Below are 288,358 nucleotides of genomic sequence, written 5' to 3'. Positions count from 1 at the left end.
GCCTCCTAAGTATTTAATACTTTCTTCCAGAAGTATCTGATTCAGAAGAATTTCCAAGGGCTAAATGCAGAGAATTTGCACAGAGGAAAAAAGAGCTAGCTGTGGGCAGCTCCCACTGTACTTCCAAACCCTGCTTCCTCCGAATGGATTCTAATAACCCAGCTGGGCAGATGGAGGTCCATTTTTATTCTCATCCCAAACAGTGTTCTCACAACTGAAAATAGCCTTAACCAGAGTGTCTCCTCAAATGGGCAAGTTTCTTCCCAGCAAAAGAAGGAGGAACACACACACACATACACACACAAGAAGAATGAGAATCACCAGTTACTGAAAGCTGAGGAGAAGCACACACCTCTGAGCCCCACACTGGAGTTGTGGGCTTGCAACCTGCTAGCTTCCAGACAGCCTGCACACCTGACCTGTCCACCTGCATCTTCATCATTAAGGGATATTCCCAAGGCGTGCTTCCTTCAGGAAGTCTCTATCACTGCCAAAGCTGAGGCTGCAAAAGACTGAAGGAAATGTCTACTATTTCCTAAAGACAAAAATATACATCTCCCAGCTGGCTACATTGTTTCCTAGATTCCCCATCTAGATAGGAAGTAAGACTAAATTTAAGGGTGACCATGGGTGGCATTCAGGGGACACCAACAATATGTCAGGCAGAATGCCACTTGGAATATTTTTCTTCTTGTCATGAGCAAATAAGAAGCAACTTAAGGGGATGGAGAGATGGCTCAGTGGTTAAGAGCACTGGTTGCTCTTCCAGAATTCCTGAGTTCAGTTCCTAGTACCCACATGGTGGCTCACAACCATCTATAATGAAACCTGGTGCCGCCATCTTCTGGCATGTAGGCATACATGCTGGTAGAATACTGTATGCATAATAAATAAATCTTAGAAGAAAGAGAAGAAGGAGAAGGAGGAGGAGGAGAAAGAGAAGGAGAAGGAGAAGGAACTAAAGAGACATGGGATTTATTGTGGCTCACAGTTTGAGTAGACACAGTCCACAGTCAACAGAAGGCTGTTGTAAGGAATTATCCTCAGAGTCAAACTGCCACAGGGCAAGCTGGGCCTGCTCATCAAAGAGCAACACTGCTGGACTTGGTGACTGTCGACCCGCCCTCTTGGAAGGGACATCGGACCCTCACCTCAGTATCCAGCCACCTCTCCCAATCAGCCATATGCACTTCTGCCCTAATTGCACATGGTCTTGGGGAGGTTAGAGGAGGAGGATAGGTTCTGTCTACAAAGCCTTGGGAAGTCATCATCCCTGCTGGGTACAAACCTTCCAGTGGTTTAAGGTCACTCATTGGTATCCCCTGGTGAACTTTGGTAGAATTTCCGCTGTTGTCGGGGCCCTTGGAAGAGGAATAAATGTTTGTTTCTCTTGCCAAGGGAAGAAATTTTAGCAACAATGTGGTGGTAATCTAATTGTACTGAATTATTATTTTGATTGTATGTTAATAAATAAAGTTGTCTGGGAGTCAGAGCTATTAGAGCCATAGCAAGAGTGTGGCGGTGGTGGCACACGCCTTTAATCCCATAAGATCTCTGTGTGTTCAGGGATACAGCCAGCATTGGAGACATATGCCTTTAAGACCTAGGGGGCTGTACATTCAGACAGTGACGAGGCAGTCATGTGTTTGGGTTTACAACCAATGAGAAGGCAGAACAACATACTTTAAAAAAACGAACCGACAGGAAGTAGGTCTCTTTTCGCGAAGCTGGGACAGCAGGAGGAAGGGTGAGATTTTAGCTCTGAGCTCTGACTTCTCAGCTTTCTCTTTTACATTGTTTCTGTGTTTCTTATTTAATAAGACGGTTGGTTACATCTACATCTGGCGCCCAACGTGGGGAGAATCCATTAAAAACCGCTTGGCTTGACGGCAGGTCCGCTTTCCCGCAAGGGCGGCAGGCGGTGGCAGGCGGCGGAGGAAGCAGCAGGAAGTGGTCGGCGTCTTAGTACGAGCTGCCGGCGTCCTAGTCCGAGCTGCCAGCTTCCTAGTCTGAGCTACCGGCTTCCTAGTCCGGGTAGCAACTTCTAGCCCGGGCCTAGGTCTGTGAGCAGCTTGCCTAAAGCCGGTGCTACAAACAACTCAGACCTGCCCTGCCGAACAGGGCCCTGCCTGTAAAGCCAACGCACGTGGTCGGAGCTTAAGGAAGCCAGACCCAAGCCTTGACTCGGCACAAGAGGGAACACGTGGCTGCATTTAAGCTTTAGCCGGCTACGCTTTCTTGTGCGTTCTCTCTTTCCTCTCTCTCTCTCTCTCTCTCTCTCTCTCTCTCTCTCTCTCTCTCTTTCTCTCTCTGGATTTACACCTGGGACACTAGGTGGCTGCTTTGAAAATCCCCTCGGATTTCTACTGTTCTACGCAGATTTGGTAAGTCATAATATATCAGATATTTTAAAGGAAACTATCTAAAAGAGAATTTTTTCCACATTAAAAAACAAATGGGTTTTATGTGTACATTGGAAGAAAATTGGTTTTTGTTCAAAATTTTAGGCAGTCTGGCAATGGAACAACTATATAATATTAGTATTGGTGGAATTATGCACCTTATCACTATAATAATCCACATTTTAATATTTAAAAAGATAGTCAATTTAAGTGCCAGGATAACAGCTTTAGAAGAACTTGTTAAACCTGTAAAAATTCAGACAGAAGAAATTAACAGTGAAGTTGTTTCAAGTCGGGATCATAAGGTTGCAGAAAGAAAGCCTGTTTTCACACAGTCACCCTTAATTTATCCTGTAACTGTACAGCAGATGCCTGATCAAATGGCTACACAAAATACTTGGGCTCCAATTGAAATGTTGGATTTAAAAAGGTTTAAGGAGGCAATAGTATCTTATGGCATGCATTCCCCATATGTAAAGCAAATGTTAAACACTTGGTCAACATATAATAGGATAGTACTACAGGACTGGCGGGACCTTGCACAAGGTGTTCTGGAACCCAGCCAGAGACTTCAATTTCTGACTTGGTTTAAGGAGGAGGCTAAAAACATAGAAAAACAATGGAGGGATAAAGGAGTACAAGTTTGCCAGGATCAGCTTATGGGCGAAGGCCAATATGCTTCAGCACAAGCACAATGTTTATATGATGTCCAAACCCTAATTTTATGTCGAACGGCAGCCTTGAATGCATGGGACAAAGTTGAGGAACCAGGAAAAAAATCTGAGTCATTTACAAAGGTGAAGCAAGGCCCAAAAGAGTCTTTTACAGATTTTTTACAAAGACTGGCTTCAGCAGTAAAGAGAATGGTCTCGGATTCAGAAGCTGGTAAGGCAATAATTGAATCTTTGGCCTTTGAGAATGCGAATGCAGCATGCAAAAGAATAATCAGGCCATTAAGGGCAAGATCTGCACCTATGGAAGATTGGATTAGAGAAACAATTAATGTTGAAGCTGATGAGCATGATGATACATGGGTAGGAGAAGTAATTTCAAAAGGTTTGAGGAGTGTTAGATGTTTTGGATGTGGAAAGCAAGGACATTTGAAAAGGGACTGTAGACAGGTCATTTCCAGAAACAATGTTTCTTCAAGGAACAATGGCAACAGAATGCCCCTTCCTTCTGGAGTATGCAGAAGGTGTGGTAAGGGAAAACACTGGACCAACGAATGTAGATCAACAAAGGACAGACAGGGTAATCCTTTGCCTCAGTCTTCGGGAAACTCCCAGAGGGGCCTCAGGCAGGCCCCCAGTGCAAATCTAGTTCAAACCTTTCCGGCAGCCATAGAGGAAATGCCTGCTCTGGAGAGCGATTAAATAACCAAATGCCTATTGGAATAAATCATGCTGGTCAGAATGATGAAACAGAGAGAATAGAAAATTCAGGAGAAAACATAAAGAAAATTTTTTGGCAAACTTCTATTAATGAACAAAGACCAAAATTAACGATAAAAATAAATGGTGTTTTGTTGTCTGGTCTGGTAGACACAGGTGCGGACATTACCATAATTGCACCAGAATTTTGGCATCCAACTTGGCCTCTTCAGGAGGTAAACGTTCAACTGTTAGGAATTGGGACATTATCTCAGGTGAAACAGAGTGCAAGATGGCTCGAATGTATAGGTCCAGAAGGACAGAGAGGAAAATTAAAACCATATGTGGCTAACATAACTATGAACCTGTGGGGTCGAGACTTGTTGCAACAATGGAATACTCAGATTAACATCCCTCCAATCTCAGAAACAAATCATAAACTAGCACATGTTACTGAGAGAAATATTAGAAGATATTGTTCTAATGAGTGGTCACCAGCCATCCATATTATACAAGAACAGGGCACAATAACTGATGATCTTCCAAAGACACCAACAGCTCTACCTTTAAAATGGTTAACAGACAAGCCTGTATGGGTCCAGCAATGGCCTTTAACAACAGAGAAACTCCAGGCTTTAGAAGAGCTGGTAGAAGAACAGTTAAATGCTCAGCATATTGAAGAATCAACCAGCCCTTGGAATTCTCCTGTATTTGCTATTAAAAAGAAATCTGGTAAATGGAGAATGGTAACAGACCTTAGAGCAATTAACAAAGTAATTCAGCCAATGGGCTCTCTACAATCTGGGATGCCTTTGCCTACTCTGTTACCAAAAGGATGGCCTCTCATAGTTATTGATTTAAAAGACTGTTTCTTTTCAATACCCTTACAAGAAAAAGACAAAGAAAGATTTGCTTTTACAGTGCCTACTTATAATAATTCTCAACCGGTTAAAAGATTTCAATGGAGGGTCCTCCCACAGGGAATGTTGAATAGCCCAACTCTGTGCCAATATTTTGTACAACAGCCATTGGAAGTGATACGTAAAAAATTTCCTAAATCTATAATTTATCATTATATGGACGATATTTTACTAGCTGACTCAAATGCAGATACTTTAGAAAGAATGTTTGAAGAAGTAAAGAAAATTTTGCCTCGCTGGGGATTACAAATTGCTCCTGAAAAGATACAAAGAGGAGATTCTATTAATTATTTAGGATATAAAATAGAGCTACAAAAAATTAGACCCCAAAAGGTGCAAATTCGGAGAGATAGACTACAGACTCTTAATGACTTTCAAAGATTATTTGGAGATATTTCTCATCTACGAACTATTGTTGGGGTAAAAAATGATGAACTGACTAATTTGTTCAAAACCTTAGAAGGTGACAAGGACTTAAATAGTCCAAGAGAATTATCACCTGAAGCTGAGAAAGAATTAGCCTTGGTAGAAAAGAAAGTGCATGAAGGACACGTGAATCGTATTGATCCAAAGCTGGATTGCATTTTGGTTATCTTACCTTCTAGGCGTTCTCCTACTGGAATATTAATGCAGAGGGAAGATATTATATTGGAATGGATATTTTTACCAAATAAACCAAATAAAAAATTAAAAACTTATGTGGAAAAAATCTCTGACTTGATTTACAAAGGAAAAATGAGACTTCGTCAATTAGCAGGCATAGACCCAGCAGAAATTGTCGTACCATTAACTAAGGAGGACATTGAAAAATTATGGACAGAAAGTGAACCTTGGCAAAGAGCTTGCAGTAATTTTTTGGGAGAAATTAACAGCAAATATCCCAAAAGCAATAGAATTGATCTTATAAAGAGAGCTGATTGGATCTTGCCTCGAATTGTACGGCAAAAACCCATATCTGGAGTTCGTACATTTTATACAGATGCCAACAAAGAAGGAAAGGCAGGTTACAAATCAGAAAATTTAAGTAAAGTGGTTCAAAGTCCGTATAATTCAGTTCAAAAATCAGAATTGTATGCTATTCTGTTGGTATTAATGGATTTTTCAGAACCTCTCAACATAGTAACTGACTCTCAGTATGCTGAAAGAGTGGTGTTACATATTGAGACTGCAGAATTTATCCCTGATGCTTCAGAATTAACTTCACTATTTATTCAATTACAAGATACAATCAGGAAAAGGAATCATCCTTTATATATAACTCACATTCGATCCCATACTGGTCTGCCAGGCCCTCTAGCACAAGGCAATGATGAAATTGATAAATTATTGATAGGAAATGTGCTGGAGGCCTCAGAATTTCATAAAAAACATCACGTTAATAGTAAAGGTTTAAAAAAGGATTTTTCCATAACCTGGCAACAAGCCAAAGAAATAGTAAAGAAATGTCCTACTTGTTCCTTCTACAATCAGACGCCATTACCAGCAGGATGTAACCCAAAGGGTACTCAGAGAAATGAAATCTGGCAGATGGACGTGTTTCACTTTGCAGAATTTGGAAAATTGAAATATGTACACCACACTATCGATACTTATTCAGGATTTCAATGGGCAACTGCTTTGAGTTCTGAAAAAGCTGATTCTGTAATCACTCATTTGCTAGAAGTTATGGCCATCATAGGTATACCTGCACAAATCAAAACTGACAATGCTCCCTCATATGTCTCTGTTAAAATGAAACAGTTTTTTGCTTATTACTATATAAAGCATATTACAGGCATACCACATAATCCTACAGGTCAAGCAGTTATAGAAAGATCAAACAGAACTCTAAAGGATATGCTAAATAAACAGAAATGGGTAACAAAAACCCCCAGAAATAGACTGCATAATGCTCTTCTAACTTTGAATTTTCTGAATGCCAATGAGAAAGGAACAACAGCTGCAGAGAGACATTGGATAATAGAAAAAACTACAGAATTAAATCAGCCTATATACTTTAAGGATGTGCTGACTTCAGAATGGAAACCAGGGTATGTATTACATTGGGGACGTGGTTTTGCTTTTGTTTCTACAGGAGAAGATAAGCTGTGGGTACCATCAAAATTGATAAAGGTTCGATTTGAACAAGAGAGACCTCTTAATTAGAGGAGGTGATAGTTCATCAACCAGCATGAACATCCAATTTAAACTAACTTGTATCAATAAAACATGCCTTTTCATTTCATCAGATAATAACTTGCCAAAAAGGAACATCCCCAAAATTAGTCTTGGGGAAAGGTTTTTGTTTTTGTCTTTTAGGAGAATGAAGGTTAAGGAATCTGAAGAACACTGGACAAATGAGACAACTGAAGAAAAGGGACAAATCATCTATCCCAAGAAACAGAGTGAAACGGTGTATGGGTATATATTATCTAAAAAAATTTTATGTCTTCCTAAATGTTTGTTTCTGCTTTTCTCTAAAGATTTAACACTCTTGGTTTTCTAATAGTCCCAGTTCAATTAAAATTTAAAGCTGACTTTGGAGTTGGAGAATGGCTCTCTCCTTCTTTAAAATCAAGCATGTTGTTAAAAGGAAAATGCAAACTCCCTGTATCATGCCAGAATAAGAGCCATCTTCTGCTATGGTACAGGACAAAAGCAAAATTAATTAAGGGACTATTCTATTACTAATCTCAACTTTTTGATTCTATTCTGATTCTTTAAACTTTTCTCAAAGTATAAATTTTATATCAAAATTTACAAGATTAATATATATATACATTTTAAACTTTGTTAAGATATGAATGGTCACATAGAGTACTAACTAATTCTAGAAAAAAGGCTAGCTGCATATATATGTTTTTGTGTTCGAGTCTCTTATCAGTTTTCTGCAGGAAATCATGGCCAGGCCTAACATCAACTGAAGTCTCCAGAAAGAAGATGGGGCCCCACAACAACAACAATTCCACGTGGACAATAATAATATCATTAAGCTGACAAACATCATCCATAGATTAGCTTTGAACTATAAGATGCTCAGAGCAAATTTGAGATGACTAGCTGAGATGATCCAGTCTCAAAGACTACTTGAATAAGGACTTGAGATAAACCCTAAACTTTGGCATTATACACAGACTGGATAATGAAGGATATAGTTACCTCTCCTAGAATTTGACAATTAACCTAAAATTTTTCTTTCAGGATAAAGAAAACTTCGCCCATACCCAGCAGGAAGCAATTTTAAGAATACGACGCCCACATTCCCAAAGAGGTGGTGTGGGGCGGGTGGTTTTTTGGTCTTTTTAATGGGTTTTGGGTCTGGGATAATTTTCAGTATTTAGGGGGGTTGGTTACAAGTTATTGTCAAGGGTTAGGAAAAAGGCTAAGCAAAGGAGATTAGATTTAAGGTTCTTGTTTAAAAAAAAAAGAGAAAGAAAGAAAAGAAAAAGACAATTACTAGTTTTAAATACTTTACATTGGATTGAATTGTTTTATATTGTACACAAATTTGAAACTGATATTGTTAGAAAATGCTATATGTATATTTCTAATTGTATTTATACCATTCATTTAACAATGTAATGCAAATTTCTGATCCTTGAATGTTATTATTATCAACTATTAGGATATAAAGAAATGAAAGTTAGTAGTTAGACATTACAATAGAACTTGTAGTCATATTAGATATGTTTTAAAAATTGAGCAGAGATGTTTTAGACAGGTCATCTTCAAACCCTTCAGAGATCTACAGAATATGGCATTTAAAATGTTTTAATAACTTAGAAAATTTTTCTTTTTTGAGACATGTCGGCTCCTGGCAGTACCAATCTACTTTAGAGAAAATATGGGCATTGAAGAAACTGCATATGGAGTCAACTTTCATTCTGGCAAAAGTTAGCCACTGGACAACAAAGTATCCTCGAATCAACAGGACAAAATGGACAGACAGATCACGAAACAAGGGACTACTGATTCTTGCCAAAACAAGTGTGGTTATGGCTTTATCAAAAGGCATCTTCTGAGGCCAGGACAATATGGCCCCATCCCTGAAGTGGCCTTCGCATCCGGAAAAGGTACGGTGCCCTTTTCTTCGAAGGCAGCTTAACAGGCAGAGGGCCGATGGATTCTGTTGTACAATGGAACAGCAGCTGAAAGCTCATGCCTCTCAAAAGTAGACTGGCATTTAATAGAGGGATGTGGAGAAGAAGGGGATGCTGAGATGAAGCCATATATACACAGCCAAGAAGAATGGACAGCTGAATTAAAAAACTGTCAACAATTTCCAGAATTTAAAATCCTGAATCATGACAGGACACTAGTGGAATTCAGGTGTTTCTGGTACGTGGACTGCTCTCACCCAATGTGAGGTTGAACTGTTGACCTTGTGTACATCCTACTTCACAAATGAGTCTGTCAGATACACTAAGCCTATAGGCTGAAGATGATGCCCCAACACTGCGGAGAAACCTCAGGTGACTGCCCAGGCAGCTGGCTGTTTCTGTCAACTCAAAAAATTTTTTGGAAGTTGCTTGCATGCACTTCCTGTTTTTATTTTTGTTAGCTACTATTATTCCCTTCTTGGGTCTCTGAGGGAGTTGAAGATTAGTTAGTTATGGTTGAAGATTAGTTAGTTATAGTTGAAAATTAATTAGGATAGAAAGTGCATTAGATACATCTTGGATTTACCAAAATAGGATAGATAATGGAATTGTTTTCTCTGATTTGTCAAATACCTGTTTAGGTATTTATTACTTGTATATATTGTATATAGTTATTGTACTTTTGTATATAGTTTTTCTTTTGTTAGTTATAACCTTTTGCTTTCTTTTTCTTTTTATTAAAATAGAAAAGGGGAAATGTGGTGGTAATCTAATTGTACTGAATTATTATTTTGATTGTATGTTAATAAATAAAGTTGTCTGGGAGTCAGAGCTATTAGAGCCATAGCAAGAGTGTGGCGGTGGTGGCACACGCCTTTAATCCCATAAGATCTCTGTGTGTTCAGGGATACAGCCAGCATTGGAGACATATGCCTTTAAGACCTAGGGGGCTGTACATTCAGACAGTGATGAGGCAGTCATGTGTTTGGGTTTACAACCAATGAGAAGGCAGAACAACATACTTTAAAAAAACGAACCGACAGGAAGTAGGTCTCTTTTCGCGAAGCTGGGACAGCAGGAGGAAGGGTGAGATTTTAGCTCTGAGCTCTGACTTCTCGGCTTTCTCTTTTACATTGTTTCTGTGTTTCTTATTTAATAAGACGGTTGGTTACATCTACAAACAAGAGCAGCAGGAGCCTGAGGCAACTGGTCATATAGTGTCTGCAGCCAGGAAGCAGAGAGGGGACAGGAAGTGGGGCCAGGCTGTGCCCTGTGACCACTTCCTCCGCCCAAGCTCCTCTTCCTAAAGGTTCCATAACCTTCCTCCAATTTCTCTCCACCAAGCATTCAAACTTCTGAGCTTACAGAGGACAGTTCACATTCAAACTACCCAACCTTATATGCACAGGACCATAGTTCCACAGCATGGCCCTTTATACTTGTCTTCCTTTAAGAAAACGAAGCCCGTATACACCTCTACCTGACTCCACAACCTGTGCACAGAACCACCACACCTTGATTTTCAAACTTTTTACACAACAACCATCAGAAAATGCATTTAGCATGGTGATCTCACAGTGATACCTATATACACATAAAACCAAGCCAAAAAAATCATAAAATACTATTACATGTAATATTCTTTAATATCTTCTAATTTCTTTAATAATAACTTTGGGGGAGGATCTTGCCTCAGCTTCCCATAGTCTGTTATTAAAAATGGCTACTACCAAGGCAGGCATGGTGGCCTTTAATCCTAGCACTCTGAAGCCAAGGCAGGCAGATCTCTGTGAGTTCAAGGCCAGTGTGGTCTACAAAGCGAGTTTCAGGATAGTCAGGGCTGTTACACAGAGAAACCCTGTCTTGAAAACACTCCCCCCCAAAAAATAGCTGCTACCACACTCAACTTATTCTTTTAATTTTGTATGTGCCATATACATACATGTTCATGTAAATATGTGCACATGTGTGTGTGTGAGTGTGTGTGTGTGTGTGTGTGTGTGTGTGTGTGTGTGTGTGTGTGTATACATGCACGCATTTGGAGGCCAGAGATCAACATTGGATGTCTTCTGTCTTACTTATTCCTACATTCCGCTTCTATGTATCACTAAGTAGAATCATACAGTGTTTGTCTTTAGGGACCAGCTGGTTTATAACTTCTCTTCTGCCTGTACTCCTAAGGAACATCTTTTTCTCTCCTCTCACTTTCAATCTCTTTGTGTCTGAAGCTCTAAAGTGGATTTCCTGTGGATATTGGGGAGTTGGATCATATTTTTGTAAATTCATTCTGCAACCTCTGCCTTTTGACTGGAAAATGTAGTACTTTTATATTTAATGTGGTTATTGATAAGGGGGAAACTTATTGTTTTACTATTTGTTTTCTATTTATCTTATAGCTTTTTGCCCCTCATTTCCTGCCTTATTCTCTCCTTTTGAATTTAGCAGATTCTCCACAGTGAAATGTTTTGTCTTATTTCCTTTTGTGTGTTTGCATGTTCTATAGATGCCTTCTGAATGCACACACTTATGTGTATGTATATTTTCCTCTGTGGTTACCATGGGATTTCATCTCTTGATATCACAAAGCTCAATTTGAATTTACAACAACCAGCTTAACTTTCTTTTTCTTTTATTGAAAATAGATTTTTTTTCATTCAGTATATTCTGACTCCAGTTTTCCTCCTCCCCACTCCTCCCATTTCCTCCCCACTTCCCTACCATCTGGTTCCACACCCTGTCTCTCCTTAGAGGACAAACAGGCAGCTGGGTGTGATGATACACATGGAGTTGGCTTTTTTCACTCTTAGGTCTTTGGGGGCCCACCATCCAGCTCCCAAAAAAATACACGGAGACTTATTCTTACTTGTGAATGCCTGGCCTTAGTGTGGCTTGTTTCTAGCCAGCTTTTCTTAAATTATCCCATCTACCTTCTGCTTCCGGGCTGTTACCTTTCTCTATTCTATATACCTTTCTTCCTTTCTTTCTTACTCCGTGGCTGAGTGACTGGCCCCTGGCCTTCTCCTTTCCTTCTCCTTTTCTCACTCCTCTTCTTCTTCTTTTGATTCTCTCTACCTGGCAGCCTCACCTATCCCTCTCCTGCCTACCTATTGGCTGTTCAGCTCTTTATTAGACTAATCAGGTGTTTTAGGCAGACAAAGTAACACAGCTTTGCAGAGTTAAACAAATGCAACATAAAAGAATGCAACACATCTTTGCGTCATTAAGCAAATATTCCACAGCATAAACAAATGTAACACATCTTGAACTAATATTCCACAACACATACTCCTTTAATCCCAACACTTGGGAGGCAGAGGTCAGCAGATCTCTGAGTTGGAAACCAGCCTGGTCTACAGAGCAAGTTCCAGGACCTCCAGAGCTACACAGAGAAACCCTATCTCAAAAAAACAAAAAACAAAAAAGACCTTTCAAAAATAATAACACATTACTTTTTTAAAAAAAAGAAAACAAATAAGCAACTAAGCCATAATATAAAATAAAATAAAATAAAATAGCACAAAAACAAACTAATCAGGATAGGACAAAACAACCAAACAGGAAAAAGAGCCAAAGAAAAAACACAAAAATGCATATAGATACAGAGATAACACACATTCTCACACAGAAAAGGCACATTAAAAACACAAAACCAAAAGCCATATTATATGCACACAAAGGATCTGTAAGGTAAAATAAATAAACAAATGACTTAACATTATAAGAAAAAAAAAAAACCTTCAAAGATGCCATCGTGTTCATTTTGTGTTGGCTGTTTACTGCTTAATAGTAGTTTGTTTCCCCGGTAAGACCAGACTCCCTTGGAGAAAATTATTCCTCATTTGCAAGTGGCTACCAATTGGAAATAGCTTCTGGGTTAGGGTGGGGGTATATGTTCACTTCTTCCATCTCTAGGACTCCACCTGGTACAGACCCAAGCAGGCCCTGGGCATGCTGCCACAGTCTCTGTGAGTTCATATGTGAGCCAGCCCTGTTGTGTCTAAAAGGCCTTGTTTCTTTGGGGTCCTCCATCCCCTCTGGCTATTATACTCTTTCCATCTCCTCTTCTGAAGGGTTCCCCAAGCCCTAAGGCAGGAATTTGATGGAGACATCCCTTTCAGGGCTGAGTGTCCCAAGGTCTCTCACTTTCTGCATAATGTCTGACTGTGGGTCTCTGTATTTGTTCCCATCTGCTGCAGGAGGAGGGCTTCTCTGATGATGGCTGAGCAAGGCCTAGACCATGAGTACGGCAGAATGTCATTAGGAGTCATTTAATTGCTATGTTCCTTTAACAGAACAGTAGTATTTGGCTTTCCCCCTAGGTCCCTGGCCTGTCTAGTCCCAGGTTCTTAACCAGACAAACAGCATATAGTATGGGTTTCGTTTCATGAACTGGTACTTAACTCAAATAAGATATTGGCTGATTAGTCTCACAAGCTTCATGCCACTCTGGCACCAATGTATCTTGCAAGCCGGTCACCAGTGAAAGTCAAGAGTTTGGAGCTGGGTTGGTGTCCACACTTCTCCTTGGGTAGCATGCAGGGTACCTTCCTGTACCATGAACATAGGGGTGAAGGCTCTAGGTAGGCACCGGCTTGACCTCCTCATGTTCAATGAGTTATGTGGGGGTTGTCTTCAGCAGTGGGGCTTTACTGTCAGCTTTTGTGGAGCCGCCAAAAGCCCTGGCAACACCCTAGGGTTTGGAGAGGTTCCCATGGGACCCCTTTGGTCAAGGACTCGATGAAGTATAACCTATTCCCAGTACTGGAAGATCCATCTGGTGATAATAGATATCCAGTGGGAGCTCTGTCCCCACCCCCCATTATATTTGGCAATTTCATTTAGATCACCTTTATGTATGTATACATTTTAGGAAGCTTCTACTGTATTAGATTTCCACACGACACCTCCAATAGTCCTTAGTTTTAGCTGTTCCTTCCCATATTCCCTTCCTCTCCCCTCCCCCTCCCTGTTTGATCCACACACACACACCCAGCCCCCTGCTATCCATCCATAACAATCTATTCTATTTCTCCTTCCTAGGGAGAACCATCCTGGCCCCGAGTCCCTTACTCTCTAGGACAGCCAGGGCTACACAGAGAAACCCTGTCTTGTGTGTGTGTGTGGGGGGGGTTATTTATTGGATACAGCAGAAGGATAGATCCTATTTTCACATCCATTCTGTTAGTCTGTGAAGAACTGAGACCACTGATATTGAGAGTTATCAATGAGCAATATGTGCTGATTCCCATTGATTTGTTGTGGTGGTGCCGGGTTTTCTTTTCCCCATTCTTTTGATTTGCTGGTCTGATGTTATTTATTTCTTGTGTTTTCTTGGATGTGGTTAGCCTCCTTAGACTGAAGTTTTCCTTCTAGCATCTTCTGTAGGGCTCGAATTATATATAGACTGCTTAAATTTGGTTTTATTGTGGAATGTCTTTCTTCAACTATTGTGATTGAAAGTTTCGCTGGGTATAGTAGTCTGGGCTGGCATCTGTGGTTTCAGAGTTTGCAGCACATCCAGGACCTTCTGGCTTTCAGAATCTCCATTGAAAACCAGGTATTATTCTAATAGGTCTGCCCCCAAATGTTACTTGGCCTTTTTCCCTTGCAGCTTTTAATAGTCTTTCTTTGTTCTGTACATTTAGTGTACGTTCTTATCATCATGTGCCATGGGGAATTTCTTTTCTGGCCCAGTCTGTTTGGTGCTCTGTGTGCTCTTGTACCAATGGGCATCTCCTTCCTTAGGTCGGGGAAATTTTCTTCTATGATTCTGTCGAAAACATTTTCTGTGCTTTTGCCCTAGGTTTCTTCTCCTTCATCTATTCCTATTATTTATGGATTTGATCTTCTCACAGTGTCCCAAATTTCTTAAGTGTTTTGTGCCTGGATTTTTTAATTATTGTTTTTTGTTTGTTTTTTAAGATTTATTTATTTATTTATTATGTATAGAGTGTTCTGCCACATGTATGCTTACAGGTCAGAAGAGGGCACCACATCTCATTGTAGATGGTTGTGAGCCACCATGTGGTTGCTGGGAATTGAACTCAGAACCTCTGGAAGAGCAGCCAATGCTCTTAACCGCTGAGCCATCTCCCCAGCCCTTAATTATTGTTTTGTTGTTGTTGTTTTAGATTTAACATTTTCTTCACCTGGGGTATTCATTTCTTCTATCTTGTCTTCAATACCTGAGGGTTTTTTTTTTTCTTTTTTCTTCTATCTCTTGAATTCTGCTGGTGAGACTTGCCTCCTGTGGGAATTTCTAAATTTTTCATTTCCAGCTTCCCCTCAGTTTGGTTTTTCTTGATTTATCCTATTTCCACTTGTAGGTCTTGAACTGCTCTCTTCATTTCTCTCCACGGTTTGACTATGTCCTCAGAGGTTTCATCAATGGGCCTGTTAGTCTCCTCTTTAGGCCCTGGAGCGTGTTCAGAACAGCTGTTTTGAAGTCCTTGTCTTGTGCTTAGGCTGTACTGCCATTCTCAGGGCCTAATGTAGTAGAGTTGCTGGGTTCTGGTGAAGGCATCGTGTCCTGGCTGTTCCTGTTTTTATGCTGACATCTAGGTATCTGGGATTGGGATGGTTGTGATTCTAGGTGCTGATACCTGGTCTTGTCTTTGTTGGGTGAATGTTCTGTTCCTTGGTTTCTATTGCACTCTTTGGTTCTTAGGAAAGTATTCTGACTGTGAGCTGACTGATTTGGAATGCTTCTGAATCCCTGCCAGACATGGCCACAGGGTGTTCCAGGTAGAATGTGTTTCTTCTTATTGGGAGCTGACATTTAGGGTGGAGATGGCCTAAAAGGAAGAGAGAGTCCTGAGTGGGTCCACAGGAGGGAGGAAAGCAGAGCGTGCCTCGGGGATCTGCTTAGTCCCTTGGGAATGGTGGGGAGGAGGAAGAGGTCACAGCAGGCGGTCTGCTACTGGGGTGAGAGGGAATTGGAGGAGAGGAGGCAGAGTGAAGCTCTGAGGATCTACCTGCTGCCCTGCCCTATCCGCTTCCTGGCCAGTGGTTACCAGGGGAAAGCTGTGGGAGCTGATGGCTGAAACAAAGGGATGGGGTGTGAGGGAGGCAAAGGAGATCTGTGTGATCCCCTGGAGATGGGGGCCGAGAGGAAGGAGGCCGCAGCAGTTCTGCTCTGAGGCTAGAGCCCATGCAGCGGCCTCTCTGCTGTGAGTCAGTTAACCACAGTCTGCCATGCCAGCTTGCCTCAGAAGCCGAAATCCTTCACACATTCTCCAGATGGTGACTCATGCAGGAGTCTGAGGCAGGAGAATCACAGTGAGTTTTAAGCCAGTCTAAGCTACATAGTGAGTTCTAGGTCATTCTGGGACACAGAGCAAGACTCTTCAAAATAACAGGAAAAAAAATAGGTCCCAGGTTTCCCCAACAGTTCAATCAGACAGATCCTTCCTTGTCAACTCTGTCTAGTTAAGGAGAGAGTTAACTGTCCAGTTAAGTTCCCTGCTCTTCCATGCTTCTAGAGTCTCCCTCTGGCTTTTTAAAATTATTTACAATCCACTAACTTTTTCCCCCAACACACCAAACAGTCTAAAAAACTTTTGCACTAAACTATGCTAAGTTATCGACACTTAAAAATTTATTGAACACCTACTATGAGCCAGGAGCTAGCCGTGACTGAAAATCTCAGGAGAAATGAAGCAGGTCCTCCAGCTCCAGGGACTTGACACATGCTAAGTATGGAAGGGAGCAGGGCCCGAGGCTCTCCATCCACACAAGTCTATTCATGCTATATAACCTAAGAACCATATTTGATGGGACAGAGGGTGCAACTCAATAGTAGGACACTTGTCCACCATGTGCAAGGCCCTGAGTGCCACCCACAGCACTACCAAAAACCATGACATCAGCAAAATACTAAAATACCACATCTGAATGGTTGGGGTGTGTGTGTGTGTGTGTCTGTGTGTCTGTGTGTGTGTGTGTGTGTGGAGGCCAGAGATCATATTAGGTATCTTTCTCAGTTGCTCTCCATGTTATTTTTTGAGGCGGGGTCTCTCATCAACCCTGGAGATTCAGATTTGGCTAGGCTGGACAGTCAGTGAGTGGCAGGGATCCCCATCTCTGTTCCCCCCAGTGCTGAGGTTCCAGACAATGTGCTCCCATGCCTGACTTTTCACACAGGTGCTGGGATCTGAACTCAGGTCCTCAGGCTTCAGCAGCAGGCACTTTACTGACTAAGCCATCTCTCAGGCCCCAGGAGTCATTTGTCTTAAAACAATTTGTTGCCAGGTGGTCGTGGCACACACCTTTAATCCCAGCACTCAAGAGGCAGAGGCAGGTAGATCTCCGTGAGTTCAAGGCCAGCCTGGGCTACAGAGTGAGTTCCAGGACAGCCAGAGCTACCCAGAGAAAACCTGTCTAGAAAAATAAATAAAAAACAATTTATTGAGTCATTTCTATGTACCTGTCATTGCACTTAGAATGTGAGATTGAAATCATTACTCCAATACAGAGCTTTCTGGTTTCAAAATGTGTGATCATATTCAAGGAACCAGGAGCAATTGCTCTCAAGGTGCAGAAATAGAGATGGTGGTGACTGGGCTGGGAAGGAGGATGGGAGTCATGCCAGGATCAGTCTCCAAGGCCCAGGGCACTGAAGGAAATTTGAAGGCCAATTTAGCTGTCCTGGAGGACCAGGAGAGGTAATGCTGGACCCTACAGGTTCTTTGCAGCCAAGAAGCCACTGACTCACACAGACCATCATATCCAATATATGCCCTGAGAGCGCTGCCCTCTATAGCTGCTAAATGAGCCTCTGGGGGCAAGCCTGCCAGATCACACAGCATCCACAGTCCGTAAGCAGTCCGTCTCAGGAACCTGCCCCCCAGCAAGGCACCCAGACTAATAATCAGTCACCACGGCTTGGAAATTCTCACATATTTATTCCGGGCACTCTGCAATTTGTTCTGTATGATTTCCAACTACAGGGAATGACTACAAAGAGACTCAGTGCCCTTCAGCAGGCACAGGCGGATGCCAGCCAGGTCTAGCCTTTTGAGAGAAGGCATTAGGAGGGAAGGTGCACACATATTAGGAAGCATGAAAATGAGACTCCAGTATGCTCATCAGAGCTGTGCAGCCCCCAAGGCTCCAAAGTGTCCTGGAGGAGACCCGAGTGTGCAGGAGCTGTATGAAAAGGTGCCTGGACTCCACAGTGAGAGAAAGGAAATTGTAAGGAGCAGCAAAATGTCACATGTTGCCCTTAATTTGAACAGAAGGTTAAAAACAGAAAATATCTGGTTTTGAAAATGACACTATGAAAAGGATCTTATACACTCTTATTGGGGACACGTTATACACGTGTGCACTCATCTGTATAGGTATATGTGAAGGCCACAGTTAGATGCGGGGTATATTCTATTGATCTCCACCTCACTTTTTAGGACAGGGTCCCTCACTGAACTCAGAGTTCACTGATTTGTCTAGGCTGACTGGGCAGTGAACCCCTGAGACCCATATGTCTCTGCCTGCCCCCCCACACACACAGTGTTTTGGTTACAAACACACACTGCCACGCCCAACTTTCGTATGGGTTCTGGGGATCCAAACTCAGACCCCTATGTTTGTGCAGCAAACATGCTACCAATGGAGCCTCATCCCAATCCCTGTGCCATGACTTTTGACCTGATTCAGACCTGAGAAGTTATCACACACAGAAGGCCTGACCTAAAATTTGTGAAGTCTCATTTATTTCTGTGCATTTGTGGTTTTGCCTGCATGTATATCTGTATGAGGGTGTCGGTCCCCTGGAACTAGAGTTACAGACGGTTGTGAGCTGCCATGTGGGTGCTGGGAATTGAACCCAGGTCCTCTGGAAGAACAGCCAGTGCTCTTGACTGCTGAGCCATCCCTCCAGCCCTGCAAAGTCTCATTTCTAAGCTACATGTATTGGGACTTCCTGGCACACCAAGGAGGAAGGAATTCTTTCTCTGTGGGCATGAGACACATTTAAAGAAATGTGGCTTAGGCCATGTGTGGTGGGTGGCACATGCCTTTAATCCCAGCACTTGGGAGGCAGGTGGATTCTCTGCGAGTTCAAGGCCAGTGTGATCCAGAAAGTAAGATCCAGTCTCAAGAAGGAAAAAGAAGAGAGTCATGTGACTCTTAGACTCCCATTACTCAATGCTGGATTAAAGCCAACCTTCATCCATGAGGGATTTACAGTTCAGTACAGAACAAATGTGATAATATAAAAGCAACTTAGGTTACCACAAGAAACCCTGCCGCAGAGGAACGCTGAGAGCCTGTCCATCTACAGTACCCAGCAGCTCATTCACAGCAGCTCAGCTAAGGCCCCCAGGCACACAGAGGGGAAATATTGTTATCCTCATTGACAAACATACAAATTGATCTAAAGAGCTGGGGGGGGGGGGATGGAGCACACCTGTAATCTTAGCACTCAGAGGGCAGAGGACAAAGCAGGAATCTGTTCTCTCCATCCACCGTGCAGGTCTTGGGGACTGAACGCAGGCTGTCAGGCTCGGTGGCAAGCACCTTACCCACTGAGCCATCTTGCCAGCCCACTGCTGGGGCTCTTGTAGCTCTGTTGTTTGTGTTTCTGACACAGTCCTACCTGCAGCACAGTCTGACCTAGAATTCACTGTGTAGCCCACGAGGGCCGTCACTTGTGTGTGATCTATCTGCCTCTGTCCTCTGATCTCCGCATGTGCAGCATGGTGCACACAGGCATGCACACATATAAATGCAATGTGGGGCTGAGGAGATGGCTCAGCAGTTAAGAGCATGCACCGCTCTTGCAGAGGACCCCAGTTCACTTCCCAGCACCCATTTTGAGTGACTCATAATGAGCTATAACTGAAGCTCCAAGGGGTCTGTCACCCTCTTTTGGATGCTTCGGGTGTTGTGGTCCTGTCACAAGACCCAAACCCCACCCTGAGCAAGACTGCCACAGAGCCGATATCCAATGCAAAACACACAGGGGTTTATTAATAACAAGAAAGCCCGGCTTGGTCTGTGTCCAACACCGACACAACAGGTGGAGGAGGACGGCCCTGACTGAACTCTCAGAATGAGGAGGGGTTTTTGAAGGGAAAAACTGCAAGCAGGGTGGTACAAGCCTTTGCATTAGAGGATTGGGTAAGGGTGTGTAACCTTTGAATTTACTGGTTAGGGATTACAGTTATCATTTTGGGGCAGGCTGGATAAGTCTCGGGCTTCGTCCTTGAGCTGCCATGGAGGCTGCCTGGACTAGCACATACTGACTGTGGGGGCTGACTCAGTGGCCCAGGCTCTGTCCTTGACTCATGCACATAGCTCTAAGTTGGTGAGAGGTCCCAGACAGTGAACAACTGGCTGAACCTTGAGCAGTCAGAGTACGTGCAGAAAGGGAACTACTGCAAGGACTATGTCTTTTGTTCAAGGCCCTCCCAGAAAATGCTTGCTCAAGTCTCAGGAAATTGAGGCCTGAACTCTAAGAGAAGACTGACAGCCTATTATGGCATCTGCTTGGTCCTTCCAGGGTACCTGTATTCACAGGTCTACATACCCACACACAGTTATACACATACACATTATTTAAATTAGAATAAATATATTTTTTACTTAAAGAACTACAGAGGCCATCTTTCTGACTACTGGTTTTTCCAAGGAAAGCACATGGCTGCTGGTCCAATTGGGGTTCTCTCAGATTTCATCAATGGCAGGAAGATCTGTCTTACCCTTTGCATCCCAAGATGAGAAGGTGGTAGCCTGGCTTGATGCATGACCCTTGCTTCAGTGAGGCCAAAACACTAAAGGGAACTGCTGCCTAGTTTGTGTCAGCTTGACACAATCCAGAGTTATGGGAGAAGAGGGAACCTCAATGGAGACAACGTCTCCATCATCAGGTAAATCTGTGGGACATTTTCTTGGTTAATGATTGATGTAGGAGGACCCAGCCCACTGTGGGCAGTGGCTCCCTGGGCAGATGGTCCTGGGTGTATGAGAAAGCAGGATGAGCAGCCATGATGAGCGAGGCAGTAAGCAGCGCTCTTCCGTGGCCTCTGTACCAGCTCCTGTCCCAGGTCTCTGTTTGAGCTTCTGCTCGGTTTCCCTCAACGATGAACTTCTTTTCCAAGTTGTTTTTGATCATGGTGTTTACCACAGCCATGAAAACTGAGCAAAAGACAGATTTTGTTTTTACGACAGCAACTGAGACAAAAGACAGATTTTGTTTTTTTCAAGACACGGTTTCTCTGTGTAGCCTTCGCTGTCCTGGAACTCACTCTGTAGACCAGGCTGGCTTTGAACTCACAGAGATCCACCTGCCTCCGCCTCCCGAGTGCTGGGATTAAAGGCGTGTGCCACCACTGCCCGGCTAAAAGACAGATTCCTGACACTACTGTTTGAGTCCCTGGGCTGCCACCAACCTTCCCAATCCTGTAAGTTAACAAACCCCACTTGCTGTTGGTTTATTTGGGGTTTCATCACTTTATAGGGAATTCCAAACATAAACAAATGCAAATGCAGCAGGCGACAAGAACTTGTCTCTGTCACAGGCCATCTCATCTACTGCCTAGAGGAGAAGACAGGGCGTTCCAAATGGCTGAACCCAGGTCGGCCTTAGCCAAAGGCCGCCCGTTGCTCCTCCGCTGTGCTGTGGATTCTCTCCCCTGGGAAGAATGGTCATTTCTGGCAGTTCTTTGAGGTCTAGTCACTCTTTTTGGTTTCCTAATTGGGAATATCATATCGACTTGGTGAAAATGGCAACTGAGTTTTGCATCAGTGAAATTCTTACAATCTATAGGACATCAGCCCACTCCATTCCGCCACTTTTAGGCTGTGTGATCTTGGGTTTGCACCTCACTTGTAAAGTGGTGATGGGTTATTATGGCATGCCCCAGTGAGCCCAGCAACCCCAGAGTTCAAGTGGAAGGATGGTCTGAGCTCCGAGAGTTCATAGGTCAACATCAGGAGACTCTATGTCTGAAAGAGGGGATAGATGCAATAAAATGTTTTAACAATGATACATGACTGTGCTGTCAGACTTCACGACCGGAGAAAGTGGAAAACAGATGTAGGAGGTACTGACTACATCAATTAATAGTATGAAGCATTTACCTAGCACTGCCCCATGTTAGATCCTGGGAAACCAAGGCTCAGAGGGGTAAAGACAATTGAAAATGCAGCGTGACAGAGTTGAGGTCGGGTGGATTAGAACGAGGTTTCCCAACTCCCTGGTCCTTACAGCCCACAGCTATGTAGAGCCTCAAAGGCCAGGACAAGCCCCGAGGGGTGAGTGGAGCCGTGTGCAATGGCTGTGGTGTGGCCACCCCACTGTTTCACTCACTTGATTGTGCACTCCCGACGGACAGAGGTAATTTGTCCCTTTCTCTAACTCAGACGCCACAGTTAGTGCTCAGTGGTGACTGAGCCATCAACAAGTCCCAGTGTAAGTGCACGAAGACCTCTTCCAGGTGTGGATTTGATGTCACAGATGAGGAGGGTATGATTAACCAGTAAGCAAGAGAACATTTATGTCACCCACATCCCCATCAGGTGAGTGAAGGAGCCACCCCCATGATTCCCACAGCACTTGGTGTGGTCCCCAAGTCCTACCCCTCCCCACTATTCTGCTCACTTCGGGGGTAATACTTACCCCATTGACGTGTGGCCTGGGAACAGAGAGGTGGCCTTGTTTTCAGAAGGTGGTCCAGCATGGCAGGGGAGAGGCTACACTCTGAGAACTACCTGCCTGGATTCGAAGCCCAGCTTGGCTGTTGCCTAGCTCTGTGGAGAACAGCTAGGTTCTCAGCCAGCTTTCTGTTGTGCTGTGTTTGCTGTGGCAAAATGCTTGAGACCGTCAACTTAAAAAGAAGGAACCAGGTACAGCACTCAGGAGGCAGGGGCAGGTGGATCTCTGCATAGCAAGGTCCTGGCCAGACTAGCGAAGGATACATAGGGAGACACTATCAAAAAAAAAAAAAAGACAGACAGACTGAGGCTGTGAGTGTAACTCAAAGGCACAGCATCAGGACCTGGGCTCCATCCTCAGCATGACGAGAGAGAGAGAGAGAGAGAGAGAGAGAGAGAGAGAGAGAGAGAGAGAGAGAGAGCGAGAGATGACGTGTGTCATTTTTGTCCATGGTTGCCGACGTCTCAGCCCATGTTGTTTGGCCCCATCACCTTCAGCCTTGTGACAAGGCGACACATCACAGTGGGGAAGGCAGGACAGAGGGGGCTGCTTGCTCCTTGCCAGTCAAGAAGCAGAGAGAAGGGGCAGGGAGGGGCACAGGGCCTGCTATCCTCTTCAATGGTATGCCTCAGTGACCTCACTTCCTCCCATCTGGCTCTTCCTCTTAAATGTTCTGCCACCTCCCAGGGGCACCTGGGGACATTCCCAAACTGTAACAACAGATTATCTATAGAAATGGGGAATTAGGCTGGGGGGTGGCGGCTGCAGGGCACACCTTTAATCCCAGCACTCTGGAGGCAGGGGCAGGTGGATCTCTGAGTTTGAGGCCAGCCTGGGGGGGGGGGGCAAGGATTAGAGCTGGGAAGCCCCTCAATGTTAGAGTGGTTGCCTGGCATGAATGATACCTCAGTTCCACCTCCCTCCTCCTCCCCTTCCCCCCAATACCAAAATGAGAGCGTGATGATAACTATGCCTTAGTCAGCCGAGGCTGCCGTAACAAAACAAAACCTTCTGTTGGATGGTTTCAACAGAAGACAATTACTTCTCGCAGTTGTGGAGGCCGGAAGCTCAGAAGCAAGTGCCAAATGGCTCTGCTACAGGTAAAGGCTTTCTTGGTGACTTGCGGGTGGGTGGCCGGTGTATTCACGGTGTGTCCTTATGGGTGGGGAGTGGGAAGAAGACACTAATCCCACCACAGGGCCCCACCCTCGTGACCTCCTGCTGTGTGACATTCTTCCAGGGGAAACATGAGCAAGTATCAGCTCATCCCAGAGTGAGAATCAACGACAAACCTAGTCAAAGCTGTATTGTAACAATACAATCCTAGTCAAAGCTGTGAGCCAATGCATTCACTGGGATTGCCTACAGCGTGTGAGGAAGGGCTTCCTTAGAAGAGCATGGATGACTCAGAGACAAGGGCGTCGCCTAAGCCCACACCTATATATACATATATGGGTGACAGTTGCTAAAAGTTAGAGCCCTGGAACTCTCTGCTCAACTTGCGGGCAGCTCCACAGGTTGGCGGGCCTTCTCTCCTCAGCAGCGGGCCTGGTTAGTTTCCTGCCAACTGGACACAAACTAGAGTGTCTTGTCAGTCACCTGACAAGAAGGAACCTCAATTCAGAAAACACCTCCATAAGACTGGCCTGTATGCAAGTCTTTGGGGCATTTTCTGAATTAGTGATTGATGTAGAAAGACCCAGCCTACTGTGGGGGATGCCACCCCTGGGCTGGTGGTCCTCCTAGTGCGTAAGAAAGCAGGCTGGGCAACCCCTGGGAAGCAAGCGAAGAAGCAGCACTCCTCCATAGTCTTTGCTTCCGTTTCTGCCTTACCTTCCCTGGATGATGGACTATAAACTGAAAGGTTAAATGAACCCTTTCCTGCCCAAGCTGCTTTTGATCCTGATGGTTTACCACAGCAGTAGAAACTCTGGCAGAACTTGATAACAGGTCATGGGGTGTTGCTGTGACAGACCTGTGTGTCTTGAGAGGATTGCGGTAGCACTTTTGAACTTTGGACTGGAAAAGCGCAGAGCTTTTGCTCAGATCACAACTCTTAGCATTTATATAAGCTTAGAGGGGGTGGGACCTTGTGAATCTGTTAAGTTTCAGGGACTTCCTGAATCCAGAGAGGTTTTTGTTTTTTGTTTTTTGTTTTGGTTTGGTTTGGTTTTTTTACAGCATCAGTCTTTACACCTTCCCTTTAGAACTTTGGATCTTAAAGAGTTTACCTTCATGTTACATGAAATGTTCCAGGTCAGAAGAAATTGCTATAGAACACCTCCCAAATGCAAGCCTCAACAGGAATGTGAGGGTAGGGTTACAGATATTCAGTCTATAATAATCACTTCCCTCATGAAAATTTTAAGAGGCTTAAGCTGAATTTTTTTAAAGATTTATTTATTTATTTTCATTTTATGTATGTGAGCATTTTACTTTCATGTATGTACATGAATTGCATGCATGCCTGGTGCCCATGAAGACCAGAGGAATTGTTAGGTTCCCTGGAACTGGAGTTATAAATGGTTTTAAGCTGCCATTTGGGTGGTAGGAATTGAACTCAGGTCCTCAGCAAGAGTATCAATAGCTCTTAACCACCAAGCATCCCCACCCCCATCCCTGAACCACAGAGCATCTCCCCAGCCTTGAGCCACAGAACATCCCCCTCAGCCCTTAAGCTAGTGTTAAGTCCTTGTCAGTATACCTGGCATGTACATAACCCTTTGTAGACATTTCCCGTTCCAGCAGGACCAGCATTTATTGGATTAATTAATGAAAGTATGAGTCAGTTAATGATGTAGAAGGAATGGTTGGGTATATGAACCAACCCACAAGGAGATGAGAAGTGAAGGAATGAGTGAGCACATAATAAATGTAAGAATCAGTAGATAAATGATTGAGAAGTAGGAAAAAGGAGAGCCTCCCTTCTGAGAGTTTCCCTAGAATCCCTGCTCCGGTCTCAGAAATTCTTTTCCTGTAGGAATAGGGTGCCCTCTGAGGTCACCTCAGTGACAGTGTCTCCAGGGACCTCTGCACCACACCAACTACCCATGAGCCACTGCCTCCTGTGAACCCTGACCCAGACTGAAGCCACCCAACGTGTCACAGGACATCACCCCATGATGACAACCAAGAACATTGCCCCAGCCTCAAAGCCAGTGACCTACGTTCTGCTCCAGACATCTTCAGAAGGCCCCAAAGCCACCAACAAATCCTCCAAGACCAACAAGTCCAGGGGGTCCTTCCTCAAGACACCGGACTCGGTCAGAAAACTGTCCAAGCAGCTCCCAGGGAACTGTGAGAACTTCTTTCCTGAGGCTAAAAACGTCTACTGCCTAGACATATGTCCCTTTGTAGCAGGGAAGATTCTGGACCCAGAGCCACAGCCACACATCCCTATCCCTGCGGCCACAGAAACCTATATCCCTGAAAATGCCACAGCTAGGCTTCAACTGATGGATCAGGCATATGGGTTCAGAAAGAACATCAACCCAGTCTTGTACCCTCCTAGGAATGCACCCACTGTATCAGCCATGAATACACCCTCTGCAGATGCCATGAAGGTATCCTCTATATCAGTCATGAAGGCAGCATCCTCTGCAGATGCCGTGAAGGTACCCTCTGCATCAGTCATGAAGACACCCTCTGCAGATGTCATGAAGGTACCCTCTATAGTAATTATGAAGCCACCCTCTACAGATGTCATTAAATATGTATCCTCTACAGAAATTGTAAAGGCACCCCATTTAGTGGCCTCAAAACAACTCTTTACATGGGTGACAAAGCCAAGGACCAAGAACCAACCTAAGAATCAAAAGAAGCAAGACAAGGAAAAACACTTACTCTCTCTTGACCTGGTGCTTGTCAACCGAAACCGCTTAACTCCAGCTATCCAACATTTACCTATTCCAGAGGCCACAAAGGTCATAATCAGGAACCCATGTAATTTATTGAACTACCATCCAATAAACATCTGACTGCAGTTTCTGTCCCCTACATTGAGGCCAGTGCTCCCAAGCTGCATGGGTTGTGCACTGTGCAAGGTCAGCCCGCATCTATCTACAGGAGTGTTGCCATGGATCTGTGTCTTTGCTTTGACAGATCCAGCAGATGGCAGTAATGTGTCTTGGAGAACCAGAGGCTTCTAAAGATTAAAGAAAAACATCAAAAGAGCTAGTGATGTCCTGGAGCTGCAGCTCAGTTTGCAGAATAATTGTCTAATATGCATGAAGCCCTGAGTTCAAGACCCAGAAACCACATAAACTGCGAGATGACATGTGTCTGTATTCACAGCATTTGAGAGGCAAAAGGAGAAGAATCAAAAGTTCAAGATAATCCTTGGCTACATAAGAGTTTCTGAGGTCAACCATGGTTCAAGGTGTGGTGATATATTGTGTACCCTAATAAACTTGCCTGGGGATCAGGGGATAGAGCCAGCCACTAGATTAAACTCAAGGTTTGCCCTGCAGACCTGGTGACCTGAGTTCAATCCCTGAATCTTACAAAAAGGTAAAAGGGCAGTTGTCTTTGACACATTAGCACACATACGCCTCCACACACTGAGATCCAAGCTCTGAAACCAGGAACAGAGAAGAGCCACAGGAGGCTGGGAGGTTGACAAGAATGCAAAGCATGATAGACAGATAAGACTATCTTATCTATAAACCTTATTTACCAGCACATGGGCTACTAGGGAGGTACGCACCAGCACACAGCAGACCGACCTATAGGCCACATGGAGGTAGGTACACAGGTCTCCAGACAGGCAGACTGGCAAAGGAATATGACAGCTCTCCCCTCTAACCTAAAGGCCCTATTTATACAGACTCACACAAAAGTGGCATGCTGTCAGAAATAGTTAAATAAATAAAAGATTATATCAGTTTTCCCAGACATCAAAGGTCTGCCTTTTTTTTTTTTTTCCCAACTTGGTCCATGCGGCATATCCATATCAGTATCATGTTGTCTAAACATAGACTGGCTTCTACAGCCCTCTATTCCCTACACATACACACCATACACATACAAAGACAGTAAATAAAGGCTAGTGGTGGCACTGGCAGATGCTTTCCCTGAGTAGGAATACGATGCTCCAAGAAAGGTTGCATCCCTACTCTGCCAGCACAACTGGCTACCCATCCTAGACAAGGGGCTAAGTTCTGAGACTCCACTTGTTCATGCGGAAAATGGGGTAATAGATACCTCATGGCGTGATTGAGAGTGTGAAGTGAGATAAGCCATTGACCCCGGTGCTTACATACAGAAGATACTTAAGGACAATTGTGGGAGGACAGCAGTGGACAGCTGTTTACCTCACAAACCAACAGAGGGATGCCTCACCCCAACCTGTTGGCTAATCTTGATGGTCAGATTGGGAAGCAATTCATAAAGTGTGCTTTTACCTGTGTCTGCAAGGGCTCTTCTAAAAAAGACTAAGGAAGAGGAAGATCCATCTAGAATGGGCAGCACCATCCTGTAGGCTGGGGGTTTGGGTGAAATAAGAAGAAGAAGGCAGGAGCATGCCGTCACGGGCATTCTCTCTGTGTCTCTGTCCTTCTGACTCTCTATCTTTCTGTCTCTGTCTTTCTGTCTTTCTGTCTCCTGCTTTGCCGTCATGATGGGAACTCTTCTGCCCTACCACTTCTTCCCACCATGAAGACTGAACCTATGAAATAATAAATCCTTCTATTGCCATCTAGGGGTCTGGACTGATGTTTCTTTTCCCTGCAGCTACAAAACTGAAAGTAAGCCAGGTGTGGTGGCACACACCTTTAATCCCAGCACTCGGGAGGCAGAAGCAGCAGATCTCTGAGTTTGAGGCCACTCTGGTCTACAGAGTGAGTTCCAGGACAGCCAGGGAAACTCCGTCTCAAAAAAAAAATTGAAAGTAACCCCTCATTCATGCTCAAGAAAGCCCAGCAAACTCATCAGATCCTTACAGTGGGCTCTGGTAGAGTTATACTTTGGTTTGTTGTTGGGACGTTGAGAGGAGAAGACATTGTTTAATGTCTCCAGGGAAGGGATTCTCATAACTGTGCTGAACATTCTTATCAACTCTTGTTTCTATGCACCTAGCAACCAAGCCAGTTTTTCTGCAGGAAGAATTATGGTTCATACAGAACCAAGGATGGAATTTGGAGTCCAGTCCACTTGGCTTCCAAGTGTGTATTCCGCCGAAGTGTTACCCTCTTCTGAGTACAGGAGAAAAGAAAGAAGAACATCCCAGAACCTGCCAGAGAAAGCTGTCACCCATATGTCCTGCGTCTCCCTCCACAGTAGTACTTCTCAGCCAGAGGCCACTTGGACTTCAAAGGGACATTGGCTGATGCCTGCAGGTTTGGGGTATCACAGCTTAGAGAGGGAATGCTTAGCCCACACACTCTCATGAATAACTTGGGCAAAAACATTGAGTGCTGAGGTGAGAGTCTGGGATCTTCAGCAATGGGCTTCCAGTTTCTCAGCTGGACATGCACCTGCTGGAAATAAGAACCAACTGTGGCTCTAGGTGGCCACATAACTAAGTTCTGGCCAAAAGAACTTGGCCAACTTCCTTTTTCTATTTTTAATTTTATAAATTTTATTATTTAAAAAAAATCTTACAAAAAAGTAAAAACATCTTACACCAAAAATAGCCAGACTCACAATCTATCCTTTTTTGACAATTATTTTATTTATGTGTGTGTGTGTGTGTGTGTGTGCATGCGCGTGCGTGCGTTTGGTGTTTACATATATGTGAGTATGTGTACACATGTATGTCTACCCTCAGAAGCTAGAAGAGGGTATCAGATCTCTTGGAGCTCGAGTTAACAGATGTTTGTGAGCTGACCGATATGGGAGCTGGGATCCAAATATGACCAGTCATGATTGAGCAGCAAGTGCTTTTAACAAAGGAGCCCTTTAGACTTGGACAGCACTCCCTTAAAAGATGTAAGCCTCCCCTTGAAACCTGCCTGCGAGAGTCAGCATCCTGACTCAGCAGAACAGCCTGGAGAGAGCCTGACCTTCTGATGACGTCACAAGTGGAGCTGACAGGCCAGCAGCTTTCACGAAGGAGAGAAACAAACTTTCATCTTGTTAATATTAAGTATTATAATCATTATTTATTGTGTGTGTTCATGCATGTGTTTGGGTGCATGTACATTTGTAAATGCCAAAAGTTGATGACATCCAGTGTCTCTATCATTCACTTGTTTTTTTTTCTTCAAATTAATTAAATCTTTATTGGTTTTAGAGGGAGGAGTGTGTGCTGTATGTGTGGGGATGGAAGACAACTTTAAGAGTTACTTTCCTTCCCCATGTGATTTCCTAGAATTCAGCTCGGGTTGTCGGGCTTGGTGGCAGATGCCTTTACTGTCCTGCTGGCCCCTCCATCTTACTTTTTGAGGTGGGGTTCTCCCAAGAAACCTGGGGCTCATCCATTCAGCTAAACTACCTAGCCAATGAGCTCCAGGGATCCATCTGTCTCCATTTCCCCATCAATGGAATTCCAACTGCCCACCACTGCACCCAGCTTTTACACAGGAGCCATACTCAGGTAGGTCCTCATACTTGAGCAGAAGACGCTAAGTCCATCAAGCTATCTCCTACCACAACCCCCACACACACACTGTGATTTCGAGTCTTGTATCTAATAGTCAAATCTTCATACTAACAAGATAGAGCAACACCATCCCATTTCTTCTAAGATCTTTAGAAAATATCCCCTGCCCCTCCCCAGACAGGCTTTGTTTGGGTAGCAGATTGAGGAATGGGAAAGCTTTTTCTTGCTGCCATGTCATCAGCCCAGTGACATTTGCCACTCTGGCGATTGCCCACAAGTCATTTCTCAGTATGTCAGCCCATCCAATTTCCAGACCCGACTCAGCTGCACTGGTCTCTTTACACACAAAAACCATCTCCTGAACAGAGAGCAGGTGCCCATTTATGAAATTTTCCTGAGATCCTGGATATAAGCAAAGGCTCAGCAAAACCACTAAAACTAGACCACGCTGTGGGTAGGAAGACAGTTTATTTGGGGAACCAAACTGCTGGGCTGTTTCTTAGCGGGCAGAGAACCGTGGGCAGTGGGCAAAGCCTTGTCAGTTTTATGAGGACAGTCACCAATGAAGAAGAGGTGTGAGCCAGAGCAGCCTGGGATTCAGCGGAAGGGCTTTGATCTGCTGCAGGCTGTTTGGGTTAATGAGGAACTAGATGACCTTTGTCCAAGGTAGTTAATTGACCATTGAGGGTGGATAAGGGAAGTAATGGCTTTTCCTGACAAACAGAAACCCCCTTCACTAGATTTCTGAGGAATGCTGAGTTTGGATTCTTGTTTACCTGGTGGTAACCCTGGTGGTTAACCCGGTCAGAGTCCAGCCTGAGCTGAGCCCAGGCTGTCATTTAGGACATTGTCAGCAGCATTTTGTCTGCCATTTGGGGGGCGGGGCACCCTGGAACTGACACTGGGGAGAATGAAGGTCCCGGAACCTAGCCTCGCTGAGCAGGCTGCGACTCCTCCGTCCTCCCAGCAGTGATGGGAGGCTGTGGCTGTCCACTCAGGTGTCCCCGTGCTCTCCACTGAGTCACCTGCACTTGAAGTCTGGGGGACACACAGCATATGTTTAGGACATGGCTCAGCCCTTTCATATGTGCAGTGGAGGAAGTGCTGGCTCCAGTGTTGACATGTCTGGCTTCCTAACTCGAAAACCTGGCCTTGATGAGGTGTGTGATGCTTTTTGTTTACAATGACATTTAAACTGGCGTCTGCAAAAGTGCAGGGAACCTACTGACTTGTGTCACTTATTTCAAAATCAAAGAGTGGCTAGTTCCAGGGACTGGATTAACTGTGCTGCTGGGTTCCACAAGCCTGGTGCCTCAGCATCTGCCCTTCATTAGTGCTTGCTCTGAGCACTCCAGTTTCCAGAAGAGACGATGATATGACTGACCTGAGTCACCTTGGGCAGGCTTCTGCTTTATTGGAAAGCCCATTCTCAGAGTCCTCCTCCTCCTCCCAGGAAGTGCTCCTCAGATAGAATCTAAGGTACCCACCTCCCACAATGGATTTCCAGCTCCAGGCTACAGAGCACCTGGCCCAGTCACACACTACAACTAGATAGTAATCAGTTTCAGCCTCAGGGCTCAAGCGGGGGCAATTAACTCAATCCCATGTGCACAAGAAAGCTTAAGACATGACTACATCAAAACTCCTTGTAGAGTACAGACATCTTTCATAAAGATGTGTTCTATAGATTGACAATCTCACAATAAGGGGCTGGGGGAGGATCTGGTGTGGTCTCTGCCACACAGGTGGCACAGAGGTCACCAGGCTATTAACCACATCCATTCCCAGGTTTCTGGGCAGAAAACAGGTCATATGTCTCTCCCCTTGGAGAGACAACTTCTGGTCCCCCTAACACTTACCTGTGAACACAAGGACCTCTGTGCCTCCTCCACTCCTCTGTGCCTCCTCCACTCCTCCACTGAGCTGCACCCCAGATCTCTTGTTTCACTTTTTCTTCTAAGATGAAGTCTCACTAAATTGCCCAACTTTGATTTGAACTCCCTCTGCAGCCCGGGCTGGCCTTGAATTCCCTCTGTAGCCAAAGCTGGCTTTGAACTTGTGATCTTGCTTTGGCCTCCCAAGTAACTAGGAACACAGGCCTGTACCACCAGGCCCAGCTATGAAATATTTTATAGATATCACATATAAAGCTTCCTTTGAGATCATGCCTAGGCAGTTTGAAAATACAGAATCTAGGACTCATACAGTTTTTAAAATACACTTCTATTTATTGGAGAATAAATTCATACAGACAAATAGTACATTTGGCATTTACATAGACCGTGATTAAATTTTTGACATCTGACATTTTGGCTAGATAATCATAGTTTTTAATGGTAATAAGAACACTAAATGTACTTGCCATCATGACCATTTTAAGTGTCGGTTGAAAATGTTAAACACAGCCCCAATGCTGTGCATGGGTCCCCACCACTTCTCAATCCCCCAAACCATTGCTCATGTGCTCTCCTCCATTCTCTGCCAACCACCATTTTCCTACTTTGCTGAGTTTCTGTGATGTTTTGTTTTGGGCAGGGTGGGGTTTGTTCTGTGCTGCTGGGGATCAAACCCAGGAACTTAGGCACATGAGGCAAGCACTCTCCCTGAGCTACATCCTCAGCCCCTGGATTTTTTTAAATTGTGTGACTGGGTGTGGTGTCCCATGACTTTAGTCCTAGCACTCAGGAGGCAGAGGCAGGTGGATCTCTGTGAGTTCAAGGGAAGCCTGGTCGACATAGTGAGTTCCAGGACAACCAGGACTATGTAGAGAGACCTATTCTCAAAAAAAGACATTAAAAGTCATGTGTGTGCGAATGTGTGTGTACATGTGAAGGCCATGTGGTTAACCCCAGATGTTTTTCTTCAGGCTCCCTCTGCCTTATTTATATAGTTTCTGACTCTAGTAGACCTGAAAATCAGGAGGAACAGTACTGACTTGAGTCCAATAGCTATCCTCTAATTCCACACCCACACTCACTTTGTGGCCTCAGGTACATTTTTAAAAAAATTTCCCTTTCATACATGAATGCATTTTATTTTTATCAAATCCACCCTTCCCTCCCTCCATCTCTAACTCCTTCAGCGTCCCTCCTTCGACATCCTCCTCCCAATTTCATGTCTATATATGTAGGTGTATATAACCTATAGGATCCAAATAGTGTTACACACACACACACACACACACACACACACACACACACACACACACATGGCTGTTCACTGTGTGAGCAGTCTAGCAGAGGTCTCACCCCTGAACTGAGTTTGTCTCCCCTTCCAGCTTCGGCTGCCTGTAGTTTTCCAGTGGGGAGCAGGGCCTTGGGGGACCCCCAATACCCCATACTGGATTATTGACTAGATTGGTCCTGTGCAGGCAACCATGGTTCCCAAGAATTCCAGAGTGCAAACGACTGTCCTGTCTGGAAGACACTGTTGTACAGTTGTCTTCCCCCCAACTTCTGGTTCCTACCGTCTTTCCTCCCCATCTTCTGTGATGTTGTTCCCTGAGCCTCATGGGGAGGGGTGTAAATAAGTGCCCCATTCAGAGACTCACTTATTTTCTGCACTTGGATCATCTGTGGTCCTCTGGGCTTGCCTCTGTCCACTGCAGAAAGAAGCATCTCTAGTGAGAGGTGGGAGCTGAATTAAGCTATGCAGATGAGGGTAAGTACTTAGACGATTTCTGAATCCTATATCAGCATGATAGTAGTAGGTTCTCTCCAAGGGTTTATGACCTCTCTAGCCACAGGTTCCTGGCCAGGTTTATAGTACCAGGATGAGCTCCTTCCTGTTTAGTGGGTCTTAACCCAATCAGAAAGCTGTTGGTTACCCCTTACAACCATCATGCCACTTGTATGAGTGAGCTTGTCTTGACAGGTGCGTTGTTATTTTAGTTGGCAAGGTTCACATCTGGGTGAGGCTGTCAGCACCTTCTCTCTCCCCATAGCCTGCCTAGCACCTTGAATTGAAAGCTGGCCATCAAGGAGAGATGTTTCCAATTCAGAACCAGTTTGAGTTCTCCAAATCTTGTGACCAAAGTGTGTGGCAAAGGGAAGAGAATGGAAGGGAAGAAGGGAGGGGAAGGAAAAGGAGGAGAAGGGAGACAGAAGAGGGAGAAGGTGTGCTGGCTGGTTTTATGTCAACTTGACACAACCTAGAGTTATCTGAAAGGGAAGCACAATTGAGGAAACGCCTCCATAAGAACCAGCTGTAGGGCATTTTCTTAATTAGTGATTGATGAGGGAGGGCCTAGACCATGGTGGGTGGTGCTATCCCTGGGCTGGTGGTCCTGGGTTCTGTAAGAAAGCAGGCTGAGCAAGCCATGGGGAGGAAGCCAGTAAGCAAGCCATGGCCTCTGCATCAGCTCCTGCCTCCAGATTCCTGCCCTGTTTGCTGTCCTGAGCTCCCTCAGAAATGGACTGTAACCTGAAAGTGTAAATGAAATGAACCCTGCCTGTCTTCCCCGAGCTCCTTTGGGTCATGATGTTTCATCTCAGCAATGATAAGCCTGATTAAGACAGAAGGGAAGGAAGCTTGCAGGCCTCAGTGTTACCTGTGCTCCTGCCTTCCTACATGTCTTCAGTGCTAAGCTTAGCACCTATGTGCATCGTCTTACTCATCCTCATGACAACCTCAGTCACTATTATTACACACACTCCTTTGAATGACGAGAGGAGCTCTCAGAGAAGTTAAGCTACCTACCCAAGGTCATACAGTAGGTGGCCAGGACAGGGCGCTCCATTGATGTATCTCCACCAATGACCTTATACTCCCACTGCCTGAGGGTCTCTGACTCCTCTATAATCTAAACTGTCAATCACCTGGAAAGGACCCTAGAAGCAAGACCCTGAAGATCCTTGCCTGCCCTGCCTCCCAGCTCTCCTGTCCTGCTTTGCATTCATGACAGCACTGTTCTTGTTCCAACTTCAGCGCCAATGAGCTGTGCCTTGCCTGACCGCCTCTGAGTCATTGAATCTGGCAGACAGTGCTAAACTAATTTTCGAGGATCTTTGGGAGGCATTTGGCTTCTGTCTCCCCAGCTAAGAGCCCTGCAGACAGTAGCAGCAGGCTGACAGGACCCAGGCTCCCTGCTGGGTCAGGAGAGCTCAGCCTGTGATGTGATCAGATCCTGATTAGCAAAGTGGTCCTGACTTACAGAGGGCCCTGTGCTGGATCACTCTCTGGAACATGAGTGCCAAACCATGAGGATGCTGCTAGAACATGTCTGGAAATGGAAGCAGATGGAGAAGACCATGGCTAGTTTTTACATTCAGGATTGTAACTGGATAGTAAAACGCTAGCACTTGTGTGAGACTCTGGGCTCCACGGAAAAACAAAAGGCAAAGCCAGGGCTCTCACCACGCATGCAAATGACCTAACCTGTTATGTTAACACAAAAACACACTCTGTCATCAAAGAGAATAAGAGATAGTTTATTCTAGAGCCAAGCATGAGTGACTGTAACTTAAGAATACAGTTTGGGTTATGCCAAATTCCATGTCTGTGCACCACGTCTCTGCCTGGTACCTGCAGAGGACTGCAGAGGGGACCATTGGGAGCCACCATGTGGATGCTGAGAGTTGAACCTTGACCTCTGGAAGAGCAACCAGTGCTCTTAACCACTGAGCCACCTCTCCAGCCCAATGGAAGAAGTTTTGTAAAGATTTTTTTTAACTAACAGAACACAGAAGGTCATAAATCAAGTTTTTTAAAAAGATTTTAGTGTGTGTGTGTGTGTGTGTGTGTGTGTGTGTGTGTGTGTGTGTGTGTGCTCTATCTGCATGTGTGCCTTTATGGTGGAAGAGGACATCAGATCCCACTACAGATGGTTGTGAGCCACCATGTGGTTGCTGGGAATGAAACTCTTTTGGAACCTCTGGAAGAGCAGCCAGTGCTCTTAACTGCTGAGCCATCTCTCCAGCCCCCACCAAAGTGGTTTTTGTTTTTAAGACTTAGTTAGTTAGTGTGTATACAGTATTCTGTCTGCATGCATGACTGCATACCAGAAGAGAGCACCAGATCTCATTACAGATGGTTGTGAGCCACTGTGTGGTTGCTGGGAATCAAACCCAGGAGCTCTGGAAGAGCAGCCAGTGCTCACAGTCCTCCTGCCTCAGCTTCCCAAGTTCTGGGAGTCCAAGCTAGACTGCCATGCCTAACTCTTAGATCTGTTTGGTTTTTGTTTGTTTGTTTGTGGTTTTTTTTGTTTTGTTTTGTTTTTATTACTTATTTGTCTATGGTCTATAAACAACGTCAAATAAAATGATGAGGTAAATGCACTATAGGCAAAGAGGACTAATCTCATGTTCACTGCTCTCGACATGGTAAAATTCAATTCAAAATAAATCTTTGAGGGGCCAGAGGTACAACTCAGCCTGTACATACTTGTCTAGCATGTAGAGTCCTGGGTTCCACCCATAGCACAGGACAACCTGGGCAGGGTGACCCACACCTGTAACCCAGCACTCAGGAGCAGACGTTCAAAGTCAGCCTCAGCAACAGTGAGTTCAAGGCCAGCCTGGGCTGTAGAAGACCTTGTGTATAAAACTTTAAAAATAAATAGTAAGTGATAAGTAATTAAAAAAAAAAAAAACCTTTCCAAAGGAAGCCCTTCTGCGGCTGCCTGTCTACTGCTGTCCGCATAGTGCGCCACAGAATTGCATTCTCTTTCCATTGTTTTTCTTTAGTTTAAGTAATAAGCTTAGAAACCTTCCTCCAAAATGTCAAGATGGGAACACATGGCAACCCTTGACATTTCCAAATCAGCACCTAGAAAGCCCAGCATGAAGGCTTTGGGGGAACAAACTTGTCTCGTGTGGACCGCATCTTCTCGTCTAGTTAGGAGCCCATACGTGGCTCTTGGAACTGAGGACCCTGGAGCCCAGGTGTCTGGAAGGTGGCTACCGCAGCTAAAACACAAGTGCCCTCTGTCCATCTCACCATCCTCAAGATGTCTGAGTGACGGCTCAAGGCTCAAGCAGTGGCAGTGTGCTGGCCTGGGGCATCTATGTGACTGCAGGTGGTAACTGAGCATGCGCACTGGGCACATAGGCTCCTTAAGTCTAAGGGGGCTTAGAGGTGCTTTGACATGGCTGCTGTTTCAGTGTGAAAGCTAGAGAGTCTGGGGTCTGCACGAAACCATTTAACTGTTGTTTAAATTTTTAAAAATTAAAAACCTCCTAAGTAGCAAGACTCATGGCTGCCCTTGCCCAGGAGTTTGTCTGGATTGTATTTACAGAGCTGTCTCTCGTTCACACCTTGCCCTTGGAGGAGGCCGAAGCCCAGCTGAGCCTCATCGATTTTTATCTTGCTCTGGGATTATTGGCATCAGGGAGCTCAATAAATTTCAACTTTCCTTCTGGAAGGGGAGCCTGTTGCAGAAATATGTGGCGGACATAGCAGCGCATATCTGTAATCCCAGCACTCAGGAAGTAGAGGCAGAAGAATCTTGAGATCAAGGCCATCTTCGGGACATCCACACTTCCTTCAGGCTCTGCTTGGTAACTTGCTAGTGCTGTGTACAGGATTCTAGTGCGATCTGGCTGGTGTTACTGTGGTTCTAAAGGGTGTAACTCAGGAGCAGCCTAATGGAGGACACTAGAGAGGAATGTGGAGAGGCAGGGTGGTCACTGAGTCACCCACACCACCCACCCTCTTAGCACTTCCAAGTGTTCACCAAGCCCTACCATTTGGGAAGGTCCATTACCAGGCATGCTGACTTCAATCACTGCCAACTAATGATTGAACTAACTCCACCCCCCACCCCCCCCACCCCCCACCTCACCCCCACCCACGCACACCCCCTGCAGAGGACGGAGAACAGGACTCAAACCTCCAATTTATAATTCCAGAAGCAGAGGCAGGAGAGCTAGCGGTTCCTAGTCAGCAGGCCATACAGCAAGGCTCTGTTTCAAAATAATAATAATAATAATAATAATAATAATAATAATAATAATAATAATAATAAAATGCTGTAAAAGTTTAAACTCTAATTTTTCCTGGTATCCCCACTGTACAGCCCCACCCTGAAGCTCCCTGGGAGCCCAAGGCCGCCAATCATCTCACCAGCATACCAGACACAGCCTCAATCCTAGGACCTTCAGGGCTTCAAATGCTGCAAACGCACATTCAGTGTCTCCCAGGGGCTGAGGAGATGCTAAGCTATCAAATATTTCACATATAAGCATGAAACTTGAGTTTGCTCCCCCACTGTAAAAAGGCTGGGGGCATCACAGAGCCTATAACCCCAGTGCTGAAGATCCCTAGGGTTCACTGCAAACCATTTTAGACAGTCAGCTCTAGGTACAGTGTGACCTTCTATCTCTAAATAAATAAATAAATAATAAAAATAAGGTGAGGGTGCAGAATGCTGGCTAGAAGGATGACTCGGTGGGTAAGAGTGCTTGCCTCTCAACCCTGATGACCTCAGTTTGATCCCGAGTGAAAGAACTGGATTTTGTGCCTCAGGTCTATACCTCAACCCCAGCACTCCTATGGGGAGATGGGAGGAGAGACTGTGCCTCAATAGGTGAATGGAGAGAACCGACTCCTAAAAAGTTGCCCTCAGACCACCATTGTTGTTGGGTTTTGTTCTTTTGGGGGGGCCTCCCACCCAGCTCCCAAATAAATCACACATGGAGGTTTATTCTTAATTGTAAATGCCCAACCTTAGCTTGCCTTATTTCTTACCAGCTTTTTTTTTTTTTTTTTTACTTTAAATTACCCTGTCTGTCTTTAGCCTCTGGGCTTTTCCTTTTCTCTTCCTGTATACCTTTATTTGTTTTTTACTCTGTGGCCTGTTGTGTAGCTGGGTGACTGGGTGACTAGTCTCTGAAGTCCTCCTCCTCCTCCTCTGGCTGCTTCTTCTTTCCTCCTAGATTTCTTCTTCTATATATTCTCTCTGCCTGCCAGCTCTGCCTATCTTTTCTCCTGCCTTGCTATTGGCCATTCAGCTCTTTATTAGACTATCAGGTGTTTTAGACAGGCAAAGTAACACAGCCTCACAGAGTTAAACAAATACAACATAAACAAAAGTAACACACCTTAAAATAATATTCTACAACACTCCATATGTGCCCTGTGGTGTGCTCGGAGCTTCATGCACGCATGCGCACACACACCACTCTAAATAAATAACTCTGTAGAGTTTTTACAAAGAAAAAGAGAAAATAAGGTGGAAAACAACTAAGAAAGACACCTGAGGTCACCCTCAGCCTACACACACACACACACACACACACACACACACACACACACACACACACACACACCATACACACACATAGACACAAGATTTTCTTTCCATCATTTATATCTTACAATCAGAAGCACAATTCCAATGAACCCACTTTAGCCTTATGTTTTAAATTTTGTGTTGTTACTACTGTTATCACTATTGTTTATGTGAGTATCTATGTGAGGGTATATGCACATGTATGTGGATGTACCATGAAGGTCATAAAAAAAGATGTCTGATCTCTTGTAGCTGGAGTTCCAAACATTCGTGAGCTGCCCAGCATGGGTGCTGGGGCCCAAGCTTGGGTCCTCACACTAGATCACCAAATGCTCTGAACCACTGAGCCATCTCTCCAGCCACACAATCTCTATTTTTTTTAAAGATTTATTTATTTATTTTATGTGTACGGATATTTTGACTGCATGCATGTGTGTGTGTGTGTGTGTGTGTGTGTGTGTGGGTGCACGTGCGTGTGTATGAGCACCACATGCACACCCAGTGCCATGGATCCCCTGGAACTGGAGTTACAGACAGCTGTGAGCTGCCATGTGGGTGTTGGGAATTGAGCCCTGGTCCTCTAGAGGAGCAGCCTGTGCTGCTAACCACTGAGCCATCTCTCCAGCCCCACAATCTCTATTTTTTTAACTTTAATTTTTTTCTTTAGGTTGGTTGAGTTAGGATTCTAGATATAGTGGACACAAATGAAAATATGCAAAGTGGGTAAATACATGAATATGAAGAGTGTCTATGGAAGTGGAGAGTGTGCAGCCTGGAGATGAGGCATCAGCTCTGTAAATAACCAAGGAGGGATTATGCGATACAGGAAGCTGGTGTATTTTGGACTAAGCTGAAAGTCAGAACTAGTCCCGCAGAGTGGGACTTAAATAAAGCAAATTTTCATTTAGACTAAGAAAAACTGCAAACAATTTGAGCTGCTTATCACTGGAAAGGGCTGGCCCAGGAGGCAGAGGGAGAACCCAGACGCTGTGAGTTCCTACAAGGATGGATTGGGTTCTGCAGGGCCGTGGAGGGCAAGATCGGGCTGGCAGCTCAAAAACGGACACAGAATTTACCTGGAGATGGTGTCCAGCGGCTGTGATTCTGAAGGTCTGGGGTGGAGCCGAGAGGCTGCACTTCCAACAGTCTCTGGGGAAGGCAGTCACTCTTAGCCCGTGAACCATACCTGGAGTAGCTCGGAGCTCCGTGAGCTCTGGGGACCTTAGGACTGAAGTTTACAAATCCACCATCAGGGCCTATAACCTCAGGCTGACAGGAAACACGTCTGCTCCTTTCCTCTTCTTTATGATTATTCATTTAGTGGGGGTGGGGAGCACATGTCTGCTGCCATGGCACTCTGTGAAATCAGCCCTCCTTCTACCAGATAGGTCCGGGGGTCAAACGCAGGTCATCAGGCTTGGCAGCAAGACCCTTTACCCTCTGAGCCATCTTCACAGCCCTCTTTTTCATTAAAAAAAAATTACATGTAACATTTGTACAAAACAGTGGGTTTGTGGTATTTCCCTCCTTTTTCAGCATGAGCCTGTATTAAAGTGATCTGACTCTTGGTCCCTTTATTCCTCCCCTTTCTATCGGTTCCCCCATCCTCAAATACTGTTCTTCCTGTTGTCTGTCTTTCATTTTGTTTTGTTTTTTTCATTTCATTGCTTTCGAGACATAGTCTCTTAGTCCTGGCTGGCTCAGAACTCTGTGTGTAGAGCAGGCTGATCTCGAACTCACAGAAATCAGCCTGCCTCTGCCTCCTGAGTGCTGGATTAAAGGTGTGTGCTGCCACTCCTGGAGCCTGTTTTGTTTATTTCTTAATGCCAAATCCATGTAAGACAGAAAATATATAATATTTGTTTCTGGGTCTGGCTTTTTTCAGTTCCATCCATTTTACTGCAGAAAACATCGTTTCAATTCTTTATGGTTGAATAATAGTCCACATACATGTGTACATGTGACATTTTCTTTATCCATCCATTAAGGCCGGCCTGTCTTTTGTTATACCTTTAGGACTTGGCACATTGCCCCAGCACACAGTAGGTCCTCAAAAATAAAAAAAAAATTTAAAAAAATGTGCTAAGTGCTACTCAGCAACAGAAAGAAACTGAGTCTTCCTTCGGTTGTTTGGTGTTGTGGGGGTTGAAGCTGGGGTGTACAGCGTGTCAGACAAGCGTTCTTTCACTAACCCACACCCTCCACCTCCACGGCACTCATCCTATTCTTACGACACTAGTTTATCATATGCGTGTCGGCACGCTATGGACGTCAGTTCTCTCCTTCCACCACTCGGGGTTCCAGATTAAACTCAGGTTGTCAGGGTTGGTGGTAAGCACCTTTACCCACTGAGCCGTCTTGACGGCCCCTCTGTGACATTCTTAAAAAGACAACACTATGCTAGCATAGACTATACGAGGAACTGAGAGAGGGGGTAACTGTAATTATGAAGGGAACAAAATGAAGTCGGGAGCAGGCATGAAACTGTTCATTTTCTCGGGGTGACTAAAGAAATCTCTCCGTGTATTAAAATTCATAGATATGCATTCCAAAAAGGTCACTCTTGCTGTGTGATCATTTTATAATAAATATTTTATGATAACTATTATCAAAAACAGGCTTTTTCTGAATCATGCTTACTGAATACCTACCCCACACCAAGCCAGAGCCACGGGTGAGGGTTCAAAGACAACATGACAAGGGCCGGCATTGTAGCTCGGTAGCGGGCACTTGCTACAAAAACAAACAAACAAAAATCCTTTATGGAAGTAACTAAGGGGAGAGCCATGAGGAGCGGTGGAGGTGGCAGGGGGCAGCCTGAACCTTGATCAGTTCGCCATCTCCCTTGTCCTAATTACAGTCTGTGCTCCCGAAGGGCTTGGACAGCACGCTGGGCAAGCTGTTCCCACTGCCTTACTCATTCACTGTCCTCAACGTGTCCTGTGTTTGTCTCCAGACTCGGCCTCATAAACTGTCAAAGCCACCTGAGGGCAACGCCAATTTACATCACCCAGGCAAGCTGACAGATGAACGCCAACCCGACTGGAGCAGACAAAGTCTCCACTCGGGACTTGTGAAAACTGGCCCTGGGCGTGGCTCAGTCCAGAGAGCGCTTGCCTAGCAACACTGGGTCCTGGGTTCAGTCTCAGGACTTACTACACAGACCAGGTGGGGTGATGTGGCCCAAACACCTCCTCCCTCTGAGCCATGCCGTGAGCTGTGCTCATGGCTGTTTTTTTTTTTTTTTTTCTTTTTTCTTTTTGGGTTTTTCGAGACAGGGTTTCTCTGTGTAGCTTTGTGCCTTTCCTGGAGCTCACTTGGTAGCCCAGGCTGGCCTCGAACTCACAGAGATCCGCCTGGCTCTGCCTCCCGAGTGCTGGGATTAAAGGCGTGCGCCACCAACGCCCGGCTCATGGCTGTTTTTTAAACATACTGTAATTTCCCTATTTCTGCTGTTACAAGTTCTATCAGGCAAAGTGGACTAGGTTAGTCTGGCGTAATGAATATTTCAAATCTCAGCAGCTCCAAAAGTTTGTTTCCTGTGTCTGTACGTTTTCATGCTTGTGTGCACATGTGTGTCAGGTGCAGGCACACATGTGTACTTGGGTACGGAGGATAGAAGGTACATTCATCAATTGCTTCTCTACTTTGTTGTTTGTTTGTTTGTTGTTTTGAAACAAGGTCTCACACTATAGCCCTAGCTGGCCTGGAACTCACTATGAAGACCAGGCTGGCATCAACCCCACAAATGATCCTCCTGCCTCTCTGCCTCCCAAGTTCTGGGATTAAAGGGGTGTGCACTATGTCTACCCTCCTTATTGTTTGTTTGTGTGTGTGTGTGTGTGTGTGTGTGTGTGTGTGTGCATTCTACTAACACTATAAACCGGTGGAAACCACCATACCACTGGAACCTGCAAAGGGAACACACATCTCTCCCAACAGGGATTTTAGCACATGAGCCCTGCTTTGGACTTCTGAGCTCCAGACCTGTAAGGTAATACATTCTTAGAAATTATTTTTAACTTATTTTGGCAAAAACATATAACATAAATATCATTACTGTAATTTTTTTTTTAAATGGAGTCTCAATGTGTCACCCAAGCTAATCTCAATTCCCAGGTTCAAGGGATCCAGAGTCCTGGACCTGCAGGTATTGGCCACACCCAGCTTAATTTCCACAATCTGAACCCCTGTATAGTCAGGGATTCACCATTCCTCCTCTAGGGACGCTCTTGTGCCTAGAGGGAACTTTGGAAACCACCTTTGTGGACAGGTCCACTCTCCTAAAGAACTGAACCCACAAATCTACAACAGTACCTCTGATGTAATCTTCCAACGTTAGGAACCATTCATTACGTGTTTCTACTTTTCTTTTTTGTTTTTTGTTTTGGTTTTTTTTTGAGACCAGGTTTCTCTGTGTAGCCCTGCCTGTCCTGGAACACACTCTGTAGAACAGGCTGGCCTCGAACTCACAGAGATCTACCTGCCTCTGCCTCCTGACTGCTGGAATTAAAGGCGTGCGCCGCCGCCGCCGCCGCCGCCGCCGCCGCCGCCGCCGCCGCCGCCGCCGCCACCACCACCACCACCACCTCCTGGCATGTTTCCACTTTTTGACGAGTTGTCTTTTTTATTTTAAAACAGGGTCTCGGGGCTGGAGAGATGGCTCAGAGGTTAAGAGCACTGACTGCTCTTCCAGAGGTCCTGAGTTCAATTCCCAGCAACCACATGGTGGCTCACAACCATCTGTAATGAGATCTGGTACCCTCTTCTGGCCTGCAGTCATACATGTTGTATACATAATAAATAAATAAATCTTTTAAAAAAGAGGGGGGCTGGAGAGATGGCTCAGAGGTTAAGAGCCCCAACTGCTCTTCCAGAGGTCCTGAGTTCAATTCCCAGCACCCACATGGTGGCTCACAGCCATCTGTAATGAGATCTGGCGCTCTCTTCTGTATACATAATAAATAAATAAATCTTAAAAAAAAAAAAAAAAAACAGGGTCTCATACTCCAGGCTGGCCTAGAACTCACTCTGCAGCTAAGGATGACTTTGACCTTCTGATCCCCCTGCCTCACTCACCTCCTGGTTCCTGAGATTACAAGCCCAGGCTTCAGGAAAGCTAGTCAAGAACAAGCCAAATAGATTCGACGAGGTTTTTTTTTTGTTTTTTTTTTTTTTTTTTTTTTTTTTGGTTTTTCGAGACAGGGTTTCTCTGTGTAGCTTTGCGCCTTTCCTGGAGCTCACTTGGTAGCCCAGGCTGGCCTCGAACTCACAGAGATCCGCCTGCCTCTGCCTCCCGAGTGCTGGGATTAAAGGCGTGCGCCACCAACGCCCGGCAGATTCGACGAGTTTTAAAGAGACCCCCCAGGATATTTTTAATGTGCTGTCAACATAAGTCATTGCACAGACTTTGTGGGGTGATGTTTGAAGCAATGTTTCAAAAGGTAAATCCACCAGTGGTCTGAAGCTTCAGGAATGCTCCGCCGTGAATTAGCCTCTTGCACCACCTGCTGGGAGACTTGGGAATATCAATGCTGTATGGTGCCAGGTTAGGCGGAGGAGGGAGTTGTTTAGTTGGTTTGGGTGATGTTGGTTTGGGTGATTGTTGGTTTGTTTGCGGTTGAACTCAACATCCTTCTCCCCTCCCCATCTCCCGCTCCGGTTGAAGAGACAAGCCACCATGCCTGGCTATTCATTTCTTCAACAAACATACATAAAACATAAAATCCTTAATCCCAGCACTTGGGAGGCAGAGTTCGAGGCCAGCCTAGTCTACAAAGTGAGATCCAGGACAGGCACCAAACTACAAAGAGAAACCCTGTCTCAAAAACAAACAAACAAAAAAAAAAAAAACCCAACCAAACAAACCCATAACATCCATGCTGGATGATAAGACTGTATTTTAAAGTACAGACCATTAAAAACTCCCTAATTTCCATTGCCTGCAGTATGCAAAGCCATAAAAATGAACTGATTTTGAAATTGCCATTTGAAAGTAATTGTTAGGTACTTACTACACATTGAGCCAAATAGAGTTAACCAACTATGGCTACAAGCCAAATTTGTTTTTCCATCTTTCTGTTAAAGTTCTGTTGCTCTCCCCCACAGCCTGCTTCATTCTTTCTCTGATAGTGTCACAAGACAGCCCAGGCTGTCCGGGAAACTCGACCCTCTGGCTCCCCCTTGGGTGCTAGGATCACAGCCCTGGAGTACCACTCCTGACTTAGTAAGAACGTTTTCTGGGAGCACAGCCATGTGTGTCATTATGTCTCTGTTCCTTCCATGCACAGAACAAAGATGAAATTAGTCTCTGACTCTTTGTAGTAAAGGTTAGCTCACACCTTGGCCAGAGCTTTTACAGATCAGCCTGTTCGGTTGGTCCTCGGCTACTCTTGGTAATAATGTAGCTGTTTTTAAGTGTGTGTGTGTGTGTGTGTGTGTGTGTGTGTGTGTGTGTGTCTGTGTATCTGTGTCTACGTGTCTGTGTGTGTGTGTCTGTCTGTGTGTCTGTGTGTGTGTCTGTGTATGTGTCTGTGTATGTGCATGTACTATGGCACAAATATGGAGGTCAGAGGACAATATGAAATCAGTTCTCTCCTTCCATTTTTTTGTGGGTTCAGAGAGTTGAACTCAGGTCTTCAGGATTACATGGCAACATTTTTCTCCAACTGAGCCATCTTGATAGCCTGAGATGTACCTTTTGCCACAGGATTTTGTTTGACAATTTACAACTGATTGAATGAAGCCCCTTGACAACCTACAAGACCATGAATATAGAGACGTTATGACTCTTTTGAAACGATTGCTTGCTATGTAGTCTAGGCTGGCTTCAAATTCTTGATCCTCCTGCCTCAACTACAATGCCAAGATGTCCGGCAAACACCTCACACCCAGCCTAAATTGTAGTTTTTCTAGCCCATTAATGATGCTAACCCCAAACATGGCTTGTAGTTCCAGCTACAATCATGTCAAAATTTAACACACCAGATCTGACAGTTATGACTTAGAGCTATTTGGAGAGGCTGGAGAGACAGCTCTGTGGCTGAATGTGTGTATTGCTCTTGTAGAAGACCAGAGTCCAGTTCCCAGCACCCACGACAGGCGGCTCACAACCACCTGCAACTCTGTCTCCAGGGAAAGCCAATGCCTCTGGCCTCCAGGGTACCTGCACTCACGTACATTCCCACACACAGACACACAGGCGTACACATAATTAAGAATAATAAAAATAAACCTTTTCTAAGAAAGGAAACAAATCAGTCATGGTGGTGCACACCTTTAATCTCAGCACTCAGGAGGCAGAGGCAGGCAGACCTCTGAGTTCAAGGCCATTCTGGTCTACAGAGTGAGTTCTAGGACAGCCAGGGTTACAGAGAAACCCTGTCTCAAAAAGAAAGAGAGAGAGAGAGAGAGAGAGAGAGAGAGAGAGAGAGAGAGAGAGAGAGAAAGAAAGAAAGAAAGAAAGAAAGAAAGAAAGAAAGAAAGAAAGAAAGAAAGAAAAAGAGAAAAGAAAAACAGACGGACAGAGGAAGGAAAACGTGAGATTTGGTCTCCGTTTGTAGCCCAGGCTAGCCTCAATCTCCTGGGCTCTAGCAGCCCTGTCTCCTGAGAAACTAGAGCCACAGGCTCACACCAACACCTGCTTGGCAATCTTATTTTGCATCCTTTTCCTAATTAATACAAAAACTCTGTCACTCAACTGCTTTTGGAAACTGCCCCCGCCCCAGGGGAAAAAAAGATTCCCTTGGGAATGACTAAAATAAACTTTGATACTTGGTAATGGGAATTGTTTTAAAATAATGCCTTTGGGTTGGGACACAGCTTGGTGTCCAGGGCTTGTCTGGCATGCACAGAGCCTGGGTTCCACCCCAGACCAAAAAGAAAAGAGGTCATCTTACATGAAATAATGCAATTACAACTGCCACCAGCAGAGTCCCCAGACTTCAGTGACTCTGAAACAGCCCAGGGTGCCCAATGACATACAATACACACACACACACACACACACACACACACACACACACACACACACATACACCGCACACTCACACAACACCCAACACACACATATATACCACATACACATTACATACACCACACACACAACACACACATATATACACCACACACTCACACCACACACATACCACATACACACCACACACACTCACACTACACATACACACTCACACCACACACACCATGCACACCACACACACTCACACCACACACACTCATACCACATATACACACCACACATATACCATACACACACCACTTACACACACTACACACATACTCATACCACATACACATACCACACACACTCACACCACATACACCACCACACACACACTGCACACATACACACACACACACACACACACACACACACACACACACACACACTTACACCACACGCACACAAGTAACCATAGGACTCAAGAATCACCTCCAGAGAAGAGGCATCTGGTCGGGTGGGTTCTCAGAAGTTCATTGTTAAATAAAGACACCTGCTTCCTGAGGGTGCAGGCAGGATTCTCAGATCTCACTCTCAAGAGCAAGACTCACAAGATTAAACTTCCTGGAATAACTGAAAGGTCTGAGTTACCTGGCCCCTCCTCCTCTCTGGTTACCACCTAACACTCCCCCCTCCCCCCTCCCCCACCCCCACCTCCTTGTGTTCGGGAGGTTGCCCTCCCGTTCTAGCGGTGGTTGCCTCCTCCTGGGTGCCGTCCTGGTTTCTCCTATGCCTGTGTTTCCACCGGACACTTGCTGCTCTGGCTTGTGCACAGGGTACTCCACCGTTCATTTCCTAAAGGGTTCCTCGCTGGAACACACCGCAGGCTCCCTCACCTGGGGCCCACAGCTTGAGGGTCTCTAGCCTCGGCTCCCAGCCCAGTAACCAGGTGGTGCTCAGTGAGTGTCTGGGGGGGCGAGGAGGGATGGGGAGAAGGACCACTAAGATTGTCCTCGTCTGCTTTTTCTGCCGCCAGGAGCACGCCCACAGATATGCGAAGACAATGGGGCGAAGGTTTTCATTGCTTCACTGCTGTGATTTAAAGAAAGGAGGATGTGACGTAAGTGGCATTGATAGGGACTGGTTAATGAAATGTAAAATGGACCCAGCTGTTGGAAAATAGGAAGTGGGTCTGGATGTGACCCAAGATGCTGTCCAGCACAGGCTACACAGAAAGGCTGGTGATGAGGCTGGTGTAGCTCAGACTCAAAATGTGTGCGCAGCCTGTCCAAGGCCCTGGCCTCCATCCTCAGTACCAAAGAGAAAAACGGCAAGAGCCTAATGGTGTGCAAAATGTAACTCAGAGTATGGGATTTAAGTGGGGAGGGGCAAGATAGCTTGCCACCAAGCCTGACCACCTCAGTTTGATTCCTGGGACCCACGTGGTCCAAGGACAGGCGTGCTGACGCATGCCTTTAATATAGTGAGTTCTAGGAAAGCCAGAGCTGTACAGGGAGGGCCTCCCCATCCCCCACCCCCCAAAAAAGGGGAAAAAGAGGAAAGGAAGAAAAGAAAAAGGACATAATACACTCTGTCTCCATCTGTGCACCACGGCACACACCTCCCTCCCCCTCACAAGAACATTTGAGTTAGGGGTTTTTTTGGGGGTGAGGAGGGGGGCGCAATCCTGGAGATAGAACCTAGGGTCTTGGTGTATTTGTGACAAAATATATCACCAAAGGCAACTTACGAATTTGTCCAGAGAGAGAGAGTCCATCGCAGTGGGGAAGGCATGGCACATACCAGGAGCAGGAAGCTGGATGATCAAATTTGGTCCACACAAGAAGGAGAGAGAGAGAGAGAGAGAGAGAGAGAGAGAGAGAGAGAGAGAGAGAGAGAGAGAGAGAGAGAGAGAGAGAGAGAGAGAGAGAGAGAGAGAGAAAGTAGTGTCAGACTATAAATCCTCAAACCTGCCCCCTGTAGCTTGGATTCTAACGGCTCCCTCAGGGAGCCCAACCATACTTCCTCCAGCAAGACTCCACCTTAGAGGCTCCATAATCTCCCCCAAACAGTACCACCAACTGGAGACCAAATGTTCAGATACAGGAGCCTGTGGGGTCCGTCCTCATTCAAGCCACACTCACGCATGCTGGTCACAGGCCTTACCATGGAGCTGTATCCCTAGCCTGGACACACAAAATGAATAGATGAATGTAATGAAAACTTCTAAATAAAATAACAAGTAATAAATCAAAAGGACAGCAGGGCAGCACGGTGGCACCTGTCTGTCACCCCAGGAATCAGGAGGCAGCAAGATCAGGAGTTCAGGGACATCCTCGGCTACGTAGTGAGTTTGAGGCTAGCTTGGATTACCTGAGACTGCTCAAGGAGCAACATGAGTCTCTTTTTAAAAATTTAAAAACAAAGCAGTTTGTTTAAAGACCCCTCCCCCCCAAGTGCCTCATGCTGAGGCAGAATTTCAGTTCAAATGTGATGAAGACATAATGGTGGCTCTGTAACCATCGTACTCAGAGGCTGAGGCAAGAGGACACCCCTCCCCTTCCTTTCCTTTATCCCAGAGGCCTCGAAGTTTCTATATGTCTGAGGGGTCTATATTCTGACCTCCTGCCTTCATCTCTTGATGGAATGACAGGCAAGCCACCACAGGGTGAGGTGGCCAGGATGCAAACAAGGCTTTGTGCTTGCGAGGCAAGCACTCTAAAACCTGAGCTACATCCCCAGCTTCAGGAAAAACCATGAGCTCAAGACAAGTCTAGTCTGCAAAGAGAGAGCCTGTCTCAAAAAAATAAAATTAAAATAAAATATTTTTTTTAAAGTGTGTGTCGCCGAGGGTTGGGGGCTTAGTTTGCAGACCTCTTCCTGAAGTCACCAGGTTCCGGCCCCTCTTGGAAGAGAGCAATTGCCGGACCTTCCACACTTGGCCACTAGAGGGCGCGCCGAAGCAGCCAAAGTCTCGAAGCACTTGGGCGCTCCCCAGAGAACCATCCGGAAAACAAAGCGGTCTTATTTTCAAAGGGCTGAAGAGGCCCCCACGGAGCGTCCACACTCCATCGCCTCATAAGTAAAGGGACTTAATTGCAGCTTAATTTATTCCGAATTGCATCAACAATTAAAAGGAAATTACCCCCTCGCTCTATTTTCTCTTTATTTAAAATAGGTTCCTCCTAACTTCAGCAATTTAATGTGAAGAAACAATTGGATTTTAATGACCTGCTCTAAGGAGCTCATCCTAGTAGGTGGATCCTGCCTTTCCCACCTAGCTTTGATTTACGGCACATCTCTCAACATCTTACCATGTCATTTTGTCTGATAGCCAGCCTCCTTCCGCAGACCCGGGCAGAAGAAACACTCCAGCTACCTCGACTCACTGTTGCAAGCACAAAAGATAGAAAACAGCCCGTTTTTGTCCACCCACTTCTGGTTTTCCTCGGCTGCTGCCTCCCTGCACCCCCGTGGCCCACCATCTGCAAGCCTTTGCAAAGTGACCGTTATGTAAGGAAGGAAATAGAAATGACTAATATTCGATTCATCCTTGGCCTGCGCCTTCCAGCCACTGTGTGGGGGTGGGGTGGGGGTGGGTGGGGTGCGGTGCGCAGGGCCAAAAACAAAACAAAAACCTATGCTGTTCATAATCACCAAAGAGTAAGATCAGCTCAATGTCCACCAAAGAATGAAATTAATAGGCCAGACTTGGGAGGCAGGGGGATTTCTGTGAGTTCGAGGCCAGCTTGGTCTACAGAACGAGTTCCAAGACAGGCTCCAAAGCTACATAAAGAAATCCTGTCTGGAAAAAACAGAAAAAAAGAAAGAAGGAAGGAAGGAGGTTGGGAGGGAGGGAGGGAGGGAGGGAGGGAGGGAGGGAGGGAGGGAGGGAGGGAGGGAGGGAGGGAGGAAGGAAGGAAATGAATAAACAAAAGAGAGAAGTCTGTCCCTGAGGGAGTGTGATAGTATGGACTGTCAGCTTGACACCTCAGCGGCAGCCTCCAGCACACCTATGCCCCTGAGCATGTCTGCGACATTTGTCTTGAGGAAGTTCATGGATGTGGGTGGACCCATCTTAACTGAGGGCGGGGCCATCCCCTGGGCGGGGCTCCTGAACTGCATCAAATGCTGAGCACTAGCGTGTGTGCATCAAGTCCTTGCTTTCTGCGCTTGGCTGTGGATATAACGAACCAGCTGCTTCAGGCTCCTGCCGCCTCTGTTCCCCCAAATGACCGACTGGCTGTGACCCGGAACCTTTCTCCTTTATGGTGCTTTTGTAAGAGTTCTTTATCAGAGCTACAGGATGCAAAACTAAAACAGGGGATGTTATTTAGCTGCAAAAAGAATAAAGTGCTGATATATGCTCCAGCAGGAATAAACCTGAACAACATGCTCCACAGAAGAGAGCAGCCATGAAAGGTCACCCCCATATACGCCATGTGTGAAATGTCCAGAAGAGGCACCCACAGAAACAGAGGCTACCTTAGTGGCTTCCTGGGGCTAGGTGCAGGGGGAGGTAATGGAGAGGACCGCTTCATAGAGGTGGGTTTTCCTTGGTGATAAAACATCTTTTGAAATAGCCGTAGGACTGCAGGACACGGTGCATGTCCTCAGAGCCCTGCCTTGTACACTTTCCCCTTTAGTTATGATGGCAAGGGCCAGTCCTTACACATCCTGGTGGATGCGCATCGGAGATTAGCCAGCGGATAAAGAGATGACACGTCACGGGAGTCTGAGGTGATGTGGGGAACACCAAGTCCTAGCCGGTGTTGTCTGCAGAAGCTCCAGTGCTGGCCAAGTGGCCCTGTGCAGGTCACGTGCCTGTTCATTTGTGCGGGTGAGACCCATTCAGTCTGCAGGGATGCTGGGCACGACAGACAGGGGGCGCTCTGTTTGTGGGTTTTGTTTTTGTTTTCTGGGTGTATTTATGGTCTATATTTTTAAGAAAATAGTTTTTCTTTATTTTTTTAACATTTATTTATTGGGGGGATTGTGGGGTGGGGTGGAGGTCAGAGGACACCTTGCATGAACTGGTTCTCTCCTTCAAGCTTGTGGGGCCTGGAAATCAAACTCAGGTGTCAAGACACCTTCACCCGCTGAGCCATCTCACCAGCCCACTCCTGTCTTCCCTATTTTCAGACTCTTGTTTGTTTGTTTTGTTGGGTTTTGGGGTTTTTTGTTTGTTTGTTTGCTTTTTTGTTTTTTGAGACAGGGTTTCTCTGTAGCCCTGGCTGTCCTGGAACTCACTCTGTAGACCAGGCTGGCCTCAGAGGTCCTGTCTCTGCCTCCCCAGTGCTGGGATCAAAAGGCGTGCGCCACCGCCGCCGCCACCACTAGTTTGGCTTCTATTTTCAAACTCTTAAATCCTGTCTCTAGTTCCAGCCGTCACAATCAGACATGCGTGTCTGCTAATACAGTCTAGGGTACTTGAGAACCAGTAGAATCTCATTGTCTTGAGAGGCAGAAGAATGGGAAGGAGCCTCCCAGCCCAGAGCCCCTAGATTATCCTGAGAATGTTCACATTCTCAGTGGCTGGTATTTCCCAGATGTTGGAGCACTGGCCTAAAGGGCCAAAGCATGAGTCTCAGGCCACAGCAATGCCGGAAGTTGCTCAGGTTTGGGTGTGGTGTTGTAACGGGCATGCTTGGAAGAATGAGGACATGCTTGTGTCCCTCACTCTGGCCATCTCAACTGCTGAAACAAGGTACCTCAAGGAACTGGAATTTTCCCCTAGGAATCTCATATAGGGGACAGTGTGACAGAGGGGTAGCCTGTCTCTCCAGGAAAGAGATTTCACAGTGTGGGGAAGACCCAAGCTAACACAATGATGGGCCAGTGATGGATGGGACCACACCTTGGCCAGGACCACTTATGTGCTTACCTTGAAGATGGACTTGGAGGTGAGGTCCCTGGGGGAAGGGGGTCCCTGGATCTCATTGCCCTCTTCCCAGTGCATCTTGGGTAGAATGCAGTAGAGAGCAATCTCCCATTCATTAGGGACACAACGATTTTCAAACCCATGGGTCAGAGTGGCCGACCCTGTGGAACTGCAACTGCTGTTAGGGCCCAGGGGTAGTTCTGTCGAGTCCAGCTCGACCTGTTGAACGGGTTCTGAAGGGGAGAGCGTGGAGTTGGGAAATGCTAGCTATGAGATGTAGATGAAGAAAAAGACAGACACAGGATAGCTTCAGGAGGTTCTGGGTCAATACCGCAGACATTGATTTTATTGCTCACAGCCTTTATATACCCCAAAGCAAAGAGGGGCAAAAAGACCTTCCCCTTTCAAGGACATCATGGTTCAAAGTACAACGTACAGTTAAGTGTAAACATCTCCTTAGTACTCAAGACATTTGGTGACCATGCCTTACAGCAAAGCATCCTGTAAATAGGCCTTGAAGTAAAAGACATCTGGTAACCACACCGTTGACCAAAACATCCTATTATGTAGCCTCACAGAAGGGAAACAAGCTCGGACTCTCTGAACTTGAGTCAAGATGAAAACAAGCCACAAGCTGGGGTCTCTGTGGGCCCCCACAATTCCTCCTTCTTTATAATTTTATAAAGTGTTCCTCAGACCCACAGATAACTGTGTCTGTCTTAGGTCACTTTCTTCCATTAGACAAGTCTTACCCATCTTCGAGATATATTTTTCTCCAAGTATACTCTGTCATAGGTTGACAGCCAGCAAGAAGGACTTACCCATCTCTGACTACCAGCCTCTGGCAAGGGAGGGTGCAGAGCTTAACTTTATACAGCTCTGTATCAGATTTCCATTAAGAACTTGCAAGTAGTTTGAGTAATCATAGCAATACACCTTCTCCTATGATCGATATACCTCCTAGTAAAGGAATAAAGGATGATCAAGACAGAATGGCCTTTTTAAATGGTCCAGGATGTCCACATCAATTTTAGCTGCCTCAAAATCCAACTGCGCCTTTTTTAAATCATTAAACTCCTGATGCAACTGCATCAAATCTAAAGACCCCTTTAGCATCATACCAAATTCCTCTCAGATGAGCTCTCACCTTTTTCCATCCAGTAATACTTTCCTTGTAAACAGAAGAGGTTACACATATCTAGTTAAATTTAGACTGACATTTCAAATGAGCTCTTATCTTTAACAATTGTACTACTTCAAATAAAGCATTCAGCTTGTGCTCTATTTTTACAATATCTTAATATTACACAGGTTATCATCCTAATTTTAATATGAATTTAGCAATGGACACATAATTGGTTAAATTACAATTCTTAACAACTATGATCCAAATTAGGGACAAGAAAATGTTTTTGTTGTGGGTGAGGTATCAGTAACCCCACAATTTTTTAATCTTTTCTTTTTCCTCTCCTAAAGTCCAGTGCATCACTGCCACCAACTTCCAAACATATGTTTGAGCTGTCCAGTCCCAGAGCATCAAATAGCAGCAATACTTTTGTCCCAATTTCTCCTCATCAGTCTGGGAGGCCTTTTCAGTACCTCCAATTTGATTCCTCAACCATCTAGCATACTGCCTCTGTAACAGTGTTCGATTGCTCCAGTGAGTCTCTTTCCCACAGAAGGAAAACTGAGGCAACTGTTCTCCAGGCCTTCTGTTCCCTCGGGCAATCAGCAGATAAACATTATATTGGCAAAGATGACCTCCGAATCCCAAGATGTAATGTGGACAAACGGCCAAGCTTCCAGTCACAAACAGATAGGCATTCCTTGGCCAGATTTAGAATGATTGGAACTTACAGAGGTCTAGGAAATTTGTACAGCAGGTCTATCAAGAAGCCAGGAATCATTCCTTCCCTCCCCAGACTGCAGGATGTAACACTGGATGATCAGGAACACAGGTTCAGCAAGTCTCACTCTAATTCTTCTAGGGGAGTGTCAGCAGCTACGGTATCATCAGAGCTGACATTCCTCTGTTCTATGCACTGCACCAAGTGCTCAGGCACCCATCAAGCTTCATTTTCTTCCTGTGAAAAAACACAAACATGCCCTCGACCCCAGATTAAAACAGAGTCCTTTCCATAATCCAGAGCAAGGATCAGTCCATTTCACCTAAGCAAAAGTTGTTCAGGTGCCATCATGCCAAAATCTGTCCATGGCAGATTGTTCATGGGCATCCACATTCAAAAAATTCAAAATGAAGAGGGTATGATTCAATGTACTATGCAGTGATTGAGGGTACAGCTCTCCCCTCTTAATTTTTTGAAGCTGCATCTTGAGACCGCCATGGGCTTGCTCAACGATGCCTTGTCCTTGAGGATTATAAGGAATGCCTGTTCTATGCTCAATTTTTTATTGGGAACAAAATTGCTGAAATGCTTTATTGATATATCCAGATATATTATCAGATTTAATGGCTTTTGGTATCCCTGTATTGGAGAGATATTTCAGGCAGTTTGCAATTACAGGAGTAGTGGCTTCTCCATCTTGGCAACTGGCCGTCAAACATCCTGAGTAAGTCTCTATTGTCATATGCACATATTTTAATTTACCAAATTCCATAATAGGAGCAACATCCATTCTCCATAAATGGTTAGGAAGGCGGTCTCCAGGGTTTACTTCAAAGTGAGGAACAGAGGAACTTTGTGGGCACACCCCATATTGTTTCACGATCTGACGAGCAACTTCCTTGGTAAGGCCAGATTGGTTTTTTTTTTTTTTTTTTTTTTTTTTGGACTTTGTTATTCTGATGATGAAAAGCTTGCGACTGTTGAGATATTTTACCTGGGATAAGATGAACATCCGTGTTAATTTATCAGCTGATGCATTATCATCAGCTAAAGGGCCAGGAAGATTGGAATGAGCTCTACTATGACCCACAAAGCATGGTAACTTTCTTTGATGAATGGCATCGTGAATTTGCTGAAATGGCATCCTAACCTGACCATTACTAGTACCAATGCAGGGAACAGCTTCTATAACTTGAAGAGCTCTATAAATATAATGATTATCGGTATATAAATAAAGTGAATTATCTTTAAGAATCTGAAAAACCATAGTCATAGCTCTCAATTCTACCATGTGAGCTGAAGCTGGAGTTGTTTGTTCTACATAACCTTTACCATTGATGATGTAAGAAGCTCTCCCATTGGAGGATCCATCAGTAAAAACTAGCATAGCATCTCTTACAGGTTCTTTCCTCACAACCTTGGGAAATATAAAGGAATGCATTTGAGCAAACTGCAACAATTGATCAAATGGAAAATGATTATTAATTTGGCCCAAAAATTGAGAAAAAGCAATTGTCCAAGAATTATTATTTTGAAACAACCAATCAACTTGTTGTTTAGTAAAAGGAACATTGATCACATTTGGTTCTGTACCAAAATATCGCCTAGATTCCATCTGGCTTTTCTGTACTAAACAAGCTACTACTTCATAATAAGGGTTTAGTACTGTAGCTGGCAGAACAGGAAGATGTAACCATAAAAAAGAACCGTTTTGCCATAATATTGCTGTAGGAGTATGTCTAGTGGGCAAGATATATGCTTGCCTGGTTGATCATAATTTATATAATGTACTTGCTGATAATGAATAGCATTCTCAACCTGTAAAAGGACCTGCCTGTCTTTTTCAGTTAATTGTCTGGGTGAATTAGGATCATTATCTCCTTTTCAAATATCACTTAAAGGTTCTAAACCACCAGTAGATAATTTTAAATAAGGTTGTAGCCATTGAATGTCCCCTAATAACTTTTGAAAATCATTCAAAGTTTTAAAGCTGTCTTTCCTAATTTCCAGTTTTTGAGTCTTAATTTCTTTAGGATACAAAATATGTCCCAAATATTGAAAAAGGGGTTGTCTTTGCATTTTCTCTGGGACAGTTACTAACCCCGCACGGGCAAGACCCTGTTGAAGCTGTAAATTGATCTTGCTCAGTTTAGCCTAGAGCATGGCTCCACCTCAAGGAGAGCCTCTGGCCGCATGGAGGGCTTTGTTTCATTTATGTCTGTTTCAAGGAGACTCACCCTCCGCCGCTGGGAGTCCTCGCTCTGCCAGCTCAGTAGCTGCTGCGCTGCTGCCCACACATTCTGCTCTTGGCAAAAACCCCAGCGCCATGCCCACGGCCCACAGCGAGTGCCCGCTTGGGTCGGCGTGCATGCGTGTGTGCAAGTGTGCTGGCCAAGCCATCCCTGCACAGCGACATTGAGACCCAGGCATTATGCCCGGAGGCCCACGGCCCCCTCCCAAGAAGCAACCCTGCCTCTGCCGCTGCTTTTCCCTGGGGAAAGGGGAGGGGAGTAGCCATGCTGCCTCCTCTCCTGCAGCCTGGTCTCTGGAAACAGGGACTCCAGCCATGTAGGCGGGCCCTTTAGGCCGTTCTAATCCAACCATTACAGTAGGAAGAGGACCTGCAGAGTCTCCAATTTTTTGTGAAAGGGAAACTATTAAATCTCTCAAGCCCTTCAGCGCCTCCTTAGTCTCCTCAAACTCAGCCTCATAAAGGTGTCTGCATCTAGCAGCTCCAGCAACTTCAGACCCAACTCAGGCCTGCATCCTTAGTACATGCAGATCTTTCATTCAGACTCATGCAGTCATTCATTCAAACATTCTCATAACATATCTGGACATTCACATTTTCAAACTACTTTCTCAGACCTAAAAAAAAAATTGCAAACTCAAATCTTCACAACTTATATACTTGCTGCAGCTCTAACTTTAGCTTCTCTGGCTTTCAAAATATCTTTAAGCAGCTGTAAGTGAAGAACATCTCAGGTCAAGCATGGAGCCGACACCATTGTTTTGTGGATGTGGCTGCCAGACCCAGAAAGGAGAAAAGCTTGATCCAGGTACGGGGTAAGTCTGCTGCAGGACTCGGCTGAAATCTGTTTCAGTTCAGCCAGAGAGAGCTGGAGACCATTCACACAGTCACATTGCCATGCAACAGCATTCTGGCTATTGTAGTTCATATTTTTGTCTTTGATTTTCTGTCCTTGGGGGCAGGATCGTGCTATGTAGTCCATGCTGGTCTTAAACTCACAATCTTCCTGCCTCTGCCTTCTACATACTGAAATTACAGGCATGTTCCACCATGCTCAGCTTATAATAGCTATTTTTTAAATTGCTACGACCAGCTGTCTTGGCTAGGGTTTCTGTTGCTGTGAAGAGACACCATGAGCATGGCAAATCTTACAAAGAACTAACATTTAATTGGGGTGGCTTACAGTTCAGAGGTTTAGTCTGTTATCACATGATGCTGTAAGGTGGCATGCAGGCAGACATGGTGCTAGAGCTGAGAGTCCTGTATCTTGATAGGCAGGCAACAGGAAGTGGTCTGTCTCACTACAAGAAGCTTGAGCATAGGAGACCTCAAAGCCCACCCCCACTTCCTCCAAAAAGGCTATACCTCCTAATAGTGCCACTCCTTATGGGGACCATTTCCTTCCAAACCAGTGCACCAGCGGAGACTCTGACCTTTGCTAACTTTACTGGGATGTACCACTGGGCTTCATCTGACTTCCTTTTGCACAGATTTTCCACTGAGACGTCCACCTTGCTAGTGAATGGACTAGCTTTAGTGGCTGGAACTGAGACCAGATCTTAATGTGACTCAGAACACCTTGGAAACTGTCAACTTCAGCACGTTGGCAAAAAAAATCAAAGCACAGGGTTAGGCATGGTGCAGCACGCCTTTAATCCCAGCACTCAGGAGGCAGAGGCAGGTGGATCTCTGTAAGTTCGAGGCCAGCCAGGTCTATAGAGTGACACCTGTCTGTGGGGGAAAAAAAAGTCAATGTTCTTCCACCCCTCCAGGAGCCTGGAGTTTCAGTTCTACAGGATGAAAGGGGACGGGGCAACAGCTGTACATGGTGACTATGTCCCTCGGACACTCTTCTAATGGCAAAAACGGTCACTTCTGTGCTACTGTAGATGGAGCACAAACTCTCTGAAGTCAGTGTCTGGGCTACAGTGTAGTACAGTGCTCTGCGCACTTGCGTAGCACACAAGAGGCCCCGGCCTTCAGAGAAAGGGTCTGTTAGATATCAGTGTTCTACTTATACCACAGACTTGGGGGAGGCTGAAGCAAGGACCATGTGAGCCAGGTGTGCAAGGTCGGCTAGGGCAGTACAGTAAGACTGTCTTAAAGAGAAGAGAGAGAGAGTCTGAGGAGAGGGGAACTCCTCAGGGAGCCAGAATGCTTGATGGCGACCATGAGAACCTGAGTTCAGATGCCCCAGCACGCACGTGAAAAGCTGTGTGTTAAGGCTGTACCTGGAATCCCAATGCTGAGATCCCAAGGGTTCTCAGGCCAGTCAGTTTGGCTAATTGATGAGCCCCAGGTTCGGGTGGGGGGGGGGGGGAGAGAAAAGAAAGAAGGCTGGAGAGATGGCTCAGTGGTTAAGAAAAGTAGATGCTCTTCCAGAGGACCTGGGTTCAATTTTCAGCACCCACATAGCAGTTCACAACTGTCTGTAACTAGACGTACATGCAGGCAAAACACCAATGTACATAAAATAAAAATAAGTACATTTTTAAAAAAAGAATTCTTGGGGTTGGGGATTTAACTCAGTGGTAGAGTGCTTGCCTAGCAAGCACAAGGCCCTGGGTTCGGTCCTCAGCTCCAGAAAATTTAAAAATTAAAAAAAAAAAAAAAAAAAAAGAACTCTTGAGGCAACGAAGGATGTTTGAATGTGGACTGGACGTTAGAGTGTGGAGTCCTGCATCCCTTGAGGCTTGAGGTGGGTGCAGCTGTGGCCCAGGGACTGTGCCTGAGGTCGGCATTACTCCTGAGGTCGGCATTACTCCGGTGTGTTTACCAAGTATTTATGAATTGTGTGTCCACAGTGTCTGCAGCTTATTTTCGAAAGATTCTGAGAGATAAATAAAGCAAAACAAACAGATCGCAGGGAGTGGAAGTGGCAAATGTTAACCACAGCAGGGCCTTGTCAGGCTAAGCCTGTGCTCTGCCACACAGCTCTCTGCCTAGCCCCAGGATGTGTGGGCTTTGGCTGGGGATGTAGTTCAGTTGGTAAAGCGCTTGCTTACGTGCTCGACGTCCTAGATTCCATCCCTAGCACCACATAAACTAGTCACGGTGGCACACACTTCTAATCCCAGCACTTTGGAGGTGGAGACAGGAGGGTTCGGAAGTTTAGGTTAGCCTAGGCTACATAGTGAATCCAAGGTCAGCCTGGGCTACACGAGACTCCCCCATGCTGGGCATAGAACAGGGTCTCACACTGGGCAAGTGCTCGGTCACTGAGCCATATCCCCAGTCAACTGCTGGCTTTAGTGGAAGGTCTGCCGGTGGTCCTTATGTCTGTCCTTTACATGTATATTATTTTATGTTTTCAGTGTTTTGCCTGGATGTATGCCCAGACATGACGTACATACAGTACCCATGGGGGCCAGAAGGGGGCGGTGGATCCCTTGGAACTTCAGTTACAGATGGCTGTAAACAGTCTATGCCTACTCAAGTTCTGAGATATCTCACCAGCCCGGAGTCAGTCCTTTCTAAGCATGGTAGAAGTTTGAAAATGTTTATAATAAGGCAGTAAAATAAGATGGTTTGATCACTCCCTGACATTTTTCCTTATGGAATTCAAAACAGAAACAAAACTGAACAGCAAGATGGGAAGGATGATGGATTGGAAAGCACAGGCACCTTTTAAAGGGCATCGAGACTGTTCTTCATAAGACATAATGCTAGACACACGCAGAGCGTTCATCTGTGAAACCCATAGGAAGCACAGGCCGAGAGGGCCCTGGATGCACTCCGTGAACTTCAGTGAGTGACTGCAACGGACCAGTGTCAGCTCGCCAATTGTACCTCTGCTAGCCTGTGGGGTAACCCAGAAGGGGGCGGGCCTCTGTGGGAAGTCCCTGTGGCTTCCGTTTTCCTGTAAACTTGCTGTTGCTGTTCTTGTGAAATTGTTCTCTAAAGTCTATTTAAAAATTCATAGCTGGGCCAGGTGTGGTGGCGCACTCCTTTAATCCCAGCACTCGGAGACAGAGGCAGGTGGATCTCTGAGTTTGAGGCCAGCCTGGTCTACAGAGTGAGTTCCAGAAAAGCCAGGGCTACACAGAGAAACCCTGTCTCAAATATAAATAAGTAAATAAATAAAAGTTCCTAGTTGGGCACAGGGTATGTAACTCAGGCAGGAGAATGCTTGCCCAGCATGCGTGAAGCCCTGGGTTCCATCCCTAGGTCCCCAACACCACATACACCAAAGCTTAAAGATCTGTGCTTGACATCCCAGCACTCAGGAGGTGGGGGAGGAGAGGGGATCGTCCTGTCTTCGGGGTCATCCTCAACTACATAATTTGAGGCCACACTAGACAAAAGACCTTATCATTAATTAATTAAATCATTAGTTGATAAATTAACTAATCCATTATGGGTTGGACATGGTGGCAAGTGCCTGTAATGTCTACACCTTGGAGGCTGAAGTGAGAAGCTATTCAGCTAGACTCCAACACAAAATACGAACCCGGGGCTGGCAGGAGGACTCAGCGGTTAGGAGTGCTTGCTGCTCTTCCAGAGGTGTGGGGCGTTTACCCACCACCCCCACAGCTTCCCAGAGTTTTCTTGAGTGCGAGCAGCAGGAAATATTAGATAGAAGGGTTTATAGCGGAGAATGTTGCGGAGATAAACAGATAGAAAATAAAGGATAGCCTCGAGAGGGCCTGGAACCTATTCCAACGGCCCCGACTGTCTCTGGTCCAGGGTTTTTATAGAGACGCCAAGGGGTGGAGCAAAAGACCTCCTCCCCCAGCACAGCCAAGTGCAGACCATCTCAGACACCTGCACTCAGGCCCGTGGTCCTGATCATCCTCTATTCGGACCTGCTGGGTAAAGCTACGAGGAACCCCAGAACGGGCTCCCACACAGAGGACCTGAGCTCAAGTCCCAGCACACATATTACCTCTAGCCCCAGGGTATCAGACACACCCACACTCAAGTGGCACACATACATATAAGTAAAAATAAAAAAAATACTTTTAAAGGCAAAAAAAAAATATTTAAAATTTAAAAAGTATTTGTCATTGAAAAATGTAGTTTTAAAATAAACATGAAATCATAAATTTTAATATAATGCCAATGTAGTCTAGGTCTGCAGGTGTTTTGTTTTATGATGTGTGCAGTCTACATTTTATAAATGTTCTAAGACAGTTTTACTAGATCCCAGGCCCTCCATATCCCTAGAAATGAGTTCAAATTAGACTATAGAAAGATTTCTGGCAGTTAGATAAAAAGCCATCATTTCTCAGGAACTTGAGGAAAAGAACCTTGTTCTTTGGTGGTTGTGGTGGTCCACATTATTTTATTTAAAGTAAGAATTGCATATATTGCCAGGTATAGTGGTACGTACTATTAATTCCCAAACTTGGGAGGCAGAGGCAGAGGGCTCTTGGAAGCCAGCCTGGTCTACCCAGTGAGACCCCAGTTAAAAAAATTACACATAATTTTAAATAATAGTCTTTTTTTTTTCAAGACAAGTTTTCTCTGTGTAGCACTGGCTGTCCTGGAATTAGCTCTATAGACCAGGCTGGCCTTGAACTCAGAGATCCGCCTGCCTCTGCTTCCCAAGTGCTGGGATTAAAGGTATGTGCCACACCACCTGGCCTAATAGTAATTTTTTATTCAGAAATTTTTTAGATTTATTTACTATATGTGTGTGAGTGTTTCATCTACATGTATGTATCTACATCACTTTCATGTAGTGTTTAGGGAGGCAGAAGAAGCCGTCAAATCCTGGAACTGGAGTTACAGATAGTTGTGAGCCATGATGTGGGTGCTAGGAATGAACCTGGTCCTCTGCAAGAGCAGCAAGTACTCTTAACCACTAAACCGTCTCTCCAGCTCTGGTAATAATTTCTCTCTCTTTTTTTTTAAGTTACTGTGGCATACACCCATAGTCCCAGCTACTCAGGATTGCTTGAGCCCAGGAGTTTGAGGCCAGACAAAGCTTCTGTCTTAGTTAGGGTTTTTATTGCTGTGAAGAGTCACCATGACCTTGGCAACTCTTATAAAGTAAAACATTTAGTCGGGATGGCTCACTTACAGTTCAGAGGTTTAGTCCATTATCATCACGGTGGGGAGCATGGCAGCATGCAGGCGGACATGGTGCTGGAGCTGAGAGTGCTACATCTTGTAGGCAACAGGAAGTTGACTGAATGTCACACTGAGGGAAGCTTGAGCAAAAGAGACCTCAAAGCCCGCCCCCACAGTGACACACTTCCTCCAACAAGACCACACCTCCTAATAGTGCCACTCCCTTTGGGGGCCATTTTCTTTCAAACCACCACCGCTACCTAACAAGATCACGTGTTACTTGTCTGGAGATGTGGCTCAGTGGTAGTGTATGTGCTTCCAAAGTGCAAAGCCAGGCTTCCACGGCCAGGACCACCAACACCAATTTACTCTCAGTAGAGATTTAGAGACTTAGTGGTACGGAAGAGAAAAAATATGAAATAATTCTCTCCTTTAGGCCTAATTAAAAAATTAAAGGTTCTATAGTTGTTCATTGAGAACATGACACAAAATGAACAGTGACAGGACTATAAAAGTGTTCTCCAAAATATGTTCTCAAAATGATGCTTCAGGATTAAAGACATGGCTCAGCGGTCAAGAGTGCATACTGCTCTTCTAGAGGACCCAAGTTCAATTCCCAGCACCCACATGGCAGCTCACACCCGTCTGTAACTCCAGTTCCAGGAGATTTGATGCCTGCTTCTGGCCTCTACAGGTGCCAAGCACACAGTGGCGTACAGACATACATTTGGACAAAACATCCATACATATAAAATCAAAATCAATAAATACTTTAAATGATAATAAAAATAGAATCCCCTGGGCTAGGAATGTGTGCTTGCCTAGTATGCGTGAGGCCCCAGGTTTGATTCTCAGGACCACAAGAATGATCAATAAAAATTGATCGATCAATCAGTCAGTCCCTACCCATAATGAAATTTCACCCTGGCAAGGTGAACCAGGAATCGTCAGTTGCAAGAGATCATGGCTCAGCATGGTGCTTACCTCACCTGTGAAACAGAGACATGCTAAGGCTGGAGGCAGGAGAGCTCCTGCCATGGAGGCAAGGGGAGGAATCAAATGTGCTGGTAGAGAGAGCGCCCAGCACAAGCGGGAGTGTCGGCAAGTCCTGAGAGCTAGAAGTCGATTAGAGAAATCAGATGTTCCTTGGTGGCTGAGGGGAAGGATGTACTGAAAGCGGCTGGTGTAGTCCCAGTGTTCTTGCTGCAAGCATGGTAAGGGAAGCCTTGCCCGGGGAAGGTGTGGAAGGAGGGGGTGGATTCCATAGATATGGTGCAGGTAGGCCAGACAGGACTTACTGGCTGATCAGAGGTGGAGGAGAATGGGAAGAGGAAGGCTCTAGCTTGGCCGTTGAGAGGATCTGAGCCCGGAAACCAGATGGAGAGCTGTGGGAAGGAAGGAGAATTTGTCTCCTTCCTGGGACATGCAGATTGCCAGGGGCCTGTGGATGCCCAGGTAGAGATGGGGAATCGGCCATTCTAGGGAGAGACCTGGCTGGGACAAGAACAATGTGTGCTTCAGGCTTGAGTAAACAAACCAAGGACAAGGTGGTAGGACCACACTGACTCCACCCAACTTCTTCCCAGTAGATCCCATCTCTTAAATATTCTGCCGGTCTCCTGATAGCATCATGGACAACATGAATGGAAACCATCAACAGTTACTGTCTATAGGCAGGGTTTTTCATCAGGACTGCTGGCTCCCCAATAAACAACATGGAAACTTATTATTAATTACAAATGTTTGGCCAATATCTTCAGGTTGTTACTAAATAGCTCTTACAACTTAAATTAACCCATATTTATTAATTTATGTTCTGCCACGTGGCTCATGGCTTGTTACCTCATCTTCTACAATCCTGCTCCCTCTGTGTCTGGCTGGCAACCCTTCTTCTTCCCAGCGTTCTCTCAGTCTCAACTCTCCTGCCTAGCTATTGACCAGTTGGCTCTTTATTAAACCAATGAGAGCAACACATCTTGACAGTGTACAAAAGGATTATTCCACAGCAACTGTCTACACGCTTGTGGTTTGCCAGGTTTTGCCAACCTGACATAACCTAGAATAACCTGGGGAGAGAGCTTCAATTGTCTAGACCAGGTTGGCCTGTGGCCATGTCTTGGGGGTGGTGTTTTGATTGCTGTAATTGATGTGGGAAGAAAAGTGGGTGGTACCATTCTCTGGTTTGCATCCTAGACTGTACACAGGAGGAAAAAAGTGAGCAGAGCCTAAGCATGCACTCATTTCTCTCTGCTCTCAGCTGTGGATGGGATGTGACCAGCTGTTTTAGATTCCCAGAACCTTGACTTCCAGCTGTGATGGACTGTAACCTGGCATTGTGGGCTAAATAAACCCTTCCCCCTAAGTTGTATTTTATCCCAGCAACAGAAATGCAGCTAAAAGACAGGCTCTATGCAGGAGATGGAATGCCATAGCCTGAATGTGAAATGTCCACCTTGCACCAGAAAAATAAACAATAAGATATAGAGCTTCCAGATTTAAGAATTCAGTCTTCACTCATCTGTAGTGGGGCCCAAGCATCTATTTTTTAAATTGTACTTATGTATGTGTGCATGTGTGTGTGGGCATCCATACATGCATGTGCATGCCCTCCATGGCCTTTATAGAGATCAGGGGACCACTTGCAGGAGGTGTTTATCTCCTTCCTCCAGGTGCTCTCCAGGGAATCAAACTCAGGTTGTCAGATTTGGTGGCAAGCACCTTTACGGGATGAGCCATCTTGCTGGCCCTTATTTATTTTTTTTTAATTAAAAGCTTTTTTTTTTTGAGACAGAGTCATATTTTGTGTTCTAGATTGCCCCAAGCTCTCTATGAGCTTGTTAAAGAGCCTCCCATTGCTTCTACTCTATTCCTGCCTCGGGTGAGGAGCCACGGGAGCACATGCCTGGAGCCTTGGATGAATTTGCTGAAGGAAGGCAGATGTGAGAGTCCACCTGACCTGCGCCCTAAAGCTGCTGAAGGTAAATGCTGTCTCTAAGGATGGCAGGCGTCTCCGCGCCTGCCTGCACACTAATCCTACATCTTAGGTACAAGGAACCTTTCTGTCAGGACTGAGCACCAAAAGCATGTCCACCTGTCAGTGAGGCAGGAACACAGAACCTCTGGTGAGAACAGAGGAGAGTCTGTTAGCGAGGTCTGTGGTGTTCAGAACCTTTGGGGCTTGCCCCACCCACACAAACAAGCCAACAGCCCAACACAGAGGACTTCCACAGCCTCTCTTGGGGGCATTTCTTCCATCTGTCTTCAGTGCCCTGTCACACAGCACTGCCCTCTCCTTACCCTTCATGGCCCAGCTGAAGCCATCATCTCTGGACCTCCATTGTAACTGAGAGCCTGTGATTTTCTCTCAGTTCTGCATCTTGGGGTTATATACACAGAAAAGGAGACAAGTGAATATACCGCTTAATGTTGCATGCTGACATGTGGCCTCTCTCCTGCTCCAGCCCTGAAGCTCTGTTAAGGGGACTGTGTCTTCTTTGATCAATATCAGAAACCCAGGATTTGACATGTACAGGAGCCTAGAACCTATTGATCAGGTATGTGAACGTTACTCACTAATAAAGGTGTATGGTGTGTGTATGTGTGTGTGGTGTGTGTGTGTGGTATATTGTGGTGTGTATATGTGCGTGTGTGTATGGTGTATGCATGTGATATGTGTGATGTGTGTGTGTGGTGTATGTCTGTGTGTGGTTATATGTGGTATGTGTATGTGGTATATGTATGGGTGGTGTATGTGTGTGGTGTGTGTGTGGTGTATGTGGTGTGTGTGTGGTGTGTGTGTGTGTGTGTGTGGTGTATGCACAAGTGTGCACCTGGAGACTCAGAGGAGGAAGTGGATGTCTGTTCTACTTTTCTTCACTGTATCCCCGTGGAACGGGGTTCTCACTGAAGCTGAGCTAGGCTGGCCGCCAGCAAGCCTCAGCGAGCCCCCTGTCTCCACCCAACACAGCGCTGAGTGAGGCGGGAGGCCCCACACCGCTGTGTCTGGCTTTCTTTTTAATGTGGGCTTTGTTGTTTAATGTGGGCTTTGTGTTTGTGCAACACCCGATCTTATCCACTGAGCCATCTCTCCAGCTCCAAACATATTCATTTTCTTTTTTTTTTTTTTAAGATTTATTTATTTATTGTCTGTTATGAGTCTGTGAAAAGATCTCAAGATTTATTGAGGTATAAAATGGATGATACTCTCACGGATACAGAACAAAGTGGATGTTGCTGCTTATCCAGCTCTCGTCCTCCGTTCTGCTGGGAGTGGTGGGAACCAACCGTCCTGCTGGGTCCACCCAAGAGAACCTGAGTGTGACCCCTATTCCTCTGCTCTTAAGAGGTCACGTATGCAGGCAAGGCCACGCCCTAGGGCTTTCTACCTCAAAGCCAATGGCTGAAAGGAATGAATTCCCACAACAATTAGGTATACAGTGTTCTGTCTGCATGTGTGCGTGATCGCCAGAAGGGGGCGCTAGATCTCATTATGGACGGTTGTGAGTCACCATGTGGGTGCTGGGAATTGAACTCAGGACCTCTGGAAGAGCTGCCAGTGCTCTTAACCTCTGAGCCATCTCTCCAGCTCACATACTCATTTTCAAGTTCAATATTTGACATGGTATTTTAGAGAGGAAAAAAATGATCCTTTGCCTAATACATGGTTCTGTTCTGCCATGCAATTATAGTCTGTGAATGACAGAACAGAACAAAACAAAAAGCAATATTTAAAGCTCCCCATCAGCAGGCAAAAATTAGACTCACCATACATCAATTCGGCCCAAGACTCCAACAGGCCTGAAAAAGCTATTTAGAAACAATTGTAAAAATTCCTGTTTGTGGCATAATTAAATAACCAACTCTCTGCAGGAGTTTGATGGCCAGCATGAGATATCCTGAGAATTTCTATGGCTTAATGGCCCAAGTTTCCAACTTAATGGCCCACCCGCTTCTCAGACCTCCAGCTAAACATGTGCGTCATTTTCTCTGTAGCAGTGCTTTATCTAAGTAGATCGTTCAGCTTTAAAGTGTGTTTGCAGGAGCTGAGGGGTAGAGCGTCAGGGGTACAGCATATGCTCAGCATGGCAAAGCCCTGGGTGTCAATCCTCATGCGCGCCCCCCTCACCCCCACCACCCCCACCCCACCACCCCCGCAAAAAGAAATGTTTTTGAACTTTCTAGGAAGATGCATCATACAGTTCTGCTCCCAGTGACCAAAGAACTTCCAAGTACAGTGATGAGATCTCAGAGAATGGGAAGAGGTCTGCCAGATGCCTGGAGAATGCTTCATAGATGGTAAGTGTCTTTCCACAGCTTTAGGACTGTTTTCTGCTGAGGATTAACAGTGCCTCACGGATCAGGCTAATGGCCGGGAAGATGTCCCTGAAAGAAATTAAAAATAAGTAGGCAAAGGAAATGTCTTAGAGAAAGATAAAAATGAATATTTCTTAAACAAGGACTAAATTTTAAAATGTGGAATGGTTCAAGAATTTATATGTCATCCTTACACAGGAGCCGTACTAATCTCTGTCATTGTTCCAATTTTAGAGGCATGCTGCCGAAACCAGAAGCACATACATTTTTCATAGAATTTTATAAAATGATATTTTTATCAGTTGCTGGGCCTCATCTCTGCGCCATCTTCAATCTTAGTTGTATGTGTAGCATAGAGCTTTCTTTCTTTTTCTTCTCCCTCCCCTACTCTCTGCCCTCCCACTTCCTCTCTCTTTTAACACAGGAGTCACTGTTACCCTGGCTGGCCTCAGACTCACGACCTCAAAGGCTCTGGCTCACTCAGCCTCCAGAACAGATGATATAGGACCACAGCACCACACCTGTCTCCTTTTCCTCCATTTCCCCCTCTTCTGACTCTTCTTTTGATTCCTCCTCTGCCTCCCTCCTCCTCTTCATCATCTTCCTCCTTCTCCTTTTAACTGTTGTGAGGAACATGAAAACTGGAGAAAACATTGCAATGATTTGAGAAATAACTCCAGAATAATGATCTCCAAGTTCTCAGCGACATGACATGGAACGTTCTGGTCCCCAGAAGAGAACTCTTCCTTTGGACATCTCATGTCCCTAGGGCTGGTTACAGCTCACTTCCTCCACTCTTTGCTTATACAGTAGGTAGCTGAGCCCTCCTTCTGCAAGGGTAGGTATTCTACCATGGTCCTGACTTGGTTGTGAGGGACTTTAGCTTTCTAAATCCCAGAATCCTATTTTTCACCTACTGAGGACAAGGCCACTGCTCTCTGTTCTACGGGGGAGCCACTGTCCTGAACTAAGGCACATGGAGTGATAAATCAGACAGCTAGTAAGTCTTACAGAGGCCACCGACTGATTACCATTGGTTGCACAGTGATACTCAGCAGTCTCACTCTGTGTGAACCCCTTCACAACTGGCACCTTCAGCAGTACCCTGTTAGAAATGAAGACCCTCAAGCCATGCCCAGGCCTTCTGAATCATCTCAGGAGAGCAGGCTAGCTGCCATTTTTTACTAATCTACTTGACTCTGTTTGTGACAGAGTCTCTTGTAACTCAGGCTGCTCTCAAATTCACTATGTGGTTGAGGATGACATTGATCTCTTGTCTCTATGTCCCAAGTACTGGGGTGACAGGTGTGCCACCATGCCAGGTGTTTATTTGGTGCTGAGGATAGAGCCCAGGGCTTCCTGTATGTGAAGCAGGCACTTTGCCAATCAAGCTGCATGCCTAGTTTTCTCCGACACTGGGGAGCTACTGCCTCAAGCTAATGCATATCAGACCCTGCTTTACACCAGAATCTTCTTGGGAGCACTGAACAATCCTAATGGTCCATCTTCCTTACCAACCCAACGCTAAGACCCAGGCATCAGCACTGTCGGTAATTCTTGCAAGTCTACCTTAGGACCCACCACCCTGAGCCGCAGTAACAGCATCATCTGAGCACTCAGGAGAAATTCAGAATCCCAGACCTGGCCCCAGGGTTCAGGCAGACTGCACATTAACCTGGGTGACCCTCCTGACACACTAAAATATGAAAATGTTTCAGGTATGGATCAGAGTCCTAGGGGTATCCACTGAGTTCCCAGGTCCCTGCATCCCAGGTACATAACAGATAAATGGCTAATAATATTCACAGAAACAGAAAAAAAAAAACAGTTTATTAAGAAACAGAAAGGCAGTCGGGGGAGTGGGAGTGGACCAGAGAACAGGAAAGACATATTCACTCAAAAGTTCTGGGCCATGAGGCTCCCCACCCTTTGTAGTCACCTATGCGGCACTCCCGAGTCTGTGTAGCTCAGACTTTCACATGCTCTGTCTGTTGCATGCAGTCCGCCTAGGGAAGGTTTTGCTGTCTTCTATTAATTGGCTTCTACTATGTGCTAATCTTGAAGCTGCTCTCTCCAGACCCCACTCACACTCTCTTGACCAAAGCCCTGGCCTAGGCTATAAAAATTCAGTCTGAGATGTGTCTGGAACTTTCTGATGTACAAACTTACTGAAGCCAGCCCAGCCGCCCATGGGTGGTTATTGTTGGGTTTGTGTTATTGTTATTGTCTGATTCTCAGAGGACCTGGTCTTCCTGTCGCCACCAATGGATGCCAACAGCTTCAGACAGAAAAGTTAAAGTCCATGAGTGCCTCCAGGGGGCCCTAGAGAGTTAAGGCAGCGAGGAGGAAGCCCTTTAATTATAACACTGGGAGTGTGACTCTGGCCGCCATGTTATTAATTACCGCCTGTACTCCCTGGTGGCTTCTTCAGAACAAGCTATTTCTCACTCGCCCCACCCTGCCCCACCCTCCAGTTTTCCCTTCGCACTTACTCAACCTTGTTCCAGACTACTACGCAGTGATTTGAAAGTGAAACCAAGGCTGACTCAGAATTGAAACAAAGTTGCACCTGAACGAAGGATTTCCTTCAACACATGGAAAGAACCCCAGAATGGAATGGGCGAAACATGTGATCGAGGACAGCAGAAACATTATTATTATTTTTTAACAGATTTAATTCACTTTTTGTTTTGTTTAAAAACTTTTTTTTTTTTTTTTTTTGGTTTTTCGAGACAGGGTTTCTCTGTGTAGCTTTGCACCTTTCCTGGAACTCACTTGGTAGCCCAGGCTGGCCTCGAACTCCCAGAGATCCGCCTGGCTCTGCCTCCCAAGTGCTGGGATTAAAGGCGTGCGCCACCACCGCCCGGCGCTAAAAACCTTTATGTACTGGCCACAACTGGGGCCTGGGGCCCCTGAACAGAGACACTGGTATGGGTTTTCACAAGATGGTCAGTGAATTCCTTATAAGGGGACTTGGTGAACACAGTCTCTTTCCGGAGGTAGCTGTAGGTCTTAGAGATGGCATCAAAGGTGGCCTTGGCAAAGTTGCCCAGGGTGTCAGTGCGGCCCCTGCTGATGTGTAGCAGTCATCACTATCAGCCGTCATCAGTGCCTTCTTGGGCACAGGAGCAGAGCCCCTGGGGGCAGGGATAAGACACACCAACACAGAGGCACAGAGGCCTATGACTTTGCCTGGAACAGTATGGGTGTCTTAGTTATCGTTTCTATTACTGTGAAGAAACACAATTCTTTTTTTTTTTCTTTTTAATGTGCATTGGTGTTTTGCTTGCATGCACTTTTGCGTGAGGGTGTCAGATTTTAGAGTTACAGGCAGTTTTAAGCCACCATGTGGGTGCTGGGAATTGAACCTGGCTCCTCTGGAAGAACAGTCAGCGCTCTTAACCTCTGCGCCATCTCTCCATCTCCGACAATTCTTTCTTTAAAGGAAAACATTTAGTTGTGGCTAGCTTATAGTCCATTATCCGTTATCATCATGGCGGATGGCATGCAGGCTGACATTGTGCTGGAGAGTTCTACATCTTGATCCGCAGGGAGCCGAAGCAGTCTGTGTCCACACTGGGCATAGTCTGAGCATAGGAGACCTCAAAGCCCATCCCCACAGTGGCACACTTCCTCCAACAAGGCCACACCCACTTCCACAAGGCCACACCTCCTAAAAGTGCCACTCCCCATGGGAGCCATTTTCTTTCAAACCACCACAATGGGGCTTGCCAACTGTGCTCCCCCAGTAGCCTCTCCACACAGGGACAGTGGACAGCTTGGCTGAGGTGATGGCTTCTAGGATGGCAGTGGCTACTGATAGGGATTCCCAATACGCCCCCATGGTTGCGCAAGACCAGCCATTTCCCGGTCAAAACGTCTTGCAGTGACCAGGACCCCCGTGGCTTTGCGTAAAGTGCGCAGCGCAACCATGTGATCTACGCGCATGCCTGGAGTAGCCACATGGGCCTGTGTGCCCAGGCGCGGCCCAGCCTTTATAAGCCGGCGCCATATTCCCGGCTCCACTCTTTATTCACGTGTGTTTTGACAGGCCTGTCACGTCTGTCTCTCTTTCCTATCTTAATAAATCTCTTGTTAGTGGATTCTGTCATGTTTCCTGACATTTCCTCGAAGGGTAAGAGCGCCGCAAATAACTAACAGCTACCTCCTTGGAGCACTTAACACCAAGACCAGCATGACCATTGTAGTCCCCCAAAGGGACAAAAGTCTTGAACCTGGTCCACTGGCCAGCCCTAGTCTGCTTCTGCACTGGCTTGATCTTTTGAACGTCATCTTTTAGGGATGTGCCCAGGAAGAAGTCAATAATCTCGGGTTCCTGAATGGGCAGGGAGCACAGGTAGATCTCCAGGGCCTTGGTCTTCATGTCCTTAACCATGCGGACCAGCTTGGTGACGAGGATCCACTCCTTGCCTCAGCTCCTTTACCTCTACAACCCCCATGGCCTTGGCCACACCCTCAGCTTCCACCTCGACCATGACCTCCTAAAACTGCTACCTAATCCTCCTCGGTTGCTGCTGCTGCTGCAACCTCTGAATCCTGGGCTTCCTGGTCCTCTGGGCCCTCTTGCTGTCCAGGTGTCATTTGCCATTTGGTGCTTTCTGAAGAGGAGGAGGAGGAGGAGGAGGAGGAGGAGGAAGAAGAAGAAAGAAGCCAGAAATCTTATTGTTCTGGAACTTTTTAACTGACAATCCTTTTGTGTTAATTTGGTCTCTAGGCTTAGTTTGTTGTTTTTGCCCTTTGCTTGAAAGTGATGGGGGTGGGGTGGGGAAATTCTTGTTTTGTTTTTTTAAAGTGATGGGTTTCTGGTGGTGGTTGGTGGTTGGTTGTGTTTTATTTTTGCTTTGAGACAGGGTCTCATGTCGCCCAGGCTGGCCTCAAACTTATTTTTAGCCTCCTGCCTCCACCTGTTTACAGGCATGTGTCACCCCCAACCCCCACGCCCCGTTTGAAATTGGTAAGTGGTTTTTGTCTCCGAGGGGTCTTTCAGCCTGCATTTACTCCCGTCCCTGTGCAGCCATGATGTGGGGCAGCCATGATGTGGGGCAGCGGTGTGGAAAGTGGCCAGAGCTGGGAGGCTGAGGACACCTGGGTCACTCAGAGGAAGTCGTTTACAGTCTTGGGCCTCAGTTTTCTCAAACTGAAAATAAGTGATGTCATTAGGTGTGATGGTGCCCACCTGTAACCCTAGCTTTCAAGATGCAAAGGCAGGCAGAATCTAAGTTTGAGTCCAGCCTGGGCTACATAACAAAACTCTTTCTCAAAAGTAAAGCTAAATCTGAGTGAGATGGCTCACATCTGCATTCCCAGTACTCAGAGGATAGAGACTGGAGGATCCAAAGTTCAAAGTCAGCCTGGAGGTGGTAGCCCATGCACTCCGGAGGCAGAGGCAGGAGGATCTGTGTAGTTCAGTTCGAGGCCAACTTGGTCTAGAGAGCTACTTCCAGGACAGTCAGGACTACACAAAGAAACCCTGTCTCAAAAACAAAAAACTAAAATTTAAAAAAAAAAATTTTTTTAAAAATTCAAGATTCTTAACTGCAGAACAGTTTCAAGGCCAACCCTGGATGCATGAAATCCTGTCAAATAAATAAGTGAATAAATACACAAAATAAAGGAGTTTGACCATTGGAGATTACAAAATTTGTGAAAGGCTTACAGGAGTTTCCCAGGAGCCTATGGGGCTAAGAGAAGCCCTGCACTCATCTTTCTCCCCTTGGTGGCCTCTGAGAGTGTGGGTCCATTGTTGCAGATCTCAAGAGAGTGAGACAGACAGACAGATGATAGATAGACAGATAGACAGGTAGATAGATAGATGTTAGAGCTCTTTCTGAACTTTCCTTTGGGACTTCCCAATTTATAAATTTGGGGAACTAATGCCCCCTCTTTTTTTCTCCTGCAGAATTTGGATTCCAGAGAAAACACTTCTGAGGCCATAGCTTACCTAAAGCCAATTCCTGGGAGTAGGGGTGCTTCTGATTGGTGGCCTAACTTGTACGTTGCAGGTTGGGTTCTAAAAGCTTGACCTCAGGCTTGGTTTTCCCATAGAGAGAGCAGCCACTGGCTCCTTTCCCCAGGGAAGACTGGAAACGCCTATTCAGGCTCTAGAGTGGCCTAAATATTGCATAACTGCCAGTCAGAGGGGGCACCTGCCGGAGGAGCACAGCAGACACGGCAGCGCCTGGTTTCTCTTTTAAACAGCTCAGGGTAAAAGGCTTTCCTCCTGGGAAAGAGACTCTGCAGCAGGATTAATGAGAAGACCACGAAGCCACCAAGGAACGAGTGCTCCTGCTTGAACGGATGCGGGGCTAGAGATGTTTAAGGACTTTAAAGATGGATGATCCTGAGGTTTTTCAATTCGTTGAGCTGCACGCGCATGCGCATGCGAGTGCTAGCCCCCACCACCACCACACACCACACACCACACACACACACACACACACACACACACACACACTACCGTATAACTGCTCATTTCCTGGAGCCAATCCTCTCTAAAGTACTTTCACTTTCATCTTTAGAAGTGTCATCTCTAGGGCCAGGTCGCCGGCTCAGAGGGTGAAGGTGTTGGCCGCCAATTCAAACAACCTGAATTCCGTTCAATGTCCACACCCTGGAAGGAGAGAACTGACTCTGGCAAGTTGTCCTCTGACTGCCGCACATGCATGAGCATGCGCACCCCTCCGCACACGATAAATAAGTAAACATACCAGCTTTAGGCTAACAACTCTCAAATGTGTGTCTTCAGGCCACTTTCTTATATAAACAGCTCCCAGCTTACTGTCTCTATAGATATCTCATCCACGTGGTTATGGTCTGGATGTGGGCTGTCCCCGATAGACACATGTATTTGAACACTTGGTCCCTAACTGCTGGTGCTGTTCTGAGAGGTGTGAAATGGAGTCCCAAGTGGAGGTCAGCCAAGTTGCCAAATCCTTCAAAGGACTCCGTGGAGAAGCCAATCCCTATCCATGTTTACTTGTCAGAAGGTCCATGTTGTGAGGACATGAACTCAGAAGATGACAGGCTAGGGGTGTATATAGCTCAGTAGTAGAGCACTTGTCTGGGGTGCACAAAAGGAGGAAGGGGAAGGATCTGAGTGGGGAGGAGGTAGAGGAGGAGGAACACACACAAAGCTCCAGGCCAGCGAAGCTCTTTGAAAGACAGCCCTCTTTACTACAAAGAATTCCAGGGGGCCTGGGGAGACGGCTCAGCAGGTAAGAGCAATGGCTGCATAAGTGAGAAGACCCGAATTTAAATACACAGAACCACAAACAAAGCTGGGCATGGCCATGCTATACCTGTAACACCAGTGCTGCAGGAGATGGTGACGGATAACTGAGGCTTATAGGCCATCAGCCCAGCTCCAAGTTCAACGAAAGACCCTATCTTAAAGAAATAAGGTGGAGGGTGATACAGACTACCCAATGTCCTCTTTTGATCTCTACACTTGTGTGAACTTGTGTGCACACCCCCTCCCCCCCACCACTTTTTTTTTTTTTAAAGAAGACATTCAAGGGCTGGGAACAGAGTTCTGTCTATAAAATGCTTGAAGCACAATGAGGATCTGAGTTCAGATGTGAAGAACCCACATAAACGCCTAATGTGGGTGTCAGTGTTCCTAACCCTAACACAGGCAGACGGTATTGGGGGACAGAGAGACATGGTGACACCTGGAGTTCGCTGGCCAGCCAGTCTAGTCAGCCATCAACCTGGGGTCAGTGAGAGACCTCGTCTCAAAAGATGAGAAGGAAAGCTCCGGTGGCAGACACCTAACATCCACCTCAGTCCTCTGTATGCAATCATACACACATGTACATACATAAACACACATGAAGAAGTCTGGTGTGAATGTTCACAAGACCCTTGTTCCTCTGGAATGCTGGGGGCTCTCTGCAGCTGAATGCATGAGAAAGCTCCACCTCTGCCCATATGTTTTTGTGAATGAACCATGTCTGTCTTTGTAGCCCTCCCAGGAAAGATGATTTCCCCTCGCAGATGCTCAGATAACAGGTGAGGGATGTCAAAGAGACAGGACACGGTGGAGGTAGAAGTTTCTGGGTCAGTTTCTGTTTCAACCATCTTTTTAAAAATTTTCTCCAGCTTTCTCATTTATCAGACTCTGGTGTTCTTGGAGACCTTGGGCAGGGTACTTTTTATTTCCCTGAACCCCAGTTTCCTCATCAGGAAACCTGAGGGTTTCTTGCTCTAGGTTCCTTATATTCCAGCTCCAAATAAATTACTTGATGATCCATCCATCATCTCTCCCATCACATAACAGGCACCAGGGTTTGAAGAAATAAATCAGAAAACAAAGGTAAGACTGTCTGGTCCTTAGCATAAACATTTCCCCTCTCTGTTCAAAACATCAGCATCCATTTGTAACAGTGGTCTCCGAATTCCATTTCTTGGAATGTAGCCCCATAAGATATAAAAGTAGGACTCCTAGTTCAAAAGAAGTTGGGGAGCCTGTCAGGTGCCTGTGTGTATCTGTTTCCTCTGTATTGAAACATTCCTTTCTGGAAGCAGCACAATGTCTATTATTCTTATAATACCACTGTCCCCAAGCATTCACCTAACAGCCTATGATCAAAAGATGACCAAAGCAGAGTTTAAAAGTTTTAAAGATTACAAGCAAAATAAGTGCACTTGTCACTCTGAATCTGTAAGTGTTTGACTCCAAACTTGTGTACAGTCAAATCCCTGTACACAGGGATGCTGGGTTTGCATGTAGCCTATGGCAGTTGACTAAGGAAGAGAAGACAAGGGTCGGGTTAACTGATGGTCCTGCACGTTATGCAGTCACCACCCAGAAAGCTGACAGATGCAGCATTAGAACCCCTTTTGGGGACCACCCTGGAGGACAGTGGTAAAAGGAAATCTTCACAGTAGGCAGAATTTTGGGCAGAACATATGATTCCACATTTTGCTCATCCCAAGGCAAACTAGCCATATTTTACAGGCTCAGTTCCCAGTGTTCTGTGTATCTATATATCTGTGTGTGTTGTTGGTGGTGGTGTTTTACTTTTTTGTGGGGGGCCCACCACCCAGCTCCCAAATAAATCACACATGGAGGCTTATTATTACTTATGAATTCCCGGCCTTAGCTTGGTTAAGTTTCTAGCCAGCTGTCCTTAACTTATCCCGGCTACCTTTTGCCTCTGGGCTTTTCCCTTTATCTTACTTCTGTAAATCTTACTCTTACTCTGTGACTTGCTGTGTAGCTGTGTAGCTGGCCCCTGGAATCCTCCTCCTTCTCTGGCTCCTAGATCTTAGATCTTTCCTCCCAGTTTTCTCCTTCTATATATACTCTGCTTGCCCCACCCCACCCCCACCCCGCCCCTCACGCCTATCCTTTCTCCTGCCTTGACATTGGCCAGTTCTTTAAACCTTTCATTTCCTAGGAATCTCACTAGAAACCCCCTTCACAGGAAAAGGCACTCCCTAAACCCTTTGTGCAAATCTAGTAGCTCCTGGCTTTACCTTATCAGAGGTTGATCCCATCTAGGCACCTCGGGAGCCTCTCTACAATCGGCTGATCAAAGGGAAAATGAGGGGAATGTCTTGGCAGCTGTTTGAGGGAAACTTGAGAGCCACTGTGTGAGGCTAATGCAAAGACACTAATTCCAGCTCCCCTTTGAGAAGCCCACCCCACACTTGGGTTTGTCGAATTCTTTTACTGAGCACCTCAAGTATGTTGCTTTATAGTACAGTGTTCTCTTCCAGCACAGGTCCTGGCATGTTTATATTCAGAATCATACCCCTGTACCCCATGTTAGATAGCCCTGATGTACCCTGAAGTTAGCATCTTCCATTGAACTGGCTTTGGCTAGGTTCAGATCATCAGTCATAGGCTTGAGACTGGATGGTGGGGATGAGCTGCTTCTGTGCTGAAAATGTGTGACACCAGATACACCAGATACATTCATGTTTATCCATGATCCAACCAACCAGGTGTCCTATGGTTCAATTCACTTTGGACACTGAGTTAGTACAACCCACAGGCTAAGGGATTCAGTGCCCCAATGCTGTCCCTATGCCCTGAGAATCTTGTATTTCTCACCTTCCATTAATAAATTGAGGGGTTTAAAATTTTTTATTACATTTTGTTATTAGTGTGTGTGTGTACACATGCCACAGTGTATTTGTGGATCACTTGTGGTACAGAGGACAACTTGTGGGGGTTGGTTGTCTCTTTCCACCCTGTGGGTCCAGGTCATTAGGCAAGCGCCTTTATCTACTGTCTCATCTTGCTGGTTCTAAACTGAGATTTCTTACATTTCCTGGAAGGATTCTGTATATGCCCAGCTCAGGGTCTTATCTGGTGCCTTATTATGTCATCAGTGGGCGACTGCATCCCAGCCTAAAAGCTGGATGTGCACCCCCACACTCTTTTTCTGCGCTCTCTCTCCATGCTTGCTCTCTCTCTCTCTCTCTCTCTCTCTCTCTCTCTCTCTCTCTCTCTCTCTCTCTCTCTCTCTCTCTCCTCTCTCTCTCTCCATCTACAGAGTAAGTTCCAGGACAGCCAGGACTACACACAGAGAAATCCAGTCTCGATAAAACAAAAAACAAACAAACAAAAAAAGATTAAACATGTGTTTGGTATGGTGGCACACACCTTTAATTCCATCACTGAGGAGGTGGAGGCAGGAAAATCTCTGAGTTATAGGCTAGTCAGGGTAATACAGTGATACCCTGTCTCAAAAACAAACAAACAGACCAAACATATATTTCTTATTATATCACAGGTCATGAGAAGAAAGAGAGGTTGAGGCGTCTATCTCTCTGTTGGGGAATATTAAAGTATGTTACTTTTGTTTATGTTGCATTTGTTTAACTCTGTGAAGCTGTGTTACTGTGCCTGTCTAAAACACCTAATGGTCTAATAAAGAACTGAATGGCCAATAGCGAGGCAGAAGAAAGGATAGGTAAGGCTGACAGGCAGAGAGAAGAAATAGGAGGAGAAATCTGGGAAGAGAAGAAAGATCTAGGAGTGAGAGAAGGAGGAGGACATCAGGGGCCAGCCACCCAGCTATGCAACCGGCAATGGAGTAAGAAAGAAAGGTGTGTAGAAGAGAACGGGAAAAGCCCAGAGGCAAAAGACAGATGGGACAATTTAAAGTAAGAAAAGCTGGCAAGGCCGGGCGGTGGTGGCGCACGCCTTTAATCCCAGTACTCGGGAGGCAGAGCCAGGCGGATCTCTGTGAGTCTGAGGCCAGCCTAGTCTACAGAACGAGATCTAGGACAGGCACCAAAAACTACACAGAGAAACTGTGTCTCAAAAAAAACAAACAAACAAAAAAAAAAACCTAATCTAATAAATCTCTTACTCAGAAAGAGCAACCTACCTCAGCATTCCCTTTAAACTCCAAACCTCAAACTTTTCACCTACTGCCAGAACTTGGCCAGAAGACAGAGAATTAGGTTACCAGAACAAGAGCAATCTGTTTCCAGGAAACCTGGGCTTCTTTATTGCATCAGCATGTCTTGCAGACAGGTCACCATTGCAGATGAAGGGTTTGTCGCTGGGTTGGTGTTTTCCTTTCTCCTTTCATAGCATGCAGGGCACCTTCCTGCACATGAACAGCAGGCATAGGGGTAGAGCTCTAGGTGGGCACCAGCATGATTTCTCTGTATTCAGTGAGTTATGCAAGCATAGTCTTTTGGCAATAGGGCCTCACCGTCAGTTTGTGGAGAGCAACCAACAGACATTGGCAACAGCCTGAGTTGTTTGGGAGTGTCCACGGGCTCCCTTTAGCCAACAGCTTGATTAGATGTAACCCATTACCAGAAGTGAAAGTTCCATTTGGTGATAAGTGTCTGATTGGGGTTTTCTCCCCGATGTTAATTGGTGATTCCATCTAGATTTCTTTCGTATATGTATGTATTTTAAGAAGCTTATACAGTATTATGTTTCCATACAATCTCTCAAATGGCCCTTAGTTTTAGCTGTTCCTCCCCAAATTCTATTTGCATTCTTCTACATGCAGACATCCAGTTTGGTCAGTAACATTTGTTGAAGATGCTATCTTGTTTTCTAGTGTGTATTTCTGATTTATTTATCAAAAATCAAGTATTCATAGGTATGTAAACTTATTTCTGGGTCTTCAATTCTATTCCATTGATCAACATGTCTAGTTTTTTGTTTGGTTTTTGCCAACACCATGCTGTTTTAATTAATATAATTCTGTAGTACAATTTGAGATTGGAGATTGTCTTTGTAAGGGTTTCTATTGCTATGATGAAATACCATGACCAAAAGCAAGTTGGGGAGGAAAAGTTTTTTTGGTTGACACTTCCATATTGCTACTCATCACCGAAGGAAGTCAGGACAGGAATTCAAACAGGGCAGGAATCTGGAGGCAGGAGCTAATGCAGAGGCCATGGAGGGGGGCTGCTTACTGGCTTGCTCAGCCTGCTTTCTTACATTTCTTCTTCTTCTTCTTCTTCTTCTTCTTCTTCTTCTTCTTCTTCTTCTTCTTCTTCTTCTTCTTCTTCTTCTTCTTCTTCTTCTTCTTCTTCTTCTTCTTCTCCTTCTCCTCCTCCTCCTCCTCCTCCTCCTCCTCCCCCTCCTCCTCCTTTTCTTTCTTTCTTTCTTTCTTTCTTTCTTTCTTTCTTTCTTTCTTTCTTTCTTTCTTTCTTTCTGTTTTGTTGTTGTTGTTATTGTTGCTTGGGACAGGATTTCTCTGTGTAGCCCTGGCTGTCGTGGAACTTCCTCTGTAAACCAGGCTGGCCTCAAACTCTGCCTGCCTCTGTCTCTTGAGTTTTGGAATTAAAGGAGTGTACCACCACTGCCCAGCTCCAGCCTGCTTTCTTATAGAACCCAAGACCATCAGCCAGGGGTGACACCACCTAACAATGTTCTGGGCCCGCCCCCATCAATCACTAATTAAGAAAATGCTCTACAGACTTGCCCACAGACTGATCTCATGGAGGCATGTTCTCAATAGAGGTTCCCTCCACTAAGATGACTATAGTTTGTGTCAAATCCACACAAATCTAGCCAGCACAGGGATAATGATACCTCCATCAGTTCTTTTATTTATTATTCAGGATTGTTTTAGCTATCCTAGGTTTTGTGTATGTGTGTGTGTGGTTGTATGTGTGTGTGTGTGTGTTCCCATAAGAAGATGAAAATCGTCCTTTCAAGTTCTGTGAAAAATTATGTTGAAATTTTGATGAGGATTGCATTCAATCTGTGGATTGTTTTTGGCTATTATGTTAACCCTACCAATTTATGAGCACGAGAGATCTTTCCATCTTCTGATATCTTCTTCAGTTTCTTTCTTCAATGTCTTTAAGTTTGTATTAAACAAGTCTTTCACTTGTGTGAATAGAGTTAGCTTAAGATTTTTTAAAAAGTTATTGTAAAAGTTGTAGCTAGAGTTTTCCTGCCTTGTCCACAGTCAGGACAAATCTCTGTCACCTGCCAGTCCCACAGCCACTCAGACCCAACCAAGTAAACACAGAGACTTATATTGCTTACAAACTGTATGGCTGTGGCAGGCTTCTTGCTAACTGTTCTTATAGCTTAAATTAATCCATTTCTATAAATCTATACCTTGCCACATGGCTTGTGGCTTACCGGCATCTTCACATGCTGCTTGTCATGGTGGTGGCTGGCAGTGACTCCCTTTCCCTTCCTGTTCCCTTAATTCTCCTCTCTGTTAGTCCCACCTATACTTCCTGCCTGGCCACTGGCCAATCAGTGTTTTATTTATTGACCAATCAGAGCAACAGATTTGACATACAGACCATCCCACAGCAGAAAGGTATTATTTCCCTGATTTATTTCTCAGTCCATTTGTCGTTTGTATATAGGAAAGCTACTGATTTTTTTTATTTTATTTTATAATACCATTCAGTTCTACATATCAGCCACGGGTTCCCCTATTCTCCCCCCTCCCACACCCTCCCCTTACCCCCAGCCTACCCCCCATTCCCACCTCCTCCAGGGCATATCCTCCCCCGAGGACTGCAATCAACCTGGTAGACTCAGTCCAGGCAGGTCCAGTCCCTTCCTCCCAGACTGAGCCAAGTGTCCCTGCATAAGCTCCAGGTTTCAAACAGCCAACTCATGCAATGAGCACAGGACTTGGTCCCACTGCCTAGTTGCCTCCCAAACTGATCAAGCCAATCAACTGTCTCACCTATTTAGAGGGCCTGATCCAGCTGGGGGCCCCTCAGCCTTTGGTTCATAGTTCATGTGTTTCCATTCATTTGTATATATTTTTTTTAATAATTGAGTAGAACCGAAATTTATTATAAGCCAGTTGTCCTAGGGACCTCCATACTATATATATAGCCTCTATGGTTCTATGGGCTGTGGTCTGATTGTTCTTTATTTTATATCTAGAATCCACTTATGAGTGAGTACATACCATGACTGTCTTTCTGGGTTTGGGTTACCTCACTCAGGATGATTTTTTCTAGTTCCATCCATTTGCCTGCAAATTTCATGCTTTCATTGTTTTTCTCTGCTGAGTAGTACTCCATTGTGTATATGTACCACATTTTTTCCATCCATTCTTCTGTTGATGGGCATCTAGGTTGTTTCCAGGTTCTGGCTATTACAAATAGTGCTGGTATGAACATAGCTGAGCATGTATCTTTATGGTATGAATCAGCATTCCTTGGGTATATGCCCAAGAGTGGGATGGCTGGGTCTTGAGGTAGTTTGATTCCTAATTTTCTGAGAAACCGCCATACTGATTTCCACAGTGGTTGTACAAGTTTACATTCCCACCAACAGTGGAGGAGTGTTCCCTTTGCTCCACATCCTCTCCAACATTGGCTGTCATTGGTGTTTTTGATCATAGCCATTCTGACAGGCGTAAGGTGGTATCTCAGAGTCGTTTTGATTTGCATTTCTCTGATGATTAAGGGTGTTGAGCATTTCTTTAAATGTCTTTCAGCCATTTGTAGTTCTTGTTTTGTGAATTCTCTGTTTAGCTCTTTATCCCATTTTTTAATTGGACTGTTTAGTATTTTGATGTCTAGTTTCTTGAGTTCTTTATATACTGTGGAGATCAATCCTCTGTCAGATGTGGGGTTGGTGAAGATCTTTTCCCATTCTGTTGGCTGTCTTTTTGTCTTATTGACTGTGTCTTTTGCCCTGCAAAAGCTTCTTAATTTCGAGAGGTCCCATTTATTAATTGTTGTGCTCAGGGTCTGTGCTGTTGGTGTTTTATTTAGGAAATGGTCTTTGGTGCCAATGCGTTCAAGAGTGCTTCCTATCTTCTTTTCTATTAAGTTTAGTGTAACTGGATTTATGTTCAGGTCTTTGATCCACTTGGACTTGAGTTTTGTGCATGGTGACAGATATGTATCTATTTGTAATCTTTTACATATTGACATCCAGTTATGCTAGCACCATTTGTTGAAGATACTTTCTTTTTTCCATTGTATAGTTTTGGCTCCTTTGTCAAAAACCAGGTGTTCATATGTGCATGGATTAATGTCAGGGTCTTCAATTCGATTCCATTGGTCCGTATGTCGGTTTTTATACCAGTACCAAGCTGTTTTTATTACTATAGCTCTATAGTAGAGTTTGAGGTCAGGGATGGTGATGCCTCCAAAGGTTGCTTTATCATATAGGATTCTTTTAGCTATCCTGGGTCCTGTGTTTTTCCATATGAAGTTGAGTATTTTTCTTTCCAAGTCTGTGAAGAATTGTGTTGGGATTTTGATGGGGATTGCATTGAATCTATAGATTGCTTTTGGTAAGATTGCCATTTTTACTATGTTAATCCTACCTATCCATGAGCATGGGAGATCCTTCCATTTTCTGATATCTTCTTCAATTTCTTTCTTTCTACTGATTTTTGTGAGCTGATTTTGTATCTTGCACTTTGCTGAAAGTGTTTATCAGCTGGAGGAGTTTCCTGGTGGAATTCTTGGGGTCATATATATATATGCAATCATATCACCTGCAAATAAAGATATTTTTGACTCCTTCCTTTCCTGTTGTATCCCCTTGATCTTCTTCAGTTGTCTTATTGCTCTAGCTAAGACTTCAAGTACTATATTGAACAGGTATTGATAGAGTGGCAGCCTTGTCTTGTTTCTGATTTTAGTGGAAGTGTTTTGAGTTTCTCTCTGTTAAGGTTAATGTTGACTGTGGGCTTGGTGTAAATTGCCTTTATTATATTGAAGTATGTCTCTTGTCTCCATAATCTCTTCAGGACTTTTATCATAAAAGGGTGTTGGTGCTGCAAGCAACAGGAAAATGTGATGAAATTCAGCTACTATCAGAAAAGCTACTACTTGGAAAAGTCAAGGACTTTTCCAAAGGTCAAGCCATGGCTTAAGAAGTCTTAGTAATATTTTAGCTTTTGTATATATATTAGCTGGCTCCTACAATGATTTTCTTGTATGCTATGTGTGCTTCCAAGAACTCCTAACAGTGTATTTATCTGAAATACCTATCAAGCATCCAAGGCCAAATGATCTCCTGAACTAAGACAACACCCTTATGGAAACAATGCCTGTCTCCTAGGTCAGGTGGATAGCTTTATTTCTTGTGTAATTAAGCTGAGACCCTCCTTTATTATATAGCCTTACTAACATTATAGACTTCTAACATTTTTACCTAACCACTTGTAGGAATGTAATTTGAGCACACAAATTCCCTTTTTTGGATATATTAACCAGTTTTAGCTCTCAGTTGACTTCCTCCTTTACCATTCCCTTTTTGGGTTGTAAAAGAAAGTCTGAGGTCACTGCCTGAGGAAAACCTTTGTCTGCCTTTATGATCCTGTAAGAATTGAAGTCTGGTGACCTTGCTTTAGCTAGAGCATTGCTATTGCATGGGTATATAACTGTAAACCTCAAAGACTTGAGGAAGATGGAGAGGATTTTGAGCATTTTGACTGGAGAGGAGTTTTACTGAAGAACTAGATGGAGAACTAGAAGAAAGATGAAAGATGAGGAAGAGCCAGATAGGTAAGAATGAGATGAGAAAGACCAAGATGGGGCAGAACTAAGATGAGAGAATTGAAATAGAACTTAGAGGGGACAGCAGATAAAGGTAGAGACAAATCAGGCAAGAAAGGAGTTAGGCATGAGAACAGAACTGTAGCTGTGTAGATAGGATTTTGTCCCAGAAGAATAAAGTAGACGGACAAAGAGCTTGGTGTACTTAGGTTCTTTTCCCACAAATAAGTCTCACCATTCATAGGTTCTCTTCTGGGCCCCTGGGAGGAATATTATTAAGGCTTGTCCTTAATAATGTTTGAGATACTGGATTTTATCAAAGACCTTTTCTGCATCTAATAAGATGATCATGTGTGTTTTGTCTTTCTGTCTGTTATGTATCGGATTGTATTTATTGATTGACATATGTTGAAACATTCATGCATCTCTGAGATGAAGCCAATTTGATCATGGTGGATGATTTTTTTGTTTTGATTTTGGATTTGGTTTGCAAATATTTTGTTGAAAATTTTTATATTTATGTTCATAAAGATAATTGGTCTGTTATTCTCTTTCTTGGTTGGGTCTTTATGTGGTTTAGTACCAGGATAATGAATTCCTTCTGTCTCCATTTTGTGGAATACTTTGAGGAGTATTGGTGTTAATTGTTTTTGGTAGTCTGGTATAATTAGCTCAGAATCTGGCTCTAGGCTCTTTCTGGTTGATTTTTAATTATTGATTTTATTTCACTTGGGGTTATAGGTCTCTTTAAACTGCTTATCTGATCTTGATTTAATTTTTGTAGGTGATATATATGGAGAAAATTATTCCCTTCTTTTAGATTTTCCAATTCGGTAGGGTACAGGTTTTTAAAGTATGTCCTTATGATTTTCTGGATTTCCTCAGTGTCTGTTGTTATATCCTCCTTTTGGTCTCTAATTTTGTTAATTTGGATTTTCTCTTTCTACCTTTTAGTTAATTTAGATAAGGATTTGCCAATATTTTTTATTTTCTCAAAGAACCAACTCTTTGTTTCATTGATTCTTTGTATTGTCTTTTGTTTATATTTAATTAAGTTCAGCCATAATTAATTTTTTGCTTTCCAATACTTTTTGGGTGTGATTTATTTCTTTTTATTCTAGAGCTTTTAGGTGTGATGTTCAGTTACTAATATGTAATGTCTCTAATTTTTTGATGTAGGCATTCAGTCCTATGAACTTGGCTCTTAGCATCACCTTCATTGTGTCCCATTAATTTGGGTATGTTGTAATTGTTGTGTTTTCATTTTCTCCCCCCTCCCTTTTTTTTTTTGAGACAGAGTTTCTCTGTGTAGCCCTTGCTGTCTTGGAACTCACTCTGTAGACCAAGGAAGGTCTTGAACTCAGATATCAACCTGCTCTGCCTCCCAAGTGCTGGGATTAAAGGCATGTGCCACCATTGCCTGGTGTGTTTTCATTGTCATTCAATTCTAAAAAGTTTTTAAGTTCTGTTTTCTGTTTTTGTTTTTCAAGATAAGGTTTCTCTGTGAAACAGCTCTGACTGTCCCAGAACTTGATTTGTAGCCCAGGCTGGCCTTGAACTCAGAGATCTACCTGCCTCTGCCTCCCAAGTGCTGGGATTAATGGCATGTGCCACCACCACCCGGCTTTAATTTGTTTCTTAATTTCTGTCTTGATCCATTTTTTTGTCTGTTCAATTTCTATGAGTTTGCAGGCTTTCTATTATAGAAATCCAGCTTTAATCTGTGGTGATCAGATAGGATATAGGGTGTTATTTCAATTTTCTTGTATCTGTTAAGACTTGCTTTTGTGACTGAGTGTGTGGTCAGTTTTGGAGAAAGTTCCATGAGGTGCTGAGAAGAAGGTGTGTTCTTTCGTGTTGGAATGAAATGTTCTGTAAATATCTGTTAGGTCCATTTTGTTCATGATGTCATTTATCTCCAGCATTTCTCTGTTTAGTTTTTGTCTGGATGACTTGTATACTGGTGAGAGTGGGGTATTGAAGTCACCCACTATCATTGTGTGTGAGTCAATGTGTGATTTAAGCTGTAGCAGTGTTTCTTTTATGAACTTGAGTGCCCTTGTGCATAGATATTTAGAATTGCAATATCCTCTTAGTGGATTTTTCTTTTGATGAGTATATAGTGTAATTTCTGGTTAGTTTTGGTTTGAAGTCTATTTTATCATATAAAATGGCTACACTGGATTACTTCTTGTGTCCATTTGTTTGCAATAACTTTTCCCATCTTTTTACCTTGAGGGGATGTCTATCCTTGATGTCATGTTGTGTTTTTTGCATGCAGCAGAAGGATAGACCCTGTTTTCAAATCCAATCTATTAGTCTGTGTCTTTTTAGTGAGGCATTGATACTACTGACATTGAGAATTATTAATGAGCAGTGTTTGTTGTTGATTCTTGTTCATTTGTTGTGATGTGGTGTTTTTCTCCCTCTTTAGATTTGCTGATTTGAGTTCATTCCTTGTGTTTTCTTGGGTGTGGTTAGCCTCTCCAGGTTGAAGTTCTTTCTAGCACCTTCTATAAACCTGAACTTGTAGTCAGAGATACTGCTTAAATTTGGTTTTATCATGGAATGTCTTTCTTTCTCCAACTATTGTGATTGTAAGTTTTGCTGGGTATGGTAGTCTGGGCTGGCATCGGTGGTCTCTTAGAGTCTGTAGAACATCCATCTAGGCCCTTCTGGTTTTCAGATTCTCCATTGAGAAGTCAGGTGTAATTCTAATAGGTCTGCCTTTATATATTACTTGGTCTTTTCCCCTTGCAGCTTTTGATAGTCTTTCTTTGTTCTATATGTTTAGTGTTTTAATTATTTTGTTATGGGGAATTTATTTTCCAGTCCAGTCTATTTGGTGTTCTGTATGTTTCTTCTTCTTCTTCTTCTTCTTCTTCTTCTTCTTCTTCTTCTTCTTCTTCTTCTTCTTCTTCTTTCCTCCTCCCTTGGTTTTTTTGAGACAGGGTTTCTCTGTGTAATAGCCTATTAGGCCTGGAACTTGCTGTGTAGAGCGCAGTCCTAAAACTGACAGAGATCCGCCTGCCTCTGCCTCCTGAGTGCTGGGATTAAAGGCAGGTGCCACCACTGTCTGGTTAACATATAAATCATTTTTAAAAATTTATTTATTTATGTATTTTATGAGTGCTCTATTTGCATGTATACCTGCATGCCAGGAGAGGGCATCAGATCCTACTATAGAAGGTTGTGAGCATGAGCACCATGTGGGTGCTGGGAATTGAACTCAGGGGTTCCCGGAAGAACACCCAGTTCTCTTAACCACTGAGCCTTCTTTCCAGCCTACATATCTTACAAAAAAAAAAAAAAAGAAAGAAAAGAAAAAGAAAACAAACAAACAACAACAAAAAAGTTTCCTATAAGTCAACTTAGTGTAGATGATCCCTTGTCAGTACCCCCCAGGTGATTCTAGTTAGTGTCAAATTAAAAATTGACAATTAAAACTAACAATCACATTGACCTTTCCAGAAAAAAAACCCCTGTGCTATACCCAGAGTTCCAGGAAATGTCACATGTGTGTTAAGTCTCAAACTGGAGTACCTGGCTACCAGGTTCTCCCAGCATCCCTCTGTCCCTACTATTAAAAGGTGTAGCTGGCATACCCCACTCTCTACCCTAAACCTCCTCAGCCCAGGGACTGGGCTACCTCTCCCCCAGCTGCCTTTTCCTATGTAATCCAATCATTTTTGTTACCCAGTCCTTCTTTATGTCTGCCCTTTACTCTCCTGGTCTCCTGACTCTCCCCTCCCCCAACTCTCCTCACATGCCCAGGCTCAGGACCCTGTTCACTCTGGGCTCTCCCAGATGTTCTTGCCTCTGACTGTGCTCTCCTTCATATCTACAATAAACTTTCTCCTCTGGCATACCTACGAGCAGTCATGTCCTTCCTTCCTTCCTTCTTTCCTTCCTTCTTTCCTTCCTTCCTTCCTTCCTTCCTTCCTTCCTTCCTTCCTTCCTTCCTTCCTTCCTTTTCTTTCTTTCTCCCTCACTCTCCCTTTCTCTCTCTCTCTCTCTCTTTCTTTCTTATTCAGTGTGTCATCAGTGGGTCTTAACGCAAATGGGAAAATGTGATCTCACGTTTCACTTGTAACAATAAGCTTTTCAAGATGGAGGGCAGCAGGACATCATACCAGAGTTCAGGTCTTTTTAAAGGATCAACACATTCCTAGAGCTCCCTTGATGACAGGAAGTGCACTGATAAACTGCAGAGCAGGTGAATACAGGTGCTCTGGGCACTGTGGGTAGCAGTTACTGATTCAGTGGTATGTGTTCATGGGTTTTCACCAATGACTGCTAATCTGTTTTATATATCTTGCCTTATGTACATCTTACAACAGCCCCCCCCTCAGCCCCCCTCTTTCTTTTTGGTGCTAGGGAGCAAACACAGGGCCTCATGTAAGGAAGTGCTCTGCCAGGAGTCCCTCTTCTGTTGTGTAACAGTCTTTATCTTTGCCATCTGTTACATAGCAGGTGTGCAATACAATTCTTGGCTTCTGCTCTCCTTTGCTTCCTGTTGCTGTGATAAAACACCGTGACCAAACACCACTCGGGTAGGAGAGGGTTTATCTGGCTTATAGGTTAGAGTCCATCGTGGATGGAAGTCAGGGCAGGAATTCAAGCAGAGACCATGAAGGAATGCTGCTTACTGACTGGATTTCCATGGCTTGCCCAGCCTGCTTTATTATATACCTTGGGACCACCTTGCTGAGGGGTGGAATGGCCCACAGTAGACTGAACCCACCCATATCAGTCATCAAGAAAATGTCTCCATGCCTCTAATCCCAGTACTGGGGAGCAAGATGGGGGGGGGCAAAGGCAGGAGGATCTCTGTGTGTTTGAGGCCATCCTGGTCTTCGGAGTGAGTTGGTGAGCTCCAGGACAGTCAGGCCACACAGAGAGACCCTGTATTGAAAAACCAAAGAGAAGAAAAGAAAAGGCCCCACAGGCTTGTCTACAGGCCTTCAAATAGAGGCAATTCCTCAACTGAGGTTCTCTCTTCCAAGATGACCCTGGCTTAAGTCAAGGTGACAAGACACTAGCCAGTACAAGTGCTGTGGGATGTTCTCTATGCTGTGAATGTGTTGCTCTGATTGGTTAATAAATAAAGTGCTGACTGGCCAGTAGCCAGGCAGGAAGTATAGGCGGGACAAAGAGAGAGGAGAATTCTGGGAACAGGAAGGCTGGGTCAGGAGATGCTGCCAGCTGCTTTGATGAGAAGCAGATGTTAAGATGCCGGTAAGCCGTGAGCTACGTGGCAACTTATAGATTAACAGAGATGGGTTAATTTAAGATGTAGGAGCTAGATAGCAAGAAGCCTGCCATAGCCATAAAGTTTGTAAGTAATATAAGCTTCTGAGTGATTATTTTATAAGTGGGCTGTAGGACCCAGACAGAAAACTCTTCAGCTACATACAAGCTTCTTTTAGAGTTCTGTTATTATGTTATACTTTTGTTTTGCTTTATTTAAAAAAGTAGTTTTGTTTTTGTTTTTGTTGTTTATTTGTTTCTTTGTGTAGCCTTGGCTGTCCTGGAACTAGTCCTGTAGACCAGGCTGGCCTCCAACTCGCAGAGATTCACCTGCCTCTGCCTCCTGAGTGCTGGGATCAAAGGGACCACCACCCTGCTCTATTTTTTTCTTAACTATATGTAATGTGTGAGTATATATGGGGGGGCGGGGCGAGGTGGGTTATGTGCTTGTGAATACAAGTGCTCATGGAGACCAGAAGGCGTTGGATCCCCAGGAGTTTGGAAACTGTGTGAGCAGCAAGTATTCTTAACCTTTGAGCCATCTCTCTAGCCCCTTTGTTTGTTTGTCCATTCGTCTGCTTGAGAAAGGGTCTTTGTGTGCAGTCCAGACAGCTCTGAACACTGACCCTCCTATCTTAGTCCCCTAAGTGCTGAGAATATAGTCATGTATCTTGCCCCCATGTGTGTGTACTGCACATATATGGACACACATACGCATATATGTTGACATCCACCCTCTGTGCAGACACATGAAGTCAACACTTTCTTTCTTCACATCACTGACGTAAGGCCAGGTCCTGATATTACCTTGACAATACCTCAAAGTAAAAAGGGAATCCCTCAGCACTCCAAAAATCCAGTTCCCCAGGGTAAGTATAGGAGTTTCCACTGTGGGATGTTTTCAGTTCTGCAAAATCGCATGCTCCAACAATCACAGAGCTGATGGAAGAAGCAGGGCCAGGGCTGACCAGTCAAGGTCTGTGCTCTGTGACCAGAGTACTAATAAGAATGATAGTTCAGGGCTGGGAATGCACCTTAGTATGTGGAAAGCCCTGTGTTTAATCCCCAGCACCAAGTAAGTATATAAATATAAATGAGATTAATGATTCATACCTCTTGAGACCAGTAGCCCAGGTAGCCTATGGTTAGAAGCTGTCATTGGGATGTTAAAAATGCAAACATTTTGTGGAAATGCTGGCTCAAGGGCCTGAGACACCCCAGAAGTGAAGCCTTGAGAACAGAGGCAACCTTATGCTGCCAGAAACTCATGGAAGTTTCTAGGAGCTGAGGGCTAATATTATGGTTTGAATCTGAAACCCTACAACCTCATGATCAGATCCCAAAGCAACTTGGGACAAATGGCTAACTATAGTGCCTAACAGTGTGCCATAGCAATTGGTTCTCAACCTGTGGGTCACAACCGCTTTAGGTTGCATATCAGATATTTACATTACGATTCGTAACAGTAGCAAAATTACAGTTATGAAGCAGTAATGAAATAATTTTGTGGTTGGGGGGTCACCACAACAGGAACTGTATTAAAGTGTTTCAGCATTAGGAAGATTGAGAACCACTGCCATAGCACATGCTGGCTACCTATGGCTCCTCTTAGCTCTTCTCACCCGAACCGCTACCCTGAACTTCTCCAGCTCATCCCTTTCCCTTCCCCCAGCTTCTCATTCTTATTTAACCCTGCCATTTCAGCCTTATGCTCCTTTGGTCCCCTCTCTCTTGGTCTCCTTTGCCCACATTCTATTCTCTTCCTCTCTTGCGCTCTGTCCTCTCGTGGCTGGGTTCACTCTGATGGTCATGTTTAGTCTATGACTTTCTCTCCCTGCTCTAGACTCTTCCAGATGTCTCTGGCTCTGCTCTCCCTCTTATCTACGACAAAGACCTTCTCCAAGTGGGGCGGTGTGGGGCGTTTACCCACCACCCCCACAGCTTCCCAGAGTTTTCTTGAGTGCGAGCAGCAGGAAATATTAGATAGAAGGATTTATAGCGGAGAATCTTGTGGAGATAAACAGATAGAAAATAAAGGATAGCCTCGAGAGGGCCTGGAACCTATTCCAACGGGCCCCGACTGTCTCTGGTCCAGGGTTTTTATAGAGACGCCAAGGGGTGGAGCAAAAGACCTCCTCCCCCAGCACAGCCAAGTGCAGACCATCTCAGACACCTGCACTCAGGCCCGTGGTCCTGATCATCCTCTATTCGGACCTGCTGGGTAAAGCCACGAGGAACCCCGGAACGGGCTCCCACAGGTCCCCCCTTCTTAATATATAAAAAAATAACTATTAATGGCTTACAGCAATCTCCATAGCTGTTACACCTCCCAGTATGGGAGTAGAGGATGATATAGATGGCATTTCTCTTTTGAATTAGGTCCAAGGTGACCACAGCAGTCTTAGCTGCCTCAAGCCCTTTCTAAACCAAAACTCTTAAGGCGACTACAAACTTAAAGAATCCCTTAGCTTCATCATTACCATTAACAGGTTAACAAATATTGCTATACATAGTCACAATTCTCTCAATCTTACAACTCAAAGCAAACTCTTAACAGAACCATTAGAATCAGCATATATGGTGCTATATATAGTTAACAATTTTCTCCGTCTTACAACTTTAACTCAGTCATTTGAATTTTCTTGTTAACAGAACATAGGAAAAACTTCGATGTATTCACAAACTTAAACATTTCCTCAATTCCACAAAGCCAGGGTGCATTAATATCAATAGGTTTCTGCGAACATAATTCAATCTCATAGCTCCTCCTTTTCTTTATAATTTTTAAGCAAAATCTCAAGCCTAGTTAGAAAATCCAAACTTTTCTGTTTAAACAGTTCCATTTGTAACACAAAACCAGTTCCATAAGTAATTCCATTTTTACATAAACAGTTCCACAAAACAATTCATAAATCTCCAGTTAATAAAGCATATACGCATACACAAAATTGCATCTTGATTCTAAGTAGAAATACATTTCTTCATTTAAACAGTTCCATTTTTAACCCAATTCCAGAAAACTGTTCCTAGGTCATTACTATAAGTAAGCTCAAAATTGTCCCATTGCAATGAAATCTCTATTGTTCATTTCATTTAAGTACCAAAATTCAAATGATAAATATTGGTACTAGCCTTCCAAATTTGAAGAAATCCATAACCAAAATGTTTTTGTAATTTTATCTCATTTTAAGTTCAAAAAGTTCAAACAAGAAATAAATTCTGGCTTTCACTTCCAAATATGAAGAGACGTTTTTCAACCAAAACTTTTTGCAGTTAATTTTTGTTCAAACAAGCGTCTCTGCAACTTTTGTTCTCACAGACAGACCTTTTTAGTTATAGTAATATTTTAAACCGCACCGTTTTTGCTGTTAGCTCAGGTTTTTCTGTGCTGCGTTGATATTCCATGGATCTCAGCCGCGGATGCCTTGTGCTGGTTCTGGCCTCCGCCATTTTTAGCTTCTTAGCAGCTTCTGGAGCTTTTGAAACCATTCAGACTGCCTACCTTGCAGTCTACTAGGACACTATCTCCTGTGTCTCAGGTGTTTTCACCATATACATTAATAGACTCACACTTAACATTTACACTTTTTCACAAACTCACATATAACGTTTTTTGCCTTGCAAAGCATTTAGACTCATATTCAACATTTACATGTTTTTACAAACTCACATACAACATATTAACATCTACTTATTTATACTTTATAGAACTACTTTAGCAAATATATTTCCTATTAATTCTTATATACTAATATTCATTCCATCTTATTTCTTATTTAAACTTACATTTACAACTAGCATCTTACAAGCTTATTACTACATGTCTTAAGACTACCTTAGATACTTCTTACAAGCTTATATTCTTAAAGGAACTCTATAGATCTATTTTACAAACTTATATAGGCTACCATTAGCATATATCTAACTTAGCAAACACCTAAAGATTTCTTAACAGATCTAACAAGACAGAATTTTTACAAACTCACATATCTTATTTTCATTTTTCTACTTCTTACTCTTAATTATTATCACTATCTCTATTATAAAGATTCTCTTAACTAGACAAGAAGTACGTACATCATTTCTAAAGTTTACAGTTTATAGTTAGCTTTGTTATAAAGCACTGGGATTTAGTGAGTGTTGTCATTATAGAGTTGTGATACTTGTTGCTAGGGGATTGTAACATTCTCAGGACGAAGCCACACTCCATAATTTCCAGTTCTCTCAGCCGTTCCGGACCGGCAGAGATGCACTGTCAGCGGTAGACGGTTTTTAACTAGAGGCTGTCCCTTCACCCAAATTCATAATAGCTCCCCTAAGAACTTCAACTCAAACGTTTCTATCACAGCAGTACTTTTGGTTTGTTCTACTGAAAAACTTTACGCTGAGGGTGAAATTATCTTATTTAGCTACTGTAAAGCTCTTTGCCATATACTGCACAGCTATTAGGCGATATAAAGTATTTTTCTAAAGCAGCTAGTAAAGCCAAAAGCGGCAAAGCTCCGAATTCTTATTTCCTCACTGTTTGCATTAACCAGTGACAAAACCTCAGAAACACTAATTGAGTCACTTTCATTCTGGTTCCTTTATAGGAACATCATCGGAGCTGACTTTCCTTAGTCCCACGCTCCTTACCAAACGCTCCGGTAACCACCGAGCTTCATTTTCCTCTTGCGGAAAAAACACAAACATGTCCTCGACCCCATATTAAAACAGGATCGGGACCCTTCCATAATCCCGAGGAGGGATCTTTCCATTTCACTTGAGTTTCAGGATTTAGTATTTTCACTTCATTAGCTTTAACTCCTGATGTTATTAGCAGCGGTGATATTTAGCATTGATTTCTTATAAGGAACTTTCAGGTAAAGGAACTCTTTTGTAAGACAGCTAGGTTTTCTGAAGTTTGTTTCCCATCTATAAAGCAGTCATTTCTTTTCTGAATGCCTGTTTCCTTGTCTCCTTATTAGATTTGCAAAGGAATTACTCATTGCAGGCAGTTTGTTCAAAAGACAAAGAACTTTTTTAATTTCAACATAAGTTTCTTCATATCTAAGACAACATTCAGTGTATAAACTGCTTTCCCTTGTTAAGGATTTTAAAGTGGCTTGTTTGCTCTTAAAGGTAGCTTTTTGTCATCCAACTACCATAAAAACTTTGCACAGCTATTAGGGTAAATAAGGCATTTTACCAATGGAGCCCCAAACCGCAAAGCGCCTAGTTCCGTATCCTTTCAATTTTTCATTGGAACTGACACTTAAACTCTTAGATGATTTTCCTCCTTATTCTTTTTAAAGGCTGTATTTTAAGTTTACCATGAACGTATTTTCGAGCTGACAAAAGTGTTTCAGGGCAATGTCGCCATCTTTAGCGGAAAAACTACCTTTCCCAGAATGCATTTCCCTTATATCAGTCCATAATAATATCAGTCCCATATCAGTCCCTTATATCAGTCCCTTATATCATTTCCCATATTTCTTATCGTGTTTGAGAGTCAACTGGTTCTCTTTTACCAGACTTGCTTACAAATTCTTGCCCGGGAGGTTTGAACAAAGGTTTTTGCTTTTGCAATGGGAGATTTGAACAAGCATTTTACATTTTCAGCTATGGGACATTGGGAGGTTTCTATTCTCCTCAGCTGGCTTCAACAGGTGTCTCTCCTTCAGTTGACACTGGCCCCCGGATCAGAAACACGCCTGCCTCATTAGCTGGCATTGAGGCTGGCATTTCTGATAGCAACTTTCCTCAGGGCTTGTGTTTGTCTTAGCCAGTCAGTGAAAAACAAGATCATGTACAACAACTTTTCCATAGCTCTTTCAGAGAGATTTTCTCCCACTGATCTTATTTTCATTTTGCTTGCTCCTTCCCCCCCCAGATGCAGAGCTTCAGCTATCTGTCTGCGGCTCTGTTCCTCTGCTAGCTGCCTTTGGAGGTAGGGCCTTTTTTTCTCCCCCCGAATCTGCCTCAAATTCTAGCAGCTTTTTCAGGTCACATTTTCTGGGGAGGATTGTTTCTTCAGAGTCTTTCTCCCAGACAGTTCCCAGTTTGGTCTCAGTTTATCCCCTCTACCCCATAAGCAATTTCCGACACTACTGTGGCGGCTTTCCCTGCTACTGAAGGTAGGGTTTTTTTGTCCGTTTCTGTTTTCGGGGTCTGTGTGGTTTGCATACAGACTGAAAATCTAACAAGGGAGGTTTTTGCCATTTCTAAACTCCCATTAGGATACGTGCTTTGCCTCATCAGGCCTTCACCTGGCCCAGTCCCCCAGTGGGTCGGGTTTGCTTGTCTGGGTGCTCAAGGACAGAGCTTATGCCAGAGGCAATCACCCCTCAGGGCTACATTCCCTCATCTCAGGGAGTCAGTTGAAACAAAGCTTTTCTCAAAGAGGTGCTTTCTCTGACAGAAAAGAAAGCTTTACTCCTGGATAGGTCTGTTCTGCCCTGACTGGGCTCTTTCCCCAGACAGCATTCTGACTCGGCAGCACAACTGCTTCAGACCCAGTTCAGCTTTACTGTTTTCCCAGAAAAGTCCTTTCTCTGATAGGAAAGCTTTTCTCAGATTTCTTTTGGCAGCTGTGGATCTATCAACCCCGGGACTTGTAAGAAAGTGGACAACTGTGCCGTTCCCACCGGCTTTAGCTTTGGTTGTTCATTAGCAATCTTCCCCTGGGTCCTGCACCTTCCTGCCTCAGCTCTGTGCTCCAGGAAGTTTACCACTGCAGGAACCCTAGTATCCCCGAAATGCACTCCAACTCAGAGATGCTGGCCAGTCACCTCTGGGTTTTTGGTCAGAAGCAAGGATTCAATGCTAACAGTTTGCATTGCTTCAGGGGATCTTTGCATTAGGAGGATTAGGAACACCTTTTCATTCTGAAATGCTCACTTAGACAAAGCCCTTGATGCCTCAACTCAGCTGTAACTGAAAAGCTTGGCTTTTTTGCTTTTCTCAGGTCAAGTTTCCTGCCTTTTTGGGCTCTCTGTAGCTCTTCACCCACACTTTCCCCAAGCGTTTCCCTCAGGGTACTCTGACCCACTGTCTTTTACAAGCTTGAAGAGACAGAGCTTAGAAGGGGTTTTTAGAAACTTGTCCCTGCCTCCTGCATTGCAGGGAGGATTTTTAAAGCTTGAAAGAACTTCGAGGTTTTGCTGTCTTAAGAGGTTTAGTTGTTTTCCCTTAGAGCTAATCACAGGTGGTCCCCATACTAATATCTTCAGGTGATTCTAATTTTTGTCCTTCTGAGGGAGAAAGTTCTGAAAGGCTTTAGTTTCTAAGTTTCTTAAGAGATAGATTAAGGCTTTTTTAGAGAGTTTTTTTTTCCCCAAATTTTCCAAGAAAAGCTTTAGAGTTTAAGAGAAAGATTTTTTTTTTTCCCCAGGAGAAAGACCAACTTTTCCCAAAACTTCCCAACTTTAAACTTTGACTTCTTACACCCCCATTTTTGCCTCAGGGAGAAAACACTTTCTCCTGCCGCTTGGACTTAGCATTTCAGCTGTTCCCAGGTCAAAAGCTTCCATAGGAAACTTTTTCTTCCCCATAAGCTCAAAGAAGAGCTTTTTTACTTCCCATCAAGCCCCAAGAAAGATTTTTTCCCCAGTTTGCTTTCATTGCCCCCAAAGTTAGAAAATTGAAGAGTTTTTCTGTCTAGTTGCCTTACTTATTTTTTCCTACACAATCTTACATTTCTAAGTTTTTCCTAAACTATATTACTACCCTATGCCTTATACTTATCACAGATAGAAATTGAGAAAGGGATAGAAGATAGAAAATTTTGACAGAAGAGAATTTCGCTGCAGCATCGGACATCCTTCCAGTCCGCTTTCCTTTTCTCTCGAGGATAAAACGCCTGCCTTCCCAAAAAATATATATAAAAATATATATATATTCCATAACACCGGCATGCCTTTCCACTGGCAGGGCTGACTCAGCACTTTCACCAAAAACTCTGTAATAAAACTATTATTTTCCTTTATCTTTAGTCCCTATTACTTTGTCTTAAGTCCCTGTTCATTTGTCTTTAGTCCCCCCTTTTTTTGTCCCTTTTTTCTTTAGTCCCTTTTTTTCTTTAGTCCCTTTTTTTTTTTTTAGTCCCTTTTTTGCTTTAGTCCCTTTTTTTCTTTAGTCCCTTTTTTTTTAGTCCCTTTTTAGTCCCTGTTCATGGCGCCATTCTGTGGGGCGTTTACCCACCACCCCCACAGCTTCCCAGAGTTTTCTTGAGTGCGAGCAGCAGGAAATATTAGATAGAAGGATTTATAGCGGAGAATCTTGTGGAGATAAACAGATAGAAAATAAAGGATAGCCTCGAGAGGGCCTGGAACCTATTCCAACGGGCCCCGACTGTCTCTGGTCCAGGGTTTTTATAGAGACGCCAAGGGGTGGAGCAAAAGACCTCCTCCCCCAGCACAGCCAAGTGCAGACCATCTCAGACACCTGCACTCAGGCCCGTGGTCCTGATCATCCTCTATTCGGACCTGCTGGGTAAAGCCACGAGGAACCCCGGAACGGGCTCCCACAGGGCGGTGGTGGCAAAACAGCACTCAGGAGGCAGAGGTAGGCGGATCTCTGGAAGTTCAAGGCCAGCCTGGTCTACAGAGTGAGTTCCAGGACAGCCAGGGCTGTTACCCAGAGAAACCCTGTCTTGAAAAAACCAACCAAACAAACAAAAAGACCTCCTCAACCATACTTTGGAGCACTCATGTCTTCTCTTTATACATCTGGTGCTGAAAACCCCACTTTCTACATACATCTTGAGCACTTATTCCCTAGCTGATGGCAATGGAGGCTATGGAATCATTAAGCAGTGAGGCCTAGGCTCTGAAAAGATGGCTCAGTAGTTAACAGCACTGGCTTCCTTTTCCAGAGGATCTAGGTTCAATTTCCAACAATCACATAGCACCTTACAACTATCTATAACTCCAGTTCCAGGGTATCCACTGCTTTCTCTGGCCTCCTCAGGGGCACCTGGCATGCATGTGGTTCACAGACATACATGCAGGCCAAATACTGTGTTGAGGACATTTTAGATTCAAACCATAGCAACCCAAGTGTTCCAGCTCAAGTAGTTAGGGAAATGGAGTTTCTTCTTACAGACTGTTAATGTATTCAGATCTTTAAAAAAAAAAAAAAAGATTTGTTTTATTTTTAATTATGTGTATATATGTGGGGGGGGGGTTGTGTGTATGTGAGTCCAGATGCCCATGGACACCATCTCCTGGAAATATGATGCCCTTATGGTTGTGAGCCACCCAATACGGGCACTAGGAATCAAATTGGGACCCACAGCAAGAGCAGTATGCACTCAACAGCTTAACCACTTCCCCAGGCCCTGTATTCAGGGTTTCTATGAACTACGCAGGCCTATCCAGATTGGGTAGGGCATTCAGCTCTACTCAGCCTACTATTCAAATGTTAATTTCATCCAGAACTACCTCACAGATATGCCTAGAATCCTGTTTTATCAAATATCTGGGTCTCCTGCGGCCTGGTAAAGTTGACATACGGAATCAAAGGTCTCAGCATTGTCCTTTGAGCCTTTCCTCCATCTGTATAAGCACATACACACACAGGTGCCTACTTCAACAGCACATACATGAAGACTGGAGGGACACAGTTGTGCAGCTGTCTGTCTTGCAGAAATGTTCATGTACTACAACTAAGCGCCCCCACCCCAAAACAATTTCCCTGCCCCATTTTTTTTTTTACATATTTTACTGGGAGGGGGAGTGCAGGTACCATTTGGCTTGTGGGAAAGCCGAGGATAATTTGCAGACGTTGGCTCCTTCCTTTCACTGTGTGGGTCCCTGGGATGGAACCCAGATCATCAAGGCTTGGTGGCAAATTCCTTTACCCTTGGAGCCATCTCATCAGCTCCAAATTACCTTTTATTTTTTAACTAAAAAGTTGTTCATATTTATTTTATGTGTGTGAATGTTTTGCCTACATCTTTTTTTGCTTTTTTTTTTTTTTTTTTTTTTTTTTTTTGGTTTTTTCGAGACAGGGTTTCTCTGTGTAGCTTTGCGCCTCTCCTGGAACTCACTTGGTAGCCCAGGCTGGCCTCGAACTCACAGAGATCCACCTGGCTCTGCCTCCCAAGTGCTGGGATTAAAGGCGTGCGCCACCACCGCCCGGCATTGCCTACATCTTTATATGCACACTACATGCCTGCCTGGTGTTCACAGAGATCAGATGAAAGGTCAGATCTGGAACCGACGTTACAAATGGTTATAAAACACCATATAAGTGCTGGGAACTGAACCTGGGTCCTTCATAGTAGCAACAGCTATTCTGAACCACTTAGCCATTTCTCCAGACTCCTAAATACCCTGTCTAAGCAAGAATACCTTTCTAATCTACTAGGCATGAATCATTCTGAAACCTTGATCCCTCAAAGGTAATTGTAATCCCCCACTCCCCATCTTCCTTTCGAGACAGGGTCTTACTCTGTAGCCCTGGCTGGCCTGGAGCTTACTATGTTAACCTGGCTGGCATCGAACTAGAGATCTGCCTGTCTCTGCCTCCCAAGTGCTGGGATTAAAGGAGTGTGCCACTATAATACTCTTATTTTGTTTTCTCTGCTCCCTTTCTCCTCTTCTTCCTCCTTCCTCTCTTCCTTCTTGCATCGCTAGGGTGGCGCCCTCAACTTCACACACGCCACACGGGTTTTACCATGGCATTACACCCAAGCTTACCATTGATTCTTTAGTTCAACAATTCTAGCAGGTGGGTGCGGTATAGTCAGTGGTAGAACATATACTGAACATGCAGCCAAGTGCTTCGCTCCCCAACAGAAAAAGAATTATTATTTATATGCACAGTTAGGCAAGGTGTTTTTGGGTACCAGATAACTCGGGACTCTGTCACTCACTAGCTGTGGGACTGGACCAAGTTACTCAAGTCTCTGGGGGCAAATTCTTTCTGTGTAAAAATGGGGATCTGATAATATTTATTTCCAGTGAGAAATCAATGGTAACAATGTGTAGTAGGTGGTCCTTGTTCCTTTAACAAAATGCCACAAAAGGCAGGGCCTGCCTTCAGAGCAGTCACAGAGGGTCAGCTGGTCACTAGTGTGCCTCCTGTGCCAGTGTTTATCAGAAGCAACTGCTTCCCTAGTGCTTGCTATACTCGGAGACTGGACTGTTCTTTGTCTACAATTCTGTTATTTTCCTATTCCTGCTTCTCTTCCCCAAGGTGATGTAATACCCGGCCATCTGCTGCTCCCTCATCTAAAGCCACTGTAAACCACGCTTTTCTGCCAACTTCTTCCAGGACCCTGCAGGAAGCATCCCCTGAGAGGCAGCATGCTGGGCATAGTCCAAACGCCATGTTTATCGGCGGTCTGACCTTCAAATCATTTCACACAAAAGACTTTGCAGGACAAGCTCTCGTTTGATTCCTGGGCCCAGGACTCAGGAGTCATTTTAGCTATGGCACGCACAGCTGTCCGTTAGAGAGGCCAGCACAGCAAGAAGCCTTCGGGAGAGATATTTACTCTTTCCTGACTTAAGTGAGTGAGCGTGATTGATAGAGATTCTGCTCTGACATCTGATTTCTTTTAAGAATACAGGCTACTCAGACAATAGGTTGATTGTTGGTTAAAATAAATAATGTGGATATAGCTCAGTTGGAAGCATGCTTGCCTAGCATGTACCAAGATTTGGGTTCAATCTTCTGCACTGAATAAAAGCAGGCATGGGGGGGGGGTCACTCATGCAATCTTAGCACCCAGGAGGTGGAAGCCAAAAACTCAAAGTTCAACATCATCCTTAGCTACCTAGCCAGTTGAGCACAGTCTGGACTACATGAGAACCTGTCTCAACTTTTAAATTGACTTTATTTGCTGATTTATTTATGAGTCAGGGTTCCACTCTGTAGCCTTGGCTGTCCTGGATTCCTGTAGCCCAGGCTGGCCTGGGATTCACAGAGAGCCGCCTGCCTCTGCCTCCCTAGCGTTGGGATTAAAGGTGTGCGTCACTATGCCCGGCTCAACTCAAAAAAATACAAGAATAACTGACAGGGAAGCTTTGTGATTTAGGTCTAGCTATCACCCGGGGGAGTCTTGTCCTCCATAAACTTCTACTCAGTCAGTCAGAAAGTAGGAATGAAAAGAGCAACTGACTTTCTGTGGTCATTTTGAGGATTCAGCAGACAATAAATTGTGTATAAAGCCCAGGGCAACTCACTGCTAAGTAGTTAATCCCGCTAAATGTTAACCAGTGTTATTATCTCCTCTACCACACTCTACTTCCTCTTTTTTTTTTTTTTTTTAACTTCTCACTACTTCTACGCTATTTCTTTTTCTTCTGTGTACTCTGACCTTAGGTGAGCTGCTTAAGAAGGCTGGAGCTGGTGGAGGACAAGGCCCCTGAGGACAGGACAGGCAACCTGAGTTTCGGGTCCTGGGACCCACATGTGGAAGGAGAAAGGTGACTGCTAAAGTTGGCCTCTGACCTCTCCCACAGCCTCATCAGAGTGTGCACACATGCATGCACAGCTTTGGATGAAAGCTGGGAAAGAGACTGAACACACTTGCAAACACACAAGACAGAGAGGAATCCAACAGGGTACCTTTTAAAAACATTGTGTGACAACCGCATGAACGGTGAATTTAGTTATGTAATCTACATCTCATTTACACACACACACACACACACACACACACACACACACACACACACACACACACACTGGCTTCTGGAGACAGAGTTTCTCTGTATAACAGCTCTGGCTGTCCTGGAACTTGCTTTGTAGACCAGGCTGGCCTTGAACCCACAGAGATCCACCTGCCTCTGCCTCCTGAGTCCTAGGATTAAAGGTGTGTGCCACCACTGCCCTACTATATATATACTGGTTTAATAGTGGGAAGACAGGAGCTAATTTCATTAGAGTCTATACAGGTGGTGCATGCCTGTAAGTCTAGCACTTGGGAGGTTGAGATGAGATGGCCAAATTCAAGGCCAGCTTGGATTATGTAGGAAGAATTCTCTCAACAAAGAAAAGGGGAGAAGAGGAAGAGAAGGAGGAATATCTCAGGGTAACTAAGGGCAGCCAGGGGAAATCTCCACCTCTCCCCATCTTGTGTTCTCCCTTTATAAGTTGCATACAATGTCACATGAGTGTCCTCTCGTGTTATTTATTGTTTGGAAAGCACAAAGGTGACCGGCCACAGCACGTCTTGTGCCCTGATTCACTGGAACTTGGCCTCCACTACAGGCTGAGGCGGCCTGGGTGGAGGTTTCAAATGTGTCATGAGGTTTCCCAGCCAAATTCCTCCTGTACCAACTTGAAAACTCACTATAAAAATAGCCCTTACTGAAGCAGCCTGACCCGCGGACAAAGACTGCCTAACCTGGAACAGGGGCAAGAAAGCTTCTGTGTTTTCTACCACCCACCCCACCACCCACCCACCCCACCCTCAGCCCCTCCGCTCATCTTCACACTTCTATGGCATGGATTTATATTGTGTTTTAAAATCACCGTTAAAAATAAAAATTAAAGTCATCACCCTTAGACTTGAGTCTCCTGTTTGGGAATGACTTTTCTCCGTTCTTGGTATGTGGTAGGGGTTAATCCTGGGCCAGGTGTAGGGTTTAAAAAGCCAAAGGGAAGGCTTTATGTTTTGTTCGCACAATGGCTGGATTTGGGTTTCCTGGTCAGGCATTTGGCAGACCTCCAGGAAAGTCATGATGCTTAAGGAAGCTGGGGTTACTGTGTTCAAGTCCTGACTTGGGGCTTTTCAAGAATTAAGGAAAGATCTGGAAACTTGTTGTTGTTGTTTTGGTTTTGAATTTTTCGAGACAGGGTTTCTCTGTGTAGTTTTGGTGCCTGTCCTGGATCTTGCTCTGTAGATCAGGCTGGCCTCGAACTCACAGAGATCTGCCTGGCTCTGCCTTCCGAGTGCTGGAATTAAAGGCGTGTGCCACCACCGCCTGGCCCGAAACTTCGTTTTTTAAGGTTCCAAGTGTCTTAAAATTTTAAGGAATTTTTGTGGATTGAAAAAAAAAAGATAAAAAAAAAAAATAACAGGTTGGGTTTCAGCTTAGTGTTAGAGTCTTACTATCTTAAAATCTGGCCCTGGATTCCATCCTCAGCTCAATCAGTTAATCAATAGATTTAAGAAAGAGTAAATGGGCCGGCGAGATGGCTCCTCCGGTAAAGGTTCTTGCTGCCAAGCCTGATGACTTGAATGCCATCCTCAGGTCCGACATGTCAGAAGGTAAGCGTCAACTCCAGAAAGTTGTTCCCTAACCTTCACACATGTGTGCCCCACGCCCCTAACACATATACAATACAATAAATATACTTTAAAAAACTAAAAAAAGAGAGAGCAAATAGCATAGAATTTGTGCTAGATCTTACCAATATATATATATGTCATATATATTATACCCGTAAAAATGCTGTGTGTGTGTGTGTGTTAGGGCTGGAACCCAGGGTTTCATACAGGAAAGGCAAGTTCTCTACTGCTGAGGCACATTCCCAGGTCCTCTGCTGTATTTTCAGTTTCTGTTTGTTCATTGGACAGATTAACTATAACACAATGTACTTATCTATTCACCAGGCAGAGATCTAATTTATTAGGAGATGTGAACACATGTTCCTCACAGGTGTGTGGGTGAACCAGTGATGGGATACAACTTTAAAATCCAGACTTCCTTCTTGCTCTGTGTCTTTAGGGCTCAGTATAAACTCATTTGGCAATGTCCAAGGTCTAAATCTGGACCTCTTACAAATGTGAGGTTGGGACCCAATGTACCCGCTGACTCTGTCTCTGCTGTTCTCCAACTGGCCCTGTCTGCTCTGACTGGGTGACCTTGAGCAAGCAGTTAGGTTTCTCCTGGTACCATGGTCCTAGTCGGTAATGCCTCGTTGGCACCTACCTCATAGTGTGCTTTAGACAACTCCCATAGCATTGTTCATTTGGCTCAGGGGGAGGCGTAGTAAATGCTCAATAAATACTAGTGTATGCCAGTCACTGTTATTAGAGTCAAGGCTCACTGCCTTGGCCAAAGTTCACTCAGTTGGTCTGTATGGCTCACTTGCCCCACCCTGAGTGTTCATTCTCTGTTTCGTCAACACATATCTTCATCAAATGATGCTTTTTTTTTTTTTTTTTTTTTTTTTTTTTTGAGACAGGGTTTCTCTGTGTAACAGCCTGACTGTCCTGGAACTCACTCTGTAGCCCAGACTGGACTCAGACTCACTGGGATCCACCTGCCTCTGCCTCCTGAGTGCTGGGATTAAAGGTGTCCTCCACCACTACCTGGTGGTGCATGTGCGCAGAAGAGTTAGTTAATTCTCTCCTGTTATGTAGATTCTAGGAATTGGATTTAGGTCATCAGGCTTTGTGGCAAACGTCTTTACCTGCTAATTCCACTAGACTTTGATTCTACTTCTGTGACTAGCAAGAGGCAATGGCAAAATAAGGCATATATAACCCATCTAACCTTAGCCCTTTCATATTAGGTAAATATATCATCACATTTGCTGTTAAGAAGTCATACTGAGCTGAGCAGTGGTGGAAAATGTCTTTAAACCTAGCACTCAGGAGGCAGAGGCAGGTGGATCTCTGAGTTCAAGACTAGCCTGGTACAGAGTGAGTTACAGGACAGCCAGGGCTACATAGAGACCCTGTCTCAAAAAAACAAAACAAAAAAAGAAGAAAGGAAAGGAAGAAAGAAAGAAAGGAAGAAAGAGAGAGAGAGAGAGAGAGAGAAAGAAAGAAAGAAAGAAAGAAAGAAAGAAAGAAAGAAAGAAAGAAAGAAAGAAAGAAAAAGAAATACCTATCAATCCTAGCACTCCTACCACTTAAGAGGCAAAGGCACATTGATCTCTGTGAGTTCAAGGTCAGGCTGGTCTACATAATGAGTTCCAGGACAGCCAGATCGAATAGAAAGAACTTGTCACAAAACAAAACAAATATGTCTATAATTACAGCATTTGGAAGATGATAGCTGGAGGATCAGGAATTCAAGGCCATACTTGCATCCTTGGCACATAGTGAGTTTGAGACCAGGCCTGCCTGGGCTACTTGAGACTCTTTTTCAAAGAGAGAGAAAGGGAGAGGGAATGAGAGAGAGAGAGGGAGAGAGAGAGAGAGAGCCAAACTGAGGGCTGGAGATACAGTTCAGCATAAAGCACATGCTTAGCCTGCATAGGGCTCAGGGTTCTTGCTCAGCTCCACACATTTGAAAAATAATTGTTGGTGTAAGGAATGGCTAACGCTTGTAGTCTAGCACTTAGCAAAAGTGAAGGATCACTGTATGTTCAAAATCACCTTGCTCTACATAGAGAGTTCCAGGCCAGGGACCCATAGCAAGACACTGTCTCAAGCAGGTAACAAGCAAGCAAACAAACAAACAAAACAAAAAACAAAAGTGAAAACAAAGATCAACAACAACAATAAACAATAAAGTCAAATTGAGATTTATACTTTTTTTCTTTTGAGATTACTTAGGTAGTTCAAGCTGGGCTGGAGCAACCACGTAGCTGAGGCTGGCCTTTAGCCTGTGTAGCTGAGGCTGGCCTCTAGCCTGTGTAGCTGAGGTTGATCTCTAAGGTGCAGTTCTCTTACCTCAACCTCCTGAGTCTTTGGGTTAGAGGCATGTATCACCTCACCCTACTCCAGATGAGTATTTATTTATTAATTATAATTATTGCTAGTGTGTATGTGTGTGTGTGCGTGTGCAAAAGACATGATGCGTATGTTTGCTAGAGAGAAGCTTTGTGGAGTTGGTTTTCTCCATCAACCTTCATGTAGTTTATGCGGGTTCTAGGAATCAAATCCTGTCATCTGGCTTACAGGGCAAGCACTTTGGCCTGTTGAGCAGTGATGCCAGATGAGTATTTGTGTACCATCTTGTTCCACATTTTAGATAATTTCCATTCCTCTCCCTATTTCTTGAGTGTTTACTGAGGGTCAAATATTCTGCCTGGTGCCAGAGACAGATGGGGGTAATGATGGGACATGTGTGGCCTTGGCTTTCACAAAGCAGGATCCTGGGGGGGGGGGCGGGCAAGCAGGTGATGCATGTGCAAAGAAACCCAACCCTTGCAGATGGTGATAAGGACTACCAAGGAAAGAAGTAGGGAGTATGACAGCACTGCTTAGCTTTTTTGGGGGGGTCAGGTACAGAGGTCAGAATAAAACTTCTCCCTGAAAAGATAACATGGACCTTCCAAGACAGGGGAGGGGCCAGATAATGAAGTGTTTGGAGCCTCAAGTTGAAGGGTGGTTCTGTAACACGAACCTTAAAGGGTCTTATTAATAAAAAACCCGGGAGCAAGGTATTGGGGTGAACGCTGAAAGATCAGAGAAACAGAACAAGCCACATCCAACCTCACATTGCCAATTCCTCAGCTGATCTTGTTTCCTCAGACTGGAACCTCTTGAGTCCTCATCTGAATGGATCTCAGCTGAACTGCTGCTAAAAGCCTAAAAGCTTGATGAGCTACCGCAATGGTTCATATATCTGATTTTTTTTTTTTAAAGATTTATTTATTATGTATACAGCATGTATGACTGCAGACCAGAAGAGGGCACCATATCTCATTGTAGATGGTTGTGAGCCACCATGTGGTTGCTGGGAATTGAACTCAGGACCTCTGGAAGATCAGTCAGTGCTCTTAACCTCTGAGCCATCTCTCCAGCCCCATATCTGATTTCTTACTCAAGGATTTCTGATTTTTGTTCTATGGGTCCTCTTAAAGTCTCCAAGAAGCCAGTACAATTAATATCTCCATTTTTTTCAGTAAGAGTCTGGACTTTGCCAACACTCCCTCCTCTTATTTGAGTCAAAAATTGAACTCAGAGCCTTCTTTTGAATTGCTTTCATGGTGTTTTGTGACTTGGAAAGGCTAAAAAAGACATGTGAAATTTTTCTAAAAAAAATCTAAGGTTCTGGTTATTCTGCTGTTAATTGATTTGGGAGTCTAATAATTGACACGATATGCTCATTACATCATTTGCATCAGCTACTTAAGGAAGGCAAAGAGATTAATTAGGCATATTAGCCATTTTTTTTTCTTCAGTTTTTAGAGACAGGGTTTCTCTGTGTAGTTTTGGTGCCTGTCCTGGATCTCACTCTGTAGACCAGGCTGGCCTTGAACTCACAGAGATTTTCCTAGGTCTGCCTCCCGAGTGCTGAGATTAGATTAAAGGCGTGCATCACCACTGCCCGGTGTATATTAGCTATTTCTTAATGGCTCCCAATGAAAAAAGCAGGATCAATTCATCTGGAGGATAAAAAGCAAAGAATCTGAGGGAAGGGACTAGGGACATGGCCCAGTTGGTAGAGTACTTGCCTAGTGTGCATGAAATCTTGGGTTTGAACCCTAGTAACACATAAAATTGGTCCAGCAAAGGGCAATATAAAATGCTGCAACAAACAAAGCCAGGAGGGGACCACCCTTTTTCAGGGACCCTCCCTGTTGCAGGCTGCTGTTACTTCTCAGTAAGCCTTGCTTGCTCTTAAGAGAAAAAAAAAAAAAATGAGGGAAACAATCTAAATACCAGAATTTGGAACTAGGAAATGGCATCAGGTAAAAGACATCAGCAGCCAGACTGAGAGCCGGGGTCGAGGGTGGGACAGGGGACATGACCAAATGTTGGTATTCCAGCCTGCTCTTGGAAAGGTCCAGCCCCTTTGTGCGTTCTCCCTAAACTTCTCCAGGGCTGGGTGTTGATGGCTGTCCTGTTGTCAAATTCTATGTTAGCAGGTGCTCCACCAATTTTGCTCAATGTTGAGTAAAAGAACAAATCATGAATAGATGATATATGAGAGTGCACTGGGATTTGAGAGATGGCTTAGCAGTTAAGAATATGTACTGCTCTATTTTTATATTTTTTGTGTATATAGGGTCTCATTATGTAGTCCTGGCTGGCCTGGAACTCTCTGTATAGACTAGGTTGGTTTTGAACTCACAGAGATCTCCCTGTCTCTGCCTCCGAGTGCTGGGCTTAAAGGTGTGCTTCACCATACAGTGCTCAAGAAGGTGTAGAGCTCTTGCAGAGGACCTGAGTTTGGTTCCCAGCATCCACACCAGGTGGCTCCAAACTACCTGTTAACTCCATCTCCCGGAGATCTGATGTCTCCTTTTGGACACCATCCCCATAATTAAAAATAAAATAAGCAATTAGAAAAACCAGGCTATGTATTTATCACTGCTTTTGTAATTAAACATACATTACAAATAACAAAACAAGAATAACTTTTTTGTAGCCAGGCATGGTGGCACATGCCTGTAATCCCAGCTCCCCAGAGGCTGATGCTGGAGCGGTGTGAGTTGGAGTCTAGCTGTGCCTTTTAATTTAAGCACCTGGCAGAACCCTCTTCAATGAGGAGGAAATGGGCATTTGTGAGGGCTCCCAGAGCAATTTCAGTATGATATGTGTGCACATGGGCTATATCTGTTCTGATGAAGCAATTTTATTGAAGTAATCATCATTATTATTTTTCAGTGCTGGGGAATTGAACCCGGGGCCCCAAACATGGTAATTGAGTAAAATACTCTAACACTGAATTACTTTCTCAGTTCTACTAAATTATTATTATTATTTTTTTTTTATGGTAGGTTGGTGACCAGGCTTTGGGGCTGGCCAATTCATCCTGTTGGGTCAAAGATCATCTTTTCAGAAGTCTCCCTCCTCCTCCCTGCCTCCTCTGCAATGATAAGCCACTGACTGGCAGGGAGAGGAAGATTCATTTGATTGTCTTCTGGAAAGATCCTCCTTTGGTGAGGGCTTTGTGGGCGTGCTTGAGGATCAGAAGGTGGGAGGATGAGGGACATACTCATAGGGAGATATCTCCTCATAATTAAGTACTTTTAGTAATACTTTTCTTTTTCGGGGCGTGGGTGTGCTTAGAGTCTCACGTAGCTCAGGTTGGCCTGGAACTTGTTATGTAGCCGAAGGTGATCCTGAACAACTTCCAATTTTTGTTTCCTTAGTGCTGGGGTTACAGACAGGTCATCATGCTGCGTTGATGGGGTGCTGGGGAAGGAACTCAGTGCTTCGTGCATGTTACTTCATGCATTCTACCTACTGTGCCATTGCTAACACATTTTAATTACGTAAGTAATGTATACTTCTTGTAATAAAAAATGATGGCCTAAAACTTGATGCAGGGAAAGGTTTAAATACTTGCTTGAGGAGCATCTTGATCACTTTTTAAGACAGGCTTGCAGCTGGGGAGATAGCTCCGTTGTTAAAGTGCTTGCCTTGCCAACAGAACTCACCAGAAAAAAGCCAGATATGGTGCCACTGCTTGTAATACCAGCGTTGAGGAAGCCGACAGGCAGATCCCTGGGGCTCTCTAGCCAGCCAATGAGGGTTCCAATGAGAGACCCTGTCTCAAAATACACGGTAGCTGGAGGCTTAGGAGCAACACCCGAGGTTGTCCTCTGGACTCCGCGTGTGTGGACACTCACTCACACAAAGAAGTATATTGCGTTCACACAATGTGCCCGATACTTCAGCGATTCTTTCTGGAGTGTGTGGGTAACTAGCCTCTTTCTGCCAGAAGGAACCAGAGGATTACCAAGTACAGTTCATGTGGCAGGAAGCAGGGGTTGGTGGTCTTGGTTTTCACATTTGGAAAAAGGAAGAAGGTATTAGGACTGCATGACATTTCAGGTGAGGGCCGAAAAGGTGTCGATTTGGCTTCCTCTTCCTCTATTTTATTAGTCTCATTTCCCTCTCTAGGAGGGTGGCAGGCAGGTGGGCGCATGCGAGCGCCAAGGGCAAGTCTATGTGGGCGCGCAAGGGCACGCCCCACCTCCCGTCCTCCATTGGACGTCTTTTCACACCTGACTGCCGGTCCCCCGAGTGTATGGGAGAGCGAGTGTGGACCGAGGACGGAGATTCCCCTCTCCCATGATGCCCCGCGGCGGAGCCACCGCGCTCTCCACTAGCCGCAGTCCTAGCCGCAGCCCAAGAAGCTCAGGGAGGTCTCTTTCGTCCCCGCGCCTCACGTAGTTCTCGCCCTGTCCCCAAAGCCACACCCCTTTCGGCTACGCGAGCGAAACCTCGCCCTGACGCCGAGGCTCCCATGACTCCCGCACCTCTCTACCAAGCCCCGCCTTCTGGCTTTCGCCCCTCCCCTCTCCAGGTTTGGCACAGACCCCGCCCCCCAGAGGTCCCGCCCTTCTCCCCTAAGCTAGAAGCGCGCCGGCACCGCCCCTTGTAGGTGACCCTACGCCCTGTCATAAGCCCCGCCCCCACCATAGTTTGCAAGCAATGGCCACGCCCCTCGCCCCGTGCCCCGCCCTTCTTTCCAGGCTCCAAGGGCGCCGGCACCGCCCCTCGCTCCCAGCATGCCGTGCGGCAGCGGCGGCGCGGCGGGCGGAGCCGGGAGGCGGGGAAGCCGTGGCCGTGTGAGCGTGAGGAGCCGCCGCCACCGCCTCCTCGCTGTCCTCGTCCTCCTGGGCCCCAGCGTCGCGGGCCGCGCGCTGCCCTGGAAGAGACGTAGCCTAGCCTGCCTCCGCCTCCCTCTCGCCGCGCCGCTCCCGCCTCCTGCTCCTGCGTTGCGGGCTCCAGCGGAACCCGGAACGGCCGTCCGCCTCCCCCGCCCTCGGCCGCCCCCTCCGCGGCTTCCTCCTCAGCCCGGGGCCAGAGCGCAGTGTCGGCTGCGGCCGGTTCAGGCGGCGACTCGCGCTTCTTTGGGCGGCGGCGCTTGGCCATGTCGTGTCGGGGAAGGTAATGAGCCGCAGAGCCCCGGGGTCTCGGCTGAGCAGCGGCGGCGGCGGCACCAAGTACCCGCGGAGCTGGAATGACTGGCAACCCAGGTAGGTGACCGCGTCGAGCCTCGCCTGGAGCTGGCCGAGGCCTAGGCCCGTGGGACTGGGAGGCGCGGCCTAGGCCCGCCGCTCCTGGAGCCGGGCGCGGCTTCCTGGGTGTCCTCCCGGCCCCGGGCAGGAAGGCCGCGGCCAGCCCAGGCCTCTGTGCCCGGCTGCCTGCCTCAGCCCGAGGAGTGGATCGAGGACGGTGGAGGAGGACGTTCCGCTGCCATCTCGCTCCGCTTTGAGATTTGAGGTCCAGGAACTCTCCCTGTTACCCATTAACTTCCTCGGCTGCTTCTGATCCAGTCCCCATGCGAAAAGACCACCTTAACTCTGCTCCCTTCTGCACTCCCACGTGTTAATTGATGTATTTTAAAAGCCCCGAACTCCAACCGAGGCCTTCCTCTGACTTAGGCAGGACATTAGTCAGCCAAAAGATGAGATTGTGGGACTATGAGTCCCACAATCTGGCACTGGGGAATTTTAAGTTTTCCCCAACTGCAGGAACAGTTACTCTGATGAACATCAATTTACCTAGACACCTGGGAGTGAATTTTGGGCACGCAGGAGTAGAGAAAATTTTTGTTGCATGGAGGAGTTGGGATTTGGTTTAATTTGAAAATATTGGGAGCATTAACTCGAAAGTAAAGTTATTTCCAGTCAGGTCTTTCTGATTATGGATCGGTTGTACTCAACTTAGGTTCTGTTCTTTTCTGAGTAAATGCTTCAACTATTCAGTGACTACACAGTGCCTAGAATTTCCTAAATGCATAATCCTGTATTTCTGTGGTAGTTGATGCATTCTTTGGAGTACACTCCAGTGTAATTGTTCAGAAATTGGCTACGTGAGTGGAAAGCACACACGTTTTGGGGGTTGGTCTTGCTTTCTAGAACGGTTTGGACATGAAGGATTTTATGAGAGGTTAGGATGTAACATTTTAAGGGTTGGTAGAGAAATTAAAATGATCTTTGGTTAATAGGGGTACACTTAGTTTTGTCTAATGTGCATTCCTAAATATTGTGTCTATTGAGAACTGATATTTGTGACTAAATAATTTTAAAAATGAATGCCTGAGTCTAGAATCAAGATATGAAGCAGTTAAAAGTGTTTGTGAAGTCGTAGCTTTGACTTTCCCTGTATGAGGGTTTGTGCAGTGTGTTAAAACAAGCTAATTATTTACATTGACTTGCTTTGTTATTTCTACTTTTATTGAAATGTTTGAAATTTAATTTTAAGCAGCTAACATATTAGATGATAAATAAACTTTAATTTGGCTTTTGATAGAGCTCTCATTTAAAAATGGATTCTACAGCCAGGCGTGATAGTGCTTACTTTTAATCCCTGCAACTGGGAGGCAGAGGCAGGAGGATCTCCAGTTTTGAGGCCAGCCTGGTCTACAAGAGTTCCAGGCCAAGGCTGTTTCACAGAGAAACCCTGTCTAGAAAACACAAACAAAAAATGGATTCTACTTTTCTGCATCATGACCTGTATATTTAAGAGAACTTAATAATTCTTTAAAAGACTAAAATGCTCTTGTCAAATACAGCTTTTGGAAAATAATAGCTTATAGTTCTAAAGAAATAAATCCCAAAATTCCAGCACATGCTGGGTTCGCCTGACTTCCTAGCTTGACAGATACAAAGCAGAATGGTTTATACAGTTAAGGAATATATACATAGGTTGTTAGTAAATGTTGCCAGTGTTTCAGGTGCTTTTATTTTTTGACTAAGTGAGAGTGTATGGGGAAAGGATGAAAACTTCCTATGAGCTCTGATTGGGTAGGGGGTACTATGAGATGCACACTTGGCTCTATGAAGTAGCAATTACAAGGCTGGAAATACTTGCCTTCCACCCCCCCACCCCCGATTTTTCAAGACAGGGTTTCTCTGTGTAGCCCTGGCTGTCCTGGAACTTTCTCTGTAGACCAGGCTGGCCTTGAAGTTACAGAGGTCCGCTTGCCTCTGCCTCTTGAGTGCTGGGATTGAAGGTGTGCGTCACCATCCCCTGATGCTTTTCTTTTGTTATAGAGGAAACAGGAATATAGACATACTCCATAACATAGCTTGATTTATTAGTAAGGTGGCAAGAATTGATTTGCTAAATAGCCAGTGAAAAAATGGTTTAATTCATAGTAAAATTAGAGGTCATCTTCTTTCCTTTCCTTGGAAAGATGATGCTAGTGACACAGTGGAGGTTATCTTCTCATGTATTTCAAGTGCAGAAAGACTGTATAGTTTATTCAAATCTTTTTTTGTTAGTTTTTTTTTTTTGGTTTTTCGAGACAGGGTTTCTCTGTGTAGCGTTGTGCCTTTCCTGGATCTCGCTCTGTAGACCAGGCTGGCCTCGAACTCACAGAGATCCGCTTGCCTCTGCCTCCCGAGTGCTGGGATTAAAGGCATGCGACACCACTGCCCGGCATTTTGTTAGTTTTTAAATTTATTTGTGTGAGCATTTCTCTGCCACAGTGAGCAATGTGTGGATCAGTGAGTGGATATCAGGAGTCTGTTCTTTTTTTCTACCATGTGGAGTCTCTCATGGTCATCAGGGTTGGCAGCAAGTGCCTTTCTTTACTTGGGAAGCCATCTTGCTGGCCCTTGAATCTTAAAAAAATTTACTTATTTTATGTGTATATATGTGCCTGTAGTATATGTATGTGCACCAGGAGAGCCAGGAAAAGTCAGATTGAGGGAGTTAGACACTTTGGACTGAAGTTACAGGCAATTATGAGTCATTATGTGGGTGCTGGGAACCAAACTCTGGTGCTCTGCAAGATCAGCAAATGCCCATAGTTGCTGAAAGTTCTCTCTTCAGGCCCTCTGCCCCACCACCGCCCCCAAAGGTTTTCTGTAGCTGAGGATGTCCTTGAGCTCCTGATCCTGTTTCCACTTCCTAGGTGCTGGCATTATAAATATGTTCTCATCAGGCCTATTTTCATGCAAATAATTTTTATTAAAAGCAATTATTTGCCTTTTCTCTACCTTTTTTTTTTTCTCTGATTTTTCAGGAGGGCAGGTGAGGAGGATTCAGGCAGTTGAGAAAGCAATTCTTGGGTTGGGAATTCGAGAAGCAGCCCTGAGTTTGATCCCCAGCTGCATAACCAGGGTGTGGTAGCACATACCAATAATTCCTCAGTGATGTGGAGTTAGAAAGATCAGAAATTCAAGGTCATCTTCTGCTACATAGTGAGTTCCAGGCCAGTCTGAGCTACATATACCCTGCCTCAAAACAACAGAAAAAGTGTAATTCTTGTCAGCTTCTTTTAGTATTTGTTTGCCAGTTTGTCCTTTCAGTCATAGTAAAAGGAATCCCTCACACATATCCACAGGAAGTGTCTCTGGTGGCTGAATAATAGGCTATTTTGGTAAGGGAATAAAGCAAATTTACCAAGACCACTAGAAATAACTTTTAAGAGTTAAGTGTTTATAGAGCACTGGCCTTGTAGTCCTTCCATGGTCCCCACAAACCCTACTCCAAACAGAGTTTCTCTGTGTAGTTTTGTCTGTCCTGGAAGTTGCTCTGTAGACCAGGCTGACTTTGAACTCAGAGATCTGCTTGCCTCTGCCTCCTGAGTGCTGGGATTAAGGGCACTCTCCACCACTGCCTGGCTGTAGTTTTTTTTTTTGTTTGTTTGTTTTTTCTCTTTTTAAAATTCATTGTAGTCTCAACATTTCAGAATGGTTAGGCAAGAGCTCAGTGTGCGGTTGTGGTGCCACATACCTGTCTGTAATCTCAGTACTTGGGAGACTTGGGAGGCAGAGGCAGGAGGATTGTCAATTTTAGGCTGTATAGCTAGCTAGCTAGATTCTGTTTTGTAAAGAAAAAGAAATGAGAGGTGTTAGATTAGTCTTATTACTTACTTGCAAACTGTGACTATCTCATGCAAAAAGTTGGAAAGATTTTGGTTGGGATTTTTTTGGATATCTTTTTTTCCCCCACACAGAAAAACAGGAATGGTAGTGTTTTTTTTTGTTTGTTTGTTTTTTTGTTTGTTTGTTTTTAACCACTTTGTGCTGAAAAGAGACCTATTGTTGCCACTAGCCAAAGTCTATCATTTTCTGGATTTTACCTATTTGGGAAATACCTAGCTGTACCCAAAGAGAGAGATTAGAATGCTTCAAAAGTTTTTTGAGCGGAGTTTAGTGGTGCATGCTTTTAATCCCAACACTCCAGAGCAGAGGCAGATGGATATATGAGTTCATAGCCAGCCAGGACAACATTGTGTGACCATGTCTTAAACAAAGAAACATTTCTTTTTGGGGAGGGGATGGGTCAGTGGGTAAGAAGCACTTAACACCAGGTCTGTGACCTGAGTTTGAACTCCAGAAACTACATGGTGGAGAACCAATTCCTGTAGGTGACCTCCACATAAGCACGGAGGCACCCATGTGCGCGCGCGTGCGCGCGCGCACACACACACACACACACAGAGTAAAAAAAAGTTAAATTTTTTTGACATAGGGTCTCATATAGCCCAGACTGACCAGAGACCCAACCTTAAACTTCTTATTTTCACCACTTGAGGGCTGGGAGGTTACAGGCATGTGCCACATGTTCAACCAGAATTCTGTGTTTTAAAGTTAAATATGTAGTTTATTATTGTACATTTTAATATTCTAAATTGACAAGGACATGAGTTAAACATAGATTATAATTTGACATTGGAGTTAAACATAGATTAACTTGTTTTTTTTTTTTTTTAAAGAGTGGGCTAGAGAGATGGCTCAGTGGTTAAGAATGCTTCCAGTATTTTCTTAGGGTCTAAGTAAGATTAGTTTCCAGCACTCACTTTGTTTTGTTTTTTTCTTTTTTGGTTTTTGAAGACAGGGTTTCTCTGTGTAGTCCTGTCTATCCTAGAAGTTGACCTGTAGACAGGCTGGCTTGGAACTCACAAGAGATTTACTTGCCTCTGCTTCCTGAGTCCAGCACTCACTTTTGGTTGCTTACAATTGTCTGTAAATCTGGCTCCACAGGATCTGAACGCGCGTGTACACACACACACACACACACTAAAAATACAGAGTAAATATTGGAAAAAGAAGAATGCATCCAATAGATCTTATTCCTATATTTGGGAGTCTTAGTTTATTTAACAGCTGAGTATTGTTATTTAACACGTATGTGTTGTTGTATATTAGGTGTCTTGTTAGTGCCTAAGTTTTACCTGTCCAGACTTTTTTTTTTTGAGAATAGGTCTTACTCTGTAGCTTAAGCTGATCTCAAACTTCAGGTCCTCCTCCCTCAACCTTGAGTGGTTGGAGTTACTGGTATGTGTCATAGGGCCTTTCTATTTTTAGGCTTCTAAATGGATGACACAGTATTAGGACTAGTTACCATTTTTAGTAGGCAGATCAAAGTTCTCAGGAGTACAAAACTCCATGTGAAAGATCAAAAGATAGAAGTGTTATGAAATTGAAGTTTTAGATATTTATATCTGACAATGAAAAGTTGGGTTTTAAGATGGTCTGTGGTGGCTCACACCTTTAATCCCAGCACTTGGGAGGCAGAGACAGGCAGATCTCTGTGAGTTTGAGGCTAGCCTGGTCTACAGAGCTAGTTCCAGGACAGCCAGGGCTATACAAGGAACTCTAAAAAAGCAAAACAAACAGAAGTTGCGTTTTCACTTTGGAGACAGGGTCTCACTATTATATTCCAGACCCTCCCAAGACAGCTTTCTTTATGTAGCCCTGGTTGTCCTGGAACTCACTCTGTAGACCAGGTTGGCCTACACTCAGAGATCCACCTGCCTCTGCCTCTCGAGTGCTGGGATTAAAGGTATGCTTCACCACTGCCGCCGTCTGGCTGCCCAGGCTGGTTTTACTCCTTGCTCAGTCAACTTTTGGAATGCTAGGATTACAGTACAGGTGGGCAAGGTCTCTGCATAGCTCTGGCTGGCCTGGAAATCCCTTTGTAGAATATGTTAGCCCGGAATTTTGCCTGTTTCTGCCTCCCAAGTGCTGGGATTAAAGGCATGTGCCAACTGGACAGTGGTGGCGCACGCCTTTAATCCCAGCACTTGGGAGGCAGAGGCAGGAGGATCTCTGAGTTCGAGACCAGCCTGGGTGTAGCTGGAGAGTTTTTTGTCTGGGTCCCGCCAAACCCACTTATAAAATAAACATACAGATGCTTATATTATTTAAACTGTTTGGCCTAAGCCGGGCGGTGGTGGCGCACGCCTTTAATCCCAGCACTCGGGAGGCAGAGGCAGGCGGATCTTTGTGAGTTCGAGGCCAGCCTGGGCTACCAAGTGAGTTCCAGGAAAGGCGCAAAGCTACACAGAGAAACCCTGTCTCGAAAAACCAAAAAAAAAAAAAAAAAATAAACTGTTTGGCCTAATGGCTCAGGCTTCTTGTTAACTGTTCTTATATCTTAAGTTAATCCATTTCTATAAATCTATACCTTGCCACGTGGCTTGTGGCTTGTGGCTTACCGGCATCTTCACATGGTGCTTGTCATGGTGGTGGCTGGCAGTGTCTCTCTCTCTCTGCCTTCCTGTTCCCTCAATTTTCCTCTGTTAGTCCCACCTATACTTTCTGCCTGGCTACTGGCCAATCAGTGTTTTATTTATTACCCAGTCAGAGCAACACATTTGCCATACAGAACATCCCACAGCACCTGGGCTACAGAGTGAGTTCCAGGAAAGAAATCCCGTCTCAACCAAAACAAAACAAAACAAAATAAAACAAAAACCAAAACAAACAAACAAACAAACAAAAAACCAACAAAAAACAAAACAACAACAACAACAACAAAAACTGGCATGTGCCACCTCAACTGACTGACATTGGTTTTTTGAGACCAGAGTTGTTTTCCCACTTTTTGTGAGTTTGTACTAAGTCTGGTGTCCATAGATACACAATATACTGAAAAACATCATGAAATTGAACAGAGCCACTTATCTCATTGCTTTGAATGGGACTTTAAGTAGAATTTAATGAGTATGTATAAATTTTTGTCTCTTCTGTATATTGCCCACTGGGCTCAACTTTTTGTTTTGTTTATATTGCCCACTGGGCCTAAGTGATCCTTCTGCCTCAGCCTCCAAGTTATCAGGAAACACAGCTGTAGGCCACCATACCCCACTGATTGCCATTTTTACCAGTGCTGTATTACAGATTTCTAAATGCATTGGATACAGTTTTCAACTAATTGTATATGAGTGCTTTTTCAATGGAATTTAATCTTTTCATTATCAAATAAAACCTTCTTTATAAAAAACACTTGACAATTATAACTCTAGTCATCAGGCTTATTGGTGGCAGGTGCCTTAACCATTAAGCATCTTGTTGGTCCTTCGTTTCTTTTTTAAAATTGGAGCATGACTGAACATTAGTATTTAGCACCCCTACCCCACCCCCCACACAGGGTTTCTCTGTGTAGCCTTGGTTTGTCCTGGAACACCCCTAGACCAGGCTGGCCTTGAACTCTGGATACCCACCTGCCTTTGCCTACCAAGTGCTGGGATTAAAGGCATGCACCACTACTGCATGGCTTAGTATTTAAATTTTTATTTTTATTTTTTTAAATTTTCATTTAAAAATGTGGGCCTTGCACTTGCTAGGCAAGCGCTCTACCACTGAGCTAAATCCCCAACCCCTCCGATCTCTATTTTAAATCTTAAGAGATAATAAAATAGTTTTAACTATGTGAAAATGTTCTCACCAGTCATATTGATACTTTTTGTGGATTATTTTTGACTTGCAAGTGAGAAATCAGAAAGGCTTTAAAATGGCAGAGCATACTGTACCGTTAAAGCCTTATCTACATGGGTTTGACTAAGTAATGAAAAACGGCAAAGCATATGGATCCTGTGTTATAGTGTTGGTGTATCTATTTCTATATTTGATAAGTGGAGTTTCAGATTTGGGGACTTGTATACAGAGGAGGAAAGGCTAAAAAGTTGAGTCGAACATTCTGGTCTCTGGTGACACTGCATGCACATCAGTGGTGTGGTGAAATTGGTCTGCACAATTTTCATGGTAAGCTTGGAGAAAATCTGAATCAGACAGAAAGACCACTGTAAAATGGCAAGCTCTCCTTGAGAAATTCTCTCAGTTTAGTTAGAAGCAGGATGCCTGTGAGGAGTAAGATAAGTAAATGGTGAAGCTAAAGAGCTGGACTGGAACTGTACTTTGGACGTAGTTCAAGTGTAATTGGAATAGTTTGAGATTTACCAACAGTAGAGTGTCTTCATTTAGCTTCTGTTGTTTCTTGAAGGGTGTGTATCTGTAAGCACAGTTGGGAAGATCTAGACAAGAGGTGGCTGAGGACCTAAGTCATGTATTCCGTATTCTGTTTATAGTGCATGATTGAAGTTCATTCAAAACTGTTCCAAACTTGGGCTAGCAGAAGCCCTTTATTTGTTGTCTAGTGTTGGTTAAGAGTGATCACTTAGGTGAATGAGTTTTTCTCCTTGTCCATACTTAAGTCACCTTAGTAAACATGACATGTCACACTTACAAAGCAGATATGACCACAATACCTTTTAAGGAACATTGGATTCACTAGGGTTTCCTGCCTTCCCTATCCTAATTACCAAAAACAGATCTGTGGAGTTCCTGTCATTGAACTGTCCTTGATGGAGTCACACAAGCTGTTTCAGGTCTTTTCATACTGTCATTATTTTGATTACCTGAAATTGACTTCATTTTTCTCAGAGCTTGTTGTATTTTTGGAACTACAAAATAAATAGGCTTTCTCTTATATAAAGAACTAAAAGCAGAGTTTGTAGAACATTTGTAGTTTAATTCCGATACACAATAGCCCAGCTTACTATATTTTGTTTTCTGTTTTGTCTTTAGAGTGTAACCAACTTGTTTATTCAAAACTGTTTGGTTTTAGAAAGTTAGTTCTGCTCCCTCTTCTGTTTGTTTATTGAGTGAACTCCATCACATATGTATGGTTTCCCCTCCTCCCCCTCCCCAGAAAGGTTTTCTTTGTGTAACAAACAGTCCTGGCTGTCCTGGAACTTGCTTTGTAGACCAGGCTGGGCTTGAACTCAGAGATCCACCTGCCTCTGCCTCCTGAGGGCTGGGATTATAGGTGTGTGCCATCATGCCCAAAGTTTGTTTGTTTGTTCGTTCATTCATACATTCATTCATTTGGTTTTTTTGAGACAGGGTTTCTCTGTGTAACGGCACTAGCTGTCCTGGAACTCACTCTTAGACCAGACTGACCTCGAACTCACAGAGATCTGTCTACCTCTGCCACCTGAGGGATTAAGGTGTGCACCGCCACTGCCTGGCCTGTGGTTCATTCTTGAGTTAGTTAATCGCTGTTTATTTATTTATTTTGATGAATGTGTATACCTCTGTAACCACCATTCTCAACAAGAGACAGATTTTTCAGTTGAATTACCAACCTCCCCACCACCAGCTGCATATCATTTGTGGAAGTCAAAAGACCGTCTTGCAGGTTGTCAGGTGTGGCATTAAGTACCTTTACCAAATGAGCCATCTTTCTGGCCCTACTTTGAAATCTTTTGCAGAGAAGATATCTTTATATGTTGTGTCAGGATTTATTATCAGTTTAGTCTTTATTAGATTTTTGGACCTTACCGACTTCAATGTATTTTTGTTAACGATTGCTATAAACATACATTGCTTAGTAGGAGTATCTAAAGTATTGAAAAGTGTCAGATGGTAGACACATTTTCTGGTGTCTGAGTGCTGGAACGCATAGGAGGTCCTTATCTGGCTAGGCTTATTCTAGGAGCTACAGATTCCTGGCCCCCTATCCACACTCTTGCTTTTCTTCCTTTGACTCCCAACCCAGATCCTTCTGCCTTTGTGTATGTCCTTTTTTCAAAGTTTGTAAAAGTGAAAGTGAACAGTCAACACATGCTTATTACATCAATTACCCATTTTGTAACCCTTTCTAGTGTTTAGGTTGAAGAGAACAAATCCAGTCATTTTCTCTCCTTTGCCTGTGTGATGTGTATCTGTGCTTGTCTTATTTTCCCTGAGGCACCTCCTCATCCCAGCACCTTGTTACCATACGCTGTTTGCAATTGTTCTTGCTGTAGAGTAGTAGCTGCAGCTGCTGTGAAGTTTTTTCTTCCCAGAGTGTTCAGCCTGGCTGTTCTCAAACTGTTAAGAGGGACCCAGACTTTTAAACACCATGTCCTGGGTTTTCTTCATAGTACTTACTTAACTGTTACCCCAAATCTTCATGTTTGTATTCTTCAATTAAGCATAGTGTGAGTAGACCTTCTGTAAGTAATGTTTTAAATCTGTGTTCCATTCCACCTTGCTAGTGCATTAAAAATAGCATGTAGTCTCTCCTTCTCTCTTTAAAAGCAATTTTACTTTATTTTGGGATAGGGTCTCACTATGTAGCCCTGGCTGTCTTGAACTCAAAGAGATCCTCTACCTCTGCCTCCCTAGTTCTGGGATTAAAGACTGGGATTAAAGATGTTTGACACCATACCCGGCTTTATTCTATTTGAATGCCAATATAGTTGTCCCTTGCTATCTGTACAGGGGCTTGCCTCCAAGGTCCACTCAGATATCCAGATTCTCAGATGCTGACATACCTTCTTTAAAATAGCACAGTATTTGTTCATGGACACTTTAGAGCAGGTGTTCTCACCTGTGGATTGAGACTCCTCTGAAGCATCTCTGGATGCCTATTCACCTATTGCTATGTCAGTGTGCATTGATCAGGGAATGATGGGGAAAAAATCCTACTGTACACTGCTAGAACTTATGCAGTGTTTTTCAGGTATACTTTGGTTAGGTCATAGTTGGTAGAGGTGGGACTTGGAGTCTGAATGTTTGTTTTTACATAGTTTCTGAGTTTATAAACCCGTTACCTTAGGGAACATTTGGAGGGGGCTTGTTCTCTTACAGCAGGCCAGTTAGCCTGAGGCAGCAGATTATACAGCTAATCAAGCAGCTTCAAGGGATCGTTGTTCTAATGGTCTTTGGTAGCCAGGTCTTAAATAGAAGGAAGGATATGGTAATTAAGATTCATAGATCTTATTAATCTTGAAAAACAACCTTGCTTATATTTTGAAATTCTTTTACACATTGTCCTCTTACTTCACGTCTGCTGTATCTATAAAGTACTGGATTGAAGTTGCTGATACCCCTTTAAAATGCCTGGGGGAATTTTAGTTCTGCATGTGATTGGAGCAATGAAACCCTGATTTTCCAGAGCCAACAGTTTGTTAAACAGTGCATTGCTGCATTCATTGTAGTGTCTGTATTGAAAGAAATTGAAAGGGAAATTGTATTCTAGTTAGAAACAATTTCTTGGAAGCTAGTATTTTATTATGTTGTTTTTTATCATATAGCTAGGACTTTTCCTTTTTTCTGACTAGAACACTGGTATCACAGAATTAATATCAATATTTAGTTGAAAAGAAAGCATCCTAGAATTTGTTGTAAAAAGATCAGTTGCGTTTCTTGCCTGTCTTGACTGTTCTAGGGTACCTGAGGAAAAAAGAGAACTGAGTAGGTTCTCAGTGTCATCAAGCCTGTGGAACTTGAGACAGAGTGCTTATTCAGAAGCTGGGTTTAAAAGAACCCACAGATTGTATTCTATTAAAAATGATTATGTCATTGTTTGGAATATTAGCAGCATTCTAATGTTCAGTATTGTGTTCCATTTTGAAAATACTGAAGTTATAAATGAACTTATGGGTAATAATTAAGGGTATGTGTAGTAATCATCTCACTGGCTGTAAAACCAAATTTTCTTTTAAAAAACTTTTTTTCATTTGTGTGTGTGCACTCAGGTGCACATATTGCAAACATGGGTGGAAGTCAGAGATCAATTTTGTAGAATTTGTTCTTCCATTTTTTACAAGGGTGTCAGGATCAAATTTATGTCATCAGGTTTACATGGCAAGTGCCTTTACCTGTTGAGACATTTGCCAGCCCTAAAAACAAGTTTTCTAAAAGAAGTATGGTATTTAAGTGGCTTGTCTTATATAGTTATTATAATGCATATAGTTATTATAATGCACATTGCAATATTTCATTGTAAGTTATTGAGGACACAAAAATTACACTATAACTACCATTCTTGTTTTTTTTTGAAATGTAGGGTGTGTGTGTGTGTGTGTGTGTGTGTGTGTGTGTGTGTCTGTCTGTCTGTCTGTCTGTCTGTCTGTCTGAGGATTGACAGGGCCAAGGATGACATTGACAGGATGCAGGGCCAAGGGCTTAGTGTTCCACCGTTGAGCTACATCCCAGTCCCTTGTGTGTTTCTTTGAGACAAGGTCTCACTATTTAGCCCTGATTGGTTGGGAACTTGTTAGGTAGACCACAATGGCCTTGATACACCAGCCTTTGCCTTCCCCAAGCTGCTGCTCCTCCTCTTTTTTTTTTTTAAAGAGACCATGTTTCACTGTGTAGTACTGGCTGGCCTGGAACTCAGTTTGTAGACCAGGCTGGCCTCAAACTCATCTGCCTCTTCCTCTGAGGTGCTGGGATTGAAAGTGTGCACCACCATCTATCAGTGTCAGCTTTATTTTTAACAGACACAGTTGTGCATGTGTGTAGGATACAAAGTGATGTTTAGGTAAATGTACATAATACATATAATGCTGATTGATTAAATCAAGCCAATTTTCTTAACTTTCTTTGGAGAGGAGGAGAACTATTTGAAATGTACTTTGTTTTCATTGTTCTATTATTTTTTGATGTAGGGTTCTCACTATGTAGCTTTGGCTGGCTTCAAATCTGAAATCTTTCAGCCTCAGCTTCCTATGTGATGGTATTGCAGGTTTGCATCCACATACCTGCTTTTGAAATGCACTCTTTGGAGTATTTTGAAGTACAAAGCACATTGCTTCTGACAATAGTCATTCTGTTATGGCAGGTATCTGGAAACATTTTTCCATTTGAGATTTTGTAGTCTTTGATCAGCAGCTTCCCTTTTTTCACCATTTTTCTGGTCCATTTAAAAGTCCACTGCAGTTGACATAGGCCTGTCATTTCAAGTACAGTGGAGGCTGAGATAGGATGATGGAAGGATCAAGACCTGAATGGGCAACTTAGTAAGACTCTGTCTCAGAATAAGAGTAAAAGGATGGAGATAATGGTGGCATATTGGCTTATTTATGTGATTCCTCAGGTTTGATCCACAGGCAGCAGAGAAGGTCCACTTGGCTGTATTAGCATTGGTGTTAGAAATAGAATCATGATGTTTTAGAACCTGTCTCATGTGCTATTTATTTTTAAAACCTGTGCATGTTCTCTATTGATTCTTCATACATATTTCTCTATTAGGAAAGACTGGTGTAATGAACTAGCAGCAGAGTAAGAATGGGAAGACAGGAACTTTTTTAGTTGGTGTGTAGTCTGAAGATCAGATACAGGTTAAAGATAACATTTGTGAAATTTCTCCAACAAAAGTGCCACATAAATGCCATGTGAGTTGCTATTTCTTAATCAAATTATTCTGTTTATTTATTTTGCAGTGCTGGGGATGGAACTGAAGGTCTTTCTTGTTCATGCTAGGCAGGTCCTCCACCATTGAGCTACCCTCATCCTAGCCCCAAATTTGGAATTTTAAAGAACATCCCATTGTTATCTTTTCCTCTAAATGTTTTAGAAGAGTGTTACACACACACAAACTCTCTCGCACATGGGTGCATATACACACACATACATGCACATGCTCAGGAGCATGCATACAAATTTTTCTTTATGTATAAAATAATTTTGGTAAATTTGCATTATCTTTTAAAGGATGTATGACATCAAGTCTTAAATTTCTTCTAAGTATGGCATGTGCCATTCATAGTATTGCTTACATAATTATAAAATATGGTGGGGTTGGATTGGTTGCACTGTAGTGTATTGGTTCTCCTATGTTCCCTAGTCTGTGTCCTTGAAGCTAGAAGCCAGTGGATCTGCTAACTTTCCCCTTCATGTCTTACCATTCCAGACAGGGTTTCTCTGTAGTTTTGATACCTGTCCTGTATCTTGCTCTATAGACCAGGCTGGCCTTGAACTCACAGAGACCTGCTTGGCTCTGCCTCCCGAGTGGCGTGTGCCACCACTGCTTGGCACCATTCACTCTTGAAGAACTTGAAAACAAGTGCTGGCCATGGTGGCAGATGCTTTTAGTCTAAATATTCAGGACACAGAGGAGGTCAGATCTCTATGATTTCAAGGCTATCCTGTTCTACATAGGGAGTTCAGGCCAACCAAGGGCTACAAAGTGAGACCTTGTCCCAGAAACAACAGTAAACAAAACAAAGAACTGGCCACTAGTTGAAAATATAAGCCAGGGAAAATAATGTAATTTTTGTAACTTTGAATACATTGGAGAGCAGGGACATGGATTAAATTGATACTGGGTAAGGTTTATAGGTAGTGTTGTGTCCTTTGCTTAACTTTGATCATACAGATAGAAACTAATTCTTTTGAGAACATTGTTGAATCTTTACTACACTAAGTTTTAGTAAGGAAGTAGGAGGAGCCAGAGTCCTGGGAAAGTTGTATTCTAAGGTGGTACAGCTCTACGTCCTTTGTGCCTTCTTTGTTGTCATCTTCCTTTTCCTCTGTTTGGTTTTTTGAGACAGGGTTTCTCTGTAGCCTTGGTTGTCCTAGAACTTGCTCTGTTGTAGACCAGACTGGCTTCAAACTCACAGAGATCCCTCTGCCTCTGCCTCCTGAGTGCCTTGATTAAAGGTGTGTGCCACCACTGACAGGCTTCTTGAGTCATCTAAATAAAGCAAGATTGATTGAGGTAGCCTATCAATGTAAGGATGTGTGTGCACCATTAGGCAGATTTTGCTAGGATTTTCAGTTGTATAAATTTATTTAAATTAGCAAATGATGCTTCTAAGGAGTGTCATCTAGAAATACTGTTTTTTTCTCTTGTAAAGAGAATTATAAAAGTTACTTATTTTAAAGTATATGATTAAATGTGTTCAGTATAAAATATAAGAAAAATTGTAGACTTTGTGTGTTTGAAATAACTTGCTAGGTGGTTTTAATTTGTTTTCTAGCTTCCTTAAGTTTAAGCTAAATGTTATGTCAGTATTTCTGGCGCCTGCTGAGTACAGCTGAGGCCCCATCCCCGCCTCTTCTGCTGCTTCCTGTGTTTTAGTATGTTCTGTGCAAACTCTCTTCAGTAAATGAATATTCTGTGGTAGAATAGTGTGATTATTTTATCTTCCCTTTACAGTTGATTTATGACATTATGCCTTCTGAGATTTATGAGTTTTTTTTAATTAAAAAAGAGTTTTAAAAGTGTTTGTTTTGTTTGTGTGTGCACTACAGCAAGTATTTGAGGATCAGTGGGAGCTGTGGCTTTTCCTTTACCGAGTGTTTCCTGAGAGGGGCATTGAACTTAGTTAATCAGGGTTTTTTTTTCCCTTCCTTTTTTTTGGGGGGGGGGAGCTGAGGATCTGTTTTTGTTTTGTTGTTTGTTTGTTTGTTATTTTTTTTAGAAATTATTTTATGTGTATGGGTATTTTGCTTGCATGTGTGTCTGTATACCACATTCATGCAGTGCCCTCAGAAGCCAGAAGGCGGCATTGGGTTCCTTGGAACTGAAGTTACAAATGGTATGAGCTATTATGGGGGGGGGGTACTGGAAATTGAAGCTTGGTTCTCTGGAAGAACAGCCAGTGCTCTTAACTGCTGAGCTATCTTACTAGCCCCTGTTACTTGTTTTTTAAACAGTGGTTGGAAACCTGTTTGCTACCCTAGAATGTTTAAGGAGATGTGCCCTGTGGGTGTTACTAGAGATGTTGAATCCGTCTGTTTAAAAATTCACTTACTGTCATTGTATGATTTTTATTGGCAAAATTAGAAAGAAAATCAAAGTGTATTTTTATGCATAAACTGAAAACTGCCTCTAGATGTTTCTGGCAGTCTTCCTCTATAGAGAACCACGGCTGTGGATTCTAGACTTACTGCCTTTTCTTGTTTGTCTTAACATTTAAACATGTTACAAATTAAGCTATATCAGGTAGTTGCTTAGAAGGATAGGTGCCCTTGACTTGGGCTCTCCCATGGTCATACTGCTTTGAGTTCTTAATAAAAAGAGTTCTTGCCTGGTGTTGGTGGCACACGCCTTTAATCCCAGCACTTGGGAGGCAAAGGCAGATGGATCTCTGTGAGTTCATGGCCAGCCTCATCTACAGAGTGAGTTCCAGGACAGGCTTCAAAGCTTCACAAACACTGTCTTAATAAACCAAAAAAAAAAGTTCTCTTGGGGTTGGAGAGATGGCTCAGAGGTTAAGAGCACTGGCTGATCTTCCAGAGGTCCTAAATTCAATTCTCAGCAACCACATGGTGGCTCACAGCCATCTATAATGAGATCTGGTGCCCTCTTCTGGCGTGCAGGCATGCATACAGGTAGAACACTGTATACATAGTAACACTCCTTCTATTTTAGGATTATTTATTTTATGTGTATAGTGTTTTGCTTGTATGTTTGTGTGCACCATGTGCATGCCTGGTGCCGGAGGAGAGCAGAAGAAAGTGTCAGATTCCCTGGTACTAGAGTTATGGGTAGTTTTGAGCTGCTCTGTGGGTTCTGGGAATCAAATTTGGGTCCTCTGGAAGAACAGCCAGTGCTCTTAACAGACAAGCCATCTCACTAGCCCAAGAGTGTTCTGTCTCTCTCTCTCTCTCTGTGTCTCTCTGTCTCTCTGTCTCTCTCTGTCTCTCTCTCTCTCTCTCTCTCTCTCTCTCTCTCTCTCTCTCTCTCTCTCTTTAAAGTGCACATATCCAGTTCTGCAGCTGCGCTGTCCTGAACATGCTCTATCTTATCCTAAAGTGACATGTCCAAATAACACATTTATCTGTCTTAATGTGCAAATGATTTTTCAGCACCACATTTTTTTTTTTTGGTTCAGTCTCACTTGTAAAAAATTAACATCTTTTATATAGTATTTATTTTTTCGGTTTAAGACAGAAACTCACTGTGTAATTCAGGCTGTCCTTAAACTTGCCGTTTAACCCAACCAGTTTGGTGCTGCTTTAGCACTGTTTTTTTTTTTTTTTTTTTTTTTTTTTTTCCCAGAGCTGAGGACCGAACCCAGGACCTTGCGCTTGCTAGGCAAGTGCTCTACCACTGAGCTAAATCCCCAACCCTGCTTTAGCACTGTTTAAACTTGTAATTTTGCATTATCTTTCAGTGGTTTGTTAATGAAAATTTAGTGAGAATTTTCAGTTATCAAAATAGGCAATAGACTATTACAAACTTACTATGTAATTATAATAATAATAATAATAATAATAATAATAATAATAATAATTTATTTTAAATAAGGTGCCCTGTGGACTACTCAGAAATTTCTCAGACATTGACAATGGCAAGAATTGTTGATGTCACTGACAGCTGTCTGTTCCTGGTCCAAGTTTCACTGGGTGCCTTGGCCAGATGGAGCTTTTAGTTCCAGTTCTTCCTATGGACTACTTCCCAGGCCAGCAACTTGGTTCGTTGAAATGTAGTGACATTAAGACAGTGCCATAGCACTGGTTTTTTTTTTTTTTTGGGTGTAAAATGGCTAAACATGGTGGGCAGTATAAGGCATGATATATTGAATTATTGACAAACAAATCCTGCCTTCTACTTTGATGCCCTTAGCGTAAGAAAGAAAGGTGTTGAACCCAGGGCCTCTATGTATGTCAAGAGAGTGCTCTACCATTGAGATATTCTAAGGGCAGATATTGGGGGAAAATATTGAAGTGGCCTTTATGGAAATGATGCTGTGTAGTTCTTTCAGTTTTGACAAATGAATGTAGTAGTGTAACCACTACCACAACCAGGCTATAGTCATTCCTCGCAGAAGCCCCTGTGTTCTTTTGTAGTCAGTTTCTGAACCTAGCCAATGCCTCTTCATGGTTTAGAATGTCACAAACAAGGATGTGGTTGGTTTTGAAGGGGTGGTAAAATGCACATAACATGTACCATTCATTGGCATCAAAGATAAGATGCAGTCATTGAGCATTTATTTCTGTTTAGTTTTGGAATTCTCCATTTTCTCAAGGAAAGTCCTATGTCTCTTAATCGGTCACTGCACATTTTCACTTTCATCCTTTCTCTGGGAACCACACTCCTGCCATGTGAATCTGTCTAAGTCATACAAATAGAATTGTGTAGTATGTTTCCTTTTGTGTCTAGCTTATGTCACTTAGTCTGATGTTTTTCACTTTCATCCAAGGTGTTAAATGTGTCAGTGCTTCATTCCTTCTTCCTACTGCGTCATATTCTGTTGTGCAGATGCCCTGCATTTCTAGTCCCTCTTCCACTAGTAGACATGTAGACTTCCACCTCTTGACTAATATGACTTTGTGTATGCTTTCATTGCAACGTGTATTTTCAATTTTGGGCATATACCTTAGGAGAGATTTGCTGGGCTACATAATTTGCTAGCTTTTGAAGGATGGTCAAACTGATTACTGAAGTGGCTGTAGTGTTTTCATTTCAGAGTAATACAGAAAGGGCTCTAATTCCTCCACATCCTCATAAAACCCTATTGTTTTTATTTTCAGATTGTAAGTTCTGATTATTAGAGTTATTATAAATTTTCCTTATGGTTTTGATGTGCTTTTCCTAATTATTAGTGATATTGAATGTTGTTTTCATGGGCTCAGTGGCCTTTTGTCTCTGTCTCTCCCTTCTCTCCCTCTTTTATTTCTTATTTCTTGCTCTTGAGTCAGGTTTGCTGTGTAGCCTGGGCTGCCTGGATCTTATGATCTTCCTGGTTCTCCTACCACAGCCTCCTGAGCAAATGTTCCATACCTAGTGTAGTTAGATCTTTAAAAGACAAAACTTAAACAGTCTTGTTAGATTTTTCAGTTACTACCATCTTCTAAACTCCTCCCATTCTTTTCTTCTGCCCTCTTTTTTCCACACAGCAACAACTGCATTTGTTCTCCTTTCTGGAAGAATGTGTGGTGTAAGATAGTGCCTCCTGCCATCAGTGGTAACATCTCAAACAAGTGAACAACTGAAACCAGCCTTTAACTAACTACTTGAGTGAGTGTGTGAGACTTTGAAGAAGGAGCTAATGGTGGGATTTCTTCTGAAATTACAGAGCACTTTTTGTGGGGGGGAGGGAGTGGTTTCGAGACAGGTTTCTCTGTGTAACAGTCCTGGCTGTCCTGGAACTCACTTTGTAGACCAAATTCACAGAGATCCACCTGCCTCCACCTCCCAAGTGCCAGATTAAAGGTATGCACCACCACTCTCCAGCTACAGAGCGCTTTTATACCCTGTCTTAGTTACTGTTCTATTGATGTGACCAAGGCTGTCTTATAAGATAAGGTATTTAATGGAAGGCTTGATTACCATTTTTAAAGCTGTAGTCCATTATCATCAAGGTGAGGAACATGGTGGCTTGCAGGCAGGTATAGTTCTAGAAAAGTAGTTGAGAGCTATATCTTGATCCAAAGGCAGAGAAAGAAACTGAAGTTTGTGTGGGCTTTTGAAACCTCATAGGCCACACCCAATGATGCAGTTCTTCCAAAAAGCTCACACCCATTCCTATTAGGCCACACTTCCTAATCCTTCTAATCCTTTCAACAGTTCTACTGCTGGTGACTCAAATATGAGCCTATGGGGGCCTTTCTTATTTAAACCACAACATTCAGATTATGCAAACAATTTAAATATCTGTTTATTAGATTTTAATTAATTTATTTTTTGAGACAGGGTCTGTCTATATAGCTTTGGCTGGCCTGGAAATTAAGACACCTCCTGAGTGCTGGAACTAAAGGCATGTGCCACCATGCCTATCTAAATTATAGGTTCTTAGGAGAGTTGGAACTATCTACTTTTGTAATCTTTTTAAAGATGTATATGAGTGCTTGAGTGCTCTTGTGGTTTGCCAGTGGAGGTCAGAAGACAATATGTACGAATTGGTTTTTTCTATGCACCATGCTTTTCTGGGGTCAAGGATTGAACCCATATCATCAGGCTGGACTGCAAGTGCTTGTATACACTGACTGAGTCATCTTCCCAGCCCTCTTTTGTAATCTTTAGCTCTCAGTGCATTTTATAGTAAATGGTCCAAGAAAATGTTGATATTCTTTCTTTCCCATTTTGTTTGGCAGTTGAGGACTGAACCCAGGTTCTTATGCATTCTGTGCAAAGTGCTTTATTACTGAGTTGTACCCTCAGCCCAGAAATATTGTTGATTTTACTGGAAGGATTTGGGGAGGAAGTTTGAATTGCAGATAAATTACAAAGTTGAATAAAAAGCCCCAGTGACATAATTCAGTCAACAAGTACTTTTATATGCTATCCAGGCAATGTGGCACCTAAAAGGCCTCTGCCTTTCTGGTGTTTATGGTCTCTTTGTAGAGTACAGTCAGTAAGAGCTGAATGAAAAAGCATTAGGCCTTCAGAAGTACACGAATAGTGGTAATTCCTAATGAGACTTGAGAATCTGAAATTTGGCAAAGGAAAGTTGAGCGAGGCTTGGGAAGATAAAGAAAGGCTGAGGGAGCAAGGGTTAAGGCCAAAGCTGTTCAGGCAGTAACTAAATTCTGTCTAGACACCGAAAAGTTAAGGACTGAGGGAGTGACATTAGTGTTGTTTTTTCGGTGGTTTTTTTTTTTTTTTTTTTTGTGTGTGTGTGTGTGTGTGTGTGTGTGTGTGTGTGTGACACAGGGTTTCTCTGTGTAACAGCCCTGGCCACCCTGGTACTCACTCTGTAGACCAGGCTGGCCTCGAACTCACAGTGATCTGGGCCTCTTTCAAAGATGCCTTTGCCTCCCAAGTGCTGGGATTAAAGATGTGCACCACCACTGCCCAGCAGAAATGACATTAGTTTTGTGCCTTATAATTATTTTTGTGAATTGTGCAGAAGAGATGGGGGGGATGAGTATTGGAGATGAGATATATAGCCTGACATCAATAGTGCCTTTGGTTAGAAAACACCTGAAGGGATAAGGTCCTTATTCTATGAGGATACCAATAACAAATGAGTCAGTTGTGTTTGAGATGTTAAGAACATTGAGGTTTTTTTGTTGTTTGTTTTTGTTAAGGTTTATTTACTATATTGCTCTGGCTGTCTGTAGCTTCTGAGTTCAGGCTAGTTTTGTGCTTCTGTCTCCCAAGTAGCTGGATTGCAGATGTGTGCCCCTGTGTCTAGTGTAAGAAGGTTTTTGTTTGTAGTTATTAGTAAAGCTGAGCACTTTAGGTCACTTAGGGAACCTCAGTTAACCCCGCCCATATAATGTAATTAATAAGATTGTGGTGATTAATAAGATGAAATGAGATGGTAGATGTTCCTTTACTTGTTGCTGTGATAAAATACTTGACAAAAGCAGCCCAAGGGAAGAAGGATTTATTTTGTTTGGCCCATGGTTTCAGTCCATCATAGCAGGATGTCTTCAGTCCATCATAGCAGGCAGGATAGGCATGATGGACAAAGTAGGGAGTGTGGTGGGAAGGAGCCAGGGATAATATATTCCCAAGGACCTGCCTTCAGTGACCATTTCCTCTAGTGAGGTCCTATCTTCTGAAGCAGTGACTTTCAAACTCCCAAATGCTGAGACCCTTTAATAGAGTTCTAAATGTTGTGGTGACCCCCAACCATAAAATCATTTCATTACTACTTCATAACTGCAATTTTGCTACTGTTATGACCCAGGATGTAAATATCTGTGTTTTCCAATGGTCTTAGATAACCCCTGTGAAAAGGTTGTTCGACACCCCCCCCCCCCACCAAAGAGGTCACGACCCACACGTTGAGAACCATTGTTCTAAAGGCTCTATAATCTCCCAAATTAGGGCTACCAGCTGGGGACAAAGCATGATTGTATGGAGACATTTCAGATTTGAACCTTCAATTAGGTTTGCTGCTTTTAGTAGGAACTCACAGTGTTAGCTCATAGAGTGAATGTACAGTCTGTAAACCTGAATAGTGTTAAAGGTCTTGTTATAGATTACAGTAGCTCAAAGGAGTGTGAACCAGTTGGAGGGAGTTCACTAGGCTTTTCTCTGAAGACAGGTATTCAGGAAGCAAAGGTTGCAACCTAAAATAATTTCCTCTAAGTGATTGCCTTTGTTTGCACCTTCTGTTTAATAGGATTAGAGGTCAACAAATTCGACATTTGAAGTTCCTTGGAAGTCACACTACATTTGGTGAAAGATGCTATTAAAATGATACTTTACCAACAAACTGTATTAACTACATTTTTAACATTGCAAAATTGATGCAAATTCATTTATAATTTTGAAATGAAATGATAACATTCTGTTTTATTAAATATGAAAAATTTTTAGAAGTGTTATGTAAATTTTTGGGTAAGAGTATATTCAGTGATTTTTAAAAAAAAATTTTTTTTAAATGTAGTACAGGTAGAAGGAATATAGTACCACCCTTGCTTCTAATGCTAATTGCAAATGAAGTCCTTATATCAGACTTATAGTTTATTGCCACCGAAGTGTTCATATTAACAATAGCAAAGGACACGGAGGACAGAGTCCAGGAAGGTTCCAGGTATGGAGCTTGCAGTTATCCTTTTCTTGGAGGATCACAGATAGTATGGCTTCCTGTTGGTATCTATGTTTAACAGTACCCAACCAGGATGCTTTGTGAGAGTTTTTTATTGAGTCTCTGTAGTTAATTGCCCGCATAGCTATCTTAGTTTCCAGCCCTTCGGAGTTTGATTTATGTAATTCAAAGGTTCTACCATGTGACACTGTTCCACAGAGTCCCCTGGTGAACAAAAAGAGCCTTCCTAGGCATGGCGTTCTAGGATTTTAGAAATTACTGTCTGGAATCCATAGCTAAAAGCCACAGCTTCTTTTGGGTAAGGTAAAAATTTTTGTAGTTTCACATTTATTTTTGTTTTTCATCAGTCAACAGTTTTATTAGAGTTTGAGTTACAATAAAAATCAGAAACAGAACTTATAAATAAACAAAATTTGGCATTATAGTCAGTCCTTAAATAGCTAAGGAACATTTACCCAAAAATTGTATTATCTACATTTTTAATATTGCAAAATTGATGCAAATTCATTTATAATTTTGAAATAAAATGATGACATTCTGTTTTACTTGCACACAAATTTTTTTCTTGAAGAGTTTTGTACAAATAAATCTCTGAGGGCCTAGAGAGATGGCTAAGCAATGAAGAGCACTGGTTATTCTTGCAGAGGAAATTTCCAGCACTTGCATGGCGGCTCACAACTGTCTGTGTAACCCCATTTCCAGGGGATCTTACATCCTCTTCTGCCTTCTGCAGGCACCAGGTATGCATGGAGAGTGCATGCATACATGCTGGCTAAATGCTCATACAAATAGAATAAAAATAAAATAAAAGGAAAAGTGTCTGAGCCTCCCAAATGACTCTTTCATCCCTGGACTTCCTCTTAGGACCATTATTTCTAATGTGAAAGTAATGGTCTTGAAGCCTCAGGCTTTTTGTCCTTTCTTCTTCATGAAATCATGTTTGAATCCAGGTGAGTAAGAGACTGTCCTGGTTATTAGCATTTGGTCAACTTGACAGACACTAGCTAGAGTCATTTGGGAAGAGAGAACCTCAGCTGAGAAAATGCCAGCATCAGATGGCCTGAGAGCAAGCCTGAGGGGGCCTTTTCTTTAAGGACCCAGCTCACTGTGGACAGTGCCACCTCTGGGCAGGTGGTCCTGAGTTATATAAATAAGCAAGTAGGCTGAGCAAGCCATGGGAAGCAGCTATGGTTTCTGCTTCAGTTCTGCCTCCAGGTTCTTCTTGCCTTTGGTTCTTATCCTGACTTCTCTCAATGATGGAGTATGTAAGCTGAAATAAACCCCTTTCTTCCACAGGTTGCTTTTGATCACAGCAATAGAAAGAAACTGTAAAACAGAAACATTATGGGAATAGTACTGGATTTAAGCTTAAAATGTACATCATTTTTAAGCAATGTGAGCTCCAGCATCTCCTTTTTGCAGATGCTTTTTGAGTACCATCGTTGCAAAGACTATATATTTCTGCCTCAATGCCTTAAGGGCAAATCTCATTTCTTGGTTTATGCCCATTACAACCATGGGGATGAAATCTCTTCAGCCCAGGTTAAAAACAATTTAAAGTGATAATGCTTTTTCCAGCGGCACCACTAGGTGTGTTGTTTGCATCAAGTCATTTTAGGGTCCTTTATGGAAATGCTTCTTCATAGGGAATTTTCCAGACTTCACACTTCCTAGAGGTGGCTCTTTAGGGGAAGGGGAGTTGTTCTATGTAATGCTTATAGAAGCCAGACCATAAGACTATCCAGGAGATACTGTCCTTTAACCAGTGGCAGATGTGTGAGGGCTGAAGATTGGAGTCACCTGAAGTGAATACCTCTTAGATTTATTACATTTTCTGGATTTTGAATATAGGTAAATACAAAATGAGTGATAACTGTATTCACATGGGATCTGTATGTTACAGTTAACATTTAAATTCTCTTATGTACTCACATTTTTTTATTGCCACTTAAAGAATACTTGTCTTCCAAGGCAGAGTGGCTTTCCATTGGGATTTTTGCTTCAGTATTTGAACTTACAGTGGCCGTAGTGAAAGAAAATGCACCTAACCCATGAGTGAGATTTGCTTCATGTTTGAACAAATGTTTTAACCCGCTGTCTTCACTAATACTGTAACTGCTGTCTTACAGATTGACTTGATGCAAAACACCACAAGGGCTCCATATTACACAGTATGCGATTTTTGAGGTATGAGCTTTAGAAACTTACCTCTCATGTGGCATGTACATCAGGCTTAACTTCAGCTGGATCATTTTGGGGAAATTTATGCATTTCTTTTTTTCCTCTCCACATTTGTAGAGTATTAAAGGGACTGTGGAAGTATTTTTGGATCCTTGCTAGGATTCTTAGTTTAACAGATATATTTTCTTTTTCCACTAAATTGAAACACTAATTCTGGTAGATAGCTTTTTCAGCCCTTCTAACTAGCTTGCGTAACACTGATTCCTGTCTCCTGGAGTTGAAATTTGTATTTTTTGTTTTGTGCTTTGCTTCATCTTAAGTGCTTATTTCTGTTCTTAACAGTTTGTTTTTTAGACTGGGGTGGGCTTGTCTTGGTGCTAACAGCCTAACACAGATAGTTTCCAAGACATAAGCAGTCTAGATGTTTGATATAAATGTTCAGCTATTTTACGCATTTTGCTTCTAAGTACATGTACTCAATGCTGACTGGAAATATGAGTTAGCATTACAAGTGCTTGACTCGGAAGACATTTGGGACAGTTCTAATGCAGTGGTTCTGGCCTAGTGAAGTGTTATTGTTATATTTTTTTCAAAACTAATTTTGTGATGAAAAAATTTCAGTGTTCATAACTCTTGGGAATTTCTAATGAATTAGGAAATCATTCTTGGTTTTGTAAGCATAATGTAAAATCAGATGAACCTAGTTAAGTTAGAAATTTGTTGGTAGCAATAAACTACTTAATTTCTTCATTGAAGAACATAAGCTGCTTTATAGTTAGTGTAAAAACTTTTGATTGCATTTACATGCTCATAAAATATGCTTTTAGCTTGGAAAACTTGAGTTTATTTTGAATTACGACCACAGTAACTCCTAATGTGCCTTGCAAACTATGTATTTGTTAAGAATTCTATATCTTATGTGAGCCTCACAAAAGCCTTGTATGTTTGATAGGTATTAATCTGCATTTTATATAAGAGAAAACAAAGGCCTGGACACCAAAGGCCTTTACCACACTGGGGCTGAAGTCTTAGCCCAATGCTCTTAACTGCATGATCTGCAGTCTCATGTTACTGCTTTTTCACCAGAAAGCGCTACAGTTAGGATAGTTTGGGCAACATGGGAGTGAGCATAATGAGAATAGGAAATGCCAGCACATGTAAATATTGGTAGATAAGTTTTGCATATTAGAATTAGCCATGTGCTTATCTGATTTGTGCATCTACTAGTTATTTTTTTCCAGGTTTAATTAGGTGAAAACTCCCCTCTCCCACTCCCACCCCCTTCCTCCCCAACTTGGCCGGGAAGCCCATAAGCTCTCTTTTCCTTCAGTATTTTTTGGAAAAGTAATAATGCATTAGTTGATTATGGGTACACATTTAATAGTACTATTCTTGGAGATATGAAGGATTATTTTTTCATTTGTTTAATAATTTTTTTTGCTCCATTGAGCATTAGTGCTTACTGACTACTGACTTAGTGTACTTAAAAAGTATCTGCATACATTCCCCTCCCCCCTCCTGGGGGGATTTCATGGATTATATTTCTTTGCATTAGAAGAATTGGCTTTGTCTGTAAGGGCACAAACTCTACGTACTTGAAGAAGATAGTCCACCCTTAGTAGTTTCAGGTTGCTAGGTTATGGCATTGACTCAGCAGACTTTATGGTTAGGGGTTCAAGTTTAATTGGACCTGTTCTGCATTCTGTATCATTAGGAATTGCAGAAAGTAGAGATCAAGGTGTGTCCAGTTGGTGAGGACAAGAACTGGATTATAAAGTAGAAAAGGAGTGTGTGTGCAAAATTCTGCTGCCTTTTCTCGTATACGAGAGAGCACATGCTCATTCGTGTATTTTGTCAGTGCCCTAAGCTTCTCTGAAGTGATCATGAGTTAAGGTATCATTTGTTTGTTCTGTGGTACTGAGTACTAAACCTAGAACCTCCCCTTGTTTGTAGTAGGCAAGGAGCTCTAAACTGCCCTTTCTCCATCAGATTGTTATGAGGCAGAGTGTCACTAAATTGCTAGGGTTGGTGTTTAACTTGTGATCTTGCTTTATCAGCCTTTGAGTAGCTGAGATTGAAGGCCTTTATCACCAAGTCTAGCTCAGAAGACATTTGTATTGAATAGAGAAATTACTGCTATTACTACTACAATTTTTTTAAATGAATTTCTTTTTCTCAGGGGAAAATCAAGAAAACAGTTATTTGTATTTCTGCTATGCTAGAATAGAATATTTGATTTTCTTCCTTTTTAACAGTTTATGATTGATACCTGGAAGAATAAGACTCATAAAAATATTGTAGCTTGCCTTTTTTTTTTTTTTTAAATTTCACTGAGGAAATTGAGGCATAGAGCTAATAGGAGCTGGTAGTGGATAAAGATGCTGGTTTTATCTTGGGCTTCACCACTTATCTGTTAATATCTAAGTGTCGGGTATTATTCTGACAGTATTTACATTACTGGCCCCAGCCTTCAGATTCAACATGACTGGAATTCTGAGACATTGCCTTTTCTTTTTTATTTGCTGGGCTGGTGTGTAAGTGCTCTTGTTGCCAAGCCTGATACCTCAGTGCAGTTCTTGGGAACCACATGGTGAAAGGAGAGAACTGATTTGCCACAAATTGTTATTTTTAACTTTTATATATTTGCTGTGGTACTTGTGGGGACACATATTCACACACACACATATACACACCTACTGAGAGATATATTCACAATAAATAATTAAATGTAATATTTAACTTTATTCCTTGCTTTTTAAATAAGTTTAATAGTATTCTTTTCAGTGAAGGCACTAAAATATAGCCAAGCATAAACATAATCTTCCTTTTAATGCCTACTTGCTTTTCAAATACCAGTGTATATTTTCTTGCCAGATATTTGAAGATTCAGTTGAGAGTTCAGTAGACATTGCCGTGAGGTACTAACTTTACAAGGAATTTGGGAATTCAAGTCTCTGACATGCTGACAGTATTTTTAATTTATAACTGGAAAGACTGACTGATAAGCTTTTCTGGAAGAAGAGTGTAGGAAGAATTACTTTTTAGAATCACATCATGGGAGTGAATCCCTGGGCCAGAGTGACCAGTTGTTTAGCTTTCCAAACAGTAAAGTCTTGGGGCTGAGGAGGTGGCTCAAGTCCATAAAATGCTTGTTGCATAAGCATGAGGACCTCAGTTGAACCCCCAGCACTCATATAAAAAGCTAGGTGTTGTAGCTGTGTTTGTAATCCCAGCTGAGGGAAAACAGAAATAGGTAGATTCAATCCAATCAGCTTGATTGATTGATGTCCTTCAGGTTGCAGCAAAGCAAAGTGAACAGCTTCTGAGGAGTGACACTAGAGCTTGATCTTGACCTGTTAATTTGTACATATGTGCACGCATACTCCAAAAAGAAAAGGTAAAATAACTAAATGAGCAAATTAACATGAGTTGGTCACTGTAGTCCAGGTGGCTCTAAATGTAGGAGAACATGAGCAGCAGGCAGTTCATCTGTTGGCAATTTCTTCCCATTTGAAAGACTAGACAGTAGAGTGCTTGATAGAGTTGTGGCTGAACATAAAGGTTAGAAGGGGAGAGATGCTGTATAGCTTTGGCTATTAAAATGTTTGCTTAAAACTCTAATACTAATTTTTCTTGTACCCCCTTTCCTCTTTTTTCCCCAGAACTGATAGTGCATCAGCTGACCCAGATACTTTAAAATACTCCTCATCCAGAGATAGGGGTGTTTCTTCCTCTTATGGACTGCAGCCTTCAAATTCAGCTGTGGTGTCTCGGCAAAGGCACGATGATACCAGAGGCCATGTTGACATACAGAATGACGAAAAGGGTATGTGTGTGTGTGTGTGTGTGTGTGTGTGTGTGTGTGTGTGTGTGTGTGTGTGTGTATTTATATTTATATTTATATTTCTACTTATATTTCTACTGCTGGAGCATGCAATTGCTGGAGCAGCTTCTCTTCTTATCCCTCCCTGTCAGGTATCTGTTTGTCTCTGTCACTCTCTCTTCCTCTCTCCCTTCCTCCCTCCTTCCTTTTTCTATTCATTTTCTAATGTATTGAAAAGATAGGTTGTAGCTGAAAGTTTTCCTGTGTCCCACTTGGTCCACAGCTACTCAGATCCAAGTAAACACACAGAGGCTTATATTAATTAAAACTGCTCAGCCATTAGCTCAGGCTTACTACTGACTAGCTCTTGCACTTAAACTCAGCCCATTTCTGTTAATCTATATGTTGCCACATATTCTGTGGCTTTACCTGTGTGCCATTACATGCTGCTCCCTGGACAGTGGCCTGGTGTCTCCTGACTCAGCCTTTCTCTTCCCATAATTCTCCTTGTCTGCTTATGCCGCCTATACTTCCTGCCTAGCTACTGGCCAATTAGTGTTTTATTAAACCAGTATACAAAAGCATTATCCCACAGCAATATGTACCAGATAAAATATTATTTTTGAAAAAAAAAAATTTTTTTTTGGTTTTTTGAGACAGGGTTTCTCTGTGTAGCTTTGTGCCTTTCCTGGAACTCACTTGGTAGCCCAGGCTGGCCTCAAACTCACAGAGATCTGCCTGGCTCTGCCTCCCGAGAGCTGGGACTAAAGGCGTGCGCCACCACCGCCCGGCTTATTTTTGAAAATTTTAAGTTTGGCTCTTTGAAGGTTTTTTAAGGCATATAGTTTAAATGCATTGTCTACTTGTAACATCTGAGGGTCCCCAGGCTACTATCTCTTGTTTACTCATCCAGAATGTGCTTTAGCAGAATATAAAATCTGTCTGAATTTAACTTTTATTTCTCTGCTTACCTTCCAATGAAGGAATCAAAATGGTTTGGAGTCAGGTAGCCCAGGGAGAAGCAAATGCTGTAAATGGGTGAAATCCTGAACTGTTAGTTGAGAGTGAAACAAGGACCTTGTTGAGATAATGTACATTGCTTTTTTCAGGTGGCTACAGTGTCAATGGAGGATCTGGGGAAAATACTTATGGTCGGAAGTCGTTGGGGCAAGAGCTGAGGGTTAACAATGTGACCAGCCCTGAGTTTACCAGTGTTCAGCATGGCAGTCGTGCATTAGCCACCAAAGACATGAGGAAATCACAGGGTAAGACTTAGATATACTAGGCTTGACCACATTCATCTCTCATGGCCATGAACAGATAAGTGCATCTGTGAGTTGCAAAGCATGCAGGTGGCAGCATTTGACACTTTTTCTGTGAACCTCTAGCTTGTATACACATAGGCAAAATATAAACTAAAAATAAAATATAGTCTTCATATTTAGAACATCAGAAGTGTTAAGTACTGTTGGTGTGTTTGTGTTCTGCTTGCAACTAGGAAAAAGAAAGGTTCTGGGGCTACTTTCATAGTGATGCCATGGTGTTCATGCTGCAAGTGGTAGTTAGCTGTTGTCAAATTGACTGTGTACTTGCAGTTTGCCTGAGCTTTGTGCCAGAGAAATGATAATACTGTGAACAAGCGGTTTCCTGTAGGGGCCTCTCTTCGATGAGAAATAGAAACATGACGTTTTCTGCCTATACAGACAACGTCCCTGGCTTGTAGTCATTGCCTGTTCCCATTTTCTTTCCTGGTTTTTGTATTTTGTTTTTCTTGAGATGACTTCCTTGGTTAATCTAAACAACTTGTGGACTCAGAATTGTTAAGAGTAGCTGGGACTGCAGGTACCTGCCACCATGCTCTACCCTACCTTTTTTTTAGGTAGATCTTGAAAACAGCTTGGGATGGAACTGAAAAAAAATGTTTCTGTGCCTTTCTTTTTTTCCTTTCTCAGCTGGTCTTCCTCAGTGAGATGCTCAGTTTGCTGAGGGGTTTTCATTTATTTTATCTTTGACGAGAGTTTTTTGAAGTCTGTGGAACTATGACCAGGTATTCGCCTATAGATACAAAGAGAGCTGAACAGAAGAAAGATCAGTACACTGAACTAGAATGCCTGAACTATATGCTTCATACTTAGAGTGTACTAGGGGGCCATGAAATGTTTCTATTTCACAGAGCGATCGATGTCGTACTCGGATGAGTCTCGACTGTCGAATCTTCTTCGGAGGATCACCCGGGAAGATGACAGAGACCGAAGACTGGCTACTGTAAAGCAGCTGAAGGAGTTTATTCAGCAGCCAGAAAATAAATTGGTGAGTAAATGTGCTTGGAGTTGCTGAGGATCTTGGTGTTCTCAGAGTACTGTGGTTCTGTGTTGGGAGGTTTCAGCAAGAAATGGTTTGCTTCTAGGAAAAAAAGTTTCCTTAGCTGTGTACTTGACCTATGTTAGGGTGGCCTGGAATGATAATGCCCCTAATGTATCATTTATCTATAAATGGTTCTTGTTGGAGTCACTTTAGTGTCTTCTTTCATGGAGTGCATTTAAATTTTTTTTTTAAACATTATTTAGCTTGTGGATATCCCTGCTGCCCATAGACATTTTCTTTGACAGACAACTTCTTTGACATACATAAAGTGGAAGTATAGGGTACATGTGTTATGAATATAAGTCTGGTTTAGTGATCAGAGGTAAAGAAATGGAAAAGCTGGGGCTGAAGAGATGGCTCTGAGGTTAAGGGTGTCTCCTGCTCTTACAGAGGTCTTGAGTTTGGTTCCCAGCACTCATGTTGGGCAGCTCACAATTGCCTGTAACTCTAGTTCCAGATGATTGGACACCTCTGGCCTCCAAGAGCACTTGTGCATGAGTATACATGCGCGCACGCACGCACGCACGCACACACACACACACACACACACACACACACACACACACACACACACGCTCGCTCGCTCGCTCACACTTGCACAGACACATGCATACACAGCACAATGCACGCTCACTTTAAAATAATAATAATGGAAAGAAAAATGGAAAAGCTCTTTAAAAGGCAATCTTTAAAGGCATATTTCTTTACTCTTAATTTTCCTGATGTTAAGAGCTTGATGCAGGAGAAAATTAGTAAGAATTATATATAGCAAGGCACAAAGCAAAGCTCCTCTCTTCAAAATTTATTATGGAAAATTTTGAATATGCAGCAAATAGAAAGATGTCCAATTAAGCTCATGGTGCCACCCCTAGATTCTGTCATTGATATGTCACTGTATTCCTTTATTACCTCTCAATCCCCTTATCATTCCATGTAAATGCTCTTCAGAGTTTTTTTTTTTTATAATTAAAATGAGCTTGAATGTATCTTGTTGATGATTTCAACTCTTGATTCCTGTGAATCAGTTCATTTTATAGCTTGAAGGGAAACATGCCATCCTCATGTGATCAAAGACTGGCAATAACAAAGAAACTGAGATGCTATATAATCATATCTGAATGGGATGATAAAGTATACAATGCTGTTTTTAAGTAGGAATCTGAAGTTTTTATACTTTTTTAAAATTAATTACATTTGTGGTATTTGTTGATTACATTCACAGTATTCATTCAACAATTATATTTATGATATTCATTAATTACATTAATTGTATTGATTTATTACATTTGTGATATTATATGTCCTGATACTGCTGTCCATTTGTAGGGATTTTCCATAACACAAAACAGAGATTCTGCTCTGTATTACTTTCTTCTCAATTTTGAGATAATGTCTAATCTTTCTGTCTCTGTGAATTTGTTTATACTTTTTTTAAGGTACTAGTTAAACAGTTGGATAATATCTTGGCTGCTGTGCATGATGTGCTTAATGAAAGGTAAGTAACTAATAATGGTCATATTTAGGTGACTTTGAATGTAATTGTAGAAATTACTGAAATATACACGTTGTACTCTTGGCCTTATTTATAAACATCACTAAATCCTTCATACCATTCTTTTTTTTTTTTTTTTTTTTTGGTTTTTCGAGACAGGGTTTCTCTGTGTAGCTTTGCGCCTTTCCTGGAACTCACTTGGTAGCCCAGGCTGGCCTCGAACTCACAGAGATCCGCCTGGCTCTGCCTCCCGAGTGCTGGGATTAAAGGCGTGCGCCACCACCGCCCGGCTCCTTCATACCATTCTTAACCTGTTATTTATTCACTAATTATTGTTGAATACAAATGGAATCTATTTGGAAGAGAATCCTCTTTTTTTCTAAGCATTGGCTTGAGGAAAGACATGAGCTGATGCCAGAGTGTATTAAAGTTACTGTTTGAAAGAGTTTTAAAAATGTTTAGAGAGCAGAGGAAAAGGCAACCTTCATTCTTTTAATTATCTCTAGGCTTCTCAGAGAGGTTCAGTGATTCCAAAGGATTGCAGTATTAGAATTAGCAGGTCACTAATGGTTTTATTTTACCCAATTTCTTAATTTTATACTTAGTTCTAGCTGTTATCTTTTTAAGTTTGTGTGGTTTAGCTACTAAACATTTCCTGCTTTGCAATTGTTGTATGTTGAATGTTATTAGAAATGCAGTGCATTTTCTAATGATTTCCTGCTGCCTTTCTGTGAATCAGAAGTGGAACTTACTTGAAGCCTGGATTTTAACACTTCTTAGCTTCTTAGTGTTTCTTAGTAAATCATTTTGTAAAGAAATCTAATGTCTGATAAAGAGACTTTTGAACATTATATACTACAGAGGATACAGATGTAGAATGGGTAAAATTCCACCTTTTTATTTAGTTTGAGCTTTGAAAAGTCATTTAGGAATTCTTTAATACATGGGAGACATTCTTTTATAAGAAGTGCCATATTTTCAGTCCATGAAAACTAATGCCTTTTGTGTGTGTTTTGTTTGGTTTACATTAAAACAAATACAGTAGCAAGTTGCTTCAGGAGTTGAGGCAGGAGGGAGCTTGCTGTCTTGGACTTCTCTGTGCTTCTCTGAGCTACGAGGCTGAGAAGATCTTCAAGTGGATTTTTAGCAAATTTAGCTCATCTGCTAAAGATGAGGTGAAGCTGCTCTACCTGTGCGCCACCTACAGAGCGCTGGAGACTGTTGGGGAGAAGAAAGCCTTTTCCTCGGTGATGCAGGTGAGAGCCATGGACCCATAATGGGGTGGAGTGAGGTGGAGGGCCAAGTGGAGGATGGGCTTCCGTGCCTGCTGTTGGACACAGCACTGTGCAGTCAAAACACATTTTTATTTTGAGTAAAGTTAAGTTTACAGGAATTTTAATTTTAGACATTTTTGTCTTTTTTATGTAAATTTCTCTTTGAAGTTGCTTAATACTAGAGTGACTTGCAGATTTAAAGTAGGAACTTTACTTAAAGAGTTGGCCTGGAGGGGCCCTCACAGTTTTTGAGAGAGACAAAAGCTAACCATCACAACTAATTTCTAAATCTCTCCCCACCCCCCCCTCACTTGCCTAAGTTTTAGGCTTGATAATGTCTAAAATTATTACTCTAAATAATGTAAACACTAATTTATGAATTGTACTCCAGCTTCTGTTTAGTTCTTCTTCACTTCTGAATGTCTGGATATACGGAAAAGCTTACTCCCAAGTTAGGGTTTTGTTTTGTTAGGGTTTTTTGAGATAGGGTCTTATTTTGTGTCACATACTATATCCTCCAATGTCTCACCTTTCCGATTTAGCCCCCTGAGTGCCAGGACTATATGCTGTATCTGACTCTCCAGTTTAATCTGAGGAGCATTTATGTCATGTTTTTGTTGAGGGAATGTTTAAAAAATAAGTTATTTGGTGCCTGGAATATCTGATGTCTTTTTGTTTGTTCATGTATTTTTGAGAGGCAGAGTCTTACTATGTAGTCCTTGCTTGCATGGAACTTGAGATCTACCTGCCTCTGTCTTTTGAGTGCCAGGATTAGAGGTGTGTGCGCTGTGCCTGGCTTTGTTTGCTTTTTTACAACTCTCAAACTGCTTCCTTTTGAATAATTTAAAAAAATATGTATGTATGGAATATATATTTCCTTGACTATAGAAACTTTTGGGTAAGTTTCTAAAAATTACTTGTAAATAAACATCATAGCAGCAAATTGGTCTGGTCTTACACATAATTTTTGTGTAAGCATTTTCTAACTATAGTTTGAAAGACTCCAAATGGATACACCAGTTTGATAAAGATCCCAGTTCTTGTATATATTAAGAATGCTGCTGCTAAGGTACCTTTAGCCCCTGCTTTATCACATTTTTGCTAGCAGCTATTTTTTTTTTAATATGTGCAGTTTTCCTAGTTTTTTGTTTGTTTGTTTTTTTAAGATTATTTATGTGCTGGAGAGATGGCTCAGAGGTTAAGAATACTGCTTGTCCTTCCAGAGGTCCCGAGTTAATTTCCAGCAACCACATGGTGTCTCACAACTATCTGTAATGAGATCTAGTACCCTCTTCTGGTTTGCAGGCACACATGCTGGCAGAACACTGTATACATAATAAATCTAAAAGCTGCCTTGTAATTCCTAAAAAAAGATTATTTATTATGTTCTGCCTGCATGTATGCCTGCACATTAGAAGATGGGACCAGATCTCATTATAGATGGTTGTGAGCCACCATGTGGTTGCTGGGAATTGAACTCAGGATCTCTTGAAGAGCAACTAGTGCTGAGCCATCTCTCCAGCCCAATTTTTTTTTTTTTTTTTTGTTTGTTAGTTTGTATTTTTTGAGACAGGGTTTCTCTGTGTAACAGTCTTGGCTGTCCTGGAACTCCCTTTTTTAGACTCACTGAGATCTGCCTGCCTCTTGTCTCTGAAGTGCTGGGAACAAAGGCATGTATCACCACTGCCTGACTTACTGTTTGGTGTTTGATTTTTCGAGATAGGGTTCTTCTGTGTAGCTTTGGTGCCTATCCTGGATCTCGCTCTGTAGACCAGCTGGCCTTGTACTCACAGAGATCCTCCTGGCTCTGCCTCCCAAGTGCTGGGATTAAAGGCGTGTGCCCCTACCGCCAGGCACTTTTTGGTTTTTAAGGCAGGGTCTCACTCTGTATTCCAAGCTGGCCTGGAACTCATGATGATCCTCCTAAGTCAGCTTCCCAAATGCTACAAGGTGTACTACCATACTTGGCTTATAGGTTTCTTTATCTCTTTTGGTAGTGGAATGTGTGTGTATGCACATGTGTGGAGGCGAGCAGTCTTTTTCTTCTATTGCTTTCTACCTTAGCTTTTTGAGACAGGGTCTCTCACTGGCTGATCAGTAAACCTCAGTAACCTACCTGGCTCCAGTTCTTCCTCCCCTTACAGTGCTTGAGTTACAGACATGTGCTACCACATCTGGCCTTTATTGAGTGCTAGTGATTGAACCTAGGTCCTCATGCTTTACTTTACCTCATGCTTTAGGCACTTTATCAACTGAGCCATCTCTCCATCCCTTACACTTATTATATTTTCACATGAACACTTTTTGTGGAAGTATTTGAAGGTAAATTAAATACATATGACAATTCACTCTGTTACATATCAGTATATATCACTGAAGAATGAGCCTATTCCTTCTATAGCAGCAATGTTATACACTTAAGAAAAGCATTTTATTGCCTGTACAAACTATGTTCAAGTGTCTGTAATTGCCCTTAAGATACCATGTATATCTATGGTTCTTCTGACCCAAGATCCCATTCAAGATTCAAGTATAGCCTTTGGTACTATGCTTTTTGAAACTTTCTTATCCTTTTAACTATGTGGAGTGGCCAAAATAATTTCTCCAATAATAATAGTTTTCCATACCCACTCCTTATTATATGTGCTACTTTTCTCTGTCTTCTTCCTCTTTCTCTCTTTTTTAATGACTGTACCTTCTGAGTAGAGTCAGTTTAAACATTTTTAAGCATGAATGCTTGATATGTTCATTACAGGCAACCTGACAGCAGGTTGGTCCCTCTATTAGACTTGAAGAGTGATCCCTGGTTGAGGGAATGATCATCAGATCTTATTATGAAGCTTTTTTTCCCCTTTCAGATGAGCAGTATGGGTCTGGTGTCTTGATCTTTGGATGTCCTGGTGTTTTAATAATGTTTCATTCAGTGATTTTAATATCCAGATTCTAACATTGGCTACTGCAAAATGGTGACTTTAAAATTCTAGTGTTACCTTTTTAAAATATTAATTTATATTGTTTTATGAGTTTTGTATATGCAACCATGTGTTTGTGTGGTGCCTGCACAGGGTATAAAAAGGCATCAGATCCCCTAGACTGGAGTTACAGATAGTTGTGAGCTCTTCTGTGGGTGTTGAGAACTGAACCCAAGTACTTTACAAGAACAGCAAGTATTCTTAGCTGCTGACCAATCTCTCCATCCCTCCATTATACCCCTTCATTACACACATGTGTATGCATATGCACATGTATGTATGTATATACATGTAAAAAAGAACTTCTGTCTGAGGAAAGTGGTTTTTAGCAGCTGTGTAAGTGATAGGTCTCTTTTCATTATAAGTGCTCAGTGGAAAGAAGCCTGAATATCATCTCTAGGGTCCCATCCTAATTAACTAACTCTCTCCAGATCATCTTGATTCGAAACAAAATGCATACAGTTTGCTTTAAAGCATAGTAATTATCCAAGATTAACTCTGAAAAACTTTTCCTTTTTATTCTTGAGTGTTTTAAGAGAAGGCCTTACTTTATAACCCTGGTTTTCCTGGTCTGTTTATTCTTCCTCAACCTCCCAAGTGCTGGGGTTGTTATAGGCCTGTGCTACAGCTCCTAGCTTTACCCTATATGCTGAATTGTAGAGTAATTGACGTGGTTAAGGAAATCAGTTTCCCAAGTACATCTTACTTTTTGGGGGGTGTGCTGGTTGGTAGAGTTATGTGTCCCTGGCTAGCCTGGAGCTTTCTATGTGGACCAGACTAGCTAGACTAGCCTCAAACTCTTAGATCAACTTTCCTCTGCCTCTTGATTGCTGGGATTAAAGGCGTGTGCCACCACGTCTGGTTACATCTTATTATTTTTGTACTTTAAATTTAGTCACAGCCACAGAATAACATAGAGATGCTTTTTCACCACTACAGTTAGTTGATAAGAAAGGAAAAAAATGTTAATAGATATTAAAATAGAGAACAGTATTGCTTTTTGGCCTAACATAAAATAATTAAAGCAATGGAATTTGTTTTCTTTTGAAAATGCTGAACTTGAAATATTTACATAAAGTGGTAATTTTTGTCCTCTTTAGTTTTATATCTTAAACAATATTGAAAAAAATTTATCTTCTTTGGTCTCATAATTAGTTGTGAAGTAAACTATTTTCTCTCTACATTGTCAAATGTTTATGATTGTAACTTTGCTTTTCAGCTTGTGATGACCAGCCTACAATCCATTCTTGAAAATGTGGATACACCAGAATTACTTTGCAAATGTGTTAAGTGCATTCTTTTGGTGGCTCGATGCTACCCTCATATTTTCAGCACCAATTTTAGGGTGAGTTTCTTTTTCCGACTTTATTCCCATCTTACCTTTTTTTGATGGTGGAATGGTTTTGTGAAGTGGAGGCATCAGATAGTAAACAAGCTTCTTAGCCTTTGAATATAATCAGTGATGTTTTAGAAGAAAGGGCTTAATTGGTGCAGTAATATCACAACAGGGGTCATGATGACAATAATAATGTTTTTATAAAAAAGTAACAACTGCATCCCCCCCCCCCCCCCCCCCGACATTAATACCTTTGGTATAGAAGAGAAAACATTGCCTCAGTGTCATGACTACAGTTTGTTTTTTTTCCTGCCTCTCCAACTCCCATGTCAGGTAGATTGAACAGCTTTTTCTAGGGTCTTTTAATGTGATGTGATCTCCCTGATGACATAGCAGTGAAACCTTAAAATGACTGGCCTCCTCTTTTTGTCCCCATCAAGGATACAGTTGATATATTAGTTGGATGGCACATAGATCATACTCAGAAACCCTCCCTCACACAGCAGGTGTCTGGTAAGTCTTAGCTTGTGTCAGTTCTGTAAATACTGTGCAAAGAAGTGTTGGTCTGACCTAGTAAAAAGGGTACTTCAGGAAGATATATAAAATATATATATATATCAGATATTTAGATATATAAAATATATAAGTGAACATCACTGGGTAGCTCTGTTGATCTTCAAAGCAAAAATATGTAGTAAATAGTAGGTTGGGAGAAATCCAGATTATAGTGTTGCACTGTGAGAGAATTTAAAGACAATATCCGAAGTTGTCTATAATATGTTTAGCAAGAAAGTCAAGAGGTTGAAATACCCTGAAACCTAGAATAGAAGATTCTGTTTTTTTGTTTCGTTTTGGTTTTTTTTTTTTTTTTTTTTTAATGTGCATTAGTTTTTTGCCATGGGTGTTAGGTCCCCTGGAACTGGAGTTATAGACTGTTGTGAACTGCCATGTGGGTGCTGGGAATTGAACTCAGGTCCTCTGGAAGAGCAGTCAGTACTCTTAACCGCTGAGCCATCTCTCCAGCTCCCATTTATTGTTTTTATTGTTGCTTTTGTGATCATTTTAAATGAGCCACAAATAATTGGATGATTGTCATCTGTGATAGAGAACAAATGATAATTCAACTTGTTTGCACACACCTGCTTGTTCCACATGGTACAGTTTCTCTCCTCTGAATCTTTGGTATAATAAGTTTTGAAAAGTGTATGCCAATTAGAATGGATGGTGTCATTTCTGCCGTGAAGCCAAATGAACAGCCCCATGACCTGGGATAGAAAGCTAGATTGATAGTACATTTTAAGTCATGGGGGGGTGGCGGGGGCGGTGGTGTGTGGGTGGGTTGGTGGGGTGACATAGATATTAAATCTGAAAAATGATACAAGATTTACAAACTGAATTCTGAAGGATGTGAATTTCTATAACATTAAAAGAGGCTTGATTAATCACCAGCATGCTTTTTAGTGGCAGTTCTAATGTTACAATACAGGGCATGTTTTAAGAGTAAATAGCTGGAAAGCAGGGTTCATTTTTACTTTTGGTAATCCCTCCCACACTTTTTCCCCCCTGCCTCTTCAAAATTTCTTCCATGATGTCAAGGGTGGTTGCAGAGTTTGGAGCCATTTTGGGTAGCTGACCTTGCATTTTCTACCACTCTTCTTGGTCAATTTCTTGAAGACATGGAGGCATATGCTGAGGTAAGTTGTAGAAAACCAAGTTAGTCTCAAAGATTATAAACACAATTAGGTTTATTTTACAGATAATTAAGATTGTCAGACATTTAAGCAGAAATTATACGATTGTTGAGATTGTTTTTTAATTTATTTTATTTTTGCTATTTAAGTAACCAGAAAGTTTGTGTATATATAATCTTTCACACACACACATATATATGCATAATATTATGCAAAGTTTAAATGTTCTTGATAGCAGGTATTTATCTTAAAGGCAAATCCCATTGTTCATTCCTATTTTATTTATTTTTTTATTACCAAAGGTAGATTGATATAATTTAGAACTGAAACATGCAGGCAGGCCTAGAGTATTCAGAGGCTCTCATATCATGGTGTGGAGGACAAGCCTTGGCTTTATTCCACTGGTGCAACTGTGTGTGAATGTGGCGACTTTCAGGGGGCTTCCTGCAGCCTTTGCCCTTGCTGCTGGACCCACTACTATGGCTTAAGCCTTTGTTGTCTCCATGGGAGTGCCGTGGTTCCTGTTTGGCTGTCCACATACTCAGTTTGCTTAAGTTCTTTGCTCACTTCCAGTCAGAGTTTATTCATTATTCTACCACTTTCGTCACTAATGGGCTTATTTGCTTTCTTCAGTAAAAAAAAAAAAAAAAAAACTAGAATTTTATATTTTCATATTTTTCTTTTGTCCCTTGAAACATAACAGAATGCATGTCCCCCCCTTACCTATAGAGATTAATCTTTCAAAAACTACCCATTTTCATAGATAGAGACACTTCCCTTAGGCATTTTTAATACTACTACTTTTTCTTTCTTTCTTTCTTTTTTTTTTTGGGGGGGTACTTAATTATTTATAGAAATATGTTATTTCTAGCACCCAATCTTAATAATTGTCTTTGGGTACATTTTATACTTTTATTTTATTATTATTATTATTATTTTTGGAGCTGAGGATTGAACTCAGGGCCTTGTGCTTGCTAGGCAAGCGCTCTACCACTGAGCTAAATCCCCAACCCCAATTTTATACTTTCAATAAGATTTTAAGTCTGTAGAGTAGGTCTTCAAATTTCTAATCCCTTTCCTTTCTCAGTGCATACTATTAATATATTCTTAATTTGTTGGTCAAAAATTGTATGGAATAAGAATTTAGTAGAATACAAATTTAGGAATGCCAAAACTTTGGTGTGCCTTTTGTACTTATACAACAATATAATATATGCATAAGAATTTGTTTTTTTCCTCAACATCTGTATTGTTGCAGATCATTTTCATAATTTACCTAGTTTTGTGTGGAATGGTTTATAGAGAACTTTAGGTATATGGAGTCCTATGTTTCCTCTTTTAGGCTAAAATTTCTCTTAATTGATAATCTTTTCTAGGGCCAGGTGTAGTTGAACATACCTTTAATTCCAGGACCTGGGAGGCAGAGTTAGGCAGATCTCTGTGTGTTGGAGGCCAGCATGTTCTACATATTGAGTTCCAGGCCAGCAGGACTACTTAGTGAGACCCTGTTTTTACAAAACAAAACAATAACCTGCTAAAATTAAGTGACTTAAAGCATTGGAAGACATTGGATAAGTCTTTGCTACTCTAGAGGCTGAGATAAGAGGATCGATGGAGCCCAGAAGTCTTGGCAACATAATAGACTCTCTCAAAATAAAATGTTGGGGGTTGGGAAGAGGAGATTAAAAAGAAATAGGAGCTGGAATGTAGCTCACTACAGAGCCCTTGCCTAGTATGTGCAAGGGCTTGGGCTTGATGACTGGTTACCAGCTTATAGCGATAAAGCCAAAGCAAACCTCAGTGTGCTATTGTTTCAGTAAGAATGTTGTATATTTACATCTAGGACCTCAGCCATGTGGCCTCTGGGGAATCAGTGGATGAAGATGTTCCTCCTCCATCAGTGTCATTACCAAAGCTGGCAGCACTTCTCCGAGTATTCAGTACTGTGGTGAGGAGCATTGGGGAGCGCTTCAGCCCAATTCGGGGTCCACCAATTACTGAGGCATATGTCACAGATGTAAGTGTCTTAAAAGCCAGGTTGTGTTGTAAGGGCCCTCTGTACCCAGTGAACTATATTAACCTTTTGTGTTAAATGTGTTTGTGTCTGTTTACTTCCTTATTTAGAAAAGTAGGGAAGTCTTCTTATCAACCACCATCCTCACCCCACCAAGAAAGGGTCACTCTGAATTCTTACACACTCTTGACATTTCTTTAAGGAGTTCCTTCACAGATGCATGTATTTTTATTTTTATATTCTTTGGTACTGGGGTTGAACCTAGTGCCTTGTGTAGGCTTTATTCTTACCTCACCTTATAAAGCACCAAACTTTCCCTCATCCTGCACTTACTATGTTTAATATATAATTTTAAAACTTTAAAATTAATACTAACTTTTCTTTAAAAATTGAGTGTCCTTTTAGCTTTCAACACAATAGGAATAATACACTATAGAGAAAGCATCAGAGATCATTTTCTTGGGTTGACCGTGTAGTTTGTAGTAGAGCCTTTGCCTTGCATGGAAACCTGAATGCTATTCCTACTCCTTACTGCAGTGAAAATAAACTGGTCATTTTCTTTGAGCATGACAAGATGGAACTCAGGAGTCACATGATTGTATATTCTTTGATGTTAAAAAAAAATGCAGTTTTAAAATATCAGCCTGAAGCCAGGTATGAGAAGTGACCAGAGTACTGCACATGCGTCATCAATGCATGTTGTAGTTTAGCAGAGAGAAATGAGCCCTGAGCAGTGAGTCCTCTGGAGTGAGGAGGGAGATGCATGTGTGGCAGCCAGGGAAGACGGTCTACATGACTGAAGTGGTCAGGCACAGTGCCGGCTTTTTAGGAGCATAACTTTGCTAGATGAATAAAGTATTGTGTAATCCTTGTTAAGGTAGGTGTGTACTAGAGCAGAAGTATCAGATTTTATATATATAACTAAGCTTGCGTGTTGATAAAGAAATCTTTAAAATGGCTTCATTTTATTTCTTTCTTCCCTTTTTATTACTTAAAAGGCTGTTGCTTGAAGAGTGAAGTAAAGACAGTTAACTCAAATGCAAAACAAAAGGAAAGGAACATAAACTTTCTCAGAACAGTTATATTTTAAATATGTTACGAAGGCCTTCAATTTTGGCTTTTGTGAATAGCATTAATGAAACTTACATATTTAAGAGACAACTCGATTGATTGTTATAGATCTGTGATACTTTTTAGCATGAACTTTTCCATTTTTTAAAAAGGTTATTTGAAATTTAGTACATAAATACTGTTGCAATTTAATGATTTCTGTGTATGTATATATGTCAGAAATTATCTGGTTTTTATGATCATTAATTGCATTGTGCACATCAGGAATTCTTATCCTGAGAAAGAACTCCTAGGACTCAATGGTAGAGTACTTGGCTACCATGGTCATTGATACACAAACTTTACTATTAGCTTAAAGCAACTTTAGTATTTATTTTGAAAAGATTGTTAAAAATCCAACATCTAGCTGGGTGGTGGTGATACACACCTTTAATCTCAGCAATTGGGAGGCAGAGGCAGGTAGATCTGCATGAGTTTGAGGCTAGCCTGGTCTACAGAGTGAGTTCCAGGACAGCCAGGGCTGTTACACAGAGAAACCCTGTCTTGAAAAACCAAAACCAAATACCCCCAAAACTATAAAAACAAAATGACCAGCCAAATAAACAAAAAAATCCAAGATCTGCATTTAAGCAGATGTGATCTTGACATTTCTAAGTGTGCTAAGTTGTGGTGTATATCATAATTATAAAGATACTAAACTTTAGCCATTTGATAATTTCTAGGAATAGAGGAAGACTGTAAGTGAACTCAAGGGGGACAGATTCTATTTCTTGTCATGATAGTAGTTTGGAATACTTTTTAGCCAAGATCTTTTTTTTTATACTGTATTAAAGATGTCCTTATTAGTTACCAAGAATTAGAGAATCAACTGTGACCTGTGTGGAGGTACACGTCTGTAAAGACAATCTAGGTTAGCCTTTGTTCCATCTCAATCAAAAAGGAAATTCGCCAAACAATAAGACTGTTAAAAAGACAGATAATTTTGAGTTGAAGATGCATTAAATAGCAAATAGTGGTGTAGAGAAGCTTGTGTTTAAAAAGGTGCTTGTTTTCCCCATTTGCAGGTTCTATACAGAGTAATGAGATGCGTGACGGCTGCAAACCAAGTGTTTTTTTCTGAGGCTGTGTTGACAGCTGCTAATGAGTGTGTTGGTGTTTTGCTCGGCAGCTTGGATCCTAGCATGACTATACATTGTGACATGGTCATTACATATGGATTAGACCAACTGGAGAATTGCCAGACTTGTGGTACCGATTATATCATCTCAGTCTTGAATTTGCTCACATTGGTATGTGAATTACTCCTTCTGTTGTTTTAAATGTTTTTGTAGTTGATATGGAAGAAATTAAAGAGCTTTGCTTCATGTGTTTTAAGAACGGATTTGCTTTTATCTTTTTTTTTTTTTTTTTTGGTTTTTCGAGACAGGGTTTCTCTGCGTAGCTTTGCGCCTTTCCTGGAGCTCACTTGGTAGCCCAGGCTGGCCTCGAACTCACGGAGATCCGCCTGGCTCTGCCTCCCGAGTGCTGGGATTAAAGGCGTGCGCCACCACCGCCCGGCTGCTTTTATCTTTTTAAGAGTCCATTGATAACTGTCATTTTTTTAGTTCGGTATGCTTTTTTTCTATTATCAAATTGCCTTTAGTGTTTGGTAGCTCACTTTAGTCTTAATTTCTCTGACATTGTGTTGATGACATTTTGCCCTTTGCCAGAGACCTGCTAGTGCACCTGATAAGTGCTATATGGGAGAAGGTGCTTGACTACTTTCAAAAACCTGCTTATATTTTATTTCTTAGAAAAAAACTAATATATGATTTTTTTTACTTAATTTCTTTTCCTTTAATTTATTAGCTGTTTTTAACTGCTCCCTTTAAAATATAATGGAATAATGAGTCTTTATACTTAGTACTTAGCTTCTGTAATTAGAAACGCATGTCCTACCTGGCTCATGTAGGCTGTTGATTGCCTCCTCCTGGCACTTTATCCAATTTTAGTATTTTAAAGAACTCCTGGTCCTTTTACTGTCTCCATGGTTTTGCCTTTTTTAAGAATTGCCAACTAGGTGGTGGTGGTGCATGCCTTTAATCCGAGCACTGAGGGAGGCAGAGGCAGGTGGATCTCTGTGAATTCGAGGCCAGCCTGGTCTACAGAGTGAGTTCTAGGACAGCCAGGGCTACACAGAGAAACCCTGTCTTGAGGGGTTTAAAAAAAAATTGCTAACTATGTAGTCCTTTTATATTGACATTTTTTCACTTAGTAATGTGTATTTAAGGAAATTCTTGCCTTTTTGTAACAAGCTTATTTTAAAATTTTGTGTTTTTAGATTGTTGAGCAGATAAATACAAAACTACCATCATCGTTTGTAGAAAAGCTTTTTATACCATCATCTAAACTGCTATTTTTACGATACCATAAAGAAAAAGAGGTATGTAATACATGGATAACAACAAGTGAATTGCCTCAGACATTGAAAAGTTGGACTTCTGTTGCTTAGCAGACTATGTCAGTATGAAACACTTGATATTGAGTATAAAGGGATTACAGTGAATGCTTTAGGTTAATACATATTAAACTATTACCTTCATGAATGAGGTACCTAATAACCTATTAAGAGTACCCACAATTTACTTTCATTAAATTGATTTTGGTAAATTTCTACAAAGGCAAAGAGGCAGATTTATTTCTAAAGGTATAAATTCAAAAGAATTACATGTATTAAAAATAAAAATTACTAACAAATTAAATAAAATAAAAATTACTAATTACTAATCAGCTGATACTCCAAATTGACTATAGACTTAGGTAGATAGGGGGAAATCAAGCTTAATCTGGTGTTTGTATATGTGTTGGTATTGACTTTAAAAAAAAAAAAAAAAAAAAAAAAGCCCTGCAGTGCTTCTTGAGAAATTTAATACTGGCAGTTTTTAGAGCATTCTTTCTTTATAATAAGTCCATAGAGCTTTGTAAAAAGCTCATTAATATATAGGGTACTTAAGGTTGGTCTTGTAAAATGAAGCTTTTGGGTGTTATGGACTGTGAGCATCTAAATCTTGAATGCTTATCTCCCTAGCATGCTGTATATAATGATTTTTAACTACTTCCTTGAAATTTTTTTTGTAGGTTGTTGCTGTGGCCCATGCTGTTTATCAAGCAGTGCTCAGCTTGAAGAATATTCCTGTTCTGGAGACTGCATATAAATTAATTTTGGGAGAAATAACTTGTGCACTAAATAATCTGCTACACAGTCTCCAGCTCCCTGATGCCTGTTCTGAGATTAAACATGAGGCTTTTCAGAATCATGTTTTCAATGTTGATAATGCCAACTTTGTAGTTATATTTGATCTCAGTGCCCTGACTACAATTGGAAATGCCAAAAACTCATTAATTGGGGTGAGTCTTTAATTGTAAAGACTTAGTTATTTATGCATTTTGTGTTATTTCTGGTTTTGAGGCAAGTTCTGCTGTGTGGCCCAGGTGGGCCTTGAACTCATTGTGTTATTGCTTTAGCTTCCTGAGTACTGACCAGGATTACTGGCATATACCACCACTCCTGACCATAAAGATTATCCATGGTTAAGCCCTTTCCACCCTTTCCTATCTCGTTTACTTCTTTTTTTGTAGTAGAGTATATATAGACCAGATTAACCTCAGATGCTGAGATTATAGGCATGTATCACCATGTCCATTCATAACCTCATATATTTTATTTGTGGTGCAGGGCCAGAGTTCACGATTTGGTACCTTTCCCCCCCTTTTTTTGGTTTTTCGAGACAGGGTTTCTCTGTGTAGTTTTGGTGCCTGTTTTAGATCTCACTCTGTAGACCAGGCTGGCCTCGAATTCACAGAGATCCACCTGGCTCTGCCTCCCAAGTGCTGGGATTTGCCCTATTGGTACCTTCTTAAATTGCTCTCCATCTTAATTTTTGAGATAGGATCTGTCATTGAACCTGGGCATCACTGATTTCAGCTAGTTAGTCTGTCTCTTGAGAGCTGAGATTGCAGCTAGCTGTATGCCTACTTTATGTGGGTGTTGGGGATCTGAACTCATGTCCTTGTGTTTGCGTAGTGAGCACTTTACCCACTGAGCCATCTTCTCAGCCTAGGCTCATATTTTTCTTTTTCTTTCTTTCTTTTTTTTTTTTTTTTTTTTTTTTTGGTTTTTCGAGACAGGGTTTCTCTGTGTAGCTTTGCGCCTTTCCTGGAACTCATTTGGTAGCCCAGGCTGGCCTCGAACTCACAGAGATCCACCTGGCTCTGCCTCCCGAGTGCTGGGATTAAAGGCGTGCGCCACCACCGCCCGGCTCTTTCTTTTTTTTTAGAGACAGTGTTTCTCTGGGTAGCCCTGGCTTTCCTGGAACTTGTTTTATAGACCAGGCTGTCTTGAACTCACAGAGATCCGCCTGCCTCTGCCTTCCCAAGTGCTGGGACTAAAGGTGTGTGCCATCACTGCCCAGCGGGAATGATGTTAGTTTTGTGCCTTATATAATTATTTTTGTGCATTGTGTAGAAGAGATGGGGGTGAGGATGAGTATTGGAGAATCCGCTAATATTTCCTTTTTTCTTTTTTTTTGGAAGATGAAAGATCTCTTTTCTAACTTCAGAAAAGGGGCTGGAGAGATGGGTCAGCTAATGAGAGCAAGTATTGCTCTTGCAGAGGACCTAAGTTTGGTTCCCAGCACTTTTATCAGGTTGCTCACAACAGCCTGTATATAACTCCAACATATTCTCTCTCTCTCTCTCTCTCTCTCTCTCTCTCTCTCTCTCTCTCTCTCTCTCTCTCTCTCTCTCTCTCTCTCTCTCTCTCTCTCTCTCCCCCCTCCTCCCCTCCCCCTCTCTCCCCCTCTCTCCCCCCCCCCTCCCTCCCTCCCTCCCTCCCTCCCTCTCTTTCTTTCCTTCCCCTTCTCTTAAAAAAATAATAAAAACAAATGGGAAGAATTTTCAGCCAGATGTGGTAGTGCATGCTTATTATCTGAGAACATAGAGGGTGGAGGCAGGGGGATTGTAGGTTCTAGACCAGCCTGCAACTAGATGTTAGTCTGTACAGTGAGACACTGTCAAAAAATGACAAGTTCTTTACCCCTCCCTAGGGATCTTTATTACAAAATTAATAGTTGTTGGGGGAGAGACTTTTTTTTTGTGTGTGTATCCTCTGATAAAGGTGCTCATGTTCCTATAAACAATACTAACAAATTTGTTGGGTCTTAAAAAATAGACACATAGTTGAAGTAGAGAGTTTGAGAAGAAAAGGATTAGTAGGGGATCATAGGGTAATGGAAGAGGGGTGAATGTGATCAAAATACATTATGTACATGTATGACGATGTCCTAATAAAAACATCTACATATATAGAAACATACCAGGTGTGTGGGGAAGGGAGAAGTTTAGGTATGTAACTACTTGACAGAGTCCCAATATTACAAAAAATAAAATGATGTAATACTATATTTGAAGTGGCATCACTTTTCACCCCCCCCCCCCCCCCCGGTCTCTTTAATTTAGCCGTATAGTTCTGGCTGGTGTAAGACCTAAAGAGATCTGCCCACCTCTGCCTTTGCTTCCCAAGTACTAGAATTAAAGATGTGGTAACACATCTGGCTACCTCCTTTTGATTTTATAATTACTAGTTTATATACTTCTTTCTCCTATTGGACCATACAGAAACAATAATTTTAGGTTCTATAATAAATGATAACATTTTCTTAGAAGATGACTCTATGCTTGTGCTTGCTTTCTCTAGCTTGTGTGGTCAGAGTAGCCACACTGTCCCATAGATGCCCCTTCTTTTCTGCTACTTTCTCCTTACATCTGAGGCCTATGAGAAACTCCCTTCTTAAATACACCTAATTTTAATTTTTGAGGAATTCATGTCCTATATAGATTGGCGAAGCTTGATGTGTGATGATTTGGCAATCTGAAAAAGCAATGGGTGAGGCAGGTAGTCAGATAGAGCATTGTGTCTTAGAGAAAAAGGAATGGGTGGAAACGGCTTAGAGGCAGGATTGCTGGCTTTGCTTAAACCAGACAGACGTCAACAAACTGGCCCTTTGCCCCAAATTTAGTTGTGCACTCATTTCTTGCTTTTGTTTTAAATAGCTTGATTGAGGTATACTTTATTATGTATATTCCCTTTGTAAAGAAAGCTGTATTAGAGGCAGCCAGCTCCTCCTTTTAATGGCTGATGCCTCATGACAGTGGACAGTTGAGGTATTCCTGGATTAAACAGATGCCACTCAGCGTAACTTGAGAAACTGATTGCTGGAATACCCTAACTTTGTGTACTAGTTAATTTCCAAGTTTCAGACCATCATTTTAGGTTTTCAGTGTCTTAGCACATTTGATTCTAAAGGTAGATTGTCTGTGTATGCTTGTGTTTGTCTTGAGGGAGCCATAAATATATTTTGTTTTTACCTTGGCAGATGTGGGCACTGTCTCCAACTGTGTTTGCATTGCTGAGTAAGAATCTGATGATTGTGCATAGTGACTTGGCCGTTCACTTCCCTGCCATTCAGTATGCAGTGCTCTACACCTTGTATTCCCATTGTACCAGGTACTGTGCTCACAGATTCTCAGAAGAAAAAAGCCAGAAATGTTTGTTTCTGAGTTTGTTGTCTTCGTGTGATGACAGCTGAAAAGATGGTCTCCACTTTGTCTTTCAGGCATGATCACTTCATATCCAGTAGTCTTAGCTCTTCATCCCCTTCATTATTTGATGGTGCCGTGATTAGTACTGTAACTACAGCCACAAAAAAACATTTCTCAATTATATTAAATCTTTTGGGAATATTGCTAAAGAAAGATAATCTTAACCAGGACACAAGGTACCTAAGTAATTTTTTAAAAATAATACTAAGTTCCTAAATTTATTAATTCTTTGTGATTTGCGACTAAGAAATGTAGATTACAGCTTCATTGTGAAGCACTTGATTGGTTGTTACTTGATTTTTGTGTACCCTGTTGCTGGGCTCTACTTTGGGGAGATTTTCCCGTGGCACTCTGCTGCTTTTCAGAAACAGACTACCATGATACAGAAACAAATTTCTCTAGACTTAGCTTTTTACTTGTAGATTTATCTTACATTTAATTTTGTGGGTTTTTTTTTTTTTGTGTGTGTGTGTGTATCTGTGGAGTGCAGTGCTCTTGGAGCTTTGTGGTATGAGATTCTCCTGGCACTGGAGTAACAGATTGTTGTAAGCTGGCTGGTGTGGGTCCTGGAAACTGAACTTCAGTCCTCTGCAAGGGCAGTGTGCACTCAACCACTGTACAGTCTCTCCAGCTCCAGCCCCCCCCCCCTTTTTTTTTATTACTTGTATTGTTGGAAAAATCAAAAGAAAACTGATAGAAGAAAATGTTCTGTGGTTTTTGTTTTTTTGTTTTAATATAAAGCCAACTGTTTATTTTATGTTTCAGGAAATTATTAATGACATGGGCTTTGGAAGTGGCTGTATTAATGAAGAAGTCTGAAACATATGCACCTTTATTCTCCCTTCCATCTTTTCATAAATTTTCCAAAGGCCTTTTAGCCAACAGTAAGAGACTTAATGTTTTAATTTTGTTTACCCTTTAAAAGAGAATATTGGTTAATGGGAGAATGTAGTTACAGCATCCTACCATGAAGTGAGTTGAGTAGTCCCTATTTTAATGCCATATATAGTAGTCATGATTATTTTTCATTCTTACTGTTTGAAAAATAATTGAAGTATTTGTCAAGTTTTCAACCTTATGTTAGTTTATTCTATGAACTTGAAAGTTTTTTCTTAGAAGAAAGTTTATATGTAGAGTAGTTAACTTGAATTTTATTGAATATTAATTTCCTAGGTGTTTCTGCCAGTGAGGAGTCCAGGCATGAGTAGGGTGTAGTTCATGCTTCCTGTTTGATGAGTGAATTAGTGGGTGAGTGAATGAGTGAATAGATGAATGAATGAATGAATGGGTTCAGAACGTTATGATAGACTGACATACTTTGAGGGGTGCAAACTGAAAGTAACTTTCCTTTTTAATAATAGCTCTTGTTGAAGATGTGAATATCTGCTTGCAAGCGTGCAGCAGTCTCCATGCTCTGTCCTCTTCCTTGCCAGATGATTTGCTACAGAGGTATGGACCAGAGACTGATTCTTTGACTCTGGCTGTAATGGCATGGGAATGCTACCACACCTGCTTTATTTATTATTTTTCATAGGTGTGTTGATGTCTGCCGTGTTCAGCTTGTCCATAGTGGAACTCGTATTCGACAGGCCTTTGGAAAGCTGTTGAAGTCAATTCCTTTAGATGTTGTACTAAGGTATAACTTTTGGTGACTATATTTTTATTACTTTGTAATTGTCTACCATAGGAAAAGATTTAATCAACATGTTTAGTGCATTTTACATATTACATGGTACTTCTTAGTGATCAAAGAGATGTTAAAGGATGGTTTTGGAGACCTAGAAGAAAACATTTTTTAATGATCTTTATCATCTTTTAATAAATAGTGTAGAATAATTCATGTAGTACCCGGAATTCATTACTTTTTTTTTTTTTTTTTTTTTAAAGGCAGGGTTTCTCTGTGTAGCCTTGGCAGTTCTGGAACTCACTCTATAGACTAGGCTGGCCTCAAACTTAGAGGGTGTGGGAACTCAGAGAGTGTGTGCCACTGTCACCCAGTGGGTTAGGTTTTTTTTTTTTTAAGGGACTTAATTACTTTTGCTTTGCCTGTGTGTATGTCTCTGTACCATCACTCATATGCCTGGTGCCTGCTGAGGCAAGACAAAGGTATTGGATCCCCTGGATGTTGAGTTGCACATGGTTTTGAGCTGCCTTGTGGATTCTGGAAACTAAACCTTGGTCTTCTGCAGAGCAAGAAGTACAGCTATCTCTTCAACCCCAATAATTGAGATATTTAAAAGTTTTGGCTTTTGGTTAAGTTGATTTTGGAGCATTTGTTTGTTTTTGGGAAAGGGTTTCAGTTATCCTAAGCTAGCCTCCAGCTTTTTATGCAGCCAAGGAAAACCCTAAACTATCAATCCTCTTGCCTTCCTCTAAGGTGCTGGGATTACAGGTGCACATCACCAGGTTAAGTTTATTCTGTGAGGAGACCTCGGATTTTATATGTGCTGGGCAAGCATTCCACTGACTGAGCTACATCCCCAGTGCATAACCTTTCTCCTTTTCCTTTTTTTATTGTAACTTTTTTTTTTTTTTTTTTTTTTTTTTTGAGCAAGATTTTACTTTCTACTCCAGGATAGTCCCAAACTGGCCTTGAACTCAGGATCTTCCTGCCTCCCAAGTTCTGGGATTACGGGTATACACTAGCAGTCTTTTTTAAAAAAGGTTTTATTTGTACTTTGTGTGTGTGTCTGTCCCTTGTAGTTGAATTCCTGGAAGCTGAAATTAAGTGCATTGTGAGCCTCCTGTGTGGTACTGGGAACTGAACTCAGGTCCTATGGAAGACCATCAAGAGCATCGAGTACTCTTAACATTCAGCTCTCTCTCCAGCCCTCTGCACCAATTGGAGAACCTTTAAGATTCTAAAATTGTGAAATTATAACATCCCCCACCCCCGCTTTTTTTGTTATTGTTGTTTTGAGACAGGGTTTTCTTTGTAGCCCTGGTTGTTGTGGAACTCATTCTGTAAACCATGCTGACCTCCAACTCAGAGATCAGCCTGCCTCTGCCTCTTGAGTGCTGGGATTAAAGGCATTGGATACTACTGCTCAGCTCTTTTTTTTTTTTTTTTTTTTTTTTTTTTTAAGATAGGTTCTAATTACATAAACTTAGGGATATCTAGAATTTGCTATCTAGACAAGGCTGGCCTTACACTCATGGATCTGCTTGCTTCTGCTTTCTTAATATTGGGATTAAAGACATGGACCACCACTCCTACCGTCCTCTGTCCATTTTTAAGCCTTAGTTTTTTGTTTTTTTTGTTTCCAGTGAAGTTACAGTACTCCATTTGTAGACTCTGTTAACCTTCCTCCTGAAACATCTTGCATGATGGTGACTTTTCTGTTAACAGCAATAACAATCACACAGAGATTCAGGAGATTTCTCTAGCATTGAGAAGCCACATGAGTAAAGCACCAAGTAACACCTTCCACCCTCAGGACTTTTCTGATGTCATCAGTTTCATTTTGTATGGGAACTCTCATCGAACAGGGTAAGAAAGACTGATTCTTTATTAGAGAACAGTACTTTTGGTTTGGTTTTGGTTGTTTTTTGAGACAGGGTTTCTCTGTGTAGCTTTGGAGCCTGTCCTGGAACTTGCTCTGTAGACCAGGCTGGCCTCCAACTCACAGAGGTCTGCCTACCTCTGGCTCCCGAGTGCTGGGATTAGGCTTGCGCCATCACCACCCGGCAGAGAACAGTACTTTTAAGACTCCCCTGATAATACACCCAGATTTGAGAAAACATTCATCCAAAGTGCCAGATTGGAAAGTAACAACATTCTTTGGTGGCTCATTTTGATTTTCATCAGCTTTAGATTCTGCTTTGAAGATAGTATTTGTAGAAACAAAAATGGGCTGTGTCTTCCACTGGTGAAATGTGATTGATAGTTGACTGATCTGATTGACATGAATGCTTTGGAGGAGGGTTGGAGATGATGATATTGTCGAGATGCTCAGTTGTAGTGAATGGAATGAAACCTGGCAGTCAAATTCTTATGAGCTGTGTACCCAGTAATTCATTTCTACCACACCCCAGCCTGTTCTTATGGTGCAGTGGTTTCTTTTGGTTAGAAAATTTGGTTCCTACTCCCATTCCTTTTGTACTTGTTTTGATTATTAAGATGAAGTTGTCATTGTCTGTTACATATGAAACTACTTTTCCCAGGAAGGACAATTGGTTAGAAAGATTGTTCTATAGCTGCCAGAGGCTGGATAAGCGTGACCAGTCTACAATTCCCCGCAATCTTCTAAAGACAGATGCTGTCCTTTGGCAGTGGGCTATTTGGGAAGCCGCGCAGTTCACTGTTCTTTCAAAGTTGCGAACCCCATTGGGCAGAGCTCAGGACACATTCCAGACAATTGAAGGTAACAGTTTGGCATTCTTTAAACTTTGTGATGCTGAAGAGTTTCTAGGCCTTTTAACTCCAGAAACCATGGTTTTCTTATAACTGATAGAGATTTCAGAGGTGTTTTTTTGTGTGTGTGTTTTCCCCTCTCCTCTCCCCCTCTGTACTGTTTAAGTAATTTCTAGATAGGACTTTTAGGATAAGGTTTTATTAAATAATTCCATTTGCAATGTTGGTGTCTGGTTTTGTTCAAAAGCTGAGGGGATTCATATGGACAAACATTTCCCCCTCAAAATGAGAGATATTTAATCTTTGATCTTTGTTTTATTTTAAATTGATGAGTATATAAACAGAATAATTGGTAAATTGATTTATTAAGAGTTGTCTTTGATTCATAGTGTTGCTGCCTTTGTTTTCAGGTATCATTAGAAGTCTTGCAGCCCACACACTAAACCCTGACCAGGATGTTAGTCAGTGGACCACTGCAGATAATGACGAAGGCCATGGAAGCAATCAACTTAGACTTGTTCTTCTGCTTCAGTATCTGGAGAACCTGGAGAAATTAATGTATAATGCCTATGAGGGATGTGCAAATGCGTTAACGTCACCTCCCAAGGTTGGTGTCCATGGAATATAGTGCTGCTTTGTAACAGATTCATTGTGAAACATGGTGGGATGTATAGGGCTGAGATGACAGTAACCATGTGTATTTAGTTTATATGTATTCAAGGCGTCTTCACCGTAATTTGAAGCAGTCCTGAGTTCTTTCCCTTTTTTCCTAAAGGTCATTAGGACTTTTTTCTATACCAATCGACAAACTTGCCAAGACTGGCTTACTCGGATCCGCCTCTCCATCATGAGGGTCGGATTGTTGGCAGGTCAGCCTGCTGTGACAGTGAGGCATGGCTTTGACTTACTGACTGAAATGAAAACAAATAGTCTATCTCAGGTAAGGTGGTCCATTGGGAATACATTTTAACTGTAGAAATTTGGGTTTGGTCTCTCTGATGGAATTCAATCTACAGATAAGTTTAGTTCTTTTTCAAGGCTTTTCATTCAATATCTTACAAAACTAATGACTTCTCCAGGCACTTTTCTACATCTAATGTCTTAAAAATATGAACTTTTTAAAGACTGGGACTTTAGGAATAATTGTAAGAAATTTGTCTGTGGAACACATTCTTAGAGTATTCGGGAAAGTTCTTAATTTAATTAGGTTTAAAATAAATAAATGGAATCCAAAGCAACAGAATTCTTACTCCTTAATAAATGTTTTGTGATGATTTTTAAGCTAAGCTAAGTACTGTGAGAATAATTGTTAATGTCTATAGATTGTGGCCAGTAGCTATAAGTTCGGTAGAGATTTGAATTTCAGTGGTATCGAGGTCTGTGACTAATCTTTCTGCCTGCTGTTTCCAGGGGAATGAATTGGAAGTAACTATCATGATGGTGGTAGAAGCTCTGTGTGAGCTCCATTGTCCTGAAGCTATACAGGGAATTGCTGTCTGGTCATCTTCAGCTGTTGGTAAAAACCTTCTCTGGATTAACTCAGTGGCCCAGCAGGCTGAAGGGAGGTAAGTTAGCAGGAAAGCAATGAATGATAAGATTTTTATGTTCAAATCCTTTGAATTGTATAATAGTGAAAATAGCCAGTCTATTTTGAGGCTCGAAGCCTGCTATAATCACTTCAGTAGGGTGCATCTTTCATGTGTTTTTTGATTAGCAGCCATACATGAGTGCCTCACTTAAATAGGAGGTATGAGAAATCATACTGGAAAACAAGTTCTTTCAGTTTCAGTTTCATAAGTGGTTTTAAATATGATTTTGATGGAAAATTTTCCACATTTGGCTCTGGTATATTACTGTATGCTGCTAGAGTGTTTGCTCACAACCCTGTCAATGCATGTGCATGCCTCATGTAAGTTTAAGTAGTTCTTAGGAATTTGGAGAGATAAATAGCCACTTAAATTTGGAAAGCTATATAACCTGGTGCCTGTAGGTTTTGGTGTGTCTAAAGCTTTATTTTCTTATCGTGGGTAGTTTCTTCCTCTGCTATAGAAACAATAGTCTATCTACAGAGCTTCGTGGCTTTTCTACTCACCAGTATTCTAAAAATATTTTGCCATGTTAAACATAATGCAGTCTGATTTTTAATGGACACCATTACTTCTTTCTGAGTGTATGATAATTTGACATACTTTACTGTTGGACATCAAAGTAGTTATCAGTAGTGTCCACTAGTTGTTTTATACTCAGACTGGTTGTGAGGCAGAGGTAGAATTTCCCCTTCCAAATAACTTACTCTTTGTCCAGGTACAAGTCAGGTAATTTATTCTCTCACCATTAATTTTTTTACAAAGAGATGCATTTGAGTAATTTTAAAAAATAAGACTTGCTTTAATTTGTATTTAAGGTTTGAAAAGGCCTCTGTGGAGTACCAGGAGCACCTTTGTGCCATGACAGGTGTTGATTGCTGTATCTCCAGCTTTGACAAGTCTGTTCTCACATTGGCCAATGCTGGACGTAACAGTGCCAGCCCCAAACACTCTCTAAATGGTGAGCATTCAGTGTTTACATTAAAAATGCTAAAGGTACAATTCGTTTGTTCAGATAAACTTACCATATGTTTCTAGGAGTCAGTGGTCTATGAAATATTTACAGTTGTTCTCAGTTTCTGTCTTCTTTCTTAATAAAATACCTTTCAGGTGAATCAAGGAAAACTGTGCTGTCCAAACCAACTGATTCTTCCCCTGAAGTTATCAATTACCTAGGAAATAAGGCGTGTGAGTGCTACATCTCTATTGCTGACTGGGCTGCTGTGCAGGAGTGGCAGAATGCGGTCCACGACCTGAAGAAGAACACCAGCAGCACTTCACTCAATCTGAAAGCTGATTTCAACTATATCAAGTAATGGCTGCATCTAGTCAGCAACCTCTGCCCTGTCAATAAGTAGTCTTCCTCTGTGGTGGCAAACACTAAAATTGGTCATATTTACAACAGGAAACCAGCAGTGGGGCAAGGAAGGAGTCTGCTGTGTGGGAAGATAGAATCATTATACATAAAGAGGCACTGCTGTAGAGAGGCTCACACAGGACAGCTGTGTATCTGAAGTACTGTTAAATATTTAAAGAAAGTTTGTTTTAATGGTGAGAGTTTGTGAACATCTATAAGTTATATTCTTCGCTCCTCTTTAATTATGCATCTCAAAATTGAGGATTTACTGCATTCCATACACATGACTGGGGGCAAAGATCATCAGAATTGGTTTACTGTCCTTGCCTTCCTGGTAACTGAACACATAATCTTTGGGAAGCATCGGGTATATTATAGCAGGAAAAAAAATATACTGCTTCTAACTCTTCAAAATACAGAGTGAAGACATAGGAGAAAAAGCCCTGACAACGGATTAAGTCGATTTGTCTTTTCGGTGCCTCAAGGAAGGCAGTTAAAGTTAGGCATAGACAGTTAAGGATAGCTGTAGTAGATGGTGTGAGAGCAGAAGAAATTAAAGTCTTACGTTTAAGGTGTTTTTTTTTTTTTTTTTTTTTTTTTTTTTTTTTTTTTTTTTTTTTTTTTTTTTTTTGTAGAGGGGGAGATGTTTAGTCAGCAGCCGAAAGTATAAAACTGTAGAATACAGTATGGATGTGGGGAGCCTGCTACCAGAAAAATCTAGGGTCTTGTAGTGGGATACATAATACATATTAGACATGAACAGTTCATCAGCAACCAGTGCTTAACTCTTACCTGAGAAACAACTGGTTATACTGTTGTAGTTGGAGCAGAAATGGGGTAAGCCAGCTAACGAACATTTCCATTGCTGCTTTCAGACATAGTGAGAAGAGAAGGGACTCAGTGAAAGGATCAGAACTAGTGGTGGTAGTGTAGGCACTAATGCCAGCCCTAGAAAAGTGGAGACAGGAGGATGTTCATCTAATTACAGAAGTGAGTTCCAAACCAGCTTGTGTGAAACAAGAAAAGAGTGTCTTTAGTAGAGATGGGGCAGAGGAGAGGTATGGAGCTAGTATGAGTGAGGCCTCTCATCTTGGCATTGGAATGCCAAGGTCATGGAAAATGGCTGCAGATAAGGAAGTAGTTGGAATTCTTTTAGGGAAGGTAAATGAGTTTTATAGGAAACAAAGGGTTGGGAGATGTCTCAGTGAAAGAGTCAGGGCTAAGGTATAAAACTGAGATGAGGGCTGAAGAGATGGCTCAGAGGTTAAGAGCACTGGCTGCTCTTCCAGAGGTCCTGAGTTCAATTCCCAGCACCCACATGGTGGCTCACAACCATCTGTAATGAGACCTAGTGCTTTCTTCTGTATACATAATAAATAAATCTTTAAAAAAAAAAAAAAAACTGAGATGATAGGAGACTTAGAGGAAAGTGTACAGGCTTTTTGTGGAGCGAGAGGCCAGCTGGTGGGATTCAGTGGCTTGGGAGAGAGCAAGTGTTGAAAACATTGTAGACTCTACTGCCCATATTAACAGGCCCATAGAAAGAGGAAGGAGGCACAGGTGAGCAGGCTCAACTGATGGTCATGTCTAGTACTTTCCTGATGCCACTCCAGCTGTAGTGTCACTGAGATGGGAGCCACATCAAGATGAAATGGTACTTTGCCTCTAAAAACCATTTCTTTGGACAGCTGTTCCCTTCTAGTGCTTGTTCTTCCCATATCCCCAAGGTTACACAGGGCTGGTGAGGCCTAACACAAGCTGATGGGCATTTTAATTACAGGTCACTAAGCAGCTTCGAGTCTGGAGAGTTTGTTGAATGCACTGAGCAATTGGAATTGTTACCAGGAGAAAATATTAATCTGCTTGCTGGAGGTTCAAAAGAAAAAATAGGTATTTGAGAACAGTTTTAATTTTTTTCATGACATGTTTCTTAAACCTTTGGATAGTTTTTATTTACTAGGAAATCTGTAAGTTTCTGTATATTTATTTGGAATCCTACACTATGTGAAGCACATTTAGTTAGGGCTGTACTATTAATAGTTGATGAAGCAAATGAAAAACGGCTCAGTTAGAATCAAACTGGGTGGTGGGTGGCGTATGCCTTTAATTTCAGCACTCTGGAGGGAGAGGCTAGGTGGATCTCTGAGTTCTTGCTGTTTGTTACCCAGAGAAATCCTATCTCAAAACAAATAAAACAACAGCAGCAACAACAACAAAAACAACTAAACTGGGAAAAGGTGACATTGATGTAGACATTTAGTAAAAAAGCACAAAGCAGTGTTTGGGCTACACAGTTTCCTTAATTTCCATCTTAATGAACACACTGTATACTGCTGTTTTGGCATTCAGAGGTCTGCTGTGCAGATTGAGGTTTGCCTCGTGGAGAGTAGGATGCGTTATGTAAGCTCTCAAGTACTTCTGCGGAGAGCTGTAAAAACCAACCAGGTTCCTTTTTGATGTGTGTATGACTAAAAAGGCATTCACTGTTGGCTTTTGTAAGTCAAGATGTGCAGTATTATTTTTATGTAATTGACCTTTTCATTTATATTTTAGAAAAACTGAAATTTTTAAAATGATAGGCGAGTCATTTATTTTAAAACTAATTTTCTTTTCTGAAACTTTGATTTTGTTTTTTGTGTTTTTGGAACTCAGTATGTAGACTTGACCTGAATTCATGAGATCCTCCTACTTCGACCTTCTGGGTTCTGGGGTTAAAGACAGGTTCCACCATACTTGGCGGTTTAGTTTTTTATATAAGGTGTTAAATTAGTGGCTTAGCCTGTTGAAGTGTACTTATATCTGAACTTAATTTCAAGTCTATAATATATTTGACTCGTCTTAAAATTGCTTTTTTTTTCTGTTATAAATGAATTAGGCTACTTAGTTAAATAATTATCAATAAGCTTGGGATTGAGGAGCTAGCTCAGTCACTAAAATGCTTACCACACAAACATGAGGAGCTGAGTTCAATCCATAGCATCTGTGTCAAAAAGCCATGTATGGTAGTATATGCTTGTAATCCCAGTGCTAGAGCAGTAGAGTAGACTGGCCATTGAGAAACTGTCTGAAAAAAAAAAAGATGGGTGGTAATACAGAAACAATACTGGAGGTTGACCTCTGGAAATGTGAGCTTAAATTTCATAAACTAAAGTGGAGGAAAACCTCACTGAAATGGTTACATCCTTTATAGAGTCAAGTTTTGAATGTAAAAAGAAGGGGAAAGTAGGTTTCTTACCAATATGTGCAGGTGATTCTTAGAGGCATGAAGTATAATTTTATGTTAAGTAATGCTGTTTGCATAGCTCTCTGAAATGTCTAGCTACCTGAACTTAATGAAAGGAAGGATGTATTTGTTGGTGATTATTACTTTTTTTAAGTATTGCCAAAATATGTTAATACTTTCGTACATTAAGAACAAATTAACTTAACACAATGTATCTGACTTGTTTAGATATGAAAAAGCTGCTTCCTAATATGCTTAGCCCAGACCCACGGGAACTTCAAAAATCCATTGAAGTCCAGCTGTTGAGAAGTTCGGTCTTTTTGGCAACTGCCTTAAACCACGTGGAACAAGATCAGAAATGGCAGTCCTTAACTGAGTGAGTCATAAGTGTACATAGGCAGGCAGCTGCATGGGGTACTAAGATTGAAACTGCAGGTTTGTAGAAACCTCTAAAAGCAAATGTCTTGTTTTGCTCATAGTCTACTATAGAGCAGGCTGCTTTCCTTACTGTCACCCCTGATTTTTTGATGCCAAATGGTAGTGCCTTAGCCACTTTATATTAGTGGCTGCAAGCTTAAGGATCTTGTTAATTAATTTCTTTCAGAAACGTGGTAAAGTACTTGAAGCAAACCTCACGCATTGCTATTGGACCACTAAGACTGTCTACGTTAACAGTGTCACAATCGTTACCAGTACTGAGTACCCTGCAGTTGTACTGCTCATCTGCTCTCGAGAACACAGTTTCTAATAGACTGTCCACCGAGGTGTGTAGGGGTGTGTGTGTGTGTGTGTGTGTGTGTGTGTGTTTTACTTTTCTTTAAAATTTCTTTTTATTTTAGTATATGTGTATGGGTGTTTTGCCTGTATGTGTCTGTGCACCACTTACATGTCTGGTGCCCTTAGAAACCAGAAGAAGGCATTAGATCCCCTAGGACTGGAGTTATAGACAATGTGGGTACTGGAAATTGAACCTGGGTCCTTTGAAAGAGCAACAAATGCTCTTAACCACTGAGCTCTCTCTCCAGTCCTGAAGTGTATTTTTTGTAAGCATTCTCTACATCAAGCATTAATTCATTAGTATAAATCAAAGACCTCATTTTCTCAGTTTTTATAGTAGAATTTGTAATTGGGTAAGCTGAACTCAAATCTAAAATGTATTTCTAGACAGATTTTCATTTGAGATAGTATAGGGCAAATGGAAGAACCTAAGGTTTTGACTAATTGCTGGATCTTGGTTTTTCTTTTTTGTGAAGTTTGGATTTCACTCATACCTTTCCTCTCTCTCAATAGAGTAAACTTCAACTGAAAAGAGGACCCTTGCAAAGGACTTGCAATCCTTAAGAATTATAGGATCGATAGTTTAATGCTCTTCTGCAATTTTGGTTTATAGTAAATATACGTTTTTACAGATGTACTTTATTAGTAAATATACTGACAAATTGTACTTAATGTTCTGAATTTATTAACAAAGCAAAGGTTTTCTGTTTGGGTGTGTCTTAGTTTCTTTTTTATTGCTCTAATGACATACTGTGACCAAGAGAACTTATTAAAGAAAGTGTTGATTTGGGGCTTATGCTTTCAAAGGATTAGAGTTCAGGATGGCAGGCCAAAGGCATGGCAGCTGAGACTTTGTTTTGATCTCCCAAGTTGGAGGCAGAGAGAGCAAAAGACACTGAATGTCTTTTCAAACCGTAAAACCTGCACACATTGATTGACTCTCCTCCTTCAACAAGACCACATCTCCTAATCCTTCCCAAACAGTTCTACCAGTTAGAGAGGGACCAATTATTCAAATACATGAGCCTTTGGGTACCATTTTTACCTACACCAGCACAGACTGGAAGAGACATGGTGGAAGGTTGTACGGAAGTTGGAATAGCTCTAAAGGCTGTTGTCTATTTTGATAGACGGTTTAATACAAGTCTTTGTCTCTCTGCTGCCAGGACTGTCTTATCCCACTCTTCAGTGACGCCCTTCGCTCATGTAAACAACATGATGTGCGGCCGTGGATGCAAGCATTGAGATACACCATGTACCAGAATCAGCTGTTAGAGAAAATTAAAGGTAATGATCTCCCTCTCTCTGATTCTTTACATAAATGTGGCTACCCTAGAACTTACTGTGTAGACCAGGCTGGCCTTGAACTCACAGAGATCCACCTACCTCTTCCTCTGAAGTGCTGAGATTAAAAGCATGTGCTACCTCTTGGCCTCATTTCCCTTTTCTTAAAGTTAGCTTTACTGAAATGTAAATTATACATTTAACTATACAGTTTGGTTTGTTTTCTCCCATCTACCTCTATGTACCTACCAGTACAGAGAGGATTCAGAACATTTCTCTCAGCCTAGAAAGGTTAACATTGTTCCTGTCTCAGGCAGATGATAATTTGCTTCCTATCCCTGTAAATTAGACTTATGTTTGCTGATGTTTTCACATAAATGGAATTATGCTGCAGCTTACATGATATTTTTAAGGTTCTCCCATGTTAATTTGTCAGTAAAATGGTCCTTTCTTTATTGTTTAGTAATATTCCACTGTATGATGTGCCACCACTGGTTTATTTCTCCATTTGTTGGTGGGGGTTTCTTCTCGGTCATTTTAATCAGGTAGCTAAATATGAAGCAGCTATGGACATTTGTATTACTTATTTTTCTTGTTGCTTCAACGTAATATCTGACAACTTTGGCTTATAGTTGAGGTACAGTCCATCATGGTAAGGGAGATCATGGTGGCAGGAGTATGAGGTAGCTGGTCACATCTGCAGTCAGGAAGCAGAGAAAGTTTAATGCTGGTGCTTAGCTTCTTTTCTCCTTTTAACTCAGTCTGGGACTACAGCCCATAGAACAGTGCCCATACTATTTTTGGTTTAAGTCTTCCAATCTCAAAAGTTAAACTTTTCTGGAAACACCCTCACTGATGCACTCAGAGGTCTGTTCCTGTGGCGATTCCAAATCCTGTCAAATTGACAGGATGAACTGTCACTGCATTCATATTCAACACTTAGAGTTAAATCTGAGGACTGTGTTTCTCTTGAATTAAAGCTTATGAGTGAGATTGTTGGGTTGTTGTGTTCAACTTTGTAAATAGGTCAGTGTTTCTTAGAAAGTGATTGTACTTTTATATTCCTTTAGTATTTTATGGGAGTTCTGGTTCTTTTTTAATCACTGGAGTGGGTGTAACTTTAGCTCATAGTTTTAGTTTTTATTCCCCTAGTGATTAGTGCATTTCCTCATCATTCCATTGCATAGAAGCTGTTGTGTATTTTTTGTTTCAGATGTCTCCTAACACCTTTTGCCTGCTTTTCTTTTCTTTTTTATTGGGGGCGGGGGTGGGCAGAGTCTCTGTAGCCTCAGCACTTGCAATAGAGACCAGGCTGGCCTTGAAGTCACAGATACCTACCTAACTAACTGCTTTTGCCCACTTTTAATGACGTTATAAGACTTGTTTGTATGTTCTGTTTACTTTGGCAGATAGAGTGTACTACAAATGTTAAAGACTTTAAATGCCCCAAATGAATGGCTAGAGAATTATGATATATGCAAATTCTCTCTCTCTCTCTCTCTCTCTCTCTCTCTCTCTCTCTCTCTCTCTCTCTCTCTTTAGGAAAAAAATGTCTGTTGTGTTAAGGGGATTTTTATTGCTGTAGAATAGTATCTTGCCTGAATTCTATAGTTTATTTGAATATGTGGTGACTAAGGTTAGTGAATAAATTTAACATGTTAAATGTCAAGTAAGCCCAATTCCAAGATAAGCCTTGTACTACCAGGCAGTTTACTTGTGTGTGATCACTTCAGTTGTAGGATTGGATTGTGGATTAGAGGAGGCTAAGAAGGAGGCAAAGGAACCAGCTTCCCACTGCTAAGCAAGGTACTTAGGGATGGCAATAAGAAGGGGAAAAAGCAGACTATTTGAAGTTGAAGGTAATAGTGTAATTGCCAAGTACCTGCTGAGGTGGTGGGCCTTTCTTGAGAAGGAGTAAACAGGAGAAGGGAGCAGATTTAAAGAGTGATAGGGAATTCCACTTAACATATCCTAGGAGTGTAGGTTTTTAATAGACAGGTAGGACTCAGCTCTCTGGTCTGAGCTACAAGTTTAGGATTTATCAGCATTGGTATGGCTTTCGAGCCGTAGGATGGATGCCTTGTCCAGGGGACAGTGGAAGAGAACTCGCTAGAGAAGGGTGCCTTTTTTGGCCTTTATTCTCTTTTCCTACTATTTGACCTAGGTTCCTTTCTTCTTTTTCTTTTTTATGTACTAGGTTCACCATTATTAAAAGATTTTTGTTTTTTACATGACAAGCATTTAGCCCAGTGATCTATCTTCCCAGCTCCTGAATTTTTTATTATTATTGTTACTGTTACTATGACAAGGTCTAACTCTCTTAGCTGATCTGAAACTCACCAAGTCAACCAGACTGGCCTCTACCTCCTAAGTGTTGAGATTAATTTTCTTTTATGCATATGAGTTTGCTTGCATTTGTGTACCACATGTGTGCCTAGAGGACAGAACAGGGTGCTATATCCCCTTTAACTGGGGTTGTAGGAAGCTGTAAACCATCATGTGGGTGCTGGAAATGGAACCCTCGTCCACAAGAGTAATAGCAAGTGCTCTAAACTGATAAGTTGTCTCTCCAGCCTCTGACCTCAGACCTTTTCTAACAGTTCAGATGTTACAAGGTTAATTTCTTCTAGAGAACGATTTTCATTTTGCTCTACTTGGTTGTGTCCCTTCACTTAAATGTTGTTATAAGTCACACACTGTGCTAGTTGTTGGGGTTTGAGGGTTTGCAGAGGTGGTGAGTAATAGAGTCTGCAGTTAGGTGAGTTGAGAATTAATGAAACGTTTTCTTCTTTCCAGAACAAACAGTACCAATTAGAAGTCATCTCATGGAATTAGGTCTGACAGCAGCAAAATTTGCTAGAAAACGAGGGAATGTGTCACTGGCAACAAGACTGCTGGCACAGTGCAGCGAGGTTCAGCTGGGAAAGACAACCACTGCCCAGGACTTAGTGCAGCATTTTAAAAAACTGTCCACTCAAGGTCAAGTGGATGAAAAATGGGGGCCTGAGCTCGATATTGAAAAAACCAAGCTTTTATACACAGCAGGTTAGTAAAAGCATGTGAGGAAAACTGTATGCATGTTTCTGTGTGTGGTGTAAGAAGCATTTGTAAATATAAGAAGTGAGTGTAAGAATTATTTCCAGCTTTTGTAGATCAGTGTCCTTCAGTAAGACATGTTTTCCAAGATTGTTGCTTATCCCTGAATTCATTTTTTCTTCCTTTTTGAGGGTGTTGTGTGCCTGCTTATTTGTATGTGTGGGCGCACACATGTGAGTGTAGGTTCTTGTGTGTATGCATGTCTGTTTGTAGGCCAGAGGTTGATAGTGGGTGTCAATTGATATTCATCTCATATACTGAGACAGGGTTTTTCACTTGAACCCAGAGCTCACTTGGTTAGGCTAGTCTTACTAGGCAGCTTGTCCTTTGTATCCCCTCTAAGAGTGCTGGAATTAGAGACATTCCATCATGCCCATCCAGCATTTATGTGGATTCTGGGGATTGAAACTATAGTCCTTAATGCGTACATGATACCCATTTAGCCCAGTGATCTGTCTTCGCAGCTCCTGAATTATTTATTATTATTATTATTATTATTATTATTATTGTTGTTGTTGTTGTTGTTACTGTTACTCTGACAAGGTCTAAAACTTCCTTAGTTGATCTAAAACTAAGTCAACCAGACTGGCCTCTACCTCCTAAGTGTTGAGATTAAAGGCAAGTGTTGCCATGCCTGGCTGACTTTATGGTATTTTATTTATTTTACCTTAATTTTTGTTATTTTAATGTATGAGTGCCTATATGTACATATGTACACCACAGAATGGGGTATTGGATCCCCTAGAACTAGAGCTGCAGGAGGATGTAAGCTGCCTGCTCTGATTGCTAAGAACTGAACCTGGGTTTCTTCAAAAGCAGCAAGTGTTCTTAACCTGTAAGCCCATCTCTCTAGACCCTGAATTAATGCTTCTAAAAACAAGAATGAATGAATCAATCAAGGAATGCTTTCATGCCTCTTCTTGAAATAATTTATATTACTATTAAGGGTAAATTAATGGTTTTGTATGTTTTTGTTCGTTTGTTCGTTTGTTTGTTTGTTTGTTTTCTATAGGTCAGTCAACACATGCAATGGAAATGTTGAGTTCTTGTGCCATATCTTTTTGCAAGTCTGCGAAAGCTGAGTATGCTGTAGCTAAGTCAATTCTGACTCTGGCTAAGTGGGTCCAGGCAGAATGGAAAGAGATTTCAGGACAGCTGAGACAGGTATACAGAGCTCAGCAGCAGCAGAACCTCCCAGGCCTTTCTACTTTGTCTAGGAATATACTTGCTCTAATAGAGCTGCCATCTGCTAATACGGTGGGAGAAGAACACCCTCGGATTGAGAGTGAATCTACAGGTACAATTTTATTCTTTCGTTAGCTTTGAAAATACTAATTTTGTAAGTGTAAAATCAGTGTTATGCTAGCTGTAATTTGCCACAAAAATCCAACTACAAAAATATAATACATTGGCAGTAACTAGTACTCACTGTCATGTATCCAGTTCTTCATATGTAAGTTCCTTTTTTGACTTAGAGGAGGGTATTTTTGCCTTGATTCATGAAAGAATAAATGTCAGGAGCAGCAGATATGTAGCCATATCTTGTATTACCTTTGGTTGTTGGAGCACAGAAAGATTCAAGTTTCTGACTGTGTCTGACACTAGCAAAGTTAGTTAGCCAAAAAATAGATGGTTGATTAATCTAAACAAGATTTATTATTTTTATTTTTCTTTCTTTCCTTGTTCTTTTTTGAGGAGGTGAGGGTGCTGGGCATGCTAGGCAGGTGTTACACTACTGAGCTACATCTCCACTTTTCTTTTTCTTTTTCTTTTTCTTTTTCTTTTCTTCCCTCCCTCGCTTCCTTCTCTCTCTTTCCTTCCCCGCCCCCTCTTTCTTTCTTTCTTTCTTTCTTTCTTTCTTTCTTTCTTTCTTTCTTTCTTTCTTTCTTTCTTTCTTTCTTTCTTTCTTTCTTTCTTTCTCTCTCTTGTTCGTTCGTTCATTCATTCATTCATTCATTCATTCATTCATTCATAGTCTGGCATGCATGCATGCATGCATTCATTCATTCATTCATTCATTGAGTCTGGCTGGCCTGGAACTTGCTGTGTAAGTTCCAGGCTGGTCTCAACCTCACAGAGATCTTGTCTTTGCCCAACTTCTGAGATTAAAGGAATATGTCACCACACCACCTGTTTTCTTTTTTGAGATAGTATCTTCATTTCTATAGAACCTAACTGGCCTCACACTCAAAACTTTCCTTTTTTAGTGTTTTAAATGCTGAGTTATAGGTGTGTGGCACCGTGTCTACTTGGGTGTGTGTGTGTATATACGTACGTGTGTTTTGCTGGGTATAGACTCCTTGTCTAATGCATGCTATCCACTTGGGGTGTGTGTGTTTTGCTGAGTATAGATTCTATATGCATGCTATCCAAACATTTTCTTTTACTGACCTACATCCTAATCAGTTCTGGAGAAAACTAATCTCTTACCTGATAAGGGGAGAATATACCTCCATTTTGTTATCCAGAAGCTTGGAGTTTAAATTACTTAAATTGTATTTTGTTTGTTTGTTCGTTTGTTTTTTTTTTTTTTTTTTTTTTTGTTCGTTTGTTTATACTAGTTTTTTAAAAAAATAATTCTAGTGTATCTGTTAACCAGGTCTTTGATATTCATAAGGGGTAGGTCTTAAAACCATGGCATATGAACTCACTAAACAGGCAGTTTTCTCTCTATAAAATGAAAGTGAAGATTTCTGTCTGCCCTGTTGGTCTTTGGTGTGGTGTGCTTATCACCTATGCATTGTTTTTACCAAATGCTTAGAATTATTCTAAAACAAGATGTAAGACATTCTACAGCACGTCTGACACCTAAGCTATTGCTAAAGATAGTGTTCTTAAAGGCATGGGTTTCTCTGCAGATGCTAACATAAGCTGGTGCCTTTTAATATAGTCATGTTGCACAAAAGTATCCAAATTTGGGCCATAACAAAGTATGTACTGCGATAGTATTGGGCTTATTGCTTGCTTAAATAATAAAGACTTAACAGGTCAATGAGAACATTGCTAAAAGTTATGCAAGTTATGTTATAACACTGAGAGCTCTTGTTATTTTTTCTCTCATGGCAGTACACATTGGAGTTGGAGAACCTGACTTCATTTTGGGACAGTTGTATCACCTGTCTTCAGTGCAGGCACCAGAAGTAGCCAAATCTTGGGCAGCATTGGCTAGTTGGGCTTATAGGTGGGGCAGAAAGGTGGTTGACAATGCCAGGTATGTATGTTTCAATGTGCGGTTGATATAACACACTGCAAAATAGAGATATAAAATGCTAATTTGGGAGAGTTTTGGTACCTGAAATACTTGATGACTTGTTTATTTTTATAGTCAGGGAGAAGGTGTTCGTCTGTTGCCTAGAGAAAAATCTGAAGTTCAAAATCTGCTTCCAGATACTATAACTGAAGAAGAGAAAGAGAGAATATATGGTATTCTTGGACAAGCAGTATGTCGGCCAGCAGGAATTCAGGCAAGGAAAACATGATACAGTGGTTTTGGGGGGAGTAGTGCCAAGATTCCTGTTGCAACTCAATAATTTTTTGAGGAAATTGACTGCTTCCCCACCCCCAAGACAGGGTCCTGGCTGTCCTGGACCTCACTCTGTAGACCAAGGTGGCCTCAAACTCAGAGATCTGCCTGTCTCTGCTAGGATCAAAGGTGTGGGCCACCACTGCTGAGTTTGGTAATTGACTACTTTATTAAATAGTGAATGAGGTTTAGGCTGAGTTGCAAATAAAAATCTCTCGGTTTTAAGATGATATATAGTTGTCTTTTTTCCTAAGATCGTAATTTCTTGAAATCAAGTGATTTCTTTATGGTTTTGATGAAATTAGGTGAAGTTCGTTTTGTGTAAATTAACTTTCTCTTAATTACTCTTCTGATCTGAAGTTAGGTTCTTGGGCTGGTGGTGTAGTCAGGGAAAAAGCACATTCTTAGTGTATGTGAATGAGACTGTGTGTTTAATCCCCAGAGCTCAGAAAATGTAAATCTCTTTACAAGATTACCTGGGAACTTTTAAAGTATGGCATTGTATGGGAGGTACCCCCCACCCCAGGTTCTTCTGCGTGGGCTCTATGCATGTGTGTTTAACATCAATTAAATGACTTGGAGGTATGGGAGTTGGATGAAACTAGGGCTTTACATGTGCTAGTGGGCAAGAATTCCAATATTCTCTAACATGGGAAGCAGTGGACTAGGTGAGCTGCACAGTGTTCCCCGCTCCTCAAAGTGTCCTGTAAGTTGTGTAGTTCTATAGCTGTCGAATATGTAGATGCAGTATTCAAGGGTGTGGGTTTTATTTGCAAGGCTAAATTTGGCTGACTGAGTTCTGTTCTAGAAATGTACCCATGAATGTCTGTTAAAGCTATTGTGAGATAGATTTACAATATCGTAAATAGTGAAGTGTTTGTTCATGTTCTGTTCTGTTTTTTCACATCTTTTGAATAGATCATTTTTTCTACAGGCAGAATATTATATTGTAGTTTAGAATCATTTAAAATACAGAAAACACAGAAGTCTTTAATCTTTGCCTAAATACTTATAATCTTATTGGCTGCATTAGTAAGCATATCATAAAAAGACATTTACTTATGGATTTAGTGTATCATACATGAGAAAAATGTTTCCGTGTGGTAACCAATTGTGTATCTTTCTTCCTTTTCACCTGAAGTATTCTATGTCCACATTTTCTTTAGGATGAAGATATAACACTTCAGATAACAGAAAGTGAAGATAACGAGGAAGATGACATGGTTGATGTTATCTGGCGGCAGTTAATATCAAGCTGCCCATGGCTTTCTGAACTTGATGAAAATGCAACCGAAGGGGTTATTAAAGTGTGGAGGAAAGTTGTAGATAGAATCTTCAGCCTGTACAAACTATCTTGCAGCGCATATTTTACTTTCCTTAAGCTTAACGCTGGGCAAGTAGGTGGCACAGTCTTCTAAGGAAAATTATTTGAAATTTCTTTCCTTCAGACAAAAAGAGTACTAACAGAAATGGTTTTCTCATTCCCTTAATTGCTCACTTAGATTCTGTTAGATGAAGATGATCCCAGGCTCCATTTAAGTCACAGAGCAGAGCAGAGCACTGATGATGTGATTGTGATGGCTACCCTGCGACTGCTCAGATTGCTGGTGAAGCATGCTGGTGAGCTCCGGCAATATCTGGAACATGGCTTGGAGACAACTCCTACGGCTCCATGGAGAGGTAATAGCCTAAATAAAATGCCCTCCTTAGTTAATCCGTTTCTGAGTGAGATTGAAATAGTTTCTCCGTGTTCTTTATTTGAAAATGTTAGAGAACAGCCATGCTAGTTCATAGGATAGCCTGGACTGTTTGATGTCTCATGAAAATCTCTCTTGAGAGAGGAGAGGTTAGAAGGCAGAAGCTTTTCATTATCAAAATTCAGTTTTGGAGAGGGTGGTGAAATTAAGTGTAGAGGATTTAGTATAACATTTATCACAGTTACTTAGTCTGCCTTCTTTGAGGCATATGCTGAGCATATCATTCAATGTTTTAATTGCTCTGGGCCTCGATTACAGATTTGCAATTAAGAATGATTTCTTAGGGTTCTTTGTTAACACAGGGAGAACTTTGGCATCCTTAAGATCTGTGCTGATGTTGACATACATCAGATTTTATCCTTTTGCATTCCCCAAATTCATAGGTTTTTAACCACTTTGTCTTCTTCTCCTGAAGGAATTATTCCACAGCTTTTCTCACGATTAAACCACCCTGAAGTGTATGTGCGCCAGAGTATTTGTAACCTCCTTTGCCGTGTGGCCCAAGATTCCCCACACCTCATACTGTATCCTGCAATAGTAGGAACCATATCACTTAGCAGTGAATCCCAGGCTTCAGGTATGCAACATTAAAATACATTCACTTATTTAAGACAGAGTCTTACTGACTGTTTCACCCTCAGTAGCCTGGCACTCACTATGTAGAACAGGCTGGCGTTACATTCACAGAGTGCTGGGGTTAAAGACATACACTCCCTTGCCCAGCTAAAATACTGCTGCTTTATTTTACTGGTAAATTTTAAGTCTTTTTGTGGGTGATATGTTCTCAAGTTGAGGGTGTGTAATTTCTTATCAGTAATGGTTCTGACTTATTGAAGAAGTAATTACTGTATATCTATAATATGTGTTTTGCATCTTATTGTTACTCCTTACAATATACCAGGAAGTTAGTATAGTGCTGTTTAAGGTAAACATTAGACTTTGTTCTACACTTTCTGGGGAGGGCTTCTTGTTTGCTAACCATCTTCCTCTAGCTTTCCTCCATTAGTTTACAGTATTTATAAACATATGTGAAAAGCTCAGTTTGTAAAAGTGCAGAACACCATAATCTTTAGCTTCATGCACAGCACTGTGAAGTACATTACCTTTGTTTTCCATACCCAGTGTGTGCATGTATCCCTGTTGCATCCCACTGTAGGAAATAAGTTTTCCTCTGCAATCCCTACTTTACTTGGAAATATTCAAGGAGAAGAACTACTGGTTTCTGAATGTGAAGGAGGAAGTCCTCCTGCTTCTCAGGAAAGCAACAAAGATGAACCTAAAAGTGGCTTAAATGAAGACCAGGCCATGATGCAGGATTGCTACAGCAAAATTGTAGATAAACTGTCCTCTGCCAACCCAACGATGGTTTTACAGGTACAAGAAAACTAACTTGTTTGTTTTAAGGTAGTATTCATTACAACCCCCTCCCCAAATCCTAAAGCTAATATCTTAGGGAAATCATATCAGAACTTTTAAGATTAATCAGAATTGGTCTTACTAATCTATATTGATGTGCTGCTGATGAATTTTCTGTGAAATGACCATTACCCGTGTCTGATCTGATACTGCTTTGTGACTGATGCTACCTTGTGAGCCATGTGGATGTGTTGTGTCTGCAGGTCCAGATGCTTGTGGCAGAGCTACGTAGGGTCACTGTGCTCTGGGATGAGCTTTGGCTGGGAGTCTTGTTACAGCAGCACATGTACGTCCTGAGACGAATTCAGCAGTTGGAGGATGAGGTGAAGAGAGTCCAGAACAACAACACCTTGCGCAAGTATGTCTTCACTCCTTCACTGGGAAGATGGGGCTGCTTCTTGTCTTTTAGATTCACTCTTATGTGTGTGTGAGTATTTGCCTGCAGATATGTATATGTACCATGTGTGTGCCTGGTGCCCACCCAAGTCAGGAGAGAGCATTGGATCCCCTGGAACTGGAGTTAAGGATGGTTGTGAGCTGCCATGTGGGTGCTGGGAACTGAATCTGGATTCTCTGTAAGAGCAGCCAGTGCTCTTAACTGCTAAACATTTTTCCATTGCTCTCCCTACTTTTTTCTTTATAATGTGTTAATCAGTATAACAAAATTTATATTCTTAACCATTTTTAACTGTACAATTGAGTGGCATTAAAGTATGCTTTCACAGTACTGTGCCTTCATCACCACTACCCTCTGCTAGAATCATTCCCAATCCCAGAAGGTTATAGGCTCTGTACTCAGTAATAAACTCCATTTTCCCCATCTTGCCCCCTCATTACCTCTAGTTCTTATTTCTTGCTTTATGAAATATCCTGCTTTAGATGTCTCATGGGTGGAATCAGAGTATTTGTCCTTTTTTAACTTTGATTTAGCACCGTGTTTTCAAGGTTTACCTTCCTACAGCATGGATCTGTTACATGGTCACTGAATAATACTGCATTGTATGGGTGCTCCAGATTAGAACATTTTTATCATTTATGTATGTTTGCCAGAGGACAATTTATGGGAGTTGGGTTTTTCCTTTTACCAAGTGGGTCTTGGAGATCAAAGTTTGAGTTTTCAGGTTTAGCAGGAAATACCCTTATTGGTTGAGCCATTGTGTTAGCCCTGTGAACCAGGTTTTACTGTTTGATTCATCTGTTAGAAGAGACTTGGGTTTGTTTTTAGCTCTGTGAACAAAGCTGCTGTGAACATTGGTGTGCAGTATCTGGCTGAGTCCTTGCTTTGGATCATTTTGTATGCAATGCCATGGATTTGCTGACCAGTGTGATTGATTATCTTGTTAAGCCTAGGAGTCTTTCCCACAATGATTGTGCCATTTTATGTTCCAACTTTCATTGCATGAGGACTCTGGTTTTCACCTATCCTTGCCAACATTTAATTGTATGTGTGTATATATGATGCATGGTGTGTGTCCGCATGCATGCCATGGCTTTTCTGTAGAGGTCACAGGACAACTGTGGGTGTTAGGCCTCCTTTTAACCTTATTTGAGGCAGAATCTCTACTTTTTTCCTCCCTGCTGAGGCTCCTTGACCTGTGAGCTTCTGGGGATTCTTCTTTTTCATCCTTACATCTCCCTGTCAGGTATTGTGACTACAGTGCACCCACCACTTCATCAACTCTTCCATGACTTCTGAGCATTTTAATTCAGCTCCTTATGCTTAAGGGGCAGATATTTATCTACTGAGCCATTGACTCAGAGAACACTTGGCAGTTTCCTGGGAGTTTTGTTCATGATCCTCATGGATATTAAGCTGTATCTCATTGTAATTTATGATTTCCTTAATGACTAATAACGTGTAGCTTCTTTTTGTGTCTTAATTGATGAGTATGTGTCTTTGCAAAATGTTGAATTGTTTTATTGTTGAAATGGAGGATTTTTTAGAAAAACATTCTGGGAATTCCTTGGTAGATAGAAGATTTGCAAACATTTGTCATCACTTTGAATTGTCAGTTTAGTCTATATGGTGCCATATTGAAAGAATCACTGTTAAATCTAGGGTAAGAAGCCCTTCCCCTTATGCTTTGTATCAGGAGTTTAGTAGTCTTCACTTCTGCATCTGGGTGTCCGGTCCATTTTGCATTGTTTTTGTTTATGATTAAGATTAGGGTCCAGATCCCATTCTCCAACACAATTGAAAAGCATAGCTACCTCTTATTTACTAAATTTTTTCTTTTACAGTGTTACATAATAAGTTATTTGCCTGTTTTTTGATATTATTTATTACTCTATACTTGATACATTTAAATTGTCTCATGTATATATAAAACTTAATAATAACGTTTTTGAATGAAAATGTCTTTGGTTAGAGAAGAGAAAATTGCCATCATGCGAGAGAAGCACACAGCGTTGATGAAGCCTATTGTGTTTGCTTTGGAGCATGTTCGGAGCATCACTGCTGCCCCAGCAGAGACACCTCATGAAAAGTGGTTTCAGGATAACTATGGTGATGCCATTGACAATGCCCTTGAAAAACTAAAGACCCCGTCAAATCCTGCCAAGCCTGGAAGCAGCTGGATTCCATTTAAAGAGGTACAGAGTAGTTGTAAAAGTGCTGTAAATGTGGAAAGTTCTCCGTGAGACACAAACTTAAAACATTTGTGTTCATCGTGGAACATGAGAAAAGGTTTTGTTTGTTTGTTTGTTTGTTTTTGTTTTTCGAGATAGCTGTTTCTCTGTGTAGCTTTGTGCCTTTCCTGGAACTCACTTGGTAGTCCAGGCTGGCCTCGAACTCACAGAGATCCGCCTGGCTCTGCCTCCTGAGTGCTGGGATTAAAGGCGTGCACCACCACCGCCCGGCAAGAAAATGTTTTTATAAGCCAGCTGAAGGTATCTTGGTGATTGTTTGCTGATAAGGACAGTGGAGAAAATTATTTTACTCATTTGAAGAATTTGGAGACTGGAAGGCAGGAAGGGTGGCAAATACTATTCCTGCATATACTAGGTATGTGCTATTATAAATCTAGCTGTTTTGTATTCTCATAGGAGATTAGGAGATTGAATTTTTTTTTTTTTGACTGTGGTTTTTAAGGGGAAAGGTAGGCATTTCTAATAGTTTTTAGGTTCAGCATCACTAATCTGAAATGCTCCAGAATCCAAAGGGTTCTTGAGGAAATCTTCCATAGTACTAGACAAGAAAATGAACACAAACTGTGGTGTTTCTTAGGTATGCCCAGCCTGTTTATTACAGAGGACCAGATTAACATGGTCCAAGTACAATTTCTTTCTTGTTTTTGTTAATAAAGCTAAAAACTTAAAGGAGATACAGTACCTTTAAAGTCGATGTGTATGAAATAAGTCACTAAGAAAAAGTTTTTTAAGATGGTAGTTTGTTTTTTGTGGCAGTGGCTATAAAAACCCAGGTACCCTTGTATGTTAGGTGAGTATTCTACATTCCCAAATCTTCAGACTTTCTATCCATGTTCCATGTTTGACTAAACTGGTCTGTTCATGTGACAGTATCTGTTTTGTCACTTGATTAAGGGGAGATTTTCCAGTTTCTTTAGTTTTATAAACAAAACTTATTGAAGATTGCTCTGAAAGTTTATACATTATTAGTTGTTGATCCAGATATTCATTAGCTGTAAACAGGAGTAGAGCTATATTTGATACTTTGTTTCCTGGGGATAGATCTGTGCATGATACAGTCATTGCTCCCTGTGGTTATTAGCAGTGCTTCTCCTGGGTTTTTGCCTATTTCAAGGGGTCAGAAGCTTTTAAACTGTTAACTTCTGTTAAAGTGTCTGTTGTGCTCTGTTTAGTTTTGTATACCATCTTAGAAATTGGCTTCATAATTGAGCTGTATTTTTTTTTTAATAACTTCATGTCAGTAATTTTGCAGATAGTATCCCAAGGCTGTATCTGCCTTTGTGCCATCACAAGAACTGATTAATTTCTTTTGGCATTGTTGAGGCATAACTCAGAGCACCATAGTGACCCTCTGTGGGAATTTCTTCCCATCTCTTCTAATTCTCTTGCTCTACTTGGCAGAAAAGGAATGATGTCTTAAAGTAGTAATCACATACAACATGTTAGCACAGTACTCCCTGCTTCAAGGGTGGTTCACATTCCTAGCATCAAATTGAACATAGGGATTAAAACAGCAAATATTTATGGGGTGTTTGGGTTTACCTTTATGCCAAATGAAATGTGTTATATCAGAATGCAGACTTGTTTTTCCACCTTATGAACATAGATAATGCTGAGTTTGCAACAGAGAGCGCAGAAACGTGCAAGCTACATTTTGCGTCTTGATGAGATCAGTCCTTGGTTGGCTGCCATGACTAACACTGAAATTGCACTTCCTGGCGAAGTTTCAGCCAGAGACACTGTGACAATTCACAGTGTGGGCGGAACCATCACCATCTTACCAACTAAAACCAAGCCCAAGAAACTCCTCTTTCTCGGCTCAGATGGGAAGAGCTATCCTTACCTTTTCAAAGGTAGAGTTAGAACTAATTCATGCTTTTAAGACAAATGTGATTGTTAATGGTGTGTGTGCCTGTGTATGTCCATGTGAGTTTGCATGCACATTAGGATAAGCCTTTTGTAGATGAAATTCTGTATTTCTTATGTCCTGTATGATTTTGAATGACGGCTACATGTCACAATATCTCACCTTCTGCACCTTGCTTGTGAACTTATATAAGCAAACCAACTGAGTATACCTCAGTGTTAATAATTAATGCTAATAACACTGAATAGAATTCAGTGTTCTTAGAATTGATGTTCTTAAGTCTGCCTTACTGTGTTAATTCCTAACTAAAAATGCAGGAAGTAGTGTATTCTCAGACCTATTTGTTGCCCATCCTGGTAATTTGATTTTGTTTTTATAGGACTAGAGGATTTACATCTGGATGAGAGAATCATGCAGTTTTTATCTATTGTAAATACCATGTTTGCCACAATTAATCGGCAGGAAACACCCCGTTTCCATGCACGGCACTATTCTGTAACACCACTGGGAACGAGATCAGGGCTGATCCAGTGGGTGGATGGAGCCACGCCATTGTTTGGTCTTTACAAACGATGGCAACAGCGGGAAGCTGCCTTACAAGCACAAAAGGTTGGGTAAAATTCAAGTTCATTTGTATTCTTAATGGACTATGTATGAACAAGTGTGTATCAGGTCATTCTCAGTGACTGTGTGAACTCAAGCATGTTTAAATGCTTATTATGGGTTAGCAAATGGTGGTGGGACATACCTTACTGAACAGTGAAGTTTTAATACATATAGTTGCTAATTGCTCACATCTTAAATGCTCTAATGAGCTTTTAAATTACATTGTAAATAGTAAAAAGCTTTGAAACACAAATTATTTTTAATATTTAAGTAAGAAAGTTTTAACATGGACTGATCACTACATGTGATTTTATCATTTGATATAGACTAAGAGGTTTTTTTTTTTTTTTTTTATACAAAGTACCTGGGCATTTTATATGCCAAGCAGCGGAACTGAGTGGGGACCCAGGTTAGCAAGGACACTGTGCAGGCACTTACTAAGAGCTGTTAGAGCTGCAACAGTTCCCTCCTTCCCTCCCTCCCTCCCTCCCTCCCTCCCTCCCTCCCTCCCTCCCTCCCTCCCTTCCATCCACCCATTCATTCATTTTTGTGGTGGTTGAGCATCTAATTCCATGGCTCCAAGAATGCTAAATCCTCCTGTAACTTTAGTCTGGGAAGTCAAGTTTTAAGAGTAAGCACAGGCCTGTAATACAGTTATTGAAGAATAAGCTACAGATAGGAACTAAAGGAGCTATCTAAACTTTGGAATGTGTTTCTTAATAGCTGTGTTTATTTCATATTGAATAAATCATCAGTGAAGACTGAAAACATGCACGGGTGGATTATGCCTTTAAAAATGAATTGTGTTATAAAAAATATAGATTGGATTTTAAGTCAAACTTGCTTTATAATTTTTAATCTTTTCTTTAAAAAATTTTTTTAAAGGCCCAAGATTCCTACCAAACTCCTCAGAACCCCAGCATTGTACCTCGTCCTAGTGAACTTTACTATAGTAAAATTGGCCCTGCTTTGAAAATAGTTGGCCTTAGTCTGGATGTGTCAAGGAGGGATTGGCCCCTGCATGTGATGAAGGCAGTGTTGGAGGAGTTAATGGAGGCCACACCCCCAAACCTCCTGGCCAAAGAGCTCTGGTCATCTTGCACCACTCCTGATGAGTGGTGGAGAGTCACACAGGTATGTGGCACTTGGGGTTAGGTGTCACCATTGTTACTCGTGGCTTTGATCCGATCCTCTTTCTGGTCTTTTTCTTCCAGACTTTATAGTCGAGTCCTGTACTTGAATATTACTTGAGAATTATAAAAGTGTGGCTATGACTGTGAGAGAAGGGTGGTAGGGATAGTGGATCAAAATAAAAAGGTGAATACTGAAAGAGCTGAAGTTCTTTATTTTAAAAGAAATTGTCTTGGGATGGACATGGACCCCAGCATTCAGGAGACAGAGGCAGGCAGATAATCTGTGTGTTCATAATCAGCCTGGTCTACATGGAGAGTTACAGGGCTGCATAGTGAGACCCTGTCTTGGGAAAACAAAAACACCCCACAACATTCCTGGGGTTGGTGATGGGGTTTAGTGACTAAGAGTGTGTACTACTCTTTCAGGGGACCCAAGTTTGGTTCCCATCTCCAATGTGAAGGGGTTCACAACTGCCTGTTACTCTGGCTCTGGGGGAGTCAATGCCTTTGTATGGCCTTCTCTGGACTGCACTAACATGCATTTCCACACACATAATTAAAAATTGAACTAAATCTTTAAAAAACACAACCCCCCTCCCCTTACAAGTATGCCTCTCATAAGAGCCTGGGCAGCCCCTATGCGGCAGTCTTGAGGAGTGCTTTGTGGTTATTAATTTATTTTAGAACAAGGGAGTTGGATTATGGTGTTGTATTGATTTTTAGATTCTCTAGTCCCTTTTGGAGGAAGATTGACCCATGATGTTTATCTGCTCCCTTCCCCTCTTTAGTCCTATGCAAGATCTACTGCTGTCATGTCTATGGTTGGCTACATAATTGGTCTTGGAGACAGACATCTGGATAATGTCCTCATAGATATGACAACTGGAGAAGTGGTTCACATAGATTACAATGTTTGCTTTGAAAAAGGTATGAGAAAAATGGGCTTTTGCATTTATTTGAAGGTTAGTTTTTTGTGTGTGTTTAAGGGCAAAAATACAATGATTTATCTTTTCAAGGTAAAAGCCTTAGAGTTCCTGAGAAAGTGCCTTTTCGAATGACACAAAACATTGAAACAGCACTGGGTGTAACTGGAGTAGAAGGTGTTTTTAGGCTTTCCTGTGAGCAGGTATGCCTTTCCTCGTTTGCCCTGTAGTGTAACTGTTTAATGAGCAAAATCCATGGGATAAAGTCATAAAACATTTTCCTGTGGAAACTTGTGTTGATTTTACTGAAAATACTTTTAAAAATAGGTTCTCCACATCATGCGACGAGGCCGAGAGACTCTGCTGACGCTCTTGGAGGCTTTTGTGTATGACCCCCTGGTGGACTGGACAGCTGGTGGTGAAGCTGGGTTTGCAGGTGCTGTCTATGGTGGAGGTGGCCAGCAGGCTGAGAGCAAGCAGAGCAAGCGAGAGATGGAACGTGAGATTACCCGCAGCCTTTTTTCTTCCAGAGTCGCTGAGATTAAGGTGAAGCCCAGGGATGTAATATTATGGTCAGCTTTCTAACAGAGCAAATGTACATAAGGGTTTAGTGTTGTTAGGGCTTCTCTGTGTCATTTCTGTTAGGCTGTCTCCTACACTTACACTCTTTGGAGCTAGGGTAACATGTTTCACCAGCAAACACTGTTTCTAATTGAATAATTGAATAGCTTTCCTTCCCTTTCAGTAGTCACACATCTTAGGCTTATTTTTTTGTGGCCTGTGAATCTGTCCACTTAGCTAGGTAAATGTGAATATATCAATTATTTTTGTAAAATGGAAGCATTGCCACAAACCCAGTTAGTTGGGATTTTAGGTAAAAACAAACACCCAGATGTAGCAGCCTTCACAGTTCATTTAACGGGTGACACAGTAGAGCCTCTGACAGTTTTTTACTGTTCCTGATCACAACCTTCTTTCCAGGTAAACTGGTTTAAGAATCGGGATGAGATGCTGGTTGTGCTTCCCAAGCTGGACAGCAGCTTAGATGAATATCTGAGTCTTCAGGAGCAGCTGACAGATGTTGAAAAACTGCAGGGCAAACTGCTGGAGGAGATAGAATTTCTAGAAGGAGCTGAAGGAGTAGACCATCCATCTCGTACTCTGCAACACAGGTTCAAAATAATTGATTTGTGCTTCTCAATATAAGCTACTAACAAAGAAATATTGTATTTGTAAACACTTGTGCAGTGGCAGTTATTTCATCTGCTTTCTTGAGCTTAACAAAAGCATACAGGAACTAAAGAGATGGCTTAGCAGTTAAGAGCACTGGCTGATCTTCTTACCAGTTCCCAACACCTCCCTGGTGTCTCACAAGTCTATAAATCCAGTTCCAAGTGATCCAGTTCTCTCCTTACTTCCCTGGGCTCTTGCTCATAAACTTCATGCAGACATATGTGAAAATAATAAGTAAATAAATCTTTAAAAAGCATACAACTAGAGGGATCCAAGTGAATGAACCTCACATAGCAGGTACCCCCAATACTTGAATATGCAAATCCCTAACATTGCTAGAGGCACTCAGACTACAAAGATACAGCAATTTTCCTTTAGGGAATCTCAAACTCAGCATGTGTTAGAGTTTATTTAAATTGTTGTGAGCATAGTTGAGGAAATTGCAGGGTTGGAGCAAACTAGAAGAGGAAGGGGACATTTGAACAGGGTCCTTGAGAGTCAAATGGTGCTAGCCTTTGACTGACTAATGGTGGGTGCACATGCTTTTAATCCCAGCACTTGTACAGGGACAGGCAGGTCTCTGAAAGTTCAAGGGCAGCCTAGTCTGCAGAGTGAGTTCCAGGACAGCCAGGGCTATACAGAAAAACTGTCTTGAGCGCCCCACCCCCACCACCCAAGCCGATCACATTAGTCCAAGTTTTCAAAAAGTCCAGTCTTTACTAGATAGAAGAAAAGAGCTGCAAGTGACCTTTGGCTTTGGTTTCCTGATTAGGTATTCGGAGCATACTCAACTACAGACCCAGCAAAGAGCTGTTCAGGAAGCAATCCAGGTGAAGCTAAATGAGTTTGAACAATGGATAACACATTATCAGGCTGCATTCAATAATTTAGAAGCAACCCAGCTTGCAAGTTTGCTTCAGGAGATAAGCACACAAATGGACCTTGGTATGTGAGCATGTGGATTCTGTCATTATATGTTTGACAGGATGGGATTCTAATCTGTGTTCTCAATGACTACTGACTTGAAATGGTTTCTTTATGACTGTCTTTTACTACAAGGTCCCCCAAGCTATGTACCAGCAACAGCCTTTCTACAGAATGCTGGCCAGGCTCACCTCATCAGCCAGTGTGAGCAGCTGGAAGGGGAAGTTGGCACTCTTCTGCAGCAGAGGCGTTCTGTGCTCCGTGGCTGTCTGGAACAGCTGCATCACTATGCAACCGTTGCTCTGCAATATCCAAAAGCCATATTTCAGAAACATCGAATTGAACAATGGAAGGCCTGGATGGAAGAGCTCATCTGCAACACCACAGTAGAGCGTTGCCAAGAACTCTATAGGAAGTAAGTTGAAGGCATCTCATTCTCTTCATTTCACACTGAGGGAAGCAGGGTTGTGCTGTAAGTTGCTGTCTTAGTTAGGGCTTCTTTCTGTTGCTGTGATCAAGACTAACCAAAATCAACTTGTGAGAGGAAGTAGTGTATTTTATCTGCAGCTTATAGTTCAACATGAATGGAAATGAGGGTAGGAATTTGAGGCAGTAAACTTGGAGGCAGGAACTGATGCAGAGACTATGAAGCAAGACTGCTTACTGCTTGCTCAGCCTACTTTCTTACACAACCCATGCATCTGCCCATGGGTGGTACCATCTCTCTATAGACCGTGCTCTCCCACATTAATTAATTATCTATCAAGAAAATGCTCTTCAGACTTACTTACAGGCAATATGGTGGAGGCATTTTTCTCAGTTGAGGTCGTTCTTCCTAAATATGTCTGGGTTTATAGTTGACAAAAACTCAACCAGCACAGGTGCATTTTTTTCCCCCAAAAAAATGGTTAAATAGATAGAATCTGAGTGAAGTTCCTTTTTTTTTTTTTTGTTTCCATTTTTTTAAAAACCCTTTTCTTTGAGTCAGTTTGTTGTATGTCAGCCTTCCAAGTAGCTGAGGTTACAGGTTCGTGCCAACACTCACTCATCCACTCACCCACTCATTCACTCACTCACTCACTCACTCACTCACTCACTCACTCACTCACTCACTCTCCGATATTTTGTTTTTTAAGAGGATGCTTATTTGCAAGTTTGAGGTGTGCCTGGTGCATAAAGGCAGACTAACTACTAAGGGCTTGGATGTGATTCAGTGTTATAAATATGGCATTTGCAAAGCTATGAGTTCCTTTCCCACAGTACTGCAGAGAGGGGGGTTATTAATGTGAGCTCATTCAGGGTTTCTCTTGCAAAGCACTGTTTCTCTTAATTAGTATATACAAGTGTTTGCATGATTGTATCACTCAATAAGCCATCTTACAAAATAGCTTATGTTCTTGAGAGTTTATCTGAAATGTAATTAGTGATTTCTAATTTTTGAGGATAGTACGCAATTTTCTTTTATATTTGCAGTGTGAATGTTATTTACAAGTAGGGGAATATTAATATAAGCAAGCACCTGCTTTTTTTTATAGATATGAAATACAGTATGCTCCTCAGCCACCTCCAACAGTGTGTCAGTTTATCACTGCCACTGAAATGACCCTTCAGAGGTATGCAGCAGACATAAACAGCAGACTTATTAGACAAGTGGAACGCTTGAAACAAGAAGCCGTCACCGTGCCAGTTTGTGAAGATCAGTTGAAAGAAATTGAGCGTTGCATTAAAGTTTTCCTTCATGAGAATGGAGAAGAAGGATCTCTGAGTCTAGCAAGTGTTATTATTTCTGCCCTTTGTACTCTTACAAGGTATGCTAGCATGCTTCATATTAGATTGGTGTTTTGTTTTAATCCCAAACTTAAAATACTGTTAATTTTGGCCTGTGTTAGAGTCACCTTCTTTCAGATTTTAACTCTTCTCAAGTTGACAACACTTGATCAAATTTGTTTTCATTTCCCACATAGGCGCAACCTTATGATGGAAGGTGCAGCCTCAAGTGCTGGGGAGCAGCTGGTTGATTTGACATCCCGGGATGGAGCTTGGTTCCTGGAGGAGCTGTGTAGTATGAGTGGAAATGTCACTTGTTTGGTACAGTTATTGAAGCAGTGCCACCTGGTACCACAGGACTTGGATATTCCCAACCCAGTGGAAGCATCCGAGGCTGTTCATTTAGCTAATGGAGTATACACATCTCTGCAGGTAAAGATTTACAAGTTTTATAAGTTGGGTTGGGAACATAGTTCACTCGGTATAGTGCTTGCTTTGCATACATGGAACCCTGCATTTAATCCCCAGAACCACATAACCAAGAGTGGTGGCACATGCCTGTAACCCCAGTATTCAGGAAGTAGAGGCAGGACGACCGGAAAGTTACGATCATCCTCAGCTTTCAGACTAGGTCTTAAAATAACAACAACTTCAACAAACAGCCCAGCAGCAAAACAGATCATCAGGAAAGGCAAGGCCATGAGTTTTCTAAGTTGAGGTTAGATATTAAACATTTTCTCACTTAGGTTTTTAATCCAGAATAGCAATTTGGCCGAATGTTGCTTAAGCAGTTATTTAAAATGTTACGGCTACATGTGTGTGCATAAAGCAGAGGCTGAGATGAGGTTTATGGTTAATTCAACTGTTGAATGTTGCTTAAGCACCCATTTAAAATAAGGATCAGAATGTAGTTTTGTGTGAGTTGGTATTTTTTGTTGTTGTTGTTTTTGAGACAGGATGACATGCAGCTCTGACTGGCCTAGACCTCACCACATACCCTATGCTGGCCTGGAACTCCTGTGTCTGCCTCCTAGTCCCAGGGGCTAAGATTAAAGATGTGTATCCCCACACCCAGCCTAACAATTTTTTGTTTGTTTGTTTTAAATTTTGGAGGCAGGGGTCTCTCTTTGTAGTCCTGGTTAGTATGGAACTTGCCATTTAATCTATCTCAGATTTATGGCAACCTCCAAGCTTGCTGCAATCCCGACTCTCCTTCCCGAGTGCTAAGATTACAGGTGTATGCCGCAATACCCTATATGAGTTGGTTTAATTTATGGGACTACATTATCAAATGCATGACTTATCTAAAGTTAGGAGAAGCATTAAAATATATATATATTCCCCTCTTTATAGGAGTTAAATTCAAATTTCCGGCAAATCATATTTCCAGAAGCACTTAGATGTTTAATGAAGGGGGAGTGCACCTTAGAAAGTATGCTCCATGAGCTAGACAGTCTCATTGAGCAGACAACTGACGGAGTTCCTCTGCAGACTCTAGTTGAGTCACTTCAAGCCTACTTACGAAACACAGCCATGGGACTTGAAGAAGAAACTCATGCTCATTATATCGATGTTGCCAGGTAAGTGTGCTAGTCAGATGGCAGATCAGCAGAGGTTAGTAATATTAGGACTGTGGAGACTAAGCCAAGAACATGGCCAGTTTGAGCCATCCTGTCATCTAAAAAGAGAGGTGGTAGGAATTAAGAGGTAGCCAGGTAATGAGATTCTGAGCTCTAACCTAATTACTTTGGCAAATCTGATTACTGACATGTGCTCATGCCTTAAAAAAAAAAAAAGCAAGTCCATTACTTCATAATAATTACAAATTCATTAGATTGTCTGCAGTCCTGTACAAACTCATTTCTTGTCTTACCTTACTTGCATGTATAAGTATAGCACAATAGCAGTGTTGTGAAATGGGCAGTGGGAAAGTCATGAAATATGCTTGTCTTTCACTAGTAACACACATACCTATTTTAGTGTCTGTGCCCTTTAGTAGCTTTATGCAGCTGTTGGCTGTACACACAACTACCTTTTTGTTGCTATGGCTATGTGTGTACATAAAGTTCAGTGTGTATGTTGAGTTTTATTTTTTTTATTACTGTCTGTGTGGATGGTGGTGGGGAACTCACTTGCCATGGTGCACATGTGGAAGTCAGAGGGCAGATTTATAGAGTCAATTCTTTGCTTCCACCTTTACATGGGTTCTGGGAATCTAACTCAGGTTGTTGAACTTGTATGACAAGTACCTTTACCCATTGAGCCCTCTCGTCAGCTCTCAGTGTGAGATTTTCTTGAGCCATGGAAGCATCTGAAGTAAACTTGGCTGATGAAATGGGTACCCCACTTCAGACAAACAGTTTTAATTTAGTTCATATTTATGTTTGGGAGATAAAACACCGTATTCTCTTTAATCCAGAAAAGCAGTTGGACTTTGGACCCTATTAAGATTGCATAGCCCTCCAAGACTTAAATTATAACTGGGGCTGAGCCCTATGCCCCCTTGTTAGTCTAGAGACTCAGGATCTTTTTCTTTGGCATTCTGATACTGAATTCATTGCAGAAAATACAACTCAGGGGTCAGCGAGGGGTCAGAAATACTGCCCACCTGATTTCCTCATTTGGTTTCACTTCCTTAGGAGTCAGTGAAGGATTTGTTTCCACATGTGAGGTCATCTGCACCTGTCCATTCTGGTTTACATTCTCTTCCTTGTTTTGTTTAGTTTTTGTTATTGTATGGGGAGGGTACTCATGCTACTGTGCACATACAGAGGTCAGAGAACTACTTTGTGGAGTTGTATGTCTCTTATCTTTATGAGGGTTCTGTGGATTGAACTCAAGTCATTAGGCTTGCATAATCTGATAGTAACTGCCTCTATCCATCATGCCATTAAAAAATAATTTACTTATTCTTATTTCATGTGCATTGGTGTTTTGCCGGCATGTATGTTTGTGTGAGGGGAGGGTGTTGGATCCATGGAACTGGAGTCACAGACAGTTGTGAACCACCATGTGGGTGCTGGGAATTGAACCTGGGTCCTCTAGAAGAGTAGCCAGTGCTACTAACCACTGAGCCATCTCTCCAGCCCCCATCAAACCATTTTGACAGCCTTCTCTTAGTTAATTTGATGTTGCCCCCCCACACACTCTATTTTTCTTTAAATAATTCAGGAAACATGAAATATGAGCATACCTTTCATAAACTTTGTCATTCATTCAACAAAAGCATAGCAACAAATTCCTTCATATCAGTGCTGCATTTATAGAAATCCTCTTCTTTTCCTGTTTTTTACCTGTAGCTGCATAAGAGTGTAACTAATAGCATAGAAACCAGCTAAAAGTGGTTTCAACTATTCAAGAAATAGCAGTATCATCATTTCAAACATGGTTAAAAAGTTGGCTTAAGTCTAAGAGCATCTATCTGGCTGCTCTTCCAGAGGTCCTGAGTTCAATTCCCAGCAACCACATGGTGACTCACAACCATCTGTAATGAGATCTGGCGCCCTCTTCTGGCCTGCAGGCAAACATGCAGACAGAACACTATACATAATAACATAAATAAATCTTATTAAAAAAAAAGTTGGCTTAAATCTGTGTACTTTTACTGAATTTCAGACCTTACTTTGTTTGTTGTGTTTGTCGGTGTGTGGATGCAAATACATGTGCCCATGTCTGCACCTGTAGAGGCCAGAGGTTGATGTCAAGTGTCTTGCTGTATTGCTCTGCCTTTTTTTTTTTTTTTTTTTTTTTTTTTTAGGTTATAAGATTTACTAAGCCTGGAACACACTGATTGGCTATACTTATCCCCCTGTCTTGTCCTCCCGTTGCTGGGTTCATAGGCATGCAACACTATGCCTTGCTGTTTATGAAAGTTGTCATCTGACATACTCTAAATTACACAACTTTGTTTTAAAGTTTTGAAATGTGTATAATTCAAAACTACATACTCCAAGTGACAGGTACTCACTCATACTACTGTCTAAAGTTGGTTCCAGTTACATGGCTATAGCACCATGGCACATGACAGTTTTATAGGTCTACACTTTAGAATTAGGTTATTCTTGACAGTCTCATGTATTAATGTAGTAAATTTTAAATTTTTAAATGAGTATCACTCATTTTGCATAAAATTTAGATCATATAAGTAGTTAATTACACATTATTAAAACTGAGTTGAAATCAATTGATTTTATAATGGAATTAGGACTAAATACTATTTTCTCATAGCAGTTCCCATAATGCTAGTGTGTTTCTATAGACAGCACAGTAGCTCTGAGACTTACAGGCTAGTGTGTTGCCCCAAACAAATTCTCCTTCTGATAAGGTTTTTAACACTCTTTTCTTTTTCTCTAGAATGCTGCATGCTCAATATGGTGAATTAATCCAACCAAGAAATGGCTCAGTTGATGAAACACCAAAAATGTCAGCTGGCCAGATGCTTTTGGTAGCATTTGATGGCATGTTTGCCCAAGTTGAAACTGCTTTTGGCTTATTAGTTGAAAAGGTAAACATTAACTTTGTTTTATGAAGGGTGTAAGTATAGTAGTCATTTACAAAGGAAGTGAGCATTTTTTCTTTCCATTTGCATAGTTAAACAAGATGGAAATTCCTGTAGCTTGGAGGAAGATCGACATTATTCGGGAAGCCAGGAGTACCCAGGTCAATTTTTTTGATGATGACAATCACCGTCAGGTGCTAGAAGAGATTTTCTTTTTAAAAAGACTACAGACAATAAAGGAATTCTTCAGGCTCTGTGGTACCTTTTCTAAAACATTGTCAGGTAATATTAGCATACTGGATTAGGTTGTGTTCTTAGTACTCAAGAATGGATCATGAAGGAAGTGACTTATTTTAATTGTGAACTTGTGAATTCTCAGTGCTTCAAATATGCAGTTTTATCTAATCTTACTGTTCAGGGCCTATTTTAAGATTTTTTTTTTTTTTTTTAAGGATCAAGTTCACTTGAAGATCAAAATACTGTGAATGGACCTGTACAGATTGTCAATGTGAAAACCCTCTTTAGGAACTCTTGCTTTAGTGAAGACCAAATGGCCAAGCCTATCAAGGCCTTTACAGCTGACTTTGTAAGGCAACTCTTGATAGGACTTCCAAACCAAGCCCTCGGACTAACACTGTGTAGCTTTATCAGCGCCCTGGGTGTAGACATCATTGCTCAGGTGGAGGCAAAGGACTTTGGTGCTGAAAGCAAAGTTTCTGTAGATGATCTGTGTAAGAAAGCTGTAGAGCACAACATCCAAGTAGGGAAGTTCTCACAGTTGGTAATGAACAGGGCTACTGTGCTAGCTAGCTCATATGACACAGCCTGGAAGAAGCATGACCTGGTGCGCAGGCTGGAAACCAGCATTTCTTCCTGTAAGACAAGCCTGCAGCGGGTGCAACTGCACATTGCCATGTTCCAGGTGAGCAGTTTGCTGTTTAGTGTGGTTTTCCTTACATACAATTCATGTATGCCAATATAAAGAAAAAGATGTAAACTGCCTCAACTGTGCCAAACCAAAGTGTGAATACTTTCTGGTTTTTATTTTTGTGTGTGTTTTGTTTGCAGTTAATGTGTTAATTAACAATGAGTATTGGTCATGAATATAATTTGTAACCGTTGTACTTATTCATGATGTAGGTTGGTCTATGCTGTATTACTGAATTTATAATTACATTTATCTTTAAATAGGTTTCACTGGTGCTCTAAAAATACAATGCATAGCTTTGTATCTAAGTAAATCTGCCTTTATTTTGGAAACTGCTTATAGAAGAAACCATTTTGTCATGTTAGCGCAGACTTTGGTATAAAATAGATTTGGATTCCAAACAGACCTAGTTCTGTCTGACATCCTGCCTGTAGATTGAGGGTGGTATCCATTATGGAGGATGACTTGTGAGGGTTAGGCAGTGATCTGTGAATATGGTATGTGCAGTGTGACTCAGGGATGGCTTTCTTACTGATTCTTTTCTAAATGTAGGTTTCGACATTGTCAGTAGCATCAAAAAAGTTAAAGGCATTGGAGAATGTCAGTTTTTGCAATCCGTTTTGGCATAAGCAGTGGTTATTTTGTTTGTTTCACGTTGGTCAGTGGAGCAGTGTTTCCTTCTATTGGCGCTTTTATCATCACTAGCTATTTTCTTACTTCATAAGCTAGGAAAAGTAGTATATTCTACCCTAATCATATTAGTTGTATATTAATAGTCCTGCATTTCACACACTGTCTGTGGGTGTAGGGTGGGTGGGGGATAATGCTTTATGATTTCTGAAAATGTTTTATGCTTTGAAATAGCACACATTTTGGATTTTATTCCCTTAAAAGTTATCAGTGTTGGGGCTGGGAATGTAACTCATTTGTAGTTGGCAATGCATGCACAAGGTCCAGCACTGTATTAACTGGACTTGGTGGTACACACTTGTTTGGGCAGGAGGATCAAACTTGGCTATATAGCAGGTTTGAGGCCAGCCTTAGGTATGAGACCCTGTCTAAAATAATAGTAATAATAATTAATAAAAAAAACAAATGCCAACAATTTTAAATTGACAGTTAATATTTTGGGAAACTTGTTAGAAATTCTTTCCATTTTTAAATCTAGGCACACTTTTAAGCTGTAAGTATAATGTATAACTATTGCATTATTTATTATTTACTGGTGCTAGGAATCAAATCAATCCAAGGCCTTACACATTATGTTAGGCACATCACTGAACTATACCCCCAGCTCCTGTATAAGTTGTAGCCCAAATGACCTTCAAGAACAGTAAAAAAGAAAAATGATTTGATAGTGTGTGGAGAGTTCTTTTTCTGTCTAGTCTCCTTGCTAGACAATCCCACCAGACCCAAAACTAATTTCACTGCATCCTCTTATCTAGAGATTGACACACACATCACAAAGACAAGGTGTATGTTCTTGTTTTGTTTTGCTTTTAAATTAAGTAGCTCAAGCTGGCCTGGGACTTATTATCCTCCTGTTTCAGTCTTGGCAAGTACTGGGGTTACAGGTTTATGCCACTAGGCCTGGAAAGGTCAGTTGTCTTTGGGGTATGCCTACCAAATGTAAGACTTACTAGATGTCTTAAGAATTCCTGTTGAGTGCTGTGTATTAGTGATCCCTGAAGTTTACCAGCCATTCTCCACGTCAGGGAAGTTTTCAGTTTGATATGATACTTCTTTCCCCAACTCATTGTCCCTTTGTTGAAGCTCAATGTTCTGTCTCTCCCAGTCTTACTTATGTTGCCCTTCCCTTATTTTTCTAAGTTTTGTCCTACTGGTGCTATATTCCTTTTTTCTTTGAATAGTGGCAGCATGAAGACCTCCTTATCAACAGACCACAAGCCATGTCAGTCACCCCGCCTCGCTCTGCAATCCTGACCAGCATGAAGAAGAAACTGCATGCTCTCAGTCAGATTGAGACTTCGATTGGGACTGTCCAGGTGTGTTTGACTGGCTTCCTACTAGCACATTTGGATTTTTGAAGTAACTAACTAGTGACATTATATTTGTGCCTGTCTTTGGCTTCTATGCCAAAGAAGTATAGTTCAATCCATTTTCACTTCCACTTTAATTTTTTAAATTTTGTTTTTATTAAAAATGAAGAGCTGTCCATAGAATATATTCTGATCACAGTTTTCCCTCCCTCATACCTCTACCTCCTACCCTTATAACACCACCATATCTTCTTTATTTCTTAAGAAAACAAACAAATAATTTTTTTCCCTTTCTATTTTAGTCTAACTCTCCAAGACCAAGGACTTGTGTTTTTTTTTTTTTTTGGTTTTTCGAGACAGGGTTTCTCTGTGTCGTTTTGGTGCCTGTCCTGGAACTCACTCTGTAGCTCTGTGGACCAGGCTGGCCTCAAACTCAAAGAGATCCACCTGGCTCTGCTTCCCGAGTGCTGGGATTAAAGCTGTGCGCCACCACCAACCCTGGTGACCAAGGATTCTTAGAGTAATGGTTTCACCTGGTTTACTATGAAGCTTGGTTCCTTTGTACTTCTGTCCTATAGATAAAGGATTCAATATGTTCAAGGCAGCAGAACATGTTTCTAAATGATTGTTATTGGTTGTATACTTCCAGCTTTATGTTGAAAGCTAAATATTTAGTTAATTTTTTTAAAAACAAAACTGGTCTTGAAGATGCATGTGTGTGTGTATCCTACATAACTCAGGTAATACTTAGTGACATTCTTTTCTGATTATATAATTTAAGAGTATAATATGAAATTCAATACTAATATAGTACTTGAAATTTTGTTTTGTTTTGTTTGAGACAGGGTTTCTCTGTGTAGTTTTGGTGCCTATCCTGGATCTCACTCTGTAGACCAGGCTGGCCTCGAACGTGCAGAGATCCTCATGGCTCTGCCTCCTGACTGCTGGGATTAAAGGTGTGCACCACCACTGCCTGGCTTGCTTGTTTTTTTTTTTTTTTTTGAGACAGGATATCTCTGTGTAACCCTGGCTGTCCTGGAACTTTCTATGTAGACCAGGCTGGCCTTGAACTTGAACCCGATGGCCTTTGCCTCGCTAAGTACTGGGATTAGAGGTGTGTGCCAGCACTGGCTGTATTTTAAAATTTTGAAGTGAAACTTTTTTGATCTTAGTTCTTTGAAGTTGGCCAGCAGTCTGCCAATTGAGCTATGTCCCTAACCATCCCCCCCCCCCCCCTTAATTTTTAAACTTATTTATTTGTGGTAAGAATTGAACATAGGGTCTCTTGCTTGCTGGGCTACTGATCTCTCAGCTTCATACATCTCCAGCAATGTTTGGATCTTCCTCTTCCTCCACCCCCCACCCCACCCCCCCTCATTTTGGCATAGAGGAGACAGGTTTTTACCTTGTATCTCAGGCTATCCTGGAACTAGCCGTTGGCATTCCCAGTGCTGGAATTACAGGTGTGCCACCATTATGCTGAGTTTGTGTTTAATGTTTTAAAAAACTGCTTTTAAAAAAAATGACAATCACAAACACTGAAAAAAAAAAAAAAACAAAAAAAAAACCACAAAACAGGGCTGGAGAGATGGCTCAGGCGTTAAGAGTGCTGGATCTTCCAGAGTTCAGTTCCCAGCACCCACATGGCAGCTCACACCTGTCTGTAACTCCAGTTTCAGGGGACCCCCACACCCATGGCAAAAACACAAATGCACATAAGAATAAAATAAAATATATTTTTTAAAAAAGTAAAAGCCAAAACAAAACCAAAAGAACATGAAAGTGGTATAGATTTTAAGAAAGTAAATTAGAGCTGGAGAGATGGCTCAGAGGTTAAGAGCACTGGCTGTTCTTTCAAAGGTCCTGAGTTCAATTCCCAGCAACCACATGGTGGCTCACAACTATCTGATAGGAGATCTGGTGCCCTCTTCTGGCCGGCAGGGATATGTGCAGACAGAACACTGTATACATAATAAATAAATAAATCTTTAAAAAAAAAAAGAAAGAAAGTAAATTAAAAATCAATCTTTTCTTCCCTAGGCATCTTTGGCACTTAAATATTCAAATAAAATCGAGATGAACAGGCTAGAGAGATGGCTCAGGGATTGAGAGCACCGACTGCTCTTCCAGAGGACCTGGTTTCAATTCCCAGCATCCACATGGCAGCTCACAACTGTCTGTAACTCCAAGATCTGACATTCACACAGACAGACAAACATGCAGACAAAACACCAATGCACATAAAATAAAAATAAATTTAAAAAATTAAGATGAACTCCAAAACAAAGATGTTTGAGATATTTTATAAATTAAGCAGGCCCACCTATGCTTCTTCTGACTCTGTCTGATCATAAAATGTTTAACAGGGAGTGGAGAGTGTGGTAAGGCTCAGGGATTCTGCTGGCTTTTACAGGAAAAACTAGCAGCCCTTGAAGCAAGCATTGAGCAGCGGCTGAAGTGGGCAGGTGGTGCCAACCCTGCACTGGCACCAGTACTGCAAGATTTTGAAGCAACAATAGCTGAAAGAAGAAATCTTGTTCTCAAAGAAAGCCAGAGAGCAAACCAGGTACTGCATCCTGCACCCCCCATGATGCTGTTTGCAGATTATGAAAGCATTTGCATTTTGTCTTTAGGTGCTTTTGGCTATGTCAGATCTAGGAATACTGACGTGCACTACTTACAGTCTTTGTAAATATTTGGTGTGTTTTCACAAAGGGTCTTATGTTCTTAGGACCAGTTCTCATTCAGATTCTAAAATGAGTAGGTATTGCTGTTTTTCACATCATCAATCTCCTTCCCCACCATTTGTGGGTTCTCTCTTTACAGGTCACTTTTCTCTGCAGCAACATCATTCATTTTGAAAGTCTACGAACAAGAACTGCAGAAGCCTTAAGCCTGGATGCTGCCTTATTTGAACTAATCAAACGATGCCAGCAGATGTGTTCATTTGCATCACAGTTCAACAGTTCAGTCTCTGAGTTGGAGCTTCGTTTATTACAGAGAGTGGTGAGTCCTGTGGGAGTAACTAACTGAAAGTGTTAAAAATAGTAAGGCCAGTAACCCAAATTAAATTTACGGTTATTGAAGACTAAATAATATAACAAGTTGTTACAATTGAATTAATGTTAATTCTATTTAGGACACGACTCTTGAACATCCCATTGGCAGTTCTGAGTGGCTTCTGTCAGCACACAAACAGTTGACCCAGGATATGTCCACCCAGAGGGCTGTTCAGACAGAGAAGGAGCAACAGATAGAAACTGTTTGTGAGACCATTCAGAGCCTGGTGGACAGCGTAAAGACTGTGCTTACAGGTCACAACCGGCAGCTTGGAGATGTCAAACATCTCCTGAAAGCCATGGCTAAGGTAATGCACCCCATTAGTATAGTTTCCTGTCTCAAGACATTATATAGGTTGCTTTGTGGAAAGATGTGACACTTTGTAAAGAAAAATAACTTCTCAATTTACATCTTGCAACTCGTTTGTAATTAGGTCAGAATGTGTTTTCATCAACTTTTCTTTTTGTTTTTTTGAGACAGGGTTTCTCTGTGTAGCTTTGCACCTTTCCTGAAACTCACTTGATAGCTCAGGCTGGCCTTGAACTCAACAAACATCTGCCTGCCTCCGCCACCCAAGTGCTAGGATTAAAGGCGTGTGCCAGCACCACCCGGCCAACCATTTTTTTTTAAAGGAGGCATTATGATTTTTGTACAGGGAGAATCTGAGGCTTAAATGGATTAACTTAGTGCCCAGTGGAACAGCTATTTCGGTTTTTAGTCTCTTATTCTCCACTTGTGTCTCTAGACAAATAGAGCTTTTCTCCAAAGTGAATGAACTACTGTCTCTTCCCTCCAGTACTCTACTCAGTGTGGTTAATAAGGAAATACATTCCCAGAAGAGGCTAAATTACTTCATCATTACAAAATAGTGGGAGCAGTCATTTTGATATTTCTTTTTATTTGGTGCTGGAAACAAAGATCCTGTAAAAAGAAACTAACATGTAACAAGCAGATCAAAGACAGTGATATTTAGGTCATTTATTACCTCTTGATCACAAGGTGACTGTCTTGAGAGGAATTGCTGGAACAAACAAGTCTGTTACTAATGGATTGTGCATTGGTGGCAGGACGAAGAGGCTGCTCTAGCAGATGCTGAAGATATCCCCTATGAGAGCAGTGTCAGACAATTCCTGGCTGAGTATAAATCATGGCAAGACAACATTCAGACAGTTTTGTTCACGTTAGTCCAGGCCATGGGTCAGGTTCGAAGTCAAGAACATGTTGAAATGCTGCAGGAAATCACTCCCACTTTGAAAGAACTGAAGACACAAAGCCAGAGGTAAGAGTGCTTTCTGGCCAACTCGCATAACATAGAAGCAAAGCATGAGAAGTTTTGCTCGTGTATTTATAAGTAGTTATCTGATAAAAACATTCCATAAATAAACATTTCATAAATTTTGTATTTCAGTATCTATAATAATTTAGTGAGTTTTGCATCACCCTTAGTCACCGACGCAGCAAACGAATGTTCAAGTCCAACATCATCTGCTACTTACCAGCCATCCTTTGCTGCAGGTATGAAAGAGGCCGCATCTTGATGTGTTGACAGTTTATACATACAGGTTTAGGTGCTTAGTTCTGGGTGAAGGTCTATTGTGTTTATAATCACTACCTTTTAAAGGGGTTTTCTTTAATGCTGTCAGATACCAACCTCAGTAATTATCATTAAAAGAACTTAACAAGATAGCAGAAATACCTGTATTGAAATATTCCTTAAAAGTTTATTTTAGCTAGGCGGTGGTGGTTTAAAGGTTTAACTTAGCCAGGCAGTGGTGGCGCGTGCCTAATCCCAGCACTCTAGAGGCAGAGGCAGGGATCTCTGACTTCAAGGACAGCCAGGGCAATACAGAGCAGCCCTGTCTCAAAAAAAAAAAAAAAAGTTTATCTTATGATGCATACTTCTAGTACCTGTACTGGGGAGGGTGAGGCAAGAGGATTGTGAATTTAAGGCTAGCCTGGCCTAATATTAAAACTGTCTCAAAAAACAAAACAAAACAAAACAAAACAAAGGACCAGAAAGATGGTTAAGAGTGCTTGCTGCTCTCGAAGAAGACAAGAGTTCAGTTCCTAACTCAAAATTTCCTGTAACTCCAGCTCCAAGGACTCTGATGCCCACTCTGCCCTCATTAGGTGTGTGGGTGTGTGTGTGCACGCGCGTGTGCGCGCGCACACACACACACAGAGATAAAAATAAAATAAAATCTTTACAAATGAACCAAACTGAAAAAGAAAACAATCATCTAATTTAATAGGATTTAATATTGTTCTGTATTTAAAATGAATGGGTTAATTTCTCTTATAAAGAATAACTGGGTAATGCACAGCTATAATCCCAGTACTTGGGAGGCCAAAGCAGGAGGCTTGCAAGTCTGGGGCTTAAATGATCTCAGACTTCCTCGTTTCTATTTACTTATTTACTTACTTACTCACTTGTTTGTTTGATTTGTGGCTGTCCTGGAACTTGCTATGTAGGTCAGGCTGGCCTTGAACTCAGAGATCCCTCTGCCTTTGCCTTCCGAGTGGCTGACATTGAAGACATCTACTACATGTCTGGCTTCAGACTTTTAATTTTATGATTTAATTTTTTTTCTTGTTGGGACCTTTAGAATATTAGAATAACAATAGAGAATTTTGTTCGGAATCTTTCATTTCAAATTAAGCCATGAACACTACTGTGCATATCTGTAGGGCTTTTTATTTTTTTTTAAATAATACTAATATATTCACACATAGATCATTTTGTGAATTTTTTTTGTTGTGTTTTCCTAGTTGATGTTAAATTGGTAATTGCTTGATGTAAAGTTAATGACCAAAAAGTATATCAAGCTATGCTGAGATCTGTCTGTCTGTCTATCTATCTTATCTGTTTATCTGTCATGTGAATTGGTGTTTTGCCTGCATGTATGCCTATGTGAGGCTGACAGGTCTGGAACTGTAGAGACAGTTGTGAGTTGTCAGGTGGGTACTGGGAATTGATCCTACATCCTCTGGAAGAGCAATCAGTGCCCTTAACCCCTCAGTCATCTCTTCAGCCCAATACTTAAAATATTTATTATTTTTAAAAGACAGCATCTCACTGCTAAGCCCTGGTTGGCCTAGAACACAGAGATTCGCCTGCCCCTGCCTCCTGGGAGCTGGATTCAAGGTGTGGCCACCATCTTAATCTTTTCTTTCTAGTGCTCTTGCTGCTGCTGCTGCTTCTTCTCCAGTATATTTTGGCCATGGTCTTCCTCCTGTCCTAACTCCTCCCAGAATTCCTCCCTCCCATCCCACCCAATTTCATATTAAAAAACAAAATCAAGCCAGGTGGTCATGGTGGCACATGCTTTTAAGTCCAACACTCAGGAGGCAGGGGTAGGCAGATCTCTGTGAGTTCAAGGCCAGACTGATCTACAGAATTCCAGGACAGCCAGGGCTACATGGAGAAACCTATCTTGAAAACACAAACAAAACAAAATAAACACACACAAAACCAAATGCAGCAAACAGTCTGAGAATTCTGTTGTATCAGCCCTGTTGTGTCTGGAAGACACTTTCCTTGGAGTCATCCACCACCTCTGGCTTTTAAAATCTTTCTGTCTCCTCTTCTGCATAGATCCTTGAATCCATTTAGGGTTGAATGCTATAAAGTTTCTTGCTCTCCGATGTTGTCCAGTTGTGGGTCTCTGTGTTAATTGTCTACTGCAAGAAGTTTGACTGATGAGGTTGAGTGATGCACTGATATGGGTCCCAGTTATGTGTAGTGACTATGGTGTCCCTGTTAGAGAGACATTCTGTAGTTGGCAGAGAGTTGCAGAGGAATTGAGATTGGCTGGGAAGAGTGGTTTAGGAGGGTGATGAGGAAGCTTTTTTCTACCTTAAGGTTTTTGAATTTAATGTATGAATGTTTTGCCTGCATTGTGCACCATATAGGTGCCTTGTGTCTTCAGAGGTCAGAAGAGAGTGTCAGTCAGATATCCTGGAGCTCTGTTTACCAATGGTTGTAAGCTACCATGCGGATGTTGTGAGTTGAAACAGAACCCCTATAAGAACAGCAACAACTCTAAACTGCTGAGCTGTGTTTTCCAGTCCCAATCATTACGGAATACTTTTTGTGGGTGATTGGTGTGTGTGTGTGTGTGTGTGTGTGTGTGTGTGTGTGTGTGTGTGTGTGTACACACGTACGTGTGTGTACATTGGGTGCCATCCACCTTGGTTTTTTAAAGATTTTATTTTTGAGTGTTTGTCTACAGTGCCCAGGGAGGAATGAATGTATTGGATCCTCTGGAACTAGAGTTATAGACAGTGTGAGCTTCCATTTGGGTGTTGGGAATTGAGCCTGGGTCCTCTGCAAGATTAGCCAGTGTGTTTTTTACCTTGTTTTTTAAGACAAGGCCTCTCACTGGCACCTTACCTGGGCTCACGGATTAGCTGGCCAGTGAGCCCTAGGGATCCACTTGTCCTAGCCTCCCTTGCACTGGAATTACAAGTGCACTCTGGCTTTATGCCTGATTGAGGTATTGCCTGCCACTGTTTATCATTGCATAGTGAAGATGGTTATGTTGTACAGCTTCATATATTGAGAACCTCACTGTTGAGGTTGTGTTTTTAGGAACATTGTTATGTCTAGGGATAAGGATTTTTACCATTATAAAATCAAGTTCATTTTAAAGATTGAGTACTGTGGAGTACTTGCTACCAGCCATCCCTGTGTATGTGCTCCCACCCCACCCCCCCCACCCCATTTCTGTTTGTTTGCATATAAATAGAGCCACTAATTCTTTCTCTGTAGCGGTCCGGAGCAATACTGGCCAGAAGACTCAGCCTGATGTCATGTCTCAGAATGCTAAAAAGCTGATTCAGAAAAATCTGGCTACATCAGCAGATACTCCACCAAGCACCATCCCAGGAACTGGCAAGAGCATTGCTTGTAGTCCAAAAAAGGCTGTCAGAGATCCTAAAACAGGGAAAGGTAATCAGTTAGAGTATGAATGCCTTATAATTCTATAATACACAAAGGTTGGTTTGACTAACATGTGTCATTGCTTTATAGCTGTGCAAGAGAGAAACTCCTATGCAGTGAGTGTGTGGAAGAGAGTGAAAGCCAAGCTAGAGGGCCGAGACGTTGATCCAAACAGGAGGATGTCAGTTGCTGAGCAGGTGACTATTTTTTAAGCTTAAGCTATGTTTTAATACTGCTGGTAGGTTGAAGGATCTCGTTTACCCATTTTCTTATTTCATTAAGAATTAAGGCTCTTAGTCTAGCAGTATGACTCAGTGGGTAAGGTCACTAGCCACAAAAGCTTGACAACCTAAGTTCAATCCTTGGTTTCACATGGTGGAATAAAGAAAGACAACTCACTCAAGTTGTTCTCTGACCTCCATTTGTCTTCTGATGAGCTCATTCTCTCTCGCTCAGCAACAAAAAAAGAAAGCCCCTAAACCTACATTCAGGAGTCAGAAGGTTATTAGTAACATAGCTCTGGGATTGTCAAATGCTCACAACTTTACTCTTCACTACTTAGGACTTTCCTTTCAGGCAGCATCTTTCATAGAAATTTAAGCTCGAATTATTCACCACACTCAAGTTAATTCTCACTTTAAAGATTCTGAAAGTTGGCCAGGCGGTGGTGGCACACAGCTTTAATCCCAGCACTCAGGAGGCAGAGGCAGGTGGATCTCTGTGAGTTTGAGGCCAGCCTGGGCTACAGAGTGAGTTTCAGGAAAGGTGCAAAGCTACACAGAGAAAACCTGTCTCGGAAAAAAAAAAAAAGATTCTGAAAGTTTCAGATGAAGGGAGGACGACAGTTTTTTGGAAGTGTAGACTAGTTCTCTGAATACCTATGTGTCTTTGTCCAAAGTTTTTCCCTGATATTAGTTGTGTGTGTCTGTATAGTGCACCCCCACTCCTCCAGGTGCTGGGGATTGAGCATAGGTCCTGATAGGTGCTAGGCAAGTACTTTACCACTGAGTTATTCAACTCCCAGCTGTTATTAAAAATGTCCAAAGTTAGAGAAAAGTTGTAGGAATGCCATACGTTTTACCAAGACTAACTATTCTTGCATACACTTTCATCATTGTTTTGTTCTAAGCATGGCATTTCATGGCATAATCCTGAGAGCAAATAATGGTGGGGGGATGGGTAGGCTCCTATGATCCCTATGTTTCTAAGGGTTCTGACTTTGCTAAGATACTCAGCCTGTGTATCCTCTGTGGTCATAGAGTGCATCACCTCTTTTTTACCAGATTTTAACCAAATCTTCCTTTGGTGATTGGGTTGACTAGAACGTACTCTAGAGACAACTCATGCAATTTGTATATAAACTGTGACCTTGCAAGTTCTCAGTGGTTTCCAATTTTGTTCTACCTATGTTCACAGGTTGACTATGTCATTAAGGAAGCAACTAATCTAGATAACTTGGCTCAGCTGTATGAAGGTTGGACAGCCTGGGTGTGAATGGCATCACAGTAGATGAGTCTGGTTAAGCGAGGTCAGACATCCACCAGAATCAACTCAGCCTCAGGCATCCAAAGCCACATCACAGTCGGTGGTGATGCAACTGGGGGCTTACTCTGAGGAAACCTAGGAAATCTCGGTGTACTAGGAAGTGAATCCTGCAGGACAGCTGCACTCAGGGATACGCCCAACACCATGGCCAGGGTCAAAGGTGAAGAAAGCAAGCTCACTGCCTGCACACGGAGATTGTCTTTCTGCCACAGAACAGCTGCAAATGTGTCAGGAGGTTAGCTGAGAAAGAAATCGGGATGCTGCGGAGCACAGAGTGACTTGGAACTCCATTCCACCTGACCCTGTGTGTACAATCCAGGAAAACAAACCCCGCTCAGAAACAGAGAAAACTGGGGCCGCGAAGAACTCACAGCCACGGAAGAGTTGATGCATTCAGATTCTGGAGAAACACTTGTTGCTTGGCAACAGTACTGGTTGGGTTGACCAGTAAGTACCAAAAGGCTATGCTGTATGAATTTCAGAAATGGACTGAAAAAAAAGGAGAGCAGTGTAACAGACACTACATTGGAAGAACTGACTTCTGAAATGAAGGGAAAAGCACCTAATGGATCCCACTCCTCCCAATCGTTTACCTGTTCCCCAGCTCCCCCTTGACCCCTTGACCCACTCTGGTAGATTAGCCAGCTGTCAGACTCACTTTTATTTCAATCCTTACACTTCATAAACTTCGTCTCCACGCCGTTACCATTTGGAGACAGAAACAGGAGCTTCTCCAAATCCAGTGAAAACATGGAAAATTCAAGGATTGTTTAAAGGTCCGATCATCACATACAAGGTGTAACTCTGGTTATTTCAGTCATATCTGTGACTCTTATCATGTACAGTTTCCAGAATTGTCACTGTGCATCCAAACGTTATGAGTCTAACAGACATTGATTTCATGTGCACTCCCCTTTGCTTACAGTGTGCATTTTTTGGAGGTCATTCAAAATTTCCCTCTTCTGTGATTGCTGTAGTTTCTTTCATAGAAAGTAGCTGATCTGATGTAATCTTTTACCTTTTAAACAACCAGGATAGAGAACCTATTGGAGTTTGCATTGTTGATGACAGGTTCACAATAAAGTGATGTTCTGGTGGAGGTAGAGTGAAATGTTTTTTAATTCAGTTTTCTCATTTGATACTTTTAATTTACAAAGTGTAATTTTCTCTTACGTTTTAAGGTGTAAATTAAAAGTGCTTTAGTTTACCTGGCATTTGGGGGCATACGAAGTGATGCCCACCAGCACCTTTAAGTTCAGCTGGTGGTCTGTGAGGGGTTCTATTTACTTTCTGCATCATTTTATAGCTTACTGTTGAGTGACTAGTGTAGTGAGTCATGATCAAGGCATCATTTAGCATTTTCAGTACTCGCTGCTGATCCTCGATAGAAGTCCAGACTAGAATAGAGCTAAAAATCACGTATCAACACAGAATAGCACACAGTATTTTGAGTCTGTTTACCCAGCATTTTAGCAACTAGTGCAGTGGCCACTTACATTTGCCAGCCTCTACGCACAAGCCTGAAAGGTCCTATGGAAATACTCCATGTGCCTCTGGGCTCTTCTCTGATTGCTACGAGTTTAATTCTAATCCTCACAGGATGGATCCCAGTGTCAGCACTTTCTTAATTATGAGTATTGGAAGAGGCTGTTTGAATTTCCATGTGTCCAATGACAAGTTAAGGAACTTAGCACATTGCATTTGATTTTATTCATTGATTTTTGAGCCTTATTTTCACAAAACAGCCTAGCTGGAATATTGATGCCATACTGTATTTTGCATGCTGCTTTCTTCCCTAGAGGCATTGAGGGCAACTGTACTTGGTAACTTTTGCTCTCTCAAGATTTGTCATTTTTAGCCATTCTTCATGTCAGGAAGAGCTTTTATCATAATGATAAACCAGCTCATATTTATTTGTCCCTGTAGGTGGTGATACTGGTCAAAAATGGCTTCTGTTTTGGTAATAGGTGAATTTTATTTCCCATGAATTTCCGGCATAAGTACCTGGCACCTTAATCCAAGCAAAAATATGACAGCTTAAAAAAACAACCAAAAAAAAAATGTGCCTCTGATGAATTACCCATCCTTTCTATTTTAAGCTGGTCCCTGAGAGAAGAGTAGGTCTTGGTTATAGAGCAGATAAGAGCAACCAAGTACTTCAAAGCTTGCTGCTTGCTCACTGCACTCCAGACAAAACCCTTATCTGTGTGGTTTGGCTTCCTGTGCAAATAGCCTTGCCAGGTTGAGCTTTTGTAAGAATCCTCAAGTGGAAAAAATAGGGCTATTGGGGGAATGTCTTAAGAAATCATGTAGAGTGCTATAGTTTTGAAGTCATACATTTTTTGGATGACAAAATACCTGTGGAAAACCAGGGATATTTTCTCTTTCTCCCCAACCCTTCCTCTCCTTACCCCTCTACTCCCTACTTCCTCCTCTCCACTCTAAGATTCAGGGGGTACAGGACAACCATACAACAACCTCTTCTAATTCAGAGTACCCTTGAGAATTGAAATGTATTGTGTTTTGTTGTCTTTAATTAGCTAGAGTCTGTTTTCAGTTGATTTCTCTACCAAGCTGTGGAAACCTGGTACTTAGGAAACTGTTTCTTCCTTTACCAAAGTGTCTTGTAGTTTCTGTTTCTGGTCAGGAGCTGATCACGCATTTGGCTAGATGACTTCTTTTGACACTGGTGGTGATCTTGATCTACTTTCTTAGATCACTTATTCAGAGTTCAAACCCCAAGTTCAGGGTGAGAATTTGTAATACAAAGGAAAAACTCCCTTCACTTTGCTCTTAACACTTGCCTCTGTTACCTACGCTTAGTTAGTAGTTTTCTTAATATTGTCCAATGTTTGGTGTTATCTACATTGTTTTTGTTTAATTGTGGTTGTTCCGATGTGTGAAATTTAAGGAAAGAGCCATTTAATAAAAGCCAAGCAGGGCAATGCAAGTACAGCCAAATACTAGAGTTGATGTGCAGTCTTAGGTCCTTTTTAATCTGGGGTATTATAGGCAGTACTTTAAATCAGAGTCTTCCTGGCCTATTTCCCTCCACTTTTTTGTAGTTACTTGGGGGCTTACTTGTGCAGTACTAAAATCAAAGGAGCTGGTTCTTCTTTTCTCCCAATTCTTTTCTTAGTAATGAGCACACCTACAACTAGCCTGTGACTCCTATTCAAACACAGCATATGTCAGTGCTGTGCTGCTTTCTGTTAGCTGGAGTTCCTGCAGTGCAGGGATGGAACCTTGCACGTGCTAGGCAAGTGCTCTACCCCTGAGCTACATACATCCTAGCCCTTACAACTAGCACACTGAAGCAGCTTTGTTTCTCATGTGTTCAGATGAGTACGAAAACTAACATTATTTTTTATCTTGTTGAATTTATAAAATGCCAGTAATTTAGAACCCTCCCCCTCCAAATCAAGGAGGCAAAATTTAACGCACTAGTCGCTGAAGTCTTCATCTTCAGTTCACTGGGTAGGATAAGAAGATTCCTTGTAAGAGGTACTAGTGAGCATCAGCGCTTTGCTAAGATTCAAGAGAAGGCAGTTCCCTGTACTTTGCCTGCTTTGGGGGCTGGATAACATCATTTACAAAATGCAAACTGAGCTTAGGTTCAAAAAGGCAACCAGGGAGAGAACCTTTGAGAATTGGGGCTCACTGGGTGAGTCTAGTGCTAATGTTAAAAACTCAATCAGCTGGATATTTGAAGATGGTAAAGAATTGGATATTGTTCTGAAGCAGATTTTCCCCCTCAAAACAGGCAGATTAACAGTGGTTGTTTTCCCTTTCCTGATGTTTGATTCAGCTCTGTTTCAGATTACTGTGTTACTTATTTTATTTGCCAGTTTTAGAAGTCTCTTATGTTTCCGCCTGGAATGTCAGGTGGCAGTGACATCACATTTCATGTTTGATTTTTTTTTAAACCCTTATTTAAAAGCAAGTTGAGTTAAGCCAAGTCTTCCTTGTCCTAGTAACTGTACAAATAGTGGCTTTTTTCTTAAGTTGTAATGCCTCCTGATGGATATAATTTTGTGCTTGTATTTAAGATTAAAAGATGAATAAATCACACCAGCTTCCTAAAAATGTCCATAATGCATCTTTTGGAAAAAAAAACAACAACAAGAACACATGCCTACTTTGCATTAACATGGTAAAGATTGTATGAAATACCTGCTTTTCAAAAAATAAATAAAGGTTCAAGTCTTAAAAGATACACTATGTAAATTCTGAATTTATTGAAGTGGATCCCAGAAAGTTTGTTTGGTACACAGTTTTGTGGCTTTCTATTTTTCCCCAAATTAAAATTTAATTCTCAAAAACATTGTTTTACTTGCGTTTGAACAGTGAAAATTTTCTTTCAGTAGGAAGGTTCTTAGAGTCAATGCCTTTAATCTAGGGGATGCAAAGGTAGATCTCTGAGTTTTGAGGCCAGCCTGGTCTACTAGCAAGTTCCAGGCTAGCTGGCCCTATAAAGAGAAACCCTGTCTTGAAAAACAAAAGGCAGTGTATGAAGCTTAATTTGGACAATTTTTTTTTTTTTTTTTTTGTTTTTCGAGACAGGGTTTCTCTGTAGCTTTGCGCCTTTCCTGGAACTCGCTTTGGAGACCAGGCTGGCCTCGAACTCACAGAGATCCGCCTGCCTCTGCCTCCCGAGTGCTGGGATTAAAGGCGTGCGCCACCACCGCCCGGCAATTTGGGCAATATTTAAAAGACAAAACTGGCAGACCATTATTGGGAGTGAAAGCTCTGAAGGAAGAGAGTATCTGGCAGAGTTCATTTGCTGTGCCCAGTGTTCTGAGGAAGACTGTGGTACGGGCTTCATCATCTGGTACATTTCAAGAAATCACTTCACGTTGTGGTGCAAAAACAGAAGTTAGGAAGAAAGAGTAGGTTTTTAATCCCTGGGCCATTTGGAAGGTTAGAGCTGGGTTTGGACCTGGGTCTGGGAACAGTCCCTAACAAAAGTGCTCTAGAGAAACTGCCATTTACCTCAGCCTCATCAGCTGGCTTTTACATTTTTCTTGAGTTGTTCTTTGGGAACACGGATCAAACTCTGAAGCTTTCTGAAGCAACAACCCAAGTTCCCAAGGTAGAAATGATGGGTTTTAAAGCCAATTAGTACTCCTGCCTCTCTTATGCAAGTGGGTGCTCCTGGGCTACCAGCAAGATGGGCACCTCACTGTTTAGCCTGTGTAACAGCTGTTTGGGTCCTATTCTCAATACTGAAGTGAAGGAGGGAATTCTCTAGGCTTTAAATCTTCTCAGATAAGGTTTCTGTATCAACCGAGTCATAATATCACCCCCCCCACCACACACACACACGCACACTCACACTTCCTTGAAGTAGCACTTCGCCTGAGCTTCCTAGCCAGCACTGTGTTGTGTTAGTACCTTATCCAAGTATTTTCCACAAGGTCTGTGACAAATTGTATGCCTCTTTCATAGGACCATCATGCTCCAGGTAGGGCCAGGCTTAGGAGCACTGTGTGGTCTTTAACGTTTTTTAAAAAATCTCCCAGGACTTTAAAAACCAGGTGACTACTTAAGGAATGAAATGTGTTAAATGTAAAATACTTGAGGCCAATATTTAATAGGGCTTCCCCCCGACACCCATTAATCTGTATCAGTCTGAAGCGCTCCATCATTTGAATTACTCATCCACCTAGCCATATCTCCATCTGAAGCGCTCCCCTAGCTACCTGAAGTGCGCATAGTTCTATCAATTAAGTGAAGCGCGCCACAAACGATTCCCCAAAGACAGGCTGCAAAAGAAGCCCTTTAAGAGTCGGTACATCTTCCGTGTTCTCATAGGACCTGTTACTGCTGGCGCGATGGCAGCAGCAGTTCTCACGCGGGGGCCGCCAGCCTTCCAGTCACAAATCTTAGCAGGTGCCACAGGAGCCTAAAGCGTCCTCTGCCCTTCTAACCTCCGCTGGCACAGCACTGCGCATCCTCCACTCCTCCAAGCAGAGGCCCGGAGATCCAGCTGGGCGAGCGACTAGAGGCGGCGGTTGAACCGCTTCCTTCCGCTCCGCCCCCAGCGGGCCACACCCTTGTACTCTGATTGGTCGGAGTCCTTCGGCTCCGCCCAGCTTCCCTCTCCTTTGACCTGGATTTCAAGTCATGCGCTGGCTGCCGGTTGGCCTGGCTTCCCAGAAGCCGGAGTGCCATCTACCCAATGAGGAGCGAGTTTCGCGAGGGCTGTCGGGAAAGGCAGCCAGCCTATATAAGCAGCCTGCGGGGCGTTCCCTCGCGCTCCGGTCGCCGTGCGGGTGTCGGTGAGGAGTGTTTTCTGCTCGTTGAGACGTGCGCGTCCCGAACGATGGCGGAGGGGGATAACCGCAGCAGCAACCTGCTGGTGAGTCGCGGTCGTCGGCTTGTCCCCGGCGCTTCCGGTTGGGCCTCCGGGCCTCGGTGACTCCAGGGGGCTGCCAGGCCTGATCCTGCGGCTCCCTGCCCATCTCCACGGTGGCGGTCCCTACTGCCGATCCCCAACGTCCTCCGGGGAGCGTGCACGAAGAGGCAAAGACCGCGCGTGAGGAAGTGTGAGAAGGAGGGCCGTGGCAAGAAGGAACCTGGGTGGCAGGTTGGGGCGCTCGGCCGCTAGGGGCCTTGTCTAGCGCTTGGGGCTCAGGCCGGAGACCTAACCTGTTCTGTTCCGCCCTCTTTGATTTTAATCTCATGTTGGGTAGATTGTATGCGTGGTTCTTTTCCCTTTAAAACTTAGGCAAGGGTGGAGGGAGGGTCAAAGGGCTGCTACAGAGAATTAGTTATCGCTGACACAGAATTTGTTGTAGCTGGCTGCGAGTTCACCACAGGAAGCTGAAATCGGGTTCAGCGGAAAGGACCGTCGGAGGTCCTGGCAGTGGTCTGGGTACTGGAGAAGGGGCTCACAGGACTGGGCGCAATTTTAAAATGATCAACACGGATTTGAGGGAACTGCATGAGGTGGTTGGTGTTAGGAGGACACATTTGCTTCTTTACAGTTTTTGTTTTCATTTTCTCTGTTGTCATTTCCCAGGGAAAGACAGGCCATATCAGAAATGAAAAGAGCAACCAACTTTTAACTTCTGCTTTTGCACTTCTAACAGTCTAAATGCCGGCAAGTTAAGTGTCTACAGGACAGTAGTCACTACAGGATTGTGCAAGATTTTTTTTTCACTTTGCATTGGTGTTGAGAGATGTTTGCCCTGTACCTTAAATTCCCCCTACACCCCACACATACCAGCAAACAGTCCAATAGAGATGCTTACCCTGTACCCTTAAACTACCCCTCCACAACACACACACCAGCTAATAATCCAGTAAGAGGATTAATTGGTGCAAAAGGAAATTGTCACGGGATAGGGCCCACAAACAACTGTTTCTATCAAAGCAATTATCATTTTAAGGAGAACAGTATATGTCTTGGATTTAAAGATATTAACCTCTTTTTGTCTCAGTTTCCTCATCTTAAAAATACCCTTTCCAGTTTTGAGGAACATTCATTGAAGTATAGCATGTAAAATGTTTAGGATTTCTAGTTTGGGGTGATATCAGTATTAAGCATGTAATACAGAGTCAGAAGTACTGTGACATAGATTTCAACTTTATTAAAATTAGTCCAGACTGTTCTCTATCATCTGCATATTCCTTTGTGAAAAGCTTATAGGATCTTGTGGGTTTTGTGTGTATGTGGTTCCTGGGCATTGAATCCAGGGCCCTCCACAGACTGAGCAACTGCTTTCCTACAGAGAGACCTTCTTGTTCTAATTTCCTTCCTTTACCAAAGTCCCTGAAGGCTTTAGGCCACAATAGCTCATCCTAAAGGTGTGCTTTTGACTAGTTGTCAAGTATGCAGAGAAATTTGAAATTTAGCCAAAATTCCATCATCAATGATAAGGAACCATTATGGAAGACTTTAAGTGCCTCCCATAATTTAGAGTACTTTTCTTTAATTCCACAGTCACTGCCAACATCGAAGTAATTCCATTATACAAAGAGCTATTTTAGAGATTGTGTGTACTGACTGTTTTCCTGATGGATTTTTAGAAGGGCTTAAATCAATAAAATGACCAATCAACAGATCAATGCCAACCACCTGAAATGAGCAAACATAGAGTAGCCAACAATTTAGTAATATTGTGAGCACTGCTTCATTACTCTGTAAGTGAATTTGGGGATATTAGTTAACCATATTAAGCTCACTTGCATTAATATTGAAATATTTATCCCCACATTGTGAAACCTTGGGAGTATTATGTTGCATCATGGACATATAGCCCAGTGCTAACGCGACCATTAAGGGCTAGGCTTTCTTCTACCCATGGATTTTCATGTTTGGTGCCAAAATTGCAGTTTTTCATGACTCAGCTTGTTTAAGATAACAGTTTTGATGGCTTAGAAGGTTTTTACTCTCTCTGAGCCACCAAAGTGTTGAGATTGGTAAAGTAACACTCTTTGTTTTCTTTTATTGTTGGTTTTTTGAGACAGGGTTTCTCCATGTAGTTTGGTACCTGTCCTGGATCTCTCTCTGTAGACCAGGCTGGCCTTGAACTCACAAGCCTTGCTCTGCTTCCCAAGTGCTGGGATTAAAGGTGTGGTGCTGCCGCCACCACCACCACCACCACCACCACCAGGCTAAAGTAACACTCTTAATTGTTGGTTATGTAGGCTGCGGAGACTGCGAGTCTAGAAGAGCAGCTGCAAGGATGGGGAGAAGTGATGCTGATGGCCGACAAAGTCCTTCGGTGGGAAAGAGCCTGGTTTCCACCTGCCATCCTGGGTGTGGTTTCCCTGCTGTTCCTGTAAGTGAAGGATTCGATTGCTTAGTGCTCAGATGGCCATAGCCTTTGCTTAGGGAAGCTTTTGTAATACATAATCCAAAAGGAATGCCTTTCTTACAAGCAGCTTACCCAGTTTCTAGAATTTGTAGTCCTTATGTAAGGTTGTAACCTGATACAGTTGAGTAAATCCTGCACACTCACTTTTGTGTTTGAACACCTTCCCTTTATAGTCTTTTCTAATAAATATTGAGGACCCCAGAGTTTTTGGTTTTTTGAGACAGGGTTTCTCTGTGTAGTTTTGGTGCCTGTCCTGGATCTCACTCTGTAGACCAGGCTGGCCTTGAACTACAGAGATCCGCCTGCTTCTGCCCCCGGAGTGAGGGCTGGGATATGCACCCCTACTGCCAGCTGGACCCCAGAGTTTTTGACTGTTGCTGTTTACATGAACTACTATAGCTGTGACAACATCATGCCGTAATGCCTCTAGAAAACTACTTGTAAGGAAGTTAGAAAGCAAACAGCTCCATCCTTGAGAAGCTGTGGGCTAGGGAGTAAAGACCTTTGGTTAGGAACAATGACCAGTGGTTTTCTAACTTTGGTTAATTTTCTTTGTTTTTAACAGGATTATCTATTATCTTGATCCATCTGTGCTGTCCGGTGTTTCCTGTTTTGTTATGTTTTTGTGCCTGGCTGACTACCTTGTTCCCATTCTAGCACCAAGGATTTTTGGCTCTAATAAATGGTAGGTGGCTATGTATGATAGTGTACTGTGATTAAATGAAGACTGTTTTATAACCATCAGATACCTGCTGGGAGTTAGTCATTTCTCTTATGTGAAGAATTTCTTAGCTGAATTCAAGAGTCAAGAATTTTCAGCACTTATATCTCTATTTCACTTTGGTCAAAACTTGATTTTTGTTGTTGTTTATTGATGTTTATTCAGTTTTACTTCTTACACTTAAATTTTTTTTTTTTTTTTTTATGGTTTTTCATCATAGGGTTTTTTGAACCAGGCTGCCCTCAAACTCAGAGATTCACCTGCCTCTGCCACCTGAGTACTGGAATTAAAGGGTTGCACTACCACTGCCCTCTTAAAGTAAAGGTTATTATTTTTTAAACTAGTTTTTTTTTTTTTTTTTTTTTTTTGGTTTTTCGAGACAGGGTTTCTCTGTGTAGCTTTGCGCCTTTCCTGGGACTCACTTGGTAGTCCAGGCTGGCCTCAAACTCACAGAGATCCGCCTGGCTCTGCCTCCCGAGTGCTGGGATTAAAGGCATGCGCCACCAACGCCCGGCTGGTTATTATTTTTTATTTTAGTTTTTTGAGACAGGATTTCTTTTTTTTTCTGAGACAGAGTTTCTCTGTGTAGCTTTGGAGCCTGCCCTGGAACTCACTCTGTAGACCAGGCTCACCTTGAACTCACAGAGATCCACCTGACTCTGCCTCCCAAGTGCTAGGATTAAAGGCATGTGCCATCACTACCCGGCTAGACAGGATTTCTTTGTTTAGCTCTGCCTGTCCTGAAACTAGCTTTGTAGACCAGGCTGGCCTCAAACTCCCAGAGATCTGCCTGCCTCTGCCTCCTGAGTACTGGAATTAAAGGCATGCACCACTGCCAGCAGGTAAGGGTATTTTTAAAAGGTAATGTTTTAAATAAGAATTACAGAACTCTTCTTCTATTTTTTAAATTACGTTTATTTTGGGGTGGGGTGCATGTGCCATAACATGCATGTGGTGGTCAGTGGGCAACTTCCCAGCGTTTGTTCTCTCACAACAATGTGGATCTTGGGGATTGAACTGGCTCTGCATCATGTCCCTTTGCCTACTAAGCCAGCTCCCTTACTAGACCTTGAACCCAGCTTGTTGAAATGTGTCTCTTTGATTGTGTGTGAGTCCTCGTTTGTGAGTGTGTACACAAGGACAAGCTCATGTCAAGGTCAGTGGCTGGTTCTCTTGTTAAATGCCTTACACTGTCAGGTCACAAACTTTCCTCAAACACAACAGTATTAGGTCATTGTGGCAACTTAAAAGTCGTTTGAAGGACACCCAGGTGTCAGTTCTTGCCTTTCACTGGTGCACACTTTTAACCCCAGGACTCGGGGGCAGGGGCAGCCGGATCTCTGTGACTTCCGGCCAGCCAGGGCTACAGAGTGAGTTCCAGGAAAGGTACCAAAGCTACACAGAGAAACTCTGTCTTGAAAAACCAACCAAACAAACAAACAAAAAAAACCCCTAGACATTGGACTTTTAAGCTGTATGGGTTGGTGCACACCTCTAATCTCAGTACTCTAGATGACATGTTGTGATATTACGCCCATTGTGGGCTACATATACATAACAAACTGTGGTCTTGGATACACAGATAGATCTGTCACAACCTACATTCTGCAAAACAAACCAAAGGGATAATTGTGTTTAAGGCTGAGTAGTGCAGGCGTAGTTGACCAAGTGCATTCTGAGTATAAGATTCTACTGTTGGATACACAGGAGCTGTTGATCTCATTTTTACCATTATCTGAATGGTTACTTATTACTTCCTAAGATTATAGTTAAGTGGATAAGGATTACATTGACTGTTTGAAATTCCAGTGGAATGTTGAACTTCTCAGAGCTCAGTATTAAGAGTGCTTTCCCAGAACACATGGTACCCTGAGTTCTGTTCTTCACTGGAGGAAGGAAAAAGCACACATAATAAACAGAACCAGATATTGAAATAGATTTTTCTCTGTCAGCTGACATTTTCAATTGATTAGTGTTCTGCCTGCACCCTTAGTTTTTTTGTTTCCAAAATGACAGCAAGTTATATAATCTGTAAAAATGAGAGCCTTTACTGTGTACCTTCTGGATCTGTAAGAACAAATTCACATAATTTTCGGAGTTAGCTTATGTGATTTAAATAAGCATGTTTCTTTAAAGAATGATGAGTCAGTGCTAAGATTTGTCATTCAAACTGCTTTTCCCTTGCCATGAGGAGTTTAATGCTATTTGTTATGTTTGGGGAAGTTTATAGCCTTGACATTACATTAGCCAGACAGCAGATCACTCACTAACTCATAATCCTGGAGTAAAGTCTTCAGAGATAAACAGATAGTTTGTAGTAATAGTATCCATGGGGCAAGTTTTAAGTTTTGATTATCTGGGATGATGTGGGAAAGAAGGAACACTATAGCCATATCATAGCCTTGACCATGGGCAGCTTGGATGATCTGAGAAATTTCACTGTTGCTGCACTTTGCCAGGCTAGCACTACAGGAGAGAGGGCAGCATGGTCCTCAGCCCTGGTCCTTTTTATACTGGACCTGTGCCACAAAAATAGCAGAGGAACAGATTAGAAATGAGAAAACTATGGCTTTCTTAGAGAGGCCTATCAGTTTTGTTTTCTGCTTGCATTTTCTGTCACAAACTGAGTTTATGCGGAATTTGGATTGGGCTCTTTATTTTTTAAAGTAAGGTGAGTGTATGTGTGTGTACGCGCGAGCAAGCGAGCGAGCTCGTGAGCTCTAGTGTATGTATTTGTCTCCATCTACATGCACCCACCCACATGCACATGTACATTGGTACATGTGGGAAGTTAGAGGGCAACTTTCCAGAATTTGTTTCTCTCCTTCCTTGTGGGTTCTGGGGATTGAACTCAGGTCACCAGGCATGGCAGCAAGCATCTTTATCTTCTGAGCATCTTGCTAACCTGGTATAGAAGTTATTCTACTACAGATACTTGATGCAGCTACTTGGAGTACTGATGGACACACTTGGACCTGAAAAATAAACTGAAATAGAAAAACCACATTTGTACCATGGACACAGCTCATAGATGACATGATTCCTGTTACTGTAGTTAATCAAAAATGGTGTTAGAACTAGCCCCTTAATCTATTAGAAGTATGTATACAGGGCTGGTGAGATGGATCAGCTGGTAAAGGTCCCTGCCACCAAGCCTGATTACCTGAGTTTGAAACTTGGGGCCCACATGGTGGAAGGAAAGAAATGACTCCCATAGGTTGTCTTCTCATTTCCATACCTACACCATGCTGTGCATTCAATATGTATGCAGACTCACACATAAATGTATAGAAAAAATATGTGTATGGCACGCTTTATGTAAAAAGTGTTCCTGTTCTTAGAAAGATGTCTTAAAATGTACTCACTTTAGGGGCTGGAAAGGTCTCAAAAGTTAAGAGCATTTGTCCCCCTTTAGTAGACCTGACTTTGATTGCCAGTACCCACAACTGTTTATAACTCCAGTTAGGGGATCTAACACCCAGAAGAGGTTCTGGCCTCTGTAGATACCAGGCACTGCATATATGTGTATAGACAAACATGTAGGCAAAACACTTAACACACATAAACTGAAAGTAACACAATTTTTAAAAATTGCAATCAATGGTTATCCATTGTCTGTTTCTACTTTCTTTAGAAGATAATTCTTGCCACATGTGGAGGCACCCACCTGTGTTTTCAGCACTTGGGAGGTAGAAGCAGAATGATCAAGAGTTTTAACTGGCGTTGTGGCTCAGGTCTGTAATCCTAGCACCTTACAATGCTGAGGCAGAAGGATCATGAGTTCAGGGGCAGCCAGAGAGTGAGATTCTTTGTCAGGAAAATTAAATAACTAAATAAACTGTACTATAGCCATTTACTTATAACAAAAAGAAAACTCTTTTCTAGGACCACTGAACAACAGCAAAGATTTCATGAAATCTGCAGTAATCTAGTAAAAACTCGACGCAGAGCTGTGGGCTGGTGGAAACGCCTCTTTTCCCTAAAGGAAGAAAAGCCTAAAATGGTATTATTTTATTTTTACTTACTGAAATATGAAGCAAAATACTGAGTTGTGATTTCAGTCTGGTGACAACCTTTTTAGGAGTGAAGTTCAGTACTTACTACCCTTTGGTGTGATGTCTACATATATTCATAAATGATATATGTGGTAGACTAAACTATTGAAAGATAAAATTTACATTTTGCATATAACTTGATTATAGTAGAGATAAGGTTTTTTTCCCCCCTCTTGTATGTCCATTAAAAGACACAAACATAAAACACATGTTCTCATATCTTAACTTTGGTTTTGGTGGGAAATTGCTAACTGGAAAGGTAGCATAGTTTATATTTTAAAGCATTATTAATCTGTATAGACAGTAACTCTCAGAGGGAACATATCTACATTCTGTAAAAGAAAAGTAATAAAAATGATCTTACTTTCATAGCCTTTAAAGAAAACCATTTAAGCCCACCAGTAAAGCTGTATGTGTATGGAGTACAGCACCAGTAAAGCTGTATGTGTATGGAGTACAGCACCAGTGAAGCTGTATGTGTATGGAGTACAGCATGATGGCTTGGTCCTCTGAAGTGGTGAGACAAGCCTCTGCACTTTGGTCCCCTGTGTACAATGTCGAGCGCTGAAGCGAACCTTCAGAGTTGCACATGGTCGTCTGCTGCTTAGAGCTGACAAATTCTTGTTCTTTTTCTTAACAGTACTTCATGACGATGATCATTTCTCTTGCTGCAGTTGCTTGGGTGGGACAACAAGTCCACAACCTGCTTCTCACCTACCTGATTGGTAAGTCACTGAGGAAATATCACATCTGCGTCTCAGCAGGGAAGTCCAACTGTGGTGTAGTCAATAAATAGATAAGTGAGGAGTACTCTCAGGACCTGTGGAAGTGTCTGCAGACATAGCTTGGTTGGTAGAGTGCTTGCCCGGTGTGTATCAAGTCCTAGGTAGGATACTCAGTACTAGACAAAGCTGTGATCCCAGCACTAAGGACCTAGACCTTCGTCTAGGAGCAGAAGTTCAAAGTCATCCCCAGCTGTGTGCTACATGTCACATTCAAAACCAGCCTGGGCGACACGAGATCCTTTCTCAAGAGCAAAAAGATTCAAGTCAGGTCTTAAAATAGGGCTCCGTGGTTAAAATCACTTGTTTGATTCAATTCCAGCACTCACACGCTGGCTCACAATGGCCTGTAACTCCAGTCTCAAGGAATGTGATAGCCAGCATTTAGGCAAATCACTTGTGTATATACATAGTCTTAAAGATGTCTGGCCTTGTTTTCAGGGAGTTTATGAAGCCTTATGGAAGGTGACACAAGAGTAGTCAGATAGAAAGCACAGTGCATGAGCATGAATGCACAGGCAGCAGGAAAGCGTGCTGGCTGGGGTTGGCAGGCCTGAATCCTGAGGGGGGAGAGTGTGTTTCATCTTGCTTCCTCCAGAGTCTACCTGCTTTCAACTGTGAGTCAAATTAACTTCATTTCTTTATTTCCAGTGACTTTTGTGCTGCTGCTTCCTGGACTAAATCAACATGGAATCATTTTGAAGTACATTGGGATGGCTAAAAGGGAGATAAACAAGCTTCTCAAGCAGAAAGAAAAGAAAAATGAGTGATGCGGCTTCCGTGGAGCGCGCCTGCCTGCCCTGGGAACAGTTGTCCAGTGCTGTCTGGATGCTAACGTTAACAGTGGCTCTTTGCTTCCCTCACTCTGCCCTTGTTGATAGAGATTCCCACAGGCCAGGCTTTGTGCTGTGTCCAGTGCCAGCTGTAGCTGGGTGCATTCCCGTCATAACTTGCTTTATTGAGTTTTTATTTTTGACAACTTCCTTTAAAATACTAAAGTGGTGACCTTTACTCTTTTGTACAGTGAACTGTGACTTTGGATAATTGTTGATGTTTGCTTTAAGCTATAGTCAAGGTAGTGGTCTGTGGCTTACAGGAAGCTGGTTCTACTGTCTGCTTCCACAGTCTGCTTAACAAACTGTCTTATCTTTGTGAGTACAGAGACCAGGTTTACCACTTTTGATGAAGAGACCACTTAAGATTCATTCCTGATTTTCCACTGTGGGAGAATGCCCATGGAATAGGATAAAATTCCACACCCTAGTGTCTGAGTTCCTCTCTTGTAGGAAATGTAGCACTTTTTGGAAGCATTGCCTCTTTTTTTTTCACATGAGGAATCTGTCAGCTTAGACTGACCTCTCATTCCCTTTGCACTGCATCAAGTTTTAACAGCTCTTGAACAACAAACTTCCAGAAGATTGTATTTGGGTATTTTAGCACGCTCTTTGTTCCAGATTTTCAGCTGACTTAAAATGTCTATGACTTTACTCCAAGGCCAGCCAGGGATATAAAAGTCTCCTTTGTTCACTCAGTAAAAAACTAGAACATGTATTAATTTTTAAGACCAGAAAAAAGCCTTTAGAGGTAAGCCCCAAAATACTTGTTTTTTTCCCCCTCGTAATGCTGGCTGTATTTCAGTGGCTCTAGGTTTATACTTGGAAGCAGTGTCTACACTGGTGTTGGACTTTCCCCTTGCAGGGTTGCAGCTGAGAGCAGACTGCTGACAGTGACTGCTCTGTGTAGCGTTTGTAACTCCTTAAGCTTACTGTGATCACATGCCCTTTCAGTAGGTAGACTTTCAGAGCAGTTGAAATCTGCAGGAGTGAACCTCTGAGGGCCAAAATAGGACACATTTGGGAACAACTCTTAACCCATGAACTAGCTGTACCATAGTTTGTGGATCCATTGCACTGATGCTGTGAAGCCTGAACCTTGTGTATCTGCCTCTGTCCTTTCACCTCCCTGGCACTGTAAACAGTGGCACCTGTTGTAGCATGTTTGTTTTTTAATGTTTCATGACACCCACCTTAATTTTACATGTTTTCTTGTAAATAAGCCTGCCTTCCTACCTGGAATTTTTTTTTGTGTGTGAATAATACATGTTCTACCAATTAACTACTTTGGCAGTTTTAATCATTTCTTCTACTTTGTTTTGTGTAAAAGGGGGAAAATTAAAAAAAAAAAAAAAAAGCTGGAATCTCTTTGTCTCACTTTTGTTGCTGTTTGGGTTTTTGATTCTGACTAGTAAGTGACCTCCCTGTTATTTATAGTCCTGCCCTCTGAGGTTCTCTTAAAAGGAACACCAGGCACTGCTAGATTGAAAAGGAAACACTGAAGAGGAGGCCATCCCAAGACCAGCAGGGGAGGGACCAGCAGAGGGCAGAAGAGGCTCAAAAGAGCATGTACTTTTGCTTCCAACACAATGGTTGATAATAATCAGTAGGTGACTTTTGTCTGCCTTTTAAAATTATACTTCACCAGGCAGTGGTGGCCCACGCCTTTAATCCCAGCACTCTGAGGCAGAGCCAGGTGGATCTCTGAGTTCAAGGCCAGCCTGGTCTACAGAGCAAGATGCAGAACAGGTACCAAAACTATACAGAGAAACCCTGTCTCAAAAAGCAAATATATATATATATATATATATATATATATATATATATATATAGAAATAAAATATATATATTAAAATTATATATATATACCTCAAGTTGGATGCTATAACATGGGGTCTCATTGGGAACAGGCTCCATCTTTAAGCACTTCAGGATCCTTTTCTGGAGGTGTCAAGCCAAGGTCATCACAGCTCCTGTGGTTGTCTGAGGCTTTGAAGTTATAGTTTATAATCTCAAGCCCACCCTTGACTACCTAGGAAGATTTGTTCAAAAGGTTCAAAATATAAGAAGAAACCCTGGTCTAAACATGCGCCTGTGGCATCTGCTTAGGTCAGCTATATGTGGCCGAAACCATAGCCATCCTTTGCTACCTTTGGCCATAGTCTTGAGTCTTCTTTTCAAGACTGGTTTGAGTTCCCTCATGAGGTTCTGTCATTCCAACACTCATGTGGACACATTTGGAATGAGCTGGGCCAAGAAGAAAAGAATGGATCCTAAAAGTTTCCCCATGCCCTATAGAGTGTGGGAACTTGGGTGTTTTTAGACAGTCTCATATATAAAGCCCAGGATGGCCTTGGACTCTTGATCTTTCTACAGTGTGGTTAAACTCCAGCTGCTCATCTTTCACCAGGTTTTAGTTTGTCTCTTAATGGATCAGATGTGAGTCAGTTTCTACAGGGCTCTTCTACTTCCCTGCTGCCCAGCACCCTGAGTTTCTTACCCATTTCTACACAAGTTCCCTCCTCTAGGCTCAGTGTGGAGACATCCAGATGCTGTGCTTCACCAAGCCTACATAGCAAAAGCCTGTGGGATCAAGTAGGGAAATCGCCAAGGAGTCTAGTATTTTAGACTAACTAGTTAACTACCACCCTCCCACCCCACTGCCCACTCCCACTTTGCTTTGAATTCTTGAAGTTTTTGTATCAGGTCCATTTAAGATGACAGTTTTCTTACCTGTGAAGTAGAGACAATATCACAGATCTCAGGATTTGTTAGCAGCTAAGCTTATGGAAGTAGTTCTTTTAGGGAAGCTGTGGCAACTTCCCAGATAACCTACATCCTCAGAGCCCTTCACATTGCCACCCTGTATAGCTGTGGCCCTCTTGATTTGCTGTCTCTGGCTACAGTCGGAATTTGCTACTGATTGGAGCTGCTGGTTTGGCTCCTTGACTCCAAGTACATGGTGCAACAGTTGGCACATGCTAGGCACTCAGATGTCAGTTGAGTAGTTAAAGGAGGGATACAGTATACAGTGATAGTGTACATTCTATGTCCTTCCTATGGAAAGCCCCTGAAAATGAAGAGATGGCTGGGCGGTGGTGGCACACACCTTTAATCCTAGCACTTGGGAGGCAGAGGCAGGCGGATCTCTGTGAGTTCAAGGCCAGCCTGGGCTATAAAGTGAGTTCCAGGACAGGCTCCAAAGCTACACAGAGAAACCATGTCTCAAAAAGCCAAGCCAAACCAAACAAACAAGATATTGGGACTGGAGAGAGAGCTCAGCTCTTAAGAGCACTGGCTGCTCTTCCACAGGTCTTGAGTTCAATTCCCAGCAAACATGGTAGCTTACAGCCATCTATAATGTTATCTGATGCCCTCTTCTAGCGGGCAGGCATACATGCAGACAGAGCACTCATACACATAAAACACATAAATCTTTGCTGGGTGGTGGTGGCGGGGCACGCTGTTTATCCCAGCACTCTGTCCAGGAAGCAGAGGTAAATCTCCATGAGTTTGGGGCCAGCCTGGTCTCCAGAGTTCCAGGTGAGCCATGGCTACACAGAGAAACTCTGTCTTGAAGAAAACAACAACAACAACAAAAAAAAAAAAAAAAAAAAAAAAAAACACCCTGAAAATAAGAAATGTTCTAACTCTAGCCTTCTGCTAATCATTAAATTAAAGCAAACTGAACAGAGCAAGGTAAGTGTACGTGGAGCTAGTATGTCAAGGGAATTGGGGAGGATGAGTTTGAGGCCAGTTTGAGCTACATAGCCAGACCTGTATTCAAAATCCTAATAACCTTAGGAAAAAAACAAATGGTCTTTGTGTGGCATGAGTTATGATAGGCAGTGAAGATTCCCCTGAGATGAGAGAAGGGATGGGTGGAGAGGACTGAGGCAATGCTCACTACACTGAACACCATTGCCACTGTGACCTCTCACCCTCAAAGCAACTTCAAGTGGTTGGTGGTATCATCTCTGTTTTCATGATGGGGAAACTGATTTGTCTGTCAGCTGTGTATTGAGGGCCTACTATGTGGCAGAAGCCTCTCTACACTTCGTGCGTACAGCAATGAACAAAGCTTACTAAACCTCTGTTGGCTTGAAATTTAACGGTCCAGGCTAGCAGACAATAGATTCATTTCTGGTGTAGCCCCAGTTCCCAGGCAGGCAGGTGACCCCAGAAGGATCACTAATCTGAGGCCAGCCCGGGCTACATAATGAAAGACTCCCTGAAGAAGAGGAGGAGACCATGGTAGTAACACCGCTTGAGTCAGGATTATCATGAATCTGGGGATAGCCTGGTGAGATCCAATTTCCAAAAGGCAAACCCAAACCAAACCAATCAAACTAATCAAAAGAGCCGGGTGTGGAGTACGCCTTTAATCCCAGCACTAGGAGGCAGAGGCAGTTAGAAGTCACCTGGTGTCCATAGTTCCAGCACAGCCGCAGCTACCTGGTGAGTTTCATTATCTCAAAACAAAAACCCAAGAAAAAGCCGACTGTGGTGTTAACGCCAGGACCCTAAGGGCTGAGGCAGGAGGACTGCCGCAAGTTCCAGACTACCTGAACTACAGCGCAAGCCCTAAAGAGTTAAGAGTTCAGCCCTTCCATTCTCAACCGCCCCGCCCTTCCCATAAGAAATCTCTCACACAGGGTGATTCTTTTATTTTGGGTGGATGGCCATGAAGTCTCGCGATAGCACTTCCGCTTCCCATAACTCCGTGCGTTCGGCCCTCCCACCCTCTTTCCGCCATCTTTCCGCGCCGGTGAGTGAATCTCCGTGGAGCTCCGCGGTCATCCGCCGGCATCCGCGCCATCCGTCTACCCGGGGCTCGTTTTGGGAGTCCCGCGGGCTCATTGAGCCCTGCCGCGGTCGCGGCTTCCTTCGGTCGGGGTCGGGGCCGCCATGGGCGGCTCTTGGCGGGAGCTGGCCCACGGCTGCAGGCAGGGCTCCGCTCGGCCCGGGCCGGCGGGGACGGTGGCCCGCGTGGGTCCTGCAAGCTTCTGGTGTCGGCGGGCGCTCCAGAGTCCCGGGCGCCCCACGCAGCCGTGGCCAGTGTTGGCGCTGGGGTTTCTGCCCAGCCACTCACTGCTCAGTTAGGGGATCAAGTCGGGGTTTGCGCTTGGCACGTGAAATATGCTGTGAAAGCCGCCCTGCCGTCCAAGGAGCCGTTTGGGCGCCCCGTCACCTAATGCTTCTGCTTCTGGGAGGCTTTTTGTCGGCAGTGTGCTAAGGGGTTGCCTGAAAGTGAGTTAAGTCGTGTTAACCGCTGACACTGCTGACTTGGAAGATCCTGGCAAACGTTGCTAAAACTTCCGTTCTGTTGACAGCCACTCCCTACTTAGACGTTTGGCAAGGTTATCTTCTGAGTCTTGGCTTGTGTCGTTTTGTCCAGCTATTTGTGTGCTGGGTGGTAGGAGCCCGAATGTCTTGTGTCATGAGCTTAGACCAAAGAAAATTTAATGGTGGGAGTAGGGAGACAAGTTTCATGATCGGATGTCGGTGCAAGCAAATCCTGTGTTTTCTTTCCTCAGGCACCATGGTGCGCATGAATGTCCTGGCTGATGCTCTCAAGAGCATCAACAATGCTGAGAAGAGAGGCAAGCGCCAGGTCCTCATCAGGCCCTGCTCCAAAGTCATCGTTAGGTTCTTAACTGTGATGATGAAGCATGGTGAGTGTTGGTGTTTTAGATTTTTGGTAGTCGAAGGAAATAATCCTAAAGAGACAACCACAGCAGAGTACTTGGTGGGTCTGTGGGAGAGAGGGTAGGGTAGTACAAGTGAAGCTTTTAGAGAGCCAAAGTTGGGTGAGGCTGGGACAAGTGAGCTTGTGTCTGGACTTAAGTGACACAGGTCACTGCAAGCCCCAGGGCTCCTGAGCCTCTGGACAGTTGGGGGGGGAAAGGTTACCCTGATGGCTGGGGCAAGCTGGCCTTGGGACTGTACCACCGTGAATATTGGGAAGGGAGGGAAAAGGATTATGCTAGGAATGGTTTTAGGTGTAATGCCTAAATTTTTATGTCATGCAGAGTTTTAAGAATTCTGACACAATCAGATGTGAGGGGGGAAAATGTAGGCAAAAGCAGTGCTGGGTCCTAAAGGTTTAAGTCTCAGACTGGTGTCTTTGGTCTGATACTGACTAGTCCTTTGGTTTACAGGTTACATTGGTGAGTTTGAAATCATCGACGACCACAGAGCTGGGAAAATCGTTGTGAACCTCACAGGCAGGTTGAACAAGGTAAGACGAGATTGTCTCTTTAAAGAACCTTCACTCACTTTGCATCTGCCTGCAAGTTTTGTGTACTGCTGGCACCCTTGCTCACTTCCCGAATTTCAGGAATTGGCGAGGGTGACTCTTTAAACACTACATTTCAATTGTTATCTTTGACTGCTTGCTCAAGTTTTTGGTAAGTTTTGTGTGAGATAAAACTAGGCCATGGTAACCCAATTGACTACCGATTTCAGTAGCTTCAGGTTATGACTTAGTATATAAACAATTCAATTTCTTAGTACTCATGGTGTGCTGGATCTGTTTTCAAGATGGGGTCTTAATACGTAGACAGGTTGGCCTTTAACTCAGATCTCTACCTCCAGTGCATTGCTGTTTTTTTTAATGGAATTGTTATCTTGAGTAAATGGCTAAGTGCCAGGGTTGATGGCCTCTCAGAGTTTGCCAGTGTAGGTTATAGTTGTGTCTGAGGTCTAGATTGCTTGTCAGTTTGAATTGTCAGTATAACCAAAGAGACTATTTGATCCCTGTCTCTTTGACTTGATGGTCTGATAGCTGGTGTTTGGGACATGTCAGTAAGCCAGTGTGGCTGAGGCTGATCTGTGAGGAGTTTGAGGACCTTTGGTCCAGTGGTTCTCAACCATTTTGGGGGTTGAACAACGCTTTCACAGGGGTCTCCTAAGACCTTTGAAAAACTGATTCTTTTTTTGAGGGGGTGGTTTGGAGACGGTTTCTCTGTAACGGTTCTGTCCTGGAACTCTCCTTGTAGATCAGGCTAACCTTGAACTCACAGAAATCCTGCCTCCCTGCTGCTAGGACTAAAGACGTGGGCTACCACGCCCAGTTGGTAAACATTTACTTCCAGTAGCAAAATTAGTTAAGTAGCAACAAAAATGATTTAAAATTAGGGGTCACTTTAACATGAGGAACTGTATTAAAGGGTCATAGTATTAGAAAGGTTGAGAACTACTGGCCTTATCTCATGGAGTAAAACACATGGTCAGTGGTAGTGGTTGAGTTGGTGAGGTTTTCCTTCTGTTCTGAAGGTTTTTGTTTCACAAAGTTGCTTCTCAATATCCAGACCTTAACACTACTGCTTCTGAGGTCTTTGAAAGATGAAGAGTTGGCAAGGCTAGTTTTCAGTCATTTGTTGTTGCAGTAAGAACCCACTCCCGGTGTGCTTTTGAATTTGAGAGTAGCTGTCCTGCTTTGTTTTTTCTGATTTTAGGAAACTTTAGTCATGCTCATGTCTCTGGTCAATTGCTTAGCCAATAGGAGGAGGTAGGTGCAGGTAGAGCGGCATGTGGTGTAGTGCTTACTGCTATTGTGTAGGTCATTCTCTCTGAACTTCACTTTCCCTATACCAGAGAATGCCTGTTGGCCTCAAGTAAGATTTACCCTTGCTGTGGGTAAGGTGTTAGAGACTAGAGAGGACGGAACCTGCCCTTCATCTCCCTGCTTGTGCTTGGTTAAGAGAGGGCTGTGCTGCTTCCTTCTCTGGGGACCTTTTCACAGCTGGAATAAAGAAATGGGGGCTGGAGTCCATGACAGCCAGCAGACAGGAAGGTGGAATCAAGGAAGGATAGGGTGAGAACGAGTCTTATCTTTAAGGAGATACATACAGCCTGGAGGTGTTGGAAGGCGTTTGCCAAGTTCCATCTTTTTTGTTTTTTTTGTTTTTTTGTTTTTTCGAGACAGGGTTTCTCTGTGTAGCTTTGCGCCTTTCCTGGCACTCACTTGGTAGCCCAGGCTGGCCTCGAACTCACAGAGATCCATTTGGCTCTGCCTCCCAGTGCTGGGATTAAAGGTGTGCACCACCACCGCCCGGCACCAAGTTCCATCTTTCATAGTTACTTTGGTGTGTGACTGCTAATCCTCTTTTTGTTTCGAGACAGGGTTTCTCTGTCGTTTTGGTGGCTGTCCTGGATCTCACTCTATAGACCAGGCTGGCCTTGAACTCACAGAGATCTTCCTGGCTCTGTCTCCCAAGTGCTGGAATTAAAGACGTGCACCCCCCCCCCCCATGTGACTGCTAATTCTTACATGGTTGTCCTGTGTGGGCATCCTGGGTTCTTAGAGGAAGGGGTAATCAGAGCTACCTAGGGCGGTATAAACAGTGGGAGCCTTTCTGCAGCTGTGTCCTGCTTGAGGGTTTGTAGTCAGCGATTCAAGTGGAGCTCTTTTCTGGAGGACGCTTGTCACTGTGTCCCAGTAGCGGAGTTGGACTAGTTGTGGGAACACTGCTGTCTGCCTGCTATCACCCTCCCTCAGGGTGGGAGTGTAGAGGGGCAGGCAGGGTTGGGCACTTGTTACTTAGATGTACTGTATTCCAGTTTTCAGTTTATAGGTTTATTGTTGGCCAGCTCTACTTAAAGGTTTTGGTGTGTACACATGTGTGTTCATATATGTGTGTGCTTGGCAAGCTACTGATGAGCTTGCAGCCCTCTTGAGCTATAAAAATGAAATGAAATTTTGATTGTAATTTTATTCAGTCTCAGTTCTGTATGAGATATTTTTTTCCCTCGAGCAGTTCTCCAGGCACTACCATGTGACCTTAAGTCACTTGGCCGTACTTGACATGGGTCATTCTTGTAGGCAGGAGGGTATAATCTTGCTTGGCTATAGATATACATACACGTGTGGATGGTGTTTCCAGGGCAGGATCACCCTGTGTTGCCCTACCTGTCCTAGAACTCAGTTTTTTGTCCCAACCTCTTGAGTATCAGTGTTGTAGGTTTGTGCTGCCATACCCTGCTCAGTGTTTGAATGGCATTTATAGAAAAAAGTGTGTGCAGAGAAATAGGTGCCTGTAATATAGGTGATTGGTTTTGAATCATTGACTCTCCAGCACTTATGAAAGCCATCTTGTTTTAGATTTTTGGTAAAGTATAAAGAATTTAATCTCTCTTTTTCTTTTACAGTGTGGGGTGATAAGCCCTAGATTTGATGTGCAACTCAAAGACCTAGAAAAATGGCAGAACAATCTGCTCCCATCCCGTCAGTTTGGGTGAGTTGGCTTTCTACAATTAAAGATTAATGCTCTGAAATGTTGGGCTATGGCTGGACTTGAACTGAGGTTTCTTTATTTATATAGTAGTGGCTGTCTTTGCCTAACTAGCTTGACTTAAATACTTAAGTTCTCTATAATGTGGGTCTGGGAATGAACCTCAGATTATCAGGCATGACAGCAAGCACCTTTACCCTCCAGGCCATTTCACTGCCCCAGTGCCTTTTTTATTTATTTACTTTAGATAGGGCCTCACTGATCTGGAACTCAGATTGCCCATTTCTTCCTCCAAAGTGTTGGGATTTAAGGGCCTGTGCAACCATGCCCAGCCTCATCTTTGTTTTCTGTCAGGGCAGAGTGTGTAGCTGGGGTCTCAAGATTTCATCCTTTGTTCCAGGATTCGTTCCTATGCACTGCCCCCAGGCACCAGCTTTCCTAGGCAGCATCAGTCTCTGTCTCCTAAGAAAGCAGGCTTGAGCATTACTGAAGGTGGTGGTGAGCAGAGAAGGCATGTCTGGAATGTTTATACTCAACCAGTGTGTTTCTTTCCTCCATAGCTTCATTGTACTGACAACCTCAGCTGGCATCATGGACCATGAAGAAGCAAGACGAAAACACACAGGAGGAAAAATCCTGGGATTCTTTTTCTAGAGATGTAAAACAAATTAATAAAAAGCCTTCATGGACTATGCTCAGGGTCAGTCTTTTTGAACTTTTCCATCAGAAAAGCAAATGTCCAGCATGTTGGTTGTGCCGACTGGTACACTTCTCTTGAATCATGCCCTCACTCAAGTCAGGATGATTGCCTCTGGGTTGTGGTCCAGTGGTGCTCAGCTGTGAGGCTTGACATAAATAATGAAGCTGTCATCTTGTGTGTGGCCTTAAGGAGGTCCCTTGTGGCACCACTTACAGCAAACTTGGGTTGCTTGCCAGTAACACCTCATAAAATAGTTAATGATAGTGTGGTGCTTTGAGTGTCCAGGGTGGACCCAGTCTGGTTTATTTGCCAATGGGAGGCATGGGACTTCCACCTGGGTCTTTGCCTACAGCCCCTTTTCATCCCCAGACTTGGCAGGCTGTCTCAGAGGGTAGTACCATATAGTTGAGCCCTGAAAAATGTCATTTCTTGGGTATTAAGACTCAGTCTGAAAGATAATATAAAAAGCTAGCTGGAGGTGTTGCACACTTAATCAAGCACACCCTGGGTTCTGAACCCTATAGTTGAAAAACAGCATAAAGGTTTGACAAGGTTGGTAAGAGAAAGCCTGTGGTTGGCATGGGACTTGAGTTGGGTTCCCAGATAAATTCCTGAGATCCATCTGCCTCTGCCTCCCAGATGTAAAGGCAAGTGCCACCACACCTGGGTGGAATGGTTAGCTCTGTTACTATGGAAAATACCAAATGAAAGGTTGGTTTGGCTGTTGTTTTCACTGAGAACATGGTTTGTGTCTGGTGGGTGGATACCTTCAGGTGTGGATTGTGTGGTGGAACAAAGCTGCCCATTTCAGAAGCAAAGGAGAGCGGAGGCAATGGTCCCAATGTCCCAGAGCAGTCCCCTAGTGACCTGTTGTCTTCTTGCTAAGTTTGACCCCTGCAGCTTTCATCACCTCAGGCTGTGAGCTGGGTTTAGGGGACATTGGTATTCATAGCTGTAACATTTAAAATAGGAGTGAAATTCTGGTCCTTTGGAATGAGCACTCAGTAGTACCCCCCACCTGCCTAGTAGAGCACTCGAGTTCTGAACAGAAGTCCCTTGGTTTGGAGAGCTTTGTGCCTGCTTAAGTTGAAAAAGTGCTGCTGGGTCCCTGCGATGCTGAGGGCTCTGTTGTCCTCACCAGGATCGGATTTACCTTGGAGCATTTCCTCACATCAGCTGGAAAGAGTTGAAAAGATCTTTGTGTGTCTGGTTACCACTTGTTAACTGACAAAAATGCCTGACCAAAAATATTTACTATGGTCCACAGTTTGAGATGCAGGATCTCTATGCCTTCCCCCTTTTTGTGCACTCCTGCCTTGATTGGCTGGGTCAGCTGCCCCAAGCACTCAATACTGCCATCCTCTAGAGTTCTCAGGAGGTGATCCCAAGGGGAGGAGGAGCTTGGGAAAGTGGGAAGTCCTCCAACTCAGTCTGACAATTGGTCGGTTAGAAAAATCCAGGGTCAGTGGTTGTGGTGAGGAATCTGATTCAGGTTTTGACTTAACTGGCTCTGGGTAAATGGCAGTTCCCATTACTTGATGCTGTCTTTCTCCTTGGGGATCAAATTAGCTTCCTATTCAATTGTTAAGCAAATTTCATAGTCAAATAATCCTCTTACCTTTACAAGTGGGATTTTCCTTGGTTTCCATTTCAGAGGCCTGATCCCTCTCATGTTTTCTGTCCCTACTGCCCTTGTATGGGAAGTTAAACTGGATCATTTCTCATTTGTAGATTACCAGTCTACACTAGCTCAGGGGCCTTGACCTTGCCAGCTTCAGGTATATCGATTCTATCCCCCTCATGGTCTTCCTTTCCATGCCCACCCCCCCCCCCCATTTTTGTCGCCTGAGACAATGTTGGGGTCTTTGTGGGCTAGATCAAACTGAGGCTGGTCTCAGACCTCTGGTTTTTCCAGATAGGGTTTCTCTGTAGCCCTGGCTCTCCTGGATCCTGCTCCGTAGACTAGTTTGGCCTCTTTTTCAAAGATCTGCCTGCCTCTGCCTCCTAAGTGCCAAGATTCAAGGCATGTGCTGCCACTGCCTTGCTACAGGTGAATTCTTCATACCCACCAGCCCAGCCATAAGGGAAGCCATTTACCCCTTCAGTCCATTCATTTAGGGCATAGTCACCCAGGCCATATCTTTATATATATATAAAAGTTTGGGCTTTTGGTCAATGAAAACAAAGTCTGAAGGGACCAAAAGAGTATGAGCCCAGTATTCTCTGACCTGAATGGTCAGGATGAAAAGAGCACACTTCTGGAATTCTATCCTTTGGGTAGACCTGAAGCTGTTGAAGGGTTGTGTCTGGGAAGGCCGAAGAGTGAGTTAAGTTCATTTTCTTCCCAATTAGTCTATTGTCTCATCAAACTGCAGGCCTTTAGAGGGCAAGTTGGCTAACTTTTTAAAATTTATTTTTGGTTTTTCAAGACAGGGTTTCTCTATATAGTCTTGGCTGTCCTGAAACTCTTTGAACCAGGCAGGCCTCGAACTCAGATCCACCTGCCTCTGCCTCCTGTGTGCTGGGATTAAAGGCATGCACCACTGCCTGGCATTGCCTATCCATCCACCCACCCCTCAATCCAAAAATTTTAAGCATGTGTTACCTGCTCATCTGGCCTTGAATATTATATTCTCTGGTTCCTAAGGGTCCCAGTGTAGTGCCTACCCATATTAGCCCTAGGAAGACCTAAAAAAAGGAGGCTATGCAAACTACTGGATGATCTATCCTGGATTCCTGGTCAAAGGGTAAAAGTAGTCAGTGGAAATTTAAAACTGGCCTGTCTCGGCATCTTTCTTACCTTCCTCCTAAGGATGGTATCTCTCCCAGTAACATCCAGCATTCCTTCTTGGTCTACCTTAGAAATCTTTGGCTTAATTCAACAAGAGGGGAGAACTCAAGCTACCTTGGGTTATGCAGTTATTCCTACACTGTTTGTGAAGGATGTCCCAGAGACTTGACAACTTGAGAGAGAACTCGGGTGTCAAACCCACAGGTTGACTTTTTTTTTCTGTCCTTCTTCCTCCCTCCCTCCCTCCTTCCCTCTTTCTCGGGTCCTCAGCATTGCACAGCAAGCACTCTGACCCTCTGAGCCATCTCCCCAGTCCCACTTAAAAAACTTTTTGAGATCTATTTTACTTGTATGTCTGTACACCACATTGTGTGCCGTGCTCAAGGAGGCCAGAAGGTGTTGGATCACCTTGAAACGAGAGCTATAGTTTTTCAGCCCCATGTGGGTACTGGGAATCAAACCCCCATCCTTGAAGAGCAGCCAGTGCCTTTATCTCTCTAGCCCCATCCCACTTTTTCTTTTTGAAGCTGAGTCTTGGTATGTGGCCTAGTCCCAGCCTTAACCACATAATCCCATGGTCCCAGCCTCCTGAGGTGCTGGCATTGCATAGTTTTCAGTACTGATGCAGCATGTGTTACACTGCAGGGGATTCCCACCACTTTTAATACAAAATAAGCTTTGCTTTAGATTGATTTTGCCCATGGTAGGCTAACCTAATAAGTGTTCTCAGAACAATTAAGGTAGGCCAGGGTGAGCCATGGCCAACCTTCGTTTATGCTAATAAACTCTTTACTAATTGTGTGCATGTACAAGCATTTGAGTAGTGATCACAGGGAACAGCTTGTGGAAATTGGTTCTCTCCTTTGACTATGTGGGTCCCTGGGATCAAGACATCTATAAAAAATGATGTGAATTTTTCCATTGGTCCCTCATATCCCTGGTTGGATTTTGCACATGGCAGCCTCACTGCCCTCCTCTCCCCCAGCCTGTCTCTGCTCTTTTAGGTTGGATATCCACTCCTGTCCAATAGGACATGAGGATAAGAGCTACAGTCAGTATTTAGGGCCTAAAGCAGAGAGACGAGTGGAGTCAGCAGAAATGGACCAGGACCAGTCAGCAGAAATAAGAGGTGAATGGAGATAGCAAAGGTGATGGATGAGTCACTATCATGGTGATTGTGTGTGTGTGTGTGTGGGTGCTCTTAGTCTCATTAATAAAGCTGGAGCAGTGGCTAGGCAGTAAAGAGCACTTGTTGCTCTTTCCAAGGGAAGATTCATGTTCAGTTCCCAGCACCTACATCAGGTGGCTCACAACCACCATACTTAGCTCCAGGGAGAGAAGAGAGCAGGCATATATGCAGGCAGAACACTGTAATAAATTTACACAATAAATCTTTTTAAAAAAAATCATGTGAAAAAGATTATTTAATGTATATGGATGCTTTGCCTGCACACCAGAAGAGGGCATCCTGTTAAATTGTGAGCTGCTTGTGGGTGCTGGGAATTGAACTCAGGACCCTGCAAGGACAGCCAGTGCTCTTTTTTTTTTTTTTTTTTGTTTGTGTAGTTTCTCTGTGTAGTTTTGCGCCTTTCCTGGAGCTCACTTGGTAGCCCAGGCTGGCCTCGAACTCACAGCGATCCGCCTGGCTCTGCCTCCCGAGTGCTGGGATTAAAGGCGTGCGCCACCACAGCCACTACTCTTAACCTCTGAGCTATCTCTGCAGCCCCCCTTTTTTCTTTAATTGGCATGTGTGTATATATTCCTAAATATATAAATACAACCTGCTAAGTCTGCATAATGTTACTTGTATGTTAATGATTTTAGGGGCTTCACGTGTAAGTATGTACAATTTTTTTTTTAAAGCCTTTAGAAACAGACTTCAAAGGAAACGAGGGCAATTTTATTAGAGTTTAAGTGTAAATCTCAGCAGCTGCCAGGCAAGGGAAAAGAAGAGAGCCAAGCTGTTTGAGTTAGGCTAGCATGTTAGACAAACACCCACGTGGGGAGAGAAGAAATACCGAGAGAGCCTGGAAAAGCATGCTTAGCCGGTATTTGGAAAGAAGGACAAAGAAAAAAAGTTGTGCTTTTCTGAGTCCTAACTCAGAAAAATGGGCAGGCTGCACGACAGGCTCACAGTGCAGCCTCATACACCCCAAGGAGAGGCTTTTGGGAAGGGAAAGCATGTTAGCTCGTTAAGGGGATAATTATTCCCCCTATCTCCTTAGGTGGATCAGCTTTCCTGAAAGGTGGTTGACAAGCCCAGCTGCATTAGCTCATCTTTTCTGGGTAGCTTGGAATGTTAGGTCTTTTAGATTCCAAGCAATGATATAGCAGGTGTTAACATTTGTGTTGCCAGCTGAATGGGAGGTAAGATCCAAAGTTTCAATAGCCCTGGGTTGGCACCATGCAGGACAGGCGCATCTGAGGGTGTCCCTACTGGGTAACAAAGCTTCCCTCATGTGAGGAGAGCCCTGACTGGGTGGTTGTGAGGCCAAGCATTAAGGATTTTTTTCCCATCCATTCCTGAGAGGCCAATAGCAAGAGGACCTGACACAGATACCTACCCTCAAGCCTGCTCAGCTGTGTGATGTGTGCCTAAGCAGTGACAGGAATAGCCAGAGGAAATGATCTTTGATCAGAGGTAGGAATTAAGAGTCTGCCCCTGCAAGTCCCAACAAGCCATGTTTGGCTACCACTCTTCAATAATAAAAGAGTCAAATTACTAAAGAAAAACAGCAAGGGAGATTTATTCAACATGGCCATTGGAAGAGGGACAAGCAACCACTCAAATTTCACCTTCAGTGTCCTACCTAGCTAAGCAGTCCTGGCCAAGATGTGGTCTCGGGTCACTGCCCATCACTGTCCAGGCTCTGGTCTCCTACCAGAGGCCTAATCTCTCTGGAGATTCCCTGTTTGGTGGGCACCGCACTTAAAACCTTTGCTCTCCATGAGATTCTGGGGGAGATTCCAGTTCCTGGAGTACCTCCTTTCAAGAGTCTAGATAGCTAGAGTGAGGGATACACTTGGTTTTTTTGAGACAGGGTTTCTCTGTGTAGCTTTGCGCCTTTCCTGGAACTTGCTTTGAAGACCAGGCTGGGCTCGAACTCACAAAGATCCGCCTGCCTCTGCCTCCCGAGTGCTGGGATTAAAGGCGTGCGCCACCAATGCCCGGCTAGAGGGATACTCTTTAGAAGGTTCTTATTCCTTCCAGGCCCCAGTGTCAGGACAATGACAGATACCTGTGTCCTGCAGCCTACCTGCTGTGAGAAGGCATCCAACAGTTTGGGAACACCTACCAGAACCCTGTATAACCCTCCTATTAACTTCCTAGCTACAGAGTGATACCTTTTTTTCTTCCCTAAAAGGAGTCCACCATCTTGTCTAGGTGGCTTTTCAAATAAAGTCACCTTCCTTTTGAGTAAACTCCTTGCCTGATCTCTCTAGACACTGTGGGGGGCAGCTGGGCTTGTAACAGTAAGTCATTGGTTTTCCCAGGCCTAAGATGGAAGTTGACAGTGTCTTTCTTGCTGCTTTGAGAATGTGCTGTGCCCTGGCCATGTCACACTCTTCTGGGTTTGTCACCTTGCCTGACTGCTGCTTAAAGTCACTCAGCACACACATACCCATTCCCAGGGTGTCACACAGTCCATGGGAGGCCCGCCCACCAGTTCTTGCCAGGCTCCTGGGAGTGCGGCAAGCATCGTCTCTGCAGTTTCACAAGATTTCCACTAGGTGACAGCACAGGACTGAAAGTGTCCTGGAAGAGTTTGCTCACATGAACCCAGGTCTGGACTGGAGCCACCTTGTGAGACACAGTAGATTATTGATGGCCACAGGGAGAAGGTGCAGAAGGAGGGAGGATGAGAGTAGGTGTGTCTTTGGCCTTGAGGCTAAAGAGAGTTTGTCTTCGTTACTTTTTTACAGCTGTGACAAAGCTCCAAGACCAAGACAACTTCTAAAACAAAGCATTTAGTCAGGGCTTGCTTACATTTTCAGAGGGTGGGTCCATGGCTATCATGGCAGGGAACATAGCAGCAGGCAGATATGATCCTTGAGCAGCTTACGTGTTGAGAGAAAACAGAGAGAGAGAGAGAGAGAGAGAGAGAGAGAGAGAGAGAGAGAGAGAGAGAGAGAGAGAGAGCTAATTGGGCTTTTGAAACACCTGAGCCTGCCCCTAGTGACACACCTCCTTCACAAGGCTACACCTCCTAATCCTTCCCAAATAGTTCTATCAACTGGGGACCAAACATTCAGATACATGAGCCTCTGGGGGCCATTCTCACTCAAACCACCACAGGGTTGTTCTGAGGGCTGGAGGATAGGCTGTGTCCAACCACCCACTCACTCATCCATCTAGTTACCTATTCACCGGTCTACCTACTCACCCCCATCCTTTCATCTCCATATGTACTCACCCCTATCCTAGCCACCCACTTCCTCTCATCCATCCATTTACTATTCACTCACTCACCCATCTACTCATCCAGCAAATGTTTCTGAGTGCACACATGTATATATTTATATACATATATATATTTATCTATGCATATACACAAAGAACGTGATATACATCATGCCAGATACTCAGAGCATAACTCATCTTCCTTTCTCATAAGGGTCTTGCTATGCAGTACAGGCTGTCCTTGAATTTGTGATCCTTCTTCAGCTAACTGAGTGCTGGCAATACTGATGTGTGCCACCATGCCCAGCTTTGATACCACCTTTTTTGAATGTACAGGTTTCTTTGGTTCATTTGTGTTTTTGAGACAGGGCCTCACTCACTCTGTTGCCAAGGCTGGCCTGGAGCTTGCCACCCTCCTGCCTCAGTCTCTGAGTGCCATTACAGGTCTGCTACACTGTGCTTGGCAGTCAGGGCTGCTTTCCCTCTAGTTGAAGGCTAGACTGTTGAATCTGTCTGTGCTGCTCATTCGTTGCCTCCCAGTTTTAATATTGCTTTCTCTGCTGCTGCATTTTTTAATATAAACCAGATAATTGTCTGGAGGCATTTTTGCCCCTTGTGATCTCAATAAAGTTTCCCCAAATGCTTCTTCCTGCCCATCCCTACTTTTATTCCTAAGGGAGAACCAAGGCTACTCTGATTTCTGCTAACTCCTAGCTTTTCTAGCTCCATGGCTCTGTTTCCTTAGAGGGATGCTGTGACCTGTAGCATATCACAAGCTTTAGTTTTTTTAATTTAAATATAAAAAATTGTGGTGTCTGGGTAAATAAATTAATATTTGAATAGCAATAACAACCAGGGCACAGTGTGAGCATGTGTGAGCGTAGCAGGCTCCCAGAAGACTCTGAAGAGGTATATAGGGAACACCATCACGTGTCAGGTTCTCACATCTCATCCACCTAACTCCCTTTTCTTTCCCAAAGGGCTTGTCACTCAGCTATGCAAGTGGAGGACTGGATATTTTTTGGAAGTTGGTAGTCCAGCTGCCAGCTGAGTACTCACACAGGTCAGTCAGCCCGTGGAAGGGAAAGTCAAATGTCTGAGGTGAGGAAAAGGGAGAGAAAGCATGGTTTGGGTCACACTGAGCTTGTGATGTCCAGTTAGACACGGTCAGGCAGAGGCCTGACATTGGACAAGCACCGAGTACAGGTTTAGGGATCCACCAGTATGAGGAGGAGGTGCTCCATCTGTATGGAAGCCAGGGTCCTCTGACCTCCAGTAACCTGGGCCAGCAGCTTGTTCTTCAGTGACAGGTTCCTAAGCGGCATGACCAGGAGATGAGAAGACGAAGACAGGAAAGCTGATGTCAGGAGGTCTCCCACAAACTGTCTAATGCCAAGCAAGTTTGTTAAGAGCTACAGCATCTTATTTACGATTTGCAGGGGAAATAGTGAGACAGAGCTAGCAGAAAGCTATCACACAATGGGACGAAAGTAGCAGGAGGCAGTTTTGCACAGAGGGAACACAGGATAGCTCAAAGGCATCGGAGACTGAGCACACAGTGGCCTTGGGGCTGATGACTCCAGTCTCTTCAGGGGAAAAGCCTGGTTTTCAGGAACCCAAACTGTAACTCCTTTGAGGCCCTGGCCCCAGACCCAGACTGGGGGCTGAGCACCACAGGAAGTAGCAGGGAATTAAAGGCTTTTGTCACTACTTCTGCCCTCTGCCCCACTTTGACAGAGTTTATTTTTGTGATTCAGGCTGGCCTTAAACTCAAAATCCTTCACTCCCAATTTACTGAGTGCTGGGATTACAGGAATACACACACCGGCTGGGGTTATAGGTGCACACATTGGCTGGGAGTTATAGGCACACACACCGGCTGGGGTTACAGGTGCACACATTGGCTGGGGTTATAGGTACACACACTGGCTGGGGTTACAGGTACACACACTGGCTGGGGTTACAGGTACACACACTGGCTGGGGTTACAGGTGCACACACTGGCTGGGATTACAGGTGCACACACTGGCTGGGGTTACAGGGGTACACACACTGGCTGGGGTTATAGGCACACACTGGCTGGGGTTATAGGTGCACACACTGGCTGGGATTACAGGTGCACACACTGGCTGGGGTTATAGGTGCACACACACTGGCTGGAGTTACAGGTACACACACTGGCTGGAGTTACAGGTACACACACTGGCTGGGGTTATAGGTACACACACTGGCTGGGATTACAGGTGCACACACTGGCTGGGATTACAGGAATACACACACTGGCTGGGGTTATAGGCACACACTGGCTGGGGTTATAGGCACACACTGGCTGGGGTTATGGGTACACACACTGGCTGGGGTTATAGGCACACACTGGCTGGGGTTATGGGTGCACACACTGGCTGGAGTTACAGGTACACACACTGGCTGGGGTTATAGGTGCACACACTGGCTGGAGTTACAGGTACACACACTGGCTGGGGTTATAGGTACACACACTGGCTGGGATTACAGGAATACACACACTGGCTGGGGTTATAGGCACACACTGGCTGGGGTTACAGGCACACACTCAGTGTACTTTCTGTCTTGAATGAAGGATAAAGGCTTCATTTGGGAGCTATGGGCTGAAGCAAGAAGTCTTAACATGACTGATACTTAAAAAACTCGGCTTTGTGGGTCCCCAGGCCCTATGTGGGATACTTGGCACTGAGAAGTATGGGAGCCATACGTAGCAGGCTGGGGCCCTGTATCCCAGGCTGACTCCATCCTGTGGCAATCAAGTGTGATTCACCACCAACGGGCAATTGGCCCTTCTTCCTCACTCACTAATGAAAATAGCTTGGTCTCTGTAAATAAACAGCTCACAATTTATTCAGTGGGAAGAAAGAAGTGAGGAGAAGGAGGTGCCTTCATGGAGGGGGATGTTAAGGTGTTGAGGCCGAGTTATGCAGAGGACCCAATCAGGACATGCCATGCTTGGGTCTGCATCCTATAGCTGTATGCATCCCCTCTCACTGTCACTGGGGCTGCAACTGGAGACTGAGTTTTGAGGTGTAGGCAGTCTGGATGGTGAGGACTGGGGGTGTTGTTTTGACCTTGGTTTGAGATAATGAATCTCAGGATGAGCAGGAAGTTGACACCTTCTTCCTTCCCTCTGTCCCCTCTTCCTTCTTCTCCTCTCCTCCTCCTCCTCCTCCTTTTCTTTTGAGACTGGTCTCATGTAGTGTAGGGTGACTTTGAACTCACTGTGTACCTGAGGATGACCTTGAATTCCTGATCCTCCTCTTTCTGCCTCCACTTCCAAAGTTCTGGGATTACAGGAGTGTGATGACACCATGCCCTACAGAAAGTCGCCTTCTGGATCAGGAAGAGTCTGAAAGGATGCCGGCCTGAGCTGAGGTCAGCAGCGTGTTTATACCTGTTGGTAATACCTGGATCTGAGTGTTGAAAGTGTTTAAATGTGTGTGAGCATGTTGGCACATGCCTTTAATCTCAGTACTTGGGAGGTGGAGACAGGTGGAGCTATGAGTTTGAGACCAGCTTGGTCTATGTAGTGAGACCCTGTCTAAAGAGTGGGAGAGGAATGGAGGGAGGGAAGAAGTGGGGGATGGAGAGATGGCTTATTGGTTAAGGACACTGATTACTCTTTTTGAGGATGGGAGTTTAATTCCCAGCACCTACACTACACTGGCTACCTTGTAATTGCCTGTAACTCCAGCTCCAGGGGAATCCAACATCCTCTTCTGGTCTCTGGGCTCCCACATACAGGAGCGTATATATGTGCAGTCACACAAAGGTACATATGAATAAAAACATAAGTAAATCTAAAAAGAGAGACAAACCTAGATGAAGGGTTATTCCTCAGATTTCCCACCTCTCACCTTGAGTTTATACCAAATTAGGTCTATTTTGATCCCCAAGACTTCTCATCCCTGTCCTCTTCTCTCTCTCTCCCTCTACTTCTGTTTTCAGCTGTCATTTGGTGACCACTAAAACTATATGGCTGTCTTCCCTGCTTCCTTCCATGGTCCTCATCAAAGAAGGTGCACATATTTCTTACTCAATATTCTTCAGTGATTCCCATTGCCTTGAGGACCAAGGCCAATGCCTAACATGCCTAAAAGAGCCCACCATCCTCTGGTCCTTGCCTGCTTCTCAGCTCCATCTTCTCCATCTCCCCACTTCTTCAGTCTCCTCTACCTCTTCCATCTGCTCCACTTCCTCAATCTGCTCCACTTCCTCATCTGCCCCTACCTCCTCCACCTCCTCCATCTGCCCCTACCTCCTCCACCTCCTCCATCTGCCCCTACCTCCTCCACCTGCTCCACCTCCTCCACCTGCTCCACCTCCTCCACCTGCTCCACCTCTTCCATCTGCTCCACCTCTTCCATCTCCTCCATCTGCTTCACTTCCTCCATCTTCTCTATCTCCTCCACCTCCTCCACCTGCTCCACCTCCTCCATCTGCTCCACCTCCTCCATCTGCTTCACTTCCTCCATCTCCTCCATCTCCTCCACCTCCTCCACTTCCTCCACCTCCTCCACCTCCTCCATCTCCTCTGTTGCCTCCATCTGTTCCAGCTATGCTACATTCCCAGTTTCTTGAGATGTTTTAAAGCCTACGCATCAGTTCCCACTCTAGGACTTTGTTCTAGAGTGCAGAGAATGATCTTTCTTGCCCGTTTCCAAGCTAACTCATAGTCTTCCTCTAAGTCTCAGCTTAAACATCACTTTTCCCCAGAGTCCCACTTTTTGCCCATATGGGACAGTATTTCTAAAGTGACAGTAACTATTCCCATCCCACACTTTCTTCTTGAAAGTTGACTGACACATTTACCCACTGAAATACAGGACCTATGTTCTGTCCACTTGAATGTGAGTAGAGCTTTGTTGCAGGTTCTAACCAGAGTACCCCAGAAGAGATGCTAAGGAATGAGGAGGCTCAGTCACCCCCAACTTTTGACTTTACAGCTGAAGCCCAACCTCTTGGAAATAACCCCATCATGCCCTCTACAGCCTTCCTGCAGTCCTGACCCAGAGAGTCCAAAACAAAACCAAAAGGCTGCTTTCTACCATCAAAGGTTGCGGAGACTTGTGCAGCAGTCACTGACCAGCGCAGTCAGGAGCTGCTCTTTGGGTCTTCCTTAGCTCTTCCCCTGCCACAAAGCTAAGGACACTGTGTTCTGCTGGCCTTCTTTCTCTCCCTTTCTGGGTTATAACTTATGCAAATAAAGAGGCCTAACTTAACATTAGTACAGCCATGACAGACTACAATACTGAGACTAGGTTTCACCATTACAATAACCAGGAAAGGCCGCAGACTGTACCCTGTGGGGGACCAATCAGAATTGAGACAAACAACTACTAAATGCTCTAGAACATTAAGGATAGCTTACATAATCTATATATAGGTTGCCAATTTCCTCGCAGCAATGATAGTACTAATCACTGACAAAACTTGTATTACCTCACTCCTGCCCAATCAGAAGTACAACCCCCAACTGAATCTGGAATTTCCTTATGTCCCCATCCTTTACTCCTTAAAAATCCTTCCTCAACTGGGCTCAGGGTTTTCCCTGATCCAACTGCTGTGTCAGAACGGACAGAGAGTCCAAGCTTGGGCTTGCAATAAAGGCTCTTTGCTTTTGCATATGAGCTTGGACTCCTGGTGGTCTCTGGGGGGCTCATGACTCGGGCATAACACAAATTCTCTCATTCTGGCTTGTTGCTCCTAAGCTTACTGTGAGTATGGGCTCATTATTTTCTTTCTTTTTGTTTTTTGAGACAGGGTTTCTCTATGTTGCCCTGACTATCCTAAAACACACTATGTAGACCAGGCTGGCCTCAAACTCACAGAGTTACCTGCCTCTGCCTCCCAAGTCCTGGGATTACAGGCATGCACTGTTGCAGGTTGCCCTATCTGGACACCCCTTAGGGGAGAGGGTGAGAAGGCACGGCATCAACCACACAGACACTGGGAGTCAGGTGAGAAGCAAGCAATGGATTTGTTTATTGCAGATATGGGGCGAACCTATATAACCCCTGCCGATTTCCCATTGGCAGCTGGAGACTCTCTTAGCTGTGTTGTCTCTTTCTCATTAGCCCCCAACATTCTGATGGTCATGCATCACCAATCACCAGGTGCAGTAGCAGACTCAAAGTTGGCTCAGTGGGAAGTAGCTAGCATGCATGCCTGTTCACACTACCTGAAACAGGGCAGCTGCGGTTTTATCAGGCCAGCTGGCTGCGCTCCTCTGATAGTGCGCCACCACTGCCCAGCATTTTCTTTCAAATAGGAGGGACAGAGCCTCCCTATTGTTGTTGCTCAGGTGTTTATTTCCTGAGTTGAAGCAATCTTCCTGCCTCAGGCTGTGGAGTACCTCAGTCTACAGGTGCCCACCATGGTGCCTGGTTTAACATTGGAGTTATTTTTTTAGGATAATTTACAATCATTTGCATAAAATGTGAATCTTTTCTTTTTAAAAAATGCAGAATGGGGCTGGGAGGTAGCCTAGTTTGTAGAGTATTTTCCTAGAATATACAAAGTCTGGGCACTGCCTAAAATTGGGCACAGTGGCACACATCTGTAGTTTAAGATCATCCTTGGCTGTATAGCAAGTTCTAGGACATCCTTGACTCCATGAGACCACATCTCAAAACCAAAAACAAGAACAATAATAAAGAAAAAAAAACCCAAAACAATTAAAAAGCACATTGGAAATGCTTTAGCTATAAATTGCTTTTAATGTCATGATGAATAGGCATACCTCCTCTTTTTGTTTACCTGTTAGTTTCAGGTAATGTTTCACTGTATGCCTCAGCCTGGTCTGGAGCTCATTATGTAGGATGTCTTTGAACTTGTGTTCCTCCTGCCTCTATGTCCCAAGTACTGAAATTATAAGATACTGTACTACTATATCTGCCTGGGGTATCCTTAGGGACATTAAAATGCTTTCTCATACATCTGTATACACTGTTGGTATTTAAACCCTGAAGTGTGACATGCTAGACATGGAATTTACAGCTTATCTTCTTCATTTATTAGTGTGCTTCGAGACTGGTCCATGCAGATCCATGTAGAGTTAAGCTCCCTGGGCTCCTGTGTGGCACCTTCTCAGGCTAGCTATCACCTTTTGCTTTCCAGCCATCTTTGTGTTGATGGGGTGTTCACACTGTGCCTGTGGTCTGTTGTCATTCATGGCACCTCTGGGAGCATGTGACTTTAGATAGCCTCTTACTACGTGGCGCGTTTCACTGGGCTAGCTGTTCTCAACTTGGCTGCAGATAGAATCTTCTGGAAGCTTTTACAGTCACCTGTGTCTGTCCCCAGAGTGCTCAATTGTTTCAGAAGCCCCCTGGTGACTTGAGTGTGCTTCTGAGGTCGAGCCCACTATCCTGGGATGTATGCTGGCTGTGTTGGTGGCGGGGTGACTGGATCAAAGAGGTACACAACCTTGTTTTTACCTGTTCTGACCTGACCTGAACCCTCTCTGGAGTGGACAAGTGAATGACTGTTCTGTGTGAATGAGATCGCTGAGCTGGAACCCTTGTCCAGAGCACAAATCATCTCCAGTGCCCTGTCACTGAGCCACAGCCCACAAAAGGCAGTGTGAAAGGCCTCGTGTCCTTCTGTGGCAACACAGCACAGCTGAAGAAGCACCCAGTTGCCAACGGACAGCCTGGATTCCAGTTCACGCCAGACTCTACCTTATGTGTCCTAGCAGGTCACATCCCTTGGCGGGGCACTTTACAGCCAGAATGGAGAAAAGCTGCAATCCCGCCCAGGTTTGTCTTGAGTGCCCACCTTCAGTGTGGATTGTCAGTTGCTGGCAGCCAACTGGGCCTAACCAGGGGGCTCTGGAGCTCTGGTGCCTTTCTGTATAGTGGCCCCACTTTGCTACGTGTGGCATGGCTTTGAATATGAACTTCATTGAATCACAAAGACAGTCAATGATATGGAAATAGAGTTAGCCATTCAAATATTGCAATGTCTGAGACTGTCTCAAAAAGCTCAAAATTAAATGGAAAAAAAAAAAAAAGAATGCTTAGGGGCTGGTATTGTAGCTCAGTTGAAGAATGCTTGCCTAGCATGGATGAGACCTTGCTTTTGAGCCCCATCACTGCATAAACAGGTGTGGTAGCCCATGCCTGTAATCTCAGCACTCCAGAGGGGAGGCAGGAGCACAGGATGGGCATAGTGAGTTCAAAGTCAGCCTGGGCTGTGTGAGACCCTGCTTCAAATGAACAAACAAAAACAAACAAATAAGCATTGCAGAATCGTCCTGGGCTGTATGAGACTCTGCTTCAAAGGAACAAACAAACAAACAAACAAACATTGCAGAGTCAGCCTGGGATCTATGTGACCCTGCTTCAAACAAATAGACATTACTGAGTCGACTGTGAAAAAGCAATGCTCTTTTCTCCTTATTAATAGGTGGTATAATAAGATCTGGAAGTATGGGTTTGGAGTGTTATTATGACTGTAGTTTCAAGGCATTGATGAGTTTAAATTATACTGAAATGTCTCTATAGTGGAGACATGATCATGTCTGTGATTGCTGTTGGTGACAAAGTTACATTTTCTGTGGAAGCTACTGCAACTTGTTGTCATCCCGCGTGTCAGAAGAAAATGAACCATGTTGTTAACATTAAGAAATAATATAGTGTGTGTATGTGTGTGTATGTGTGCACACGCTTGTGTGCTCTGGTGCTATGACTCAATGTTAGAGTGCTTGCCTAGCAAGCATGATGAGGTTTTGGTGTCCCACCCTCAGCACCAGCAAATGGATAGATATAGATGAATAGATATGTGGATGGATGGATAGACAGAGATAAATAAATATGTAGATTGATGGCTAGAGATAGATAGATAGATAGATAGATAGATAGATAGATAGGTAGATAGATAGGTAGGTAGGTAGATAGATAGATAGATAGATAGATAGATAGATAGATAGATAGATAGGGAATGGGAACAGATGTCTGATGTAGACAGCACAAGATAGAGTAATCAGCAGAAATTAAGGAATTATGTAAATATGCAAGGTGCAAGATGTATTCAGAGCATTTGGCACATGGCATGGGTTTGGTTAGGTTGGTTTTGGTGATAAGGATGGTGCTCATACTCCTGATAGGCTGCATCTTTCTGGGGATGGAGACCCCTGCTACCATGGCTGGTGCTGGCTAAGGGTTGGATCTGGAAACCAGACTCCAGTAAGAGCAGGATCTGCGGGAGGCAATCCTGGTTAAAGAGAGATAAATCCTTTCCTCTGCCATGTCTTGCAGGGAAAGTGGCACAACCCATGTCCTGCAGATCAGTGGAGGGTGTTGGGAGTTTGGCGTCTCCGGCTTCTTAATTAAACCTGTAACTGAGGAGGGGTATGGCCTTCCTTTCTCTGCACTTGTTTTGCCTGCCAGAGACTGTGTCAGTGTTCCCCTGGTGGTTCTGGGATCCTGATGCGGTGGCCTTAGGTTTGGGGATAGCCAGACTTCTCTAGGATGGACTGTTGTGTAGGTGTCTATCTGGAGAGTCCTGTGTTGCCTACGGCATCACCCATGGTAGTGTGGTTCCTCCTCCTCCTCCTCCTCCTCCTCCTCCTCCTCCTCCTCCTCCTCCTCCTCTTTTAGGATTTATTTTCTCTCTCTCTCTCTCTCTCTCTCTCTCTCTCTCTCTCTCTCTCTCTCTCTCTCTCTCTCTCTCTCATGCACATGAGTGCAGGTGCCCAAGGAGGCCACAAGGTTTCCAGTCCATTGGAGCTGGACTTGCAGGTTGTTATGAGCTGTTCAACATGGTGCTGGGAACTGAACTCAGGTCCTCTGCAAGAATAGTATGTGCTCTTAATCTTTGAGCCCTGATTACCACTCCTTTCCAAGGGTGAGGGCCCTTCCCCCTTCTCAGCAGTGCTTGACTCTGATTCACGTTTCCAAGTCCAGGTGGGGGGCTTTGGTACTTAGTATGTAAGTCCATGGATGCTCAGCAGCATCGGCCCTGACAATGACATGCAGAACCCCAGCTCCCTCCCTAGACCCACATTTTAACAAGATCTCGGGGAAATTCAAGTGCACAGGAGCGTGTGGGAAGTGCTCAGGCAGAACATACACATGATTCTGAGGAGACAAAGCGGGTGGTTGCCAGTGCACAGACCTTATTTAAATTCTGAAAAAGGCAGTCTCTTTAGGAGGCCATAGAAATCAGAATGCTCATAGGGTATGTGCTGGCATGAAGGAGTGGGTCGGGTTTCAGGAGGTAGGACAGCTTTTTGTTTAAAAAGAACCTCATCTTTTAGAGTTGTGCCTTCTAATACAGGTGAGATGATGTCACATCTGGCATTTGTTTCAAAGTGCTGATTGGGGTAGAGCCTGGGGTGCAGACAGGGCAGACCGCAGGGCAGGACTGGCCATGGGTCAATGGTTTGGAGACTATAGAATATGAAGATGTGTGATGCTGATTGTGTGTGTGTGTGTGTGTGTGTGTGTGTGTGTGTACCTATGGTATATGTGCTTGCATGTGTCCATAGTACATGTGTGTATGCCCATGGCATTTTTTGTATATATGTGTATGTACATCCATGGTTATATGTGTATGTATATGTGTGTATGTGTGTGCCCATGAAATATATGTGTGTACATGTGTGTAAGTGTGTGCTCTTGGTATATGTGTGTGTACTTGTATGTGTGTTCTCATGTGTATATGTGTGTGTGTGTGTGTGTGTGTGTGTGTGTGTGCCCATGGTGTGTGTATATGCCCATGGCATGCATGTGTGTACGTTTGTGTTGGTGTGCACCCATGTATGTGTGTAGAGGCCGGAGATTGTCATTTTTGTCTTTCTCTATTGCTCTCTCTCTTAATTTTTGAGTCTCTCACTGAAAGAATCGGCCAGTTGGCTAGATGAGTTGGTCAGAGATCTGCGAGGCTGTAGTCCTCTGGGGATCCTCCTGTCTTGGCCTCCTCAGTGCCAGGACTACAGGTGCATGTCCTCATCCCCAGCTTTTTACAGGGGTGTGGGGGTCTGAATTCAGGTCCTCATGTTTGTGCAGCAGCTCCTCACCCACGGAAACATTTCCCCAGCCCTTGATTTTTAAAACTTCATGCATGATTTAGATTATTCATTGTAAATGTACAGACTGTGGGATATAGCATTCATGGAGAGGATGCACAAGACATGAAGTGTTGTGAAGAGTTTTTCAAGCAGACACCTACAGTGTTCCCTCTGTCACTGGGTCACTGCCAGCCCCTGACCTCAGTGAGAACCCCTTCTCCACAGCAGCCCCCTCGGGTCAGTTCTCAACTCCAGCCTTTGTGGGGTGACCCGGGGAAACTCTATGAAGTGATACTGCTGCTGAGCCTCCCGCAGGTGGGAGACAAAGACCCTGGACATGGGGACAGGTGGCTCCAAAATGCAGTCTTACCTGGGGACCGATGAGCACTCCCTGTTTTAGATTATGTCTCCGCACTTACGTTTCTCAATGAAATCACCACTCAACAGGCCCTTTTTGTGCTTTTTCAGACAGAGTTTGTCTGTGTAACAGCCTTGACTGTCCTGGAATTCACTTTGTAGACCAGGCTGGCCACAAACTCAGAGAGATCCTCCTGCCTCTGCCTCCTGAGTGCTGGAATTAAAGGCGTGCACCACCACACCAGCATCAGGCTTGTTTGTTACTGGGAGTTGCTAGTTGGATCAGGCGTTTGTGGGTTCTTGACATCGTAATGGAAGAACCGAAATAAAGGTGCACACAGGTTTTATAGCATGGAAGAAACTATTCAGAAGCGAAGTGATAGTACAGAACAGATCTGTACTATCACTTCACAGATGATGGCGGGCTTCAGGGGAGAGAATACAGGGGCTACTTACTGTCTGGGCTTCCTTTTATGGAGTCTAGGTGAAGGAGGGCTGGTGGCTGAGGGAGCATAGTTGGGGTGGTCCTCGGTTTTGACTGACAGGTTTGGGTTACATAACCTTCTTTCTTCTGAGGATATTCCTCCCCAAGAAGCATCTGATTTTAATCACGTGTATGCCAAATTAGACATAGGTCTAAGATGGTAAACAGGGGTTTCCCTTGAAAGTTCACTCAGAGAATACAGTTTGTCATTGCTGTGCATGCACTGCAAACCAGTCTAGGCCAGATTGGCGCCCTGCTTTCCATGCCTGTGGAATATGTTTAAAAATAAACTGTCCTCAGAAGGGGAGTTCTTGACAGTTATTCCAGGAGGAGGAGAAACATATCCCTCTGCTTGGAGTGAGGTGTGTGCAGCTTGATGCTGGGGGACCTAGGTACCTAGGAGCATTGTTAACAGGGGTATGTGTGTACACTGCATGCAGGGAAGGATCCTAGGCTGCCAAGTGCATTGTTAGGAGAGAGGTGTGTGCAGAACCTGAACCAAGTGGAGTTCCAGGATGCTAAGCTCTTCCTAATGCTGCTCTGCCTCAACTTCATTTTCCTCATGGAGGGACAGAGCTTCTGGATTGTTCTGTAGGCATGGTAACAGTTGGAAGGAGATGTTGCAACCCATTCACAAGACAGATAAGGATCGTAGCTGCTTTCTGAGCATTTCCATGTCTAGTCTTCCTCATTTTGTGATGGTGGGGATTGAATCCAGGGTCTCATGTGTGCTGGGCAAGGGCTCCACTGCTGAACTCCAGTCCTGCCTCTACACATTATCTCATTTAATGTCTGCAAGAGTTTTAGGTTGGAGTCATTGATGGTTACACTGTTTAGTTTTTGAGATGGAGTCTTCCTGAGTATCTCAGGCTTGCCTAGAACTCACAATGTGTATAGCCCAGGTTAGCATAGTCTCCCACACATTGGCATGAGCCACTGTACCCAGCTCATGGTGGTTTATTAAAAACACACACACACACACACACACACACACACACACACACACACACACACACACACACACACGCGTGCGTGCGCGCGAGCAGAACTTGTGTGGAGGTCTAAGGAAAACTTGCAGGAGTGGGTTCTTTCCTTCCACCTTGTGGGTTCTGGGAATTGAACTCACATCATCATGCTAGGTGGCAAGCATCTTTACCAGCTGAGTCCTCTTGCTGGCCTTGATGGTTAATCTTGATTGTCAACGTGTTGGATTGAGAAGTACTTGGGAGATATACCTTGAGGGGTGTTTGAGAGGAGGTTTCTAGAGGGGATTGACTAAGGCAATAGGGAGATATACCCTGAATGAGTGCACCCCACCCTGTAGGCTGGGAGCCTGGATAGGGATGGAAGAAGCCCTTCGCCACAGATTTGCACTCTGCTGCCCTCTGCTATGAGGTGAGCCGTGTCCTCTGCCACATGCTCCCATCACTACGTGTTCTGCCTTATCTCAGCTCTGAGCAATGGAGCCAGCTGAGCACAGGCCGAGGGCTCTGAACTGTGAGCCAAATTCATCCTTCCTTTTGTTAAATTGTCTCCCTCAGGTATTCATCAGTGATGGAAAAACTGCCTAACACAGCTATTCTGTTAGTAGAGAGCCCGAGATTTGAAGACACAGTGACCCAGTGAGGGAGGCACAGAGTGGGGAAGCAGAGCCACAGCTGTCCACTCAGCCCGAGTGACAGCTCCTGCCACTCAGGAGGAACAGGCAGTGAACACGGGCTGCTGCTGCTTAGCAGCGAGCCTTTGGTAGGATCACTTCAAGTCAAGTTTCTGTGCATCTCAACTGGGGACAAAGCGGGTTTGTCTTTATCAGCTGACAGCCTCTTGCTCATCTCTCCAAGGTACATCAGCTGTCACAGGCTGGGGAGGCAGGGAAATTCCTCTGCATTACAGGTGACCTTCAAGCTAAATTTAGGTTAGTCACACACACCTCCAGCCTCAAGGGGAATTTGGATTGCCAGGTCTCTCAATGCCTTGAGCTCAGGGCTCTGCACTGTGATGGGAGATACCTATGCTTTGGGGGACAAGCTCTCAACTGCCGTTTTTTCCCTTCCTGAAGAGCCCAGCCCTGGGCCTGGTGCACAGCCAGGGCCCCCAACTGCAATTTGAATGAGAGGACATGGTTTTATGTAATCCCTAAAGTTTTGCTTAAAGTGTGTGACCTAATACATCTGTGGGCAGAGGTGGGTCACACACAGACACAGAGTGTTGTTAAGAACCGGGTCTAAATCTTGATTACCTCAGTATAAGTCCAAGCTCTGACACTTAGGAGCTCAATGGCCTAGTTGGTTGTTCCTTTTTACTATTATGGCTCTTTGCTCTTTGGGGGGCGTGCTACTCAGCTCCCAAATAAATCACATGAATTTTTTTTATTACTTATAATGCCCGGCCTTAGCTTGGCTTGTTTCTAGCCAGCTTTTCTTAACTAAGATTATCTCATCTACCTTTTGCCTCTGGGCTTTTACCTTTCTCTATTTCTGTATACCTTTCATTATTTCTTACTCCATGGCTTGCTGTGTAGCTGGGTGGCTGGCCCCTGAAGTCCTCCTCGTCTTGCTCCTAGATTTTCTTCCTAGATTTCTCCTTCTATTTATTCTCTCTTCCTGCCAGTTCTGCCTATCCTTTCTTCTACCTTGCTATTGGCTGTTCAGCTCTTTAGTAGACCAATCAGGTGTTTTAGACAGGCAAAGTAATGCAGCTTCACAGAGTTAAATAAATGTAACATAAAAGAATGCAACACAGCTGGGCGATGGTGGTGCACGCCTTTAATCCCAGCACTTGGGAGGCAGAGGCAGGCAGATCTTTATGAGTTCGAGGCCAGTCTGGTCTACAGAACGAGATCCAGGAAAGGCGCAAAGCTACACAGAGAAACCCTGTCTCGAAAAACCAAAAAAAAAAAAAAAAAAGAATGCAACACATCTTTGCATCATTAAACAAACATTCCATAGCATAAACAAATGTAATACATCTTAAAATAATATTCCACAACAATCTCGGACAAAGACACCTCACTTCTCTTGGTCTCCTTGTCTCATCTCAAAGAGGGTCATGATACCAATCATCTTACAACTTTCTTATACAGACTTAATATGTTTGTATTTGTAAAGCCTTTGATCAGGTGTGCAGATGTCATGGGGTGTGGGAATAAGAACAATTAGTTATACTGTTTTTATCCTTATTTATCACCAACTCCCCATCTTTCCATACTGGAGTGGAACTCAGGGTTGAATGCTGGCAAGTACCCTACTGCTGAATTACACCTCCAGCTCTATTTTGTTTTTATACTTCAGTATTTTGTTTGTCCCCACCCCATCCCAAGACTGAGATGTTAGATGACGTGGCTTGTGAATGACATTGGGATGGCACTGGAGTAAAGATTAGAAAAAAGCAAGGGAGGGAACAGTGCACGTTGTAGAAGGCCTTCCAGGTAGAGTGACATCATACACAAAGGTCCTGTGGTGAGAGAAGTCAGGATGGCTGGCAGAGAGAGGTAGGGGAGAGTGCTAGGAGCTTAAGGAAGTACTGTGGTGGGGAATGGAAGGAGGTCAGGATGACTCTGAGGAAAGTATGATGGAGATGGGAAACTGAGAGACAGGCTGATCCAAGATTTTCTCAGAGGCCCCGATGAAAGGAAAAACGGAACATCAATATCTTAGTTAGGGTTTCTATTGCTGTGAAGAGATACAATGACCACAGCAGCTCTTATAAAGAAGACATTTGCCGGGCAGTGGTGGCGCACGCCTTTAATCCCAGCACTCGGGAGGCAGAGCCAGGTGAATCTCTGTGAGTTCGAGGCTAGCCTGGGCTACCAAGTGAGCTCCAGGAAAGGTGCAAAGCTACATAGAGAAACCCTGTCTCGAAAAACCAAAAAAAAAAAAAAAAAAAAAAAAAAAGAAGACATTTAATTGTGATGGCTTGCTTACAGTTTCAGAAGTTCAGTCCATTATTATCAGGGCGGGGAGCATGGTGGCACGCAGGCAGACGTGGTGCTGGAGGAATAGTTGAGAGTGCCACATCTTTCAGGTGACAGGAAGTTGAATGACCATCACACTGAGGGAAGCTTGAGCAAAAGAGACATCAAAGCCTGCCCCCACAGTGACACACTTCATCCAACAAGACCACACCTCCTAATAGTACCACTCCCTTTGGGGGCCATTTTCTTTCAAACCACCACAACCAATTCTGTGTTCTTGCCCAGGGGCAGACTTGGCAAGGTCCTATTTGGTGCTTAGGCCAGGGCCTCGAAGGGGTTACAGTTTTAGTTCCTGGAAACTTGCCTTTTCCTCCTGAAGAGGCTGGAGTTATCAGTCTCTGATGCCCTTGAGATACCCTGTGTTCCCTCTGTGCAACATTGCTGGATTAGCCTCCTGCTTCATTTCCCCTGCAAACCCTAAACAAGAGGCTGTACTTCTTAATAAGCTTGCTGGGCATAAGACGAAGCTCATGCAAGACTTCCTGGTCTCAGCTTTCCTCTTTTCTTTGCTGTTTCTCATTGCTTGGCCCTCCCTCTCAGAAACCTGTCACTGAAAAGTGACCTTTTGGTCCAGGTCAGAAAGCCGATGGAGGAGTTTTGAAGCATTTGTTAATAACAGTTATAGAAAAAAAAACTCAAACCATTAAGCTGTATTAGTATTTCTCTTGTCATGATGACCTGACACATGTCAGAGACAAAGTGGGAAGGCTTTGCTGTGGCTTGTGGTGGAGAAGGAAAGTGTCTAGTTAGCTTTTTGTTGCTGTGATAAAACACTGACCAAAAACAAGGGAGGAGGAAAGGAAACTTGCAATTCAGCTTGCAAGTTACAGTCTGTCATCATGGGAGGCCACAGCAGGAACTCCAGGCAGGAACCTGGAGGCAGGCACTGAAGCAGAGATCCTGGAGGATGCTGCTTACTGGCTTGTTCCCCATGGCTTGCTCAGTCTGCTCTCTTATACAGCACAGGCCCACCAGCCCAGGGCTGGCATTGTGCACAGTGGGCTGGGTCCTCCTCCATCAGGCAGCATCAAGAAAATGCCCCACAGAAATGCCCATAGGCCAATCTGAGGAAGGTAATTTCTCAGTTGAGGGTCCCTCTTCCTGGGATGTTTCAAGTTGACAAACACTATTAGTTCGTACCATAGTCAGCTCCATCATCCCTGTCTGTGCTCATGGGAGAGTGAGCCTGGGCTTGTTCACATCTTTGTGGGTCAGGAATCAGGGAACCCTGGGTCAGGACCAGAGGTGGATATAACCTTCCAGTACTCCCCTGGCCAATGTCCACCAGTCAGGCCCCAGGTCCCAAAGGTTTGAACACGTGTACATATGGGGGACATTTCCATACTTAAAAACCATGACACAAGCAAAAAGTGAAATGTAAATTGGGGTATGAACATATCAAAAAGGGAATGAGGAAAGTGAGATGTGATTTAATCCAAGAATCGGGACATGCATAGAATGAAATCTTCCACGGACAAAGGGAAGAGGCTAGCTTCTTATTTTTCAAAGAACTTGAGCAAATCATTCAGACAAGTCCGGAAATCTGGGTAGAAGAAAAATAATAAGCAAAGGGGGAGGAACAGACAGCTCACAAAAGAAGGAATGCCATTAGCTCAGCACATGGGGAAACTCTTAGTCTAAGTAGCAATAGCAAGCATGAAAATTAAAGCAACAACCAGCTACATGTTCACCTATTTAAAACAAGAATCTTGGCTCTGGACAGGGCAGAGCCAGGCAGGCACAGGAGCTTTGGCTATCGGAGTAAGAGGTCTGATGCTTGGAAAGCAAAACCCTAGCTGCTGGTGTTCTCATCGGCTCAAGAACCATTTCTGGCAAACTTGCCCAAGGAGGTAATTCTGAACCTGGAGGAAGTGGCATGCATTGCAGCTAAATAGTGCAAACAGCTAAACTGCCAGGAGGAGGTTAAGCAGGCCAGGGGGAGCATGCTTTTGATATTTCTGTCAGTAATATGGATGAAGTGCTCGTTAGAGACCAGTCACTGTCTTAGGTGCTGAGAATACAGCTGTGAACTGGTCATCCACAAGTCTCTACCCCAGGGCATAGGCCTCATACTCCTGAGCAAATGCGTGAGCTAAGACCTGAAGATGTCATGTGATAAAGAGGAAATACATAGAGTTATGGAGTGGTATGTGGTGGGGACTGAGGGATGAACAGCCATGATGGTTTCCTGGGGACTCCAATGTAAAATTTAACGCAATGTCCTTTGCATGGTGGGGTGATGACGGCTAACAGCAATGTGCTGTGTATTTCTGTTGTGCTTTGAGTGTGAAATGGCCCTCATAGGCTCAATGTTTGAACCTTGTACCTCAGGTGGTGGCCCTGTTTTGAGAGGCTCTGGAACATTTAGGAGGTGGAGCCTCACGGGAGGAAGTAGGTCAGTAGGGGCGGGTCCTTGGGGCTATGTTAGCCCTGGTTCCTTCCTGTGGCACCCTTTGCTTCTCGTCTGCTGGCACAGACAAACAGCTGCTTCATGCTTCTTCTGCCAAGGGCAAGCTGCTCCCAACTCCTGCTGTGCCTGCTTGCCATGAGAGACTGAAATCCATCTGAAACTGGAACCCAAGCAAGCTGCTCCTACCGCTAGCTCTGGACAAGTATTGCAACCAACACAGCTTGGATAAGCTAGGAGACAAGATTTTTGAGTTTTCACTGTAAAGAAAGGCCGTATAGGAAGATGACTCTGTTTTAACTTAACTTTGACATTGTGCCTGGTTTCAAGGCTTTCTGTGGTGCCCAGAACTATGTACAACTACTGTGCTTTTAATGTATAAGTTAAAAAATTAAAGAGGGGGAGGCTGGAGAGATGGCTCAGAGGTTAAAAGCACAGGCTGCCATTCCAGAGGCTCCAGATTTGATTCCCAGCACCCACATGGTGGTTCATAATTGTGTGTTACTCCAGGTTCAGTACACCTGACACCCTCTTCTGCCCTCCAAGGACACTGCATGCACTTGTTGCGCATTCAGGCAAACACCCACATACATGAAAAGAATGTAAAGGGGAGGGGTTGTAGAAGCATTGGGTCATTCGTGACACGTTGGAATGACTTGGTTGCATAGAGACCTTTTGAAAGGCCTTTGGAGATGCCTGTCTGAGGTGGCATTTATTAGGGACAGAATGACATGAGGGGTTAAATTACAGGATTGTTGGTGGGTTAGCTTTTCAGGCAGAGAGAACAAAGCATGCAAAGACCCAGATATAGGGGTGTTCTTGGGGTAATTTGAGGCTCCCAGGCGTGACAGTGCTGGAAACATCGCACTCAGGCTCCAGACTCTCACAGGATCTATCTGAACCCAATGGAAGCTGATGGGGGTTTAAACATGGAGACAAGGAGATGTAATTGTTGTTTTTAGAATTCCCACCCTGGGTAGGAGTGTGACTCAGTGGTAGAATGCTTGCCTAGTTTAACACCCAGAACTGCAAGGAAAAAGAAAGACCATGTTGGCAGTTGTGTGAATGGGGATGTGGTAGTGCAGGTTAGACCATGTTGGCAGTTGTGTGAATGGGGATGTGGTAGTGCAGGTTAGACCATGTTGGCAGTTGTGTGAATGGGGATGTGGTAGTGCAGGTTAGACCATGTTGGCAGTTGTGTGAATGGGGATGTGGTAGCGCAGGTTAGACCATGTTGGCAGTTGTGTGAATGGGGATGTGCTAGTGCAGGTTAGGGACAGACTGGAACCTGACAACCTTGTAGGAGACTCTCTGGTCCAGGGCACTGATTCTCCAGTGCATTGGAGACAGCATTAGGATCATGCAGAGATGGTTGATCACAGTCCCTGGCTGAGCCCTGGATCTGTGCTTGACAAGTTTCCACACATTATGATGCCGCTGGTGGCAGATCACAATGAGCAGCCAAGAGCTTGGAAATAGATGACAGGATTTGTGGTGAGTGAGACCAATTGTCAAGCTAGGAATACCCATTGCTGTGGTTTGAATGTGAGATGTCCCCCACAGTCACATGTGTTGGGAAGGCCGTGGGACCTTTAGGAGATGGAGTCTTGCTGGAGGAAGTGTCATTGAGGGTGGGCTTTGAGGCTTTCTGGCTTCACTTCTTGTGTCCTCTCTGCTTCCTGATGTAGGCACAATGAGGCCGGGTACCTCGCCCTCGGGCAGCCACGCCTTCTCTCATGATTGGCTGTACCCCCTCTTTAAGTCTAAGCTCAAATAAAGCCTTTATCTCCTCAGTTGTTTCTTGTCAGGCACCTGTACCCAGCAATGAGAAAAGAAACTGAACCAGGAGCCTTGGGTTTGAGCGGAGCTCAGTAGCACAGCACTTGCCTAGCATGCAACAAGACCCCGGGGTTCCAGCCTGTGATTGGCCACAAAATAGAAGTCTTGCTGGGATGCCTTTAAAGCATTATATACACACACATATATGTATATACACACACACATATCTGTGTATATATAGTATATATTATATCTTAAGTCTTTTTATTATATTTATTTATTTAGTGTGTGCATGCATGTGTGTGTGTGTGTATGTGTGTGTGTGTGTGTGTGTGTGTGTGTGTGTGTGTGTAGGTCAGAGGACAGACAGTTTACCTGGTCTGTACTCTCCTTCCTCCATGTGAGCCCTGGGGATCAGACTCACTGTCAGGCTGAGTGTCTCAACACACTGAGTCCTCACACTGTCCCCAGCTTCATTTGAATGGGAATTAGCAATTACATTTTGACCTCATCACGTTAGAAAAACATCTGAGTTTGACCACAGAATATCCCTAACGCCTTCCTTCACCACTTCCCCCTTGATTTGAGCAAACACAGAACAGGCCTGGAGGCCCAGAGTGCTTCCTGGAGAACTCTAGCTAAAGCTTCATTTTCAAGGAAGTCTTGGTTAACTTTTATTTTTATGACATGATATTGGTTTTCCAGTCACAGAAATCTTACAAAGCTGCCATTGTCAATAGAAGCATTTAATTTTTTTTGAAGTGCATTGCTTTCAGATAGATTTGTTGCGTACTGTTGGAGGAGAAGCTGAGCTAGATCACAACTGGAGTTGGGGGCTCTTGAGGGGCTGTGGTGTGAAAGGTGCTGTCCTGAGCCCTGCTTGCCCTGGGTCCAGTGAGGGCACTGCTTGACCTCATTGACCTTTTATTATCCCAAGAAGGCCTCCACCACCCCAGAGTGCCAGTCTAGTAGCCTAGCTTATGCTACCGTCTCCCTTCTTTTGATGTTCATGCCTTTATTGATTCAGCTGCATTTACAGTGCAGATGTACTAGGTTTGGGGTCAGGGTTTTAACCTCCGTTCCCAGCATCCCCTTGGGAAGCATTTTGCAAGGCATAAAGAAACATCCCAACAGTTTACTTAGCAAAAATCAAGCATCGATGCATAGGGCCGCCCATGATAATGCCTCTCATGCATTATTTATAAATACGCTTCTTGGAGCGGGAGAGGAAGAAAGAGATGGGCGTGCTGAGAGTTAGAACTCCTCTTCTGCCCTTGGCTTCTCATGTGCATGCTACTGGGGGAGACAGCTGAGAACTGGTGTGGGCTTCTTTGGATGGTGTTAGCGGCTGCAAGGCTGGATGCGGAGGTTACAGAGTGCTCTGAGAGCTGTGACAGTGGGAGGGGACAAGGAATCAGGGCAGGCAATCAGAAGGTATCTTGGGGAGAGCTGTAAGCGTTTTTTTTTTTTTTTTTTTTTTTTTGGACTCATGTATCTATTGGTTCAAGAGGGCAGATAGTATTTTCTCTTTTAACATACACTAGTTCACAATAAAGCATCACTGGCTTGCAGGATTATTGCTGGACAGTGCTGTACCAAATATGGAGAATGTGCCTGAACCTACTGAATAGACTCAGTAGCAAACAGGGTAGTGGTTTTCAGTGCTTGGTGTGTGTGTGTGTGTGTGTGTGTGTGTGTGTGTGTGTGTGTGTGTGTGACACATCTGTTCCCAGTGGAGCAAGGAGAGGGTGCCATGATTCACATGCAGAGATTTACTCTGGCTGGAGCAGACAATCCATGGTGTAAACACGCAACAGAAGTTGTAAGGGCACTGCCACCAACGTGATATGCCACTGCACAGCCACTTACAGGGGTTCCCCCACACAACCTGTGCCAGAGGAGTCACTGCGGGGTTTTCTTTAGTGGTGATTAATTAGGGTGATTGTCCCTTCAGTGCACAAAGGTGAAATTTGACGTGGAAATTCCCTTACACAATAAAAAGCCCTTACTTCTATAATAGGTGTCTCTAGGGATCTCCTGAGGTGATGTAGACATGGGCCCTGAGCCGCTTCTCTCGTTGACTGTGGCATGTCTGGGGAGAGGCCGGGTCTTCCCTGGACTCTCAGTCAAGTGTGTCTTGTCACTGCTGAGTCTTCTGATTCCTTGTGGCCCCGGCAGAGGGGCTGACTCTCCCGGTGGTTGCGAAAGGAGCACTGTGGCATGTTTCTCTAGTGCTCTGTTTTTTTTTTTTTTGTTACTATAATGAATGACCTGGATGCTTCTAGACTCAGGTACAACTGTCACCCCCGGGCCAAAGAGAGGAGAGAAGATTGAGTGGAGAGATCAATGCTACACAGCTAAGGAAGGTCAGAGTATACGAGGTCAGCAGTTCTGAGTCCCAGGAGCCAGGCGCCCTTAGTTCCCATGGCTGCCGTGGCAGGAGACCTGTCAAGCCATCCCACCCACAGCTCATGGGACTGTGCTGTGAAGACATGGTACAGGCTTGTGAAGCATGTCGACAGACAGCTGGCAGACAACAAACCCTCAGCATGCTTTTGCCACAGTCTGGACAGCAACGGGATGCTGCCCTCTTGGTCTGTTAGTAGGCATGCTTTCTGTCCAGACTGTTCACTCAGATCCCCTCTGCAAGAACATCTCCAGTCTCTTTTAAGGCCTTAGCAGTGACGGAGACTATGGTAAGAAAAGGGGGCGTGCCCCGTCTACAATGTTTTGCAAAATTAAAACCAGATCCAGTCAAAGAAGACACATCTGTATTTGGATTTGAGCCCTTGGCCCCATGTGCTCCCTTAGGGACTGAGTCTCACGTGTCCCTCACAAGTTCACGTTTCGAGTGCAGGGCCACCCAGCTGGTGCCACTGTTGGAAGGCTGTAGAGTCTTTAGGGAGTGGGGCCGACTTAGCAGAAGGAGGTCACTGGAAGCAGCCTTGGAAATCACACGGCTTCTGGTTGCTGCTGTTCTGTGCATGTTTCATCTGTGGCCCCTCTTCCCAGCCGCCAGGGACCAAACAGCTCCTGTCATCTTGCCTTCCCTGCCCTGGGGGTCTGCTACCCCCTGAGACCATGAGCTAAAAATAAGTCCGTTTCCTAAAATACTCCGCCAGGCACTTTTTCCTGGTGGCAGGAAAAGCGGTTGTGCTGGTTAGTGTTTGTCAGTTTGGCACAAACCGGAGTCACCCGAGAAGAAACCCCAGATGAGGAATTGCCTCCATCACATTGGCCTGTGGGCAGTTTCTATGGGGGCACAGTGGGCAGCGCCACCTCTGGGCAGGTGGTCCTGGGTTGTATAAAAAAGCAGGCTGAGCAAGCTGTGGGAAGCAAGCCAGGAGGCAGGGTGTCTCCACGGTTCCTGCTTCTGCTTTGGCCTGAGTTCCTGCCCTGACCATCCGTGATGGCATGGGATTGGAATGTATGAGCCAGATAGATCATTTCCTCCCCAGATTGCTCTTGGTCGTGGTGTTTGTTACATTAGCAGAAACCAAACCAGGACATCAGCTAATATGTACACACTGGAGGGATGGACAGTGATTTTGATATTTAGGATTTCAAGTTGGAGGCCGGGCGTGGTGGCGCACGCCTTTAATCCCAGCACTCGGGAGGCAGAGGCAGGCGGATCTTTGTGAGTTCGAGGCCAGCCTGGGCTACCAAGTGAGCTCCAGGAAAGGCGCAAAGCTACACAGAGAAACCCTGTCTCGAAAAAACCAAAAAAAAAAAAAGAAAAAAGAAAAAGAAAAAGGATTTCAAGTTGGAAAGTCACTTTAATTAAAAAAAAAAAACAACAACAACCCAGAAATACTCAGTTGAGTTGACTTTCCCCTCCAACTAATTCGTGGTGTATTTGATCAAGCAGAGGATCCCATTGGTGGTTTTCAGGGTTGTTCTTCTGTGTTGTTGAGGTAGCTTAGGGTTTAGAGGGCAGGAGTGGAGCATTGTGTAGCACGGCTACATTCTTGGCTTTTTTACTTGTCAGCTATGGGCAAGATCAATTTCCCCTTCTGCAAAAAATGGAGATAAAAACAGCCTCTCCTGTATGGGGTTTCCCTGACCATTGAATGCATGCTTCCAGTGTACAGTTGAATAAGTGTCGATGTTATTGTAGGCAAGGAAAAGAACAATTCTGGGCTGGAAAAGGCCCACCATGTTTTTCTCCACTATTTAATTTTACATACACTTAAGCTTGATGATTGGTATAACACCCAAACAGGAGCGAGTTCGCCTTACCCTGGTGATACAATCACATATAATAATGCTACTTGCATCAGCTCCCACCTCCTTGTTAAATCCACCCACGCTTTGCTCCACTTCATGCTGTAAAGAATTTTTTCTCCCAGAGGGAAAAAGACACCCAACTTTATATTAATTATCACTTTAAAGCAGAGATCCTGGGCAGGGGGTGGGGGAAAGGAGCTGAAGATGCTGGAAAAAGTGATCTTGGCAGTGAGCTTGATTGGCAGGAGTAAAGCCTTTAGTCTAGAGTCTAAGTCGGGCCGGGAACTTCAGGGGACTAGAGAACCCCAGGTAAGCCATGTCCTCCCTCGGGTGAACAGACTGAGCCTGTCCCTTAGAGAGAAGCTATAGGTGAGCACTGACTCACAGCTGAGTGTGGATCAGAAAAATGGCTGAGAGTGACGAAGAGCCGGATGGTATTCTTTGAGCTCTGGATGCAGCCATATTTGACCTGCTGCTGGCACATCTTGTTAATGGCCAGAAAAGGGTCTGGGAACACTTGTTTGAAGACCCAAGTTTGGATCCCCAGCACCCAAGTAAAAGGCAGGCATGGTCAAAGACATCTATAACCTCAGGCGGGGGCAGGCTCAGGGACATGTGTGTGGATCCACCCCAGCACCAAAGTAAAAAGCAGGCAGGAGCAAGCACATCTATAACCTCAGGAGGGGTGGCCTCAGGACAGGTGGATCCAGCAGTGAACTCGGTCAGTAAGGGGCCCTGTCTCCCAAGAGAAGGTGGTGATGGTGGAAGACATCCTATGTCAGCCCCTGGCCCAACATGTATATGCATACTTGTGCCCAAGCACCTTACATGCTCCAGGGAATCGGACATCCTCTTCTGGCCTTCATATGTGCATGTACACACACACACACACACACACACACACACACACACACACACACACACACACACACGCACACGCACACGCACACGGCCAATCCATTCCTGAAAGTCACTCCAACCCATCTACCACTGGTTTCTGGCACTCAGCTAAATGACCTCTGACCTTCGTGCTCCCATTTTGTTCATCCGATGCTCTACAAGGTCAGCGTGTGTTACACGTAAAACATGCCACAGGTTGCTGGGGGAGGGGAGCAAAAAAGGCCATCCAGGTTGGCTCCCTTTCTTTTTGATTTTTAAATTTAATTTATTTGTGTGTGGGTATGGTTCATTGATCTCTCATTTCCAACCTTTGTAATTTTCCCCAAATCTCAGTTTCCTTGCTGAATTTTGCTTCCACGTTGCTGCTATTTCCATTCATGCTTTGATTTTTCTACCCATTTTACCGACCATTTCCTTTATGTGGCTGACTTTTCAGGGCCGGTCTCTATTTTCTCCTTTCCTTACCTTTTTCATTTGCTGGTTTCTGCTTTTATCTTAAACACGTAGCTTTCTAAAGCATTCTATGTTAGTTTGCCCCATTTTCTGGTCCACAGTCATTGCTGGTGCATTGGTGGCTTTAATCAGTTTTAAGTGTTTGTGCAGTTCCATGTTGTTACTGTTAGTTTTTTTTCTTCTTACTATTGGGATGGAGCTGGAGGAGCAGACTACTTAGTAAGATTCTCCACAAAGCTAGAAAAGTTATCCAAGCCAGCAGATACATGGATTTCATGACAGGAACATAAGAAACACAAACAAGGGCTGGAGAGATGACTTAGCAGTTAAGAGGCTGTTCATCCAGAGGTCCTGAGTTCAATTCCCAGCAACCACATGGTGGCTCACAACCATCTGTAATGAGATCTGGCGCCCTCTTCTGGCCTGCAGGCAAACATGCAGGCAGAACACTGTATACATAATAAATAAGTAAATCTAAAAAGAAAGAGAGAGAGAGAGAGAGAGAGACGATAGAGACACATAGAGAGAGACAGATGGAGACAGACAGAGACAGATAGACAGAGAGAGAGAGAGAGACAGACAGACAGACAAGCCACGGGTAGAATCAGTCTCACCACACCTGACCGGGCTTCAAGGATTTCCAGGTCTGAGCGGGTCCCTGAGGGTGGAGCTGCCAGTCTCACTTCCCCAGGGCCACGTGGAGGTGGCTCTGTCCCCATGCCTGTGCCAAGCAGCCATATGGCTGCAGCTGTGATTCTGTTTGCCTTTCTTCTGTTCACGTTGCCTGTCTTCTTCTCCGTACTTCCAGTATTCTGTCCCTACCTTTGTGCCTTTGTGACACGCTTTCTTTTCTTGGAATGCTGTATGGTTTATCTTACTCTGACTTTCCCCTGTGAGCCGTCATGCCCATGGACATTCACATTGAGACTGGCTGGTCCCTTCCTTTTCCTCTTCCTCCTCTATGGTTGTCAAATATTAATTTAATCCAAATGTAGACCAGACCATGTCAGGCATTATTATAAAGACAGTTGCCATTTGTTGAAGGTATGGTTACCAGCTGCTTTGAAGAGTTTTCATTTAATCCCCCACAAGCTCCAGGATACAAGTCCCGCTGGGGGTGTTTAAAGATCACAGGTGTATGTGGTTAGGTAGCAGAGACTGGGTCAAACAGAACTCTCTTCAACACCAGTGTTCTCTTTACACTCTACTCTATTTGTGGGATTCTTAGTTTTTAATATAAAAATTTGTTTTTATTTCTAAATTATGTATATGCATGTGTGGGCCTAAGTGTGGGGTATATATTCATGTGCAGTACCACAGAGGCCATAGAGGGCATCAGATTCCCTGGAGCTGGAATTACAGATTGGGGCTGGGAATTGAACTCTGGCCCTCTATAAGAGGGTGTGCTCTTAACTGCTGAGCCATCTCTCCATACTGACTCTTAGTTTTTTTTTTTATTTGTTCATTCATCAAATATTTAGGGAGCCCCTAGGAGGTGCTAGGCACTCTGCTACTGATGTGGGCTAATAAGATACAGTCTGTGAAGTTTACAAACCCTTATTATGTTGATTTGTGTCCAGGTCAAAGCCAGGAAGATGTATGTCTAACATATAGTAGGAGGTCAATAACCATTGGCTCCTGGCCTTTCTCCTTAAGAACTGGTGGTCCTTCCTGTCCTTGAAGGTAACGAAGAATGGCTGGAGCCAATGACAAGAGGCTGACTATGTCCTTACGATACATACTGCCCACACTTGACTCCTCACCTGAGCAGGTGTTCCTTTCCATGGCCTTGGGCTCTTCCTTTCTTTTCTTTGGCATCCTTTTCCTCCCCATTCTAGCTGTTCTAGTTTCATTCTGTGTGGTGATAAAACCATTTTGATCAAAAGCAAGTCGGAGAGAAAAGGGTTCATCTGGCTTATAATTCCAGATCCAGAGAATTCAGGGCAGGAACTCAAACAGGAGCAGAGACAGGAGCCATGTTGGGAGGGCACTGCTTACATGCTCACTATCTGGATCACTTAGCAGCCTACACGTAACTAACCTCCTTATACAGTGCAGGAACACCTTGCCTAGGGATAGCAGTACCCACAGTGGGCTGGGCTCTCCCACCTCACTTAACAACCAAGGCATTCCCTCTCAGGCATGTCTACAAGACCAACCTGGTTGTTCCTCAACTGAGGCTTCCACTCTCAGATGACTCTAGGCTGTTTCAGGTTGACAGTTAAGGCTAACTAAGTCACTACTCTATGTATCTCAGAATGCACATAAACCAAAGCTGCCGGACAATGCACTAGGAGGCTCTTTGTGCACTTTTGAGAGGTGAAAAATATGGAAAGAGTTTCTAGGCAACTTGTGTGATGGAGAAGAGATGCTAAGAGAAATATGCTATGAGGCTGGGCTTGCATGGGCAATGTGGGAAGAAGGAAGAGCAAATGGCTACTTGTGGGGATTTTCCTTTAAGGGTCTGGAGCTTTAGGACAGTCTGCTAAGGAGAGATCTGCATTTTAGGCATCTGGGTTGCTGTTTACATAATCTCCATCTCTGAAGGCTTTAGCTCTGACTTCACTGAGAATCTTTGCTCTTTTTCATGCTCGGTTTTTATGACTTTGTTGATTCCTCTCAGGAAGAGGGTTTAACTTTCAATGTCCTGAGACCCAGACTGGAAATCTCTTTCCCTACAGACAGACAATAGGAACCATTGCTGAAATGCTGTGAGTCTCCGTCCATAGACTGTGAAGCAACACTGGATTCCAGGAGTGAACCCAGGAACTGGCATTTTGCAGCTCCATGGAAAATAATCCTGACTCTTACACTTTACACTTCTCAAACGTTTGTCTTTGCTGCTGAGCTAGCAGGGTGTCCTCAGTGCCCTCTTCTCAGGGTGCCCACTTGAAGCCAGGACCATCACTAATTCTTGCCCCTTCTCTCTGACCACATCTAGTCTTCCAACTGAGGCTCCTGCCTCCAAAGGGGGCCCAGGTCTGCTCCTTCTTCTGTGGCTCCTATAGACGCCATGATCACTTACTTCCATGGCTGGTGACTGTCTCTCTTACTTCCTCCCTGTCTTTTTTTTTGTTTTTTTTTTTTGTTTTTTTGAGACAGGGTTTCTCTGCGTAGCTTTGCGCCTTTCCTGGGACTCACTTGGTAGTCCAGGCTGGCCTCGAACTAACAGAGATCCGCCTGGCTCTGCCTCCCGAGTGCTGGGATTAAAGGCGTGCGCCACCACTGCCCGGCTTCCTCCCTGTCTTTTAAACACCACTCTTCACACAGAACCACAGTGATCTTTAAAAGACGTGAATCAGGTTATGTAATTTGGCTGTAAAACTCTCATTAACTTTTCTGACATGTTAAGATAAACTCCAGAATCCTCATGCCGGCCCATCACCTACTGGTCTGGCTCTACTCCCTCTATTCCTGTACACTGCACACTGTTCCATTCTGAGCTGTGTGCTGTTCAATCCACTGCTGTGGGATGTTCTGTATGCTGTGAATGTGTTGCTCTGATTGGTTGGTAAATAAAACGTTGATTGGCCAGTAGCCAGGCAGGAAGTATAGGCCGCATAAGCAGAGAGGAGAATTCTGGGAAGAGGAAGGCTGAGTCAGGAGAGATGCCAGCAAGCCATCAAAGAAGCAACATGTAATGGGACACAAGTAAAGCCACAAAACTTGTGGCAACATATAGATTAACAAAAATGGGCCGAGTTAAAGTGTAAGAACTAGTCAATAGTTAGCCTAAGCTAATGGCCGAGCAGTTCTAATTAATATAAGGCTACGGGACTGTGGGCGTTTGGCGGGACCCAGAGAAAAACTTTCCAGCTACAGTCCACCCAGGGCCTTTTGCACTTGCCACACCCTTTACCTGAATGTCTTTCCCCAACATGACACACTGGCCACTTCCTCACTCCATTCCTGACTGCTAAGCATCACTTTATCAGGGTGGACCTTCCCGACCACCCTATCAAAGCACTCATCTCTGCCATTACTGCTGTCTCCTTACCATACGCCATCCTGCTCTGTATTAAAAAAAGACCTACTTTTAGCATTTACATTCTTTACGTGAAAAAAGAGTTCGAAGGCTAACAAAGACTATAGAGGTCCAGTCCCTTATAGCCTCTTCCTAGCGTTCCAGAGGAGACACTACCAGCGGTGAATTAATCTGAGGGAAGTTGGGTAAATCTAAGCACGCCGAGCTCTTTAGTCCACCCACTTTATTCTTCTGAGTCAATTCTCTCTCTCTACACAGCTTCTTTTCTACTCTCATACTTACTCCCTTTATGCCTGATTCTCTCTACATTTTTTCTGCTGTTCTCTTTATGTTCTATCTCAGTTCTACCCCGTCTCAGTTCTCCATCTTAGTTCTTCAAGCCTCTGAGGTTTACAGTTATATACCCATGCAATCAGCAATACTCTGGCCAAAGCAAGGTCACATGGCTTGAATTCTTTCAGGGTCAGAGAGGTGATAAGATCCACACAAAGAAGAACAATTGTCAGCTATCATTTGCAACCCAAAAGGGGAGTGATTAAAGGAGGTGGGGCTAAAATCAGTTAATAGATCAAAAAGGAGAATTTATATGCTCAAACTATATTCTTAGAAGTGGTTAGGTAAAATGTTAGGAGTTTTATGTCACTAAGTCATGAATAAAATAAAACTGCCTTTTTTTCATTTGGAGCTGTATCTGTCTCATCCTAATCTGTGCCGTTTTCTGGCAGGAGTAGGGGCAGTGAACTCAGTAGCTAGATAGCCTGTGTCACAGATTGATGTACCTTGTAGTGGTAGCCATTCCAGCTTCTACCTTGAAGTTTCAACCCCCACTGAGGCTTCATAACAGTCATGCCTACAAGGCAGGGCTGAGAGAGGACCCTGAAGACCCGAGATCCGGATGCTCGGGCTCTCTTGGTTCCTGGACCTTGGACGCTGGAGGTAGACTGAGCAGAGTTCTCCAGAGAACACTGCTGGACTGCACTACACCTTTCCCAGACCCTGTAAACTGTTCCTTCACTTGTAAGTCACCCCACAAAGTAAAACTCCCTTTTAACTATGTGGAGTGGCCATAATAATTTTACCAATGGTACCTGATATATAAAAGATCTTTTGTTCTGAGTTAATTGTTAAAGGGGGACTTGGGCTATGGGAGAAAGGAGGTTTAAACTTAATTTACACAAGAACAAAGCTTTGTACCTAACATCTGCTTGGCCTTGGTGGTTGTCTCAGTATGTATATTTACCTTATTTCAGGAGGCTAGCAGGTGGGTCCAAATGTTTATCTGTCTGCAGTCAGTCCTTGGATGTTTGAGAAGTATCTCAGATAAAATGCTGTTGTCTGGAGATGGCCCTGGCTGGATATTTGCTAATGGAAATAATTACAGAAAGGCAGACTTCTGGGTCTAATACTAAACAGGAGAACAAAAGCCTGGGGATGTTATCCAAATACCCCAATAGGGGAAAATTGTGCCCAATGAATGATAAATCAAATGGGAAAGCTACAATAGCACACAAGAAATTCATTGTAGGACACAGCTAATATATTCAAAAGCCAATAACACCAATACCCCATAAGATTTGGCTTCCTCTAGAAAAGTCCTTGACTCTTCCAGGTAATAGCTTTGCCATAGTCAGCTGAATTCCTACTTCATATTTCTACAACTCATAGCTGAAAGGCATCCAAAGCAGAGTTATAGCTGTAGTTAATGATGATAACAGGCATGATGGTGCATGCCTATAATCCCAGCACTTTAGAGACTGAGGCAGGAGGATCATAAGTTCCAGAGTAGCCTGGGATATGGAGTGAGACTCCATCTTGAAAAGAAAATAGTAATAATTATGAATGATTTTGTTACTGTGATTACTGTTGTATGAATTTTAAATCTTCCAATGAGACAAGGATCAGACATTGAGAACTCATAGAGCCCAAGTTCTGTGCCAGGCATATGTTGGGGGTTTTTGATAGGGTTTCATTCCATAGCCTAGTATTCCCTTGGATTCATGATCCTCCTGCCTAAATCTCTCAAGTGTTGGGGTGTATTTTTTTTTTTTTTACTCTATGGGGCCTGCCAAATAAATACATGAAGACTAATTCTTATTTATGGATGCCCAGCCTTAGTTTGGCTTACTTCTAGTCAGTTTTTCTTAACTTCAATTATTCCATCTACCCTTTTCCTCTGGATTTCTTAATTTCCCTATTCTGTATACCTTTCTTTCCTTCTTACTCTATGGTTGATTGTGTGACTAGGTGGCAGGATCCTGGCATCCTCCTCTCTTCCTTTTCTTGTTTCTCCCTCTACCTTAAGCATAGACTTCTCCTCCTATTTATTCTCTCTGCCTGCCAGTCCTGCCTATTCTTTCCCCTGCCTTGCTATTGGCCTTTCAGCTCTTTATTAGACCAATCTGGTGTTTTAGGCAGGTAAAGTAACACAGCTTCACAGAATTAAACAAATGCAACAGAGAAGAATGCAAACATCTTTGCATCATTAAACAAATATTCCACAGCATAAATGATTGTAACACATCTTCAACTAATATTCCACAACATTGGGGTAGCAAGTGTGTACTATTGTGGTGGTTTGAATGAGAATGGTCCTCATGGGCTCATATGTTAGATACTTGGTTCCCAGCTTGTGAAACTGTTTGGGAAGGATTAGGAGGTGTGGCCTCTTTGGAGAAGCTGTGTCACTGGAGGGTGGGCTTTGAGGCTTCAAAAGTCCACACCATTCTCAACTCTGTCTCTGCCTCATGCTTGTGGATCAAGATGTGAGCTCTCAGCTGCTGTTCCAGTCACCTCTTATCATGCCTTTGCTCTGCCATCATGGACTCTAACCTATTGGTGAAATTATTAAGGCCACTTCACATAGTTAAAAGGGAGGTTTATTTTGTGGGGTAACTTACAAGTGAAGGGATAGTTTACAGGGTCTGGGAAAGGTGTAGCACAGTCCGGCGGTGTTCTCTGGAGAACTCTGCTCGGTCTACCTCCAGTGTCCATGGTCCAGGAACCAAGAGAGCTGGCGCATCTGGATCTTGGGTCTCCAGGGTCCTCTCTCGGCCCTACCTTGTAGGTGTGACCATTACCAAAGCCTCAATGGGGGTTGGAACTTCCAGATCAAAGCTGGAATGGCTACCCACTACAGTAACCCTCTGAAATTTTGAGTATAATTAAAAACTTTCTTTTTTAAGTTTCCATGGTCATGGTGTTTTGTCACAGTAACAGAAAAGTAACTCAGACACCCACCATGACTGGTTTTGTTTTTTATAATTCTTTGTCATTTAATCTTCACACAGAATACCTTGAGGTTTGTCCCAGGAGAGGGGTCAATCTCAGAATAAACTTTATGAATATTGCTAACATTAATAGCCATTAATGAATGAATGAAAGTATGAGATGTGGCCATTCCAGATCTGTTTCCTGCTCAGTTGGAGCACAAGGCATTGGGCCCTAGGATACACTGAATGAGGAAGACAAGGTACCCAGATGTTTTGTCCTGGAAAAGATGCCAACCATTGCTAGCTTTGGAGGCACCAGGATAACTTTTATGCTAGGTGGTGTTTCCTCACTCCATACACCCACAGTTCCCACACCCGAGGAGCCTGAGAAGTGGCTCCTGGGCCCTCAAGCCCCATTTTCCCACAGGGCAACAAGCAAGTGGACTCTGTTTTCCACTGTGAGGAGATGAGGCTTGGCCCAAATGAGTTCTCTGTTGTATACCTTGCCACTTGGGACCTGATGCCGTGTAAGGTACTTACACCCATGTGTCCTTTTCTTTGTAACTTTTATTAAGTCTTCTGTGAGGTCCTAAATTGGCCAACCCTGCAGCTGGCTGGAGCCCACATCAGGAAGTGAGTCACCTTCCTGCCGGCCACTTGGTCCCTGAGGCTCGTTGCATGGCTGGGGCATTCGTGTGGCTTCCTTAGTCTCTGTCACCTCTAGACAGCCCAGGTCTGCTGAGCCAACTGGTTTCGTTTTAATTAAAAAAGGAAAAACAAACAACCTTCTCCAAACTAGTGTCAAATAGAAAGTAGAGAAGGGATGCGTGTGCTCAGTCAGGGCTCTTGCTTCTCAGTACAGCAGGCTGAAATGTCTGTTTCCAGATCTTTAATCTGTGTCGGGAATATTTTGAGTGGTTGTTGCACCAGGGATTTTAAGGCCAAGGCCAAGATGGACATCTTCCCCAGTGTGTATGGAACCAGCACTGAGTCCATAAAATTGAAAATAAATTTTCAATAAAAATTAGGTTGGGTGAAATGATTTGTTTTTCTGAAAGCCGGGGCACTAGAGGGTTCATGATAGCCCCCTCAGACACCTGTGATGCCCTGGCTGGGCACGGCTGCATCCTCTCATGTGCCCCTGAGCTTTTGCAGATGGATATAACTGAGGCTCAGAAAGATGATGTCATATGTAGGGTAAGTGGAGCAGTCCCCCGTCTAGCTCACAGCCCTTGGCTAAACGCAGGTTCTCTGAAGTGTGAAGCAGAGATGCCCATCTGGTCCCAGTCTCCACCAGCTGAATTGTAGTCATTGTGCTGACATGTGAGTGTCTTTATGAATGTGAATTGTTGTAAGCAACCGAGATACTGAGATTGCGTGTAACACAGCTGTAGCTGACCAATGCTGGCCTGACAGGGGTGACCCACCACACTGAGCATCATTCCGCTTTCCTTGTTTGTTCTTTCCTTGTTTTTTTTTTTTTTCTGCCGGATTTGTGGCGCTTTCTTTTTTCCCTTTTTATCTATTATTCTCTCATATAATACATCCTGACTGCATCCTTCCCTTCCTCCATTCCTTCCTCTCCCTTAGATCCACTGCTCCTCTGCTTTCCTTCTGAAAAGAGCAGGTCTCCCAGGGATATCAACTGAACATGGCATAACAAGATACAATAAGACTAGGCACAAATTCTCATATCAAGGCTGGATGAGGCAGGCCAGTAGGGGACAGGGGTCTCAAGAGCAGGCAATGGTTTTATTTCTTTTTCTTTTTCTTTTTGGTTTTTCGAGACAGGGTTTCTCTGTGTAGTTTTTGGTGCCTGTCCTGGATCTCACTCTGTAGACCAGGCTGGCCTCGAACTCACAGAGATCTGCCTGACTCTGCCTCCTGAGTGCTGGGATTAAAGGCATGTGCCACCACCGCTGGGCTTGCGATGGCTTTCTTTATTGAACTTTTTCTCTAATAGTTTGGAAGTAATACATGTTACTTAGAGTCTTTGTTAATTAGAGTTTTAACAATATTCTTAATTGTATTACTCTTTCCTGTGCTACTCTGGACCTTCACTGAGGGGACAGAGAGCCAGCATGCCTCCCCTGCCCTTCTTTACCCCTCTGCTATTTCTGAAAGTTTAGGTTCAGAATGTTAGTAGGAAAAAATTAACTGGTGTCTTGGTTTCTTTTTTGTTGCTGTGATAAAACACTGATGAAAACTACTTAAGGGAAAAATGATTTGTTTAGCTTACAGTTCCAGGTGGGGCAGTCACAGAGGCAGGAGCTTCAGGCAGCTGGTCACATGCCATCCATAGTCAAGAAACAGAGAGCAAGAATATTTGTGTAGTTGAAATTTTCTTTGAGCTGCCAACCAGCTCCCAAATAAAGACGCAGAGACTTATGATTAATTATGAATGCTTGGTTTTAGTGTGTGCTTGTCTCACTAGCTCTTTTAACTTAATTTAACCTGTTTCTCTTCATCTACATTTTACCTCAGGGCTTTTTACCTTTCTTTCATTCTGTATGTCCTGCTTTCTTGCTTTCTCCATGTCTGTCTGTCTGGCCCTTGGTGTCTCCTTTTCTTTCTCCCTCCAACCTAAATTCCAACTCCTACTTACTCTCCCTGCCTGGAAGTTCTGCCTATACCTCCTCCCTTACCGCCATTGGTCATTTAGCTTTTTATTAGACCAATCAGGTGTCTTAGGCAGGCAAGGTTTTACAACAACACAACTTTACATAATTAAACAAATGCAACACATCTTTACATAGTTCAACAAATGCAACACATCTTTACATAGTCCAACAAATGCAACACATCTTTACATAGTTAAACAAATATTCCACAGCAACTTTGAGCTCAGTTCCCTTTTCCATTTTCATTCAGTCCAGATCTCAGCCCAAGAAGTGGTGCTGTTTACATTCAGGGTGAGTCTTCCTACCTCAGTTAATTTGATCATGAAAAAATCCTCATAGATAGGCCCATAGGCTAGTCCAGTATAGCATTTCCTTGTTAGACTCCTTTCTTGGGTGATTCTAGGTTTTGTTAAGTTGACAATTAACCAATAACTGGTCATGAGACCCCAGATGTCCTCCTGTCTCTGCCTCCCCAGCTCTGGGATTACAGGTGCATGCTGCCATATCTAGATTTTTTAAAAAATGTGAGTGGTGGGAATTAAACCTACAAGTTCATGCTTCCGAACCACCTCCCAGGCCCTTCCTTTGGTTATTTGAGGCTAAAGTTGTGCACACATCAAGGCCTCTTGTTTGCCACATCACTGTGACTAGGATTTGTGAGTTCTGGGTTCCAGAGGATTTCTAGTTACTCTCTAGACACCTGACCTCCAGATAAACACTACTGTGAGTTACTTGTACCTGTTTTTTTTTAACCTAAAATCTGAGGAATAAGCATATCACACAGCTCCTGAACCATTTGGTGGCCATGGACTAGTACTGCACAGTGCTTAGCTTCTCTGAGCTCCTTCCTGTGCTATATTTGGGGTGTGTGTGTGTGTGTGTGTGTGTGTGTGTGTGTGTGTGTGAAGAATGGCAAAAAGGTGAGAAGGAGGACATGAGGTGAATGTGTGAGTCTGGCCTGCTGGTAACATAGGTGAATGAATGTTGGATTTCATGACCCAAGGAATCCATATGCTGTGGTAGATTAAAGCACGTGAGCTAATAGCAGAAAAAGCTACTGAAGCCGAATACATGTGCTTCATACTTTCTGTGTTACAGGCACTTTGATAAGCACTTGAGAAAAGGTGTGTGTGTGTGTGTGTGTGTGTGTGTGTGTGTGTGTGTGTGTGAGAGAGAGAGAGAGAGAGAGAGAGAGAGAGAGAGAGAGAGAGAGAGAGCAGTACCTGGAGAGTTCAGAAGAGGGTGTCATATTCCCTGGAGCTGGAGTTACAGGTGGATGTGAGCTGCTTGATGTGTGTGCTGGGAACTGAGCTCCAGTTCTCTGAAATAGCAGCAAGCTCACTTAACCACTGAGCCTCTTCTCCAGCCCTGGCAGTGAGCACTTATACAGCAGTGATCATAATCCTTAGGCAGTAGGACTCCCCATTTCCTTTATTTCTCTGGTTAGAAAACTGAAGTTCAGAATAACTCACCCAAGCGCAGAAGGTTGGTATGTCACAAAGTACCGAACTGAAAGTGTTTAATGGGTAGAAGTCAGACAAAAACGGGGTTGGGGTTGGGGTTGGGGTGATAGATATGTTGTTTCCAGTGTTGACCACCGGGTGGCACTGTCAACCTAGGACAGCTGGATTACCACGCTATTGGAAATTCCTGCTCTTCATAGTCCACTGTGTAAAACTGGGGCTGGAAGTTTGCAAACTATATTTTCTCTGTTTCTTTGCCAGCTGGCTTAGGGTGCTCTATCTGGACATCAGGAGGTAGGAAAGGAGGGGAGCAGAGCTGGTGTGAGTCCCTTCCTATAAAGCAGAGATTGACTGCAGCATCCTATAGGTATAGTGTTGAATAGAGCCTCCTGGGTTCCAGTCCAGGGGCACTGGCTCCTTCTGCTACTTTTATTTTTTTCCATGTTCCCTAGACTTCCATTCCTAATCACTGGTGTCTCCACCTCCAAATCCTTATAACTAACACCTTTATTTGATATACCCTGAGTGGTCTGTACACTACTGATGCCACTGATTCTGCCAGACAAGCTTAGGATACCATAGTCTTGCCTGGAATGAGGGAGGGGAATGATTATAGATGGAATCTGAAATGGATCCCCAGGCTCACGTTTTTGAGTACTTGGTCCCCAGCTGGTGGTTTTAGTTTGGGATGTTTTAGAAGTGGGAGACGATGCTGAGTTGCAGAAAGTGGGTTTCTGGGGGAAGGTCCTTGGGGGTTTGCTATCCCTGGCTGCTTCTTTTCTCACTCTCTGCTTCCTGACCTGTTGTGATATGAAATGAACCACCCCATTCCTTCCCAGATGAGCCATCTGAGCCCTGTGAGCCAAAACAAACCTTCCCTCCTTTGGTTTGTTCTCTTGGGTCTTCTGTCACAGCGGTGACAGGCTAATGGATACTACAGTTATGTGGGAGAGATGTTGGTCAACTTGGATTCTACAGACCCAGGAGGACCATCAGATTGTGTCTGCGAATGGTTACTTATGTCATGATATGTTTAATGTAGCTAGTCAACAATTGGATGCCTGGCAGCTGATGCCAAGACTTCTTTTGGGATTTTCTTTCTTGCTAATTTATCTTGATGGTGGTGGAAATGAAATAGGGATGAATTAATGTCACTGGGCTTTAGTGGGAGTTCTGCCTCCCCCTTCTCTCCTCTGGCTTCCACATGAAGCCAATTGCCCTGGGAGTCAGGCAAAGGGAGGTGGATGGTGGATACTACCCATGAAATAAGAGACTTCCTGCATGGTGCCCTTCATTTCCCAGCCTTACCCCAGATTTCAGAATCCATGTGGATCCATCAGATGCTGGAGTTTTATAAGTGATGCTAGGAGGATGTTTAGGACTAGAGGAAAAAGATATCTGGGCACAGGGGCTAAAATGTCTCCGGAGTCTGCAACAGCCCCTAGGTCTCTGCTGATTACTTTAAGCAAAGCTCTTCACAGTCTCTGTGGGGGCCTCCTCTCTAAGTGATACAATCAAAGTAGCCTACAGCTCAGGAGACAGAGCTGAACAATGGCTTTCCGCTCAAGTTAGTTCATATCAGCAAGAAGCCCTACATCTGTTTTTTTCCAGCTTAGGTTTGCAGATGAAGGAGAGAGTTGAGTCACCCTGCTGAGGGGAAAAGTAGGCCATTATCTTCCAGAGGAGGCACCTGTCCTAGATTTGAGGGATGTGCATTGTCCAGCTTGATTTTTGGGTCTCAGAGGAATGGCCGACTGGCATCATCCCACCCAGAGGTACCGGGGAAGATGATGGATGTGATGACAGGTTCTTCATGGAGCTGGACACCCAAGTTTTGGTACCCAAACCTCTCAGTGTTCTCTAGCAGAGAATGTCTGCTTCTCTACTGGCGTCTGTCCCCTCCATTTCTTTTCTGTCAAGTACACAGATAGGTTCATGATCAGCTGTAGAAGAACCCTGCCATGGTTTGATGTGCTTCATCCCCCAAAAGTTCATGTTTTGGGAGCTTGGTCCTTGGTGTGGTGGTGTTGAGGTGGTGGGTGGGAACTTTAAGAGGTGGGGCCTAGTAGGAGGTAGTTCAGTCATTGAGGCTCCTCTGTCATGAATGAGTTAATGACACTTCAAGGGGGTCAGGTCTCCTGGCTGGATTGGTTCTTTCATGAATTGGGTATTATAAGTAAGGCCCACCCATTCCTAGACTCTGTTACATGTCACTTGTTCCTTTTATATTTTTTTGCTTTTGTGGTGACATAGCCAGGGGTCCTCTCACTAGGATGTTGGTGCCATACTGTTAGATCCTCCAGCCACTAGCATCATGAGCCAGGTAAAATTTTTACTTACAAATTAACCAGACTTAGGTATTTTGTTATAGTAACACAAAACAACACCTTTTCTTTGAGCCAGGAGGTTGTGTTCAAGTCCCAGGAGGATCTCATCAGTGTCCTGTGACTTTGGGTGAGTCACTCTTCTTCTGGGAACCTCAATTTTTCCACCTGTGAAATAGGGAATGGCATTAAGGTCTATGTCACTTATCTCAAAAGGTTGTGGTGGGTAACACAGGGGACATGAATGTTGGACAAATGGTAAGAATCAGCTGTTGTTTGCCTATTGGAAACTGGAAGCACAGTAGAAGAGATCCTATTTTATCTGTAAGTGTGAAATTTTACTTACAAATTGTTTAGTCAATCCTTGGCTGGCTCTCAGCCTGCCCCATGCCCCAACTGAGGTCTCTCACACATTCTTTCATGTGAGAAAGGCCATCCATATTCCTACTGCTCAGATCTCTGCATGTGTGTCAATCACAATGGCTGGATTCTGACACAGTGAGAACCTGTGTTTCCAGAAAGCCCCAGGTCATAACCATAATACTTACTAGGTTTGAATGTGAAATGTCACTTGCAGACTCATATGTTGGCCCCCAGCTGGTAGTCCTGTTCGGAAAGATGGTAGAGCTTTGAGGATTAGACCATAGAAGCAGTCCTTGAAGAGTATAGTTCCCTCTTCTTGCCTCTGCTTCCTGACCAGTGCTAGGTCAGAAGTCCTCCTACAGGTTCCTGCTACCCCAGACCAAATCACTGCAGCTGCAATGCCTTGCTGTGATGGCCCATGCTCCGTGGCCCCGAGTCAGAACAAGCCTTTCTTCAAGTTGATTGTACCAGGTATTCAGTCAAAGCAATGAGAAAAGCCTCCTGACCCAATGCTGGTGTCATGATCCTATTTTGAGTAGCAGAGTCTTGAGCTCTGATACCTTTGCTGGATGCTCTGATGAGGCCAACTCCACTTCCACTTTTTCAAGCTGCCCTCTGCATTCTGCAGTCTCAAGGGATCCACTTGGCTCCCCAGAAACCATACAGTGCTCACATAGCAAATAGAGCATCCCAGATCAAAGGGTGGTGGTTTATTCTGATCCTAAGGTATGTGCCCACCTTGGCAGTAAACATCTCATGGTGCAGATGTAAGCTGTGTGTGTCAACAAGGGTGTCAACGGTTATCTTTTGTTTGTTTGTCTTGGCAAAGTTCTGTAGTTGATTTCTTTTGTGTCCAGCTTGTCCAGTTTGGATAGCAAACTGTCAGAAATTGAAGCAAGACCAGTTTTTTTGCTCAAATGACTAGGTTTGCCACAATAAAAGCAAACTCCAATATGGAGGTTGTTCAATGCCCATCATCTTTTTTGAATAAATTGGTGCTGCCAGGAACAGACATGTCTCATTGTCATGAAAAGCCTCAAGTTATTAAAACATTTTCAATGCCATATTCTGTAGGTCTCTGAAGTGTTTGAAGACCATCAATCTATTTAAAATATATCTCTGTTTGACCTTGAAAACATATATAACATGACTATAAGTTTGACTGTTAAAGATAATTAGCTACTAACCTGTCTTTCTTTAGTACCCTAAATAGTTTTCAAGGACTAAATCCTTATATTAATTTTTTAAATGAGCTGCATAGGTACAATACCTTAAACAAGAATAGAAATATATATATAATAACAAAAATAACCTTAAATTTGTATCAATATGCAAAAATCTATACCAATATAAAATATTTGAGACTAGTGGTTGTTCAAAAGTAAACTCAACAATCCACTCTTTTATCCCATCATTTCTATACTAATTCCTCTTTTTTTCTCTTCAGAAAGAGATCCCTGAATCTGATCTCCTTTGTTCATTTTTTTTCCTGACCACGACCAATAACAATTTGTAATCAACTCCTCCAAACAATGACAAAAATCCATAACCCACTGAATGACCAACCATCCACCCCACCTCTTGGGAATGTGGGCATCGTGTTCTCTAGACTGCTTCCTGTTGTCTGAGGGTGATGGACTCTTTAGGGGACCTTGAGAAAATTGCTATAATGGTTAAGGCCTGGGAGAGTTAGTTATCCAGTCTTGGCATGATGGGAAAATGCAGGACTTATTTCAAGTTCTGGCTTAGTCTGTGAGACTGGCCTTCTCAAAGGTGTCAAAGCTATAAAATAATACAGTTTCAAACTTGTTTGATACAGCAGGAAAGCAAAAAGACAAGAATATTGTTGAGGTTTTAGTGACATGTCCCCCACAGGTGCGTGTGTTTGAACAGTTGGTCAGCTGGTGCTGCTGTTTGGGGAGGTTGTGGATTCTTACTGAAGGAAGTGGATTACTGGGGGTAGGCCTTGAGGTTTGATAGTCCAGCCCCAGTTTCTGTTTCCTGAATGCAGATGCAGTGTGACCAGCCAGCATGCCTTCCTCACCACAGTGGACTGGATTTTATTGTTCCTAAAATTGTGAACCAAAATAACTGTTCCTTAAGTTACTTCCTGCCAGGTGTTTGGTTACAACATCAAGGGAGGAAACACAAATGAAATACTCAACGTGGTCTGTGATCTTCAATCGGGTCTTCAGCTCTTTTAAAACCAGTCCCAAGGACAATTGGGAAAATTTGACTATGGACTGATAATTAGCTAACAATATTGTATTTCTTTTTTCTTGGTTTTAATTTTTGTTTGTATGTGTGTGTCTTTGGGTATATGTGTGTGCACACACACTCGCTTGTGGGTGTTCCTGTAGGTCAGAAGAGGGCATTGAGCTAGAGTTACAAGCAGTTATGAACTGCCTGGTGTGGGCATTGGCAACCATACTCCCATACTTTGTAAGAGTAGCAAGCACTCTTAACCACTGAGCCACGTCTCTACCCCCAATAGTGTTGTGTTTCTATTAAAATGCCAGAGAGTGAGCTGTGGAAGATGGCTGAGCAGTTAAAGCAGGTGCTGTGCAGATGTGAGGACTAGAGTCTAGATCCCAAGAACCCATGCAAAGCTGCATGTGGAAGTCTGTGCCTGTAACCCCAGGCTCCTGTAGTGAGATGGGTGGTAGAGACAAGGGAACCCCTGGGGAGTTGAGGACTAGTTAGCATGGGGTACACAAAAGCAGTGAGGCCCCATCTCGGGGTGCACAGTGAGAACTGACATCTGAGGTGTTCTCTGATCTTCACATGCATGCCACTCCATGCACGCATCTGTACTCACACAGGGGCACATATACACACATCTTGCACACAAGATACTCACATGAGCACACACACATAAAACCCTCCAGAATGTGAGAATTGTGATCTGGTTTAGAAGTCTGTCCTGCTTCTTACCATACATGGGTCTCTAGGGCTGACAGATCTGCAAATCACTTGAAATATTTCAATGAGACAGGCATTTATATCTGCCCATATAGACAGTAATTGCCAACATGACAACATGTTGATAATTAGTCAAATGTAATGACTGGCATGGTGATGCACACCTGTAATTCCAGCATTTGGGAGGCTGAGGCCGGGAGATGAGTTCAGAGCCAGTCTGGAATTCATGAGACCCTGCATGGTATTTTGTTTTGCTGTACTTAACCACTTTTCTATTCTTGTTAGGCTTTTAAGTATCAGCATTAGGAAAAAGTACATCTTTGCTGTTCCAATCTTTGACCTGTGGTTCATTCTTAACAGCAGCTGCTTTTTAGTGTCAATTTGTTTCTATAGTCCCTCTGCCAAAAGCCAGTCTCCCAGCTTCTCATGGGCAGGGTTGTTGGCATCTGCAGCCATTGAGTGGCCTGTGCCTAAAGGATGTGTCTGCAAGACCAGCCAGAGAGAAATCAATGGACATTGAAGATGAATTTGGAAAGTTTGGTGATGAATCCCTGGCTGCTACCCCAAGGACTGCCTGCAGGACTTGCCTAGTGAGATCCAAGAAGTCAGAGTCTGCCCTGAAATTGAAGGTCACTTAAACATCAGCAAGATAGGAGCCCCAAAAGCTGCAAAAAAAATTAACCAAACAAAAAACCCCCAAGCCCCCACAAAAACCAACCAACCAACAAAACAAAACAGAAAAACCAACACTGGCTGGGTAGTGGTGGTGCACACCGTTAATCCCAGCACTCAGGAGGCAGAGGCAGACAGATCTCTGTGAGTTTGAGGCCAGCCTGGTCTACAGAGTGAGTTCCAGGACAGGCAGGACTGTTTCACAGAGAAACTCTGGCTTGAAAAAACAAACAAAGCAAAACAAACAAAACAGCCCCAAAACACCAAAACTGACCCATTTGACCCTATTCTAATAAAAATTTGAATGTATGAAATAGAACGACATGGGGCCTGGGAGGATGCCTCAGTCAGTAAAGTGCTTGCCATGGAAGCATGAGGACTTGAGTTTGATTTCCTAGGGCCCATGTTAGAAAACCAATAGCCCAGTACAGGCGTGGTGGCTCACACCTTTAATCTCAGCACTTGGGAGGTGGAGGCAGGCAGGTCTCAGAGTTCAAGGCCAGCCTGGTATATATAGTAAGTTCCAGGATACCCAGGGCTATGTAAAGAGATCCTTCCTTTAAAAACCAAAACCCAACCAACCAACCAACCAACCAACCAATCAGAAAAACAAGACATAGTAGAGTGTCCTTGTAATCCCAGAGCAGGGGAGGT

The 288,358-nt window shown here is 43.1% G+C and overlaps 4 protein-coding genes, 2 non-coding genes and 1 pseudogene across 13 annotated transcripts; 4 read left to right on the top strand and 3 right to left on the bottom strand.

The window, feature by feature from the left end:
* Positions 1–22,977: 22,977 nt before the first annotated feature.
* On the top strand, positions 22,978–26,407 carry LOC121831357 (uncharacterized). Of its 4 annotated transcripts, none has more exons than XM_076550824.1 (4): positions 22,988–23,046; positions 23,477–23,525; positions 24,633–24,739; positions 25,406–26,407. In XM_076550824.1, exon 4 carries the CDS (start codon positions 25,545–25,547, stop codon positions 26,400–26,402), a length of 858 nt encoding a protein of 285 aa, XP_076406939.1. In that variant the 5' UTR covers positions 22,988–23,046; positions 23,477–23,525; positions 24,633–24,739; positions 25,406–25,544; the 3' UTR covers positions 26,403–26,407. The 4 variants fall into 4 exon arrangements, with proteins under 4 accessions (XP_042138320.1, XP_042138315.1, XP_076406939.1 ...); XM_076550818.1 differs by having other exon boundaries at positions 23,001–23,046; positions 23,457–23,525; XM_042282386.2 differs by lacking the exon at positions 24,633–24,739 and having other exon boundaries at positions 22,978–23,046.
* Positions 26,408–68,614: 42,207 nt separating this feature from the next.
* On the bottom strand, positions 68,615–68,720 carry LOC121826965 (U6 spliceosomal RNA). The gene has a single exon (XR_006069119.1). It is a non-coding gene; the product is annotated as a U6 spliceosomal RNA (small nuclear RNA).
* Positions 68,721–71,340: 2,620 nt separating this feature from the next.
* On the bottom strand, positions 71,341–73,063 carry LOC121826835 (small ribosomal subunit protein uS5-like; annotated as a pseudogene).
* Positions 73,064–111,964: 38,901 nt separating this feature from the next.
* On the top strand, positions 111,965–216,395 carry Smg1 (SMG1 nonsense mediated mRNA decay associated PI3K related kinase). 5 transcript variants are annotated; one of them, XM_042282371.2, is made up of 65 exons: positions 112,020–112,438; positions 131,267–131,387; positions 137,004–137,061; positions 140,718–140,881; positions 141,988–142,143; positions 143,052–143,188; positions 144,679–144,737; positions 145,777–145,990; positions 150,200–150,325; positions 150,757–150,829; positions 151,913–152,010; positions 153,851–154,024; positions 156,157–156,381; positions 157,413–157,514; positions 158,210–158,479; positions 161,506–161,636; positions 161,746–161,907; positions 162,497–162,615; positions 163,093–163,180; positions 163,266–163,367; positions 165,081–165,221; positions 165,896–166,095; positions 166,496–166,692; positions 166,861–167,025; positions 167,496–167,650; positions 168,490–168,632; positions 168,782–168,983; positions 170,809–170,918; positions 172,480–172,627; positions 172,856–173,015; positions 174,195–174,315; positions 177,109–177,357; positions 178,421–178,705; positions 180,475–180,619; positions 180,734–180,872; positions 182,098–182,328; positions 182,434–182,611; positions 183,104–183,265; positions 183,845–184,062; positions 184,308–184,462; positions 186,474–186,696; positions 188,360–188,606; positions 189,000–189,229; positions 190,112–190,360; positions 191,148–191,286; positions 191,376–191,485; positions 191,610–191,828; positions 192,264–192,454; positions 193,288–193,460; positions 193,575–193,854; positions 194,975–195,247; positions 195,404–195,638; positions 196,560–196,786; positions 199,560–199,710; positions 199,797–199,986; positions 200,157–200,626; positions 202,504–202,638; positions 205,046–205,198; positions 205,459–205,638; positions 205,772–205,999; positions 206,760–206,971; positions 207,101–207,207; positions 210,464–210,643; positions 210,725–210,831; positions 212,051–216,395. In XM_042282371.2, exons 3-65 carry the CDS (start codon positions 137,048–137,050, stop codon positions 212,126–212,128), a joined length of 10,905 nt encoding a protein of 3,634 aa, XP_042138305.1. In that variant the 5' UTR covers positions 112,020–112,438; positions 131,267–131,387; positions 137,004–137,047; the 3' UTR covers positions 212,129–216,395. The 5 variants fall into 5 exon arrangements, with proteins under 5 accessions (XP_006985745.1, XP_042138295.1, XP_076406898.1 ...); XM_042282361.2 differs by lacking the exon at positions 131,267–131,387 and having other exon boundaries at positions 111,972–112,438; XM_076550783.1 differs by lacking the exon at positions 131,267–131,387 and having other exon boundaries at positions 111,998–112,438; positions 156,261–156,381.
* Positions 152,945–153,017, bottom strand: Trnaa-agc (transfer RNA alanine (anticodon AGC)). The gene has a single exon. It is a non-coding gene; the product is annotated as a tRNA-Ala (tRNA).
* A 1,598-nt stretch (positions 216,396–217,993) lies between the features above and the next one.
* Positions 217,994–228,677, top strand: Arl6ip1 (ARL6 interacting reticulophagy regulator 1). The gene is made up of 6 exons (XM_006985681.4): positions 217,994–218,540; positions 220,835–220,968; positions 221,570–221,689; positions 225,611–225,728; positions 226,421–226,505; positions 227,214–228,677. Exons 1-6 carry the CDS (start codon positions 218,361–218,363, stop codon positions 227,330–227,332), a joined length of 756 nt encoding a protein of 251 aa, XP_006985743.2. The 5' UTR covers positions 217,994–218,360; the 3' UTR covers positions 227,333–228,677.
* Positions 228,678–232,078: 3,401 nt separating this feature from the next.
* Rps15a (ribosomal protein S15a) lies at positions 232,079–237,323 on the top strand. Its single transcript, XM_006985680.4, has 5 exons — positions 232,079–232,163; positions 232,933–233,070; positions 233,557–233,636; positions 236,549–236,634; positions 237,192–237,323. The coding sequence occupies exons 2-5, from the start codon at positions 232,938–232,940 to the stop codon at positions 237,283–237,285; spliced, it is 393 nt and encodes a 130-aa protein (XP_006985742.1). The 5' UTR covers positions 232,079–232,163; positions 232,933–232,937; the 3' UTR covers positions 237,286–237,323.
* Positions 237,324–288,358: the final 51,035 nt, after the last annotated feature.

This window comes from Peromyscus maniculatus, chromosome 1 (assembly GCF_049852395.1).
Source record: "Peromyscus maniculatus bairdii isolate BWxNUB_F1_BW_parent chromosome 1, HU_Pman_BW_mat_3.1, whole genome shotgun sequence".
NCBI classification, from domain to species: Eukaryota; Metazoa; Chordata; class Mammalia; order Rodentia; family Cricetidae; genus Peromyscus; species Peromyscus maniculatus.
The sequence above is the reverse complement of the archived record's forward strand: the minus strand, read 5'-3'. Positions and strand labels throughout refer to the sequence as shown.

Excerpts from the sequence above, each read along its gene's own strand:
- LOC121831357 (XM_042282386.2), top strand. The coding sequence starts at position 25,545 with ATGATGACAACCAAGAACATTGCCCCAGCCTCAAAGCCAGTGACCTAC.
- Smg1 (XM_006985683.4), top strand. The coding sequence starts at position 112,353 with ATGAGCCGCAGAGCCCCGGGGTCTCGGCTGAGCAGCGGCGGCGGCGGC. Across the intron at positions 150,326-150,756 it reads TTTTCAGCACCAATTTTAGG|GATACAGTTGATATATTAGT; the intron begins GTGAGTTTCTTT and ends GTCCCCATCAAG. Across the intron at positions 207,208-210,463 it reads CCAGCCATCCTTTGCTGCAG|CGGTCCGGAGCAATACTGGC; the intron begins GTATGAAAGAGG and ends CTTTCTCTGTAG.
- Arl6ip1 (XM_006985681.4), top strand. The coding sequence starts at position 218,361 with ATGAGGAGCGAGTTTCGCGAGGGCTGTCGGGAAAGGCAGCCAGCCTAT. Across the intron at positions 218,541-220,834 it reads ACCGCAGCAGCAACCTGCTG|GCTGCGGAGACTGCGAGTCT; the intron begins GTGAGTCGCGGT and ends TTGGTTATGTAG. Across the intron at positions 221,690-225,610 it reads ATTTTTGGCTCTAATAAATG|GACCACTGAACAACAGCAAA; the intron begins GTAGGTGGCTAT and ends ACTCTTTTCTAG.
- Rps15a (XM_006985680.4), top strand. The coding sequence starts at position 232,938 with ATGGTGCGCATGAATGTCCTGGCTGATGCTCTCAAGAGCATCAACAAT. Across the intron at positions 233,637-236,548 it reads TCACAGGCAGGTTGAACAAG|TGTGGGGTGATAAGCCCTAG; the intron begins GTAAGACGAGAT and ends TTTCTTTTACAG. Across the intron at positions 236,635-237,191 it reads CTCCCATCCCGTCAGTTTGG|CTTCATTGTACTGACAACCT; the intron begins GTGAGTTGGCTT and ends TTTCCTCCATAG.